The following is a 243,793-nucleotide window of genomic DNA, read 5'->3' as shown; positions in this document are numbered from 1 at the left end:
GAAATCCTGCGTCTGTCGCTTGGTCGTAATCCGTGCTGCCATTAAACGTAGCTTCTATCCAAAAAGGAAGGAAGAGCAAGACAAAAAACGCAAAAGGAGAAATGTGTCTGGCTTGCGGCCATCGACGTTGCTCTACTCGGCCAACACGAGGAAGAATCTTTCCACATTTCAAAAGCTGAACGTGCCCCGCGAGAAGCGAAGAAACACCTCTTAAGAACACTGAAACGGGGATCTATTCGCGCACGATCCCTTTTGTCGTGTTAGCAAAGCCGCGTGTTCGCGACAGAACTGGCGAGAGAGAAAGAGAGAGGGAAACCTAGGTATATTATTCCGGATATTAAATCGCTTTTAAATCGGCTTAGCGTTAACTAGTGGCACTTTAAGCTGCCCGGTGAAATGATTATCAGGGCTTCCCACTCCGTCGACCCGGCTAGCTGTTATCGCCCGTTGATTAATTGTTATGCAATATGACGTCACACACGCCCGCCTACCCGGATTAGAATCCCGCGGTGGAGCGTCACGGCGACTGCCACGATCTCTCCCTCTTCCCACCGTCCCAGCTTTCTCTCTCTCTCTCTCCCTCTCTCTCTCTTTCTCTCTCTCTCTCCCTCTCTCTCTCTTTCTCTCTCTCACTCTAAACCCTTTGACCGTCTTCGTCCTTCTTCGTTAGGTCGACTCTCTCATGCAACGGCGCGACGCTTGCATAGAAGCGGAGGGAGCGATGCGAAGTTTCCGGCTAATCCTACGAATTTGAGCCAACCGAACATAGGACGCTGATGAATATTGATACAGAAGCGGCGGACCTGACACCCACCCGGATACTCTTCTTCCGTCTCCTCCGCGCTGAGAAACGCAAGGTGTCGCGAGAGTGCATCGTCTATGCGTCGTCAAAGATACGCGGTACTACCGATGCAACGCTTGCTCTGTCCTCTGAGATTCCTCCGGTACGTCGATAGAATGTGAAAACCTATTTACTCTGCTCTAAAAAAGCTCCGCTCGAAGGAACTATGACACGTATTCGAAGAACGAAACCTGGTTTCTTTCTTATATTAAAACAAGGAATACGATCATGACTCGCCTCGTCTAGCATCTCCAAGTTCGAGCGAAGACTGGTAACCTTAGCCATTATTCCCCTAAATAAAAGAAACCATAAATCGCGAGTGTACGAGGCCGTGGAAGAGCCACGGTGAGGCTCTATTATATCTTTCGCCATGAACGGTGCCCTCCTTCGTCGGCCATTATGCCGCGGAGATAGTAAGGAAGGAGCCACCCCTTTATCTCGGCAGACTCCGCGGTGAGAGTAATGCCCGGAAATCAAGGGTTAATTCCTCGGCGTCGTAAAGCATTTTATCTGGCTCGACTCTCCTGACTGCTGCTAGAAATATTCAAATATGGCGATACACCGCCGAACAGAAACTCGCTACTCGATTTCCTCGAAGATTCGCGACTTGTATTCGACGGTAAGAGAAGAAAGAAAAGACAGGAAAAATATGGAATAGTTTGGACGCGGTTGCCTGTGGGAACGGACCACACGGAATGCAAGAGAATTATTATGCTTCCTGCGTGGCGCTGCAAATGGCGAACACACCACACTGGGATCCCGAGAACTTCCAACACCTGATCCCTACTAAAGATCGTATCTAGAAAATTGGATTCGGTGTCAGGGTGACCGCTGAAACGTATAAGCAGCTCGTAAAATACTTTTTAGCGCACCACCGCCTTCGCATCGGAGGGATTAAGCTTTGTGGACAGATAAGAATCCCGAATCTGGATCGACGCCTGCTCGTCGAACACTTGCACTCCCTTCGAGGGAATATTAACGATTAACCACGATCCCTGACTCTATGCACGCGGATGTTCCATCAAAAATAATCTCTCCCGGTTGTGAAAGACAAAGTAGAATCGGACAGAAATCCGCTTCTTATTGTTAGCTTCGTCGTAAGAAAAAAGATCTTTTCAAAGGAAACGTCCCTTTATGACGAGCAACGAGCGAAATATCGTCTCGAAACTCATTCTTCCAGCGGCAATAGGAGTCAATTTGGGTCAGAGAATCGCCTTATTGAGGAACGGGCCACAGGGACCTTCAACGTCTCAGATGGAAAGCAAAATCGAGTTACGTCGACGCCATCGCCGTTGCAATAAGTGACGGAGAAAAGGTGCCGAGACGATATATGGAACGGCTATTACGGACCCTGCTCGAACCGGTGTTCTTTATTGAACGCTTTGTATCGTCGATCAGACTCGTTTGAAACCTTGTTCTTATATTTTCATCTTAACATAGTTCCATTCTAGTCTATAGACCAATTTTGTAATAATTCGTTTCTTTATATTTCAGATTTACTTTAATCCCGTACATAAAAACTCTACATGACAGATTCTTTCGACGATTTCACGATAAGAAATGTATTTATTCGCCGTAGAATTCGAAGACGTACGAGGGCGAGAAGTGAAATTGAGAACCCGGACGAGCACGTTGCCCGATAAAATGCTGTCGGGACAGCAGGGTCTCCCGATGACATAAAAAAGTGCCCCGGGGATGGCGGCTGGGAAAAGGGGGAGGCTCGGTATAAGGCACGGAGACGTTTATTCGCTCGGACAGGAGCCGAGTGACCGAGTCAAGTCGAACGTACAGCTTGGTCACACTCGGTTTGATCTAATAAAAAAGCAAGACTTCTCTATCCTTCTGCAATTTCACCGACCGAATGTGTGCTTCACATCTAGCTACCTCGATAGTCGACACTCGTTCATCTCGTTCTATCTTCAACGAAATTTCCATGTTTTCGCGTTGTATCGTGTGCTCTCGTATCCATGTTTCCAACTTCTTTACCGTGAAAATTGAAAAGTTCTGTGCAAATGACGACGTACACGTCGAAGAGAGCGTGCAACAAGCACGCCAATCTCTTCCATCGTGAAATCAGTAAAGACTGCAAGAGCGAAAGAAACATCGTCGCAGCCGTCGATTTTTTCCTGCTGCTCGTCAGGGTGCTGTCCGATATAATCCGCAGTTGATCAGATTAAACGGTGCGCAGAGGGCGAGTCGCGAGGGTGTGGCGGCTCGGTAGAAACCAGCAGAGCAGCGTCGTCGACAACGGCAACCATTACCGTCGGAATCGCGGCGCGAGCACCGTGTCGCCGGATGAAAGAGGCTCAAACTCATCGTGCCGTAAAATAACATTGTCCCGGTGCAGAGAGACAGAGCGAAAGAGGGAGAGGGAAAACTGAGAGGATAGTAGCCGGGCAGCAGGAAAAAGGTCGGGCGAGGCGAAAACTCGAGAGGTTTCTTTATTTTCTCCGGCGAACTCCGACGTACTTACGTTAAGTACCACGGGAGTACGGCGTTTCGCAATGGCGAAACACCGAAAAGACCGCCATTGGCGCGACTGATCGGGGACAGAACTTTCTCACCCCCTCGTTCTTTCCTCCTTCCCGTGAAATTTACTCGTTGGAAATTTTCCGTGGAAGAGAATAGATCGTGCAAAATATTACAAAGGGACGAACGAAGCGTCACTTTCGCTGCAAATTTTCTGTCCAAAGTTGATAGAGAAATAGCAGAGTGGTAGTTAAATATCGATCACCGAAAACGGAAAACTCGACTGCTGAAATATATGGGCTGGGTTAAGAGATCGTCGTTCTTTCATCGTGCGGAGCAACGACGGAAACGGCGGTTCAAGAAAATCTCGTAGTCTACGCTACTGTGACGAAGGGGGTGGCTGGCGTAGTGGAGCGAAACACGGTGGGCGGCGGTCGGGGTGAAACAGGGTGTCGGGGGTGGAGATTACGGCAGGACAAGCAATATTAAGCGGCCAGGAACAAAAAGACGATCCAGCACGCCGGATTACCCGCGATGCACCGCGTTGTCCCGTGAAATTGATACGCGAGTTGCTTTTTAACGGGGAACACTGGCCCGGGGGCGGACCGGATCTCTAAGCGTGCTACCGTGGAAATATTCGACGCGATTTAGATAACGCGCAGCCGCTACAAAAGGAACGATTTGCGCAGGGGGTTGGCCACTACCGAGAGAAGAGGGAAACAAACGAGGAAAGACTGAAAATAATTAGATCGTCGATCACCCGAGATGTTCTTTCGTTGGGACTTGTTTTTACGCGTGCTTTCTCACGTTTTGACCGCGAATTTTCGGAATTATTTCGTTGGTAAATGGATATCACGAGATAGGGCGTGAACGAACGGAACTCTGCTGTGTTATTAAATCGTAAATATGGAGTTCGATCGAAAGGCAGCATCGCAATTTTTACTTTACGACAGCTATCGTTTCGCAGCAGGTAATTAAACATATAAAACCGTGTCGTTCTCGCGATGAGAAAGGAATCGGCAATAAAACGCGCAACGTTTCCCGCGTGTATCTATCACGCGAGTGTTTCCTAGTCGACGCACGTACCGCGGTTTATCTAAATATTGCTATAGAAGAAAAAAAGAGCAAATTTTGTGGCGAGCGTGCTTGTATCGGCCGCGTGGGAAACATTACTCTCGACCAAGCACGATCCTTATCGCTGCGAACCGATTGTACGAGAAAAATTTTTATTTTTCCGCCGCGTATCTGCGACGTTGTTTCGCTTATGCTAAACAATGTTGATTAATCAACCGAGCAGACGATACTCTAAATGATCGTTGAAAAATTTCATCGCCAACTCGAACACTTATGTGATCGCGTGTTACGAATCGAACGAAACGCTGTGCTAGGATTGAAGTGATCGCCATCAAAAACGCTTGCACTAGAGTCACAGAGTGGCCCTATGGGAATATTATTTCTGACCATAATGAGGCTCACCCTTCTCGAGCCCTTCGCCCCTCGTGAAGCGTAACCGGATTTGCAACATGCGGGCCACGATCTCTACTCCGGTTTCTTGAATCCGACTAATTCCACGATTACAGATTAACCCACAAAGACTATAGGAAATCCACGAAGGAAGCTTTTATGACACTCCGCTATTGGATTGTCCTCGAGAAACCTGATTTTATGATAACATGAAGAATAGAACAATTCAACGATTCTTGGTGCTTAAATTGCACAGGTGCATGAAAGAGAAAACGAAGAGGCGAGGGGCTTCGTTGAGCAGCACGTGCGAGGGGAAAAGAACGTTATTTTGATCGAGAGACGCATATATTATCATATCCGAACGAATAGCACGGGAATATTGTAATTTGCATCGGAGACGGTGGAAAGAACTAAGTCCTGGATGGGGGCAGACGGCGGAGGAGAGGCGAGCAAAGCATTGGAATCGGTGAAGTATGCAAATAAGGTGCCTCGGTGCGTTCCAAATCTTTAGATCTGGACGAGTAAGTCGGAAGTGGCGAGGCAGCCCCCTCCGTTTGTCCATATCGCGACCAGCAAGAGCCAGAAGATCATCCAGTTCCGAAAATACGGATAATCCGTACGTCGTGGCTTTCGTGCCGATGCAAATGCCTGCGTACCCGTCACGAAGCTGCTGTTCGCCACTTTGTATTGGCTCTGATCATTTTGGCATTATTTTCTCTACGGATATTCAGCCAAGATTGCGCTGAGATCTTGTAAAAAAATTGATACGAATTAACTGCTTTCGAATTTTTTTCCAAAGTTTCTCTAGGAAGATCAATTTGTTCGAAACGTAAGGAAATGAGAAAACGATAAATCGATCGCAGAAAACGAAAAGACCGACGGGGAAACCACGCAGAACCCATTATCGACTATCCTCGAGGCTCGTTTCCTCGTATGATCGTGGTTATCAGTCGTGGTTCACGAGAGAAGAGGTCGGATCGAAGGATTTATGCTCGCGTTTGCTGTCGTAACGATTCGAATACGTGTTACACGTCGCGTGAGGCGTCACGGTGGGCCGCGCATCGCGCATCGTACCGAAGAAAAATCGGCAAATCCAATAAAGGGTGAATAATGCTGCGGCGGTGTCGATGCGCTAGTCCACGGGTTCCTTGAAGCGAAAACAGTACTAGAAAACATGGATAGAGGGACGAACGAAATGAAACACATAGGAACAACAAGACAATCATCTACTATAATAAAAAAAAGTAAGTAAATAAATTTGACATTGAATTTAATAAAGTTTCATTAAGAAAATTTCACGAAGAAAACGCTTGCGCCAGTGTCCATTTGATATACACAAAAGTACAGTTGGCAAAATAGCCATAATTGAATGATTAATCGTCGACTCCGATCGAAATTTCACGTGCGTATAAGGAACGAAACGAAGCAAGCGACAAAGCGGAAAACGACGAGACACACGGACGAGAAAACAGAGAACAGGGAAGAAGGAAGAGCGAGTGCGAGTCGGCAGAGCACACCCTCGCGAAGGGTCGTCCGGAAAACGCGAAATTTGTAATCGAGAGAAACACCGGCCGTGAATATATGGCCGCCTTCCGCAGCGGCGACGGGTTTTACTAATAACCGATACCCCAAGCGAACCGTGGAATATTATAATTGATTTATTGCGGGAACGAAGCGTAGTCGGATTTATCAGCGCCTCGGCTGAATTTCTGCTCTTCGTGCTCGGTCCGTGCCGCGGACGCGATCGAACGGAACGACGGCCAACGATGGACCGCATCCGGTTCGCTCACGCTGTTGGCTGCATTCATTTCGCGCGTCGTTTCGATACGTCAACGAGCGTTCACGCTCTCGTGTTTATTCGCGTTCGATCACCAGATAACCAGAGGTAACTCGCGACGAATCTCGAATCGCGAGAATTTGAACGGTGCTTAGGCCTCCGAGAATGGGAAAGTTCGGGAACATTTATTCCCTGTAATCGATAGTCGAAGTCAACCATGAAATATTATAATTGATTTATAGCGGCAACAACCGTCGGATTTATCAGCCGCTCCGTTCTGCACGGTTCCACTCCGCTCTGTGCCGTGGACGCGATCGAACGGAACGACGGCCGACGATAGACCGCGTCCGGTGAATGAGTGGCCAGTGCATTCGTTCGACGCCCGTGTGTTTGCTTATGCAATTAACCATTGTGAACCGTGGTCGCCGACCGAGCGGTGAACACGTGGAAAATTCGATTGGATCGCGTCCGATTTTAAGAACAAACGCCGACCACGAATCGGCATGTATTCGCTAGTGAAACGTTTAAACGTGTGGCAACTTCTCCCCTTTTCCTCGAACGTTTGTTGTATTTCTTAGAAGCTGAACAGTACAACCCTTCTGGCGGAAATCTGCGATTTCGACCTCTTGGACCGAGCACTTCCGCGTCAGAGAAAGAGAAGAGAAAACTCGACTCGATCGACGACGAAGGGGAATTATTCTTTCGACCGTACGATCGCCATCCAACGGCAGCGTGCTCGTTCCAGGCAAGGGTTGATAATAAATTCAAATCTAGGGGTGCGCGCAATCTGTGATTCAGCACCATTAAGCACAGGATCCAGCGAAGGACGGGTCGCGTACTTTCTCCTAACTTGGCACGTCCACGAGTGGTCGCCTCTTTAAACCTGCTAAGAGGTAAAAGAGATCAGTTTGACGGCAAAAGAGCACCGCCATATCAATTCCTTATCGTTTCACGATTTTACGAGGCTAAAGTGCTAGACGGATATTCCGACCGAATGAAAACCCCTGTTTGTTCCACCTTTTCCAACTTGCTGGACAAAATCCGGAATTTCATGGATTCTTTCTCTACATTATGTTTTGACACTACGTTGTTGCTCAAACAGCCGGAGAATTACCCTCGCGTTAATCTGTCCACCGATTAAGGCAGAGTATTGCAAAGTTTTTAATATGTGGCTACATAACGAGTGGGATCTATAGCTTTTTTATAGTTTGCCTAGCCAAGACGTATGCACGAAAATCCCACGCATCCCGAGTCGAGTTACAAGACAGAAGTATCGCGGTCGTAAAGCAGGCGAAATAAAATCTAGCTAAGTACCTTAGAAACAGAATGCCGAACGAGCGTGCTTTATGGGTAATCGAACCAAGTTTTTAACTATCTACATGCTCCTCCTTTCCGGGACATAAAATCCCAGGAAATATCTACATGTACCTACCAGAGGAATATTCGCGTCTAATATGCGCTCCCTGTACACCCATTGCTATTCGTTCTTCTCTGCGTTTCTTTTTTTCTTTTTTTTTTTCAACGGAATTCGAGTGCCTCGCTATTGCGCATTGGAACCGATTAATGAGTGGACTCGAAAGATACGGTGATTTATCGTTGGTGTTTCTTCTTATTTGCGTGTCTCGAATCGATTCTCGTGCACTCAGGCTTGTTTGTTAACAAGGAAACGAGGATCGATCGTCGGCGATAATGAATGTAGAATCGGGACGAGAAAAAGAAGGTTTCTAGGAGGTCTTGATTTATATCGGCTCGATATTTTCCGCAGCTCTCAGTGTTTCTTAATTCGAGGTTTCGCCGCGTGCCCGCCGCGGAGGTAATTCGATTTCCTGGTGAATCGGTCGGAAGTAAATCAGAGTACAGTCCCCGGCGAAACTCAATCCGGGATATTGTCATAATTTCCCCAAGATACATGGACGTTTCCGGGTCGTTTCGATGGAAAACGTTTCTTAATCTCGAGCCTTCACCGCGATAGAAATTATCTTCCCCCTATCCTTCATTTTCTATCAGGAATATTTTGAGAAATTATTCGTTCCGAATCCAACGTTTGTATTCGTATTTCACTTGGTTTAGAGCCAATTTGAGAGCCAAACTTTTCGAAAGAGGATTCATCCCTGTATAGATCGTGGCATTTTTGCGGATCGTGGTGTTCGTCCAATCGGCTTCCGCGTCCGCATGTGCTCGAGGATGTCGAGCGGAAAGGACGGCCGAAACCTTCGGCACGACAGCTCGAAATACGGCTTGTAAGTTTTTACACCGCCGCCTGGCCTGCCATATTCCCGAAAAGGAGCAGAATCGAGCCGCGGGATATCGATACCACGAGGGTACTCGTGCTAAGCTGCCTCGAGCTGTGGCCTGCTGATAACAAAAAGGTCGAACCAAGTATTCCGTTTAAACGGAACGGACGTTCCTTCGCGAAAAGAATTCCATTACAATACAGAAGAATCTTTGAGCTTGCTAATCTTTGTAATCGTTTCATCGTGGACAACGATATCCTCGAAGAATTTCACTTTTAAATGTCTCGGTGGCTCGCTGCCGGCTTAATTCGAATTCCTCGTGTCTCCAGATTCCATGACCGGTTAACGATCCGTCAGAAGAAAGAACGCTTGGCAACGTACGCTCCTCTTTTGCCAGTCGTTAGTATTCCGGTGCGAGGTGATCGTCGGGAAGCGATTTGACCAAGTTTAACGGATCCACACGGGTCAGCCTTGTCCAGAAGGCCCCTCGTGCGAGAGAACTGTTGCCGGTCTCCGTGCTTTAGCCCGATGTGCTCCTTCGCAAATCCGTCTGGCCGTCGCGGCAGCCACGAGCAGAATACCAATTCCCAATTTGTCCAGGCATATCGACTGGGTACTCAAGGGCGTGACACAAATGCCAGATGCAATCAACGGCCTCCGAACGTCGACACTGAGAGTGCAGTATTTCTCTTAATCCGCGTCATCGACAGCCGCTGAACAACTCTAAGAAATTCTGTATCTCCTTCCGAAATGGGACTTTAACGAAGATATGGTTGCTCGATAGATTGTAGAGAAAATCAGGAAATAGTTTGGATTAAAATATAAATTCACGTTTTAAATTATTCTTGATTCTGTTGATTTCGAAACAGAGATATTTTATTCGTAGCACGAACTGTAATCAAAGCAAAGGAAAATAAAGGAAAAGAAGGACAGTGACCTAAGATCGACACGAACTAGAGCCAAAATCCAGTTGGTTTTCTTCGGCGCTCCCGTCTCCTCAATATTGTCGCTATCTCTTGTATACAGTTGCCGCCATATTCCACGGGAAGCCGCCATATTACCAGAAACTTCCACCCCCTTTTATGTGGCTTGCCGCGGACCGTCTCCGCGAAAACTACCCCCATAAAAGTTGACGACTTAAATCGCGGGGCGTATGGCCTCGGCTGAGACAACCGCGCCACGGAAACGTCGAACACCCTTACGATTCTACGAAACGCCTCGAAATATTTCGTCGTATACCGCCGACAGTTCCAACATTTCCGGTTCATTCTCTCGTAGTGAAACGGAATGGAGAATTCTACTCTACGAACATCTCTTGTTTTTAAAAGCAATCGATACGTTTTAAGTGAAATAAAGTTGGAATATTCCCTTTGTTATTCAAACTCGTAGAATCGAGAAGAAGACTCGTTCGACCAGCTCCCATGGAAATTATTATGAAAGCCATTCGATTATGCTTCCTCAGAGAATTATCATCGCCGCTCGTAAATTCCCCTGGCGCGCAAAAGCAATCTGCGTGTTCGTTCCAAATAGCGGAGGCGGCGTTCGTTGCCGAATAGGCTGATAATCCCGGAGATACCGAACGATAAAAAGGAAAAGAGAAGAAGAGGAAAAGAAATCTTCGAGTGGCCCCGTAATGAAGGAGACCAAGATAAATATGGAAAGGAGGGCTTAAAGCAAATGGCGACCGGCTACACGATCCAGCCTCAATATGCTTGAAAGTGTCCCGCTGACGTGGCGTTTCGGAATTGAATGACCGAGGGATTAGTCCGATGTCATTGCGTTGACGATACGAAGTTCGGGATAAATTAAAAGCTAGATTGGAAAACTTATATTTGGGAAAGAGAATAAACAACGTACAAACGTTTCATTAACGATACACTTTAATTAGCGTCTCTTTGTCAGACGTTGGTCCAGCCAATTTTCTACCTAAAAATCCGAATTTTCATATCACTCGATGACGTTACTCTACTAATTTATTTTTTAAGTTAATTCTTGCAAATTTTCTATCCGATGCATTTTTGAAAGCGAAGACACAATCTTGCATTGAGTTTTAAGAAGCACGGAACAATTCGACACAAAAGTAGGCATAAACAAACGGGACCACTCCAAGTATTCCGCTTTGCGGCTAATATGACCGATGTATGTATGAGGGCAAGCCACGTATAGGGTAGGGGTGCATAAATATGTGCGTATGCGTCACCGCGCGCATAAGTGCCGATGAGGGGATTTGTAAATGATCTTAACGTGTCGTGTCAATCACTTAAGTATGACGTTTCGAAGTTCGTAACCTAGCTGGCTATCGAAAAATCGCCGTGCTGGGTAATGTTTCGAATCGTTCAAACGTTTTTTACTAACCAAAGTCTTGTTCTGTAAGAAGGAGCGCAGAATTGTCAGTGAAATACAACCGAAACGTCTTCTTGCGATTTCCGCGAGGGAATGCGAAGGAAGTCGGCTTAGAATCCTTTGCCCGCGAAGCAGGTCGTGACATCCGGTTGGAATCCAGCAAAAAAATATATTCCGCCGGCTGATATACCGTGGTGCAGAAGCGAAGTTCTCTTAAGACGTCGGAAACCGCGTAAAAAGAATATTTGGTGGCGGCAGCGCGAAGGGGCGAAATTACGTCAAAAAGTCCGGAGAATTTATCGGAGCACTTTTTAAACTCCGCCTTCGCGCGATTAGCATATTATTTCTATGGAAGCTCGGCCGGAGGGAGAGAGAGAGAGAGCGGGTAAGGTTCCTCCGTCGAGTTTAACGCGGCCAGGAGCATATCAAATATGTTGATAAATGATCCCTTTGAGCGATGAATAGGCGGCGTCGGGCTTTACGTATCCTTTTTCGTTCGTGCACCGAGCATTTGAATGTCAGAAGGAATGCTTTCAGTGGCTGCTCGTCCCCCGTCTCAGCCATTGGGAAAAATCACAAGCGTCTGCGTTCTCCGCGTCGGAATATTCCACCGGAATCGAAAATATCTTGAGGAACTCGTCGACGACGGATTCGTTAGAGTCGATCGAATGTCGAATTCAACGGCTTTTCCTTTGGGTATTACATTGTTCGACAGACGCGGAGAGAGAATGCTTATGAACGTTTGAATTTCCTCGCAAGTGAATGAACTTTATATGATCGTAGAAAAGTTGTAAGCGGAGCAAGTGGTAAATGCTGCACGCGACACTAGCGAATATAAAGATTAACGTAGTCAAACTTTTGGGTATTTTACCAGGGGAACATTTGTCATTCTGCAGAGAGGGTGAACGACGAATTTGCAAGCCTGATGGAATTGACACTTGACTTTGATCTCGAAATCAGTACAGTTCCCGGTTACGGTCACCGATATAAAACAGTCGCATTTCCGTTTCGCCAATCAGTTCTGACCGACCGCACTTTTCCCAATCTCCATATCATTTCACCGCAGACGGAGAAAAGAAAACAGAAGAACACCTACGGCGATTTTCTCGCTAAATAATTACGGGGTCAGTGAAGCTGGAAAATTGATCGCGGGAATGAAAAAAAGCCGACGGTTCGAAAATTGGAAAAATACGGTAGCGGCGGGAAATCGCGAAAGCCCGATGATATTTTACAGCATCCGCGTTACACAGCGCCATAGAGAAAATTGAAATATTTCGCTGACCGGCGATGTTTAACAAATTTTATCGTTCGATTGTATTTTACGGACGACGAACAATAACGTTCTGACAATTAGCATTATAAAGGGAAGAACACACGTCGGAAAGCATAACGAGAACGGAATAAATTTTCGCCAACGTAAAATTAATTGTTAACACTCCCTATTCGACGAGTGTATTGGTGACGACAGCAGACAACGCGAAATTGTCCTCTAATAATGAATTTCTGTGTTATTAACCGGGGGTACGAATCGTCGATTTTATCGTCCGAGACCTCCGAAATGCAGAACTGTTCTGAAGGGATAAGTTATCGGCCACCAATAGATCATGAAGAATTGTGCGATCGTATGGAATTGCACCATTATCATAATAATTCCGGCATAATTTCATCGTTTGCAGTCGAAACGTATAGCCATTACGCAAGATTTAAGACCGATAATAAAAATGATTGCATATATTATTTTCCAACTGTTTAATAAAAAAAAAATCATCATATTGTCTTTCATCGTTATTTAGAAAACAATCGATATTTTAAGAAATACTCTGAAAACAATTAAGTGATACATGCAATCATTGATTAAGGGCAAAATAGACATTAAATAGAACTTTGCGCCTCGGGTTCTGAAATACCGACGTGGAAAAAATCAGAGTGTTTCTTACGCCCTCTGCGTTTTGTTACGACAAACATAGTAAGTAGTAGCATACCAGTGCTTACATATACAATGCTATCTGTATATGCATGTACAATGTACATATATAATTTATAGCACTATGTATGTATATACTTCTGACATAAGATAAATCTATAACAAAGTTATTTACATATTAGATTAGCACATTAAAACCGTTTCAGTTGGAAATAGAATACAATAGAGACAAACAGAACAAATGTGAAAATTTAAAACTTTTTATCTTTAATAATAAAACTTGAATTTTATTTCTAGTTCAGAGATTTAGAATTTGTAAATTGAAATTCAAAAATCTAAAAATGAAAAAAAAAAGGGAGACAAACTTTTGGGACCTGGTACAGACGAAATATCTGTGGCAGTACTCATAAAAAAAAGCAAAAAAGTCTTAAAAAACATGAATTCAAAGACAACTTTAAAACATTCAAAGAAGCTGACATTTTCAGACGGCCTTCGATAAAATTCTTTTTTTATAGCAATAAAATCGATATCCTGCTTAGTTTTAAAAGTAGTTTTACTCAACTTTATACTATTTTACATATATGGAAAATAGACGTTCAAAATTCTAACAAATATCTTATACCTTTATGCTAAAAAAACTGTAATTCCTGTACGATAAAATGGAAAAGTGGAACTGAATTACGCTTTTGAGCTAAAAATATTTTTAACTGATATTTTTAGAGTGCGTACTTCCGCTTTACATCTTCGTAGTTTATCAAATCATTATCACGAGTCAGAAAATAACGGATATTATGATACTTTACGGTCTTCAGTCTCTTCCTGTCCTATCTATGTCGCTTGCTTGATGGTTACTGAAGTTAGAAATAAATTGAACGCGTGTTAGTATATCTATTTTTGAACGCTCACCCTAGAACAAAATCATGACCGCACATACTGATCGTGGCTAAGGTAGACCTGACGTTCTTTTTCTTCATCTCTTTTCACGGCGGGACGTACCAAGCACTGATATTCCAACACGCGCGTGTACTACTGACACCCTGAACGAAAGTGAAGTTTTGTCTCATTATCAAAAACGTGAACTCAAAGAGCAAATTGAGAATTCTTCTAATTACAATTTGTTACAATGACCAATCAATTTTAAAAGATTTCTTAATAAGTAAGTAAAATTACTTAAATAATATACAGTATAAACTCAAAATTGGAAACTGTTATATTTCTGCTTCATATAATACATACAACCTTTGTTTAATATATATTGAATTTTTTGCATGAACATCTTATTAGTACTCATTCAGATCTCCTATTATTATATTTTTCTTATCCTTGACTGCAAATCTCATAAAACAATTTTTTTATCTATGAAATCTATGAAAAATTGTCAAATTTAAATCTTATCAAAATCGATTTTCGAGAACGATTATACGACATGCGTAACGACAAACAGTCGATAGAAGTCGTTATGGCACACTGTGTAGATAACAGAGCATCTGTCAAATTTTTCTTGTTCTGAGGTTATCTCTTCTTATCCTAATTCTTAGAATTTTCCCAAGGCTTACAATGGGTACACGCCAAATGCGTGTAGAAATTCTTCTTTTTATCTTCACGATTCTGGGATCATTTTCATTCGGAAATGCAGCCTCCGCACATATACACTCTCATCAGCACAACAAACAGAGCAGCAATGAAAGAACAGAGGATGGTGCATTTAGTCCACGAGACATGGACCATTACGCTGGAGGAGAACATCATCAGGAGTTTGATCATGAAGCTATTTTAGGTATTCTTTATATTATATTACATTCATAACTTATTACGGTGAAACCAAAATCTTATCAACAAAATCATGTTCCTCACTTTTCATAGGAAGCGTAAAGGAGGCAGAAGAATTTGATAAACTTCCAACAAAAGAATCAAAACGACGTTTAGCAATTTTATTAACAAAGATGGATTTGAACAATGACAAATTTATTGAGAGAAACGAACTGAAGGCTTGGATTCTGCGTTCTTTTAGCATGCTTTCTGCTGAAGAATCTCAAGATCGATTAGAGGATGCCGACACAGATGAAGATGGTAAAGTCAGTTGGAATGAAATTCTTCAAGATACATATGGCACTGATCCAGAAGATTTAGCAGTGGATGACAAACTTATCACTGACGACAAGCAAACCTTTCAAGCTGCTGATATAAACAAAGATGGTTATCTTGATACAGAAGAATTTAAAGCTTATACACATCCTGAAGAAACACCAAGAATGTTTCCACTCCTATTGAAGCAAGCTCTGGATGACAAAGATACAAATAAAGATGGGTCTATTAGCTTCCAAGAATTTATTGGAAATAGAGCTAAAGCTGAAGATAAAGAGTGGTTGTTAATAGAAAAAGATAAATTCGATTATGAACATGATAAAAATGGAGATGGAAGATTGGATTCTGATGAAATACTTTCTTGGCTTGTGCCTAGTAACGAGTGAGTAAATATTTATATAAAATATTTTTTAATTAATGACTTAGGAATATATGTGACATCATTAAATATTTTAGGGAAATTGCAAGCGATGAAGTCGATCATCTATTCGCCGCATCCGACGACGATCACGATAATAGATTGTCGTTTGATGAAATTTTAGACCACCACGATGCTTTTGTTGGTAGTGAAGCTACAGATTATGGAGATCATTTACAAGACATTGAGCGTTTCACGGACGAACTTTGAAAATCGATTGCTAAATGCATTAGCAAAATTTTACTTCCTTTCGTAATAGCTGTCAAAAACTTACATGGCTGAAAATATTTTTAATAATTCTTAATGCTATGCTTTCAGCTCTTATATGTTTTAGTATTCCTATTTATACTGCATTTAGAATACATTCATATTAACACTGGTACAACATCATTTACAATTGCACGAACTTGTTACAGATACTCAACAAATAGTTTCACAAACCACAGTCTTCCAATTTTTACAAAAGTTTAGTGCCATATAAGCATATTATACAAATGTTAGCACTTTAATATTTATGTTATAAAAGTTAGTATTGTTTATAAGAGTTACCAAAATTATACTATCTCATTTTTATTATTTATTACGTAAAATGATCGTTTATACGTGCATGCATTGATATCATTTTCTTTTCGTGAATTTACAAACATAAGTGAAAGTGAGGTATAAGAATTTAGAAAAATAGTAATTTAAAGTGTTAGATTTTACTAATTATTACTGAATATTTGCACATACGTATATGTGTATATTATCATATATATAAATTATTCATTCAGTTCCATTCATGAATCATTTTCATCAGAAACTATGTGTATCAGAATATGTAAAATGATTTATGTTGTTCAGTATTCATAAATACTCTTTGATGCAGTTTTGTCTACTTTTCGTATTATGTGACGAATGATATGTAATGAAATTTTTTTAATAAAAAGTACACTACATCTAACATGAGTTTTTCCTTTACATTATTGTAGAAAAGAATTAAACGATATTTTCTGATATTTTTTAAAAGACTATTTTCAAACTAGATCTTTCATGGCGGCGCTGCATTCCTAATTTATAGACCCTATGTATGCCTATAGCAGGAAGAACAACAGTAATTTAAGACTGTAAAAGGAATATATGTATTAACTGAGCTGGTTTTAACTACAAAACATTTTGTATTGATTTCAATATAAGGAATCCGGTAAAATGCCATACGCGAATCAACCATCAGTTCATATTTCAGATTTAACAGAAGAAAATGTGAAATTTCAAGTAGAAGATACAGAATTGAGGTAAGATAGGTTATATCGAATGATAACTAAATTCTTTTTTATTTTCTTCTCTTATTTTATTAAACTTTTAATTTTTATAGTGTAGCAAATAGTATGAGACGCGTCTTTATTGCCGAGACACCTACTATGGCCATTGATTGGGTGCAATTAGAAGCCAATTCAACCGTTTTGAGCGATGAATTTTTAGCACATAGGATCGGAATGATACCATTGATAAGTGATGATGTAAATAATTAAAAATCAATACTTCAACATATTTAAGATTTTTTAACGAAAACGGAAAGTTGGTATTAAAATTATTTAGGTTGTTGATAGGATACAATATACAAGGGACTGCCAATGCATGGATTTCTGTCCAGAGTGTAGCGTGGAATTCACACTTGACGTAAAGTGTACAGAGGATCAAACGCGACATGTAACCACTGCAGATTTTAAATCCAGTGATCCAAGGGTACTTCCTGTTACATCCAGGCACAGAGAAGATGATGCTAGTGAATACGGAGAAACAGATGGTATATATTTATTTAAATATTATATCCATTATTTTTATAATGCATTATACAACATGAATTGACATACTCTTATCCAGAAATACTGATAGTAAAATTGAGAAAGGGTCAAGAATTAAAGTTAAGAGCATATGCAAAGAAAGGTTTTGGAAAAGAACATGCAAAATGGAATCCCACAGCTGGTGTAAGCTTTGAGTATGATCCAGATAATTCTATGAGACACACGCTATTTCCAAAACCTGATGAATGGCCAAAATCAGAATACAGTGAATTAGAAGAAGATCAATGTAAGTATCACTTTATTATAGACATTGATTCCATACTAAATTCAATCGTAAAATGTTTTAGATGAGGCACCATTTAATTGGGAAGCTAAACCAAACAAATATTATTTCAATGTCGAAAGTAGCGGAGCTCTAAAGCCTGAGAATATTGTCATGATGGGCATTGCAGCATTGAAAAATAAATTGTCTAACTTACAGACACAATTGAGTCATGAAGTTCAAAGTGATGCTTTAAGTATTCATCATTGAATGAAATATATTGTTAATATTTATATATTTCAAGCTACTCTCTTTATATTCTTACAAAAATTAAAATTTACATTGATATGACTTGTATTGCAATACTACTTCTGTATCATTTATTTCCATAATAAAAAAATAAAATAAAACATCCATAATTAAAAAAAAAATTATATTATTAATTAGGCATGATTTGTATTAAAAAAAACAAAGTTGTCTTTGGTTAGAAAATGGTATTTTTTTGTTTCTATAGTGGCCACGAAAACGCGTCTCCCGCCCAAATCTAGGAACTTTATTATACCGTCGCCTTGCAGATTATTTTACAAATGTCGCTGTGCCAACAAGTCGGTTGAACGTTTTTGTTCCATTCAGTGACAGAGAACTTAAGGTTCTGATTGAGCTGTTGTAGGGTGTTAACACGAGAAACACTCGTGTGAATAATAATCGCACCATGTATATCAAACAGGTACCACAAAAAAGATTTAGAATATCCTCTAAGCTCCTGTCTATTTTTGCGCGGTTTCTACAACTTCCTTTTGATAGACGCTCTTCGTTCGTTAGAAGTATGGCTACTATCGTTTAGTGTTAACACGCGTAAACATTGATTTACGCACGATGCCTCTATTCCTTTACATTCGGTATGAATATATTAAGCGATTACACAGTTAGATTAATACCTTCAGAAAATGTAACCACACATGTAAATTTACCTACGTGCAGTGCCGAACATAAGTATTGGCACACCCTGTAAAATGGAATAACTTTTTATAAAATTGAACCAAATGTCTTGATTTTTTTTGTGAAATTAGAAGGATAATAAATATCAAACTTAGAAGGATTAGTTTATTGAATGATGCATAAAAAATAATTTTTTAAAAATGCAGTTGGGCACAATCATGGTGAGAACAGTGAAAATCACATTTTACTACCTTTTCATTTGAGCTTTTAATGAAAATTAAGAAAATGCGTCTTATAAATTTAAATCAGTTATACACATGCTGAAGATTTAATCGAAATCAGTTAACATTGCTATGAGCTACAAACAGCTAAAATTGGTGAAAATCGTAATTTTTCACGACTTTCAGCTTATAACTGTATGTTCAGATGAAAAGGTTTGTTAAAAGTTTGATCTTTACTATTTTCTTCGCGATTCCGAAAAATTATAATTTTTCAAAATGTGTTTTATATGTCATGTAGCAAATTAATCCAACTTCTAAAAAAAAAAATCAAGTTGCTCTGTCCGATTTTAAAACAGATATTCCATTTTAAGGAAAAGGTCAATACTTATGTTCAGTATTGTAAGTAATTAGAAATATGTAGATAAAAATTTTTATATAAGGAGACTTACAATTTTAAGACGTGCAATTCATATTTATACGCAATGAATCTTTCTGTGATCAGGTGATTATACAAGGTTTCAAGTCATATCGTGAACAAACAGTGGTAGAACCCTTTGATCCAAGGCACAATGTAGTAGGTATGTGCATATATTTCATTTACATTAATTTAATGGTATATAATATGTTTTTTAATCAAATTTATGAATGATTTCTCTGAACGTCAAGTTGGAAGAAATGGTTCTGGCAAGAGCAATTTTTTTTATGCAATCCAATTTGTTTTGAGTGATGAATTTTCTCATCTCAGACCTGAACAGAGACAAGCTTTATTGCACGAGGGCACAGGACCAAGAGTTATTTCTGCACACGTAGAAATTATATTTGATAATTCTGATGGGAGATTACCGGTAAGTAAAATTTGCTATTACATAATTTTCATGCATTATTGTTTATTTAACAACTTTCTGTTGCAATTTACCTTATTTGTTCTTATAGATTGATAAAGAAGAAGTATATTTGAGAAGAGTAATTGGCTCAAAGAAGGATCAGTATTTTCTTAATAAAAGGATAGTAACAAGGAATGATGTGATGAATTTGTTAGAATCAGCAGGATTTTCAAGATCGAATCCATATTATATTGTAAAGCAAGGAAAGGTATGCTTCATGGTGTATTTGTGATTTATAAGAACGGGAAAAATATGATACATTGCATTGTGTAGATCAATCAAATGGCAACAGCACCTGATTCTCAACGACTTAAATTGTTAAGGGAAGTAGCTGGTACTAGAGTATATGATGACAGGAGAGAAGAATCAAAATTTATTTTAAAAGAAACCGAAGGGAAACTAGAAAAAATTCAAGATTTTTTAAGAACTATAGGTAAATTATTATTTAAGTTAATGATATCGTTTTGAAAAATAATTAGTAATTTATAATTGCATAATTGCAGAGGAACGTTTAAAAACCTTAGAAGAAGAAAAAGAGGAACTTAAAGAATATCAATGTTGGGATAAACAGCGTCGATGTTTAGAATATACAATTCACGAACGAGAGCTCAAAGAGAATAAAAGAAAGTTAGAAGATCTGGAAAAATCTAGAGCTAATAGCGGGGCTGAACAAGCCAGATTATGTGCAGAAGCAAAAACTGCACAGGAAATGGTGAGAGCAGCAACAAAGCGCCTTAAGGAAGCAAAGAAAGAAGTGCAAACTGCAAAAGAAGAACGGGATACACTAAGGTAATATTCTTAAGATTACATGTGAATAATTTAAAACAATTGTTTATATTAGTTGTAAATTGAAGGTAAAATTTTCAGTGCTGAACAACAACAATTATTAAAAGAGAAAACTAAGTTAACATTAACTATTAATGATTTATTGGAAGAAGTAAAAGGAGATAATGATAGTCGAAAACGTGCTCAACAAGAATTAGAAAAATTAAAAGTAAACATTGCAGCAAGAGAAGCAGAATTAGAAGAATTAAAACCAGAAGTAAGTTATATCATTATTAATATGCTTGATAATAATTTCGTTAATAATTATTATTTTAGTATGAAGAAATGAAACGTGTTGAAGAGGAATGTACGCGTGAATTACAATTAAAAGAGCAAAAACGGAAAGAATTATATGCCAAGCAGGGTCGTGGCAGTCAATTTACTAGCAGGGTATTTAATACAACATAATTGCGTGCAAAAAGATATAGGAAATTTCAATAATTTATTTTCATAATTCCTTCGTGTTAGGATGAAAGAGATAAATGGATACAAAATGAGCTTAAACAACTTACCAAACAAATTAAAGATAAGGAAGAACATGAAAGAAAAATCAGCGAAGACTTAAAACGAGATGCAGAAAAACAAATTACTTTAGAGAAAAAGATCGAAGAACACACACGCGAAATGGAACAGCAACGAACTTCGATAGACGAGCACAATAAACAATATTACGAACTTACCAAAGCAAAGGATCAGTGTCAAGCTACTCGAAAAGAACAGTTTGTTTATTATGTAGCCTTTTGTATAATTAAAGAATTTTTACGAAATATAAGCTAAATTTTCGTTGTAGATATCGACAAGAGAGTGTATTACAACTCAATTTATCTGGACTAAAAGAAGATTTGGCCAAGGCAGATCAAAGCTTACGATCTATGGCGGGGAAACCTATTTTAAATGGTCGAGATAGCGTACGAAAAGTGTTGGATACATTTCGGTAAGCATTATTTAAGTAATTTGAAAATGTTATTTTCTAATGTACGTTTTCTTTCCAGAACTCGTAAAGATATGGCCCATGAGGTAAGTAGTTATTATGGGCCTGTGATTGAAAATTTTAGTTGCGACAAGAGTGTTTATATGGCTGTAGAAGTGACTGCAGGAAATCGATTATTTCATCATATTGTCGAAACTGACAAATTTGGAACAAAAATTTTAAAAGAAATGAATAATCAGCGTCTTCCGGGGGAAGTAACATTTATGCCTTTAAATCGACTCCATGTAAAAGACATAGATTATCCAGAAACCGGTGATGCCATACCTATGATATCACAGTTAAATTACGATCAGAAGTATGATAAAGCTATGAGGTAAATAATAGTAAAGTTTCTAGTAATACATTTAATTGATATAAAATTATAAAACAATAAAATACGAAACATTTTTATGTTTAATTTTAAATGCAGGTATATATTTGGAAAAACATTAATCTGTCGTAATCTAGAAGCCGCTACAAATTTGGCTCGTACCTCGGGTTTGGATTGTGTGACTCTTGAAGGTGATCAAGTATCCTCAAAAGGATCTTTAACGGGCGGATACTTTAATACACTAAGATCCCGGTTAGAAATACAGAAAACTAGATCGGAGTTAATAGCTCAAATTTCATCTCTCGAGTCTCAGTTTTCTACTCTTAAAGAAGAAATCAGAAAAGCGGACCAAAATATCAGTTCTTATGTTAGTGAAATGCAAAGGACTGAAACTAAAAATAGTAAAGCTAAGTAGGTTACTGAAAGATGAAAATGAATGTTTGTATGAAACATAACAATTAGAAATCCGACAATTTTCTTATTTTTATAGAGACGTATACGATAAAATGAAAGCAGAAATACGACTTATGAAGGAAGAATTAAGTGCAATAGAAAGATACCGCACACCGAAAGAAAGGAGTCTAGCGCAGTGTACATCGAGTTTAGAAGCAATGCGTGCAACGAAAGAAGGCTTGGAAAGTGAATTACATCAAGAACTCATGGCACAATTGTCTGTTGCTGATCAACGTCAAGTTGATACGTTAAACGATGACATAAGGCGCTTAACAAAAGATAACAAAGAAGCATTTGCTAAGCGAATGCGATTAGAAGCTGAGAAAAATAAATTGGAAAATCTATTAACTAATAATTTGGTTAGAAGAAAAGACGAATTGGTTCAGGCATTGCAAGAGATATCAGTAGAGGATCGACAACGTCAATTAGAATCATCAAAAGCACAACTAGGGGATATTGAAAAAAGATTAGTGAAAGTAAATGCAGATTTTAAAGCTCAGAATGAAAGAGTAACTAACGCTATAAAGAAGGTAAATATAAAAATTATTACCTAAATATATTAAGCCTAATACATGTTATATATGTATAAAGTCCTTTGTAGCAAAAAGCTGAATCTGCAGAGGTCGAAAAGTGGAAAGCCAGGGAGAAGGAAGCACAGGAAAAAATAGAAGCAGATGCTAAGGATCTAGAGAAACTAGCCAGCAAATTGAACATTTTACAACAGAAAATAGTAGAATGTACACAAAAAATTACCGAACTTGGTGCATTACCTAGTCAAGAAGTATATTCCAAATTTAGTACTCTGACCACTAAACAGTTATTTAAGGAAATGGAAAAAGCAAATAATCATTTAAAGAAATACAGGTAAACTAACAATAAAATAACATATAAAGATATGAAAATGTTTTATGTTATGTTATAATAACTTCTATTATTACCTTTTGTTTTAGTCATGTAAATAAAAAAGCATTAGATCAATTCATGTCATTTAGTGATCAGAAAGAGAAATTGGTAAAAAGAAAAGAAGAATTAGATAGAGGTGATGAAAAAATTAAAGAGCTAATGTCAGTACTTGAACAACGTAAATGCGAAGCAATTCAATTTACTTTCAAACAAGTATGTAATGTAATTTTATTCTATGCTTACATTGTGGTACTGTTTCGCCATTTACCTTTTAACTGTTACAAGTGAAGCACTCAAATCATTCTTTTCATACTTAGGTAAGTAAATATTTTAGTGAAGTGTTCAAAAAGCTTGTACCATCAGGTCATGCTCAGTTAGTTATGAAAACAGCAGATGGTGATGAAGGAGACGATACGACGACAGAAGCAGCTGATTCTGATAGATTTATCGGTGTTGGTAAGAAAAGAAGCAGCTTTCTATTTTTGTTAGTAAACAATAAATAAATAAATCATTACGAAATCTTTTTTGGTACAGGCATACGAGTATCTTTCACTGGCCATAGAGCTGAAATGAGAGAAATGAATCAATTGTCTGGAGGACAAAAATCACTTGTAGCATTAGCATTGATATTTGCTATCCAAAAATGTGACCCAGCGCCATTTTACTTATTTGATGAAATTGACCAAGCATTAGATGCGCAGCACAGAAAAGCTGTAGCGGATATGATCCATGAACTTAGTTCCGATGCACAATTTATCACAACAACCTTCAGGTAACTTTCTACTATTTTTTCTGAATTAATATATAATCTCTTGTACAATCACATACATAATTAATTGTATTATAGACCAGAATTGCTGCAACACGCGAACAAATTTTATGGCGTCAAATTCAGAAATAAAGTTTCTCACGTTGTATGTGTAACACGAGAAGAAGCAGCAGATTTTGTAGAAGACGATACAACCCACGGTTAATGTAAAATATGAACTATTTATAAATTATATCATCGATCTGGAAACGGTTATTTTTTTCAAAAACGAGGTTTATATAGGGTGTAAATTAGCCGAACTATATTGCGTTTACTCTTTTTTTTTTACAACTTTTTTAAAAATAAAACTGCACATTTTATGTTAATGTACCTGTTTAGGGAACAATGAATAATCACTTTTATTTTACATCGGTAAGTCACGAGATATTTATATACTCTAAACATTTGTTACTTTGCTTTCTTTATTCCTCGTTTGTTAAAGATATGCATAAATCACATTTCAATGGCCATCATTCATTTAATTTCAGCTGTGATATTGAAACTGAAATTGTCGAATAGAGCATCACGTAATCATGTAAATAATTCACTAGTAACGTAAAGGAATACAGAAAATTTTTATTCTTTTAACAACTATGTAAAAGTTTATATTTGTTTTTCTATTGTATTTAAAAACGAATTACAATACGTATGCCAAAAATCGTCGGATTTTTATTTTTGAGACAGATTTACACCAATATGAAGTATGTATATGGAATATTAAAAAGATAATTGTTCCATGAATTGTAAAAAAAGAAATAATTGCGTTCAATTGAATATCATTCCTCCTGCTACTTTTCTTTACGTTGATTAGTTAAGCTATCATGCATACTTATTACCACGTTTTCTATTAATTCTGGTATAACAATACCATTGATATCAATAAAATTTGCAACAGATTTTGTAACACTAGTTTCATTCACGTTTCCTGTGGCTGTACTTCTGACGGATAGTACAAGATTATATTTGTCATCATGTCTCTTTAAATATGAGCTTGCTTCCCAAACCAGATCTGGATTAAAACCTGCTGGATCTCTGAAATAAAATATGATAATTTGTAACTTATTTATAATCTTTTAGGAAACAGTAAATAATATCAGATTTAATGTACTTTACCTTTCAATGGCTACAACAAATATACCCTTTTCTTTGTATGCTGTGTACAAAGTCAAAAGTGCCATTAAAAAGAAATATAACGAAACACAAACAAGTAACACAGGCTTCGATGCAGGGAAAGGATATAAATAATCACAGAGGAGGGCAACAATAGCAACTATTATAGCAATTCCACATAGAGCTAATCTTCCATCCAATAAAGCAAAATTCTCTATGTAATTGTATTTTTTTGTAAGTACATCCTTAACTGCATCATCTAATGCATTCTTTACTGCAGATCCATCCCATTTGTTGATTTTGATTACCTGAAACAATAAATTTTAGAAAAAAATTAAATTGTTTAAGCAATAAATGAATTAAATTATTGTGTGTTACAGTAGCGTCTCGTGTTTAATACCGGCGAACACAAATTTATTTCAGACATGTATAAAAGATAAATTGATAATGATTAGAAAAAAACATAATGTTATTCCGAATAAATTCCCATTAGTAAACACAGAAAAATAAAATAAATTACAATTTTTATGTTGTTGAAGCGTCATACGTGGCGTGTTCTAACACATGTTATAGCTAAGTTGTATATCAATAAATCTTTATACTGATGCTAGAAAATTCAGAATACATACTTTATTAAGCATTCATTTATTAAAATCATACAATTAAACTTACAAGATTTTCTGCATTTTTATCCGGACCCATCTTAACCACAATCTTGTAACAAAACAGTTATAGTTATAACTATAGTAATTCAGTATATAGAGTTGTACCAGAGATGATCTCTAGTTGTACACGTCAAATCATTAAACCTTTTGGTACATTCATACCACTCTAAGAATACTTTTTTTTTACTATGGATAGTCGGTACATGATCTATCACACTTTTATTCTTATGAATGTTTAAAAGAAATGTAGAAAAATTATTTCTTAAGATAAATTAATAAAGATATCGTACATTGAACGCTTTAAATTATAATTAATTACAGAGAGTTAGTTATTATACTAGTCTCTGTGGAAGGTTGGCGAACTTGCAGGAAAAAGAGCTCGTATGTGATTGTTTAAGCGTGTCAAAGGATGTATAGTTCTATGCTATGTTTTTCATGAACATAGCAATATATGTCTATGGTATTTCTTTAGTTGTCAAGTTAAAGGAGAGGAAAAATGGCGGATGAAAATGAGGATCAATGGTTGTATGGAGATTCGACTGACGGAAAAGAATACACACCAGCGTCTGCTCAACCAGAAAGCCAAGAAAATGATTCGCTCCCTGCTACGATACAAGAAAAGTCAGAACCCTTGGAAGATCAAAAAACAGAAAATGTTCCTGATGCACCAACAGAGGTATGCCTTTTCTAACCTATTCATCCGGTTATTGCTATTGGATTCCATTAAAAAAATTGAATGAAGATAAATACAATGAACTAAATGTTTAAGCTCTTTTGATACGGAATATATGCGTGATTAGAGTATCAATAAAGATATTTTATCATAATTAAAATATACCTTATTACTCATACAATATAACCTATTTGAGAGGTAAACGATCCGAAACTAAGTACAATCTTGAAATGACATTTATTTCCATAGACGCCTGAAGAAACAGAACCACAGGAGGAAGAGTCTTCTCGAGCCGACAACGTTCAGAACGAAAACAATACAGAAGTGAACAAAAATGGTGTAAGAGAAGTTTCCAGTCAAGAAGATGGTGAAGCCGCTAGTGATTCGGATTCCGATGACGACGTACACGTTGTCATAGGTGACATTAAATCGACCCCAGCATATGGTAGCCTCAATATCAAAAGAGGAGGATTACTCACAAATGCATCGGGAGTACCAGATAAATTGAATAAACAACCTGGAAAATTTAGTATAGATGAATTTGAAACTATAGGCGTTATCAATGGAATGCCTGCTCATGAGTTTAATTTAGATCAATTAGAAGACAAACCTTGGAGGCAACCTGGTGCAGACATTACTGATTACTTTAATTATGGCTTTAATGAAGAAACATGGAGAGCTTATTGCGAAAGACAAAAGAGAATGAGAAGTGAGTCTGGAGTAGGTTTAATATTGAATGCAGGAGGAGGCGGTGGTAATGCAGGCAGCATGAGGGTACCTCAAGTTGCAATTACTAATGATAATAGTAAATATTCTGGTATAATGGGGCCAAAAAGGGCAGGTCCACCTCCAGGAAGAAAAATGGCAGGGACGATAGATGTAATTGGTAGTTCAGGTTTGGCTTCCAGAAGAAATCTTGATAAATCTCCGCCAAAAGGAAATGTGATACAAGTAATGACTGCAGATAGGAGAGAGTACTCTAGGAAGCCAGGTTATCCTGATATGAGTGTGCCACCTCCAGGAGCAGGAATGCCTCCTGCATTTGATATACCTCCTCCTGGATACCCTGGAGAGCCAGCTCCTTTTTATATCCCAGAAACAGATCCATATTATCAAAGCTATGAACCTACACAAGATAATCAATGGGGCAATGATCCGGTATATCTCAAACAATCTTATTTATCCTACAAATCTAATCTTTCCACTGCATGATGTCAAGCAGTAAGTAGCTTTTTATTTCTAAAAAAAATTTGATTATTCTTTTTACTTTAGACATGGCAACCGACAAATTTAGCTATTCCAATGACAGAGGGAGAAGATGATAAAGATACTGGCCCAAAAACGATACCAACTATGGTTCCCCCTACAAATATTCCTCCTATAATGCCACCTAGAGATTCTCGAGATCGTGAAAGAGATCGAGAACGAGAAAGAGATCGCGACAGAGAACTAGATTCGATGGGACGGGACAGAGAAAGAGATAAGGATAGAGATCGCGATCGTGAGCGTGAAAAGGATTCTATGATTAGAGAACGAGACAGAGAAAGAGACTCGATGTCGCGAGATGAAGAAAGAGATCGTGACAGATCTCGATCTCAGTATCGACACAAAGACCGGTAATGAAGCACTGCGGAATTAAAATTCGATACCGTGTCAATAGAACAATAACAGTACTTGCCATATTTTTGTTTTAGACATCGACATCGATCCAGATCGCGATCTCGTAGACACAAATCGAGGTCCAGAAGCCCAAGTCGGCGTAAGAAGAAATCTAGACGCTCTGAAAGAGAACGTTCCAAGGAAGAGAGCGAATAAAAATAAGAAAATATGTATTTACAAATATCCGTGATCACATTGGTATGCTGAATTTAAGATGTCGATTCATTTAATAATGTAATTTTTCATATGTTATTTTCAAGAATATAAGTTGGTACAATTGTCGCATGAACTATCAAGAGATAGCGACAAATCGTTTGATCGAGATTTATATGACATTTTCCGCGATCCTAGCCAACAAATAAGTTATAGACAGTACCAATAAACTTTATCTTTAACGATACGAAATGTTCATTACAATCCTCATATTTAATGCGTATTGTATACGTGTTACACTATTTACAATACATTTGTGGTTGGTAGATCTACAAGGAAACGGGCACGGGACACCAAAACTACTAAGATTTGCCATTCAATGTATGGTTTTATATCATAATGTTATTACAGAAATGGTATTTTATAATAATTAAAAGTAATAGTAGTTTATTGGTAAATCACTCGGGAGTGAATTGATCGATACTCATACCGACTACATAGCCGGATTCGTACCAATCGATGCGTACACGCGCGAGTTCTTTTCTCTTTTTGTAAATTCAATTATACCACATTTTTTTGCATCAAATCTTTCCATTTTTCATTATCATTAATATCATCATACATAATGGAAAAAAATGTTACATTTGTACAGCCATCATATACACGTTACATTTAGAATACCGTTAATTCATTATTTTTTTCGAGTGTGTAAGTGTGTAAAGGTGTGGTGTATACCTGATGCATTAGGTACGTCTACTAATGAGTAAAATGCTAATCAAGACAAACTACCAGTACGGCTACCTACGTTTTAATTTCAATTTTCTTATTTTCGAATAGTTATTTTGGAATTTTAAGCGCGCTTTCGAAATTCAAAGTGATCCATTGAATTATTTGTGAATCTATTAATAAAAATTTGAGAAAAGTAACAAGTGTTCACTAGAAGCGAGAACGTAGATCGCCCTACACGTAAATTGTCTCGAATCATCGGTGTAGGAGATGACAATAAATAATATTTAAGGTAGGTATTTCTTGTATACAAAAAAAATGAAAAAGAAGACAAAACTCAAGCAACAGAAAGCATATATATAATTATCATACTAATTAATTAATGCATCTACTAGTTATAAGGTTTACAATACGAACAAATACCATTTAAAAAATATACTAAAGAATATTTAACTCGACTAAGTAAACGCTTGTAGTTTTATTTAGTGCGACAATTTTAAAGGAGAGCACTTACGGTTGTAAAAATGCAATTGCATTGACACGCTTTGTCCTTACTTTTTACTTTTAATATTTTGTTTTAATAAACAAAAAAAATACAGCATTTAATACAAAACGATGTACAAAATAAAGAAAAGAGAATAAAGAAAAAAATAAACGCATAAGCAAAAAGCATGAACACTAACGACGAAATAAGTTGGAATAACGTTTGATTCGAAGTAACCGGAAATGCACTGGATCCAAAGAGCAAAGCTTGCGCGACGAGAAAATCTAAAAGAACGCGAGAACACTGAATCGATTGAATGAACAGGAAAATGTGGAAATTTTTCTTCGTTTCGTTTTGTTTTCCTTTTTTCCTTTTTTTTTTTTTCGTTTTATTGTAATAAGTTATCACGACATCCTCCTTTCACATTATATTCAGATTCGAAAATCCTTTTTATTTAACGTTCTAGAAAATATGAAATACAATCGACAAAGACGCTAATTAGTATATAATAATACCGTAACGATGTGTATCGTTCTTGGAAATAGTTTTACAATACATATATATCGGCGGAAACGCTTTGCATATTGTTGGTTTGACAGAACGTTTAACGTAAAGCCGCAAAACAGAACTCTTTGGACCTGGGCAATGTTAAGGAACCGCTACCACCACGAGTCAAAAAGAATTCGTATATCCCAATTAAAGAATCGATCAACAGAAAAACAAGAATGCGATAATTGATGAACGAACGAACACGGTATGTCGTTAAACAAGAAAGGAACAAGTAATCGTGGGAAGAACAAAACTTATTGCATGAAACCATTCGTCTTCTGGCTTTCATGTGCTCGTAAAAAGTGATCTCGCGTGCGTCATTTCTCGCGTACTCTTTATTCTCGAAAAATTCCGGTACGTCGATTCCATCGACGCGTGACTATTTAAAAAAATCTACTCTCTTTTTTTTTACCGAGGAGTGAGTGTATATTACTTATTTCTTATTATTTCTTACTTCTTTTTCTTTTTAAACGTTTTTCTTTCGAGGTGGCGGTTTGTAGTGGCTCTCTTTCGTCGCTAGTGCATTTTTTATAAACCGTTTTTTTTTTGACATGCTCTCTTTCGTTAGTTTTTTCCTTTTTTAGTTTTTACTTAAATGGTACAATGACGTATTTTTTATCTTTTTTTTTGTCTCTTTAATCTACTCGCACTGTTCTGCCTGCTTGTAAAAAACATCGTCGAAAATGATTCTTTTCGTGGCTATTTCATCGTTTCTACGTTCTATACACTAATATACAAGTTACGCAATTTTTTTGTTTTAATCCGTATGCCTGTCCGTCCCACTTATCTAATTATCCGCTAACATGGAATACATTTCTTGTTCTTTATATCCCTCTGCATCTACCGTGTGTCCCAGAAGCATCACCGGCTCGTACATTGCTCGCGCGATTATCGAACAACAATTGTCTTTTACTTTTCCATTTCGTTCAACGTATGAACGACTGTTATCATGAAACGATAATGTTAACAAGAAGCTAAGCAAATAAGAAGAGAGCTTTTAAAAACGTTACACCGTGTTGTCACAAAATTTCACACCTTTCCTTTCCAAGCGAATCGAGCAACGCAACATATCAAACAATTTATAATTACAGCTTATACATGCTTCGTATATATTACAAACAGCTTACGATTTAGCCGATGACGCCTTTTTCTTTTCATTTCGCCGAAATGAAAGACATTTAATTCGCAACAATGTACACGCGCATACGATTAAATATCGAAAGAAAAATCATGAATGATACGAGTCGACCCGCGTGCAAGTGTAAGAGCCAGTGGCGTGGCAAACGAGTGTACGCATACATATATGACATATATCTGACAAATATATACGATATATATATATTTATATATATATGTTCAATTAGCCCTGCGAATCCGTGGTTGTTTCGTGTAACCGTGTCGAGGATAGATGTGTAAGTGTATACTGTGAGATTATGTAATGTAATGAAAATGACGATATCTCTGCGGTGAGAATAGCGCGCTACTGTACATCAGTCTTAATATCAGGGCGCACCATTCCCGTGGATGTTCTTCTACGTCCTCTTCGTCCTTCCTTGGTTCACGCGTGCGACCGCGCGCGGATTCGCGTCCCGTCACCTAAAGAGGCAGCCAAAGAAACGCTGAACGGTGAACCAAGGATGTTGCGAATCAATTTACTATTTCACGTTTTCCTTTGTTATTCGATTAACTGTATAGCGCCATGGCAGTTGAAACCGGTGGGTGCGAAGATGAAAAATGAAGAAGAACGCGGTGTCTTAGATCTGTGTGCTTCTTTCGCGCGTGTATGTGTGTGTGTGTGTGTGTGTGTGAGCGCGCGCGCGAGCTTGCGTGTATATTATATGTATTCGCAAGCTTGCATCCAACGAAGAGAGGCAAGCTGTTGCTTTTTTTTCGTTGAATACTTGTAAACGAATACCGTGGCATATCATCACATCACCAAATAATATCGATCTTGTATGTCTACCTATGTGTGTAGGGCATGCGTGATATATGCACATGTAGCGTATACGTGTGTGTAGATGAGTGTATGTTGCGTGTGTGTGTACGATCGAGTGTGTTCTACAAGTGGGAGGTCGCAGATCTTTCATATATATATAATACAATTAGCATGTAGTATTAAAATCATATACAATTGTTACAATATTTAAATAGTACTTATTACATATATATCATATATCGATAGTTTTCAAAGGTTTTAGGTATACATATACAGATATATATATATTTATATGTATATATATGTATAATCAATTATTTATAGGGTTGCTTAATTGTCCTCCTCTTTCGGATCATATGCGTTCCCACTGGGAATCCTTTCTTGATTTTGCGTTTTCTGTATATCTTTGTTCCTTTATTATGATGTTCGCAAGATACCTTCAAGAAAGAGTGGCGTGTGTCCGGGTATAGATGGGGCGAAAGAGAAAGAGATGATTGTATCTAAAGTACAAATATTAGAGGCTTAAAGGGAGCGCAAAGGGATATACGTAACGCAACGTGGGAACGCTGTCATATTACTTGCACGATATCTCTGTATATGCCGAATCGAACATCGTGTTGATTGTTTGCAGATAAATGTTGTTATATAAAACAGTAGTCAATTTATCTTTCGCATAAATTTCGTTTAATCGATAAATCCTCGTCGTGCCCCTCTTGGTGAACATTTACAGTTACAAGAATTTAGAGTGGGGCATTTAACTGAAATTTAGACGAGACAGTAAAAAACATTCGTTTATCAAACACTGTTCCATATGATCCGTTACATATACAGGGATATTACGACACGAAGATGCTCCTTTGATAATGTGATCGGCGTGCGCGAAACTTCATGAATACGAATTGTGCTGCGGCAAATTTCAATGGTTTTTGTCCAATTGAATTGCTAGATTGGGATGTTTACACGCCTTCTATAAATTGGGAGAGACGAACGAGCCGGTCGGTCGTCTTTCCCCTGGTTTTACTTTGCTCTTTTCTTCGTTAAAGGCAAGAATAAGTTCGATACTGTTTGCGTTACAAATCCCGCGATTCGGATCCTTTATTAACAAAATTTTTCATTACTCGGTGACGAATCGTATAATCGCACAGAAATTTACAAAAAGACATACCAAACTGTGTGTACAGAAATACTAAATAATGTGTATCGCACTTTTACATATTTTACAAAGAGTACACGCTCTCAAGGAATAGGATGTACGATTCGCTATAACTAGACAAATTTCACAGATGGATCTGAGATCGCACAATCCGTAATGCAGGAAAAGAACGAACGGTGAAAGAATACAAAGTTCAAAATTACAAAAAAAAAAAAGAAAAAATCGAGAAACCGTCGTGTGTAATGTTATGTGTACCATGAACGTATAATTCCGATTTTTCCATCTTTTTCCCGCTCTTTACGTTTTGTTTTATACATGGTGCACGAGCACATCGTAGAAGTCGCGCAACCAATAATTATTTCATTCTTCTCGCGCTATATAAAAAATTTACACTATTTATAATCAAAAGTTATTGATGAATTTCTTTTCCATTCCTCAGAAGCTTAGAGATGTATACATATATATAACACGACAGCAATAAGGTTGTCAACCTATCGCTAAACATTTGCACTAAACTGTTTTTTTTTCGTTTTTTATCTTTTAATTAAAGTAAAGATTTGTATCTTTTCCTTTATTCTTGCTTCGAAAGGACAAAATGAAAAAGCCGGAGCATAAAAAAATGTGTTCGTACTATTTTATGTATCATATTTATAAAGCGTTATATACGTGAGTTTGTCATACTCGTGTTTTCATATATATATATATATGTATATATATATATATACATATATATGCATATATATGTATATATATGTATGCATGTATGTATGTATGTATATATATATAAAAGTGTGTATAAAGCAATTATTAGTAATAACAATAATAATCCGTAGAGGGAAGGTCGTTAATCAAACAATATTGATAATTATAGATAATAATAATAATAAGAAGAAGAATCATAATAATAATGATAAGAATCATAATAAGAATATTAATAATATAATTATAATAATAATAAAAGTATAATAATAATGAATAACCTTAGCTGATAAGACATGAGATTTTGCGTTCGATTTTCGCTTCTGTTGAGTGACTCTTCGGTATTCATTTTTTGCGTTTTTTTTTTCCTAACTCGACAGGGTGATTATCGATGGTTCTATTACAAATGAGATGTTGAATTCCGACGTTTAATTTACAGATGATGCGCGCGATTTACACGGACGAAGGAACTATCGTCATTCCTTATTAAATATTAATACAACATATTAACGTCGCATATTTATGTAATTCGCGTTTTAAAAACGGCAAAGTATCCTGTCGGCTGAGGATGAAAAGTGGCGGTTGGAATGTCTCTGTCCTGTATATGTTGAGTTTTTCCGTTTCGTTATATCGTACATGTGACACTGTTTTTTCATCTTTAATTTCTCTTTTTTTTTCAATGTCCTTGATATTTTTTTGTTTGCTATTCGCGGCTCTAAAACGAGCAGCCTCCTCTCAGCGATTTCCGAAAAGATCGAATTCAGGTGTGGGGAACGGTAGCTCGCGTACGTTATCATCCATTCTCCACGAGTACCAGTACCAATCGATCGAATTACTCAGAGAATCCGTGGGCAGATTGGAGGGAAGCAAACGAGAAAGAACGAACGGTCGTTTAAAACCCGATAAGTACTGAGTCTTACGCACTTCCCCTCCTAAATATTTCCAAACTTTTCTTCCCTACTTTTGAACCTGTCGCGCCATTATTACTTTTTGATAGCAATCCTTCAGCAAAGACGAAAGAGAAAGAGAGAAAGGGTTTACCTAAGAATTTGTCAATTTCGTTAATAAATCGTTATTTACAATATGTTACAAAGAAAGCGGCTATTTTCTTCCTCTTCTTTCTTTTTGGCTCTTTCCTTTTCTTTCCTTTTCCCTTTTATTTTTCCCATCTTTTTTGTACAAAACCCTGACGGACCTCGAGTTGTTTGCGCTGGTTCCTTCTATCTTTATTTTCTTGTTCCTCTATTTTTTGTTTCTTTTTAGAATTCTACACGTTTAACATCTAAGTTAACAAAATATTATACATTGTACACAGTTGAGATACAACTCGATCTTATTACAACTACCTATCGGCTGTGAGAATGCAACACGCAACGAACTTCTTTTTTCGAATGTATACAAATAGGTGTGGCAAATGTGCAGCGCACACGAACGTCGAATTTAAAAACTTAGCAAGGTTTTCTTTTTGTACAACCGTCGAGAATCTCTCGATGAAGAATAATTATATACATACATACTCGTGAAGTGATTTAGATGAAACGTTTTACTTCGAAATGCTGTTCCGTTCTTCGAATTTCTCAGAAAACCTCTTAAGAACGAGCTACTGGTTATTCCAATTTTGTCCTCAAAAATGGAATAATAAATCTTCAATTCTGATCTCAATTTTTATTCCTCTAGGAATACGTCCTTAACAAATATAAAAATCCTACGCAACGAAGTATGCGTGAAAGTCGCCGAAATGAACTAAGTATATAGGTGAATTGTACAAAAGAAAATCCTTCGGAAAAGAACGCTATGAAATTGATGATTTTGATCGATGAACTGCTTCACCGAATGTACAAAATCTTAGGAATATAGAAAGTGATGCAAAAATACGTGATGCATGCACGATGTACGAAGCTAATCGTTAAAGCGAACGAGGCGAGACAGAGAGGAAAAAAGATACGAGAAATATAGTTATGCGTGTCCTTTTATAATGCGAAAGTTCGATTAAAAGGAACAAGTACGATATTATTGAAAACAGCTGAGAGGTGCTCTTTCCAACCGTCTTGTGTGATCAGTATATATAATACAATTGAAATGCTTGGTGTGTATAATATGTTGAACTAATGTGTGAACGTGTTGTAAAGGCGTAGGGAAAGAATGGCGCGAAAAGATATAGATACACACGCATTGGGAATATTAATTTCCTGACGTTTTTCTTCTTTTAAAGAACGCGTTATCATTTATACAATGTACAATGGGTCTCGGTTACGTTCAAAAATCACCGCGATAATCGCGATGGCTGCGATTATTTAAAAATGGAAGGGAGTTATCGGGGATGTGGGTCAGAAGGGGTGGGATTTTTGGATGAATTCGAACATAAGTGATTTCCTTTCTCTAGACTGTTTCCTTCGTCAAAAATCTTCATATTTTACAATTGAAAAGTATGTATAAATGTATGTGCCTGTACGTGTATAGAGGGGGAGATCGATGGGGAGATCGATGGGGTGGTTGAAACCATTTTTAAAACGGTAGGAGAAAGGGAAATATTAACGTATATTGATCGAGGGTCAGCAGCATTAGAACGTAAATCATATTTAAATTTAATATAATTAGTAATTATTATAATACACGATATTCACAAAGTGCGTTAAAAAGGAGAGAATTCCCGTGAAAAATAAAATATTCATTGAATTTACGGTTCCTCACGATAAGGTTGTCACGTCGTACCTATACACATTTGTTATTTATTTATATCACAATTTACAAAATTTGGGGATCTCAGGAATAGGAGAAAGGAGAAACAGGGCGGAGGGGCAAGGATCGGGAGGAAAGGGATGCAAAAAGGATGTAAGAGAGTAGAAAAAAAAATGCTTCGCGCTTCAGAGCGACAAACGTAAAAATGAACAAAGGAGAACCGTGCTAACGACTTGATGTCTCTCCTCATTGTTTTGTTTCTGTCTTTTAGTTTCATTCTTTTCATTTCCTGTTAAGTTCTGTCTTCGAGAGAAATACACACATATACATAATATACTGATTCATCTTCCAAATTCTTATAAACGTTAAACGAGTAATAAAATTGATTTCTCTTTGCTTCTCTTTTCTTTCTTTTTTTCTTTCTTTCTTTTACGAACAATTTGAAACAATCAAGGGGGCAGATCAGCGGTCAGGTCAGGGATACTCAGCTCCATTCCCATGTCAAACGCTATGCTAGATTTAATCAACATATCTGTAGCTCCTAACCTCTATCGAATCTGAATCGATATCGATTCAATGATCGGACGTATACCGCACAAACACTATTTTCAGCGTGCGAAGATAGTACGGTACACTTACGATCAAGACATTTCGTGCATGGTGTTAACGGCCATCGCACCCTCATTACAACTCGATATAAATGCATGCAGCTCTAAGATCTATCCTAGCTGTCTAAACACAATTTTCTCTTCTTCAAAATTTTTGTTGTTATTACCGAGTTTTAATCACGATGAGCCGTATGACTCAACTAACTTCTCCTCTTGTTCTTTCATTGTTTTATGCTTTTCTCATAGGTGTTTAAATGTTTGCCAGAGGACAGGGCCTACGCTCTTTCAAAAGAGTGCTGAGTTTAAAGAGCTTAACGATTTTGCCCAAAATGAGGGGAAGTATGTTATAAATTGTTGGAACTATCATGCCGTTAAAACTGTTCTAAAACTCATTGAAAACGAGTGGTGTTTAAAATACAATCAGCCATCTCAGCACTAGTTTCTTTTATATAGTTGCCCGAAGCTTATCCAGCTATTGTGAGGAAACTCGGCTCTCGAACGTTATTAATGCAACTTTCGCGACATTTCAATGTAAATTGCTATTGATATATTACTCGGCAGCACGTTTGATTACTAATAGAAAAAATGCACTGTACTAATGTTATTTTAGAAGTTGATTTTTCCTGACACACATTTGACCTAAAAATTCGTTCTCCTCGTACCGTAATTTCGCGTCGTCCATTCTTGTTAATCTGTACAAATTGTTAGCATCTCTCGTTCTTTATGGTTTTGCAAAAATAATAAAAATTATCTCGGTAGTACTTTTTTTTCGTCTTAAGTGAATACGCGCGTGTTCTCTTCTTTCAGCTTTATAGTTTCAAGAAGGGACAACGTGAAAAGCGGCACATTGAAATGCATTCTTTTTTTTTCCTCGTCTATTATATGTTTAATGACGATAGATACGTTGCATAAATATTACGTAGATCTTAGTACGTATTTTGTTGAACGTACGAAGATCCTCAAGTTGTTACTTTCCGAAACCGTACGCTTATAAAACCTGCGTTGGCTGCTGAGCTGGTGTAGATACTGCACCAGCAGCAGAAGCAGGCGGTCCAATAGGACCAAGATCACCTCCACCACTCGTAGCACCAGCAGGTGTTGCTACTCCCATCGCAGAAGCAGTTTTCATGAAAAATTTCTCCAGCTTGACAATGATGTGCTTGCCATAGGTGTACTTGCGCAAGCTACCTAAATGTGGGCGGATCTTGTGCATCAGTACTTTACGTTGTGCTGGTTCTGCTACATCGATCATTTTCTGAACCACGTAGTTGGCATACTGATCCTTCATCATGACGTTCAATGCGCTATTTCGTAACAAGTATAAAAAGTAGGCAGTTAATAGCAAGTACAAACGAATTTTAGCAATAAGTTGCAACAAAAGAAATATTGGTGGAAATAATTCTCGTTGATAAATATCGAAGTTCTATATGTTGCGAAACCTACTTGTCGTTAAATCCGCATACTTCCTCAATGAGTACAGCACGTTCTTGTCTTGTAGCATGGGTCACACACTTTTCAACGACGTTGCTCGCAAATTTATGTTGAGAGAGAGTAAGTACTTTACCCCTAACACTGCTGATTAACTGTGCCTTGTCTTCCGGCTTTCCATGTTCTATAAAACAAACACGTACAAATGAGTTACTCTGGTAGGAAAAGAAAGTTATAAATATATTTTTAAGCAACGACATTTACCAAGCACATGTTGGATCACATAATTTCCATATTGATCTTGAATAAGTTGGTCAGTTGCAGCGTGTAACTCTTGAAGAATGCCCTGAGTTTGTTCAGGAGTGCAGTGCTCGAGAATACGCTGAATTACTCTGCAACCGTAGGGATGAGTACTCAAGGAATACACTTGACCAGCGAAAGCTCCGATTACGAACTGCAGTGCTCGTGGTTCAACGCACTCGATGCATTTTTGCACAACGTGATTTCCATTTTGATCTTTAACGCATTTCAAAACGTGCCCGTCCAGTTCACGGACAATCTCTTGTTGCTGTTCTGGTCCGATCGATTCGAGAGCTTTCTGAATTACTCTACAACCGTACATTTGCAGTGCCAAAGGCAGTACGTGTCCTCGAACCTAACATCAACGATTAATTTAACGCTAGTAAATATCTAAAAGACTTTATGCATCTACTTTAATCGTTCAGCTACAATTATATTCGATCAATAAGTATCAGTTGACACGCAAAGGTATTCATCATTTAATCTACTTCCTACATACGTAAATAAAAATGAACGTCGTAATTACCTTCTGGGCAAGGGTGGATTTTTGTTCCGGCGTACCGAACTCGAAGAACTTCTGAATAACATAATTCCCGAAAACATCGGTCATCAATGAATAAGCAGAAGTAAGGATCTCTTGGAACACAAGCTGCTTTTCGCTAGCCGAAGCACGTTCTAATTTCTGCTGAATAAAACGGGAACCATGCTGATCTTGACTGAATTCAACTATGTGATTGGCCAAATCACGTAGCTGAAGACTCGGGAATCTGAATATATGAGAATTGCTTGTAACATAAGCTGTGTTACGAGACAACGAGACACTCGTGTCCTCGAGTGATAACTGGAGAAGCACGTACCGGTTATTTCTAAAGTCTTCTAACAAACGTGATCGTCCACCGGCATTTTTGTCCCCGATGCTGGTCGTACCACTGCGGCCAGGTTTGCCCACCAAGTTCGGGAAAAGAGAGCTACTAGAGCCAAAAACCCCGTTGGCTGTTAAAGCTGGAACTGCGCTAGCACGGAACTTGGCTTCAGCGCCGGGGGCAGCGGATACCCGACTTGCTCCACCGACGAGTCCACCTAAAGACCCTCCCAAAGTTGGCGGTGGTGTTAAGGATAATCCTAATGGGCTTGGCGATGCAGTTACCGTGCCTGCAAATGAGATCGTGCAACTGTGGGCGAACGTACTTAAACCTTGGAATTATACAACACACAGAGCAGCGGATCAGTACCTAGGGCTCCGTAACTCTGAGGCCATTTTGCACGGCTGTACTCCAAGCTAGGGCTGAAAGCAGATGTATTTCTATCGAACGAATCTCTCCGGGCGGTCGAAGAAGCTCCAAGACCTAAACCTGAGAACAGATAAGAAGAGATGCGAGATTTTCTAAAAGCCGAATTTCACTAAAGGACAAGCTCACGATTGTCGATGTATGATTGTTTTAAGGTATACAAAGACGTAACTAGGAGAATACGTTCAAAATGACAAGTGTGTAAAGACAAACGATAAGGCTCTTGCAAAGCATGCAAACATATGCGGTCGTTATGTACAAAAGAGAAAAATCGAGGACACCGCCGACGCCTGAAACTGAAACATCCGTTTCGAAAGAGTGTGTTGTTCGTTGGCTAGGAATGTGTACCTGTACTCTGAAGCTGAGCGGGCGAGCCTAGTGCTCCCAGAGGGGAGCCGCCATATCCTAGTGCCGCTAAACCTGCGGCTAGTCCTGATCCTTGCTGTTGTGCCTGCTGCACCGCGACTGCTTGAGCCTGTGCAACCACTGCTGCTGCACTGCACGCCGCCAGACCTGCACCAAAAGCCCGCAACCCACACACGCTCTTAGTTATCAATTAATTTGCCGTACCTTACCGACCTTATACCGTCTATAAGCCTAGCGGTACACCGTTCCAACACATACACACGCACGCTTCCGGTATCGACAACGAATTCGTACTAGACATTTTTAGTCACCAGGTTAATACGTGGCGTGTATACACGTATGTACAAGTAATAAAGAAGTTATTCGCCGTTAATATATATATATAAATACATATGTATATTTATACGCATAACTGTTTCTCAAAAATTCACTGATATATTTAATCGTGAGTCATGCATATGTATAGGCTATACATAATATGTATATAGATTTATATATATATGTATACCACGTAGAACAGAATCAATATGTCGGAAAAAAAGTAACACATATCTACAATGCTGATGAGCAGTCCGGATATTTAATTACAATCTCTATGACTACAACGCTTCTTACCCAAACATTCTCCAGGTGTTGCGTTACTATGGGACGTAGGAGTTGGCTGAGAATATAGACTCGGTGGTGGTGGAGCCGGTGGTCCTGGTGGTGGTTGTGACGGAGCTCTGTTTACCAAAACGGGCGCTGGGCTGACTAATCTCATAGGGGTTGCCGCGGAGCTTAACCCACGCACCCCACCCATCACGATGGATCCATTCTGATCGTAGTACGCCGGTATCACCTGATATTGGCCTTGAACCTGTCAATACATCGATATAAAATCAGCTGTATATCAAATGTAATATTAATTTGAAAACGCCGTATACTAGAAGCAAGTAGCAGCTCTGTTTGACACAGAAACGTAGGAACGTTAATGAGCTGGCAAATTGTTGCTCGAAGTTTATATTTAATCCCCACGGCCAAATTTAATCGAGAAACGTTCAACAGGCGAGCGACGGGAGAGACTTTGCACGCAGCGAGACACATATCGGCAATAGCTGAAATTGCGTCGCGACAATAGGATTTATTTCTAAACACATGCGTCCGATCCGAATGTCCCATTGGAAAGCGGGCTAATTAACTTGCTTACAGTTTGAGCCAAATTATTTGCAGTGTCTTGAACGGCAGCTGCCGCTGCAGCCGAGGATGGTGTCAATGGTCTCCTAGGAGGCGGCGGAGCGGCAGCTTGAGGAGGTGCCTGCGGTAACAATCCGGCTGGATAAACCCACGGCGCTACTCCATAATACTGCGGCACCACTGGAGGTGGTGCACCGGCTATCAATGCTCCGACATATGGTTCTTGTCCACTGATTACGGTATACGGTGCCGTGGGAAAGTTTTGCTGTTGTTGTTGCTGTTGTTGCTGTTGAGCCTGCGAGGCGGCTAGGTACTGCTGCTGCTGCTGCTGTTGCTGTTGCTGCAGGAGCTGCAACTGCTGTGGCGTGGCTCCTTGAGGCTGACTTCGGAACAGTTGCTGCAACAGAAGGAAATCGTATTCGTTAAGCATAATTTTACTCGTTTCTTCCGCGGTTACGTGTGGTCGTTGGTAATAATTCTACCGGATTCTGTTAAAGATACACGTAGGTTCACGGCGCGAGATACTCGTTGTAATCCTCTGTAATTTCACGTCCCTTCGTATTATTACCTTTTACGAGATACCGTACAACTTAATATGCTCAATTATTAATGAAATGGGAAAACAGCCAGCTACCATCATGTACAGGAATTTAGTCGCAAAAACGTCAAATAGCAGGAGCAGTTGGTAGCGACAGGCGATTGCGAATTTTCGGTAATACGTGGCAGGTCCACGAAGCATTACAAATGACGTCAGCTTCTCCTCATCGTCTTAATTTATTCGACAATACGCAGCGAGCGTTTACCGAGGAACTCTGGGCAAAACTCCAATCGCGTTGGACAGAGATTAAAGCGTCCAAGAGTCGGAGAAGCGACCGATTGAATTGTTAGTCGTGTAAATCTCCACGGTGGTAACGTAATCGGTGCTTCGAGGCTCGATGGCGACACTCTGTTACCGGGTGAGAATCGAGCCGGGCCAGGTTTAAAGTTTCGGATCAAGGTCGAAACATGAGAGAGGAGAAGCCAGGAGGCGGGATTGTCCACGTTCACAGATATCGGTGTAAAAGCAACGTTAAAGCTGTAGACAGCTAAGGCCTGGTTGGCTTGGGTCGACGACCCCCTGCGGACGTTCACCGACAAGCGCTCGCCTCTATGTTACCGGTACTCGTTCTGGACTCTCTAATTGACCGACAAACGCGGTACAGTTTGACCGTGGACGGAACGCTCGTACCAAAGAATCGCGTTTGATTCAATCCATATCTTTCTATCGATATCTCGAATCTTCGTATCACGTTGCCTCGACGACTAGAGACTAGAATTGGTCAATTTTGGTAAACCAATTTCACGTAGAAAAGTTCCAATATATTGATTCTAAATAGACTAAGAACGAAACAGTGACGCGAGGTTCGATCGAACAGCGTCGGCCGTTACGTCAACGTTAATTGCTAGGATTGCAATACAAATTACAGACGCTATTACGAACGAATAGTCTCTGGCGTCAACGTTTCATTTATCCGGGAAGAATGCATTGGCTTCTTCCCCAGCAATTACACTTTACTCGTTATGGAAGAGGATCACCTACGACATTTTTCCCGTGCCGTCATTAACTTTGACCATAAAAATAATCCCTCTAGGTCCCTTAACGAACACAACGATCTGTGTCTAAATAAATAGGCATTGTTCCGAGTAGGTTGTTGCTCCGCGAGAGCGTAGAAACTTGAACCATTCACGACACGCTCTAGCCCTCCGAGTCAGCGATGCGTTTCGGGTATTAACCTCTTCCGGAAGCGGCTCGAGCTTCAACCAAGGCCACGGTTACGTTCGGTGATAGTTCCATGCGCGAACCTTGCGGACCCCTCTTCTTTCCCAATCTGGTGTACAGGTTGCTTTTCTTGTCGCTCAAGGTTTAACAAATTCGGAAAGTCTGCCTATACAACGATCCAACGAAGCTCGAGATATCGAGAAAAATTTATCTAAGTAAAGCGATTTTACAGATCTGAGTTGCTATTATTAGGATATGAGGTGTATTTAATAATGTTATACTAACATTCAGTGTAAATACAAGTACAAAAATAATGTATACTGATCGTAATCGTCGCTCGCCCGATACTACTATACCGATCGCACAAAGCATAAGAATTCAACTGTCCTAGGCAGCCTGTTAATAAACACATTTATATCGACAGACTTATTATAAAAAGTTCAAAGTTACAGTTCTTATGTAACTCCGGTTGAAGGTTACAAATAACGGCAATATCAATTTGTCCCGAGTTCGTTTGCCTCTAGTCCTTGTAAACCAAAACAACATTGGCACAACAATATGAGTCTCTGCAGATTCGAATTTTCCGTTGACCTTTCTACGTTTATGTGCCGCTACAGATCATTCTAACGTAACGTCTTTTCGCAAATCTATGAGGCTAGAAGAGGTTTCGCTTACATCGATGATACGCAATGCAGACAATCTTTTTGATATGCAGGATTTGAAAATTCGCAGGGCCTAGTTGCAATCAACGTTAACCCACTTCTCGATATGGTACAGTGTAGCCATTCGAAGTAACTAAGGGCCATAAAACTGACTGACTTGTTTATTTTATCTCCAGATACATCTCTTGTTACGAATCTATTCGAGGAAGAGCAGCACAGTGTAATTCGCTAAACCGGCTGAACGATAGGCGCCAGATCAGGCTCTTAATATTTATTGCGTCTACGAAATGTTTAATAACGCTGTATACTATCTTATCGCTGGCCTGACCCGTGTGGCACCAACGATATACAACGGCACTCCACACCCTACTACCCTGCTCTATCTTTCAATCTCATTCAGCGATTAAGTTTCAATTACTTAACACGCTGTAATTTTCAATCTTTCAGCAAGTATGTTAAAGAAATCTAAAAGATCGCAACATCTTATACCGATACTGACAAAGTAGATACGAAGAGGAAGCAGACAGGATTCGAGTTGTGGTGTCACCAGCTGACGGTTGACACGTCGATGGCTTACCATAGGAAAGCGTAGAAAAGAACGGTCGAGGGGCTACTCAATTCACGGCACAGTTTTCAATGGAAGTTGCAGCAGGAGCCATTACCGCAGAAGTCATTAGTGCCCTCGTACGGGATGAGGTGAAAACGAACGCCTAAATGGAAATCACGGTGATTGCGTTTGAAAAGGGGTAAAAAAAAAATGGGGTTGAAGCTCGACACAGAACCGGGGGAACCGTTTGATTTTGGCAAGGGTGGAAAACAATGCCCGAGAACATTGTCGTAGGTGAGAGAAGAGGGCTGCTATACGTTCCTGGAAGTGTGACTCACTGTTGAATACGTAAGGTTTCCGCCGGCGGCTTACAAATCCGCGCTACAATACCAGGCCTATTGATTCCTGCTCTCTACACGCTCGAGTATCCACACGTTGATGAGAGAATATCTGGCACGAGTCGACCGTGACAATCGTTGCCAGATTTTTCGAAAACCCTTCGGGCATTATCCGTCCTTAATGGTTGGTGGCATTCGAGTTTTCCGCTCATACGACCGCGATCACGATGCGTACACGACCGCACAGTTTGTGCGCAACGATCATTCTACTCGTGCTTGCTAATCGAATATAGATGGCGCACGCTCGTTCGAGCTCGTACTACTATTCGATTGAGGAAGTTAAATGGCATAAATTAAGCCTGGTGAGGTTCGCGAGAATGCGATCAATTCTCTTTGTGGAACAGGTATTTTAACACGCCTTCATAGAGCTCGATCGCCTTCCAAACGAGACGATTCGTTTCTTATTAAATTTCATTGGATCGGTAAGCGTTAAAAAGACGAGCTTTGACAAGAGGAGCTCGGTCTCCAGTGCCAGAGAATTGCACGTCCAGCGAGGAACGGTAGAATTGGCGAAAAGCCCGAACTTCGATTACCAACGGTAGAAGCGGTCCACAGCCGGCGTAATCAGTGATATAAGAAGCATTAAGCGAGAGATATTCGTTACTAAATCCCTCGCAACGCGGTCGTGAAAACGGGTTTCAACGAACGGAGTTCAACGAACTTTCGAGCGTGCTCGTTTGACTTTCAAAACGGCGTGCTTCGAATGGTAACTTTAACATTTACCACACGAACTGCCTTTCTTGCGGCGCGAGTGAACCACGTTCGAAACGATCGATCGTTTTGACCGTCATGCCGCGCTGTCGAAATTTTCAGCTCGACGATTTTCGCTCGGCCGAACGCCGAACGTAGAAAATCAGCCAAGCAAAACTAGCACCAAGTTTACGGCAGCCGATGGCCCAATAGTGTTGCGACGTCGTTGCGGATAAAGTAGAAGGGAGGAGACAATGTTTCTCATTGTCTTTCTTTTTATCCGTCTCTGTCGCTTTCATAGTCCAACAATCAGCGACATTGCACTTTCGACGTGGCAGGACGTGCCAGCAACGACACTCTCGAAGAGAGGAAGAGAAATCGTTTGGACGCGCAACGCCGATAACTTTTGTCGTTAATACGTAGCGTGTTGTGTTCCCTTCGTGTGTTACGCGCGTAAACTCTGTTGGAGAAAGATCGATGTAATACGGGCATGAAAAGGTCTCGAATCGGAGCATGCATCCGCCAGCAGCGTTTTATCGTTCATGCATTGTCACAATCGCGAGAAACTTTGATAACGGCGTGGATATCGTACCGGTGGTGTTTCGATAACGCATTTTAGTTTCGCTGACACTAACGTTACAAACATTCAATTCTCAACGCGTTACGGTTTGCCGATCGACCGCAACGCATTTTGATACGATTATTCCTAACCTGATGTGCGCGATTCGAGAACACACTACCACGACCAAGTCGATCGGTCCCTCCAAACGTGTCGATAGATTCTTATCTTTATCAAAAGTTCAATATACATAGCAACCAATTACTTGATACGGCGTATACGTTGATTTAAAGATGATTTTTATTACAATCGGAATAGCGATTACTCGTTATCTTGAAAAAATACCGCGGAGGAGTATGAAAAATATTATCTAAATTTATAAATTTCATCGGAAAAGGTTTGCACAATCGAGACCCAAATCTTGAAAGACCGCATCTGTTTGGCCGAAATGTGCTTTTCAGTGCACGATCGATGTTGACGTCAGGCAGCTAACTCGAAAATGGGTTGCAAGTAAGTATTGGTAGACAAGGTACGCTCCATTGGCCTTGTAATGTCACGCGTACCTCGATAATTACGTATTCTGATGCCTGATCGTCGATGTTGTATCACGCGTTCCATTCTCTTCTCTCAACTTCGTACTACCGACGACTCCGGCGACAAAAAATAAGAAGTTTCGTGTTTCTTTAATTCCTTAACTAATTTTTCACCTGTGTAAGACAGACCACCGAAGAGGATGCGCAGCTATTGAAACTTTTCGATTACAAGCGCGCGCGAACGTCAGAGACCGTAATGTTCGTGCATCTGCGAGTGGTAATGAACGATGGAACTAGCCGGTAAAACTTTCCACCAGCCTGAATTGAACTGAATCTAGATTTCGGCCTGCACATTACCATATCTCCTAGGCGAGCGCGTATTATTGATTCTAACCGAGCAAAGTCGCTATTCCGCTTGGATAGCAGCGCGGCGTGCCGCGTGCACGTAAACCGCTTTGGCGAAGACGAATTTCGCCAGGGAAATTTATTAACATTTCGCGGCCGAGGCAACGCCATTAGCTGGCTTTGATTGCCGCCAATCTGAATATCAACCTTGAACGAGCGTTTTACGAGCCCCGCGAAAATTATCTATGATATAAGCAACCAGAGTGTGCGCATTCGCTTTCCGCGGGGAACAATAGCGATGCGCAACGAGAGAAACTTGACTTTTAAAATTAGAACTTTTGGCCAAGGGAATGATCTCGATGATCGTGGATTGATGATCGCGAATCGACGATTCATTTCTCCGGCGATAAAAGAGTCGTTCGGATTGGCAGAACGACAGATGGGAAATGTGGCATGAAAAGCAGGACGCGTATCGATGAATCGAAAACTGGCGGGGCAGAGCAGAAGCAGGATATTTGTGAAACACGGGCTGTTTGCGTGAAATAAAAGTACAACGACAAATAGCGGAGAAGCCCGTTACTTAACCGCTTCGGAGCACCGTTAACTCACCTGACTGCGTGTACGGAATATACAGGGTGTCTTCGACGTGGCTGCACAACGACATATTCCCACTCGGCTCTATATCGAAAACGTTCGCGTAGGTAATTTTCCAATCTAAATCCCCCATCGACGTCGTAACCCGTTCTCCGATTATCGTTACAATTGTATCACGTGCTATTAATTACCAAAAAGCCTGGCAAATCTCTTGTTTCTCCGCTCGTTCCCCGACATCGATGTTAATTAAACCGAACGTTCTTTTATCACGAATTTCCTCTCGGATCGATCGTTCCTCCCAAGCACGAGTCATGATCACGGTTAGATAGATAATGATAATTCTTTTAAACAGAAAAATATTCCGGCGTTCGAACAACAGAATTCCGGTCTACTTCTACATGGACGCGATTCAAGAACTGGTTCGATAGCCATCAGGAACAATCGGGGACGCAACAATTAAGACGATACAAAAACAACGAGGACCCTGTGAATGCAGAGAGCCAAAGAAATTATTCGTTCCCGGAGGCGACCGTCTCGGACCCCGCCTATACGCTAGTCGGTAGAGACGAGCAGGATTCGTGACAACGACGACGAGAACGACGACGAGATCGACAACGACGACGATAACGGCGACGTCGACGATGGCGAAGATCGCAATCCCCGATGGATTCATTTCAACGAAAAGAGGTCAAGGGTCGAAGTGTCCGATTGCAACGACAATTTCCAGAGACGTCGATCGTTTCATGAAATTACCGCTGCGTTCAGCGGCACGGTATTTCGATGTGTACAAGGCTGAAATTGCGGAGCATAGTTTGGTGAAGCTGGTATTTCGCAGGCAGATTTGACCGAGTCATGAACTTGGCCAGTATTCCAGTCCGGTTTCCATTGACCGTAACGCGGCTGCGTTCGTTCCGCGACGTGAAATCGCGTGCAGACGTGTTACGATTAAAGCAGTGGAATGACTAATTAATCGGGTAGAAACGTTCGCGTGTTCGGCTGCGATACAGCTTGATTCAAAGGAAGTGCGATCGAGGAGCATTCTAGAAACGCCTGAAACGACAAATTTCGTTGATAACGCGTAGAAGAATCGTTTTGTAGGTTTAAGTAGGCCAGACAGGATATGGGGAAAGTTTTAAATACCCTTATCTATCGTGGAGCTTGTTCAACCAGTGTTAGGAAAACGCGAAAGAAAAGCACAGTGTAAAACGTTTCACGATGGCTACCGCTCGCTCCAGATAACGCGTCGCTCAGAGCGATGGCAACTTTCTAAGCGTGTGCAGGGTCCGTTCTTTCCGCAGTTCCCGGTATAAATCACGCGATCGGGCCAGCAACGCTCTCTGTGTATATGTATACACGTGTATGTGTGTGTGTGTGTGTGTGCCGGTTGCGGAGAACCGCTGGTGTTAATGTTCCATCGGCAGAAACCGGTTCCCCAGACACCGGGAATCGATCGAATTGACCCAAGCTTGCTCAACGCACGATACCCTCCTGACTTTGTACCGTTCTCCAACCAGCCACCGAATGATTCGTTGTTTTCGCGTCGCGTATCTCGTCAACGTCATCCAGGGAGAGCTTCTCTGCTCCTGTCACGACACATGTCTTTGTGTCACGAGGAAAACTGGAAGAAAAAGAATTTCGCGGATGCCACCTGTAAATTCGTCCGGTATCGCGTCGCTCGTCTCGACGTACAGACACATAGAAAATATGCGACGTCGAACAGGTTGAACGCGCCGGTGACGAAACCTGTAGTCAGGATGAGACAAACAAACTTAACTTTTCAAGCAGACGCGTCGCGGACAATCTCTGTTATACCGTTAGCTGGAACTGGTGGCGAGTCTCGGTTTAAGGCGGTTCATTCATGAAACATACATCAGTCCCGTGGTTTCGTGGGACTATCCACGGTTCGAAAAATGAATGTGGAACGGATTCACAATTATCGAGGTAGTCCGTAGACATCCACATCGGGACTTGAAGACAATGCCTATTGTGAGCGTCTATTCGTGGTCTGGTCTCGCACGCAGCGCGTTTCCCGTTATAGGCGCTAGCCTAGTTGCAAAATTCAATTAAAATAAACTCTCTCGTTGGGACACGCGTCCTGTTCTCGGTGACGGCCGATCCCATAGGGAGAGACGAGTGAAAAAGTTAAAAACAAAGAAAAAAGACACTGAGCGGAGGCGGATACAGGAAGGAAACGAGGGAGAAATAGATAGAGAGAGAGAGAGAGAGAGAGAGAGAGAGAGAGAGAGAGAGAGAGAGAGAAGACACAAAGGTAAACTCGATGGAGGAGAACTCGCGTGATAAGGGTTGGAACCACACCTTGATACCAGATACCCCTTCGCGGTAGCTTTTAGCCAAATGACGCGGATTTTATTATTGGATGGCCTTTAAGGGTGCGGCCCGGTTATCCTGCCGCAGTCTAATGGGCCGTTAACCAGCCCCACCTTCCTCTTGGCATTTTTTTTTTCACGCGACACCCGTTATGCGTCACGTGGAGACCTGGATCGACCTCCGACACGCGACTCTATCGTATACGTAAAAAGAGGCCTACAAGAAACATCATTTTTTTCTCCCTATCACGAACGAACCCTTCGTCCTTCGTCTTTCACCGTACGAGCCTGAGATTCACGTGTCACGAGAAGAATAGTAGCCGAAATTAAGGATGACAAATTGGTTCGTGCTTGATAATACTTCTTCGAAATGGACTGAATCTTTATATACGTGGTATCATAATATAATACTCGCGAAAGCGTGGCTTGACTTTCCTCTACGTTTTTACCACGAAAGTAAAATCACGACGACGAAGAAGGAAATCGAAAGCGTATTTCGAAGACATCCCACGAATTTCGTCTGTGTCATTGAAAATTAGAATTTCGTTGGATCTGCGTTTTGACAAAACCGCATTCATGAAAGATCGCTCGTGAAAGCGTGTCGGCGGGAAGTATCCGGCGAAACCGATGCCGTGTAATTGTTCTCGAAGAGAAAAATCGATCGGCGAAGAAATTCGAAAGTCCGAGACCGAGTTGGATTTTGTCGCTAGAACGAAGAATGGGAAACTCTGGGAGGAATTAAAGGAAGTCCACCGTGGAAGCGTACAAGAAAGCGTGTCGTTGATGGAAACCGTGCCGAATACCTGGTCATCAAGACGAGACTAATTTCTACTATGTTATATCCCGAATTATTTGCTGTGCAATTTGAACACCGTTACATGAACACGCGCTGTACTACTTCTAAATATTTTTTACTCATTTGAATAAATAACAGAGTAAAATTTTAAATGTAAATACACGGCAAATCTAAAACGAAAATATCTAATATAATTTCCTGGTAATGCCGTCGATGTAGCATCTACTTTAATCAAGCTAGTAGAACCCGTAAAGTTTCTCCGATGTTGAAACTTTGGAAATGTAAAAAAAGAGTTGGAGTACACTCGATGCTATTGGTACAAAAGCCATTGTCACCAGTGATTTAGGATTTCTGATCCCGATCGTCCACTTCACCAGCTGGAGTGCCCTCTGACGCGAAGCGAGCACTGGTTAGAGGCGGAAAGTGGATTTAGAAAATCGAAACGGATTGAAGTATCGACGCGCCATCGAAAACGTACAAGTGTCGAAAATATTTCACGGTTAGTTAGCTAAACCTTCCTGGCGTCTAGGCTAAGTCAATCGCCCAACGCGTCTTCGTTCATCGGCCAATTCGGCTGATTAGCGAAGAACTCATCCGCCGCTCCTCTCGACGATTTCCCCCGCAAATTCGTTTTGAGGCAAATTTGTTCCGTGGACTGCGGGACGTTTCAGTTCATTGAGACGTTTGGCGAAGGAAACTGGGCGGAGAAAAGAGCGAGGTGAGCCAATTAGTTTTATTAAGGGGAGAGAAATCGGCGTAGGCGTCGTGCAGCAACGTAAGACGAGCGAGGAAGGTCTTCTCTCAGTGGCGCCGCCGATTTTATTAGACCGTTATCGTGCACCAGACAGAATATTTGTCTTCGCTTCGCTTCGCCTCTTTGTCGTGCCGCAATTGTGCCCGTCCACTTTTGTTCGACCTTCTGCTTTGCTCACGCGCGTGTTACGCGGTGAACACATTGTCGTGTGTATACGATTGCACGCGTATAAGAGCCTCACTCACGCCCACGTGTACATATACACGCAAGTTACGTTGCTCGACTTTTCCAGCAGGGAAGGTCACAAAGTCGGTTCACGCCTTGCGATATCGGATTTATCAAATAATGGCCATCGATGATCGGATAAACGAAGCAAATAAGTGAACGGCGAACGAACGGTGAATGGATTGAAAAAGCCTACAGACGATATGCGTTTTGCTTCGAAGAATTCAAATAGAAACCGATACGCAACATCGATGTATCAATATTTGTCGATGCTCGATTTCGAGGAGCGATGAATTTTCTTACGTAGTCATCGCATCGGAAATGTTATCAACGCGTGTACAGTTCTATCTACGAATCTTCTAATCGTCGTGTTTTTTTCCGACTGCGTTCGATTTTTCCTGCTGTTATGTTCCCAGCATTTGTCATCGATGGGATCTCGCGATCTCATCGACGAGACTGCAGTTGGGAGACATCAATCGAACACGACAAACCAGGGGGTGCTCGTTAACACGGCTGAACGGGAATCGATGAATTTGTAATCGTAAGAGTACATCGAGGACATAGAAAAAGAGGGAACGAGGAAGAGAAGTGGAGGAAACGAGAGTAGGCGTACGGAAAACTGTCGAGTGCGCGCACTGTCGAGGAAAAAATAAATAAACGACGATAAATACACGGAAGAACCGTTAATACGCAAAGATATCGGCGCGAATATCAAGAGGATGAGAGGAAGAAAGATAGAGGAAGGGAAACGGGTCCTCGTCGAGGCGTATGCTGCAAGCATGGGGTTGATTTTAATACCCCCCAGGGAGAGAGGGGTTGTAGATGTGACCTTTATGAAATGCTACAACCTTTGTAAGCCCTGATTGCACTTCTTCGTATATACAGAGAGGCGTACACAGACTCGAGCGCCTACACAAAGATGTACACGTATACCAAAGCGGTATGAAAGCGCGAGCGCGTTGTGCATCGCGTGTACATGTAGAAAGCGGGCCTAACACAGTGTCTTAGGATCGTCTGGCTGTACACGAACCATTGTTTTTCAAACATACACGTCTCTTCCAACTATGTGCCTTAGGTTTACCCGGCAGTATCGCATTCTGCGAGAGAAAGAAAGATAAACGGCTGGTGGTATCCGTATCGAAGAGGCGAACTGCTCGGTACACCATCCTCCGACGTATTTCCAAAGGCTGACGCGACTCGTGTGTGTATCGCGTTGCCAGACAAGGAGAGGTCCATCGATCGATGGAAACATGGCTTTACGTGACGTTTACATACGTTTAGACGAGTTTACGCGCTCACCTTAGACCTGTCGCCGATGCGAGAGAAGCTCGTATCTGTCATCTCACTGGGAATTGCCGCTAGTTTGCAACTTCCTTTGAGAGTCGTGACGAACTTTGCTTGAAGAGAGGCTGTTAGATTTCATTACGCCCCGCGCGCACCATCGAGGTCAAAGCCATTCTTTCGTGTTCTATGTCGCTAGTATCCGAACCGTTTTCGAGGACAAGACCGACCAAGAGGAGAGAGTCACATCTACTTCTGTGATACATTTTCGACGAGTTCTTTTCGTTCATTTTGCTCTCGTAGCGTTGAAGTCGTAGGTAGGAGCTGATAATTCGAGTATAGGTAGGCACAAAGTATAAAAAATCGGGGCTGATAACGTGGTTCGTGGAAAAGAGGCTGTAATCAGTGTAAATAGAAACGAAGGGGCAAAGGAAGCGACAAGAAAATTGCAGGGATATCGTTCCAACGAATAGCTCCGCTGCGAAACAACGGTACTTCCGCGGTCGTAAACGTTGCTTGACCGTTAAGTTGACTCTTTTCGCCTCCTTCGACGGATCTTGTTCTCCTTGTCTTGGTCGTATCTACGCGACCAAAGCCGCGAGAATTATTTTCATAACGGCGGGGGATCGTGGAAATAAAAATAAACGGCGAAACTTAATCGGTCGACCGATCGGCTCTCGTGAAAGCACGTAGGCTGCAATTCGTCGGTTTATTTACCAATCCGGTACTCGACAGATTACGTAATTGAAGGCGAGGTGGTTCTCCTAAAAATCTCATCAATATTCCTAGCGTGTTCGAGTCAATATACCATCCACAAGATAGAATTTAATTTTGTTTCCTTTTACGAAAGAACCTTCCGGCTTATTACCTCGCTCTCAAGGCAAACCGTGTCTCTCTATCTCCCTTTCTCCGATTGGCTTTCTCCTCTTCCCTTTTCTTCCCTCACTACTGCTTTCGGACACCTCGGTTAAACTTCCATCGAACAAGTTTCAAATGGAATTCTTCTGTCGGCCGTTAATAGCTCGGTAGGAAAGAAATCTGCGGTGGTTTGAAAACGAAGCAGAATAAAAGATCGAAGTCGCCGCTGACTGTGATGGCGGTTGATGATGGACTGTGAAAAGCGTCGCGCGCGCGTGCCCGCAACAATGGCGAACTAAATAAAACACGTGAAAATACGTGATCCGTGAACGAAACAGAAAGGAGGACGGCGGGTGGGACGCGAGCTCGTACAATCGCGAATAATAAATTCCTCGTTGGAGCCTGGTATAATAAACGAAACCGGCTTCATCGACATCATCGTAATACCTATCATCGTGTGAACTCGTCGAAGAAGAGACGAGCTCGCTCAACAACGCGTGGCGTCGTGTCACGCTGCCAGATCAGGAGAAAAAACGATCGAATTTCACGTGCAGCCTGCAATTCGCGTCGCATCGAAATCACTGGCGACTATCGCGCTGCATCGTGCGGACAAGCAGAACCTTGATGGTAATTGCCAACGTCATCGATTCCTTCGACGACAGTCTTTGCTGAACGCCTACGAATCGCACGAATCGATAACTTTTCTATATCGCGATCAACGTCATTCTCACCAGTCTTCGCAAAATTATTGTATCGAATGCTTTGCCATAGAACAGAAGGAAAGAGGATGAGACACCGTTTTGTATTCAGGCGCTGAGGGGAAACGGCAGCTCTTGCGAGACCTGCAACGATTATTAATCGTGCCACCGTAAAACATATTAACCGCAACACGTCTATGCATCGTTTTCTTCTGAACGTAGCGCGCGAGAGAAAAAGAAGGGAAAGCAAAACAGAGTCGAGGGAGCGGAAGTGGCAGTTTCCGGAATAAAAAAGCTAGCAGCGGAAATTCGTCGCGATAAGAATAATCGAGTCCCGCGAACCATCAGCCTGAAGTCCGTTCCTCGGGGTCGAAGGAGCTCGTTAGGAAACTAAACGCGGCTGTTATTAATCAAACGTTCGCGTATTTGCCAGCAGATCGTTCCTCGGTTCGTACACGCTTGCACGCGGGTTACATTTGCCGGACTGCTTGAACTAATTAGAAAAATTCAGTAAGATAATACCCGAGATAGTCAGCACTTGAAAAACCTGATAATAGTAGAAACGTTCGTCCATTATATGGACGATAAAGACATTAAGCTTAAAGCGCGATACTCTGATTACGTCAAACGACATGCGATTCAACAAGAATCCTATTATTTCATCCGTTTCCCGCGTCGAGAACGTCGTTGGCGTTTCGAGACTCGCGATTCCGCGTAATCTCGAATTAAATTTCAACCGCAGTCGTTTGCTAAAAATTGTCCGAGCTACGATATTCGATTACATGACGCCGGTGTTGACGTCGACGATACTAAACCTACTATACGTTGTATTCTCGTTATCTTTACGCGCGTGCAGAGATGAATTCCGGTGAAAAATCCGAACGAAAATCAATAAAAATCGATCGACAAGGAAAAACCGCATGAAAGACCAGCCTACCGATCTCCAGATTACACCTCTCCATGATTTATCCAATAGTATTCTGTACGTATGATAAGACGGTTGATATCGTTGAAAGCTACAACAATCTCGAGGACAAGGCTGGTCCCACAGGGAACTATCCGCTAAGTGACTAACTAGCCACCGTGGTAACACGGTATACATATCTCTCTGGTTGGTTCGACCAACAAGAAGTCAGCCAACGTGAGAGCACGAAGGCAGAGGAGCGCTATCTCATTGTGGCCGCTTGCTCAGCGGTAACGCGAGACCTCCGTGGTAATAAGACCTGCCCTGGTAATTATTACATTCCCTTCGTGTGAGACGTATATACGTAAGGTAGATCCGCCGTGAGATGGGAGGAAGTGACGCGGTTCAACCGGAACGTGAATTATCGCGTCCCTAAACGACATCCTACCAGAAAACTGCCACCTTTATCGTCTAATTAATCGTTATTTATATCAATCTATTTGATAACCGGTATTTATTTACACGCGACCTGAAATGATGTATATACGTAGCGATGTAAGATCGTCGACGACAATCTGCGCGTCGTTTATTCGATGAATATCGAAGGACGATCGATGGTAGTGTTATAATTTCGCGGACGGAAACGGAGTGAAATATGTGATCGGTGCGCATCGAACCGTAAGAAGGGCGATCATCGAGAGGAATGCGACGTAAGCCCGAGGCTGCGAACGAAAACTCGTGTATATCTCGCTCCGAATGAGGAAGACGCATCGCAGCCGTTTTCTATCCTACAGGAATTCCAGAATCAGGCCAGAGTGAACAGCGAGCGGCTGTTATCGCGACCGACACCGAAGACGGAGCGCTTCTCCGAGAGAATAAAAGCCGGCGGAACTCGGACGAACACGGGACGCACAAATGAAATATTCCTGGCATCTGCGCGTAGACTCTGCGCCTCCAATTTATTTAAAAAAGAAGCGAACGAAGAAGGAAGAAGAGAAAAGGATTAGATTTATTCTGAATGCCAGACACGAGAGAGGATAAAAGACTGGCATCGCTATGGTCTGCACATGGCTCGCTCTTTTCGAAAAGTTAGTTTAACAATCCGCAAAAGAGATGTTACACATTTTAATCCGTTTTTCTCGCAATAAAAACAACGACGGCACTCCCTCGATCCGCGAAAGCCGCAACGAAAAGGAAATAATGTTAATTAGCGCGGGACGGGTACTTGGCGGGAGTTCATCGTCGCGTTTTCACTTTAAAATTCTCGGATAAAAGTCCCATTTTTCCCCTCGGTGCGCGCTCACGCTGTTTGCAATACGCTTCACGTGCGTTCCTCGTCTATGGGATCCTCTGGAACTCGTTCTCTTCCATATGTCCATACTTCCAACGCGAGATCGCTATGAAAAGGGATCACCGAATCGCGCCGATTTCACCGCAGGATGAATCGTAGATACGAGAATGTCGTATACGTGCCGGTATACCGTGTATAGTTCCGTAAGCGAGATATGGCAGGACGACTGAAAGTGCAGCCTTGAATTCACGGCAAATCTGTCGTATGCATAATAAAGCGTCGTTCCATGCAAATCTCCCTCTGCCTCTCTCCTCTCTTCTTTTTTCTTCCTCTTTCTCGATCCCTGCTTAGCTATTTCACTTTCTCGCCGCGCGTTTCAACGAAAGAACGATCGCCTAGCATCGTTCTCCGCTTTATATTTTTCTGGAACTCGTAGCGGTCCACGCGCAGAGGGAGAAGTATCGCGAACATTACCGAGCATATACGTAGCTCGATTTCGATTCCGTTCAGCTTATCGACCAAGTATCATCCTTATTCAAAGCGTTTTTCTTTTTACAGGAATGCATCGATCAGTTACGTAAAAACTTGGAATCCTAGCGCGGCTGTTGTGAACCGTCGTTCGAACGTTTAAAATGTTTCTACCGTGAATCGCGAAGACGACCGAGTTACCAGGGGAAAGAGGAAGAGGAGGAGGCAGACGAGGAAAAGGAAAACGTGGAAAGGCGAGCGCTCGCGATCGATCGCGCTCCAAACACTTTCACGGCGAAAAGGACGCGGAAGTAGATAAGGACGAAACGTGTCAAAAGGAAGGCGCGAATAACCGAGTCACCAGCTCACGGACCTCGACAGCTGTGGCTTTTCTGGCTAGTCAATGCAGCGCGCCACAGACAATGCTCCATAGAAATCGCCAGATGCATCTACAAGTGCTACCGTTTCAGAGGAAAATGCGACAATGACATCGAAATGCATCGAACGATGTTCCTATCGGGCACCGGAATTGCGTACGTGGTTCGCGTATCAGACGCCACCTTACCATTCACGATCAATCTAATCGCTGAACGCGTTTTGTTTTTCAAAACTTCGAAAGCGTACTTTCCATCTCGGATCGCGAATTAATATTCCCTGTCGGAGAAGTTCAATGGATATTCCTTATATTGGAAAAGTTGAGAGTTGAGAAAGTTACGTAGAATGTGATCGTTTGAAAAATCGTACAGAGTGATAATAAATGCTTTAGAATCACGACGACGTGCTTAAGCTACTCTAAAATGGGAAACTTAGCGCTCTGCATGAAATTACGCGGTATACACGTTTTCGCGAGTTGAAAGTGGCTCGTTTCCCGCGCACAATCGAACATGTTGACATTGGCAGTCGCCGCATAAATCCTGCGAGGCGTATAAATAGACCTCTCGTTCGCAAACGAAAGGTCGTTACCGAATGCACCACGAGTTGCACCACAAGTTACAATACACCGCTACGTCTGATGGATAAGACTTGAAAGGTGGATGGCTCGATGACTTAACTGGTAAAGTACGCGAAAACGCAATTTACTTCGCTCGACTGGCTACCGCAAATTGGGTCGCGTTGAATTCCAATGGCTCGCAAAAATATTTTAATCGACAACGACGATTACATCGTGATATTCTGTTAACAGGGCGAACAATAATCCCCTCGCTCAAGGAAAAGGAAGAGAAGGAAGAAAAGGGGGAGGAGCGGAGAAAACGAGAGAGGCTTATTACCTCAAATCGCGGCTGCTCCATCACCAGACGTTTAATAATCCCAGACCGATTACAACGGGGTTTATCGAAATGGATTTTTTTTTCTGTTGGCATAGTTGGGAATTGAAAGGCTCGTCTTGAGAACTACTCGAGTTCCGGGTCTCTGTGGCAAGAAGCAAGCGGTTTATGCAATAGCCGATGCAACGGTATCGAAAGAAGACAGGCGAAGGGACGGTGGGGTGAAAGGAGGTGGAAAGGGGCTCGAGAAGCCCTCCACTGTGTTCTTAGCATTCCATCGAGCATCGTGGTTCGCGGTTAGACTAACCACCGAGCAAAATGGTATAGCATTGGAAGAAAAGGGTTTTGAAAGAGGACGAAAGAAGCGTCGAACCATTCGTTTGGGCATACACAGCACGCGCCATTGACGCGATATTAAGCGTCGTGGATTTCGCTGGATTCTTGAAATCCAATTGCCATTAAACGCGGAGACCGCCGTTCTTCTATCGATCGTTTCTACCAGACAGTGCGTGATCTCGTTATCTAACGATTTAGCGCGTTCATCCGCGAGATACCGCCGATGAAATTGACAGCGAAGCTTGTGAACCGCAGTACGTCTTCATTCGTGAAACGGTTAATGGCGAAAATCTTACACGCGATTCCAAGAGTCGCGCGTTTCTTTGTCACGCACTACAAACAATGTATGTATATAAAGAAACGTTTTCAAGTTCGTCGCGTATTTCCGCAACTGCCGCCTCAACGTCTCGAAACCGGTGCGTAATTTACATCGTATTATTAAAGGACAGCGTAGGACGGAGATTAGTGAGAAGGGAGAAGAAGGAGAAGCAACGGAAAATCCGGTGGAACGAATCGTTTCGCGGCAAGCCACGGCGACGTTATGCGTAAACGGTTCGTGCTCGGTCGACACACGATAATTAAATTTTCAGCGTGGAGGAAAGGTGAAAAGAGGCGGAAAGGCTCGGCGGCGGTAGGCGCAACTCGCGGACCAATTAGGAAGAATTTAACTTTTCCGCACAATGGGAGGTAAAGGTAAATCGAGCGTGGCGCGCGGTACACCGAGACCAGGCGTGGCGTTAATTTCGTTTTACGAGGTTCGTTTGTTTTCACCCCGGTCGGCATACGCTAACTTCGATATCCTGGTGGAACTTTAAATTCGATTCTCGAACACGAAAGATCGACGTGTCCGAGCCGAGAAGCGGGTCAAATGCGCGCGAACCTTCGCGCCGGAACGAATTGGCATTGCTTATATAGAAGTTCTTTTGTCCAGATTAGGATCGAGAACTACTTTGCGTGTTGGCGAGTACGGCCAGTACACCGCTCAAGGTGGGGTAATAATTAGATTTTCAGGGACGGAGGAAGCCAAGAACGAAATAGGTTTCGTATTTCGTCTTCGCGTTGCAGCGCCATTCTCTCATTGTCGAGAAAACAGAGAGAGAAAGAGAGAGGAAAAATACAGGAAAATAAGCACAAATCTGTTCTTCACCGATGATGGCGATAGTCGAACGGCGGTCTTTTTTCTTCCTTCCTTCGGAGGCGGGAGAGGAATGATTATGGAGAGCATAGAGGAAAATCATTATCGTGTGCATCGTAGAGAGAAAGAGCCAGCCGGCGTGATAATTAAATTTCCATAGACGAAGACTACGGATGAAAAGGTGGAGTGAGAGGAAAACCGTCGGCGGATAGAAGAACCCGGGGGTAAAAGGTGGAATTATGGTAAACTATGTTCCCCCGTGACTTTCGTCGTTGTGAATTAACTCACGCTACGCTGCGCACGTTCTGCCGCGTCCACTGGATTTGCTTCTATCTCGAACAGAATATCCGAACGTCCGAAGTCAAGCTCACGGGGACATACCGTAAAAAATTTCCGATTATCTCGCGCGAACCTCCGATTTTTATCGAACTAGTTTCGTGAAAATTCTAATTGACGTCATTATCGTTTACGCGATACTATCGACGAGACATACAACACGATGAACATTACACCTTACAACATAGCCGTTTCCTCTCTGTGACTCGCTGGGAGAGAGTCGACGAGGAGAACGCGGTGGTGGTTTCGTGAGTTGCTGCACAAAAGTGGGGCGGAAAAACGGCCAGGAAGACGGGAACTAACAGATAAGACAAATATATTGGAGAGGTATAACGTACGTGGTTATGGCGGAGCATCACAGTGCCGCACGCGAACACCGAGAGATCTCGATAAATCGCAGTTGAAGCTAGCTCGGGTTGCTTTGAACATTTACACGTTAATAAAATACGCTTCTCATACCGTGATAATAAATTGCCCGAATATTATATGTGACAGCGATAAACGCAACACTGCAAGATATAATAGAACAGAGAGACCGAATGAGAACGATCGAAAGAGATTTTAAACGAAATGTTCCTTCGCACAGACGTTTTCAAGGTTCGTTGAACGTTCGACGCGATGTTACGAGTGACCGTAGAGAGTCGAGGACAGTTTTGGTTGCAAGGTGACGTCACAGTTGAGGACGAAGCGTACCGACAAAGGAGGAGAGAAGTCGCTGCTCGTTTCGAGTGGTATTTCGTCGCCGCGCCACGTTCGAGAGTGCCCGCATGTCGGAAGTATCGAAGACATTAGCATATCGCGTGCGCTTTCACCGAGGTTATCAAAGACACTTTGGGTTTATACCACGGCACGACACGTGCACGTAAGAGCAAACAGGGTTCAGCTCTATTTGTCAAAATGCCAATCAAAAAGACCCCCGCTGATAAGAAGACGCTCATCCGACACTAGCCAGCAAATTGCATAATCAAATTTAATATACCGAGAACGATACGAAAATTCTCGAGTTACAAACACGCCACTATTCAGCCGACAGCCAGACGAGTCTAACCAACCACCGAACATTATCGATCTCCCTGTATTTCCATTTCATAAGATTCTCTTGGCAGAACCGACGAGCTATTCGACATTGCCTCTAACGTAGTTATCCTATTACGAATATATTTTGCTCAAACACAAGAATTCCGACACTTTGTCCGACTCGTATCGTACGAATTTTGGTGAACTGTACGAATCCTAGAAAACTTGACAATAATATATTTCTTAAGTATCACCAGTTGCATTAATCTGGCCAGTCTTCCTATTACTTTGGAGCATTCTTAATCTAATCTTCAACGCAGAAATTAAAAAATCCGAAGATAAAACGCTCATCGAGTAAATCGACTATAGCTGCACAATGTTTTCCCATTACAAACATTGGCTTTACTATTACATATTGGATTTCGAAAGTTAAATTAATCGCATCGTAATATCCTATACGTATATATACGTAATTGTGCTGCCTATAGAGAATAGGATCATCGTAGATCAAATTATTTGCAAGTTTGCAATGAAAATCGCACACGCAACGGTTCGGATTACCTACACAACGATGCTTCGAATCGAGGCGCAATCGAGTCACGTTCGTCTTAATTAATCGTCGTTAATTAAGACAACTACCAAACGAACCTAAGAACCTTGTAACGCTTGTATTATTAATTACCGTTTATAGTGGCTTGCCGGTGAATCGAATTAATGTCCCGGGAACTCAACGAGCTTCTCTAGCCGACCGCCGGTTGCTCAAACATGATCCGAAAAAATTGCACGCTTAAATTTCGCGCAGGCGAACAATATGTAACCGGATTTCTGCTTCGTAAGACTTTTTAACGACGTCTTTGCTGGTGGTGGAACGCGAAGAAAAAAAGGAAAGGAAAGGAAAAAAGAAAAAAAAAGTGCGCTAAGTGCTTCTGTACGAGGCTCATAGTTCTTGCGACGGATCTATCCGCGATTAGTATTCCACGAAGGTGGATCGAGTCGCGCTGTGATCGACGAACAAATTTTTAAACTCGCCGAACATCGTAGCCTGTAGTCGGTACAGAGCCAACGAGGATTAAGGAACTCGTAAACGCGAAACAACCGTTCGTTTTCCACGAGCAGAGTTCCGTTGGAACTTGTCGTGACTCCGCGTAGATAAAACACAGCTCCTGTATTCGTTTTCTCTCTTAATTATCGAGTGTCTCACGGTCTTCCGCTTTGAGCCGTTCTTCCTTTCCTCTCCTCCATTTCTTTCACTCGGTTCTCCTCTTTCCTTCACCAGGGTAAATTAAGAACCGCGACCGTGGCGACATCCGAGAACCAATTTTCCCTAGGAAAAAGTTCCTCCCAAGGGGAGAAAAATAGCGCGGATGCGCTGTGTAACCGGTAATCGGAACGTGAAGAGTATTTTCCAACGAGAATTACAAAACGTGTCGCTGCACATCGGTTCTGATTCGTGGCGAAGTCTACAACTTCGATACTCCTTTGTTACGCTGCTTCTATCTATCTTCCGGGCGAAACGATAAAAAATGCGAAAAATACGATAATTCGTTAATCGAAATCACCATTTCCTGATACTTTTTTACATTGTATGTTCAATGCACGGCGAAACTCGAGGAATTTGTATCGGAACGATAACCGCAGGACAAATTATATTCCCCTCTGTTTATCGGAGATGCAGTTCTTAAATCAGGACGCGTGTTATTCGAGGTTAAAGCAGGTTACTCGATTATATCTGCTCGGATATATCGGTGGAGAGAGGAGGGCTCGATATGCGCATATGCACGTTCCTGACCTAATACAGTTAGCGTACGCTGATACACATATGCAGCCTCATTAACGGCAAAACTTTAAATATTTAATAGAGTAACTTTTTTATTGCGCATATTCCATCGAGAATAGCGTGTGTAACGGATAGCAATAGCCTGGCCGCTCGTTCGGTTAAACCGTTCGGAAACTGGACGTAACCGATCTCGTTCGTTTCATTAGCTCCCGCGGCGAGAGGAAAAAAATCGATCGAGATTAACCGTGTATCGTGGTGTTGATTAAAACGCTGATATATAAGGCTGCCTCGAAGCGTTGCTTCATACCTCGCGCGGCGCCGATGAGAGAGAACCCTAACGCTGCGAAAAAACGGTTCTCGATCTACGGAGCGCAAAACGATTTAGCCGCATTCCCGGCAAAAATCCACCTTTCTCCCGGATGATTTTTGCTCGTGCAACAGTATTAGGAAATCGTTTCGCGGTCCCGATGCATTATAAATAACATTCGCACGGCTCGTCGTGGATTAGTCCCGCCGACGAAATCTTCAATGAACGGTTTTGTCTAATGCCAGCTGATGAGTGCATCGTGCAGGAATTCTACACGCTTATAAATATCGTTCGTGGCGACGTTCAGAAACCGAGTATCCAAAAGTCATCGTAAACTCGCACAAGTTATGTTCGAAGAGAGAATGATCGTTCAAGGTGATCGCGCGGCAACCCCCGATGAGACAGATCTATCGAGTGGAATACGTATATCGTGGAGAGATGGCGCGTAAATGCGCAGTGGATTAAGTCCGTACCTTGTCAGCCGCAAGACGAGCGACCAGGGCCTCCTTGAGAGGGCCCAGCCAATGGTGTGCCCCGACGAAACGCTTGTTCAGCAATTTCGTATGGGGGGCGGCCTGGGCATATACGGTCTCCAGCTCGAGAACCACCATATTTTCAGACCCAGGGCTGAGATTTCCTCCTCCGCTCTTCTTTTTCTCCCCCTAATCCTTCTGCCGCTCAGCCAACGGACGGGGCTTCGCGAGACGCTAGCATTTATTATCGCGTCCGCTTCGATAATCGCCTCGAATCTATACAACGTTCACGTACACACGCGGGCACAAAAATTCACGGAGAAATCGAAGGAACTTTTCTTTTTGCCGTTCTTCTACTTTTTCTTCTCTTTTCTTTCCTTTTTCCTTCTATCGTACTTCCTCGCACTTTTCACGAGTTACGTTTCAATGGAATTTAAAGTTGGATTTCATGTTTCGTAAAGTTACCAAGTTTAGGAGGGAAACGACAGATCGGTGAAACTTTGCGGTAAACCGATGCTGGCATTCCCCCTTTTGATCCGCCAACGATCACTGTTCCGTCAGAATGATCTGTCGCGCGACGATTCGACGGTCGAACATCGCTTTCCACGAACGAACAAACGATCGATCACTGTCAAAAAGGTAAACGAGAATTACGCGGAACCACGTGGTGTTTCCTTGGTTGCACACACTCCCGATATTGGACACTGTGTAAAACTATAGTATTGCTCTCGACGAGACACTTGTATATACGTCTGACCGTAATAACAAGGGCGAAAAGGAAAGCGACGCGGGGGCGATTCTTTTAGAAAGAATCGCAGAAGGCACGAAGATTATGCGACTTAAACACGGAAGATCAGGTGATGATACACCTTCGAGGTAGAAGTCATAGTTTCTCTTTGTGACACCGCGGATATACCGTCGAATGGAGCACACACGTACGACACGACAATAGGTTCCTTGTGTCCCGATAATGCGTTCAAGCTGTTCGAGCTTCGTTGGTATCCAGCGTGCTTCGACGAAAGCGCGGTGTAAAGAAGGCCGGTTCTCCGTAGCGAGCCGTTAAGTCCAGCGTGATCCGGGCTTAAGCCGCGCTCGCAACGGTTGCCGCATAGAAAGGCAGTTGAGAACTGACTGCCTCCTCTCGAGCCTCCTCGCTCCCATGGCCCGAGCTTTGAGTGACGCGACGCGACGCGGCCGGTGTGACGCGTACACCCCTCTCTCTTCCTCCCTTTCCCACTCTCCTTTTGCCTCTCCGTTTCTCTTCATCCTAGCCCCCGTTCCTTTCTCTTTCCCTCTTCTAGCCCTGAGCTCGCTCCTTCTCTTTTGGCTCTCCGTGCTCATTCTCCTTTTATCGCTCCCTCTTTTTCGCTCTCATCGTCGTGCATCCGTCTCGTTTCCACTCTTTCGCTCCTCGTTCCTTCTTTCGCTTTTTCATTCTTTCCGTCTTCCTGCTCTCTCCCCTTCCCACTCATCCTTCTCTCTTTTTCTCCGTTCCCTCGATCTTTCTCCTTTCCTCTAGCCGTGATTTGCTCCGAACTCTCTCTCGCCAACGAGCAGACAGTTCGTTCTACTCGTGGCAAGACCCAACGAGAATACAGCCCTGTCGCCCTCAGAGACTCCTTCACCCTCTCCCTTCCCTCCCAATGGGCTCTTCTTTTGCCGAGGACACGACAAAGCCACGAGAGCTTCCACGATTTCGCGGGAAGATTCGCCTTGCCGGTTTTCAAACGTATCTCCCTGCACAACCGTACTGCCGATCGACCGGGAATTAATGACCGATTAATCGTCGCGACGCGTCGTGTTCCGCCTATTCGTGTACGCATAAGCACGGTCGCTCGTACCGCCCGTGCACATTTTTCCCATCACCGAACCATTTCCGCGTTTTTCTCTGCGCCGGAGAACATTTCTCGGGATCGGCAAACAGACTGCAAACCAAGAGAGCCCTCTTTCCTCGTCGTACCATTCCCGATCGAAGAGAGAACGCACACCGACTGACTCAACTTCGACGATTTCCAAGGCCCTTCCAGCTCCCTTTCATTCGCTTCTTTGACGAGGATACGCCGAATCTAGCGAATCCAACCATTTCTCCTCTAACATTCGACGGTCGTACACCGACGTGCAGAGAATTCATTGATCCCATTCAAGAGCGTTGATGTACTCGAGAATCTGGTTGTACAGCGAACATGCGTGTTCACGGCGTGTGATTAAATTTCGGCTTTTAATTTTGTTCATAGCGATTCAAACGAAACAGGTGAACCTGGTTTAACTCGTCGCTCTTTTTTATGACAAGACCTTGCGAGACGATCTGTGTCATCATCATCCTCGTTGAAGAACGAATAAATATTTTGATAGAGAGAAATAACCGCGAGACGGTCCCCTCTTTTTTTTTTTTTGATACACTGCCTGAGCGACGAGAATGAAACTTTGAGAGGTCACCGTCGCTCCTAAAACGACCAAGCAATAAAAAGCGCCGCCAGTGGAATGTTAAGCGTCGTTTGCTGAAAACGAGTCGAGTACGGGTGAGCATCGCAATGCCGTTGACTTCCGGCAAATGAAATTTTCCTTGGAAGCCGATACACACGTACGGGGGTGAGATCCTGCGCGACGTGCCGTGCAACCCCTCGGTTTCTTGCGGTGTCCGGCGCGCGTACAGGCGCGACTATGATTATTCTAAATAATTCAGTTGCCCAGTGAAAGTAGCACGAGACTTTGCATGTAATTTCCAATATTGACAGACGTTCCTGAGACCCTGTCCCCGAGGCACCCTCCTCTCTATCCTCTCGGCTCCTTCCTTCTCTGTTTCCCTTCTCTCTCTTCCCGTCCAAGTGCTTTTGAGCGTACGGCCCTGCCGCCCCAACCACCTGCACTTGGACGAGGGTGAGACAAAGGCAGGCGCGCGCGCGAGTTTCATGAGATTCAAAAGAAGATGACGACTACCCCCTTCGTGCCTTGGCATACAGAGCGGAGCCAAGAGGGAACTGGCTCGCCCCAAAGTACGGCCCTGCCTGTTCTTCCTGCCTGCCCCCGGTGTCGCCTTGCTAGTCGAGAGGTTTGCACGAAGATCAGAAACTTGCTCGCAGGTGAAAAAGTAACTAGAAGTATTAGCACGGCGGCGACAACGGCGACGATAACGTCGACGAGGGCAGAAATAAGAGGAACAAAGGTGCAAGAAATGGGGATACAATTCGCGTTTCGACCTCCTATTGCCATCGACTTCGAGACTACGCGTAGAACGTACAGACGAAGAAAAAAGAAAGTGGGAAAAAAGGAAACAAATCGAAGATCGAAAATTTCATCCCCCGGGGAAAGCCGTACTCGTGACACGGATGCACTGACGGTATGATGAATCAAGTCTCCGAATGAAACTGAAGGGTATCCCGAGATGATATCGTATCCCGGATAACAGAGGATAGAATAAAAAAGTAACCGTGTATACTCGATGTATACCGAGCGTGATCCTTTGAAAGAGGGAGGAAAAAATAAAATCAATTGGCCTACAATACTCCTGGCGTTGTTTCTCCTTCGATCGAACCGGCACACGGGCAAGGGTTAACACTGGGTTAGATTCAAAACGCAGCACTATATATATATATATACATATATGTCTTCTAAATGCCAATAATCGACTACAAACTAATACGAACGCAAAACAGGTCGCACTTTCTCATCTCTTTCCACTTCGTGTGCGTGTATCGATTTTCACGTCGACCTGACAAGTTTAGAAAAGCTGCAGACTGCTTTTGCGGCTGAGCGTTATTATTACGACGCACCGGCAACTCTTTTTTTCTCTCCCCTGCGTATATTACCGTGGCGTCGAAAATACCGTCGATCCCGAAATATCGTTTGAACGCTGGCTAAAAATCCCGCCAACTTTTCGCGTCTCGCCCGTGAAATTTCCTTGTTCAGCCGAGAAACGCGTCACGGATAAAGAGAGAGAGAGAGAGAGGCGTGTTTCGCGCGACTTTAATTGGCCGTGCCTTAATTTTGATGTACGCTGTACCACCTCGAGGGTTCTCAGGGCCGGTGAAGAGTCGAAAGGGAGCGGAAGAGAGGAAGGAGAGCGCGGAGGAGAAGAAACGAGAGCGCCGAAGGAGAGGAAAGCAGACGGGTGAAGGCAGCCCTCTTTCTTGCACAGCCGGCACATTGTCGTCGCCCGTAGCCAACAGCCTATTGTCTACAGGGAGCTCTCCCCCTTTCCCTTTTGCGGCCACACATATATACATATAGAACGATACGGCGACACACAGAGTGGAGCTGTGCGGGGAGTGACAAAGAGAGAGATGGGAACCACCGACACAGAAGCGGCCACCGGGGAGGGAAGGGGCGTGTTATAAAAGAAAAAAGGAGGAAAATACACAACATGACGGAGAAGCAGAGCAGCGGAGAGAAAAGAAGAGTGCGAGCGAGAGAAAAGCTCGGAGACGGAGAGAAAGAAGACAGTGGGTAATAGTTAAAAAAAAAGAAGAGAGAGAGAAAGAAAAGGAATATGGAAAAGGGGCAAGAAGCGAAGAGCAAGAAAGAGAGGATGAAACCGACAGTGTAGTAGTAGTAGAGTAGTAGATCGAAGATGAGTGGGAGAAACGGAAACTGGGCGAGAAAACCGATGGATAGTTATAGGAAAGAAATAAAAAGAAGTAATTATAGGGGAAAAGAGAACGTAGCGAGTGAAACGAGGAGAGGACTCGATGTATCGACGAAGAAAAGGAGGAGAGGCAATCAAAAAGGGGAGAAGACTATTCATACCCCCTATCCAACCGTACCTTGCAGCAGCTATTATTTACATATCAGCAACTTCGTGCTTCCATGTACATAAATGCGCAAATACGGTTGCCCATGAGAATATAGCTGCCCGTGGAAGGGGAGGGGGCGAGCAAAGTACAAATGTGAACACACACCAGAAGCGGCATTGTACGGACGAATGGTAACCGTCAGGATAGTACTATCCGTTAAACTAGCCTGATTTCTGAAAAGAGGCTCGCGCGTTCCAGCTCCGCAGCAAAAAAACGCTCGAGCTGCATATCGAAGGGAGCGGCAGCAGCTATGGTCAATGAGTCGTCCCTTTGCGTAGTCGTCGCCAACGAATTAAAATCTCAACGGTAATTCACCTTGCGGCCACTGGACTATGCAACGCGACACGTCTCCTGATACACCCGTGGTATCGCGTATTTGCGTGAAATCAATGGCACACGGAGCGATAGAACGTTGAAAGCGTCGTCGAGCCAAAAGGCTTTCTCGTACTCGACTCGTCTCTTCCTCTTCTCTTCCACCTTTTCGAGCCTTCGACAAATTCGTGGCTTCGATCGAAAAAAAAAAGCGAACGCGACGGAGTGCAAGCTCCATCCCCGCGTTTCAAACTAATATACCACGCGATTAATTAATACACGTTAAAAATGGAGCGTGATCTTATGCGATAAGAAAAGGGGTCAGTGAAAGCGCGATATTGCTATTTTATATCTGTTATGCGGTCGAAGAAAATTGGGCCTTTTCTCGTGTTCTTCTTCCCCTACTTACCTTGGAGGTAAGAAGAAACGGCGGAATGTTCCCAAAGCGCTCGTCTAGGAGATATCCGGTATTTTCTCGGGTGTTTCGTTCCACGACTGAATCGAATCGATGTCTTTGACCCCCTGGAGGGATATCGCGAACGTATCAATCGGCCTATACGAATTCGATTGGCCGACTGAGGCAAGTTGAGAACCTCTAGATTCAAAGGGATGGGCGAGCACGCGAGTTCGCGTGTTAGGTGCCGCGAGGCTCTCTCCTCGTCTTCGCCGTTTCTCCGCACGATGTCTTTCTCTCTCATCGACCCCTACCAACCCTTGTGAAACACGGCAACGCTGCCCGCACCCTAGGATCTTTTATTATAAGAAAAAATTTCCAGCTGAACGCGGCATACGTATAAAAATATAGCTAGCAATTGCCCACACTTAGAGTCGCTCGCTCGGCTACCTGTGTGCACATGCACCCGTGACGACGGTGCAACAAACGCGTTTCCATCGTAGGAAGTGGTTTTTAAAGAGCCTTCGTTCTGAGGAAAAAGGTGATAAACACCAATCAAGCGACACTTGGAAATTTCCACCCTTTGTCTCTCTCTCTTTCCCTCCCTCTCTTTTAAATGCGGTGGTGTAACCACGACTGAAATTCTTTAACGAGTAATCGATAAAGCAAACTCGACGAAAACGTAAATATTGAAATTACCACCATCGACGAAAGAATCCTTGACCGTTTACGAGCCCGAGTTTCTCTTTCCTCTCCGATTACATATTGAGAAAATAACCGTGTTCCAGGTAGAACGTTTTAAAGTGTCTCTGTTTAGATTGTTCGATCCTTCTCCTCGTTCCTGTGCTTTGGTTATGTAACTCATTGATCGTTGTTTTTCTTTTTCGTTCATTTCTCGATGATTAACCAACACAAAAAGGACATACAGGCAGAGAAAGAGGAAGGGAGAGAGAGAGAGAGAGAGAGAGAGAGAGAGAGAGAGAGAGAGGAATAAGTATTTTGAGCACCGCCGGTTCTAGAGTTTGCACTTGGTCACGATTTCAGGGCGTTTGCTTTGTGTTTCCATGCTCGAGATGGTAGGTAGATGTTGCAAAAAAAAAAGGGGACGAAAGATGCGGTGGCTACACGTTGAAACAGGGCTGGAGGTGAAGGTGGAGAGGCTACTTCAAGTTGGTTTCTAGCCTAGATTCGACTCCGCGGGTGATCCGTGGTTTTAATTAGGATCCACCACGAGGCACGACGCTGTTCTTCTAAGACTAATGATCTCTCTCGTTTCATTAATAACCTCCAGACCAAGTGTCATTTTCGTCTTGAGGCCGCGTTGCATGACAAAGCAATATTAAAACTAGTATTCTTAGCATTCGTTGATATTACGCCTCTCAAGACGCGGTTCGTCGTCGGTTAATTAACTTCTCTCCACCTATCCGCCGAACAGCGGAGGTCTCTTAATTGAAAATGTTATCGGTGTTGCTGGTTATGCGTACGCGTGGAGCACGAAATAGCTCGAAAAGCGCCGACGCCCGGCATTTTTGCAATCGACGTTTCGAGCAAACATTCCGCGGATATCCGGATGAGTCATCAACGAAAGAGCTTTCTCCGTGAAAGAGAGAAGGAGAAGGAGGGAAATCGCACGATACTTCGACAAATTTCAACGAACATCAACCCTGACCTTTCTCTATGACCTATTAACGGGCTTAGAAGAGAGAGAGAGAAAAAGAGAGAGAGAAAGAGAGAGAGAGAGGAATTACGTGGTAATTTCGGTCTCCGGGGAAATAATCAGCTTGACACCGGGATATACTGTGAACACGAAGGGTCGTGAATATTATGACAGCTAAAAAACACGGGTTTAATAGCTGTTGAAAGAAAACCAAGAAGCTTTTTCGCATCGTTGAAAACTCATAATTTCCATATTTAAAGGCAATGGCCTTTGGATATCGAATATTGAAGAACGTTCGCGCGAAACTACGTCAGTGGTTGTAACGTCGTAGAATCGACTGCATCAATTACGAAAGAAAAATAGAAGTAATTAATAAATCTGTATTGAAGCAAAGACGAGAATACAAATGAGCTCTCTTGTCTCCAAAATTCGATCTACGAGTTAGTCGGGAGCGAGGAAAATTTACGAGAGTGTAGCGCGTCTGGAAAGATCGGATCTTTCCACTTAATTGCTGAGGCGGTAGTCTTCCAGGAGACTAGTCCCCGAGGTGGAAAGGTCCTTTGACCTGCTCACTCGGTTTCCGCGACAGTGAACACAACGTGCGAGACACTTACATAAACTTGCAGAACGGTGATGCCTACGCACGGGTGTTGGAAAAATAGGAGAAAACGTTCATCTTTAAAGATCGCGACGCGTGGAGTGCGCATCCATCTTCGACGATCTACGTCTACGACGATCAAAGACGAGAGAATCGAAGAAAAACGGGAGGCACCGAGACCGCGCGTGGCTTCCTAATTATCCGGAACGCGATAAATCAGTTTTCGATTAGCCACGAGAAATACGCCGTGAAACGGGTAGAATACAAGCCCGACAAATGAATCGTTGTTTAATAAATCTGTCGAGCGAGCGGGTTTGCAGAGAGGAGTATAGAGCGAACGAAGTAGATTATGCTATCTAATTAGAGTGTAGCCTTCCGATGAAAGCACGGTGTAATTGGTCGAGGTAAGGAAATGGTGCGCACATTCTTGCCGTCCTTAATTGCTTCAGCCTCTATCACGCTACTTCGTCATGGATTTGCTAATCCTTGTTGTTTTCGATTAGCCAACACGTAGCATTCACTGGCAGGACTGACGTTGCCTGCCACCTGCGAACTTCGTAGTCAACTAACCACATGCCAGAATAGTTAGAGAGCTCGTACGATCGATAATTAGAAAGAATGTGGAAACGCGTTGCATTATCCGAAAGTCGAATCGCGCGCGACTAAAAAACGACTAAACGAAAGATAGAAAAAAGGAAGGGGGAAAAAAATAGTTACACGGTCCATTAAAAAAATTCTGGTAAAAATTGCCGGTCTGGCTGAAAAAAACCTGCAGTGCGGAATAATGAGATAGGAGCGATGAAGTTGAAGTACAGAAAATTTAATGTAATAAGCTGGACAAATCCCTTTGTAGAGCGAAACACGTATGTGAAGGACACGGTGATATTCGCGCGGCTTCCGTGGCTGGCTATGCCAAAGTGAGTCAGCCAGCGTGAAAAATTGAGGAGCACGCGCACGCGGATGAAGGAAGGGAAAAGGAGGAAGGTTTGCTACGTAAGTATGGCCGATTATGTAAGTCCACCAAAAATATCGTCGAATGAGTGACAAGCACTTGGCTTGTTCGCCGATATCGTCAAGCAGTTCGAGGCGCGCTAGCAATTATTTGCAAAACTGTAGCAACGCAATGGTGAAACAACAAAGTCGATTCGTTGGCTAAAAACGAATCTAAACGAGCTATACGAGCTCCGAGCAAAATCGAAACGACCTGACATTTAAAACCTAACTGAGTACAAGCAACGTGCATCGTTTGGCCGTAGCTACGCATAAAATTCGAACGTTTGATGGAAGCAGGCAGAAAGAGAAAGAAAGAGAGAAGAAACCCGTTCTGCTCGCGAAGAATTTCGGGCTCCAAACAATCGTATCGACTTCTTCAGCACCAGCAACAGCAGCCAGCCACAGCGGAGAGAGGTATAGCTCGGGAGCAACAATAGCCGGTCGTGGATAGGGTGGCTCTCGCGTGCATATTTGTCAGTTCGTCAAAGGAACTGTAAAGCGTTTAAAACGGAAACGTTGGCTAGCTGAAAAGTTGGAAAACGGAGCTGCTGCGGAACTCGATATTCCACAACAAAGAAGGCCACTGGGAATAGGACAGTGGCTTGGAATTTCTGACCGGAACTGCAACGACGGCGAGGAACGTCGTGCTTACCCCTGAAGAGTGTAGCCTTCGGGCGATGATACAGATTTTCATCGGAGGAAGTCATTGCACTTTATGCTGAATGGGCACCGAGTCAACAACCCAATGCCTGTCTACGTGCTTGCGTGTATATATGTGTGTACACACCTTTAAAGGGTTTCTCCCGCTCTCACCCCCCTTGCCCTCTCTCCATTCTCGTGCTCCTCTTCCTGCTTTTCGCGTGATCACAAGAAGAGCACTGTATGTATAGCCAAAGATGAGCTAAAACGAAGGAAAGAGAGGAGAAAATGCCAGCGAATCTAGGAGAGCGAGAAGGGGAGGGGGCGCCTCTGAACAAGTTGAAGAGGGAAAAACGAGAATGCCGTGGAGTGCTCGGTTACAAGAAAAGGAAGAAGCGAAGAACGTGCAGAATGGAGAAACAGAGAGCGAGAGGCAAGGGAAGCAAACTGCAGAGAGAAGGGGAGAAAGGAGACGAGGTCTGGGAATCGCTTCATGCACTGACGAGCACGAGCCTTCGCGTAATAACGCGATCAGAGGGCAGCCGTGTCTCATGCGTGCACGCACTTCTCTCGTACCATCGCACACGCTTTCTCGTGCTCCGAAGGCAAGCACGCGTGCATAAACGCTGGCGTAATACGCTCACGAGCTGCACGAGCGTTCTATTTTTATGTGTGTTACGTCGTGAAAAACCATAGGCTACAACGTGGTGGAAATATTCGCGAGACGCGACGAAGAAAGGGACAAAAACGGAAAAACAACGGTGAAGTGGCGGGACAGCGACCGTGTCGCCGAATATTCGGTAAGAGGGTGTCATTGGGGGGTGGGTGGCACGTGTATCTGAACTCGCGACGTCCGATGGAAATCGCTGAAACGCAACCACCGCACGCCAGACGAACGGCGCGCAGCGTGTTAATTAATACGACAACCACTGACGGAATCCGGTTTGACGTATAATGCGGCACTAATTGCGGAAGGGAAAATGGGAAAGGGAAGAGGAAGGGGGGAGCAAAAGAAGGAAAGAAAAAAATTATAACGAATTCGTTGGCGAAACACAAGTCGCGTCGCGAGTTTGCAATTTTTTTCTCTCCTCCTCGGCGACCGCGTACACCGCGCTCGATGCATGCTTTGTGCGACATTTCGCGTTTTCATCGAGGCATGCGGAAACGAAAAGGTAGAACGAACGTGCAAGGAAGAAAGAGATTACAGGAGCCATGGCAGTCAAGCTGCACCTGTGCATACGCGCTTCGTTCGTCACGTGGAAAATACAGCGCTATGGCCCCTACCCTGGGAACAATGCTGCCTACGATGGGTACTATTTCCCGTAGGAGAGGAGAGGGGACGCGAGCTCGCGCGCACGCCACGCACGGAGAGACATATCAAGAGAGAAAGAGAGATGGGGATATGAGGGGGGTGGAAAACGAGTTGGACGACCCGAGGTCTTGTACACCGCATTTTCTCCCCTTTCATTTGTGATTTCCTCTTTTCCAAGCAGAATTGTATATTCATGTGCCTAGCTATGCGATACGCCGCATATATTCTTATTTGTCTTGTCACACAGACACTAGTGTGAATCGCACAAAAAATTTCCGAGTAATTCGTTAATCCAAATTTCTTATTGAAACGCTTACGCTTTCGAATGGCAACGCTTCTCTGCGTCCGTACGCTCAGAGGAACCGCGGGCATTTCGTACAAAGAGAAACTTGCTATCCGTCACGTCCACGGCATGGAATTATTGATTTTCTTACAAAAATCCTATCTTTAAAAGCGACGTTTCACGTTTTAATCCAGCACGCCGTCAAAGCTTTCAGCTTAGCGTAGTCCTGTTCGAAAGAAGAGCGGGAATATACCGCGACCGGACTAGCTACTACGCTCTAGGATAGGAAGAACGGTTCGCTGTAAACACATAAGAATATGGAACATAGACCAGGCTACGTAGATTCATACTTGAAACGAGACGTCGACGAGAACGGAATACACATCGATGTCCTCAACTTCCGGTCCCCCGATCTAATTTCGATACCTTCGAATCGATCTCGACTTCGATGATTGCGTCCACGGAGTAAATTAAATGTTACACATCTCCAATTACATTGCCGAGATTACAATTGACCAGAAAGGATACTCTGTCGGATATGTACATACGTATATTTATAGGTAATAACGTAGCGTGTTATAATCGCCTCGATATCGAGCGCAAAGTTGCAATAAAGATGAAAAGCACTGGCAGCCACGTAACACAAAATTGCTGGATGACGGTCGAAGTATGAAGAAGGTTTCATAACGAAAGGCATTTTGATGCATTCGCCGATATAACGTTCGGACATGCAGTGTAACGTGCATAAACATGAATATGTGCTAGGATGGCTATATAACGTCTGTTCTATTTTCTGAATAGGATTCGAAGTAGATGTCGAGAACTTGTCACTCTGTGATTTATACATTTGTCCCTGCCGGAGGACGAGATCGTTCTCCATTCCCCTTCTACGTGTCTCTTAAGCTGTCAGGTCATACCGAGTTCCAATACGAAAGGAGGGGGGGGAGAGACGCTTTTTCGCTAAGCAAAATAGAGAGAAGAAAAGGAAAAAAAAAAGAGAAAAGGTAGCTACATATGTCCTACGAGGCTACATTCTCAAGGATAAAACTAACCAAGGTTGCCGAGAGTGGAAAGATTCGATCATTGGTCGCATCTCGAAGCCAAGTTTGCGGCAGGATGCTCCAAGCGTGTCTAGTTAACTTATTGGAGCGGAACTTATCTTCAAAATTATGCAAACTATGATCGTATCTTGATGTTTATAACGAAACACTTCAATAAATTATTTGAATGACGGGATAAGTGGATTATAAGACAAGTATTGACGTCAAAAATATGTGAAAGAAACAAACGGTCAGTAACGATAACGGCCCTGCAAGTGAGCTCCCGACAATGACGCAAGCTTGAAAAGTGACACGTCTATTTTTTCTGCTGGCCACGCTCTAAAAAAAGAGAACGAACAACACTTGGAATTTCAAAGGTTTCCCGTATCGTTGAATTGCTTTTAAACTCGCTTTTACAGTGCCATCTGATCTTGTACGAAAAGGAATTCGTCAACTAAATCAAAAGTCGTAAACGTGGAAAGTTTGCCAAGTCTGATCAGCGGCGAAATAAACGTCCAATGTATGTTTTATACTTTGATTTGTAATTACGACGGTTACATCAAGTGCTATCGTAATTTACGATACGCCTTTCTATAATTAACATTAGCTAAGAAAATCGGTACGCGGTTAACAATGCATCGATGATTTCGTGAAAATTCTAGTAAATCATGCAAACTATTCCGCCTATTCTATTGTTGCTCGCTTGTACCTTCACCCCTCGACAGGCATGCTCGTTCGAATGAAACGCGACTTCAAAAGCGAAGGAAGTCCGTCGAGAACCCGTACAAGAGGGTTGCTCGGTGGTTGGACCGCTCGTTAGTATCAGCTGCTTGCTGCTTAAAAATAACCTCTTCCTAGTCGCCAGTACAATCGCTAAATTAACGCCAGCAGCGACGCGACGCCCTTCGCGTGGAAAACCATCGACAGACTTTAAATACTCTGCGCCGTTCTAGAACTATTATGGATTCCTCGAGTCCTAGACTAATCAGACCGTACTCTACTGCACCAAACAGAATTCAACGTAACGTTAACAAAAAAGGATGGCGTTTATGGAATCACGTACAAACCTACGGTATGATCCACAGGCAGGTTTGCTGACTAATTATGATATTACGACAATCTGAATACTTTCCCAGATTCACGACGGACATAAGAGAGGGCATCGAGTTCAAGCTTGCCCAAAAGTCAAATATTTTCTTTCATTGCGAAACGTCTCGTCGAAATGTTTAAATTAGATGGCAACGGAAGTGTATAAAGTGTACCGATAGCCGTCGCAATCAGTTAATGCACGAGCTTCGTCGAGCTACTTGATCAAGCAGCCTTTGATAATAATCAACAACCTTACGATGCACGTCTATGTAGGACGTTTAAACTGGTACGATTGCTTTCACAATTTACGAGTACGTTTGTGATTTATTAATCGTTACGCAAAAATATACTCCGAGCTAACACGAAACTGGGACAACCTTTTGATACTCCGTTAGAATCATCCTTAACCGGCTCCAAAAACAACAATCAGCCGTATAGATAGGTGAACTTATATAGCCGTTCAAGTAAATTTTCGCTTGCGCGATGAAATCTTAGAGACGAGATATGTAGTCTTGCTCGCTCGTTACTCCTCGTATCTCACGCATACCATCTTATATCGTCTTAAAAGGCGTATTCCACCGAGAGAAAAAAATCTTTTTCTCCGACTTCGTCCCGTGGAATCAAAGAGGGAAAACAATAAGGTCGAGACTTACCTGAACATCAAAGTGAGTGGTGGTGTCTTGCGCCTGTGGGGGCCCCTGTTGCTGCTGTTGTTGTTGCGAAGGTGGCGGACCCTGTGGGGGTGGAGGAGCCTGTGCACCAAAGAGTTGCGCCGCATGCGAGTGCGGGTGCTGAAGATGATGCGTCGGTGGTGCTTGATGATGTTGCAAATGATGCGGTGGAGCCGCTGCAAAGGCGGCCATGAAATGTTCTTCGCTTCCAACCACATCGACACCGGGTTTCAATAACACGACTCCACCACCTCCAGCACTCACAAGAGTCGTTGCTGCGTTCTTCTGAAATTCCTCTTCGCCTGGAGAAGGTTGCCGACTCCCGGGTGTACGACTGCAAATAAAAGACGAAAAACGGCATTAAGCGGTCGTTCTTCCAACGAAAGGGAATCCCTTCATTCATGTAGCGGATAACATTTGAAAACAACGATAACGATTGTTACGTATAAATAGTAATCAGCTTTTCAATAACCAGCATCCGTAATATTATCACAATTAACCGTAACTGCACTTTAACTTACGAGAGACGGGAACAAGCAAAGACGAGCAGATTATGCAACCGTCTTGGGGGTCGCGGAATCAAATACTTTTCATCTCTTTACTCTCTATTTCATGCATTTCACTGATTCGTTCTGATTGAAGGCAGCCTACGGTACGTTCCAGAATACAATGCGTTCAACACATGATATACGGAAATATAAACCGTTTTGCTAGATACACTTATGAAAATAAAAGAAGCGTGAATCATTCGCGAATCAACGTGTACTGTAACATCCATGAAAAAATGTACAGCTTGATATTTATGCGTATCTATGCCTCATCAACAAGGCCAGTTGTTTTCCTTTCATGGAAAAATATCTTAATTAACGAAAGCAAACAACGATTAGCGAGAAATGAATTTCAATTTTCGTTATGCATTTGATGATTTAAATTTGAATTTCTATTACGAATTTGCAAAGTTAATTTGTATTATACTCAAGATTTCTTAAATTTCTTTAAAAAACTACCTCTGATTATAATGGCAAGGAAACCGTTGCACAGTGGTATTACTACACTGTTGTTATTATTCCCTATATAAAGAAAGTGACGCAGCTTTCGTTGGCCATTATAACACTACAATCGTAAATGTCACGAACCTGATTCTACGTGACGTGGGTATACAATTCTTAGGGCTACAAGAATTGTATTTTACATATTGTGATAACAATCTATTAGCAATACAACTCGCGCGCTTGAACTTGTACGCGTATATAATTGTGTACAACTATCTTAAAAATAATTACAGTGCGTTAGAAATAAATGGATAATAAAAAAAAAAAAAGCAACTAGAAAATTGCAATTAGTTTCCTCTGAAATCAACTTGTTTCACATTTCTCTAATACCAACGAATAATCAGGTATAAAATTAACGATAAAAAAGAACATTAAACATCGAGCTATCTTAACTTCTATGCCTTTGACGAATATTTGTCGTTAACGTTATCAAATTCCAAGTCGATACCTTGAATAATGTCTAAAAAATCTTTACAAACTTGTCTAGCAAGATTCTACGAATGCACGATTAGCAGTGCAGTATAACGGTACAATCTGTATAAAGACACGCATAATATAATTTAATGTTCATGTTCAGGGACCTGTACCTTTGATCTTATAAAAAGGGGAAATTCGATGCTTAGACTGTGACGGTCAACAAAATGAACAAACATCATTACCATAATGAAATTTTTAAGTAACAACGGCAACGCTACTATGTAAGTTCCGTTCTTTCTTTCTGCTTTATTTGCCACGTTTCTTAATCCAATTGATCTCAATGTTCGATTTTCACTAATATAGAACGAAGAATGATGACCGAGTAAGACATTTGCACGATAATTCACATAGTTCTTTAAATATACAATAAAATTTACTATCCTTTTTAATTATTAAAAAATACAAATTTTTTGAATAAACGAATTAAGAATGTTATCGTCATTTAACAAAGAAAAGAAACCACAGTGATACAGTATAAACAGCACGGAGAGTGTCGGTAATATCGAGTAGATGAGGTACAAGCGGAGCACTAGATGGCGTACAATGATGGTGCAACAAACACCGGAGAGGCAAACTTATGATGTCATCGTCCGCCGAGTAGGTAGAACATGCACGCCCTTGACAGTTGCCACTTTTACGTTCCTCGATCGTGCTCCTCACAGCAATAGTAATTGTTCACGAACAGCATATGACACATTTACTGTCGTTCAATTGAAAGCAATTATTTATAGCTACGCAAGAATAGCAACGCGTTTTTCTCCTAACTTATTTACGCAAACTGAATGTACCGCAGATTGCGCCTAATAAATACCTTCATTTTTTCATATTCTCTTAATACAATTATCTTTGCATCTTTTTATAATACTTTTTATACGATATAATAATTGATATTGCTCAAAATTAAATCTCGATACTCACTTAAATCCTTTATCGTCATCGAGACCATTTTGAGATGTTAATCCGTTGTTTTGTGGACCTGTGTCATCTTTAGAACTGTCAAAAGGACTTGCCGAGCCCTTCTCTTTTTCTTTCTTGTCTGCATCGGTGTTCTACACGAGGAAACAAAAATATCTTTTAATAAAATTGTAAAATTTGTTTTGGTCTGCTCGATATTTTATTTCGTCTATATGCTTACCAATCTCAGAGAAACCATTCTGGGTTCCAAATCTTTAGGTGTTGTAGGGCTCGACCCAAGAACGTATTCGACCATTTTAACCCCCAGACCACCCGTTTCACTGCAAAACAAAACAATTCGATGACTCAAGGAACAACAAACTTGTCCCATTCCTTTAAATACTTAAATCATACGCTAACCTGCTTCTGGGGCTAAGGACCGTCCCAACTTCTGATGTTTGATGATGATAACCAGTCCCGACACCCACACGCCTACCTGTGCCCATGGAGATCGGTTGTGAGACGGCATGGTCTGAAATTAAAAATGCCATTAATCACGATGCCATGCTGACGTATATTTCAATCAAACACCCATCCCCATCGAAAAATTACAATCAACGCTCGCGTGTAAGACAGATATCCGATAATCCGTTATCCTTTAATCCCAACCAACGATTCCATCACATTACATCATAAAAGCTCTTTAATTTGAAGCTATTTAACCATTAAATATTGAAAGAAGGCCAGCTTTTTTACGTGAATAAAATTCGACGATTCTAAAAGGGAATGTTAACAATGTCCCGAAACCGTATCGTGTTCGTGTCGTATCAACCAGTAATCGATAAAAGGCGTGGAGCGAGAAACCCGCAAAGGTGTAACGGAAATTCTATCATAAAAATCCTTAACAGTTTGCCACAGTATCGTTGGCTTTCCCGCGAGACCATTTTATTCAAAGGGTTTCAACGATGATTGAAAAGGAAAAAAAAGAAGATCGGCTTCGTACATTGTGAGAAGAAAACGTTCGCTAGGATTCTAGGGTACTATATGAATTTTACGATTCCATATGACGCAATTTCGTCGGGTCCAGGTGGATATAGGGGGTTGGTGTGCCGGCGCTCAGGGTGGATCAGTAGGTACGACCCTGGGCATTGGGACGTTGCTCCCACCGCCGCTGATGCCGGGCGTCTGTCGCCATGGCAACAGCCGCGTTGCACCCATCGAGGTGACGCACACATGCAAACTCGGCCCGCGTGCACATGGAAGCCGGTACATGCCGTCGCGAGAATCAGGTGTTTCGTGCATACACTGCACACACAACATCGCCGCCACGGTACCATCGCCCTCGCGCAACAACCCCGTACGACTTAAGGCTCCGTTTAAAAAGAAAGAACCTCGCGCAACCTTTCCAACGCACAACCTCTTTCCGTTTCTCTTTCTCGTTCTCTACTCCTTGCTTTCCCTACACCAATTACCGCGGTAATCCGTTTAATTAACGAGAAATTCTGATGATTTTCAGCGACACGAAACGACCAAGGAATAACCAGGAAGAAATCGAAATATCAACCACGGGAGGGAAGATGGACTCGTCTGGATTAGATGGTAACAAGAAGTTTAAAACGGTTCCCGAGGTGAAGAGATAGAGAAGTTTGTACACGGACTCGAAAATACCAGAAGCTTGGCTGGTATCGATTGATCGCACAAGCAAGGGGAAAGAGAGAGAGAGAGACAGGCAGACAGACAGACAGAGGAAGAAGACTTTGTGGATTTCCTTGGTTTTCGTAAAAGCAAACAATTGGAAGAGATCTGTTTTGGTAGAGTATCGATTATTGACATTCCGCTCGAAGCTGCGGAGACACAAGTATTTCTACTTTCGCATCTATATATTGTTCTTTCGGTGCTGTACCAATCAATAAGCGTGCACGACGTAAAACACACGGTATCGCTCGCATCTCGTTGTACTCTCCTCCCCCATAGACGATGAGTCTCTGACGTTCGTCTTTATTCGTTTTCGTTTGACTTTTTTATATAATTCGCTCTTCTCTCTAATTTTACCGGGCCTGAAATACGTATCAGACGTTCAGGGAATTCTACGTCAACCGACAAGGACCTTCGACGATCGTTGACTCGCTACGCATTTTATACCAATACGAAGAGCATACGGCGTTAATCGGAATCAGCTCATTAGCTCGTTGTTTTGTACACGTCGTAGCTCTGTTCGCCTTGTAAATAATAAAGTCCATTTACATAATGCGAATATATTAAAAACCGAATTTACACTGAACGAAATGAACTTTGTAGAAATGCTTCGCCTCTTTTACATCTATCTTTTTACAAACAAAAAGATTCTAATATCGAAGTCGCTAATAGCAAAGGTAAAGAAGCCAGTTGAACGACGTCGTTGCTTCTATTTTAACCGCGATTAGAGAGAAGCCAATACTCGAATACCTGGACTAATAAGCTCAATATCCTCTAAATTGCTATCAATATATGTACATACTTCGAGAAACCGATATTCAGGCATGAAGGATCGAGATCCGTAGATATGTATAAGTCCGTATATTTTACGTTCGAAACTTTTGCAAAAAAAGAAAGGAAACGAAGATAAAAATGTTCTACAAATCATAGCAAATATTCTTTATCGCGATAATTTTCTCAAACAAGCATAAAACGCAGTAGGTCATGTTCCTTCGGTTGACTGACTCACGCAACGCGATCTCGTTCCTTTCTCAACGACACGCGGCTTTCTTTTTCGAGAAGAAATTAGCGCGTGCAGTGCAACCGATTTACCCTTAGAGATTATGTAACGATCAGCCACGAGTAGTGTCGACCGAATCCATATCGATCAAAGCTCGCGCGCTTAAATTTCGTGTCTGGAGAGGAACACGTCACGGAGACCAGCATATTTCGAGGGATTTAAAGGACTTCGACGAGGCATCATCGGCCGGAACGCATGAACGCGGCCGAGATTAAAGTCTGCCTTTATATATGGCCCGGCTGGGTCAAGCTAGGTAACCGTTCAAACTCTGACTGAACGAAAGCTGCAGATAGCCTGGGTATTAATGGACGACAATTAATAAACACGATAAAGGGTCATCTGAGATTTTCAAAACGCGTATAGAATAGATAAGCCACGGAATACAGTGGACCTACAAAGTGGTCAAGCGTTAATGCCTGCCATCCATGAATTATCGATTCCGATTAACCCCGTTCATGGATTATCCCCATCTCGAAACCCTATTCCAAATATTCTCAGCCCTATTGTCATTGATACGTGTCAGTACGCTCGATAGCACGCCGGCAGTGTGTACTCGCTGCGGTTAGTCAATGGAGCCGAACGTTTCCGCATGTGTTTCATTGAAAGTAATAGGAAGCAACATGACTGTGAAACACATAAATACCAACAAATATGCATTACGCTATTCTCTGAATTTTAAAAGTCCGAAGGTAATCATACCTGAGGTGCTCCAGGTAGAATCTCGCCACATCTGGTGGTCGCCCAAGTGAAGTATCCCACCGCCTTTTACACCCCCTTCGTCCTTGGAGCCGCCCTCGTCCACGCCCCAAAGCTTTTTTGCCGAGGGAGCGATCTGAAACAATATCAGAAAACGGGTCGTAAGTACACGGGGTCAGTGAACACATTTTCAAACTCGGCGCGTGCTGACACGAAACTCCCAAGAGCTCGCGCCGCCTCGTGCAACGAAAGATACAAATGCGAACGATCGTATTAATTACACTAACCAACTACAGAGACTAGCTTAAAATTAGCGTATCTACCGTGTACAGAGTCGATCATCAGAACTTGATATCCCTTGTATACATGCATCCTTTCTTAATGAAATAAGAATCTGGCAAATACCTTTTGTGCCAGCAGACCAGTTTGCTTCTATAGCTTCCCCTTTTTTCATAAACTTTAAAACTTTCATTTTTCGTTACACAACGTGTACCACTCGTAAGAGATACGAAGAAAAGTGTGTACAGTGTCAATGGTCGAAATGTGACTTGGTTCTCTATCGGCAGTCGCAAATATTGACATCGTTCTTTCTCTCGAGCGGCAAGTTGGTTCGGGATCGCAAAGTTTGGCGCGAAAAGATAATCTCGACGGAGGAATGGAAAAGACTCGAATCGAAAACGGAGGTGAGTCGTTACGTTCCATCGTGACCTGAACTCTGCTGCACTGTTCCCGACCTCACCTAACTAGAGGTCAGTGACGTAACCACGAGAAGCGGTGGGGATGGAGGGAACCATCGTCCGCAGATTGCGGGATCCTAGATGCAGGTATACTGCACGTGCGATGGTGACAGTGCAGCTCAAGAGTGCGGGCGTCTCGATGCATTTTCGTCCGCATCGTCACTCACGCCCGGTCCGTGGATCGTTAAACGAAAGTACCAAAAGGGAAGGGATGGGTTTCGATTCACTCGAAGCTACCCCGTTTCTTCTTTCAAGTCGCTTCTTTTCATCAAGTACTATTCATCGTGAAACGTCAACGACTCGATTCCCCGGAATCTCTATAAGCGTTTCAATCGAACGTTCCTCTCGGTAAATTAGCTCATTAAGTAGCATATAGTTATCGTTTCACCTTTATCGCTAACGTATATGAGCCACTCAAAATCCCAGCTGATTAACTCCACTTTTTAAAAAAATCTTATTTTTAACTCTACAACATACGACTCGTATTTAACCTTCAAAGCAAATGATTACCATTGATAAAGTCGATCAGTGTGCTTTCTGTATGACTTCTGTAATACGAGTATTGATTGATCATTTAAAACAAAGAAATCGAAGTAAAATCAGCTGATTTTACGAGCGCGACGGCAGACTTTATAAGTTTGGCGAATTGGTAGCTTGGTGAATTCGATTGCCGTGTGCGTGGTATGTATGTAGTTCATAAAACGATACCGAGGAATCGAGCGTGTACACGCAACGCGTGGTATCGTAACGTTACCGCATCGACGCGACGGCGCTTCTGTGCAAACATTTCACACTTGCTGGGACAAATCGCGCGTTGTAGCAGATTATTTAATCGGTACGCGGACAAGACACGTTGCGAGACCTTCGATGAATCAATATGATTCATCGACGAGACGCTTAAAAGTAAAAAAAAGAGAAAAAGAAAAAGTACCGTGGGAGTACGAGGGATTCGAAATTTCACGCGTTTCCACGACGAAGACACACGCGATATTTATATTTTATTGATCAAGCAAACGATACCAGGTACAATAGCATCGTGCGTCATTCACCGAGTGGGTATAACAGTTCGAATACATAAACCACGAAATATCAAACGACGTTGTTTATCGTCTACGGTGCATCTGTAAGCGCATTAATTATATCTCGTGTCGAGACATGCTAGCGTGTGTCCTTTACAACGAATTAATCGTTATCAATTCTACGCGTGTATCGCTTTGCATGCAAGTCGTAAAAAACCACCGATAAAGAAACGTTTGATCACGTCACACGAACGAAATATATCTACGTGAGAGCTTAGAGGTCTAACATGAAATTCTAAGGCCTGATTCCTGGCGAAACGCGTGCGTCTTTTCACCTAGTTCGACAAATCGGCGGATAAAAGGGAACAGAAGAAAAAATCGAACGGGTTGTACTAGTTTAGAAACCGGTTAGAAATCCCACGGGAGAAAACGTCGATCGAAGGAGCGCACGAAGCTGATGATTCGCGCGTATCAAGTTGGAAAGCGAATCTTCGTTTGCATCATCTTACGGCACATTTTTTTCCAACCTGTATTTCGTGCCGTTCCACCGGGTCATGGTTTTACTCTCTTTCTCTGTCTCTTTTGTAATACAGCAGTGCTGCTGTTACTGTTTTTGACCACAACGTAGTAGTGAAAATATCCTTCGAAAGGACTGGGCGAGCAACATTCTCCGTTTGTGCGCATCGATGACGTTCGAATGACTTTCCAGATTGCGCGGCACGTACCCGTCATGCGATACACGAACTCTACGTAAAGGCAATGAGAAGCAAAGTTTGAAAATGATTGAAAGACTTTGGACTATTGTCACGCTACACGTTACGATTTTTAATTCTGTTTCATTCTATATCCGAGGATTTATATACCAGGAAGATGTGCTCGAGCCAGCTGGGTACGTCGGTGATTCCCATCGTTCTTCACTGTTCCGGCGACTTCGTTGTATTATAACAATCACGACGAAGTTCTCTTTTACGCACACAAATGGGATGCGAATCGGAGCTACAGAGTGGAACGAAGGATACGTCTAAAGGTTTGGTAAGGTAAGGGTAAGGGTAAGGGTAAGGCTCGGTCAACCGGGGGCGATACGCCGTGAGTATCGACCGCGTCGCCGGCCGGCAGAGACGCTTTTGCACGTTAAGCACGACTACAGGGAGAAAGGGACGAGAAGAGGTCGAGAAGCGAATGAACGGGCAAGAGAAAACCCATCGCAAATTTTCTCGTACCACCACCGAGAAACTTCCAAGAGGGAGGCTTGTCGATTCTCCACGCCATGATTCCCTACATTACGATTCCTGTGTACCGCAAGTCTATTAGCTTGTAAACGAACAAGTATAAACACGATTCGGAATAGAAAACAAACAAGAGAAAATGATAATTCCCGTTGATTCCGTTCGTTCGTTAGCAGAACGAAAACGGTAGCATTCCGTCCCCTGAAACCGGTCAGCGAAAACTTTTGCACATTCAGCGAAGACTGAGAAGAGTGGAACAAGAAGGGATAAAGGAGGAAAAAAGAGAAGGTAAAACGACGTGCCGCAGTCGTCATCTTTCGTACGCTAGACGAGGACAATATCGTTCTACCCATTCGAACCGGCCAGCAGCAGCAGAAGCAGAAGCTCTTTTGCACGTTGGCCGCAACCTCGTTGGAGGGAGAATTGCGAGGAGACGAAAAACGAGGGTGAACGAGCGAGAGAACAAGTCGAAGGGATATCGGACGAAAGAGTACAAAAGGAAACAGAGAATGAGACGAGACGAAAGAATACTGGATCTCTCTTTCATTGAACAAAGCCAACGATAGTTCGCTATACCCCTAAGCTATACCCCACCATACGTCGACGGAGCTAACCCCCTCCACGCGGGCCGCCACTCCAACTTCTCTCCCTACTCACCCCGCACACCCACGAGGTTCTCCCACCAGTGGAACGGCAGCGTGGATGTCGTCGCTAAACTGCCACGGGGCCACCGACCCCTCCCCAGGCCCCTCGGCCTCGGGTCACGGCCACTGTCCTCGCGGAGAATCAGCAGCACGAGGGAGGCGAACCCTGTTGTTCTCTCTCTTTCTTCATCTCTCCCTCGACCTCCTCACTCTACCCCTTTTCGACTCTTTCTCCAATTGTGCGTGTGCGTGCGCCTGCGTGAGCCAAATGCGTGCGCAGTAGACACGAAACAGAGAAGAACGCGCGATGGGGGTGGTTTTTGCATTTTGTTGTCCCGGTTTGATTTTTAATTAAAAAGAAATCGGCGCGGATCGGGCATTTCATAGCTAACGCTATCGCTATCGGTTTACCGATGTAGTAACCCGAGCAACATTCTCGTTCGTGTAAGAAAGCATAGTACGATGGTTTAGCTTGTAGAAATTTTAGACAAATGGTCGCGATACGTAATCCTGGAGAACAAAATACGCAAATCGATGTGTTTCGAAACGATGCGACACGAGCTACCACAGTCGTGGTCGCGCGAAGGAGACGTTTACAAATAAATTTCTTCTTCTTTGTGTACTACACACTGCTGTTCCCGATGACGAATCTGCAAGCGTAACCGATGCGTTTAGGTTCAACGACATGCGCGTCACGTCACTACAAGTCACGACGCGATACGTCACTTTACGGCATAAACGAGGGAATACTATCCGACGAGGTAACCGCCACGTTCGTAGAAGAAACACTACAAAATTTTGTACCCAATGCTGGTCAAATTGAACTGCTCCCTCCGCCCCGTTTTACGTATAAATTTCCACGATACGATTCTACACAGTCCGAGTTGTTCACCCCTAACGGTCGAAGGGAGCTGGGAAAGCTCGATCGACTTTTATCCGGATAAATTTCCAGAGGAGAAAATCGTTCGAGTTCGTGGACGAAGATTTCATGAAGATCTATTTTTGAGCCACGCTTTAAGTTCTACAAAGTGAAAGTACAAAATTAGAGAAACTGATTATACGATACGAGACGATTATACCAGCTATTAATATGATAATTCGCATACTATATACATATATAACATCTGAATTTAAATCACTCTGAAAGTATGTAAAAGATTATGCAATTTATTTATGTATACGATAGGAAGTTTATAAAACTGGTATCCAATGTTCTAAGAATGGAAGTACAAGCAACATACGAATTATCCCGAATTTGAATAGGAAAGAACAAAAATATCATTGAAATTGAAACGATCAGTACATGCAATCCTGTTTTTTTATCCACTCGCTTCGAATCAGCGACAACTATCGATTATCGATGACGCTTTGCGTAATTTCACAGACATATAAGCCGATGTCAATAAACATTTCCCTCGACGGCTTTCCCTTATCGTCAAAAAGTCTCATATTGCCATTTCAGGAAAACAGATTATCCACTGCTTAATAACTCCTTTGCATAGCATTGCAGAACATTTCTTTCGAGGCTGACGTCACTTAAGAAACCGGAAACTGGTTTCACTCTTCTTTTATCGCGAATAGAATACGATAACGCGCGCGCGTGGGAGTTGTTTCTTACCAGTCCTGTCTTTACCGGTCAGCGTAGTCAACCATAATGTTGGCCATGATTCAAGTCCGAATATTTTGTCGACGGTAGTTTACTTTTTCCGAGAAATCCTGTGTTTCGCGAGAAAATATCGCGTCTAGACGAGACTCTCATGGAGCGCGACTACAAAACGAGGATTTGGATAAAAAGGAAACAGCCTGATAATTTGCCGCCAAAAATAGAGAAGACAATGGAGAACGGTTCTTGTCTCTTGGATAGATTCTGCGTAAGATGTTTACCGTTTCTTTCAAAGGAGAGTTAACGCGTTGCAGAGAAGCACGGATGCAACATAATCGAAGAGCGACACTGATCTTGTGTAACGATTATCGTGGAGAGGCTTGCGAACCGTGGGCGTTAACTGCATAACTATCCATAACCATCTGTTACTGTCGGCCAGAGAGAAGAGAAAGTTCGCTGCAACGAGGTGACAACCTGATATTTTTATGTTGTAACATTATGTGTAATACTTTACAGTGTACACGTCCATAATCCATGTGGATTATAATACCAACTTTCTTCGGGACACCCTACATCAGAAAACGTTTCGCGTGTAATATTTTTACCAGAGATTTGTAAATTCGAATTACACGGATTCTACGTATATGTACCTGCCATCGAAAGTATGGCAATGCGAATGACGAAGCTAATTGAAAACATTTTGTGGCAAGTAAGGTCAAACCTGAACCTCGAACCCACTAGAAGAGATAGAGTGACTCACGCAAATCAATATCACCTCCAGGCATATTTGCCGTTTATATTGGTGCAAGAGAAGCGCGGCATCATGCATCTGGCTCACGGATAAATGTATTTATCCTTTACGATTTTATCAATGCAGTATCGTTAATGCACACGGTTTCGAGGGGAGCTCGTCCGAGTCGGCGTCTCGGTCGGTAAGCCAAATAAAAACATTCGACGCGACTCGAATGAAACGTTCGCGAATGAAATTCGCCGTCAGCGTAAAGAATCGAGTAGAAAGACTGGTAAGGGCATTTTACTACGATATACAATGGAAAATGTACTCTGAAACTATGTAAAGTAATTTTGAATAATTATATTCGTGAATTCTAAAACGAAATGGCTAAATCGTCACGATATTATCAGACCTATATTACCAAACTGTAAACCATGAACGACGAACATCAAAGTGAAAAATTTCCATTGAGTTTTTCGGCACACGCACCATTCACATGTGTCACGACAGTCCAGAGAAGACCCTGACAGTATTTCAATCGATTAGGTGCACCCAAAGGGGGAACCACAAGCAAGGGGAAACATGCAAAACATAAAGCCGTATAAATTTAAATGGCACCGGTCCAAACAACATGGCCCTCGTACAAAAAAAGAATAGCTACGGACAAAATACGGTATTCATAATCTAACACGATGCGAAAGGAACAAACTGATTGATAATCGGACCAAAACGAAGAAATCCTCCGAGAAGACGAAACACGTTTTTAATATTATACAATACAATTCCACCGCGTGAAACATTCTTAGTTCGTGCGAAAGTACATTAACCTAAAACAACGCGAACATTCTCCCGTACCTCCGGTTTGCTCGCTTATGTATAAAAGAAAGACAGAGAGCGCAAGGAAAGAAGAGAAGGAGAGAGAGGAAGGATAGAACTCCGAACTCCGGGCATTTTACTGTAGAGTTCGAGGACATAAACAATGAAGAAATAGTTGAAGGAGCGGAGTGCTGCAAAGATTCAGTTCGGACGTCTAGATACATATTTTTTCTATGGTTGAAACGTGCCGGCAGCGCTCCATGGGTCCAAATTTACAGCTATCGCATTAAGAAACTTTCCCCTCTTCTTCAACGAGTCCTCTTTCCCATCGTCGAGACAGTCCTGAATTATTTAATCATTTTATAACACAACCGTTCGAAACCCATTGTTTTGTCTAGTTCCCATTAAAATAAACACAGCTCGAAAATTTGCCATCCTTTTGTCGTAAAGATACAAGGTAATGCTAATGGTTCGTTGTTATATTACAAGGTTAAGCGAATTCGAAGACCTGATTGGCTGAGTTACTGTAGGATACCTCCATGCGAGAGCACGTTCGTACGACTATCCCTGCTTACGATTCAGATCATTCGTTCTTTTTTACGGTGTTTGATGATAGTTATCAATTTCACTTGTGGATAGTTTCGAAAAATTTTACCTTGATAGTTACGCGTTATCAAGTATGTACTTACGAATGTATACGAATGTATTTCGATCGTAGTAAACAATCTAGGATCGATGCAAAAGAAAGCACCGATGTTGATATAATTTAACGTATTGCAATATACAGAGGTGCTTTCCTAATGATTGCACACCACTTAAACATGATCGTTAATTCGTTCGTTTTCTGCAAAACTATCCATTTAAATAACAATAGCAAGGATGTTTACGAGTTGTAATTATATCAATGATGAATAAAAATTGAATAAAAAGGTTAAAGTCATTCTTTCGTCAAACAAAACATTTTTGACCTACCATGAAACGAAGCTATCAGCTTTTTCGTAAAAAGTTTGAAGTATCCTTGAAAAAGGTATAAAACTTTGTAATATAACAAAGTACTCATTTGTTTATGAACGTTAGTCTGACAATATAAACTTGTCAATGCAATTACTGCATAAGTAACAATGAAAATATAGTTGTACTAATTTTTAACAAAAGAGTGCTTTTTGCAACTATCAGATAACGTAAACACAAAGTATTTTGATAGATATACTACGACGCTACACTATATTTAAATAGAGTAAACAAAAAAATGCATCGTTATTTAATACCATTGATTGAAATATTTTTTTTACCGAAAGAACGATGAACAAAAACAACGCCAACAGGAAAACGAGACACAAGATAAAAATACACCGTTACACACGGTATTCGTTATATTCATTAAGTGTAAGATGAGCAATAAAAAGGTTATAAATAAAATAAAATCGTGATAATACAAAGTTTCCAAATTTGCAAAGGCTTTCTCTGACGAATAATACCCATTTTTAACTAAGTTACGATACATGAGCGGCAACAGTGATTTGTACAACCAAGTCAAGTTCCCCCCTAAAGCTTCATAAACATGGAGGTTTCCATTGTGGAATAAAAGTCTTCGAAACATAACCTACAAATTGGCAATGTTCGGCGACTCGTGTCGCGTGGAGAAGCAAAAATACGAAAAACTTGAAAATAAAAAAGTGTAATTGAACTGAAATAAATACCATGTCGGCCCCCAAATCCTTCATGTCGCAGTAAAGGAAAAGATCCCCCGGTGGTTTCATCCAGTCGCCTGTGCTCGTACCTGCTCCCTGGCCGTACCCTACACCGAAACTCTCCACCGTCTCCAAGGTACCCTCGGCACGGCGCGTCACCTTCGAGAGATTCACCGTTAACCCCGTAGTACACCAACAACGCGAACGAAAAATCGAACACACACTCTTTAACACGCACTATCCGGTAGACGAGGCTATCTTGGAGGAGATTCGTTGAATGTTGAGGATACGTTGTTGAAAAATAAGTGAATCGTACGTCGAACGGCGGCGTCGGGGCGCGGACGCCGATTCAGCCGGCACTGAATACACACCACTCCCGGTTGTTTTCACGTTCGTTTTTCCTCTGTGAACGCGGACAGACCTCTCGTAAACGGAACACACCACACCGCCGCTGAACAATACAAATCGCAGCACCACGAACGGGAGTGTGAGAGAGAAAGAAAAGCGCTCGGCCGCCTGTCAAACAGTTCGACACCTCGGGTGCCTCGATGCTGCCACTGCTACCTATGCTCCTCTCTTCTTCCTCGTCCTCTTCCTCCTCCTCCTCCTCCTCCTCCTCCGCCGCCGCCGTCGCCGCCGCCACCGCCGCCGCCACCTCCTCCACCTCCTTTCTCCTCTCGCGCACTTTGCACACTCACTCCGCGAATACGCGTTTATTTATTTACAGGGGGAGTAAGTCGATTACGTGTTCTTGCCTAAATTCACGTCCGTCTTGACATATCGCAAGACGCGTCGTTATCGGGCGTTGAAACAACGCTCGGCGTCACGATGCTCTTACTTGTCGTCTCTCCTCGAATTTTCGTTAACCGGCCTCTCTCTTCGATAGAGACTGCCCTCTTAACCGAAACAAAGAACGACGCTCGAATGGTATGCCCTCTACCGAGCATTTTGACAGTTACTCTCCGCTTGGCGAAAGATACTGACCAATCATCATCCTTTTTACTTTGCACGACCTCTCACGACGACCGGATGAAAATTTGATTGTGCTTAGTAAATTTACCTGGCCTGACTAAGTATTAACGCCACGAATGAAGGACAATACTATCCCAAACCTAACGTATATACGTTCGCGAATTTTTAAAAACTGTTTTAACACAATGCCAGATGATCTTAACCAGAAGAAATAAATTTTTGTTTGTTATTCGGTTATCACAGATTATTCTCAAAATATATCAAATATATCTAAAGAAAACTAGAAACAACATTTTTCTCTATTTTCTACAAATTTCATCTATGATTAAGATAGAAAGTATAACGATAAAAAAAATCTGCGATGCAATTTACCGTGTATAAAAGCCATTAACGTTAACAAATGCCTGCATTCGCTATAGTTTACAAAAATAAACTTGAACGAGGAAAAAAATAATGAGTAAAGTAGAAATTTAAAAACACGTAAAGGGCAAATTGAAAATTACAGTTTACATCATTATTATAAAGAAATATCTCCTATTTAGAATAAACACGTATTTAAAAATGTAGTAGAATATTTCCTTGGAAATTGTAATGAAAAAATAAATAATATAACGCATACTCTTTTAAAATACAAGTCTGTGTTTCGACTAGTTTCCTACGTAATTAAATGTCGTAGTTTGAATCGCCAAATTTTGGCCCTGACACTGTTTTGTCGAGGAGACCTACGCATCGATTAAACTTTCTATTTAGTCGATTGATAACTACTACCGACAATGTCAATGACATTCTCTAATTAGACAACTAGTAGTACAAGATTTAAACTCCTACTGAATCGAATGCGTTAATTATATCGAAAGATAATAAACAACAACACGAAACTATGAACCAGTAGACGATAATGGTTAATTGTTAAATTATAAAATATTTTTTCATAAAAGAATACCGAAGATATTTTTTTAGATATAGCCCAAATTAGTTTTATGTTTCAAAAGACTCAAAAATCAATCTTTTTTATTAATCTTGATTACGCGACATGGAAATTAAACTTAAATATTATTGATATAGTAAATTTTGAGAAAGTTATGATAAAAACGCCTAAAATTTCTTGATTGATATGATATATATGACAGCATCATTGACATTAAAATTTTGGTATATCACGGTCAAAACTGTATGCATTTCAATATTAAGCCAAATATATAACGGAAAAATAGTGGTCAATAGTACGGACGAGGAAAGAGATACGTATTTCAATGCATTGTTTCTTGGATACAGACATATCTTCATTACAAAGTTGATCACATTTCCATTGATAAATATATATATATATATATATATACACACACACACACACACAAATAGACATTCTATTCAATGACACTAATTTAAAACATTGAATAAACATATCTCAAATATCCCATCTCTAATTCTAATATATTCTAAAGCTATTGAAATGATAATTATGCTTACCTGGCCATTTCTGAATTGCTGTTGTTGTTGTTGTTGTTGCTGCTGTTGATGATGAAAGAGGGCAACTTGTTGCTGTGCTGTCATTTGATTATTAAGGTAAACTAAATGTTCTGTTCCTGGTGCTCCACTCTGCACAACAATAAAAAATGCAAATATTAGTACAAGATTATAGAATATTTTTTTTATTAATCTTGATATTAAGTAATATACAACTTACTTTAAGTTGCATTGGATGGATTTCATAAGGTAAATGAACATTGTTCATAGTTTGCAGACCCAATTGTTGTGGTTGATTCTGTTGTGGTACACTCAGTTTAGTAATGGGATATTTCCATTTTTCTGGATTCTATAAATCATTTAAATTTGCAATCAAATGAAAGCAACAGATATGCTACTTATCTATAGTACTTTTGGAGTATCAAAGCATAAGTCTACAAATTTCTTTTCTCTCCTACAATAGACCATCTAATATATCTTGAAAAATATTTTGTACGCTTACATTATCAATAATAGCATCATCTGCAAGGGCCCAAGCACGTGGTGCCTGTTTTGTTTGGAAAGCTGAAGACTGGGCATTAAATTCTGCTTCCGTAGGTCGTTGAAATACGTAACCCACCATGGCATCATCTTGAGTTCTATTCACACCAATTTGATGTGTTTGACCAGGTTGTATACGCATACTATCACCACCAGCCATTACTTGCCCACATTGTTCTGTATCCTATTAATAAACAATTATTTCATTACTTCAAATTTTCTTTATTACTCTCATAGATAATTTATAGTTATATTAAATGAATAATAACTTTTGCAGATAAAATCCAAGTTTAAATCGGTATATTTGAATTGATACAAACTTAAGATGTATAAATCAATACATTATTTTGGAGTACATAATACTAAAAAAAATTACAATTACTGAAAATTGTTTACTAGGTAATTGTTTACTAGTGTACATACAAAGAAGGATTATCATATCAAATTTATTAAAGATATCATTATAAAATTGTTAATAACTAATGTATATATTATAAAGTATGTCATAACTGTTTAATCAATCATGGTATCACAGTGCTCTAAAATATACATATATTAGTATTTTATCTATGCTTTATCAGAAAACTAATAGGAACATAAAACAATAAAATCTCTTTTTGATATTAAAACACATATAATTATTCCTACAGTTCAAAGAAATTAGTAACATATGCAGGATTAGTCTTGTTTCACTGGAGTAAGCAAGTTGATAAATGCAACCAAAACATCTTCATTTCTATACAATATCCTGCCATGATGGATTAAACAAAGCATAAGCATATGCAATATTTATGCATATGAACAATATAAAGGACTGTTTTCTCATGTTTCAACAGTAGAATAGAACTTTCTACGTTAAATAATAATATACCAAATAAAAAATGAGTAAGTACAATAGTAAATTTCTGGAGTAACGATCGAAAAATAATATTTTAGTTAGAAGACACATGAAATGATAGGTTATGAACACTTCGATCCGAGTAAAACTTTGTAACGTTAGATCGTTTTACACGGTGTACTAATTACGAGATAAGAAACTAGAAAAAAATTAAGATAAGTGCTTACTGTGGGTATGTGTCCATTCGCGGAAGGATGGTGCAATTGCATAGAAGGTGCCGGTTCACCCGCAGCACCAGCGCTACTCGCACCGAGCCACTTCATCGTTCTGTCAATCTGTACCACTGCTTCAGGTCCGACGAACGATGATCAAACAGATAAGATGTTCCCTCACTGTGAAGGTTAGCTCGCTCAGAACCGGCGTCTGGAGCTAAAGGTAAAATCACCCGCTATGTATGTTCTGCGAGCATGTTCTACGTGTGACTCTTAACAATGTGACATCTTCATTGTTTCCACGACGACGAGAACGGCAACGATAACAAGAATAATCACTAAATAGAATCGTATTTATGAATGCCTGTGATTGAACGCTAGACAGTACAGCAATGGCAGCTGGAACACAGCGGTGCTGCCGGAATTTTGACAACACTGCCGGACACGGGGAACAAGAGAACACAAAGAGAATTGTCGAACCGAATGCAACTTTAAGTCTACACAGCTCCTCGAGTTTTACCAAACGACACAACCGCTTCAGCGACGGACGAATGAAACTGAGGGGATGCCGAAGAAAAAAAAGTGAAACATGCAAAAAACGACAACTGCTTGTTCATCAACGGACGAGAGGGAATTAAGGGTAGGAAAGTAGAGAGGGGGAGGAACCAAAAGATTCGCAAAATTAGATTCTTTGTATCGTTGTTGATGTTAACAAATCCCTTTCCCCCGAAACTATACCAGGTACGATAATGGACGTGTTCCCTCTTTCGATTTACGTTACAAGCTTTACCTCAATTACTGCGATGACTATAGTCGAAATCAATTGACAAATATCGTTCGTTTCGTTCTATACTACTCGATATTTTCACGGTTACTATGTACGCTTCGGTCTTTCACACGCTCATCCCGTAAAACTAAAGCTTAAAATACACTATTCACAGGTATGTACATCGAAGTACTGGCACACAATGTGCGTCCACCGGCATACGCGTGTTTCGCGCGCAAGGATGCTACGAGATTTTCAGAAGGGATTCGGAGGGCAAGAGGGGAGGGGAGGGTAGAGAACCAACCCGCGTTTAGAAATACCGCGACACGATACCAAACCAATACGTTATTTCTGTCAATTTCATGCTTTTTCTAATCGCGACATCCAACTTGATTTTTACTTTCACCTCAGCAATCGGTTCGTTAATAACACTAAAACTAACGTTTAAACAAAAGTTCGTAGACTTTGTTCGGCGTTAATCGTCCGTTTCACATTTACACAACGCCGTACTTAAAGTGTCAAGATTCTAGGTTATACGACAAAATCATGGATGAAACGAATAGATAGCGATGTTTCATGTTAGATTTAAACATAGCATATTTACCGCCATCTGATATAAAAGTAGTGTTTTAAAATTAATTGTTCAAACTTGTAATATCTCATATATGACCGATTTCTTAAATATTAATCGAATTGTGTAGTTTGGAGGATAATTTGAAAATGTACGTGTAATACTGTCGATAAAATATTTCATATGCTTTACGATATTGTGCAGCTAATTTGTTAAGTGAACAAACAACTAGTAATAATTTTATTCGAGAAATTCATGTTTGAATACCGTAAAACCAATGTAGTTACTGGTTAGAGTCTATGGTTAGAGTATTTAACTCTCCAATGCAAACGGCTCATAATGTATGCGGAAGAATTGTAAATTGTAACTCATACTGTCTGCGCTTACCATATGAAACAGTGTTTAATGACTGTACCCGCACATGAAAAAAAATTTGACAATTTGTTGTAAAGAACTTGTTCCTATGATTACGTTGATGATAACGAATGTTCTCTATTTCATATTTGAAATCTTTTTATAGGAATGCTGAAGCATACGGTAAGATTGATATTTTATTCAATTCGTCAACATAAGATTATTCGTGGTTTATATAAAAACATGTTAATGTCAAGTTTTCAATGATAATTTAATAATATGTCTTGTATTATATTTTTCCTTCCTTTTTTAACTTTGTTTCATTATGTATTACCTTGTACATTCCTACTTCCTATTGATAAATTAGTTTTATTGAGGATAATTTGTACTGTTATTGTGAAGTTACACCTACAATATATATTTCTTAATTGCCTAATAAAGGAGTTCAAGTAACTCTTTTCAGTACTCACAAAATACCGTCTTACAACGTACTTTTAATATTCTACTTTTGTTACATAACAGTTGTCGTGTAATAAAATTTTCCATTAAAAGAGTGATAATTTTACATTTATAGATGACGTAATGCGACTCATCAAATATAATATAATTCTATTATCATAATATAAAATGGCAACATTTTGGTCAGGGAGACCTGGTTGGTTAGGGAAAGTAGGAATAGCATTATTGGCTACATGGCTTTTGGTACTAATAATATCAGTATCACATATCTTTAAGGCTAATAATTTATCATCCAATAATGAGAGTCCTACAAATAAAGAAAATGCTCAACGTTTAGCTCAAATGGTTAATGATTTTGAAATCCTTAAGAGACAAAATGAAGCATTAAAAAATATAATTTTAGGGTAAGTTTATACCAGAAATTATAAAAGCAGACAGATTTATTTGAAGTTTAAAACAAAGAGCACTGTGATCTTTTCGTTGTACAGGATAACGTAATTTCCAGAGAAAGATCAAAATCTATTCAAGGAGACCATTTAGGTTCAATACAAGAAAAACTTGAGAAAGTTTCTCTTTATGATGATTTGTTGGATCATCAGGATAATATTAAGCACGGTGTCCCTTCTTCTGAATATGAAGAATTAAGAAGAATGATAAGAAATAATATTCAAGAGACATGGTAAATATAGCATCTAAGGTATAGTTTGTCACTGTATATGAAAATATGGGAATGTTACATGCAATACTTTAATATTTTGAACAGGTATTATATTAATGCAGAACTAAGTAAATTTAGGAAAACTATTGATAAACTTAATTATGAACAAAGAGAAAAAAAAATACAGGACACATTAAAAAATGTTTGGGATCATAAAAGATCTCTCATAATAGACATTGACAAATTAATGAAAGCAGATGGCTATGATGAATGGCGTAAAAAAGAAGCGAAAGAATTATCTGATCTTGTACAAAGAAGATTCAGGCATTTACAAAATCCTAGTGATTGCAATAAAGCAAGAAAGTTGGTTTGCAGTTTAAACAAAGGTTGTGGATTTGGATGTCAGGTAAATAAAAATTATCTTAAATAAAATGTAAGAATTTATATAAATCATTATAAATGAAATTTTATACATTATTTTGTATTTTAGATTCATCATATTACATATTGTTTCTTAGTTGCTTATGGTACAGAGCGAACATTAATAATTAGATCTAAAGGTTGGAGGTATCATAAAGATGGTTGGGAATCAGTCTTTAAACCACTTAGCGAGACTTGTGTATCTACAATTGGAGCATCACATGCTAACTGGCCTGGTGACTCATCTAAACAAGTCATTTCATTGCCAATTGTGGATAATGTTTATCCAAAACCGAGGTTTCAACCACCAAGTGTACCAGCTGATTTAGCTTCAAGGTTAGAGAAACTTCATGGCCATCCCTTAGTGTGGTGGGTAGGACAAGTTTTAAAGTATTTAATGCGACCTCAAGAACATGTGAAAAGAACATTAGAGAATGCCAAGGAAAAACTGGGTTTCAAAAAACCTATTGTTGGAGTTCATGTACGGAGAACGGATAAAGTTGGTACTGAAGCTGCTTATCACGATATAGACGAATATATGGTTAAAGTTGAACAATATTTCGACGAACTTGAACCAAAACCAGAAGTGAGAAGAGTTTTTCTAGCGAGCGATGATCCAAAAGTGATCACAACGGCAAGAAATCGTTATTCAAATTATGAAATAATAGGAGATCCAGAAATAGCAGAGACAGCTTCAGTTGCGAAACGATATTCCGATTCTTCTTTACAAGGAATAATTATCGATATACATCTCTTATCCGAATGTGATTATTTGGTGTGCACATTCAGTTCTCAAGTGTGCCGTGTAGCATATGAGTTAATGCAAACATATTATCCAGACGCTTATAATCGTTTCGCGTCATTAGATGATATTTACTATTATGGTGGTCAAAATCCACACCCTCATCAAGCTATTCTAGATCATAAGCCGAGAAAGGAGGGTGAAATTGAATTGAAAGTAGGAGATTTAATTGAAGTTTTTGGAAATCATTGGGACGGTTATTCCAAAGGATACAATACTAGAACTAGTATGACGGGATTATTTCCTAGTTTTAAAGTTAAAAATCCAGTAGATGCTGTAGATTTTCCGAAATATCCGTATGTCCCCTTACAAGAAAACAAGAACGAGTAGGCATACTCTGAATATGTAGTGATCTTGGAAGCATTCAGATTGCTTGAAAAAAAATAACTTGCCTTCATATTTAAATTGTTAAAAACAGTAAAAAACTTCACAAACACGTATATATTTTACTACTAGTAAATGACAAATTTAATTCTTGCAAACTGAAACTATCTCAAATTATATATAAAAAAAAAAAGTGAATTATTCTATTGCCTATGCATATGTATATCTTGAATTTTGAGAAGACCGTATATAGATATTCGTAAACAAATATTATAGAAAATTTTGAATACGTTTACGATCTTCTTACAAATTGAACTAAGGACATAAACATAAAAAAAATAAAAATGCATAGCGTACATGCGCGCAATATAATTAAAAATTTTTATATATTTTGATTGAAGTTACAAATTGTAGTCGTTATTTTAATAAGAGATTTTATTAGAATGTGATTGTATTAATGTATTACATTGCAACTCTTTAGCGAACTGAATGTATGTTTTTTATATAATGCATTTAAAATAGATACATAATTAACATACAATATAAAACAAAAATTATTTGTGCCAATGCACTTGAACTCAAAGTATTATTTACAGTGGCAAGCCAATAATCAGATAAAACCTAAGTAACATGTCAATTTTTATAAAATTGCAAGAAGGTTTTATACATTATTAGTTAATCTCATATCTCTTAATAAAGGCTTGCATTATAATTCATTGTCATAACGTACAATTTGTACATAAGATATACAATATAAATTACGTACATAATAATTTTTTTGATAATAATAGAGCTTATACAAAACGCATAATAAATATTGCATAAATTGCATAATATGATAAACCTGAAATGCATAGACATCGAGCTGGGCTTGAGGCCTATCTTATTATATAATTAAGGATGTTTCTTGTATACATATTGTAATATATTTTATACTATACACCAAACGTAAATGAGAATTGTTATTATATTATAAAAACTGAATTTGGTTTTTAATAAATATTTAATTCATGAATCTTTTGGTCAAAATGTGTTATTACATAATTTATTTTACATTTTGTAACATTTTCATTTTACACGTTAATTTAAAAAGAACTATGGCGAAGTTAATTGGTATAAAAGTTTAACGTCATCGATATAATTTCATGATAACATCACTAACTTCAGTTCAGTAATGTCGTAGAATCACAATAGTGTTTTAACAGTGTAATTACATTACATTTAATAGTGTAATTACATTAAATTGTTTTTAAGTTTGCAATTATATACAGAAAAGATTTTGAGGATATGGCACAAATTTTTCGTGTGTATAAATTTGAAGTACCTACATTAATTCATGTTTTCTATAGAAATTATAATCATCAAAGGTTAGAATTTGAAAATAACATATTTCACGTATATACATGCATCAGTTAATGCTAAGTATGCTTTTTAAAGACGTAAGTGTAATTATTACGAAATTTTGCATATTTCTTCAAATGCAACCCAAAAAGAAATAAGAGACGCTTATATCAAATTATCTAAACAGGTATAAATCATCTTTTTATATATTTCAAATTATATTTCCAATTATATTTAATTTCGTGGTATTTTAAAATATTTAAAGTATATAGTAAATAAATGGTAATTTAAGTATTTTTTTAGGTGCATCCTGATTGTGGCAATAAGGGAAATCATGATGAGTTTGTGAAAATAAATGAAGCCTATAGTATTTTAAGCAACAAACAGAGCAAACGTAGTTATGATATTGCTTTGAAGGAGAATAATATTCGTGAAAATTACTATTATCAGAATGCTAGGTATATTTTTTAAAGGAACTACGTTTATTTTAAGAATTATTTTCCAAAATTATTTTTAATCGTTATTATAATTATATTTATTTTCAGATCTGATAATCGTTATCAATATGCATACAATATGTACTATTCAAGATATAGAAGAAAACCTTCTGAAGCAGAGAAAAGAAAAGCAATTATATTGTGGGTGTTCCTACTGACTATAGGATTACTAATTCAAGTGATACGTGTTATAGTATGGTCAAATGCTAGTCAAAATGCTGCATTAAGAAAGAGTGGTAAGATTATGCTAGAGGTTGAGAACAGTAATAAAAAGTATGAAAGTAAAACACTTGAAGAGAAGATAGAAATGTTGGAAAAAATGATGGCAGAAGGTATCGTGCCTACGGGTGATAAATAACACATGTGAAGGTGTATTTACTTGGATTTACATATCGTAACATAGAGAAATTTTTAAAAATTTTGCTGTACAAAAACACAAAATGCGTTACACGAAATAATACATGTGTTGTAAAATGTTATTTTTTAAGTAAAATAGGTCATATTTTAAATTTAAAAAATTGTATTTATAGGTGAAAAAATTGTTTATAATAGAAATTATGCTTATATACAAATCATGTGTAATCTTTATTTTTGTGTATAAATTCATTACAACAGAATAATAACAAATTCATACATATTTTAAACACATTCAATAAAATTAGGACGTGTAACTTTTATATATCTATTTATGCTGCTAATAATGCAATATTCATCTATTGTTTAAATCAAGTGTACTTCTTAACGTGCGCGTTATTTCTTAAACTTTATTATTGTTGATATTTTGGCACAATTCGTTTTTATAGCATCGCGATGAAATAATTATAGAGATATTAGATTAATTCGTAGAAAAAAAATGTTTGTAAAAGAAAAGAAACATTCAGAAAAGAAATATATCACGTGTACGGATATTTGATAATAAGAAAAATATAACGTAGATATAGGAGTGCGTTTCTGAGTTATACTCGGTTTTAAACAGGTACCTGATATCAAATACGTATTATGACGCTTTTCACAATCTCTTAACGTACGAAACAATTTTTGTATGTGGCAATGCAGGGGAAAATATAGGGTTACCATCGTTGTCTACATAATCCGCATAGTTGAGTTCGTATATTCGTTCAAAGCCCATTCCTGTACATAGTTTCCCAGAAAAACAGGAGGAGCAGTCGGCACGTGCCATGTGAAAGTTTCTCTCTTTCGCAATTTCACTACAGACAAATTTTCGTGAATAAATTATTTATATACAGTTAAGCATTATTAAATATTAGTCGAATAATGTATTATATATAACAATATTTTAGTTAATAACTTAATGACTTAATTAACAAAGTGAGACTTACAGTGTTTTTTCTATCAGCGCTTTGGCAACGCCTTTGCCTCGCCATTTAGAATCTACGGAAATTATTTTAATTTCCAAGACATCTAACCCTCGGAAATTTTCATCGCAATTTACTTTCCGATCCACGTAATCCAGTAACTGAAGAATTTTTTTGAATTTTGGGTTTTGACACCTAGATATGAACTGTGGTTCTTCTTCTTTTGGAGGTACCATCTTTCCTGCATTTAACAAGCACAATTTATCGATTATACTCGCGCAGAATTTGCGTGCTTAACTCTAATTTATGTAGTAAATGTTTAATTTATTATGACGTCTCCATAAAGCTAAATGTGTTGCATAAATTATATTGCATAAATATCAGGTAGTTGATGTAATTCAGCCTTAATAATTTACATCTCGAAGGTAACTTTTTAACATCGGTTCTGCATTTAAAACATAATTATCTTTACACTAACTACGAAGATGTTTCTTGTTCAAGTTTCACAATTAAAATTCTGAGTATTTTTGGTCTACACCAAAAAGTTTATGGACGAAAACAAAAAAACAGAGATATAAGAAACTGTAATTTCTCTTATATATTTTTAGCTTTATTCTTTTTATTTGAATAAGCATATGGATAACTAGATCTGTCGATAGAATTATCTAATTACTGTGATTGCGACAACTGGTAGCGATTAATAAGTCTCACGCTTGCTAGATACTGGCACAACAATTTATGTAACGTTAACTAGTAACGTTTTCTAGTAGGTGTATCTACTATTTTTCTTTGAATCTTTTTTTTGTTTTTAATTTGATTCATTTAAATTTAACTCCTCAGCCAAATACATAATCATAAGATCACGCGAGTCTTTCAATACGATTCTTCCTATCTTCAGTACCGATCTAGTAGTATTAAACAATAGACTACTTGCTAGATGCTTAAACAAGATACGTCTCGTAAATATAGCAATGGCCTCCAAAGATTATGAACGAATATTTTGTACACTATTTTAAAGTATCTGCTCATCCTATTACCCTAGATTCACTTTAATATACAAACTCGAGGAATAATTATTCATCACGACCGACTTGTCACCACTTCTTATTCGTGGAACTTTTTAGCTCATAGCATATCATTGTTCCTGCTGAAAATAGAATGTTCTTGGTACCCGATTGTGTTGTTAACCCAGATATATCAGGATCTTGGTTAACACAATCGTGGTTCCAGCAACTTTCGCGTAAATACCCCAATGAACAGTGAAAACATTGTTAATATTCGATACTCATAGATCAAATTCTTACCATTTAATACTACGCCAATTAAAGTACCGTTCGGTAAGACTGCCATCAGATTGAGATCATCCTCAAGGGAAGTTAGACTATAATTCTCCAAATCGCGGCAAGTGAAGTCTTCTCTATCTGCTAGCAATCCGATCGATTGATTGAGCGGTTCATCTCTGAAGAAGAACTTCTTGAGAAAGTTAAGTACCCTGAGCTTATCATCTGTAGTGACTGATTGAATCTGATAGTCCATGTCAATTCTTTCGCTGTTCGCTGAATCAGCTAGCTGAAACAGACGAGAAATTTAGAAAAGATTTACGAAAGTTGCAAATGTGTAAAGATTCGCATAAATTGTTCGATTACGCTCGTTGATAGTTAGTAGTTGGATCATTGCTTAGACAAAGTAGCAGCATATCTGATTACACGAATTCTGCATAGCAATGTATGGTGCAACAATGCATATATAAGTAAACGTAACTTAATGCAACCAGGACAATAACAATTCATTGTTTTCGCGACAACGGGAATTGAATTAACGCTTTCACACGCAACAATTAACGTAGCAATTCGCGACGTGTTCTTATTTGCGCAACGCTTTATCTTGATCATCAATGACCAACTTTGGCGAGGGCTGAATTACAGTTAATCTATTTCGATGCAATGATTCGTGACAGTTAATACAAGTTGAGTAGGTTTTGATTTCCAGAATCACAATTACGTCTTTTTCGCTGTAAAAGAATTCGTTCCACCATCTGTACAGGATATTAAAGAAAAGCCTCATCAATAATATTATACTGTTATTACCGCATTGTACATTTTCTCGGTTTCGCGATTTAATCATTTCGATGTAGATATTTTTTTAAATTAGTTATTGATACCCAATGTACATAGACAAAATTATCGAATATTATCGAGAACGTGATACTTAAGTTTGTATTGTTTTTTACACGAGTACAGAAAAATCTTATGTTTATTAAATCTACTATATTAACGTATGATCCAGTCAGGTCGGATACAACGAAAAAAACTATCGCGCTAGTAAAATTTATCGCAATGCAATATCGTTGGACCTCCAAGCGAAAAATATTGCCAGCTTACCGTATACTTGACCATTTTCGGCACATCTTTCGCGAAAGTGGTCTGACTCTTGCCGACATCGTTAAGAGCAGAATTGACCAAGTCCGTAGATAGTGCAGTTTCCATAATGTAATATTCAACGTGAATCTTATAAGTTCGAAACCGGTTTTGTTAAAATTTGGACGATGATATCGTTTCGAAACGATGACAATTGTTGATTCAATTGACCACTGAATGTAGAAACACCGGCGAGTTTGTCAATAACGCGAGGCTCGTTCTTGACGTCGAGGTGGTAATCTAACACTGCGCTTTGTGATAGGACGTCGTCAGTCTTATATACTCTCAGTACGGGCAAAAGCCATTCTTACAGGTTCAGGGATAGACGAATACTGTTTAGGATGCTTAGCGATCAGAAATATCGGTATTTGATCGTCAGCGTGTCTTGCTCGATTTTTTGTATTCTTATACTTTTTCGTTATACGTATGGTTTGTCTCTTAAGCAATCGATCTTTTCGCCAGGAAACGAACATTTTTCAAGCGAGATTGATATGCATCTTTTAGGAATTGGAAAGGATACTTTACATAACGTTCGCGTACACGTTCGATCATCTCTCTCGCGACGTATTTCCGTTCTTTCCGCTAATAATTAGTCGCGCGAGTTCCTCTTTCAAGTCTCTTGATTATCGATTATGTCGTGTGTAATTTACCATGGACCCAACAACAACCGAGGGAAGATCTAATATTTCAGATACATTTGTACAGCTATTACAGCATTTAATATCGCTTATGCAAATGAATCAATTCAGGGAGGCAAAAAACAAAAAAATAATATGCGTTAAACACATGTCCATGTTTGCCTGAGACACGCAATCGACGTTTAATAGAAATTTAAAAAAAGAGTGAAATTACTACTTATGCCAATTACTCAGCGATATATCATAAGACCCTGGCGCACGATAGGGTCCTATAAGAATGAATGGTATTAACTAACTTGATTATCCTCGAAGCTGCCATGATATTCCGCGATACGCAATAAAATCCCGTACAATATTACAACTGTCACGTTTTCTCACAATTCGTGTACATATTGCAACGTGACACGGAAATATAACAGTTTCGTGCGTACAGAAAACTCCAATTGGTTTTCCTTTCACATTAAAAATCTCCTAGTATTTGCGTCGGTGGACGAGCGAGTTCTTCCGCTCCGGCGCAAGGTGTTTAATTCAAGTTCAGTGTACATATGCGGCGATAGATAAAATCGAAAAATAATTGGACAACGTTTGCCGATAAATCGACTTCCGTCATTCACATGTTGACAGACATTCGTGACACTGAAAACCGATTAAACTCGCAAAGACGCATTCGTTTCGGAAAATCACCGAGTATCTTCTCAAACATTTCGCTTTTACTTCACTTGGTACGGATCAAAACGTTTGCGTAGAATAGAAAGATATCGCGGTTTTATTTAAATGTAAAGGAAGGGGCTTGTGTGTCGGTTGCCAATGCACGCGTGGATATCGAATAGCTCGAACTTTAATACCGTCTTTCGAAATTGAAAGTCGATTCGCGTGTTACGTCGTCCCTTCGTCCTTTTCTTCCCTACCGTCGATCTACTGCAATACCAATCAAAGGCTAGTGGAGGCACTGTTCAAACTTTCAAGATGTAGATTATCGAATGTGCTGGCTTTCCGCTTCGAGAAATGTCTGGTCACGTGGACCACCGTTTGTCTCAGCGATACAAAAGAAATCTGTCACGAAGCGCGAACCGGATTCGGAGCTGAGGTTATTTACCCACGAATTATGCAATTCCACTGAATTATACGAAACGCAAAAGGTGCTCTGGACCAGTCACGGAACTGTCGTCGATCTAAACCCGCGAAGGTCAGCGAAGAGAACCGTAGCCATGCCTTAGGTGGCATTCAATGACGTCGACTTTTAGTTGCCGGGCATTGAGTATCGTTCCATATCCTCTTTCGATGTCATATTGAATTTAAAAAACGAAAAAAAAAGATAGTAACTCGTAGCCTTCAAGATCTTTGTAACAATGTGAAGCTCAGTTAGAGTTCTTGACCCATTTTTCTTTCATTTTTCTAAAGGCGTTTACATGGACATCCTGTCGGTCGTCCGGTGATCTTTCGATCGGACCTCCGATGGACATTGCTAGGTATTCTGTAATGGTCGACAACGCGAATACAATCACCGGTTTCTGCAGCCTTTGATCGCGGGGCCTGATAAACGAGGCGATCGCTAACGCATACGACAATGAAATATAACAATCGTTCGTTTCTTCTAGGAATCCTTTCGAACCGGATTCGATACGAGGTGTTAAACCGCTAACGATCTCCGTGGTCAGACGACGTTGACCTTTTTCACTATATCTTCCTTCTCGTGTTTTCTATCGTGTCTTTTCATCGTTCTACGCTTTCCTGAGCAAATTTGTTACAAATCATTCGCCACTAGTCCGAGATGAAACGATAATGGTGCAAACAAGTTGGAACAAGTGCAGCCATTGCATCGCGTGATCCCATTGAAAAAAGATGAAAGGGGAAGGAGGTGGCGATATGAAAAATCGTGTAGACCGATGGAAGAATTAATTGTCCGACTTTGATTTATCTCAAAGGTGTTATTGTCAGCGACGTGTCGTTGCGTTTATGATTGATGCAATTATTTATACCATTGATGTGTTTCTTAGACGCGAATAGATCGGGTCTCTTTATTCAATCAGAACTTGAATTGCTTGAGAGGCGTAGAAGGATACGCGTATCGAATGTACCGTTATTTAGGACATTGGGTAACGTAAGCCGTATAAGTTACGAAAAAAATGATATTAAAAATTTCAATAGCAATGTTATACAAAGGATTAAAAGGACCTCTATTTCATCGAGTTTAAAAAATGTTGAATTCAACTTGGTCTGACCGATACTCATTATTGATTTATGCGATAGATTTTTAATGCTCATTAATAATCCCTTCCTAACGTTAGTCGATCGATAAATGATATACATGGTCGTAACTTAATCATCCATCCGTTAAGAGATCACGATACGTGTTACGTGTACACATAAATGATTCTCTATCGACTAGCAGAGGCGGTGCCAGATCCGTAAATGCAAACCAATCGGAATAAAGTAGCAATAATTGCATGTAAATTTACCTCGAGTATAGAGTACCTGCTTTAAAAAGTTATGACTCATAAAGTCAAGATGACTTTCTTTCTCTTTTTCCTTCGAACCATTTGCTCACCTATCAACAATTATCGTGTAACCTTTATTCAAAACACGAGATACAAATACATAGACGAGTTCCTCGATCTACACGTTATGATTCGTAATTTCATACACTATATATTTTCTATATACATACATGTCTGTAATTAAAAAATTCTTGATATATCGTTGAATCAGCTGATCTATGGCATAAAATATCGAGTGACATTCATGTGAGTTTACCTTGAAACCCGAGTGTAACATGTTCTGCGTAATAAATCTATTAACCGACATATAAATGTATTGATTACCATTGAACCCTCTATTGTACCCTGAAATTAATTGAGATTTACGCAGATAATTATACAGGATACGCCTTCGAATCGATCTATGCACGGAAGTATGATTATTTCAAATGTACTAGGTAGACTCACGTACCGTTTAATATCCGTTCACGTTGAGATTTTTATTTCGTAACACTATACGAGTCGTTTGACAATATTAAGAGCATCGTTTTCACGTGTAAGTACCGATTAATCAATGTTTCGATCAATTCGAAACTTCTAATCAAAACTGAGCGGTAATTAACTTATATAAGTTAATGCCGTCTTATACAGTTTTCTGATTATACAATTATTGAGTAATCGACGCTACAATGGAGTTGTATCTTTTATCAATCAGGGAACACATGCTGAGGACAGCTTGCTCGAGACGCAAAAAGATAAAAAATAATACGTTGCACTCGACTGAGTTTGTACAATTACGTTATCGCTCGCTGCACGACAATTACTTAAGTGTTGGGAAAAAAATGCGGATAACACGAACAGTTAGCTTAGCCGAGCGGTTTACGCAAATGGTCCGACCATTCGAACGGTGATCATGTTCCCCGTTTCCCTTTGTATAAATGTTCGTTCTCTTTAGATTCGATCGAATAATAATGCTCGCTAAATCAAATACGCGACATATCACGGTTTTTTCCTACGCAGTAGTCTTTTGAAACAACATCAAGTAAGCATATAGTGAAGAAAATTAGTATTCAAGCTTTGTATGTGATCACCGGGCATTCGATCGCGCTCTATCGTTCCAATCGAGGCTAATCTCGTTTAGAGTTTAGTCGAAGCTCTCTCGTCGTGCTTGTTTTAAAGATGTTTCCGAACGCGGCTTGATAACGAAGTTTCTAAAAGAATGCGAAACTCAACTTTTCTGTCGAAGGTATTCGGTCGATGCTAGTCTCACTATTTAATATAACAACAAGCACGAACGTCTTGATCGTAGCGTCGTTTCGCGTTCGCTGAATGATCGTCACCCCTTTTGCTAAGAGACTTGCCACCTTGAAGCTCGATACGTGACACGCATGATCGAAAAGTAGCCAATACCTGGTGTATAGATGACGAGTCGGAACTTATCGTGCCGCGTGTGGATTCACGCAACAAATTCAGAAACAGATAGGATATATAGTTCCCACTTCCGCTGGTCTTCCGGCGTGGCTCGGACGATCTTGATACGTGAAACTCTCCAAATTTGCGTCGACCAATCCAAATATCCAAATATCGAAGTTGAACTTCTTAATGCAAATACACCAAACGTGGCTTTAGGATATTTTGTACATGAGGCACGTGCACTACTCCGAAAGCGGGGCTTGTAATCGAATTACAGCTGACACTGCCGGGACGAAACAATTCTTGTATACAGATCCGGTTGTCCGCGTCTACGATGCTTTGTTCATATTCGTCAATGTTTACATACTTCGGTCATATTCTCTTGACCGTTTAACCTTCGGCGATAAAATTATTTACATAGATACATGTACAGTTAATTGTTCACTACGCTTCAAACTCGCAAACAGCACTAAACTGATAATGCTATCTAATGAATAAAATTTCTTAAAAAAATCGAGTAGTATCAACAATTTTACGTTGATTCAAAAGAAATATTTAGTAAAAGATTTAATAAAATCTTCTTAGCCAAGGTAAAATACAAGCGGCTATTTCTGTTCGTAAAACGAGATGCACCACGGATTCGTCCGAGAATAGAAGCCAAAGGCTTCGAGGAGAACACTGCCAATGTCGGTGATATATTTATTCGGTAACTCGGTGAACTTTCGCATCTTCGTTTCACGGAAAATGTATACCTTCGGTCAGTGAAACATTCGTCTTTGAACTCCGCTACCGTTTCTTTATCCGATAAATCCGGTGATCGGATTATTCTAACACGTGAGAAAATCGATTTATCGTTACGTGCAACAAACTTGTTGGATGAACCAGTTGACCCGGCCATGTATTCGATAACGTCCAATTTCTATTGCCTATTTATCCGATGGAAATATGAGGAAATATATGAAACAAAAGGTATCTTTGTATCAAAATGTATTATTTTACACGAAATCTCCCCCTTTTTAATTTTTTCTCTTTCTCGATAAAATACGAACATAACGACACACTTACATACCTGAAGAAGTAACGGTTTTTCCAGACGATTTTTCGCTGTTTTCAAACACACGCGTCCCCTTCAGTCTATCGCCAACTACGCACTGCCAACGTGAGAGCAATAGGGAGGGTCATTACCATCCAGCACGTAATGTCCCTTCGACAACAACCCATGGAAAGGGTAGCCCCAGGTCTATTTTTCTATTGAATTTGATTAGGTTGCAAGATCTGGAACTATCAGTAATTGGACCCTCAATTCGATGGGTCGACCGATCATGGAAATGCTCCCCAGCATTCATTTAGCCATAACTAAGTTAAGCAACTTAACCGTCCGTTGCTTTACCATACACGTCGCGATGTTCGAGGTTTGGGTCAGACTCTGTTTATGAGATAAAACGACGGAAATTTTAATTAATCCGTGATGCGTTATCGCCAGATAGCCTGGTACGGTTTAATATTTCAATCCAGTGTGTCAAATTCGTTATGATATCGACTCTGTTATTTAACGCTATTAGCCCAGATTACATTGAGCGAATAGGTTTAACAATATTCTACAAAATATGAGATGCAGGATAATTATGTGTATAAATAGGAAATCGTATTAAATATCAATGATTCATTCGATACGTATGATTACCGTGACGCTTGTAATTACTATTTACACAGCGTAATTACAAAGTATCCTACTTCGGTAGACCCTGCGATCTATATCAGTGAAATCAATTAAAGTCATCGATGGATTGATTTCAATCGTATCTATTTTACGTCGATAGGCGAATTAACACTCAAACATAGACAAATATCAACTAATTGCAGTAGCGAAATGATTGATTACATTTTAGTGTAATCGAATTTTTTCAGCGTCTACGCGGCGAGCATAATGATATGCGTATAATGTACATCTGCATGTAGATATTGCGCAGCAATACAATGAATTAGTATCGAAAGAAATATTTTTCTATCTATTGTTACTAACACTTACTACCCATAATTCTACCATTCTACCATTGACTCTGCAGTTTCTCTTAATTCGCGTTTCGTGCTCCAGTTTCTCTTTATCTCAACACATTGTTGCATTCCGCGCGTAAGCCGCATTGATTTATTTCAACTACAGAATAGCAACGTTATTTTGCGACTGACAATCCGCCAACACAACAGTAAGCAGCATTATTTCTTGCCATAAGCCGTGCCTCATGAATCTTTTATGCCAACATCCTTTTCTTAATTGCAGAAGAACGTTGTTTTATTACCAATACTGTTAAAATGATCGTACCATCGATTATTCAGATAAATTTTAATCGGCATGCGAGAAACAAAACTTAAAATTATACGCTTCAAACTTCCTCTCGGTAGTTTTCCTGTAATGCAAATTTCTCTTTTTATCTATGGCACTTGTTACACCGATGATTTTCTAATAATGCAACTATAGCGATCTCCTTGATATCGATCCTGGATCGTGTATCAAAGAAATCTTATTTGTCACTATTAATCACCACCTCCCGCTAACAATTCCAATATTATCAAGGTTAACTACAATCCCCCATTATAGTGGTGTTTTTTATTACACTCTTTACGCGACTCGCAATGTATGTGAATTACCTTGTGCGCTGGCCCAATATCCGAGTTTCGCATCGAAATGTTGCAGGTGTTAGTAAATCGCTTATATAATATGGCATTACTAAGCAGCCACCCATGGGGGCAAGTATTATCGGAGTTTGTCCTTTTCCAAATTACTTTATCGCGCTCGAGGATGCTTGTTTTGGCCTTTGTTGGGGCCATCGAAAGAGCAGAAAATGTCAAAAACAGACCTTCAGCCGGCAAAACCCACCTAAGAGTAATTGCTTTGTGCATTAGTAAGGCCACGCTACGTTATCGCCAACATCATGATGAATTATTTTTTGCTCGAAAATGAACGAGGTGTGGTTATGAAAAGAACTAGAAATTCATCGTGGTTCTTTTCCAATGAATTCGATGTGTAATGGCGATATAAGTAATTATATACTTACGGTTCTGCGAAACGAAAAATCTTTAATTGCATATTTAGACAATTTAATATGATATTTGTGCCCGTTGTCCTACATACGAAATATTCTATTTCATAGAGCGATCCGGATTAACAATTTTAATATATTTAAGTACTGAAACTTGTCGTGCGATTCTTATTACATTTAAATTAAATCCTTGACCAAATACAGGATAGAGCTGACGTCATACGGAACTTCACATCTCACGTTCTGTAATACCGACCTCGAAAAATTCGGTGTGTTTCCTACGCCCTCTGTAATTCGTTAGAGCACTGATAAGTATAGGAACTTATCTAGGAAAATGATTATTTCTATCTATGTTTCATCTCCATTTGTAGTTACATTTTGCCTATTTGATATTAGAAACTATTTGTACTCTTAAAGTGCATTCATACAATCTCATGGAAAACAATTACAATCTACATTTTCGAATCGCATGTGATATTATCGATTAGGTATAAAATACAGATAACTACTATACTTGTATGTAATCGGTAACGTTGGGAGTAACATGAAAATGTTAAGAGAAATCCTGTATGATTTTATTATCTGCTGTATGATTTATACATCTCCTATATGATTTTATTTCGACAATTTGAATATATGTATAGCTCAAATTCAATTATTAAAAGTTTTTGTCTAACAAAATATATTTACTAATTTCACAGGGTACTTGGTTTCTGGGATACGTTACTGTCGATGCTTTGTGTCACCGGCGCGCTCAGCCAGCGGTTGTCATGGCGACTGGCAATCATCTTCCCCCACTATTTTCGAGCAAGCTCCCTCTGCGTCAGTCGTTCGCGAAGCCTTGCAGGCGACGGATAGTGCGCAGTTCGTCAATTGGTTATAGTGTCTATTGGTCTTTTTCTTTTCTACCCCTCTGTAAGAAAAAATCATAAAAAACAACGAGGAAAACGGTGCGCCTCGGAGGCGCTGCCGCAAGTGTACGGTGCCGAATTTCATCACGGTGATTGACTTCGCTGCCGGTTCTTCTCCACACGGTCAATAATGAGGGACATGGCGGGCAAGATCGCCGAGTTGAAGTTCGAGGCACCCCTCGCACGTTTCGAGGAGGAAGACACGGCCAGCTTGAAAAATATGAATCTACTGACAGGTGCGAGGGAACACGCGTGCCGACTTTCCTTTTGCTCTTTCCTGCCCGATTTGTGACGCATCTTACCGTGTCGGACTCTTGTTAACCTCGTTGTGGATCAAAGTTTATCGCGATGTTTTCGAATCGGAATTGTCTCTGTTACGAATGCGTTTTGTCAATTAGCAAAATTCTGATCTTAACGGTCGTTCGCGAAACTGAGAGTCAGTATATATAGAGCTCCGATAATCCTTACTCCTTCTCTATTTTTATGACAATCGATTTCGATTACTCGGAAAGTGGGTGACGATTGTTCGCTTATGAATAGACTGCGGGTATTATTTATACATCTACGGGAAATTTAAATGTATAAGAATGCGCGCAATATAGAAGAATATAAGAACACGTTTAAAGAGTAAAACGAATCCGTACAGTTGTTAGTTTCCATTTCTTTGGTTGAGTCTACTAAATTATAAATTTGCATAAACAACATCCGTAGTCTAGTTACGAAACAAGAATGATTTACGAGTAGGGAAACGCGTGGTTTTCTTGGTGTCCTGGGATGTTCTCCTTTACTTTGACTAAAAAAGGCGTTCCAGTACGACGCCAGTGCAGCACTATAAGCGGAAATTTCGAAACCAAAAGAGTTTCTCGGTAGCGGGAACAGGTTTCGTGTGTCTCTCTGCATTAAGCGTGTAAAACGTACGTGCACGCGTGGTCACGCTCATTTTGCGGACGTGCAAATTAAATGACGAGGGTGGCTTAGTATAGGCAGCGGTGAAGAAGCGACCTTCGGGCGACAAACGCGTAACAAAAGGCTACGTCATGCGTACAATTGGTGTCTAATATCCTTCATATACGCTTTAACTCTCGTATCACTTTTCACGACATCGTAGAACACACATCGTTGGAAATCTGGCCTGGAAACGCCTCCGGGGCTCCTACCTAGAGAAACGCAAATATATGTTTTACGGTGTTCATAGAAAAATCGCGGATATTTAATCCTAAAAACATTCGATCCGCTATGCGTCACTGACGTCTACGCGAAAGTACGATCCATCGCGTTTATGTAACTGATAATACACCCGTAGCAAATGTAAATTAACACTCCCACCGGCAATCAGTGGGTGTCTTTACTCTGAAGAATCAATTTCTTTTTCATTCGTTTTCTTAATTTTTTACGAGTCTAAGATTTCTAGTATCTAATTATATCTGAATGATATTTTTAAAATTTCAGTTTCAAATTAACAAATAAGACATATTGATTTATGTAATTACGTATATGTATACAGCGTTTGTAGCAATATACAAAATCCAATTACACAGTAGCATGCAAATGTCAAAAAGCTTTTAGAAATTCTTCGTGTAATTATTTTAGTGACAGGGAAATGTTAATAGCCTATCCCTAGCGAGTCCTTTGTAACACTGCCCTCTACATATTATATATAGGAACAATAAGCCATTCCAGAGTATATGATTTATTGCGTCTCACGCTATCGAAACTTATCGATGTTTATTTTACTCTGAATTGAATACAAAACGATGACTGATAAACTGACGTGTCACTGTGCACTAAAAGTAGGACAAAGATAGAGGAAGATAATAGATGTATAAATACTGATGATGGTCTCTCTTGTTTGTCATATTTAGAGCAATTGCTGGACACGAGTTTAAACACGAGCTACGGAGAGAATTGTAACGCGAACGAGCCAGCGACTACGCACGAAAATGGTACCGATATACTGCAAGAGGGGACATTCAGCCCCTTCAGCGGCAGTCTCGAGGATCTCGTTAACACCTTCGACGAGAAGATAACATCCTGCTTTCGCGATTACGGCACGAACGTCGAGTCCCTGGCACCCGTGCAAGTACGCACGCAGGAAGAAATTATGAACGAGTGCCAGTAAGTTTCTGGAGCGTCAATCTTTTTATTTCTTTCTCTCGAATATCCTATCATCATGACGTACGCAAATATAAATTTACAAACTATACAGTTTATTGTAATAATCTTGTTTGTCGAATGTAGGTATTACGTAGAAGTTGGTCAGAGTATTTAAATGGCAACCAGTTTACGAACGGTAGCTCCAAAAGGAAAAAGCTTCCTTGATAAGTCAATTAGTACGAGACATGAGATAATCTACTGGTGAATGGAAGATACAGCAGTTCACTTCGTTTCCTTCCTTTCCTTTTATGCATTATCATCGAACGACCTCTTTTTAACGGATCGTCGACAGCAAAAAAGAAATTATAAAGCGCGCAAGTGAAAATTACGTTAGTACGTGCGCGATTGAGAAGTTTCTATTACCCTTGGGTCACGCGATATCTCCGGTACAGTTATACCGGTTTATACGGCCATGTTCGATGATTAAAAAAGTAAAGCTGCTGACGCTGCGTGGCGGCTCCCCTGGTAAATGAATACCCCGAAGATTGTCGGAGTTATCGCATTCAAATTGTCGCGTTTACCTTGAGATATCTATTACGCCTTGCAGCACTGCGATCCTCGTTATAAAGTAATGATAGTTGCGCCACGCTTCTTGTCGAACGGAAGTAATCGTTTACGGTCATCACCGTTACGATATTATATCCCGTGTGAATAATAATTACCGGTCCCATGGTTTGGTATTTCAATGACATCATTCAAGATGCCTACCTATCCCGTTTAATGCAACTTTTTGCAACAGTTTATAGATGGTATAAACGAGGTGCAAATGTTATACCATTACGGTTCTATTGGTTGTTCCGTCGAGTAATATCTCATATTCCGTTTAAGTAATCTCGTGTTAACGCTTTCTTCGACTCTCGTTAAGACGCGTAAACAGTTTCACTCGATGACTCTGGTTAAACCGATATCGCTTGAACGTTACTCCTATGGTTTCATTAGGAAGCGTTACAGCTACTTGCACTAAACCGCCAGATTGATACGGTTCAACGGGTATTATACTCTTGTTTTTGTCGGCGGTACATGAATCGACCTCATTGATTTTTTTCTTCTAAGTAAAAAGCCAATGGGTTATGATTCGTACACGAGCTTGATTTACGGACGCCCACTATGAGTTAAAATTGGAACAAAAAGTGGAGCAAAGTAATTGTATATATGTTCCTGATGGTAATTCGAGGCGTTTGAATTCGTTTAAACGAGACGCCAGGTTTTCGTTACATGTCTGATCCTGAAGATCACGGTATCGATTTTACAAGAAAAGTGTGCCGCCATGAGTACTCTCTACGTGACGTTTGCGGCGCGCGTTCTGCAGCTTTCTCTCAGCGGAGTGGACAGACCGCGTAACAAGAAAGTAACTTACCTTCTAATTAGACTATCGTCGCGCGCTGTGCACCGGCACATCGATGCTTGATCGGCCGGTTCCTTCTCGATTTCTAAATTCCACGTAACAAAAGGCGTGCTCTCGTTATTTCTTCTATAACATTTTCTCGATTTCATCCTCGCGAATCTTTTTTTCTCGACCATAGTACATTACGTAACGACGCGCTTCCTCTTTCGGTATATTCCGATAGGAGTTGCTGATTAGACAAATACGTGGTTTCTCTGATAAACCAACGTTTGGAAGATGAGCCACATAGATATATAACTTTTACTTTTAATATACCGGTTTTTGCTTATTAAGCACGAATTTAATAACTTATTTAACTGCTTGCACGGTATTTCTATTCCCGAATACTTGATATATTTCATTATGCGCGGTACTGACGCAATTAAGGACGAAAATAGCTCGTCCTTTGTGTATTAATTAAAGCAACAGACGTAGAAGAAGAGTTCCAGGAAAAGTCGAGCATCGTGAAAGCTAATTAAAAATAGTTGAAATTCCTGACCGGAGAGACGCGTAAAAGGTTTCAGAGACTCCGGAAGAATATTCTCCGTGAAAAATCGACGCTGTTATCCTCGGTGCAGGTGTCCGACCGAATATATCCAACCACGTAACCACTCGGTGCAGGTGAAGTTCAACGAAGCGCAAAATTGTATCTTCTTCGCTGTAGAGTGTAGAGTAACACGGCGAGGCTCTTAAACTCGTTTTAACTCCGGTTGTGCATAAATTTCTTTGAAGTCGTGCCTTTCTCCAAATTCGTCTAGACGTCCTGCTGCCTTTCATCGGCCCGATGCGGTCGTAGAAGAAAAGAAAATAAACTTATAAAAAAGGCATCGGTATAGGGCGCGTAGTCTTTAGGGGCCGGAGCTGTTATATCAAAGGAAAACCACTTTGAGATTGTAACGGAAAGAATTAACTCTCACCCACTAGGGGAGGTCCAAGTGACCCACGCATAGTTCTCTTCGCCTTGTATACTCGTATACCTGCGTATTATGTACCTGCTGTTTAGGCAGGCGCCTACCTAAAATTTTCTTCTTTTATTCCGTTGCTATAGAACTTTAAGGGCGGAGTTGTAGGTGAAATAAATTCGATTCTTTCACGTTGCTTACGTCTACTTTGCTTTAACCATTTTCGCATAGTACGTTTATTACAAAGATCCTCTGTACTGGGTAAAGTTTTTTATGGCACCATAGTGGGATCTTTCGACGTCGTAAACCGCTATACGTACATGTAATGAAATTATCCAAGTCGTGAAGCTTAATCGAAGCTTTAATTAAGAATCATCCGAGTAGATTTTCTTCGAGAAGCATCAAATCGACTGGTACCCTGGTATTTCACTTTGACGGAAACTAAGATCAATCTGAAATCAATTTCGCGAATTTCAACGAGCGCAAACGCGAGTACGGTTTTAGATCGAGCATCGACGTATCGAAAGTTGAAGCGTCAGCGAGAAGTCGAGAGGTCAGTGGCCGAGGTTTGCAGAGATCGGACACGTGCACTCGCACGTGTCTCATTCGGCATCGGCGCCGCTTTCATATGCATGCACCAAGCCGGAAAGAATAAACGCATCCGTGCGTGCGTATCCGGTCTATTGTTCGTAATCCAATTTGCCACGAGACAAAGTTCGTCGCTCAGGAATGAGCGTTGTTCGACGGATGAAACGCGTCTCTCCTCTTTAGAGAGCCAAGGTCGTGGCTCCAATGGGTGCGCTCGCCTTTGAACGCGAAACGCGGTAGCCTTCTCTTTTCACCTCCGAAAGACTTTCTCGCCCCACGGCACGTAACTTCCTTTCCTTTTTTTCATGGCCCCCTTTTCAGGCCACGGGTCGTACGTTCTCTTTGGCAGCACTTTGCGCGTAGTCCTCCTTTTATCCTTTTCCAAACAGTTCGCCGTCAAAATCCATAGAATCGCCGATTAGATGTTCGTGGAATAAAAGAAATCCTCAGACAAGTACGCGTTGCAATTTTTCTGGAACGTGCGGTTCAATGCAGTATTTGTATGTTTCGTAGGAAGCTATTTACTGTCGATTAAATAATGGTCACGAGTATAAAAATGGTCGAAGAGAACTCGTGACGAGGGAAGCGAGAAACGTCAAGTAATACGAAAATTCGGGTGCCGGTGGAGGAACGGGTCAGTAACGCGATCACGGTAGCGAGAAATCGTGCATCGATCGAATCGCGAAGGGGTGCCCCATGAAAATTTGATCTCTGTGTTTTGTTCGGTCGTTCGTATCGAGCCACCCCTCCGGGTGGACAAACGTCAATAAAGCAGCGCTTGCGCTGTATCAGCTAACCGCGGTGCGATGTTTCTACGAGCGGCGTTTTCTTTCGTGTCCCCTTTCTTTGCTTCTCAATTTATTTATTTATGTCGATGAAAAGTGCACGGGGAGAGGCACGCCGATAATATCGTAGAAATATGTAGCGAAAGCGCTTCGGCTCTTTTGCATTGTAATACGTTTTCTATTGTCTGAGAAAAAATACAAGAAAGAAGATATTAGCAGGATTGCGAGGGATAACAAAACGTTCGTCGTAGATTTTATTCGCGTTTTATCCGCATCCTTTGCTATTTTATCTGGTTCACTGTGAACTAAGTAAAATAGATTGAATCGCGGCAATTTGTTAGGATAACGAATCGTCGAAAAGCTGCTGTTTTTGCTCGTAAGCTGTTTGTGTTACGCAACGGATAGCGTACGAAGACTGTACAAGCCCCGTCATGGATCATTGAACCGAAGAATGAATTAATAAGCAAGGGGATACACTCGCCTTCCCGAGAATTCAATTTCACTGCGTTTTTCTCGTTCCAGTTAATGGGGAAAAATGTACAGGTCGTTTCAAAAGGGACGTCCATCCCCTTGGAAGGACGTTACTTCCTTCCATGTATTTTCATTCAATTTTAATACATCTTTTAGTATCGATGTTTATCTTTGAATTATCGCACGCGTCGATTCCAATGAGATACAGAAATTTTAACGAATACGAAAGAACCGTTCCTGCTTCGATAAATCATTCGTCGGCAGATCTGGTCGGGTTGTTTAGGCGTTTGTCCCGAATGATGCGACTAACATGCGCACAGGATGAAGTCACTGCTTTAATGCACTTAACATTAATGAGAAACTCGAGTGGGTCGAATTGACCTCCATTTGTTAATCCAACACCATCGACCGGGCCGCCGTATGTTGCCTCTATTCTCCTTTTATTTCTGAGAACCGCTCGAGCGTTACCGTACGGCAACTGGCTAAATAAGGAGAATAATAAGACCGAGACAAACGAAGTTAATTTGATCGATACGAATAATTAGAAGAAAAAATTTGAAGGTTGCCAGCGAACCGTGAAACTCCTGCTGCACTGCTAATTGAGTCTAATCGATTCGTTCGAGTTTAGTTTGGTTTACTCGATTATCTGGTAATCGTAGCGGGAACAAACTTAATTAAACCAACGGATAGAAAATAAATAAGAATAAAAAGACAGAAGAATGAGAACAGAATCGTCTTGTAGATCGTATATCGTATTATCTAATCGAGATTGTTTACAAATCGGAAGTATGAGAAAGGCTGGTTGATAGGATCTCGTTCACGGGTACCGATTCTATGCGAAAATTCATTTCCCTAGAATGGATGCATTGTTGTCGAAATAAGTTAGACTTTGTTTGCAAGGGATCGAACGACTTATCTGTACGTGATGTGTACGTGTGTACACGACCCGGGAACCGCCTACGAGGAACTAGTGATTCACACGGTATCCCAGAAAACAGAGACTTCGTTTGAACATCTGCCTCCGTCGTCGAATCTTATCGTGTCTTTCAACAAGCATTTAAAACGATAACGTGTCTCCGAGGATGATGCACAGGATGTGTAGGCCTCAACGAAATTTAGATTACGATGTTCACAGGATTGTTCTCCGTTCGACAGAGTTCGTTGAGACAATTCGTTCGCGATACGTTGCCGTTACTTGACTAGTTTAAAGATAGAACAGTTGGTAGCTAGAAATGTGGCATTTTCTTAAACATCCTTGCCCCGAATTTTAATGTACACCATCTTTTAGCAAACGTGCCTTTCTGAAGTCACGTAAGATTATACTTCGCTGTTGATCCCGAGTAATCGTTAAGACTCGGGATGTAAAAATAGCAGTCGCTTGCTCGATTGATGGTTTTGAAACAACGGCAGACGACAATTCAGCGGGAGGATATGAGTCAACTGGTGTCGTGCCTGCGTAATTGAAATTAATAATACGCCTAATGAAATTTAATGTGTCTGGAAGAAAAAAATTTGCTCGTTATCTCATCATCTAACGAGAGATTCTCAACTTAATGCTTTTCCTTTTTTTTTTTTTGTAGAATGTGGTGGACGATTACCGGTACGTTTGGTAACATATTACCAATCGATTGGAGCAAATCGTACGCTAGGAAAATGCACATGCCCGCGCTTAATTTGAACGAGGCTCCGGTTTCACACGAAAGGTAAGCTGTAGTTCCTACAGCAGCGTTTTAAGCAGCTTCTGTACTTTGTTTGCTGCTTTTCTTTCCGCAAGAATACATAGTTGATAACGATAGAAAGGACATTTCTTAATGTGTTTGAAAATATACAAAGCGCGATCGACGTTTGCAAATTGGACGCTTTCATTTTGTTTGCTATAGACCTGAACTAGAGGATTTAAGTAGCGAAGATGAGGCTGTCGCAACTGATTTGGACATGCATGCTTTGATCTTGTCCAGTAGCACCGATACTCACAGCCCAGAGGAACCGCTTAAGACTGCGGAAGAGGTACTCCGTGAAATAGACGATATAATGCAGGTAAATATACAATTTCTTCGAGAGATAAATTCACAGGGAAAGAGGGGAAAACATCTGTTTTGCGTAGGAAAGTCCGTCGATGGAAAGATCACCGGATTCCGATGGGTCTTTATTGGATAGCGACGAGGCACTGGAGAGGAGCAGAGAAGTTCTGGGCTCTCCGCTGCACGAGAAAAGTATATTTTCATAAGCAGATACGAACCAATAAACAGCATCAGAATGGGCTTCATAATCTTGAATCATGATCGTTTGTTCTAGAGCTAAAACAACTTACCTCCAGCCAACTGACTGAGTTACTCGGGGAGATGGAATCCTTGGTGGGAGCTTTGAGCGAAACTCTCATCGCGGAACTTGCATTGCGCGACGAGCTCGAATATGAGAAAGAATTAAAGAATCAATTTATCTCGTTGTTGTTAGCAGTACAAAATCGACGAAGACAGCATCATGTCACGAGAAAGAGAAATCAAATGCAAAATGGTACTAGTCCTTTACCACAACATAGATCGCTTCAAGAATCTAAGGTAATTCGCGATTGTTTCAGAACGTCGAATTCGTAGGTATAAATTTGAAATATTTCATTTGAATAACGTTGCTTACAGTATTTAACTACCGTAATTCCGTATCATATGGACAGTGGCCCACCAGACAATCAGGCATTACAAGTTCTCATTAAAAGTGAGTATCAATGAATAATTATGCGAATATATTAAACGCTTAATTCTGGTATTTTATTTTGCAGTATTAAAAGCAATTAGCGAAGACAGTCCAACTGTACCTACTTTATTAACAGATTATATACTCAAAGGTAAGTAAAGAAATCTTGAGTTTTTTTAAATAAATGTGTAAGTTGAATGTCTAAAAAAAAAATTCTTATTTTCAGTATTGTGTCCTACTTAGTGAGCGTACCATAAATTCCTCACGGAAATCGATAAAAATCAGAAAGAAAGATATTAATTATTAACGAATACAATTTGCTCTCTTCTTGCCAATACGCTTTCAGCCGTTGTTGTGCCGCATATTCTTGCGTTAAGGCAGGTGATTTTGCTTCTAAATTGTGTCTGGAACTACACACTGTATCGACTTTAGATTCATAGATAGAATCCGTGACACTCACATCTAGTCTTACTTTATATATTATCACGTGTATATTATTTTACATAAGATATATTTCTAATAATCTATATATGCGCTCTATAAAATACCTCTTAATCGTGTACGACTTATAAAATCTTCATTTTTGTATACGTCATCATGAATTTCGTGACAATTCAGTTTTTTGTAATTTTTTGTACATAAAGATCTTATCGAAATGTGTGAACAAATTTTACTATATTACCGAAAATATTTATATTTATGTAGAAAAATATACCAATTAACTTGTAGATTACAACATATAAACTTATGAATTTAGTATATATTGTTGTAATGCTCATGTACCTAGAATTATCTAGTAACGTATCGCGCAAAAATAAAAACATCTTGTTGCTGGAACAACCTTATGAATCTACACTTGAAATCTGTTTAATAATTACATGCAAGATGCCATTGAACACTTTGTGTACGGCAACACAGTTGTTTTACACACATTACAGATATTGTGTTTGTTGAAATAAAGAAATAAATTGAACAATCTTACTATTGAAAAGTGTTATTTTTATTCATAAGAAGGCAAGTTTTCTTCTGTATAATTCATATTCCTTTTTATTAGTTAAGTAGTTTTGATCCTTTTTATCAATTTTCATTTGTGTTTTAATGAATTAAAAATTGTGAAGTATTGTAACTATAATTCGATCACGTGACGAAAAGATGTTCTATTACTAACTTAAATTTATTATGCAATATATATATATATATATATATATATATATATAGCTTATATAGTGTATATATATATTTAGAATTTATTAATAACATGTAATAGGATTTAATTTCATTATCAGCAGTGTCTGTTTCGTTATTGTATATTGTACTTATATATTGTAATAGCAATTTATACTTATCGATAATGGAATAATGTAAGTAGAAACATAATTGAATGTTGAACACGAGACAGTTACGGTGTTTGTAAGGTTACTTCAAACGTATCCGTAGGAAAATACTTCCTTGCAAATTGATTAAAAGATGATGATTACAAAGCAGTTAAAGGTATGTATTTAATACATGTGATAAATCAGTATTGTGATTACTTACATACGTTATTATTTAAGAGATTTGCTTGTTATTTCTTTGCATAAAACCTAACCTACAAATTATATAAAATAAAAGAAACAATTTGTAAATACGATAAAACTTTTTTTCCATTTTATATCTAGATACCTTCGCTTAAAAATTTATCAACAGTAGCCCTTTTTGGAAGTGTTATCGTTACAGCTGCAGGACTTATTGTACGATATGATTTAGAAAACAAAATTCGGCAAACAATAACTTATAAAAGGGCATTGAAATTATTTTATGATCATAAGGAAACCATTAAACATTTAGGAGAACCTATAAAGGAAGGAAGAATAACGCTTCCAGAGTATAAATCTGGTAATGTTAAGAAATTCGGTATTAATGTAAAGGGAGCTAACACTACAGGAAAACTATATTTTGAATATGAAATTCAACCGGATAAAAGTACTGAAATAAAGAAGGTAGAAATTAAATTTAGTGATATTGCTGACAAGTTGTTTGTGATTCATGAAAATTAGTGTATATAATAATGAAATATATTGTATTCTTTTGTTTCTCCCTTATATTTTTGTGGTACTGTTTAAAAGTATACAAAAGTTTGTTATTATATAAGCTTCAAAGGAGGATTGACATGACAACTTGATTGTCTTTAACATTATAATATCATCAATAAAGATGATTATAATTTATCTAAATGTCTGTAATGGCATATCTGTAACACCTTTTGGAACTTTAAGACCTCTTCTGGTATAACCAAATCCAGCTTGAATAATGTGTATAGCAGCTTCAACAGTTAATTGAATATCATGTTGATTACCAATGAAAGGATTTACTTCTACAAGATCTACTGCATTTAGTCGTTTAGTTCTGTATAATATTTCCATTAAGTGAACAGCTTCTCTGAGTGACAATCCACCACGTACTAAAACAAATAAACTGTAAGAATTAGAATAAAAATTATTTAGACGAAAGCAGATAATTTACCAGGAGTTCCTGTACATGGTGCTTCTAATGGGTCTAAGGAATCAATGTCAAAACTAACATGTAATGATTTTGACTCATTAGGATCTATTTTATTTAGTGCCATGTAAACAACATCATGAATACCTGGACAAAGATATCATTTAATAATTGATTTGTTAATGTTTTGGTCAGCTTAAGTATATAATATTACCATATCTTTCAACATCTTCCATACCAAAAGCAGTAATACCAAATTTTTCAATAACTAGTCTTTCATAACGATCAACAGATCTTAATCCAATATAAGCTACATTTCTAATTGATAACCTGTAAATAATTATAACATATTTAATATATTATTTTATCTATTTCGTTTTGGTAATATTATTGTAATATAATTACAAATTACATTGGCTGTTGCCAATCCATTCCTGGTAGATGTGGCCAGTAATCAGCTAATTCAGAAGTTAATAATGCTACAGGCATTCCATGAACATTTCCACTTTCGCTAGTTTTATTTGTATTTAGATCTGCATGAGCATCAACCCATATAACAGCTACATTTTCTTTTTCCTGTAATGGTATAAAGTATAATATACAATATGGAAAGAAAAAACTGTAATTTTTAAAGAAGTAAATTACACCTTAACATGACCATCTATAGTTCCAATTCCTACACTATGATCACCACCAATAGTCAATACTCGTCGATCATCTTTCAAAATTTCTTGAACTTTCTCAGATAAATAACTTGTACAGCCAGCAACATCACCCAAGTGTGACATGTTATTTACTCCATCTACATTTTTTGCTTTATATGAAATATCACCATAATCTTTCACATCTAACCCTTTTTTAACGTAAGCAGTTACAAAAATTAGATATTTAGTTTTTAAAACTGTTTGAAATCAGTGAAGTACATAATAATAATTACCTAATGATTTTAATTCTCGCACTAATCCAGCTGTTCTAATTGCCTCTGGACCATGTGCTACACCTTCCTTATGCTATATTTATAATTGCTGTATATTATTACTTTATATATTATGTTACTATATTACCATGTACTATAATACCTGTCCTTTATCAAATGGCACCCCAATTATTCCAACTTTGCCATAATTGCGATTTCCAAGTCTGGTAATAACACTTTGTATTTTCTTTAATATATTCATTTTGTATATATGCTGTTTTAATGTAGAATTTAATAAGCTAAAGTAACTGTTTATTGACCTATGCCCTCAGACTGTTGTAATACATATCTGTTGTAATATAGATAACACATGAGATTTACAGCACAAATTATAACATAGTTGTGCAAGAACAGAACTTAAAAAAAACTTAAAAAGTTTATTAAATTGAGGATTACTACTTGTAATATTTCGCATTTATTATGTGTAACACTTCTTATAAATGATTTATTATATAAATTATTATTAGATATGTATAATTAATACGCAATAAAAATATTCGTAGTATTTGATAATAATAATACTTATATCACAATTTACAACACGTAAACAAAAAATTTATTCAGTAGCTAACAATAAAAAGATTTTTATTCTTAACTTCTTTCTGTGTGCTAAAATTTATTTGGGACCAATCATATTTTCCGGCTTCACCCATTGATCAAATTGTTCTGCAGTTATGCCATTCTTCAATGCTGATTCTTTTAACGTGAGATTTTCTGCATGGGCTTGCTTGGCAATTTTAGCAGCCTGAAAAATATAACTTTTATATTATATTTGAAGACTGTAATAAACCAGTCTTCTTTTAATTAAAAAATTGTAATACCTTATCATAACCAATATGTGGATTTAAAGCAGTAACAAGCATTAAACTTTCATTCAAAAGTTTACTGATACGATCTACATTCGGTTTAATACCGACGACGCAGTTCTTTGTAAATGAGGCACAGGCATCACCTAATAGTCTTGCAGATCTTAATGTATTTGCAACTATCATAGGTTTAAATACATTAAGCTCAAAATGGCCATTACTTCCACCAATAGATACAGCAACTTGATTACCCATGACTTGGCAACAAACCATAGTCATTGCTTCGCATTGTGTTGGATTAACTTTACCAGGCATAATAGAACTTCCTGGCTCATTTTCAGGAAGAGATAATTCCCCCAGACCGCAACGAGGTCCACTTCCCAAAAATCGAATATCATTAGCTATCTAAATAGAAATTTTATATAACGTAAAATAACAAATATAAATTTTTTTAATCGAATATTCCTTAAACATACCTTCATAAGCGAAACTGCTACTGTATTCAGCGCACCATGCACTTCTACCATAGTATCTTTAGTCGCTAAAGCTTCAAATTTATTAGGAGCAGTTACAAATGGTAATCCAGTAATTTCTGCAATCTTTGCTGCTGATTTTTCCGCAAAACCTTTTGGTGCATTTAATCCTGTTCCTACTGCAGTACCACCAAGTGCTAACTCATATAATCTTGGAAGAGTATCTTTTACCCTTTTAATGCCATTACAAACTTGTGCTGCATAACCTGTATTACAATTATTTGCTTTTGTAAAAATAGTTTAATACATATATTTTAATCCTGAATATTTAAACCCCAACCTGAAAATTCTTGTCCTAGTGTTAAGGGCACAGCATCTTGAGTATGAGTTCTACCAATTTTTATAATATCTTTCCATGCATTAGCCTTTTCTTCTAATGCTGCATGTAATTTTTCCAAACCAGGAAGTAATACCCTGTTAATTTCCAAAGCAACTGCTATATGCATAGCAGTAGGAAATGTATCATTGCTACTTTGAGATTTATTTACATGATCATTTGGATGGACAGGATCCTTTGATCCAAGTTTACCACCAAGTAATTCAATTGCACGATTTGAAATTACCTAAATAAAATTAATAAACTAGTTACAAGTCTACCCAATTATACTTAGATTATTTAATAATGCGTTAATACCTCATTGGTGTTCATATTGCTTTGCGTACCAGAACCTGTTTGCCAAATTACCAGTGGAAAATGATCCTTATAAAGGTCTCCACATATAACATCATCTGCAGCTTTACTAATAGCATCTGCTATTTTTGCATCCATTCCATATTCTTTATTTACAAGTGCAGCAGCTTTCTTTAATATACCCATTGCAACAATAACCCCATACTAAAGAAATATTCAAAATATAAACTAAGAATGTTATATGCATTAAAACTTCCTTTTTCTATATTAAATAATTAGATTTCCTTACAGGCATTCGTTCAAAACTATCACCAATTGGAAAGTTCATTTTTGACCGCATTGTTTGTGCTCCATAATATTTGTCAGCAGGAACCTTTAGTTCACCAAAAGTATCCCTTTCAATTCGAAATTCACCACTGGACTCCTGAAATTACAACATTAAAAATTTATTATAATACTAATGATGAAAGTTGTTTATAAAAATAATTTGTGCTCATATACCATATTGAGAAGGTAAATTATATAATAGAACTGAATGAATATAGCTTCAAAGTGAGTACTATAGTAGTTTGAGCATAGGAAATTGAAGGTCAGTCAGATGAAGCCAGTTATAAAACCATGTATGTGATAATAGATATGTACTCAGATAGGTTTTTATGCTTGTACAATATCAAATTAAAAAAAAGGGAACACAACACAAAAGAATTATATACATAATTATGTAATATAAAAATGAAATATATAAATATAGTATCTTCCATTATATAAACATAAGGATTTAATACGTCACGTTTAATTAATATTTTCTATAAAATAAAAAATTTGTATCATACCATCTAGTTTCATAAAATTCATTCCACAATCTCTATTTTCATTGAAAAAGTTCCTGTTTTCGTTTTCGTTTAGAGATGATTAATCCGATTAAATGTCAGACGTGTTCAATTGTTATAATACAAATGACATCGTAACATCTCAAAAATATGCTAAAAAAATTATTTATGACAAAGCAGTACATTTTTTGTTTATAATATTCTGCAAAATTATTTCAAGAACTAGTTCTTTAATGATTATGTAAAAATAGTGCACGAACTAATTTAAAGATTTTAGACGAGAATAGTAGAAAAGAGTAAATTACGAGAAAAAATAAATAAAATAATTTAGCTATAAATTTAAGAAAGCGTTATTGGGAAATAATACATTTTTAAGTCATAAGATTTATTTTATATGATATAGTAGTACCTTTTTATTGCCTTTAGAAACTACCGATGTATACAATGACAGCCTTAATGTTAAAAAAGCCGATGATTTCTTTAATTCCAATAATCCATGATTGATAAGTGAACATTTCAATAAACTTAATGTCATTTTAATAATTTTTAACGTTCTAGTTTTTTCAACAATCGTTCCAAAAGTTAAAAAGGATTGAAAGAATAAGTAAAAATGACTGAAAACGACACAAGAGCAGAAGCTCTGATAGAAGTGTGCACTAACGAGTAGCTTGAAAACTAAGCACAAAATATGCTATAGTTAGATAGATTCTACGTGAGCTAAGTGAAGATATCAATTTTATTGCAGTTGCAAATATACAGCCAAGATATTGTGCGCAAATACATAAGACCGTGATTGGTTTATTTAGTACATTAACTGATTTTAATTAGTTTAATATTATTATAAATAAAAATGTATTCTGTTAGACTGCAATAAGATTATTTGGAGTTTATGAAGTGTTATTCTTATAAAAACTGTCTTAGATGTATTTTAGTAGAAACATGTAAAAGAAGTAATCGAAAAGTTTACATGTTGGTATTTGAAATTTCTGATTGGTGAGCTACCATCCTGGTTTCCAAAAACATGAACTTTCAAACATACCATATAAACGTACACATGAAATTCTTTTCTTTTTGAATTGTTCTTCTTTCAATTACGAATACAATGTCGACCAATTAATAGTATGTTAATTATCGGCGAAATTATGTAGTATTTTTACCAACCTATTAACTTTCGTCGCCATTGTATTTATGTTATATGTGCGTGGTGGTATTGCGTGTAGTTGAAGTAACAAAATTATGGTGTATTTTTGAAAAAAAACGTCATCTAAATAGTAGTCGATAACAAACCGATAAATTTGTGTAACACGGTCTTATCATACTAGTCGTGTGTCAATTGGAACTGGGAATTTCTAGTGATATCGAGAGTAATTATTCAACGATTAAACGAAGCGGTTAACGCGTTTATTGAATTTTAACAACTTTAGCAAAATTTTAAGATTTACGTCTCATGTAAACAGCACGAGAATCTTTACATGTCATCCCGCTTAATGATCCTTATTATGTAATTTATGCAAAAGGGAATGCTATGCACAAAAAATTGTGGTTAAAACTTCGTCGAGTTTGCATTACAAGTGGTGTCTTTCGAAAATGACTGACTTTTCTTCCTTTTCTACTTTTACGAGGTAAGTTAAAAACGTGTTTTATCAAATGCAACATGTCCCGTTCCCAACTTCTATGTAAATAAACAAACGTTTCTTACTACAATTACAAGTTATTTTACGAACAACATGTCTTCCAACTTTTAATTTGATAAAAAATACGTTTTTTATCCTTAACCTAGAATGTCACGCGTACCGGGCTTCTTGTTCTCAAGTAATTTCTAAAATAATTTGAAATCATTGCAGCATTTTAGCATAATCAGTTGTATTCTTTAATTTCTTGTAATATATGTTTGAAATTTATTTAACTGAGATATGAAACCCGACTTTGGTATATAACCATTGCACATAACCGATCATTAATGTTAGATTAACTTATATTTATTTTTCAATTAAAATCCTGGAAAAAAGCTTAATTTTAAGTTTGGAAAGCGTAATGTGCTTTGGAGAGGCAATTTCTAAAATTAAGAAATTTTGTATGATATTCATTGGTTTTATTTAAGATGTTGTTTAAGTTGTGAGTTAAAGTATGGTTTAAGTATAATTATCTAAAATAAATGTTTTCAAAAGTTAATTATAGTAATCAGGGAACAAAATATCAATAAGAGTCTTACGAGCAAAAATAATATTATTTCTTGTTGCAAAGTTATATGATGAAATTTTACATTAGTATGACAAATATTATTGCAAACAAAGAATGTTTTTGTATATTTATTGGATGAAAATTAAATTTTATGTGAAGGAATCACATTATTCTATTAAATTATAGTTTAGCCATATTGTTATGAAAGATATAAACAATGGTTTTATGAGCCCTCAAAAGTTTAATAAAAGAAATAAAAATAAATATTTGAGTATTTAAGAATTATTTTTATGACTATAAATTTTAGTGTATTTATGAATTTGCAGGGTAATCAATAAAGTATTAAATTTTGTAAAATGTACTATTAGAACCAGTTTTGTGATACTCAACAATATTTATTGTATACCAACATATGTAGTATGGATGACATTATTGTTCCCTGTAAAAGTTTATCAACCACAAGTATATTGGAGAATCGAAGGATTATTTTTCCATTGGCTGTTAGCAATGGTATCCACGTGGACTTGGTCTGCAGGTTATGATAGTGAGTATACAAATAATTTATACATTTAATTAAAATAGCATTATTAAAATAATACTGAAATAACAAATAACATTTAATTTATAGTAATAGAACAAGGTGATGATATACAAGAAATTATTAGTGAAAGAACATTAGTAATAGCAAATCATCAAAGTACTGGTGATGTTCCTATACTCATGACAACATTTAATGCTAAGCCAAATGTATTACCTAATCTAATGTGGATTATGGATAGGATTTTTAAATTTACTAACTTTGGTATAGTTTCTATTTTACACCAGGACTTCTTCATTGTATCTGTAAGTGATTATAGATTTGTTAGTTTATTAATAATATCTTAAGTAACCGGGTTACTTTATTTTTGATGATATTTTATGTTAGGGTCGAAAACAAAGGGAAGGGAGTTTAAAAAAGCTAGAAAAGCATTTAAAAGAAGCATATATTCCATTGAGCAGAAAATGGATGGTTCTCTTCCCAGAAGGAGGATTTTTATGTAAAAGACGAGAGACATCACAAAAATATGCTAAAAAGAATAATTTGCCAATTCTTGAAAATGTAACGTTACCGCGAGTAGGAGCAATGCAAACTATATTTGATACGATTGGTCCATCACAAGAAAATAATACAGCAGAACAACAACTGAACAGTAGGCCAAGTAAATAATTTTATAGAAACTGTAGTTTAACTTAAGTTCTTGTTTAATTACAATATATTAAGTAATAATATGTATTGCTAATCTGTATAAACTCTTTATAGATATGACGGCAGCTAAACCACAAATCAATTGGATTCTAGATATAACGATAGCATATCCTCAAGGTAAACCACTTGACTTACCAACAATTATAACTGGTTCACGACCACCATGTGAAACAGTATTATTTTACCGAGTTTTTCCTAGCTCAGTGGTGAGTTTTTTAAACATATGTAGACCGTCACTCATTCATATTTTCCATGAGAATATTTTATTACATCATTGATTTTAGGTCCCACGAGAACCAGAATTATTGTCTAAATGGTTATATGATAGATGGGTTGAAAAAGAATCACTTTTGGAAAACTTTTACAAGTATGGATCATTTCTTGGCACTCAAGCACCTGTCAATGAAGGTTCTAAAATCCATCAGGATCCATTGAGATTCCTAGTCCTTCATTTATTTTTTATAACATCTAGTTATATACATTATAATATGTTTACGTATGTACTATCTTGCTTTTGGTAAAGCGTTTTATACTATACAAGAAATTACGTTCAGATATGTAAGTAAAATTAAATTGTAGTAAAGTAAAAATATTCCTGCCTCAAATATTATTCTTGATGTTAACTAACAAAACTAACGGATGTATGGATTGTCAATTTCAAATGAATGTTTATAATCTAATTATGCCATAGGTAGTGAATTGCAAGTACCCGTTTCGTTACCATTCAGATTTAATCGTCATTATTTGCCTATTTTGTTGGTGGTACGAATATAATTTCAAGTATGCTTCATATTACAATAAGTTATCAACAACTTTATGAAGGACTGGGATCTCCAAAAATATTAATTTGAGACACTTATTTGCTGCTATTTTTCCATATTGACTTCACAACAATAACTTACAGTTTGCGGTATAGTATAAAACGCTTATATTTGATAAACAAAATTAATAATAATAGTTCGTTAATAAGTTTATTTTACTTGGATAACTAGTAATTCAAGATAATATCAGTCTATTTTATTAAGTATCGACGCTTAAATTTCTGGATATATAAAGCTTCATAATATTTTGCATGAAATACTATTACGTTTTAAAAACGATTCAAGTTTTTTTTTTATAATAAATTCACGATAAAATTACACTTCAATATTCATATTGCCTATATAAAAGAATAATTTAATGTTTGTTGATTCAATTATAATATCTAATGCTACTAGTTGCATGATAGTTTTAAAACATTCTCTATTGATATAAATGTTATCTTTTTATTTGTTCATTTATTATAAATTGCAAAAATGTATCTATATTTGATTATTTGTCTGGAGGACTTGGCAGCATTTCAGGCGATTTTCATAATATCCTGCACGTATGTTTTGTAATACGATATCTTAAATATTATCTTGAAATGGAATTGCGAAATGTAATAGTAAATTGTTACTGCTGTTTTGAAGCAGTGATAGTAAATACCATTTCAAAGAATATCCATTTATTTATGATACATGATAAGAAAAAAGTATTTTTCAATGCGAAGTCAATCATATAAACATAATTTTTTAAATTACATACTAGAAAACTTATATAAGTTCATAACTCTATGAAGAAGTAGATGTGAAATTTGACGTAAATTGTTTTGAAACTTGGCAGAAATAAAAATAAAATAATATCTTTGGAAATCTGTCAAAATAATTAAGGTGTGTACTTTATTGTTAAACTTCAACCAATAATAACGCTGTTCAGTGAAAGAAGATGATACGTCAGCCGTGCCTTGTTCCTACGGACAAACCTCAGTGTTAATTGTATATACGCATATGCAAATCTCATGCATAATTTTCATAGTCAAATCAACGCCTACAATTAGTTCTTAAGATATTCATATTACATCACTTTATAAAGGAGGAATTTTGCATGTATGTAGAAATAATAGAGTTATTAAAGACAGGTTTTCAATGCTGCCTAATTGGTTATTGTAAAATAAACGTATAGTCCAAATCGAAAGCAATTTCTAGACTGATGGATCAAAGAAGTAATTAGCCAATGCACACACGAAATAAATATTTCTTGTCATGGAATAGCTGTAGTAGTTAAATTTTGGTTATGATTATTATTAATGGGAAATTTCAAAAATGTAACAAATTCAATAAGATCAATGTTGATATCAACTGATAGACATAGATATTATTTATGTATAAAAGATCAAGTTTCTATAATATACGATTGCGCGTATTAAAACACGGAAATTTCGAACACATAAATTTATATGAAAGTGTGTTATTAAAATATACTATTATTCCTGACATCTTTTGCATTTGATTGCATTTAATATAAAATATGTAGACACAAACTATCTTCAAGTATCTTATAGGCAGTATCATGATAGGAAAAAATGATCAAATCAAAAGAATTTAGATTTGCGAATTCACTGATTTCTTGTATCCTATTTATGTCATAAATGCATTTTTACTTGATAAGATGATAAAATGCTGTTATTGTTTTATTTAAGAGAATACTTTAAATCATGATGAAATCTCTAGTCTTGGTAGCAAATTTTAGAAACGATAAAACGAGGTTCTAAATATGTCACCAATTGTACTATAAGGGATTATTAAATTTATGAAAATAATTTATGTTTTTGCATTACGAAAACTGCAGTACGTCGTTTAAAGTTATTCAATTAAAAGAAATAAAATTAACTATATTGCTAATAAAAAAAAAAAGGTTACAAAATATACATTAAGATTCTGCTAATACTTAATTGTAATGTAAAAATAGCATAAATAAGTTCTTATTTATGTTTAAGAATATAGAAAGGAAACAAAACAAAATGTAACATAATGCTAATTGCATAATAACGTATTTACTCCATTATAAGGGCCAATATTTTCGAGATATTTAGCCACATTAGATTTAAAATAAAACATATAGTACAATAAAAATTAAAATGTCAAGATCCATTAATAATACAAAATGCTGTAATTAAAAACAATGTTGTATTTATTACAAAATATATTTATAACTCTATGGTTATTACATTAAGCATTTATTTCTGTGCTGTGTGTGAATTACAAAGCATATTGTTGAAACCTATCACATTTTATACAGCACACTCTCTAACAAAATATCAGTATAGAGAAGAAAACTAAATAATGAAGAACTGGTTGTGTTTGCTTGTGCTTTAATTTCTTTACTCTTAGTGCTTTCATAAAAGTATTTCTATAAGAGACATTTATATTTATTATATTTCAAACAAAGCTTTGTTATTATTACAATATCAAAGCGTGTTTTACATATTATTACCTTATATTCTTTTTTAAAGATATACATAAGTAGCATTTTAGATTTGTAATGTTATAGATAAAATAAAAATATCGAAGTTGAAGACTACAGTATATACTGATATTTGCAACATTAGTGTCCTGTATGAAAGGTGTTTAGAAGCTTTGATTTTATACATTGTACATTGCATACGGTTTTTTAAAAAGTATAAACATATAGCTAAAAAAGTGTTTAACTATTTTTTCAGAAGAAAGTCATTGTAACAATATCCGCGAAGGAAATGTGTAACGCTCAAAAAATGATAGGTCATTTCTGTGCAATGCACGAGGCAAATATATTACACTTCATATTTGTATCATAAAAATGTTTACACAATTTGCCGTGTTTTTGACTGCATCTTAGGTATGACTGCGTATTGATATTCATAAATATTATATAAAAACAAATGTAAAAAAGATGTAACTTAGCGTAAGTCCCCGAAATTTTACAAAAAAATACCTTGCTTGTATTCTTTTCTTATAAGAACTTTAATAAAATTGTTTTTAAATTACGTATAAAACTTTTCTTGCATAATTTAATTTGTTATTATATTATTATTCATTAATTTATTTTTCCTTTGATAAAACGTTTCTTAATGAATCATGCGTACTGAAGTAGAATGAAATTTTGAAATTCCACAAAGTGGTGCAGTGGCGACGTGTGGTGTCAGATGAATAAATTACACTAGTCGCATTTACTTGATCTGGGCCTGAGCAGATCTGAGTTTGGATTAGTTTGGATTTAGTGTCTTCCTGTCATAAATCACGTTTATATCACGTTTATTTACTTAATCTTTTATTGCATTTAAAACATGACCACTCTTAGGCCTTTCACATGCAACGATTTATTTAAATTTAACAATGTGTGAGTATCGAAATATGTATTTATCAATTGCTAATATTGTGTTTAACCTAAATACACAATTTTGAATAAAAACAGTTATTTACTAGCACTTTTAATCATTCTATTTTTTATAGAAATTTAGATCCACTTACGGAGACAGTATCCTTTAAATATCTTATACCTTATTACGTTTGTTGTTTAAAATAAACATATTTATTTACTACACAATTTTGGTATATATTTTTCTTAATTTTAAATTTGTTAAAATTTTACTTCGTAAAATTTTAAACTAGTATGGACTTTCTTTTTATACACACTATCTAGCACATTGGCCAGAGTATTTTCAAGTAGCTGAATCGCCAAGTGGAGAAATTATGGGTTATAGTAAGTTTCTTTCTTGTATCGTATAAGATACTTCTCCTTGATAGTGCATTATAATTAATATTAGAAATTTAAAGTTATGGGAAAGGCAGAAGGGCAAGGAGAGAATTGGCATGGTCATATAACAGCTCTTACAGTTTCACCTAATTATAGGAGATTAGGTTTGGCTGCAATGTTAATAGAATTTTTAGAGAAGGTTTCAGAAAAGTAAGTTTAATGGTGAAATATGGCTTGATAACATATATATTCTATGTTTCAATATATTTTATATTGTTACAGGAAGCAAGCATATTTTGTAGATCTCTTTGTAAGAGTTAGTAATAAGGTAGCAATCAAAATGTATCAACAGTTAGGATATATTGTTTATAGGACTGTTTTAGAATATTATACTGGAAACCCAGATGAAGATGCTTTTGGTATACAAATTACTGTTACTTTTGTAAAAAATTTTTGAAATATAAATTGAATGTTCTGTTTTCTTCTTCTTTCAGACATGAGAAAGGCACTTTCAAGAGATGTAAAGAAAAAATCAGTAATACCATTAACTCATCCTGTAAGACCTGAAGAAATAGACTGAATTTATATTATGATTATGTATATTGTTAAGGATTTAATCCAAAATAAATGATAGATTTATGAGAAGCATACAAATTGTATCATGTGATAAGGTTTTTAATACGTACAGTAAATAAATAGTCTCTCAAAGTGTAGATCCGAGCAGTTTATTTCTCTTTCTGTACAATAGTACAATGCTTTTCGCTCACACCGCTCGTGCCCTTATGCGTCGTTTTATGCGAATAAATAATAAATAGAAATGTAAGGTGGTAGGCTCAGAATATTTTGTAGACAGCTAGACGATCGCAAGAAATTTCTACCACGATTGTAACCTTTATCAGCTGCCCTTTTCTCATTCTACTATATTTAGAAACTTAAGACTAAGGTGATATTTACAGATCAGTGACTCTTTTTTACTGCATCATGATACAAAGGTGCTAAGCACCTAAATAGTAGCATTTCATTGCGTATTATAAAAATTAAAGACAAAATGTCGTTCTTGCATATCTTTGTACTGCTCCCAGTAATCTGAGGTTTCTATCGTTTTTATTTTATATAAATCTTCAATGCGCTAAACAAAGCCGTGCATAGAGTTACTTTGTCTATACTGCTCAGAGAGGCACAGTCACACTCAGCCTATCTCAGGAATTATAAAATTATAGAAGTCTTGTACATATTGCACGAAAGCCCTACTTTTAAACTTTTATTTATTTCTGGATACTAAAGAGAAGGAAGACATTTGCTAGTTATGTAGGACACGTCAAGCGAGTACAAAACTTCTATACGTGACGGGATCATCGTTTAATTAGTACAAAAATGTTGCACGTATGTTACCGCAGGAACGATACTAATTATTAAAGAAAACGCGTTCCCATTACATCTATTTGGTCGTGTCCTTATAAAACGAACTTATTTGCTTAAACATTAAATAAATATAAAATATGAGACTAGCTGTTATCAAAATAACATGATAATGTGTAAGTTGCATTTGTCACTTTCCGTACAAAGAAATTTTTTCTTATGATTGAGCTTAAATTCAACCAGACTTAAAGTTAATACTGTCTGTACTTACTGTCATCAATCAACCATATTTTTCAAATTAGTCATTATAAAATATAAAAGAAGTAATTAGTCAATGCAATAAAAAATCGTGTACAACACTTTAAATTAAAACAGATCATTATGTGAATAATGTAGTGATCGAAGGTAAATTTTGAATTTACAATGACAGTAGGTACAGTTATTACGCTTGAAATATCTTTATATTTGAAAAATCTAAATACTTATATCCATGTGTTTTTTATTTGCACTGCAAAGCAATTGCAGGCTCCTCGTACGTGTACTGCGATCGATTTGGCAAGAAATAAGAATTTCGTCGACATATTCTCACATTAAAGACAAAGGTATCGCTGCATCACTCACTAGACTTCTAAACATCCATTAACTCCGATTAATTATATACATATGTGATACATCACTTCTGCATCCTTATCTTACGCTAAACGTTTTGAATTTGGTATATAAATACGGTAGCAAAAAGTTTCAGCACGATGCCTTAGCTTTTTTTAATGAAATTATTCGATGTAATTTCAGACATACTAATTTATTTTAGGCAGTGTTGCAAATCGTTTTCGATTAATTTCAGTCACCCACGTTTAAATCGCGTTAACGTGGACCACAGAGTTTTGCATGCTGTCAGGTATGTACACAAAAACGTTGTCTGTCAAGCATCATCTCTAATTTACACAAAACGCAACTAAAATCAACTACAGCGCACACGTTGCTGAGCGTCGTCCAGTGTATCGTTTTACGCAAATTCTTACAATACAGCCTGTAGTACCTTCGAATATAAAGTTAGTGCCTTGGCAGGATCAGACTTTCATGAACAAAGTGCCGTATTCCCCTGCTTCTTTTTCCCAATTCGATTGACCAGTCTTCTTTTAAGGTCTTTGGTGGTCTGGCGTCGACTTTAAAATATCTGGTTGCGTTGGAAGACAGCCTGAACCTAGTTCAATTGTTATTCAATCAGTAAAAACAGAGAAAAAATGAAATACAAAAGTATGTATTTTTACAAACCCGTTGTAGGTCTTAGGGTCGATTTGATGGATCTGTGAGACCCATTACGAGTTAATGTGTTCATCTGTGGCGTGCCAGGTAAAGTATGTCCCAAGGCGTTCATGTAATCGGCAATCAACAATGTTATCTCCAGAATCTGTATAGATGCGAATAGATAATATTTAATATTTAGAAATCTTGTTTTAATTAGATTGCTCGATAATATACCTTAGGTTTTGATAGAGCAAATAAAAGTTTTTGTTCAGCTGCTCCTTCGTCAGGGCAAGCGACCAGCATAAAATCATCCAAACATCCTCCAAATGTAACTATGTTCGCATAATTATAACGACACATCACTGCCATCGTTTGTAATTCTAGAAGAGTAACACTATCTTCGGAAACGGCTATCCATACGGTTATCGGCTCAGCTTGCTTCAACTATCAAACAAGACATTTTTAAATAACTTTCTTTTTTATTTTTGTTTATCTATAAATATGTCCCGTTATTAACCTTTGCTTGATAGAGTGTAGCTCCAAAGAAAGGCCACTTCCTGGTACAAGTTAGATATATGCGAACACAGTCTAATACGCTACGACCTTTTAACGCGATCCACTTTTCTTGAAGCTTTTCTTGCAGTTCTCTGCAACAAAAAATCCGTGAATTTAAACATAGCTGATACTTATTTATGTTCTTTGTAATTTACATGGTACTTGCCTTAACTGCTCGGCAGTGATGTTTGTCCGATATCGTATGGGATAAAATTTGTCTAAAGCTTGAAGCACCAAATGATGGGGATTGCATCCTGGGCCGCTGCCTCGAGCTTTATCGTTGTTATATTCACCAAAATCGATCTACAACGTTTCATCGTTACGTTAACAGTATTTTCATTAAAAAACTGCACCATTATTTTCAAAGAGTAACTTTACCTGTGCCATTAACGACGCAAGTTCAAATGCAAGTTCTCGATTGACCGGAAATTTGCCTTGTACGACTTGCTGATTTATTTGGTAACACAGAAGAAGCCTTTCTCTGTCGGTTTCCATCTTAGCTGCCTGTCTCCAATAACATCGCGATTTGTACGTTAATTGTATCACCCTGGTATTCTCGAATTTTCCCGAGCCCTTCTCTCTTAATGCGGTTTCCCATTTGGAGATTATATCACAAAGCTGGAACGAATAAAATTATCGCGTCGGAATATTTTCGTCTACTGTAATTTCCAAACTCTCCCGAGGTGCATACTTTTGCTTGAAGATCGATGAAATGTTCAAGATCCTTCTCGATGGGATCGTCACTGAATAACGTGAAACCCGATTGATGAACATCTCGGCAACCGATTTCCTGGTTCAGAGTATTCAGAAATTCTTCTATAGTTGTGCTGCCATCGAAGCTTACAACCTGATACGTTCCATTCAAGAAGTGAACCGGTATCGCATGTGGCAGGGAATGATGGTAGGGATTTTTCATTAATATCGATAGGACCTCCATCCTCGAGGGCTTCACCTCCCTTCCGCCGTTTTGTAATGTCCTTTCCAACGCTCTTTCGCAATAGGCTGCGTATTTGCCGCACTCCGTTCTAACAAAATAACAAATTCATACGTTTAAATTTACATGTTTCGGTTGAAATTTTGAAATTTGAATGCTAATAGAACGAATGAAGGCCACTTACTTAGTATCAGCGTTTCTTTGCAAGTGTAACTTCAGGTACCAGAGTAGCCGATTGTTTCTTGGTAGGAATAGAGAAACAGCGAGCGCGAGCAGCTGCCATCCCTGGATAAGAACGTACTGGGCGGGATTAGTTTTGCAGTCCAAAATCGTTGACGTCGAGTGGCCCTGCATGAGCGGAGGACTGTGAGAAGTGGAGGCCGTCGACTGTGCGTCCGCATTTTCACCGCTGCCATTTGCCGCGGGACTTTGCGTATCGCAGGTGAACAGCGATTGCGTGGCGCAGAGAAGGAGCTGCTGCAATGGTATGCTGGCATACTACTATATCCCTGGATCGAACCAGACCTAATCTACTACTTTATTTTTTTTTTCTTTAAATAAATCGCGCTCCACTGTCCTCGTTTATTATTCGTTTGTAGAATCTATTTTAACAGGACAATCGAGGGTACGTGTTTTAAAATCTTTTAGACCTGTGCAGCTCATCGAGTTTCTAATATGCATTTGGAATTGTACGAGGAGTGTCTGGGACAAACGTTCGAATGCCCTCGGATCTGATGGAACACTCTAGATTCGTTACACTTTCGTCATAATATAATGCCTGTTAGTAATGTAAGCAATCGAAATCGGTCTGATTAACGCATAACTCTATGTGTGTTAATCACATAAAACGCATGAACTGTAATAAGTCGAATGAATTAAGAGAAATGTGGATGAGATAAGCGCTTTCGTATTTTTTTAGGCCATGTGAGTCTACCTTACAGCTCGAAACCATTTTTCTCTCGTTCGTTTGTCACGAACGAATCGCTCGAACGCGCTCTTTCCTCTTATTATTCTCCTTGACACTTGATACACTGTACTCAACGATGCATAGCTTCCGAAGCTCTCGATCTAATTACATTCTACGACGTACGTTCGAATCTGTAAGGAGCTTCTAGCTGTTGTTGCTATTCTTTCTTTCTTTCTTTTTTTTTTTTTTCTTTAAATCAATTTTCTTATATAACCGTTTATGACCAGATAATCAAAGACTAATTTTTCTAAGCAGCATTCAAAAAACAGAGAATATTTTGTAATGAGCTATCGAGCAAAAAAACGTACGGAAACAGAAACAAAAAACCAATCTAGTAAAAAGATGTTTTTCTGTGTGTGGTTTTTTATGTACACCAACATACCATTCTGCAAGTGTGTGTGCCGCAGAACGTATTTTGACAAGTCCGGAGATTGTGGTATTTTATTAGCGAATCGGACGATCGATCGTTAATGCATCGATGATGAAGTATGATCGATGAAATAAAGAATGAGTCTAAGTGATTCTTCCGCGATGAGAAATATGTCGAAATATGTTCGGCTCACATGATAGGGCATCAGGGTACAGGTGATCGGGTATCATGTATAAATATCAAAAAGTACACAATAAAAATAAAACAAACTTAACATGACGATGTTCTATGAAAAAAGATAACAAGAATCGAAAAAAAAAACGCATGCGATTTTAGAGTAGCCTAGGAATAGCACACGTAAAGCAGCAAATGAAAATGAAATGTGAATGAATGTTAAAACTAAAATCGTTTTCTGTTAAATACTTCGTCAAGTATTATTAATGTTATTGTTATTACTATCATTACTATTATTAATTATATGTTGCTTTGGCAAATAAACGACAACCAGTTGTATTAATTATTAGTGAGTTACTTTACAAAAGAAAACAAAAAAGAATAAAGAGAGAGACAACTAAACAGTTCACCGCTACTTCAACGGAATTACTTCGTATAATACTTGACTAAGCGTACCCGATGTACCATTTCTTCTGATTATACGGAAGCAATATATCCAATTATACATTCGTTTTTTAACTAGCCTTTTTTGAAGAATACCATAGATTTTAAACCTATTAGCTTGATAATAGCGTTTCGGCCAATAGGTAAAACGTTTATTATAAATTACGCGACGAACACGTCGGCTGTAAAAATGGTACAGGGTTCAGAGTGTTTGTTAAACAATAAGCAGGACTTACAACGCGCGCAGTACCCAGCGACACAAGTCTGGCGGCCTTTTTTACCTGTACGCCCAAACGATGTTGAGTATGACGACTTGTCTGCTTTACCAATGCACATATGAATTCAGATTGTAATTCAGGTTGGTCTATGCATTGTTGCAATGCGTTTTGCGCTAATACCACATGGTAGTCTATGCCTGCTTGCTCCACTGCCACCGACATGAACAACTGACAAGCCTGTGGCGTAAAATAACATTTCCTCGTATATAAGGTGTCTGATATACGATATTTTTATATTTTATGTATTAACCTTGAAAAGCTTGATAGCCTCGGTTTGCAAGGCTTCGGATGTCAAGCTGGTCAGTGGGCTAGTGATGTTCTCTTTCGTGTGGAGCAACAGCGGGTGTCTCCAGAGGACACAACTAGGATCTCCATCGGTTTCCATTAATCTTTGTACCAGCTGTTCGTACTGAGTTCCAGCACTAGGTCCGCCTCCAGATACCACCGTCAGGTGGTACAGCCAATTGTCTTTATCTTGTTTATGAGGCATCAGCAAGTATGTAGGGCCTTGATGAGTAGGAAAAATACCGATTGTTCTTTCGTGAGGACCCTCGGCGTCTCTTTCTTCGCTGTCGCTGTCGGACACATGCTCGACTTCTTCTACTCTAGCGTCTCTCATATTTATTTGTCCAATAGGATTCTGAAAGACAGATGAAACGGAGGCCTTGGTAATATTCACGTGTAATCATCGAATAATATACACATTGAAAGATCAGTGGCTTACCGTATCGTTAGGGCACTTAAAGTAGAGGAACATTTTTCCGATGAGGACGCACCAGCACTTCTTAGCGTGCCCGTTTTTCACTTTCGTCAGCCATCCCTGTATCGTAGGCTTATTATCTTCCTTACTGAGCAAAAGTTTCGTCGCGTTCCGCCTTTGTACGTTTTGTAAAACCCTTATCCAGTCTTCCATCGTTGCGATACAGTCTGCCGTTAAATAATACGTTTTCTTCCCTGTTGCTATCTCAAACGTGGCAGCACCTTCTGCCCTGTTTATCCTATTAAAAAAGTCACGGATAATTTTAATTTTAATCGTACTTTCTACAAGGAAAATATGAGAAAATATATATCGTTGCACAATTACCTGCACACTTCATCCAATACAATTTGGCCTTGAGGTTTTCGATTGACATCGTTCTGACTTTTCCAATAGGTCAGCACACCGTTCTTCAACACGAACCATCTCTTTCTCCAAGTTTTTAATTTACCACCGAGTTTCGCAAGGTGGCCGGTCTTCTCTAAAGATTCTTGTCGTTTTGGGCTCTCGCCGGAGACTCGCATTAGCAAACTCGGCATACTAGATTCGAAGGATGTGGAGCTTAGAGCATCGGGAGGTATCGCGTAGTCTTCCGACAGACCAGATTCCAGAGAGGTGTCTGTAAGCGAGGCGGCAATTTCCAAGTTGTTGGATGTACGATCACAGTGTTCGACGATTGCGAATGATAATTGAAATGCTTACCACGTTTCACGCTTTTGCTAGGGGAACCGCTGGAGCTTCTCTTGGCAGGACTAAGGCTGCTGGTGGTTTTAACGCTTTTCGAAGGACTACTTCCACTGCCAAGCGAAGAGTCCGTGTTGTCTGAAGAGCTATTGGTGATTCTCGTGTTGGTTTCCGTTTGATTGGGATGCTCTTCGCCGTCCGAGCTGTCGTCGGAACTGTCACCAAAGGGCATCGACCTAATTTGACTGGCTCGCCCTAAAAAATCGAAAGAATCATAGACACTCGCCCTTTTAAAATGAATGCTTATTAAGAAACGAACGACAGCGACTTACCCTTGACCGTTGCATAGACTGGAACTGAAATATCGCAATAGCCTTGGGAGTTGTGCGCAGTCAAGTTGTGTCCTGTTGCTTGGGAATGTTTCGACGAGCTAGTTGTATTTGTCATTGTGGAAGGCGCGGATTCCTCGTTCGTCGGTGGACCGATGCCAAGCCCGCCATCCGCTACCTATGGAATTCGTAAACGGGTTTGTTTCCTGACTGTAACAACTTGGCGAGTATGCTCGTAACGCGTGTTTTCTCATAAATATAAGACTCGTTGATTTTCTACTCTAGAAACTTATGTTAACCGTTCACACGTACAAACAAACCTAATAAGATTAACGCATATATCTGTACCTGGTATATCTTGGCTTCCCAACTAGGAAATCGGTGCAAGGGTGGAGTGGGTGGTCGAGGACCTTGCGCGCTTTGAGCCCAATTCATTCCTTCCCTGCTCGGCGTATAGATCTCCGCGTAATCGTGAATAGCCTCTGAGCTGCCACTGTCTCTGCTCGTCTCCGAGACTCCAGGTATATTCGGTAACATCACCAAGTTTTCCACCGCAGCAGCGAGCTCCTCCGATAGCAAGCTAGAGCGGAAAAAGAACGGCAAGCATAAAACACGGAACTAATTTAGCCGGCAAATGCATTTTAATCGCTTCGATAGATACACGATCAGCGACAGCCCCGTAGCGATGTGCTCGTGCCAATAAGAACGAAGGAAATAAAGATAAAAAGTAAAAGAGAAGCTCTATACTGGAAGGCAACAGAGAACAAAGTATACACGGGGTCGACAGATCCCCGCAGGAAGTCTCAGGACGTTACAGGGTACCACAGTTTCGAGAGTCGGGCGCCGCTATCACGTCGTGAGACCTCCCAAGGAGAATCGAGACATATTTACGCGACGCTACAGGCTAACGAACGACGCGCAAGCAGAAGCGAAAGAAGCGATCATTATGAAAACAAGCAAGATGTATGTAATAATGTACGTAGGCGCGAAGCGTCAGACGACGAAGGTTTCTCGCGAGATTCTACCTTGAATCCATGTTGGTGGTCGTGATCCCTCGTTGTATAGTTCCACAGGCGGACAGGTGTCTTCGGTGCTTTGTACCAGCTTGTGGTTCCGCTACGGCGCTTTGCACGCTTTCCGGTACCGCCTGCGGTGTTCCCTCCAAGCTTTCCGATCGTCTGCGTAACGTGGGGTCAACTTCCAGAGATAAGGATGCCCTTGTAGGTGCCTGAAACGACACGTCCTTTGGTAAATGAATTTTTAAAATTCTTTCCCGATACTGAAGACTCTACGTACAGGTGGTTTCAGGCCGATATTGGTTATGTGATTTCTCAATAGCTCCAACTGCTGATTGCACTTGTTGTTCTGTTCCCTTAGGTGTTGGTTTTGCTGCTCCAGTTCCCTCAACTTATTGGTCACCCATTCCTTTATTCTCGCGGCTTTCGCCTCGACCTGCCTCGCGTCTTGAAGCCGTAACTGCCTCTGCAAGCGTTTCGTAATCGCTCGTAGATTATCAGTTATCTCGCCCGCTCTTTGATACGGCGCGTTGTTTTATCATGACGCAACCGCGTTAGATTATCAGAATACTGATTCTGCAAAATTGCTGATGAAATTAAATCCGTTTGTCGTATAGAATTCTTAGACGTTCGAAAGCAAGCTGATGCTACGAGGAACCTGACGAGGTTCCGATACGGCAGATCGATTCATATATTTCTCTCGGAAGAAACGTTTGGATTTGTTTGCATTACCTGTTCCTCGACCTGTGTTTCTAGCTTCGAGATGCAGGCACAATGTACATCCTCGATCTTGTCATTCTGCGTACCGGAAGTCGACGGCAGCGAATGCGGTGGAGAACCAACACCGGATGTGCTCAAGCAGTATTCACCCTTCAGTAGCCGCTCCTCCATCATCCGTACCTGTAATACATCCAACACGTCCTTCCAGTCGTCGCAAATCCGTTTATCCATTACGACATATCGTTTTACTAACTTAATTCTGAACTTTCAACATCGTTGATCTCCGCTTTTGTCTCTTAAAGTACTCTTTAACTCATGGCCCAGAAGACACCCATTCACCGATTCCTCCCCATAAAAACATTGCCTGCGCGAACCTTCTGACCAGCCTACTTTCCAACCGATAACTAGAACTCCGTGAATTTCGTCGGTTCGGAAAGCGTCACGCGAGCATACCACGTTTCCGGCGCGATCGAAGAAGCATGGCAGTCGGAGACGCGTGGCGTGGGATCGTCGAGTAAACAGCAATGACAAAGCGTGCAGAGCGAGAGAGAATGAGGATGGAAAAGGGAGGAGAAAAAGGAAGGGACGTTTGGCGTTGCGTGTGGACCTGGTGCACCCCTTTTCTGCCACGATGGTGGCAATGCTCGTTTTGCAGCAGCTGTCAAAAATCGATATCACGCTCACGCAGTACGGATACGTAAGCGCTGCACTCCGCGCGTCCACCACTAAAGCAGGAAAAGGGGAGAGACAGAGAGCGATATTGAGAAAATCAATACGCCAACGGAGAAATCCTCTGGCCGAATGTTTTCCTCCTGGCACCGCGTGTGGTTGCATGTGCTCTGCGAATCATATCGATCACCCTTCGCGTTTTCACGTTCATTGTCGTCTTTTCTCCAGAGTCAAGGATCCCGTGATACTTCGCTTCTCTCTGTCGTTTGATTGCGTTCTTTTCCTTCTGAATAGTAAATTCAGAGATTCAGAGGAAAGGATTTTAGAGTTTGAGTTGAATCGGAATAAGAAGATGCGTTAAGCTTCGTATTTTCGGTTGCGAGATTGATCGAACAAGGCTGCACCGTTCGCGGACGATGAGTAACAAAGCTGGGCCGCAACGCGAATCATCGCTGGCAGAGCAGTATTAATAGCACCGACATTCCACCGAACTGTCGTTCCAGATATTCGATCACTCTTTCACACCGAGCCAGCACACTGGCCCATTTCACTGTAAATCTCATCTGGCCACGTGCCGCATCGTTACTCTACACCCCCGATACAATTTATTCGACACACGATACGACGATCGTACGTTCGATTCTTGTTTTTCCACCAACTTTTTCCAAGAAATCGTATCCTACCGAACGTTTAAAAAATACGATATTGGATGATTCCTTACCCAGGTTACGAGTGGCCATGATAGCCGATCGCGAGCTAATCAGAATCGACCAATGACCCCTTTAAACCCTTCGTTCCTCTCCTCGAGGGCTCTTGCTCGATCCTCGAGGACACTCCCACAAACAGCGAACCAGGACACGAGATTTCCCTTGCCTCGTAACCGCAACTCGAACGAGTCTCGGGGGATAAACTACGGGGATAAGGGTGCGTACGATGCCGATGATCGAACTGAACTGAACGAAACTAATGTACGTAAACTGTTCGGCCTTTCCTGCAGCCGATGAGTCACATTGGCTCGCAGCCAATGGCAGAATTCGTAGAGGTCCTCGTGTGCACACACGCCACCCCTCAGGCAAGTACGTCGGTCTGACAGTAGACGATAGACGGCGGCTCCTTCCTTAGGCTCTCTGCCGATTCGCAGCCTCTAACACCACCCAGGTCGGAGGGAAACCGATGAATACGCGACAGCCCGATCGCCAACACGTTCCACGCTGGCTCAACGTCTTGAGATTTATCGATCTGCTCCACGCTTGTATCTCGCAGGCCTGCGCCCGTCGTCACCACGCGACACGTTCTGCGATGAACGATCGTCCACGGGGTGTCTCATAGCGACACTGATCGCTGTATGGGAGGGACGAGCCTTCCGGTTGTCGACTTCTGAACGCAGAAGTTGATTCGTCGTCGAGGATCGTAGGATTCACGGTTGCTGGCTTTCAATTATATCTAGCGGGTGGTACAGCAGTTCTAGGATTTCTCACTTTTAAAGGAGATTGTATTTAGAAATTAGCTATCTCCAAGGAATCAAATGGTCTGTGAAACTCTTTGTCTTTTTCAATGCTACTCGGTTCATTGGATTTCAATAGGGAAACAGAGGAAGGCAGACTTGGCAGTCGAGTCGGAGCTGTTTAATTCAGAGACAACGACCGGCTACGGCGAGTTTATCATTCGATCGAACGACTTCTGCGGACGTTTGAACTCTATCCGAAGATTTATCGATTCGTGTTGCGTCTCCGGAGGCACAACCCTGAAAGCGAAATACTGCGAAACTAGAAATAGCTGCTGGTTGGAATAATCTAATCCCATCCGCTGATCTACAGAAACGTCACGTCTGTTGCCATTTGCATTGTCTTTACGCTTTCCTTCTTTTTCCCCTTGATAGAAGATCGCAATAACGTTTCATGAAAATTAGATCGATCCATTCAGGATACTACATGGCAGATCCGATCCCACGTCTAATAACCTAAATCCACGGTATTACAAGCTTCTTGAACAAAATCGTTCGTATGCGTTCGGAAGCATACAGGGACCTTTCAATGGCAAAGGGCCACTTTGTTTTCGTCGGCGAAGGGGACGCACGAATCATAGCGGGTTCCATGGGACGAGCTGACAGGCTGGCCCCCTTATCTTTTCATGGTGGTTCGACGCACGTGCGCGTACACGCGACAAAGCGGTATCACCTCTCACGGACGCATCGTCGAATCGTGCTGGCTTCCCGCCAAAAGCAGCCCGTTAACGTGCATGTACATGCAGAAACATTCATTCAACTGCGATCGTCGAGGGGAACGAGCCGCGGAAAAAAAGGGAACAGACGACCACGACTGCGGCTGGCTAAATGGATCAACGACCGACGAACGCGTGAGAAACGCGTCGTCGACCGAGAAGGGCTCGACATTGTCCGCTATTCCGCGTATATCGCGCGACCTCCGCGTTAACGAGGAATTGCAAGAGACTGAGAAGATTGGAATTTTGAGGCTCGAGTGGAGCTAGACGCGAGTTCATCCAGAGAAGGTATAGTCCACGGTTGACGGTGAGTTTGAAAAGAATGTTTTTCAAAGATGTAGCGAAAGAAATATTTGGAAGGTACGTGATGTACCTCGTTTGTCGTTTCTTTGTAAGTAGATCGCAGATTTGCACGCGTAATATGTAAAGATATGCAAAGTATAGTGTCATTTGCGATATTTCATAGATAAAACAATCTTTTGCTCGAGTTTTATTTTTTCAATTATTTTAGTCAAATTACGAAGTTGCATAAATATATATCCGCGGTCTATCTATCAGTTATCAAGAATGTTTGCAGATATTATAATTGTATTCCACTTGTGACAAGTAAGCACAAGGTATGGTTACATACATGCTGTTCTCTAAATTTACCTGACAATTTGTCGTTATTTATATTTTGCCACGAACGAACCCGTGAACTGTATAATTTTATCTTACTTACAATATCTTATTCCAAAGAACTGAAATTCGAATATCACATCGCCAAGACCAAAGATAGCAATGCGCAACGAAATCAAGCGTTACAACCCTATGACTCAAGCCCAGCGAGAGAGGTACCGAAACCCTAGAGATTAAGCGACCTGGATCGCACGACGAAGAAAGCTGCGATTCTACGGTGACTTTAAGAACCCTGTTCTCAAAGGGCAGATTCGGAGAATCGACGTTCGAAACAGGGGCTTCATCGTAGAGAAACAGCAACATCGAAACAAGTCCGGCGCCACGGCTGCTTTGAAATATTTAAAGGGGAACTGTACGCGGGGAGTAAGAAAGCAACGACTGCGCGTAAGTACCTTTATTTTGTTTGCTTGCGCGGCAGCTCACGGGAAACGTGGATTACTCATGAATTGGCTGCACGCCAATTCTATACGCGACACGTCCCGTCAAAGCGGGTCGTTAAGTCGACCCGCGTCCGCTAAGACGCTCTTCGTCTCTCGTTTCTTCCCTCGCGACGCTTCGTGTCCACGCACTCGTAGATCTACTTGGATTCAATCTTGATCGAACACACTGATAAACCTGCATCTATACTGAGCACCAAGACACTCGTCTAGACACTGTCCTTACAACGGCCACGATCAAGAACATTTCTTCAACACTACGATGAATATAATATAAATCGCTGTTCACCTAAAACGCTACGATGAACCCCCTTTCTTGATAAAAACAGAGTTCGTTAAGAATTCTCCGTGATCCGTAAGATAGTTAAACGTGGTATCAACATCGAAAGGAGCAAGTCGAACTACAAACAACGCACGATCTTCTCGAACCGAGCAAGACTAAAGAATCAAGAAGAGCAACTGCGAAGAATGGCTTCGTCAACCATGACCTCGAAGTTATGAAACTCGATCAAACGTCAAAATCAATAACTATGAGGAAAAAATGGATGAGATGTTTGAATTTAAAAGACAGTGTGTGTGGTGACTGGTGTCAAAGGGTTTTTACCTTTCATCGGTGTCACCTGCCGGTCTCCATAATTTTCAAGAACGCGCTGGTTCGTCGACGCCGCTGTCCTGACCGATTCTCCCCGTCACGATCGAGGGGTGCACCAAGGATCGAGGGCAAGAACGATCGCGGAAGATGTACCGCCGGCACCGGCACCGGATGCACGTGGTTCACGAACGCCCGACTTTTTGGCCGAATTTCGAGGTCATAACAAAACGACGGTCTTGCCGGCCGGTCGTACGGCCATATTGTCGCTCTTCTCTCTCTTTCTCTCTCTTTGCTCTTCTTGCCTCTCGCGCTCTCCTCGTTCGTCCATCAGCGGTTCCAGCTGGTCGTCTTTCTCCCGTTCTCGTGGTCCCCGTCTTTCTCGCCAGCCAAACGCAAAAATCAATGCGACGTAACATGCGCCCTGACACCCGGATCCTCCGGTGTACCGACCGAACTTTTACTCCCAAATTCTCTTTACTTGCAGGGTAAAGTAAACTTTTCGGTTCAACATCGTTGCTTTGCAAATTCCCTTTTTTGGTGGATCCTCGAAGAATCCACGAAGACAGAATTTAGAGATTAATTCAAAGGCTGTTGTCTATGTTTCGTAAATAACGTTCCGAATCGGTTTACGTCTTCTTTCTTTGGTATCAAAAGGGAATTAATGTCGATTAAAGAAAACAGAGCAAACGAATCGGTGAGCTGGTATTCCAAAGGATCGATTTATCGAAACGTCGTATGCAAAGTCGTAAAGTTCCGAATTGCGATTGCCCACGGTTGGTACAAAGTCAGAACCGGATGGTTTACGAAAATTTGAGTATCCGTCGGTAAAGGCCAGACAACCGGGTTGCAAGGTCGGGGGAAAAAATCGATGCGAAACTCGGTAGAGACGATAGTCGGTGGGTTTCCAGGTGCACCCTCGAACAGTTGGTTATCTAGTCGGTAACGCAGTATCGATATTTTCACGTGGAACTCCGCCGTTTGATCGCTCGCGTTGCGAAGCATGATAAAACTAAGTAACAGTTAACCGGTTTTACGATATTTAAATATTCACTTAACAAGTGCTTTGTCGATGAGAGGAGACTATTCGATGTTCCTATCTACGCTGGTAGATGGAAGATCAGACACTTGGAACATCCGTCCATTAAGATACGACTCCATTCCGCGTATGTTCGGCTTCACAACTTATGCACGAACTCCTAATTAACCTGGTTCACTGAATTTAATGTTTCACGGCACGATTAAAAGTCAGGATCTCCGGCAGAAACTCAGGGACAAGGTTCTGAAAAGGTCAAAGGGCGTGCATAGCTGCAATGCAACGCTCTTTTATGCCACTCTATCGATTACACAAAATTATCTGTAAATCTTATTGTATAATTTCTCCATTTCGTTGAACGATCGAAAGAAAAAGCGGCGCTCTAATTTCAGCCTCTAAAATATGATTTTTAGATGAGCTAATAAGGCTATACCGGAGAGAAAATTATAACGGAACACTCGGTATATAAAATACTGGCCTGATGGAGGCGAGTCATTAAAGCGGACGGTAGGACTTGCTAGGAACGTCGTTACCACTCGCTAAATTAATTATTTATCCTTGGTGTCTTCGGGCCAGTTGGTCGAGCATTAACCAACGATACTGGCGTTCCGTTAATAGCAGAGCTGCAGCGCAATCATTTACACCGAATCGATTGGACGTTCGTGAGCTACGATGCCGTGAGACGAAACCGATTTACCAGCAGCGTTTCGATTTCTCTCAACGGCCTGAATCGATGTTTACGACCTGAAGGAAATGTTAACGAGCCGAGAATCGAAAGGATGATCGGTGTTCTTGAGCGAAAAGCGCAGAGGAGGAGAAATCTCTTCGAGATGACGAAACGATCGCGACTGGAAAATTTATTCTCACCTTGTCCTCCGCCTCGTCGGCTCGGCTCTCCGCTTCCAGCACCCGCTGCTCGAGCTCCGAGAGCTGCAATAGAGAAAAGAAAATCAGTTGGTACTTCTAGATTCTACACTGTAACGAAACGGCGCTACTTTAGTATTTGAGAAATTAAGTTTACTAATAATTCAACACCATCGTTGTTTGCAAAATATATTTTTAAATAATTCTTTTCCACAGGGAATTTATTTAGACAGCAGAGAAAACGACGATCCAACACGTTCAGAGCCATCCTACGAAGCGAGTCGTCGGGACACCGATAAAGCTACTCTGGAGCGCGTATTGTCCGCAAACAATGAACGCTTCGTGTCCATCGAGGTGAATGTTGGGTTTCGAGGAGCATGGACGCGTCTACCATGTCGAGGAAAAAATGAAATATTCATAATCTGGCGTCAGCAGGCACGAGGAATCAAGAAGCAGTTCGCTGGTAAGCCGAAAGGAAAGAGGGGCCGCGATATCTCGCGTCATCTAATTTTCCTTCCAGCGGGAAAACTTCCATCAAACTTGGTTAAGTCCATAGCTCGACGCGTGGATGCCTGTCTGACGAGAGTTTAATGGATACCACGGACTCAAGCGGTGCCACAAAACTTGCTTGATCCGTCAAAGATTGATACGCACCGCTCCTTCACCGACACGGACATATTTCTACATTTTCGCCCCGAGAATTGATTTCCCGCGAAAGATTTTTCAGCTCGACGCGAGATCTCAAAATTTTTGAATTTTTTCATCCAAATACGAATACTTGAATTTGAACGTTTACATCTAAATTGAAACAATAAATACTATATTCTACTATATTCTGTGTCTATCGTCACAGTAAGGGATCACGACTGTTGGCCAGTATTTTTACTGTCGTACATCGACTCGTCTTCGGAGGAAGCTGGACGCCGGTGTCCCAGAAGACTCATGAACGACGAAAAAACGTCGCGTCCGTCCGGCGCGCGAGCGGCGACTATTTACGAAAATAATGGGTAATTCATTCGATACGCAGTCGTGATTTAAGTCTTCTTGGAATTAGCAGGGTGGCCCATTAAACCGGGCGGAGAATCAGACTCGCTCGTTGACTCTCTCTACCGTGGAACCGGCTAAAAAGTATTCCGTGGTTGACCCCTTGGGACAGTATGAATTGCTCTTAAAGCCGCGCCTCGACCCGTATATTAACCTCCGTTTTAATTAATCACCGAGTGCCCGAGCACAGCGACGCCTGCGTTGTTTCGCCGCGCGTGCACCAGGCAAAACCTTCCGTATTCGCGCGTGTTATATCGTCGAAAATTCCCCGGCTCGCTCGGCCACTATCGCCTCTTTTCCCCGCAGCACAATTTATTCCGCGGCAAAACTGTTTATACAATAAGGGCCTCGGCGCCGATCAAATAACCGGAGCGTTTATCGCGTCGTTCCTCCTCTCGCTGTTAACGAGAGAACGATTCATCGTTGCTGGTAATTGACACGGTGAAACGTGCGAAACCATCTGCTGCGAGGGCTGCCGCGGCGTTGCAACGCTGCGTTGGAACGTGGCGCACACGCTTTAGCATCGCTGATGTATACGGCCACGGAGCGTACGAGTGTTAACGACTAGTCGATGTATCATGGTTGATTGGTAAATAATAGAACGCAGATGCATTTATAGCGGCGTCGGAACGCAAGTCGTAGATTCGACGGGACGAACCAGCAGCGAATAGCGACAAAAGGTAGGGGAGAGTAAATGGGAGTCCTCCAATTATTCCGAGCAACTTTGCCGCCGATAAGCAACGGCACTCGCGACCCAATCACCGTGATGAAAGGCAGCAGAGCGCTCGACGAAGCGGTTGGCGACGCAAACAACCGCAAACACGGGGGTGGCGGAGCAGATAGCGAGGGCAAAGGGCGTCGAACGAGCGCACGAGACGTTCGATCCAGGGCTGGTCTACGTGCTGGAAGGGGCCGCGTGCGTGAGAATTCAGCCCTTCCTCGCGAAGACGGCTCGCTGGAAAGAAGCTGAACAGGCAGCCTACAGGAGGATCTCATCAGGAGGGTGCAGTTAGTAGCATCTGGCGTTGAGAGGGAGCGAAAAAAAAAGGGGGAAAGTCAAGAGGGAGGAAGTACGAAAGGAGGGAAGAGGAGAAGAAGATGAGAAGAAAAGTACTAGAGCAAGAAAGGAAGTACGGTATCGAGGCGAAGGTACGCAGAAACGTTCCTCGCAACGGGGTAGGCGCGGATTTCCTCTGGCGTTAAAGTCGCGGCTAGACTCGAGAAGAAAGAACGTCTGCGATGGAGGGTAAGGGCGGTACATTAGCCGCAAACGGGATACCAGGAGAATCTCTCAAACTGTCGTCAACGTTTAAGCTCTCCTTTTCTCCCGTTTTCTCTTCCCTTTCTCCCTCAGCTCGTTGTGCCCGCGATTCGGCAACGAACACGGCAATAAGGGCTTATGAAAATCGTGGCTCCTCGTCGTCGGGACTGCGCGTGTTCCGGTGATGTTTCATCTTCTCCTAAGAAGAGAGAGAAAGAGGGAGAAGGACCCTTCCTTTCCTTCGTGAATATAGCCGACACCATGAATAGCAAACCGTTGAACGAAACTCGCTGTCAGGGCGGGCGTTCTCGTGAATCTTTTAGCGAACGACGAGGTGACTAGCGAAAGATCAAACGGTCTGTTAGATGGCAGGGCCGCTACCGATGTTCCTGGGAAAGCTAACAGATTTCTCCCGAACCTCGTGTTAAAGGAGAACGTTCCAGATTCTCGTGGATTTCGTTCGACTCGACCGACAACGGGAAGTTTTTCAAGTTTCGACGGAGAAACAGCTCCATGGACGAAAGGAGCGACGCTTCGCTGACGACGGTGCGAGGGTATGAGAAAGCAAGGTATATAACTCGCAATGCAAGAGTCGATCGTTATCGAGCCGTTACACGGGTACGAGAGGATGCATTCGTTATGGGAGCTCGTGCGTACTTCAGCTTTCGTTGAAAGCGAACAGGTGACGCGAACACAGGCAGCAGGAAAAGGGGTCGGGGAATTAAAGCGGGAAAAAAAGAAGTTGACCCCGCGGTTAAATGAAAACGTCTGTGCGGTGGTATTCGACGTCGAATGTGCCGTGGTATGGCTGGAATTCAAATCGAATCGATCTTGGGCAGTGGCTACGTCGGGTGAAGAGACAGAGAGGCGAACACTCGACGAACTGAACGTTCCTTATGAACCGCGATTTAACAAATCTATTCCGCTCTGTTCTCCTTTAACCTCGTTACACTTCGATAAACGGGTCCTGCAATATTTTCTAGGCTTTTCTAAAGTTTCGAAAACCTGCGATAGATCTTCGCGATAGATCGACCTCCTAGCAGCGTCTGACATTTACGAATTACGGCTGGCTGTGCCCGGCGAGCTACCGATTCGTCACGAAACAAAAACATTTATCCTCGCCTGAAAAGGAGCGACTTCTAATCAGCGAATCTAACGACAAAAGGTTAATCGCGCCTGTGAAGTTCACGATTCACATCCCCGGCCACGTGTGTAAGCCACGTTCCATCCCTAGGGAGGGCACGCCGAGGATAATTACGAGACAGGTTGACGATGATTACGCTCGTTCACTCCACGAAGAGGCGACGCAAAAACCGCAGCGCGTCGAACGCACACGAGCGACCAGGAAAGCCACGCAACAGAGAAAAGTGGGCCAAACAGGGAGAAGAAGGCCAGCGGATTCGTTAGGGTTTAAGCAGTCGAAAAGGGGTTGGTTGGAGTAAGAAAGGGCGAGCGAGCAGAAGAACGCGAGAGCAGTCAGCCGAAACGATAACTCTCACCCCGCGGCGTTTTCTGAGAAGGGTGGAAAACGGTCGGAGAAGGGCACGAGGTTGGGATTGGTTCGTTAATGTTATCGGTGGGTCGCGTGATGCGAGACATAAAGCATCGTGCGCCTTCTTGAGTTTCGTTTCTCTTTGTGCCCCGACGAATTTATGGCGGGCCGATGGTGTCGCGTGAACGAAAAAGAACGCCGGTCGAAGGGAACCACGCTACACTCTCGCCACCGAGTTCGATTAATACCATTTCCCTTGGAAAAACCGTCACGCGACTCCACTCCCTCCGTCTTGCGAATGATACGTTTCTCGATAACGATACGCACCACGAATCGCGTTTCTTTCAACGTTTAACGAAGAATAGAAACCGATTCCTTTCGCGTTTGATCGGGCAAGTTTTTCTACGATATATGATATACGAATGGTACGTCATTGTAATCCACCGTAGAATTTTTCTATCGCCTCCGAGTTTTCTTTTCAAGTGTCAAAGTTTAAGCGTTACGCTTTATCTTTGTGCTACTCCGTATTGCTCTTTACATCTCGCGCTGTAAATTATATTCAACGGATCTCCTTAACGTTTCCCCTTCGGTTAAAGTCGCGAACACTGCGGAGCGGTAGGGCACGGTTCGCGAGAAAGGCAAACTCCAAGAACGCGTGCATTTTTTATGAACCGGTCCGGGCCGAGGTAGCGTGCAGGTCTTTACGGAAGCACATTAGCACTTCATGGGCTTCGCCGACCACCCTCGGAAAGAGCTTTCCTTGGGCCGAAATCCCACCGCCTACGGATCGCTCTCTCGTGCCTTGTATATTAATTATTTCGAGCGGAAAAGGGTACAACACGGTCGACGCTCCCTCGAGAGCGGAACGGCAAGAAAATTACATGGCCGTAGCCGACGACACATCGCACCGTTGACCTAGATTCGTCACGTTCACCGCGTTATCAGTTTCCATATCGATTCTATTAATTAATAACGTCGATTCATGTACGCGACCGGATAGATTATTATTCACGAGGATCGACGAGCCTGCATTAATAAACCGACGAGCAACCGGTTATCGAGCATCGCCGCGTGATTTATTCTTTTACGAGGTAGATTGGGTTTGAGATAATTGGAAAGGAGGATGAGACGTAAGAAGACGCTTTTAGCACGAGAGACAGACGAGTGTTAATATTGCAGGGTGGTCGGAACGGTCTTCTATATCACGAACCAGCGTCGCGGGTCTATCGAATCTCTGCATTTCGTTGGATCTGCTCTCTGAAATGTCATTAACGAAGATGTAAAGCGCTTTGTCTTTGTTAAGGGGATTTCACAACAATCGTAAGAATAATCAACTACCGGTTCATCATCCTTAAACGTATGCTTTTCGAAAGACGTTGCGTCCAATTTACGCGATGCAATTTGCGCCGGATATTTCAGTTAGACTGACAGGTAGACGAGGTTCAAAGAAAAGCCGGGATTAGGGAAACAGGAGAGAAACTAGTTCCACGATGTTTCCCGGCTGGTGACCGAAAGAAGGAAATTGTCACTTTCGGCTATTTTGCTGCGCGCTGACTTGCCACCGGATGGACTTTCAAAGTTAAATCTAATTCAACTTCCAATTTCAACTTCCACGATTTTCCTTCAACAAGCAGGCAAGTTCTCGCGGTGTCAACGAACTGTACGCGAAGCAGCAGAAAATTACTTTAATCCTCTTCCTGGCTCGTTCTCCTTCAACTTTCCTCGGATACATCGATCTTCCGTGAAACGTTCCATCGACGCGGAGTAAAAACGGGCATAGCAATGTCGCAAAATTTTTCGTGAAAAGGCTTGGAGAGAATGCCACGCTCACACCTACCGAGTTCTTTGTTTCATCCGTCTTTTATCGAAGTTTCTAAAAAAAAGTGTCTTTCAGAGGGATACTACCTGTTGTACCCTGTTCCACCTCCGGCAAAATTTCTTTTCGCCCACTGTTGCCATTATTACGGTCATCATCGTCGAAATTATCGCAGTGAAACCTACTTACGGTTCACCCTCGGTCCTGACCACCTCCAGCCTCTTTGTATTAATTGTTTGTTTAAGAAGCGACAACCTGTAAGCGCCCGAGGGGCCGGATTAATTCGCTTCCACCGCTTCTTTCAAACTTTTTCCTCTTTTACCGTTTTCTGGAACACCTGTTCTTCCTTCCTGACTTCCTAACTTTATTCAAACATATTTATCCATCGTCTCTACCTCGCTCTATGACAGCGAGAGAGAGAGAGAGAAGAAAAGAGAGAGAGAGAGAGAGAGAGAGGAACGCGAAAATTAATCACGCGAGCGACACGCGTCCATAAAAATCTCGAAGAGCAAACGGGGTTGGAGATCGACGGAAAACGAAGCAAATTCCCGAGGATCGGCCATTCCAGGACGCATTACTTATTCAAAGCAGGTCACGCCGTTTGAATTTTTCCCAACTGAGAATCGTAAAAATAGGCCGTGAAAGATAAGGCGAGATTTCTCTTTCGGGCTTTCCGATTTCGCCACGGGAACGAGCGAAAGTTCCTTACTATCCTCGTGAATATCCTTCGTCTCCTTAAGATTTCGTCGAGGTGTGGACGCGAAACGGGACGCGCGCGCGACGCAGGCCTCGTTTCTATAAAAATCGATAACTCGATTTCCCGCACGGAGGATGATCATCGGCGGCGAGCCGTTCGCGAATTAATTTTCAACGATGAAAATTTCGTTAGCGGTTCTGCGTTATATTCGCGGTCGTCGGACAATGCCAGAGAGGACGGCCACGATCATATAATTCATCGCGTTCCTATTAGCGGCGCGGATCAATCAATTACATCAACCTAACGACCAGATCGCGATTAACAATCCGGTTGACCTTTTTCCGCTCGGCGAGTCGCAAAACGCGTGATTCCGAGCGCGCCACGTCGCCAGCCTGGCAAATTTGCCTCGACGGAATTTCCATCATCGTGATCTCTTCCAGGGAAACGTCATGTGTTATGCATTAATTTGGAAACGAGCGAACAGTCGCATCGAGATAGGCGGTTTATCGGATTAGAATTTGAAATCGGCTGGAGTTGTTCTGGTAGAAACGCGATAATTAATTCGACTGTTTAACCTTCGGCTGGCGGGGACTGGGTTATTGCAATCGCCAGACTGTCCACGTTTCGACAAATTCAAATTTTTACGGATACAAGAAGTGAAACCTAAATACATGGAGATTTACCTTTTATATGTCGCATATTTCCGAACGTTACACGTGTCCCGTATATTTTTACGCGTTTAAATTTTCTATATCTGTCTAGTTACCACCAATGTCGAGTCTCTTATTTTATAAGGATAAAGGATAACGTTTGGCTTCACGTGATAATAAAATTTACTTAAACTGTTAACTGCGGAATTTAGTTTCAAAAATCTCTTACGGGGTGCGCAGTTAAAATCGAGCAATGACGAGTATACACGCCGAACGCAGGGCAAATGCTCGTATCATAAATTTTACGAAAAAAGTACAGCAAAACAAGGGAGGATTATATTTTTATTCGATAAAAAATTAACAATTCGTTGTCGAAAAAGGTATTATTACTGAAGACTTAAAAATTGCCAAAAAATAATAAAATTCATAAGCAAGAAAAATAAAAAAAAAAATTTCAGAAATTCAGTTGATTCCAGTGCGATTCTTTTCAAAGCGAGGTACCACATAAAGTAACGCGACTCCTTACGGGTTCCAGCAGACGGCACATTTTCGAAATAGATTTGCTTCCGATAGTATAGCTGGTATAATGTTATATAAGCTGGTATAAAACGCAAAACAATTCGGGGAATAGCCGATACACGCACCAAAGAGAATAATCAAATAATTAAACTTTTGTTTATAAAATACACAATAGGTTTACTGGCAGTATAAATGAAACATATCAGTAAACGTAATTTGTATTACCTTTTACTAAAATTTTGACGTTTTTATAGTGAATGGCAATTTTTTATTTCACACAATGAGTATACGCGTGAACCGCACCGAAATAAAGTTTTGGTTTGGATGGCAACTGGTTAAGAGATAAAATCGTACGTAAGGTACCTTCGAAAGTAATAAACGTGAAATAATCTGCACGAGATCTTCTGAGAATTAATCCAGCCTCTGTCTTGTTTGAGCATTAAACGTTTAGCTAATTTTTTAAGAAGAGAAGCTTTTACCGTTTTATCGCTTATGACGTTAAATCGACGAGTGCCATCGAATTTCTCTGGGTAGTAAGTGGACAGGGGTTGACGCGTAAAAAATGGATAGGAAAATAATTCCAGTGGGCGTCCGCAAGCGGAATTGCATTGGGAATTGGGCACGTAGGCAGTCGAGAGGCGGAAAACGAGCGAGGGCCGCAACTCGTGCGTCGACCCAGCCACAGTGCAATAACAATAACGACGATCGTACTAACAATCGCGAGGACGACGATGACGGCGTTACCGCGTCGATAATAAAGCCTCGTCCACGGGACAATCGAATCTCGAGTGGAGAAAGAGGTGGAGTAGGAGGGCGAGCAGGAAGAAGCGGTGAACGCGACGACGATTCGATGCGACACACGCGCGAATAGCTGTGATTTTGTCGCGCGGAACTCGCGGCTCGTTTCCCTCATTCTCGATGGTTCGAACGTTGGATTGCCAGGCAATCCGACTGGATGGTTTCCAGACTCCTTTTCGCACCTGAGAAGTTCCTGTAAAATTGAGGCAAATGCCTGGATTTTACTGCCGCAAGGGAACCCTGGGGCGAGAGGAGACTTGTTTCGTTATTGGAAATGATGCTCGTTGGATTTTGAATCGTACACTCCATTTTTTACATTGAAATTTGAAAATTTAAACCTTTTCTCGACAAGTTATCGCGTAAACGACATTCAGCCATTCCCAATCACCAATATTTCACCAAACAGAACCAATTTCCCATTTCTACTGTCATAGGTTTTTAAACCTTGCAAAGGCTACGCAGAAAAATGTAATTTCTCCCTCCCCCCCCTGTTGTTAGCACAAACTGGTTACACGTACGTCGTTATTTTCGTTGCACAATATCCGGGGAATTTAATTTTCATACACGGTATTGAAAGCCTGTTCGACCGCCGCTTAATTTGCGTGACGATCAACTCGATTTTTCGCGACGAACCGCGACGAAAATCGCCCATGGAAAATGCATTATATTTGCTTTATTTATTGCCGGTCGTGCGGTTAGATCGATTTATTTTGCATATCGAAAAGCTAGCCACGGTTGACGAAGTGCGCGCATTTTGTTTGCCCATCGCTCGTACGAAGCGGCCTTTTGCCAGCCTCGTGTACAACACGATCATGAATTTTTCAAGAACACGCATCACATTTTCTACGCACGGATATCGTTTGATCGAATTTTACAAACTTTCCCTTTGGTTTCTGCGCTGTTGCTGGTTCTACTATCCTTTGAATATTTTTTTTCATTATTGGAATATTCGTTTCGGTGTACTAGCACTTATTTTCTGATACTTCCTTTTGGTCTATTTATTGAAAATTTTAGTACACGCGTGGTATATTTTTATCGTGTTATAATCATATCGCATTAAAAAGATTACAATCTGTTAGGCAACTCTAAATGGCCGTATATTTAATTGGCACCGCAACTCTATGCTTTAATGTAGGATCTCGCCATATCGTAGTGTCTGCTATACCTCCAGGGTAATTGCACGGATTGAAATATGCAGACTATTCGTGCACGATGGTCACAGAACTTGGACGTATGCGCAAATTCGCGCGACGGATCGACCGGCTGATAATTAAGTCTCTTGGGTGCGGAAGCAATCATGAATCCGGCCTTAAGTATCGTCTGCTGGAGATTCGTCGAGCCGGGTTACAGTCTGGGGAAGCCATGGGAAAAGCTGAAGGATGGTAATTATCGAACTCGAGGAGACGAGAAATGAACGGGCGAACTTGTCTACTAGCGATCGAATTGCTACAGCCACAATTTTCTTGGTCTCGAATCATTTCTCTAACATATACATTTTTGTTAAAACACGTAGCAAAATAGTAATGTACGATCGATAATTAAATTTGTCTGGCACCATCAGCCACGTTGATTGGACAGTCGGATCTTTTCGATGTCCTCGATGATTGACACAGTTGGATCATGGTAGGCTGAATGTCGTAATTGGATCTCGCGAGTATAGCGGCGATAGTTGTCAGATCGGTCGACCACGGTCCCTAGATATCGGTTGTTGTCAACAGATGTCCCATCGGCTGGGTATTGTTAGCGAACTTCGGGAACAGAAATATCACCGATGTGTATATCCGTGTTCTGGTGAGGGAACTTGCAACCATCGTGTAGCCGCGCATGAACGTTGCTTCTCGATAGCATTGTTGACTCGATGATCGACCGTCGTTTACTTCGTATCTCGTGTGACGAATGATTCAGTGGTATTTCCTTAACTAGTCATAATTTTCTTTGAAATCGTTTCAAGTTCGCTGCAACTTTACTGAGAAAGTTTTCGGAGAAGGATCCAATTAACGACTCGATGTTAAACAATAGTTTGGTGCATCAGGTGCTTTAACGCCGTCGTTGCAGGGCAAACGCGTCCAATTAATAACGCAACGAACCACAGACTGGCCCCAATACCGTGCCATCCCTTGCCATACTATCTGCACACATTCGCTCTGGTTCGTTGTCTGTGCTTTCCCGCGCGACTACGACTCGGCTGGTCGCATTAAGCGTGGGTACACGAGTTGCCAAGTAGCTATCTGCATATTTACACGCGTTTCCCCGTGTACCGATAAAATCAGCCGCGCGCAACCTGCTCCGGAGGCGGCGGCGGCACTGCGGTGTCATAATCGTATTCCTTGAAATACCTCCGAGCATTTTGGAACCTCGTTACCGAGACGAAAGGTAAACACACGCCGGGAATCGAATCGAACTACCGCAGACGCTTATGGCTCTTTGAATCGTGCATCGATTAGGGTTGCTTTATAGTTGCCTCCTTTGAATACCGTTTTCTTCCTCCAACAATCGTCCTCTTCTCGTTTAGCGACTCGGGTTTGTTCGTTAGAACGTTGTATATGCGACTTCTTTCTTGATATATTAAATTTTCACGTATTTCAATGGACACGAAATTATTCTTTCCTTTTTGTTAGGCGAATAACGAGGCACTTTTAATTAACGGCGATTTAGTTATCGAAGTGATTCCATGGCAAATTCGACACTGGCCAACGGAAATCGGTTCACTACCGATATCGATATCGGGAACAAGGATGTACTCCAGAGGGAACGCGTGGCGAAGTATCATCCACGGTTATATACGCGTGCACTTAACGCTTGCAATTTTTAATTACGCTCTCCGGCAGAATTCGCCGGAGTGCTGCAAGTTTTACGATAATTTCGGGCTATAATTCGTTCTACCGCGCGATCCACCCCTGGTTAGGAATTTTATGTTATTCCCCCATGTCCCCTTCTTTTTTTTATACCATACAAACTAGCGGACAGTGTGGGCCGCGATCGCGGCAGTAATTAAACACGTCCGACGTAAAACCGCAAAAATTCGTGGAACGAGGACGTTGGAGAAATAGAGGGGTGTAGTGTATGAAGAAGCGAGTGTATGGACGCGATATCGATGGTCCCCTTTCCGGTATCGTATTTAATTTTTCCTCCCGTAAGCCAATTAAAGTAAATACGCGGTTGGTTCTGTAGGTATTTCCGTGGAGGGTCGCAGGGTCGGCTTTTCGGTCATGCGTGAAATAAATGCGGGGTTGGAAAGCTAGCGAAAGTGGCTGTAATAAATCTTGGAAACGACAGAAAGCGGGAGAAAAAAAGGAAAGGAAAGGAAAGTAACGCGTAGAAAGGGGAACGTCTTCGCTCGGTTACCGCGCGATGACGATCGCGAACGTTCATTCGTTACCTTTTACTGCCTGCCAGTTAATGCGTTTCAACGGCAGAGATTCCTCCGCGATCAAGTTCCCAGTTACGAAATATTCGATGGAGATGACGGAGAGCGTGTCTCAGTTGATAAGCGACGCTGTGTCACGATAACTGGAATGCGAAGTGGCCGTTTGATGGGAGAAATCGACCGGGCATGTCAGTTCACGCGAATAATGCTCGCTTGTGCTCTCTTCCTTGTATATTCGTTCGGTCGTTTAATAGCCTTTTACATAAAGTACGAATTCGCGCGAGTCAGACATCCGAGAAGGTCAGGGGCCATCGACGAAGCAATCTTACGGGATCATTGGATAGCTGGCTGGTTTACATTCAGCCAGAATTTCAATGCTAATGCGTGGCTTCGCAGACCGAGCTTCCTTTGACCGTGTTGCTGGAACGAGTATCCATTTTCATAAAGCTGGTTGCATAATTCCTTTAACCAGCCAGCTTAATGGGTTCATTTTCTAGTAGAATATCGAGTTTCTTCGCTAAGCTATCTATCGTAAAATATGGATAAACGTTTTCGCATAAAGAGCCTTTGCCATTTTACTGTAACAAAGAAAAGAATTCGCCAGCAAAGCCACGCGCGAATGCATGAAAGAAACGAATGGAGATGCGCGAGGACGGTTTTAACGCTTATCGGTGTGAGAGGATGGTCATGCGAATCGTTCTCCATCGATGGGACGAGAAACGAACGAAGGATCTTCGCCCGGAGGTCGACAAGGGTGGATGGAGAGGTTCGAGAGAAGGATCGTTCGGGGCGCGAGATAAAGAAACGAGGCACCCAGATGCGTCCCGCGTGTTTTATTGCCCGTTACGCGACCAGGCCACGATAGATGTCGATATGGTTTCTCGTGTGTTTCTTCCGGACCCCTGAAAACCAAGTGGGTTTGAGAGTTCGAATAAATTCTAGTCGTTCGCGCGATTTTTCCTTTCCCCTCGGTTGAAATTCGATTTGATTGAGCCTGGATGTTTCGCGTTGTCCGCGAGTCGAGATAATAGCTCGAGGGAGATGCTCATAGGTTCTTTTCTATTCCACGGTTGATCTCGGAGAATGTGGTGAATGGCCGAAGAGAAAGCCGAGATAGAGAAAAGCAGTCGAAGCTGGAGAAGATTGTTAAATTCGAAGTAGAAGTGAATCTCGTGAATGGAGAATTCGACCGTCAATTATTTCAGTAACAAAATGAACTTGCGGGGGCGATCGTTCGTGATAATTTGAAATATTTGGTGCCGCGTGTTGCCAGCTGCAGACACGCCGGCTGTTCACCAATGCGGAAGGTGCGCGGCCACGGTTTCAAGGTCACCGGCACCTGTCCGTTCGGCCGCATACCGGCTGGTTAGCAACCTGCCCAGGCACTTTCTCCGTTTCCCCGGCTGATATTATGCCCGCACGCACGGTAGGCAACCGAGCGTGCTCGCCTCGTTATGCATTTTTCAATGAGGCGGGTGTCCGCCTCGAGCGAGCCGCCCTTGACTTCGTCCGTGGCCCCTAACCCTCTCCACTGAGCTTCCTCTTTTCTTTCCATCTCTTGCTTTTTTATACCCGGAGCGTGTTAATTTTCGAATAACTCGTCAAATATGCACTCGACTACCTTACCGAGACAGGGTTTAACAGCATCGCGTGCGGTTTTTTCGCTCAATCGACTGCTAATTTCATGTGTTTGTCATGCGTCGTGGTAACAGAAGATACAACGGATATTCCTCTCGTCTAGCAAATACTCGATGAGTATACCCGACGTATTACGAATCTTTACGTATCTTCGTACGTCTTTATGTATTTTATATACATTTTATTGGTTTGGTAACTAAGGAATAAGAATTTTGTCATTAGTTGACATTGACAAAATTCGCATTTCCTTAGTTGCCAGCTCACAGGACCCGCATTTTCTTAGTTGCCAGCCCATACGACCCGCATTTTCTTAGTTGCCAGCCTATACGATCCGCATCTTTTTAGTTTCCAGCCCATACGACTTGCATTTTTTTAGTTGCCAGCCCATACGACCCACATTTTCTTAGTTGCCAGCCCATACGACCCGCATTTTCTTAGTTGCCAGCCCATACAACCCGCATTTTCTTAGTTGCCAGCCCATGCAACCCGCATTTTCTTAGTTGCCAGCCCATACGACCCGCATTTTCTTAGTTGCCAGCCCATACGACCCGCATTTTCTTAGTTGCCAGCCCATACGACCCGAATTTTCTTAGTTGTCAATCCAATAAAATTCGCATTTTCATGAACTTTGCCAAATGGATGATAAATTGGTTCCTAAACATGTATCCCTCTTGTCTAGCAAATGGTCGACGAGTACACTCGACGTATTACGAATCTTTACGTATCTTCGTACGTCTTTATGTATTTTATATACATTTTATTGGTTTTGCAACTAAGGAAATGTGGATTTTGTCTCGCACGTCTACGTGGATATCGTAGAACAATGTGTCGATAGTTTAGAATAGCGCAGGTCCAAACTTCGAGTACCTACAACGGTATATAATAAATCCTGCTCCACAATTTTCGGTGAAACTTCAATTCACTGCGATTAAGTGGTCCCAGACTGATTACAGAATGGAGTAAAAACAACCGAAGTCCGGGAACAGGTACGGTACAATACCAGTTTTCTCCTCCATACAACCCTTATATTTTTTCCCTCGCATCGTGAATTTCGCCGGTGACCTCGTGCACGAGGGAGGGATTTCCTCGATGGAGACGGTCGAAAAACTGGGAAAACATGCCTTTCAACTTTGCCGTGTATCCCTGCAGGGATATCCGCGGATTCCAGGGGTGGGAATGGTCCAAGGGCTCCGAGGCTTTACCGCCCTTCGCGTGGTCGCCTAAGCGGCTTTTTGCGGGACGAGCGGCTCTATTTCTCGCACGATTCGGAGAAATATGGGACCTTCGTTGACCGTCGAGGGATCGAGGTAGCTTGTACTAATTGAACCTCCTATCTAAAAAGAAACGCCGTGAAGAGCGTGGCGCGAAAAACGCTCTTCGACGTTTAACGTTAGCGGATAAGCGGCTAATTGGATAGTTGACGATAAAAGTGAAATTGCTTGACAAATAGAATCAACGATGCCGTTAAATTGGAATTCACACGGAGCTTCGTTCGAACGAATTGCAGAGTTTTTTTTAAAGTTCAAAGTGTGTCACTCTTAATGTACAAGACTCGCACGAGTTTGGGGATTTGTTTAAACAGAGAATCGAATCAGAAGTTGCTCAAAGGATCGCCGCAAAGGACTGAGTAACTCTATCCAGTGTGCGTGCGAATGCAGCGGCAAGAAGCAGCAAGCAAGGAAACAGGTTAATCTGCAAAATTCGATTTCGAAATTTGCTCATCCACGGAAGCAGAGCGAAGATCGAGCTACGTTTGCGGTTTTCGTCCTCTGGCTGGATGTACATATATCACAGCCGGTATAATCGAGTCGGACGGTTCGTTCCGACGAGATTGAATTAGAAAGCGTGCCGCGCTCTCGGATGTTGTCGCTCCTCTTGACGGATTAAGATGGAACCGCGTTGGACACATAAAAATGGATGGACCGATGGAGGACAAGGTGGAAAGAACAGCTAAGGGGATCGGAGAGCATCGAAATAAGGGACAGGGATCTTCGATCTCGCTAAGTAACGAGCCTTATCGCTCCCACCGCGAGCAGAAGCTTCTGCGATCAATATTTGAATAAAGCGATTCGTCGGTAGAGAAATATTTGACGGCGAACCCCGAGCAAACAACGAGAAATCAAGACTCCGCTTTCCGGAAAGAGAGAAACAGAAAGAGAAGGAGAGAAAGATCTCTTTTCGATTTAGAGATCGCTACGAGATCGTTTTTCCATTTCGTTAAAAGGATGCAGAATATCGTTACCAGGAATGGTTCCAAGTGTTTCGCCTTTGAACCGGCCATAATTGCTCGGTGCTCGTAAATTTCCGCGAAACGTACGCGCGAGGACAGCGTTAATGATTCTCGGATCGCATGGGTAATGTCGGGATAAGTCCTCTGGAAGGTACGTAGAAACGTAGAAGAGGCGGTACAGCCGTGAGAGGAGAAAGAAAAAGAAAAGTAGGATATTCAAGAGGCGAAAGAGAGGGGTATAAGCCACCCTACTCTATCTATTTCTATTTTCTGCTTCTCAGAGAAGTTATCGGGCCGGATGAGTCTGTGCTTAGAGGGGGCTGGAGAGTCGAGCTGGAAGAGCCGCCACGCCAGCCGCGCTCTTATTATATCGATGGCATCAAGCCGCCCTAGAAAAGCCCCTGATATATTCTCACGATTTTCCGACAAAGCGTTCTGCCGTTTCGCGCCAAAGTGCTCGCGAATAGTCTCATTTTTAACAAGAGATGCGAGGAGGGAGCTGTTGCTCGTCGCGAACGCTACCCGGTCAGGGGTGCGCAACCACGATCGTACGCGAGAATTTTTCCCTCGATGCTTCTCTTCGTTTAAAGGATGCGACGTGCCTGTAACTTCTATCTTCGATAGGTTTTTCCAAAATTCCAGACAGCCTATTTTCAAGTTCCGTTAATGTTTCTTGATTATTATACTTGCCGAGAGCGAATACCTAACCATATTGCAATTACCAACTTCCAAAGACTCCTCCTCGAGTTCTATTCGGAAAGCTATAAGTCAGGCGCCTAGAGATCTTCGAAGGATCTACGTGCCTCCGGTTGCGCGAGACAGCCGAGGAAACACGCTTCCTCAAACGAGGCGAGCGTGGAATCGGATTCCGGAGGGTGGTCTATTTACCGAAGAAGAAGGAGCGGAAGAAGCAAGACGGTTAGCCGGTGCACGAGCGATATTTGTTTCCGTCCTCCGACCGACTGATTCTCCAATTCGAGCTACACGATTCATTACGTTTGTCGCCGCTCGTGTCTTATGTCGTATTATACCTGGTCGTCGTTCACGTTTTCTTCTCTCTCGTTAGTTGGCCATTTACTCATTGCTGGTTGTCCATCTAAAAATTGAAATCGATCTCGAGCTAACGGTTAACGAGCTACGCAAACGTTTTTCTTAGCTTCCAAGTACTTTCTACGCCTACGATGCCTGCACTCTCCGAGTTTTTCGCTCCAACTTCCATCAAATTATTGACAAGACAAACTCTTAGAAATTTTGCCGAATTTCCTCGGAGCAACTTTCAGAAGATGGAAACTCGGCAATGAAGGGTTAAGATAATATTTTTATATAATACAGGAGGATGGTGTTGCGCACCTCTGCCTTCGAGCGGAAGTTGGCGTTCACGGAGTCGCTGCCAACGCAATTTCAGCCAGCTGGACGTTTGCCGCACTAAGCGATACGAGCAGCCATAGACAGAGAGAATTTTTCATCCGTTAAGACGCAACCCCCGGAGGAAGGGTCGATCCGGCGGTGCAACGACTACGGGCTATACGGAAGCTTTATCATCGTCGTCGTTGTCACCCGTCGTTTCGAGCTTTTCCGCGCAACTTACCAACTGTTAGCCATACACCGGAAAAACGATGAAACGGGACGTTTCAAATCCAAACGCAAAGTGACTGTTCCAGTATTAGAACCAAGTAGTGGCTCCCATTTCCATCCGCATTCAAGCGGATGAGAAATAGCCGTACGAGTTGCAGGTTCACAGAGACTCTTCTATGCATATAGAATATTTTTTATGAATACGAATCGATAGAACGAAGTCTCGATAACCGATTCTAATTTCCCCCGAAACTTTTTGCGTTACATCGGCAGCCGGTTCTTCCGCGACCTCGGCTCCAGCGAATTTCCTCCCCGAAGCGAATTTCCTATCCAGAGAGGAGTTTTCGAAGAGCATCCCAACCAGATCCGGATCGTTGGAAATTAATCTGGTCGCCCGGGAAATCCGGGATATATCCTTAACCGCGCGCGAATCTCGAATCGCTTCTCGATCCGTTATCCATTTACGAATCTTCGCCCGGCTTCGATATCGGGCCAAAGAAAACGCTAATTGCGCGACTAATTGCGAAGACGCTGAACACCAGACTGTATCTCCCGTGACAAAGGTAATTGCACGGTAACGAAGAGACAATTAACTGCTCCATTCTCGCGGACAAATGGTCCCGCATTACCGGTGTCCCCTTTACACGCCTAAACACAGCAACAGAGGCTGGTGCGCGGATGTAGAGGAAGGTGGTCGCGTTATTTAAGCGTTATTTTACGCGGCCAAGCTTTGCCTATGCAAATCCACGTCGGCGGATTATGTATTCCATGCATAAATTATAAATACGACATAGGTACGTGGTAGCGGCGCAAAATTTTTACTCTCTTCCGCTTTGTCGAACGTTCTTGCGTCTCGTTTCGACGTTGCGTTCTCTTTATGAATGCCAAAGATCTTCCTTTCAGCAACTAGAGAAACCTTTCTGTTCTATCGAACGAAGATGTTCGAGGAATGATCCTCGTTGTGGAAAATTTATTCGCGATTCTATTTCGTGTAGCATGATTTCTACGGTTTATAAATCGTATCAAGATCGCAAATAAAAGTATTACGTTCGTTGAAACTGGCAACAGCTTGTAACGTTTTGTAAACAGGCGCGGACGCCATCGTTGCCCGATCAAAGTTCAAAAAATCGCGTTAACACGGCCGTATTTTACGCACGAATGTGACGTTAATGGATCTCTTTGAACCTTGTTTAATCTTTCTCTGGGCGGGAAAAAAGCAAAAAAGGAGGAAACGCGTCGCGGGGATGGTTAATTCGTTCTTTTTAGCGTCAATTACTCGGTCGCCGACGATTTTTCCCGCGCACTCCAATGAATTGCACGCGCGTCGAAGTAATGAAAAATAAAGGGGCGAAGTCGCAGCCTTAACAAACGCCAATTAAAATGAAAATAGCCACGACGTAGCAGCGAACCTCGCGGAACAAACCGGCTCAGGTCGAGGAGAGGGCGGTTTATAATTTCGCCGTGCTTTTCCGCGGCTATCGGGCATGAATGTTTCATGAGCTCCGCTGAAAACGTTCAAATCAGAAACAGCTGCCGCCGAGGAAAAGATCAACCGTGTCGTGACCCGTGAAACGTCCAGGTGAAAAATGTGGTTGTAACCGTAAGAGAAAAGAAGAGGCAGAACCGTCCAAAAAATTTGTAAATTATCCTGCCTTCGAATTTCGTCGTATTTTACACGACTCGAACAAGATGAAGATTCGAAGATCGTACACCGATGGTCGACGAGGAAATCTACCAAAACGGAAAAAAGGGGGAGGGGGAGGGAAAGAGAGTGGAGAAAGAAAAAGTCAGCGAAAGAGATTGAATCTATCGTGCAGAAGCGAATAAAGCTTTGCCGTTCGGCAGACGTTCTATCTTTCCGGAATCTGTCGCGCGACAGCTTTGCCCGATCATCGGGAGCTTTTGCTTTTTTCCCTCCTCTTCCCTTCCTAACTCGACTAAAAGCAGAAAAATGCAGAACGCGCGGAGACAGCTGGTGGCGAGCGAAAAAAGGCAGCTAATACGCTGGCACGAACGCTCACGTGAAAATCAGCGCAACCGTTTGACGTGGAAAATCGTCAAAGGGGAACGACAACTTTCCCCTGTGCTACATTAAAGCTACATTACTGCAGCTACGCGAACCGAGCTTTTTCCTCCTCTCCTGGTCTCGTTCACTCCAGGCTCTCTTGTTCTCTATCGCATCGAGCAAAGCCAAAGCTAGAGAGGAGAGCCGGAGAGGAGAACTCGCCGTGTGAAACGCGCCGGAGAGAGAAGCGTTCGTCCAGCGGACGTACTAGGGAGAAGTCGGGTAAAAAGGAAAGAAAGGAGAACGCAACTCGTTTAAAGAGACCTTTTTCTTCGTGGCAAACGCGGCCACTGCGCTTCGTCATCGATAAATCCGTATTCTCCGTCTCGATCTAAGATTGTCTGCTGACCGAAGATTGAAAATTCAAGAAGATTGAAGTTGATTAAAGATTATCTACGGCAATGTGGGGGATGTCTTAATACATCGGATAACATCGCAGGTAGTTTCTACGCTCTAAGAACAGACCGAACTTTGTTTTCTTAGCATACATTCTTGATTTATGACTATTCCAGTATCAATATTAGCGTTCGTCAGATTCTACACGAAGTTAGTTATTACATTAGCAAAATGGGTATAACCCTGTCGGAGCTCGCGTTTTGCTTTCGAAATCCACCTGTCCATGGCTATCGTACGTCAAAACATCAGGTTACAACGGATCACCGTGCAGCGAGACGATTTAGCTAAACGGGAGAAAGTTGGTGGCGTTCTCGGAGCCACCGGCTCGCTTCCTGAATCAATAATTCCTAAAGGGTACTTCCTCGTTTTCGTTCCATCGGATTCCGCTTATTTGTCCACACCCACTCGACCCAGAGACAGAGAGAGCGAGAGAGAGAGAGAGAGCACGAGAAGAGCGACACCCGTCTGTTTGCTCCCCTTTTGCCACCGGCAAAGAAAGGAAGAAAACGAGACAGGGGGGCGTATCGTTTTCACCGACATTCGGTCGACGCTGTTCTTTTCGACCGCGAGGGGTGAAATTATGGCGGGTCGCGTGGAAAAAACGCGACACGAGAGTCCTCGATAGTCCTCGATGGGCGAGGGGGACTTTCTGCTGAATTGACCATTAGCGCGGTTATTAGGAGGGCCAAGGGGGGTCCGTGTACATGCATGTATATGTATTATATACATACACGTACGTGAGGAGGAGGAAGGCTTTAGAATCGTTAAAGCGCTTACGCTAGAAAGGCTGGCTCTCTTTCTCTCGCTCTGCGGCACACATGCGTGCGGGATAGTCGCTAAGTGGTCCATTCAGAGCTGCCTAACGGAATACATTACAGGAAGTAGCAGTTAAAAAACCTTTTCCCCCGGCAACCCCCACTGCCTGTGCGTCTTTGGACCCACGGGACGTAGAGTAATTCTTGCTCGTTAAGCCGAGTTATTATATCTTCCTAATCTGTATTACGATGGCACGCGTTTGGGCGGATACAGAGGTACGTTCGGGCACGAGCAGAGAAACGGCGATCAACGTAAACTGAGGGAAAACCTGGTGTTACATAGAGTCGAAAGTTGTTGGAAAGTTGTTACCTTGCGGAGCATCTCCTCGAGCGACTCCATGTCCAGAGCGGAGTTGTTGTTCTCCGTACGTACGGGCTGAACCATTTGTCACAGTTTGTCGTCGCAGTTGGCCGCTTTCTGATCGCACTGTTCACTCGCGCGTCACTAGTTCCTTTGGAGGAAACTCACTCTTGACCATCGGCGTCCGACGCGAAGCAGAAACGAGCGGAACACGGAATATCGAAACCACGCCTCGTATCGAGCACGATCCAAACACGATTTCTATCGTTTGCTATTCAATGCCATTCGACGATCCATCTCCGATGATTTCTACTCGACGATCGAGAGAATCTCGATCGTACTTTCCTAATCTGGAGAAGATAACGACCGCCGCTAGGAATTCTAGAAAGCTTTCGAGAAGGCAGAAGAACAAAAGAATCGATCCGCAGTTCGCTAGAACTAATTCCTTTTACCACAAAGGAGCATTACATCTACCGTCCAAGGGGACCGTAATTTCTACTTAAAGTTTCCATCGTGCTTCCGATCTTGGAAGCTCGTCAAGAACCCCTTCGAGTCTTTAAAATGCTTCAACGACCGCTTTGAGCGTTCAAAAATTGTTCGTAACAGCCGAACGAACGAGACCGAGAAACTGGGAGAAGGATTGGTAAAAAGGAGGGAAGGAAAGAGGCGGGAAGAAGACGGTTTCAGGCGGTCTCCTATTTTAACCGGCATATAAATTACGAACGGTGAGTCGACCGAAGGAGACCGAAAAAGAGAAAGAGAGGGAAAGAAATCGTTCTTGTCTTTTTGGTGGTGCTTTCGAGCTTTTCGTCGTGGAAACATAGCAAAACAATGAGAGAAAAACTGGCTATGGGGGCAAACGACGAGCATCGCGAGAGCATCGCGCGACGACGTACGCGTCGAGGGTGTTGGCGCGCACGAATCGACTATTTTCGGGCGGAGGATATTTTTAAGCCCCGTTTGGAGCACGAACGACCGATTTCCAAGGAGAAAGAAGCTCGTTTCCCGCCCCCGTGCCTCACGTCGAATAAACCAAGACAAGAGGGGGACACGCAGTCGACGACCGTCACGGCCGATCGAGAAAGAAAACGCATCGGATGTGTGCCGTCTTCTTTGCCTCTTTGTATCTTCTTTTTCGTCTCTGTTCGCCGGGAAACATCGCTCGCACCCAACTAATTAAGCCTGGCCATTGAAAAACGAGCCACAGAATTTTCTTGCCGTCTGTTTTTCGTCCGAATCTCCGCGAGTTAGGTTATTTTACCTCGTCGTGATTTCCTTCGAGTAACCGCGATTCTCTAACTATGTTTATTATCGCAAGAAACGTATCGATTCGTTCGTCAGAGCAACGAATGGGGAATTCTAATCTAACAATCTGGATACTATACGCGTATACTTGCTCCTTCGTACTACTACGCGCGTTTGACGAGGATTATTAGAAACTCTTCTCCACAATTTAGTAATTTTTAGCTGACGTTGCACGTCCGAGTGGCTACGAGACACATAAACTACGCGCTGACTCGAATCCGCAGCGAACGATCTTAAGAGCAACGCGTGATCTTAGTGACAATTTTATTGGCTCTACCTGGCAGATTAAAAGCGAGTCAGCGATCGAGAGACGTTAACCGCTTCTCGCTTGGAAATTCAAGCAAGGCGCGTTACCAACTCGCAGGAGACGAAACGCGAATCGAAAGGCAGTTATTTGGTCGTATTATCCGGCACGTTGGCTCTTCCCTACAGTTATACGAGTTTCAGGTAGTTTCGGGATTTTTACAGCAACGGATATCGCTTGGACAGTAGGGTGTTACGGCCTATCGGTAAAACGGCGAGCCTTGTCGCGTTTTCTCGAGAAGCACCACTAAAAAAAAGAAAAGAAAAAAAGTTTAGTCGTAAAGCCGATTTAATAAAACTGCGACAACCTGACTCGCGTCACGGCCCCTTATTAATTCTCTCGAGTGGACGACCGACGAGCATTCGTTCGATTCTTCGAGCAACCGTGATACGAAGGTTTCGTTAATTACCACGGGAACGCGTCAACGAAGATGCCTTCGCCGGTTAATTTCCCGCGAGAGACGGTACCGCGACACGATCGATTCAATTTTTCAGAACGATAGGTCCGACCGGAACGGAAATCACTCGGATGATTCATTCGCCTTGATGTTCCATTCGCCCGACGACTTTTAATCATTTCGCACGAATGACAATAATTTACGATTTGGAAAAGAAATTCTTGGCTGTTGGATGCCGCGTTCCCAATGTTCGATGTTTGAGTAGCGCTCGTTAATTCGCGGACAGGCCCGAAGTACGGGTCAAAGCGGAGTTGCTCCTAGGGGCATTTAATTACCAAACACGCTAGCTCGACAGGGTGTTCCGCAAACACGTAAATACGCGGCCGTTCGTCGAGCTTTCGTTTATTTTCGAATGGAGACCGACGGGTTAATGTATTCCGCTACCTCCGCAAAGGGTGGAAATTTCGCGATGCGCCGCGAAACTGGTTCCTTTTGCTTCCTCTAATTGCACCCTTTTGCAAACTTTGTCTTTCCGTCTGGTGTTTTCTCGGGTACATCGAATCCTAGAAAATCGATATCGCTGTTTGCGAAACAGGCATCGATCCTGTAGAAAGGCGCGCAGATCGACTCGCGTTAGAAAGGTCAGCAGCCCGGACTTTTCACTCCATTAATCGCAAACAATCGACGGATCGGTCGGATCTCGCGGCGCTTCCGTCGATTCGCCACTTACGAGAGCACGGTTCGTCGACGTATAATAAATGGATAGACACGGTGAAAGGCGCGTCAAAAACGATCGAGGACGAGAGGTGATTTCGCTAAACCTATGTTTCTTTTTGTCGATTTATCGCGCGTTCCACGAGAGATGAAGCAGGCCCGTGTGCTTCGCCACTCTCTTTCCAACTTGTGCCTCTTCTTCTCTCGAGTTTTTCCACGTGTCTCTGTCCGCCGAGCGATCGACCGATGTTCGTTCGAGCTCTCGACACGAACCGAGCCGACGCGTTTTATCTCGACTCTGTGATCAAAGCTTAATTGAAAAAGGGCCGAGCCCATCGCCACCCTACCGTCACCCCACCACCAGCATCGCAGCCGAATGGAAACTGATACCGACCAAATACGATCGACAATGCAGCCTTTTACCTCTCTTTCGGCGCGTACAACTTCGGTATTCGCGAGCTACTCGGCTAAATCGACAGATTAAATACCGTGGACAAAGAACGAGAGAGAACGCAACGGGGAAATGGAGAATGGTTGTGCAACCGCCCAGCCACGTCCAAGGTAATTCTCAATGGCTACCGCGTAATGTCGATATTATCCGCGATTAAACGTCGCCTGTCTTCATTTTTCGTGTATCTCGATGGACCCGGGTCTTTGTCTACTTCTGCTATGTGCTCCGATCGTTCTATCCATTAACTCTGCAACTCCCTATATTCCATCGATTCTATCGAATCGTACGATTTATCGGAGGTAAGCAGATAATAGCGCGTTGTTTCTTTCATGAACGTTTAAACCGCTGTTGTACCCTTTATTACCGATTTAAAAAGCTCGTACAAACGAATCGATAGAGCGCAACACCTGTCGTGACACGGAAAAGGAATAAAGGTTCATCCGGGCGCGAAACGCATTCCAAAGGACAGCGATGACAAAAGGGGCTGATGCTCGGTTGCACCCGTTCACGGATCCACGGGCCAGGGTCCTCGAAAGAGACGTTGGCTCAGCACACGATCGCTCAAGCACCCTGCTAATTGGCTAGGAACTTGAGCCGAGACCGATTAATTACCAGCGCGAAAAGATCCCTTGATTTTTCTCGCTCGGCCGTGAGCCGTTTACCTGCTAATTAGTATCGTCGGCTACGAGGGCTGCTAATTATCTTAGCGGCTGCCGGCGCGACGCGTGTCACAGTCGTCGAGAGAGCGGATTCGAATACTCGTGTCGATCGACCCTTTCAGCCTGGAGAACCTGTCGACCGTTTGCCACCTGCCATTCGATCGCGTTTCATGGTACTCGATGACACTCGACTACGATTTGTACCATCGAGAACGACAAAAAGCCTGCTTGAAAAAGTTAACGCAGTCGGTATAAAAAAGAGAAAGGAAGTTAAACGTACAAAGGATCCGGAAACGAAAAAAAGTTATATGGCTGTTCGCTATCAACCTCTCGACTTCGCGGAACAAAACTCGTTCGATGTCATAAACGAAAAGTGCAAAGACACTCGACAGAGATCGAGACTACTTTGGCATCCTTTTCTCCCAAACTACATCGATACGAGACAAAACCGATACTTCCTCGATTCCACGTTACCCTCCGTAATGGATCCTTCCATAAAAACACGTAACTCTATAAACAGGTTTTCCGGAGCAGCCCTCGTGAAGCTGGCTGTTCACCGGTAACGGCGAAATATACTCGAGACGCGAATAATTCATCGAATCGCGGGTAACGTCCCGTATAGTCAGCGAACGGATGAATAAACGATGGGGAAAAATGGTGCTCGATACAGAGCGGATGTCGTGCCGTAGCGTCCGCGCGAATCGTAGGTTCGCGTCGCGTCGCGTCGACGTGTCGATTCGCTCGTTATTAAGCCGGTCGCGTGCGCGCTCTCTTCTGGTTTTCGCGCCTCGAACACAACGCGAATCCCCACGCGTCGTTATCGTAACTTCATTAACCATGCGTTAACGAAACCCGTTTAATTATGCCGGCGGGCTCGCGGCGGTCGGACAGCGATTTTTTTAATTAAAAACCGCGTCATTGATCGACCGACGCGAGCTCTCGTCGTCGGTGTGCAAGGGCGGAGAAAAACGAGGACGAAGGTAAACGCGTGTGTGCGCGCACGGTAATAACGAGAGAATCGCGGCGACAATTAATTACCCTTACCGGTGGTGTCTTACGATCGTCATTTCACGGGCCGATTAAGCCGCGCCAGCGAATAAAAGCGAATTAAACCGGCGCACTTTCCTCGATAACGGCCTACCGAACGACTCGCAGTCGAATGTCTTCTATCGACCGATATCCGCCTCCTTTCCTTTTACAAATTCCACTGAACGTTCGATTAATCGACGCGGGATATGAGTTCACCCTCGATATCCGACTCGTAAAGCAGGTACTTGGAAATCCTTTCACCGATAATCGAGTTCCGAGCAGTCCATCAGAGTCATCCTACGGTTGGTCCCAGAACGCTCGACGGTCGTCGGACAGTTTTTGCTCGTCTAAATCCACCACCTTCTCTACTTGGAATGCGTTGTCGGATGTCGTCAGCTCGTGTCACTGAGTATCGAGGAAGAGGGGCGAAGAACGTGACGCGTCGCGGCAAGGCCGGCCGGAAATGTCCATCGCGAGTCACGGAAGCGTCAGCGTGACACGGAAGCGTCAACGTACCAGAAGAGGAGTCGAACAGAGAGGGTCGGAAATAGAGTGGGGATGATCGCGTGTCTCGCAAAGCGATGATCGATAGAACGACAACGAGAGCGTGCTGCTCCGGTCGCGGTTCACGGGCCACTGAGAGGGAACTTGTGTTCTAGCGTCCAAGTTGTGCTCCGAGCCACCGAAGAGACAGAGGGAGCGACAGAGAGCAAGAGAGCGTGCCGTACGTCACATGCGCGTTGTAACCCCAAACAAAAATGCCGGCTATCCTCGTTCCACCTGGCCGAACCCGGTGTCTGCCGTGTTCTCTGCCTCGCTGCTCCTCCACCGTGAACAACAATAACAACAGCACGCGCGCCGCACGGGGATGCGGCGGATCACTGCAGAATACGGAATCGGGAGTTCTGCCAAACTGTGCCCGCAACCTCTCCTGCCCTCCTACACGCTGCCGCGTCGCCTTCCCTTCTTTCCTCTGTCTCTCTTGTATCGCGCTGACAGCCGCTCGTAATCACCTTTTTCACGCGACTGCGGCAACTCTTGCTTCGCCCACTGTGCACGAGCTTAACTCCCACTTTCGCTGCTTCGGCAAGGGGTTACGTAACAGATAGGTTAACCGACTATCGGGATCGTTGGGAAGGTGGGACGGTGACATAGGATCTGGATGCTCGATTGCGTAATACGTGTGTGCGCGCTTTTTCGTGATAAGCACCAGATCCTTTCGAATAGGTAGATTCCAACAGAGTTCGACAAAGACTGTTTGACACAGCCCAACTTGGGGTAGGTCGGTCCGCGTGAATCTACCGTGGTCAACAGATAGTTGGAACGTAGGTCTACCTTGACCGAAATAGTAGTTGCGGGGGGAAATTGAAAAATGGTCGATAGATGTAACCTGTAGACGCGAAATACGTGTCCGGAGACTCGACGCCTTGCATCCAAATCGGAAGTCGCGGTGGATTTCTATTTAACCGATCTAGATACATCTGATAAATAGATACAGCTGATCTAGATAAATCTAGATACAGCTGATAAACAGATATGCGAACTACCTTGCACAGCCAGTTCCAAAATGTGTCGTTTATTCGGCATTGGGACTCACCTGTAACAAAGAGAAAGCAAATTTCTACGTTAGCGCCTGGATTCGTTGGAAGCTTGAAAAACGCACTTGAAAAATTCCCCTCGCTTTCGACGAAATCTCGTCTCCCCTTTAAAACGCTCGGGGAGAACCACGCGTCGAACGATGTTTCGTCGGCGCCGTATCACGTAACGTTATTGTTCTGACGCGCGTCACCGCAAGAAACCGATAGCGGAAGCGAACACGAGTACCGAGACGCGTTTGATATTCGGCGCGCGGGTTAGACAGCACGGAAACGTGGCCAGGATGCGAGCAACCAGCTGGAAGCCGGGATATCTCGGCTCTTGGTCATCCGCGTGTCATCACGGACGACTCGTAGTGACGTCGTTTTACGGTTGACATCGACGACCGTCACTGACGGGACGCATATAACCAGGTTTACGCGCGACCAGCACGACTCGTTGCGCTTCCCGCCGTAATTGCCTGGAATTCCAGCAACGCTATTTTCGATCCGAAATTTCCTTCTTTCTGCTTTACAAGATTTAATCGTTACGGAACGGTGGATCCAACGAAGATGATCTTTTGGAAATTACCTCGAGGGGAGAAGATCGTTCTCGGCAGAAAGGTAAATTGATTTTAAGTGGTTCGAGCGTGGGTGGGTTTGATGGTTTTGGCAAGTTTTTATTTGCCGTGCTGGGGTGAGGTTTAGAGGCTCGTGAAACTGTAGAAACTACCAGCCAGGTTTTAATTGCGCAATTTGGAATGTTTTTATGGGTGCTTGAGGGGTGTTTGGGTGGAATTCGACTGAACGAGAAGATGGGTGCTAATTAATTACGAAGAGAGTTTTAAAACGCGTCGGACGAATGAAGTTTCGACCAAGTATACCGTCGAATAAACGATTCAACGAGGCTCGAAAACTTCTTTAACCGTTTTTGTATTTTCCGAACGACTCTTAGGAAGAACGATAAAGATACAGACAAGGGGAGAGGGAACGAGAGAGTTTAATCCCTCGAAGAGGATTCATTGTCTGTCAGTCGATCGGCTCTGCAGACGCTTGGAAACTTTCTTTCGAGTCTCTTGTTCTCGATGATCGTTCGATCACCGTCCCTAGTACATAACGAAGAAACACGGCTCGTTTAGATTTCCAAACGCGTCCGGAGATCCAAGAATAAGACGTGTCGGTTGGCTCGGCTTAACAGGATAACCGATTTAATTTCCCTCGACCTCAGCTGAACGAATGAAATATGTGCGAATCTCTTAATCGCGGAAAGGTTTAACGAGATCCGTAGACGTCGTAAATTCTCCCTTATTTCCAAATTAACCGAGCAGGCACGAGTATGCTTTTATTTGCGCGAGACGAACGCGCGTCCACGTTCAAACTGACCGCCGACAATATTTTCTGTCTACTGGCGTGGCCGCGTCTTGCCAGACCGAGGCACGCAGCAACTGGGCCGGAAGTGGCTATTACGCGCGAGGAAAATTAAGTCCCGCGCATAATCGAGCTGCAGCTCGACGAATCTATCGTGCTTCTCGTCTTCTCTGTTCGTAGCGCGTTAATTTCCGATTGGATACGGTGAATAGATGTTCGATCTTTTGGATCGCTGAACCGAAACTGTAATTCGCAACCCTTCGTTGGCAGGACGGCGTATCCATCGATCGATCTGCACTGGCTCCTCTGCTTTAATCCTGGCGTAGAAACAACAGAGCTGCGTTGTTCAGCCATGACAGGTAGAACGATGTAAACAAAGAAACGTGTAAACAACTAGATAAATAAAAACGCAAGCAAGCGAAAATGTAAATAAATAAAAATGTCAACGAACAAACAGGAGGAAGAATAAACATTTTAGAATAAATCGTTGCGAGATGCTCGTCCAAGCACGAAACGTAGAAACTACAGGAACACAAGAGAACGAACGCCAGAATTGTAGGGAACCAATCATTCGGGTTCCTGAGCACTGTTCCATCAATTTCTTCCTAATCCTAAGATCTCGAACGGTTGTCGTGCACAGAAACGTCCATCATACCAGAGAATCACAACGTAATACACTTTCTTCCGCTTTAGCAGAGACCAGGATCTCGATCCTTGTCTCTTCCAGACCAACTTCTACCGCCCACGTGTTCTATGCGATCTCCGAAAGCACGCTTCGAGTGCCTGGAAAGATGATTAATCGATCCGATCGGTTAATTAACCGATGCGGTTTCATTAGAGGGGCTACCGGTGACCGACGGCTATGCTGGGAATTTTCGCGAAATTCTCCACCGACTCCAGAGCGCAGTTCGTGCTATGAATTTTGAGAGGCGATCCGGCCGCGCCCACGCGTCGTCCCGCATCAACGACGAGCGTTTTTTTCAATTACTCGACCGCCCAGGCGACCGGCGACGTCGTAATTATCGCCGACAACTTTGCAACTGGGTCAGGACCGTAGCTTAATCGCGGATCAACGACGTTCTCCTTGCGTGGCTGGTCGCGAGCGAAAGAATTTCTGCGTTGGACGATGGAGAATTCCATCGAGCCAGCCACGTTACCGTTCCGACCAGCTCTCCAGAGCTGCGCGTTCTTAGGTCACTTTTATCAAACGATTTTCATCTCTTATCATCAGCGCCAGAGACAAAGGAAACTTTCGTCTGCAATCTAATGCTAATGGACGTTTTCCCCAAGTTATCAACGTCATTCGGCAGTCGAGTGCTGTTCAACAAGGCGGGGCAGGGGAGCAAGAAACGACGAGGCAAAAGAGGAAGCTGCGTATTTTCCCGTAGGCCACTGCTAATAGACACATCAGCTAGGCTACTTAGCGGAACCCAGGGTCGGGGACAGACTCGTGGTTGCGGTAGACGATCTATATCGAGTGATCGATACACACCGTGCAACTCGTGCAATAGCGAAAATCGATGAATTCGTGGCGGCAATAGCGTCGACCGCCAACAACAGCTTAAAAGGAGGCCCTGTAATGCCTTTGAACGAACCTTCCTGCCATTTTTTACACCGCCGTGTCTCCGAAAGTTTTTCACGGCGGCGGTGCAGGAATGGAAGCTGAATAGAACGACAAAAGGCGACCGGGACCAATAAATTTCGATTCATCGGCGCGGCATTCGAAGTTCGGCAGCGTCTAAGGCACGCAAATAGAGGCTAAATCGTTTTCACCGGAGCTTCGAAAGGAGAGGAAGCCTGGTAGCGCCCTTTTAAAGTCGACGTAAGTGGATTTTCGGCCAAAATCAGCGATAAACTTGTCGACGTCCCCGCCCCTTCTCAGCCGGCTCGCGAACAAAATCAATATTTAATTCTGCCAACTTTTCCCGCTGCCTGATAACCGGATGAACGAAGAATGGAGCGGTAAACAGGAAGGAAGGAAGAAAAGAAAGAACGAGGTTGTGGAAAACGGAAGGAGAAAGAGGAGCCTCGCTCGATGGGGAAGCGGAAGTTCGATAAGACGTACCGAAAACCGTCAACCAGAAATCTATCGTCTTACGATTGTACGTTCACGGGTGAATTTTTTCTCCAAACGTTCTTCTTACTTTCATCTTTTATTTTCTTTTATTTTTTATTTTTAGGACGCATGGTACATCGAAAACATGTTTGCGCGAGGTGTATCGATTTAACTTCTGCCAGATTAAATATTGCATTTTGGCAAGAACTTGCCAGTGCGATTAAAACAACGTGGAAACTTTGGTGGAACAACGGGAGACTGATATAATTAGCAGCGCGCCAATAACCTTTGCACCGGCACCGTTGAACGTTTAACGCGCGACGTGGAACGAGGCAGAGCGTGATTTCAAAATCTCACGGCATAATTATCGGAATGTAAATGCTGCATAATGTAGTTCCATTTAGTTCGATAATTGGTAAATGCACGGAGGCGAGGCGCACCGGTCGCGGCGGCTTTAATTAAATTTTCGCCTAGCCTCGCCAGACCGGCCAAGTGCTGAAAACGATACGCTTCCGACACCGTAAAAAATGTCCGATCACGTTGTTCCTCTTTATCCTTCACGGATCCAATTTTATTCTTCCTTGAACAAATACCAATTTCCACCGAAATTTCCAACAAACTCAGACTTTCGAAAATGAGAATCCAACTACACTTACGCTCGATTTAGAGCCGCTCTTATACTTCCAACGGTACGAACTGTACATCAGGGACCATAGCGTTCTTGTAATTATCACAATTTCAATAAAAATAAATTGCCAGTCAGAACGAGGCCACGTACTTCCATTTAGATCCCAGGAAACATTTCACGAAGAATCCTGTGGCCTCGCGAGAAACGTGTCCGAAAGCAGCCATAAATTGTCAGGGAAGAAGAACGATATATCTAGTCGAAACTGCGGCGAGGGTTCGGAGCTAACCCTACGCACGGTCAAACAAGTCCCAGGAACCGATAGGCGTGCGCGTGATGAAATTTAATAACGCTCCCGTGTCCGTCTTACAAACGAGCCCGATTAATTCCTCGGATAAGGCTAATCATCGCGGCGATCGTAGCGAGCAAAACGTTCGCGTCTAGCGCGAGGCTCGGTTACCCCGCATCCCTGTAAACGCAAATCTAACGAGTCGAATCGGAGGGGGAGATGAGAAAGAGAGACGGTCGATAAGGAGTGCAGATAAGCTTCGAACGCGGCGCGGCGATTTTTTCCCAGGCAGCAGATAAGCCGGATATTCCGGGGGCCTCGAGTTTCCCCCCACGAAGGGTGCGCGGACGTTGTCGTGGAAAATTCGGTCGCGAGCACAGCCCGTAAATTGGCCGTTTGTCAGTGCGTCTATGGTCGACACACCTATGTAAGGGTCTATGGGCCTGTGTAGCCGGGGAAATAGTTTTCTGTCTGCGTATAGGCCAACCAATGATGCGACGATAAATCATCGGCCGCTGTACGACCAGTAGTATACGTGCCGTCATTGATTTCCCTCCGCCGACACGCGCACCGGTTGCGTCTCGCGATTTATCGCGACCGTTATTGTTCTGTCAGCTCGTGATCGCTGAATTCTCCGGAAATTCGTGTTAGAATAAATACGCAAAGTTGATAGGGCATTATTAGAACTGAAGGATTTCGAGGAATTCGAGGTATTTAAAGCCGAGTGGATTTCAAGCGAGTACGAGCGTACTCGGAACGGACTGACTCATTGGCTGATTGATCGAAATCAGCCAGATTACGCGGGCTAATGGTTTAAGCATCCCTCGAGCCGGTTCTGCACTAATGTAGCGCTCTACAATACCAAGTTACGACGTCGTTGCTCGATCAACTAATTTTCATGGCGGAGACTCGGCCAGCCTCGCGTGGCTCGTTTACGTACGAACAATCTTCGGTTTAATACGTTGGCTTAACGTCTCGCAGTATTTCCAAATACCGCGACCTATTCCTTGGAAGCTTAGAAATTGTTGAATCTGTCGTTAGTAACGAGAAACCTAAATATTTCGCATACTTGTCGAAAAATGCCACCAAAATCATGGTCAATGAGCTTTTAATTACGCGAAGTGTGTAGAATTTCACTACGATTGGTCTGAGTAGGTCGTTAGACGGGCTCATCGAGTACGTCCTTCGGCTTGTAATCTCCGCGAGAGGTCTGAACAGGTATAACGAGGAACCAGCGAGGAGTACGGCGAAATCGATAGAATTAATGACTCCGCGGCTATATAACCGGGTAATATTATCCCTCGCATGGTCGGGCTGCGCGCGGGATCGCGCGTTTCCACGGGCTTGTTATTCCCGCCCGACTTCCGCTCGATCGATCCTCCTTGACGATTCCTCGAGAGTCTCGCCCGTTCACCCCTTTCGTCGCGAAAAACCTACCTCTATAGGCGTCTCTAGACGCTGCATGCTCGCAAAAAGCTATCCCGATGGCTCTGTTTTCGTTCCGGGATCGTTGGGAATTGCCGTGAAAGATTAATCGAGTTCTCCAAGACGAAACGCGTAGCGTAAAGCTTCCAGCGATGTTTTGTCTACCGTATCAGCCAGCTAGCTAGCTACCTAACAAGCCTTTAAGTGAACGATCGTTTCAACTTTCGACGTTATTTGGAAACGAGCGAGTCTGCTCAAAGAGATCGACGATCGAGTCTGCTCAAAGAGATCGACGATCGAGTCTGCTCAAAGAGATCGACGATCGAGTCTGCTCAAAGAGATCGGTGATCGAGTCTGCTCAAAGCGATCGACGATCGAGTACATACAGCAGATTATAGAAGCAAAGATCGACGCGTTTCATCGTGAAAGAGAAAAGCCTGTGTTTCATTGAGGATCCAATGGGAAACTCATCGAGTGGCGGACTAATCAGTCTCGTATCTTGGAAGAATTCTTCTAAAGGATCGGTGATTAGCGTTGAAACTCGCGGTGATCCTATCGTTATGATGAAAATCTTCCAACGCATCAATCTCCGAACGCGAGAAACGAGAAAAAGAAGGAAAAGGAGGAAGAGAAAAATGGAGATAAAAAGAAGGAAAGCGCCGACAAAAACTCGACCGTCATCGGGGATGAGAGACGGTGTAATCAACGCGTTACATTCGACAGCGATCCGAAAACGCGACTCGACAGGAAAGAATACAGCTCGGTAATTTATATTTCTGGTGCGCGGATGTGGCGCACAGGGCCACGAATGGGACAAACAAAAGCGACGTGTAAATAACGAGAACGCTGATGCTTTCCCAGCCACCGGATGATCGTCATTGTTTCAGCTACAGGTACTTCTCGTTGTTCGCGAGATAGCCGACGAGAGTAGGGGGTGTGGGGCCACTCCCATTTACCCGTTTTCGTTCGCTCACGATTCCTAGATTACAATGCCTCGCGAGCTTTCCAGCAGCATTAACGGAACACTGCAGCCGTGTGCGTTTTATTGCGGTTCGCATTAACAATTTAACGTGCAGGAATTGAAGCTGCCATATGGAAAGCGTTCACCATCCTAAGTGAATAATTGGAACGCGAATGGTCTGATCGCTGTCGGCTTCTTCTACATTTACGGAGTGAAGCAAGAGTACGGTACGAACTTATTTATACGAATTTGTCAAGGTACAAATAGTTTACACAGAACCTCGATTAACTGGCTAGATCGGGTGACAAACAGTCAGGATAAATCGAGGTTCAACGGATAATCACGGGACCAGGGAAAATAAGCGAGACTGTGTTTTCTGCGCTACGATAACCTTGATATTTCTCGGCATGCATTCTTTTTTATGATATAGTCGTTCTTTCTTTTTCATTTATGATTGCAAGGAAGAAAAATATTTGGTCGATAGGGTTACTGGACAGGGATTCGAACTTGGTACTTCAGCTGGCCAGGAAGATGCTTTCTCGATTAAGTTACCCAGGCTAATACTTTCATCCTAAATTCTTAGATTGTTCACTGGACGGCTGCTTATGTGATATAATTATTTAGAATGTAATAATATATATTTTCAATTTTGCATTTACAGGCGCCTCTTGAGAGGTGTTAAACTCTCTCTTAAGTTAGGTATGTCGTCTTGTTGCCGCAAATACTAAAGAGCAAAATCGAAGCACCTTCTTTAAGACTAAGTTCATCTTCTACAAGTCCATCGCTGGGATTATTTTATATAGCAGTGATCATATCTCCATCGGCGATGTGCGAATTATTAGCCACTTTCTTATCTTAACTCACAACTAATAATTTTTATAGATTAATCTCTTCTCTTTACATCTCCAATGATAGATTCACCTGCACCGAAATCAAGAATCGTCGATTTCAGTAACTCAACCGAATCTATTCTTGTAATATATAATATAATATAATATAACAGTAATAATAACTGTCGGTACTCGGGTGGTGCCGTGCAACTAAACGACAGAATTTGTTATGTACATAAGACATGTACACGCGAGCGTTTGTTACTAGTAAACAGAAGACTGTGGCTAATCGAGATCCTACTGCAATTGGAATTCATATTATAGAAGTTCACACTCCGATTGGTAGATTCAACCGCCGGTAGTTCGTTTAGCCGACCACTAACTAAAATCTCGTTCAAATAAATGAGGTTCTATTGCAAAAGTAAACAATTATTAATAGAAGATGAATAAATTTTGCTGGTTGTCTTGTACGAATATTTAGGAGAATTTCAAATTTTACTCTCCATTATTTCCATTTAGAATGAGAATTTCCATTGTTTTCTCACCACTCTGTACAAAAGTTTCCCCCGAAGGATATCAGTGACTGCCACTTGGCATCCGAGAGGAGAGCGACATTGCCACGATGGTATTCAGATGGACGATTTGCACCGCGCTATCCAATATTTAGACGAGGACGCATGTGGCAGTCGCGTCGGTTCGTCTTTCATCCCCGAAGAACTCGCGATCACCGAATCGCAGGGAGCTCGAAGGAGCTGCCCTAATAAAAACTGCATCGTAGCATGTCGCGTTACACTATTTACCAGCGGAATCTCGAGGATCGTGGCCGTGTATCGCGTGTAAACGACGCCGGCTCGAAATCCGCGGTTACGTCGGCATCGCGCTGGGAACTCTATTCCCTGCTCCTCGGGGAATTCCCGGCGTCTGCTTAGCGCCCGACCCATCCCCGGGATTCCCGGCTCCCAATGACACGCCATTCGTGTCAGTACTAATCCGGACTAAGGAGGTTGAATGTAGGATTGTGGCCATTAATTCGAGCCACCCCTCGTGGCGAGCAGCCCGGCCACCGCAAACAATTCCGTCGCCACCCCTCGCCGAGGTTATCGGCGTCGTCCCGCTTCGCTCTCATCGCTCGAGGATCATCGAACGCGTTGCGTGATCGAGGATCATAAGTGACGGAATTGACACCCCAAAGATCGTGCTTACGATCCTTTGTTTTTAGAGGGAGAAGCTTTTCAAGAGCACGATATACTTGTTCGAAAGGGTAAACCGTACCTTCGCCAAGGGTTAATCCTCGAAGCGATGAAATATCCTCCACAGTTAACCGTTTCTGCACTTTCAAACTGATACAGGATTCACGAGGTTGCTCGCGGAAGATGCTTCCAGCACTGAGATCCGGATCGAGATGCTGTGAGATTAGCTTTGTTGCCTGTTTACTACCCACGTCTAAAAATACGGCGATCGATACGGAGCATTAAGCGGTCGGGGGTCAAGGATGAGGGACGCGTGACAGGGTTGGTTCCGCGTTGAATTCTATTCCTGTTTCAGACGCCATTCGCCACGGGACTCGGTTAAGCTCGTCGATGATCCTGTTCGTCTTAATCCGAAGCATCGTGTCAGAGGGTTGAAGAGAACGTGACGGTGTAACCGATCGAGCGAGCGTGAAAAATCCGCGAGGAATCCGCCCGGACGAACGGAGGCTTATCCGATCGCGGAAGAACCAGCAGCAGGAGACATCGAGAGGGGATCGTGCCGGGCGATGATCAATTACCGGAGGAACCATCCATCATTGTCATAAACAGCGCGAAGATCGCCGTTCCGGGGAGCAACCCCGAGCTGCAGGCGGCCCCTTGCTAAGATAATTACCGGCACCTTCCAATAATAACCTCAGAACGCCGGTGCTGTCAGTCTGTTAAGTATTATCGCTCGATTCCGCCGGGCTGCAGCTTCATTCGCCGAAATGTAACGACCACGTGTACAAGCGGCGAAAAAAGTGTGGGTTATATAGCGCCTTCTGTGACATGTTTTGGTGAATTTTCAGGAAGTATCATCTATTTCAAGAATACGTTTGAATAACAACCGAGTGAAAAACAACGTAATCTTCAGTTCTGCGAAAAAAGATCATCAAGGACGCTAGGATGATTCTACGATTCTAGACTCTACGATGTTTTTACGAAGTTTTTCTACTGATAGAACTAACTTCAGACGTTTCTCTCTTTGCAGTCGTTGGAATCGCGCGAGAGCTTACGCTAAAATTAATACAATGTTTTAATAACAGAAGTTTCATAATTGTAATAATAAAAGTTGCAATAGCGTTAAATTTTTGACCATATGTATTTCTTTGGCGCAACACGCCGCCGCGAACGGTAATTCTACGACTGTGAACATTTATTCCCCATAAGATGCTACATAAACGCAACGCACGTGAGCGTAGGGCACGAGCGATATTTCAGCGACGTTTTCCACGAGGCAGGTAGCTGGATCGCTGGCGGAACCGCAGCGGATGCAACGAGCGCTGACAATATACCTATAAAACCGTCGTCGTGGTCGCGATCTTCGTTATTCTGGCGCTATTTTCGACGGCGTTTCCGGCGACGTCGTCGGTGAATCAGCGACCAGACGAGTGGAAACCCGCGCGTACGGTGAAACGCAGCGAACGGAGGACAGGGAAAGGGAAGTGTACTCGGCGTGGGTGTGCTTTTATTATCGTGTCATCCCGTAAGTGCAGCCGGTCCTCTCTCGTCGTTTCGTATCTCGTCGTCGTGCTCTGGCCTCGTTCGCTTTTTTTCTTTCCATTCTCGACGTCCAAGAGCCTCGCTGTGCGCACGCGATAAGCGGTTTGTTTGCATTGACCGTCCACCTCGATCGCTCATCGTTCAATCGCGGCGATTTCCAACGACGCAGCGGATGTCACGATGGTTGCTGTCGATCGACCGTGACGATGTCTATGAAAGAACGGACAAGAGAATCGCTGACGAAGTTTTCATGTGGCTGACGAATACTTTTAACCCTTTACCTGACGATCTAATTCCTAACTCGCGTGTAATATAGTCGACAAAGTCTTTTGCGCTCTACAATGTTTATTTATAGGCTACCAATTTGAAATAGTAGGTTAAAAAATTCACGAAACGATTTTCCTGAGAGGTTCGATCCGTATTAGGTATGTTGGCAAATACACAGGTTTGCGGTCTCCACGTTGGAATAATTCAAAGAAATGGATGTTTATTAAATAGAAAAAGATACGGATACTCGTTTGCATACTAATTAACGACGGAACGTGTCGTTAATTTTCCATCGTTCTCCATCGTCCGACAATCACATACCTCGGAATCGCATGGTATTTTATGGCAGGTCCTAATGAGGTTTCCCTCACCGAGATGAGTAAGTCGCGGTAGTGATGCGGCAAGTTTTTAATTAACACGTTGATGTACTCGTCACCGAGCATTCCAGGGAACAACGGGTTCGGGCTCGTAATTTCGGTCGCGTCAACGTTACGTCGTAAAAGTTGGTTCCCCGGACAGGCTCGTGTCGTCCGTAACGGGGCGAATAATTCCGGGTAGAAGCAACGGGAAAAGAAGCCGTCAGCTTTACGATGTAACAACACCGAGAACACCGCTACGTGTTGATTAAAGTTACCATCGTTGCTTATTCGACGTACCGCTAAAAACGCCTCTGCTATCTCTGCACCACGCGCCAAACGATCGTTTTAACGACAGTTGTAAAATATGGCGGTGCATGAAACTTTCTACTTTCCTCGTAGATCTTGCAACGATTCGAAAGAGAACTAAAACTCGATCGATCGATGTTCGAGATACCGCAGGTAGGATAAGATTACAAAATTCGAATCAACTTGACACGCAGATATTTTAATTGCCCGCCGTTGAGAGCAACTCGAACATCCACCATCTCAGAAATGAATCGTACGTGAATAAGTTTTAAGTTTAATTGGCCGTGCTCGAGAATAGCGTCTGTTACGCAATCGTACGCATCCTGGCTTCTCCCATGGGGAACAAGCAAAAAATCCCAGGGAAGAGCCCCGAAACGAGGAGTGAAATACGGGTGTTGCGAGACCACGACGGATATCGATGCGACAATTTCCATGGAGAGTTGTTCCCCGTGAAAAGTGAAGACGGACGAGAGGGAAGAAAAGCGAAAGTAGAGAAAAACGAGCGTACAGAGTGAGGCAGAGAGCGTGCAGGAGGAGGTAAAAGGAGGATCGAGAGGGAGAGCCGCGTTCGAAGAGACGGCCGGTAGTTTAATTTATAAATAGCGCTGCCGGGAACGGACGCTAGCAGTTAATAAGCCCCTGCTTTGAACTTGCCACCAAGTGCGATCGTTCATATCCAGCGAATGGATCGATTCGAGACTCACGCGACGACTTGTACTAATCGTCGCGATTAACGATTACGATCCATTCTCGCGTCTGTTATCTTTCTCTCCTACACGCGTGCATACGCGAAACAATAGCGGGTGCATTAAGAAAGCCACGGAAAGAATAGAGGCCTGGTCTGTCTGTGTCTGACAATGGCAGACGCGTTCTACTGGCGCCAGGGCGGTACGCTCACGAATCACCCGGAAACGGGTGCGTCGTTTAGATCCATTTGCAAAAGCCAGCTCGCTTCAATTTCCTACCGGCTCTTTCTTCCTCGTTCCTCGAGATATACTCGAACGTATAAAACGGACGGTACGCGACCAGACCTCGAGAAAGGAAGGAAGAAACCTCGTCGCGTCGCGAGAAAATGGCTAATCTCGAAAAGCTGAATTTTTCAAGCATCGATTTAAAGAGAACGCTCGTGTTCGAAGCAACTGGGCTCTGAAAGTCGGTTACGAGAAGTTTCCACGCCGATATGGGCTTCTCTCACTACCGAGAGAATCCACTAACCGACGACGAAGGAAGAAGGAGAATTTTCACTTTACGATTCTCTCGCCTAATCCGCCTAAAGGTCGCTCGTAAGCGAGACGGTTCGTTCGTGACGGGTACGACGATTGGATGGTCTCGCTTTGTCACTCATTGTGTACCAAACCGTTTCCGCGTCTTCTTCTTTCTTTCCTATTTTTCCATTTCTCTTGCCTGTTCGAGAAGATCGTACGGAAGCCTGATCCGCGATATTTCCGCTCCGTTTTATTACATCGTAATTGTGGAATTGTCCCGGTAAAGGGTCGCACGCCAACGAAGATTCTGTTCCGCAATTTCGCCAGTTATCGGCCCTCCTCTCGTTTCTTCCTTCTACATCCCTGCCTTTTACGCGGCCAACACTTAATGAAACGTGGCACGAGTCCGTGTCGTACACGCATTGCCAACGAAATGTATCAATTTCGTTGATGACACGACACCGCTACCTCGCCAAACCCATCTGGAAAATACCCAAACTCGCTCGCCACGTGACGCGTTTGATGTGGAACCGGACCACGATAATGACCACGTCGAGATCGATACGGTATCTAATTGATAGCGGAGTGTAACGAGCTATGTGTTGCTCTTTTACGTATCCGTATCCGTGATACAAAGGCTGCCTGAAAATTCCGTCTGTTTTTTTTCTTTCTTTATGTCCTGTCACGATCGTTAGTTGAAACATTGTAACGAAAAAATGCTCGCATCCAAGTTTGAGAATCGGATTTTGTTCGTGCTTACTTTTTCGTTCGTTAATAACTCTTAACGAATTCTCCGGACGAAAAAAGAAAATTACGAACACGTCGCCGTTTCGCGACGGAAGGTTCGACGAAAAAAATCGATCTCGGCTGATATTTACGAGCGGACCAGCGGAATTCTGAAGAGAGACACGTGGAACAGGGCAAGCTGGCACTGTAACGGCGGAATTACATTTTTTTCAGTCGCGCGACAATTTCTCATTCTCGTCCGGTACGGCCGAGAACGTACTAATTAAAATTCTTGCGCGAAGAAAGGGCTGCGCGAGAGCACTCGTTGAATAAAACGGAGAGAAAGGAAAAATGAAAAGCCGAATATACATCCAAGCGGAAAACCGGAGGCCGCGACCCGGAAAACCGTGCCGGTAAATAAGGATAGCGCGGCTTTACGTCTCGAGGATACGAATACGCTCTACTGGCGAGTGGTAATAGCCAACTTTTCAGCGGAATTTTTCCACGGAACGTTTAACGATCTTAACGAACTGTGGGTATCGACGCGATAATCGTTACACGATCGTCTTACGAATTCTCTTGTTTCTCCACCTTTTAACTGTTATTTTATTTCTACGCCTTTTAACAAACTTCTACTTTCTATACAATAGCGAAAGCGAAAGAAAAGTTTCGTCTATGGCGATTCGACACATCTACAGGCAATGGCTGACGCGCACCTGTTTGGCGCTGCAGAGTTTCCAGCATTGAATTAACTCGAAACAATATATCGCCGGCATTGTTAACCGAGTCTGCGTTGAGCTTCGGCGCGAGGCTACTTCATTTATCAAGTTAAACAATGGGTCTGGTTCCCCCTGGTTGAATGGGCTATCAGCCCTCTTCGAGGTTTCCACGGAAAATCTCTTTCCCCGTTCTCATCTTCCGCTCAAAATCACCTCGAACGTTTCTTGTCTTTCTCTGTGCGGGCCTGCCGTTTTTCTCTCGGCTCCAGTCCGCGAACGTGAGATTTTCCACTGGAGAACACGCCAACCGGAGGAGACGTTTCATCGTATCCCACACCACTTCTCGTCGACGAGGTGGATAATCAAAACTGCCGCGCCGCTCATCTTATCGAGGAACGCGTTTCACGAAATTCTAACTCAATTTTCGGCGGCTCGTTGCCCGGCTTCTCTTCAACGTTATCGCGGCCTAATCACCGCGAGAACAAACCTTCGACCAGGCACGAATGCGACGTAAAGTTGGATGTAAAATCGTTCCCGTGCAGCTCTCCTCGGGGAGAATTGGTATTTCTACGGAGAATTTGGTACAATTGCTACGTTCGTTTTACGATAGGGAATTTATGTAGCTGTACTCACAGAAAGTGGTTATAGCGGCGGTATTTCGCGCTGGTTATTTCGAACGGTGCGCCAGGACCGAGGTAAAGTCGATACGGAATCGAACATACAACCCTTTGTTCCTCTATTTCTTCGTTACGTTGGCGAACAAAGAGCAGGTGGATCAAAGGAACGCGTAAACCCTGGCCAGTTTAGCAGATGCCGGACAACGAGCGGAAGAAGGAAGGCGGCTATCGTTCGTCTTCGTGACGCGATGCCGACCAGGCAGGTTTGTTTAAAAGTGTGTTCTTTGGAGTCGAGCCAGGTCCGGTGTATCGATAGATTCCCATTGAACGAGACTACGTTCAATTAAAGCTAAGTAACGAACCGTGGAATTAGAATGGTACTATATAACGCGATAACACGCGAAACTCGAACACGGCACCGGAATCGCGCGAAATTTAGTACTTTAATCCGGCCGGCCACGTTTCTTTCTCCTCGTTCGTAGATGTGATTTAACGGTCGATGAAATTCTTGTTTATCGTCGTCTAGACTGTCGCAGAATTTTTTCCTTCGTGGTCAAATTGTAGCGCGGCAAAGGGAAAGGTCGTTCCATTTTCCTCCGGCGAATCACGACGAAGCAAGGACACATTCGGTAGCAAAGACTATTCTCCTCGGCAGAATGATTCTGGACGAGAGTTTCAAATGGTTGGCATTTTACGTTCCTCGGTATCTGATTCTTCCTCGCTTCGAGGAAGAGGAGACGGTCGAGGAAAGAAATTTTACGCCTGGAAATCAGTAGCGAATAGAGCGTGTCGTCTCTTTTTCTACTCGCGTTTCGGCGTCGCTCTTATCAAACGCGTGCACACGCGGCCTTCCTTTCGTCCACTGTTCGAAGAAGAACACCGTGAAATGGCAATTTTCTAGCTTGCAACGCGCGCTTCTTCGCTATTTACTCTTTGTCTAACCCGCCACGCTATTTATCTACTTGCTCGTACGATCAAAACTCGTACATTAAACGCTTTCGTCCATGACGTAGTATTCGATTTCGCGTGATTTCCTTCGCAGGACAAATCGAGAAGATTTTGTAGAATCGAGGACGATAAGTTAGTTTGCCGAAGCAATCTCGCGTGCATCCAAGTTCTCCTACTTTCCGACTTACAGCGATTTCTTCTTCCCCGTCCCGATCTACTTACCGCTAAAAACCATGGATTTCGAGGAAGATTCCGTGAAGTCGCGGCGAAAGTTCAACGAGGAAACAAGAGCCAACCGGATGATTTTCTATCCCGCGTCTCCGAAGTTGTCGTTACATTCGTCTAACCTTTTAATCAATTTCTAGAAGCTCGAAAGTTTTCCTACTTTCAGAAGCGAGCCTCTTCCTCCTCCTCCTTTCTATCTTCGTCATTCTCTATCTGCAACTATTCTCATTTGTCGAAAACTACATATTACGAGTCAATCTTCCGGACGTTTCTATCTTTTCTCTTCGATTTGTTTCTTTCGAGTGATACTCGATAATTTTCCAACGGGGAGAAGAAAGGCAAAGAAAGAGAAGACGAATGGCGGAGATTTCGTCAGAAAAATTCGAAAAGCGGTGCCGGAAGAAGATAACGCTCGATCTCCGTGAATCAAGAAGACGCTATTGCACCAGCAGGCAAGAGATTTCACCGGGAGGGAAGAATCTCGGGCCAGATTTTGCAGCGGGGACCAGCAACGACACGCTATCGGGCCGAGATTTCCTCGGAAACGAGAGAAGATCGTTCGGGCTGGAACTCCGAGGCTCTAATCTCGCCGTTAGTATAAACTACGCTTCTCGTCGCACCTCGAACGACGCCCTCGTTAACCGTGAAAGCGTCGTTGTTGCCGACCCTCTTTCGAATTTCTATTCCCCCGATTAGGAAGTCGGGAAACGAGCTCCCATCCAGTCTTCGTCCGGAATATCTTCGCCGAGCACTCTCTTGTTTCGTCGTTTACCAGGGCTAAACTCGGCGAAATAATTAAAACGATCGGTCAAAGAACCTCTCATCTCGCTCGTGTCCACCGTAAAAACACGAGAATCGGAGTTCGGTTTATCGTTCATCCGAAGGGTATCAGGCAACAGAACTTTCAAACTTTTCTCGAGGACGGAACGTGGGTAGAGATAAAAAGAGCACTTGGAATCGCGACACCTGGATACCTTTTGGATTTACTGCGTAAGTCTAGCAGTTAGTATCGTTCCGGAGTAATCGAGTGTTCGAGGAACAGGATGAGGATCGATTAGATCCGAAATGGACCGATCGAACAGTCTTTTTTCAATTAGATTGGGAGGTTTCAGGTGGAAAGGGCTCGGTGAAAGGGGGCAAAGGGGAAAAGAAAAGGGTACGACGGTGATCGAGCTGGACGTGGAAACTCGGTGGAAGGTCTTCCGTCGCGTGGACGATCGTCCGTTATCGCTCCGAAGGGAACCGCTTGACCAAATCGCTCGATAAAAAGCCCATCAGGCAGTTTATTCTTTTTTTCGTCAGCCTTTGTCTCGATTTAAAACTGTCCCTATTCGGAGACCCGCGGGTCCCATTATACTGGCCAATTCCTCCTTTATTTTCGCTTGCGGTAATTTATTGAATTATTTCGCATCGTCGGAAAAAAAGGAGGAGGACGCGCCACCAAAGCGCCAGGGAATTTCCCCGATTGCTTCTGGTTCTGTTCGCGATCGTAAACGGAAGAGTATGTTTTTGTGGCGGCACTCAACAGCAAATAGCAGCACTCGACACTAACTAGTGTCGGACGACGGCAGTGCAGCGCCTTAGGTTACGAACGTTCGGGACCCGGGTTCGAATCCCGGCAACCCGGAGTCCGATTTTTCTTCCACGCATCCAAATTAGAAGAAAAATAGCAGTACCCCATCAGCGACATCTACAACAGCTCTACAAGTATCACGGACAACCTATACCACCTCGTTTATCTTCGATAAGAAGAGACTTCCCGTAAGTTTGGACGTTAAGTTTCGCAGGATTTTAAGATAGAATATTTCACGTTCAGCGTTCGAAGTCTGACCTCTGTTTGCTTTATCAATTTTCCAAAAGCTTAACGTTGAATGCAAAGTTGTTTGGCTGCGAGCTTCCGCGGATCAGGGCATTTCAATTCATCGAGCTTGTTGCAAACGTTTAACGCTTGATACCTCGTAAAAATAACGAAGTGGTACGAGGAGGGTCCAAGAGCGACCACGAAAGCTCCGCACGAAAATAAAACCACGCGGATCCCGATGATTCCGGCTACCGTGCTTGCTCCCTGCGTTTTTTAATCACGCAACTTGTCCCATTGTTTTCGCTGTCATCCGTCTGGACGGCATTGTGCGCCACAGCAAAATGAGTTTCCGTTAGAGTGCGCACCATTAATATATATTCACGCGTGTCCATGTTCTCGTTCCTTTCTCGATCCGCGTTTCGTTCCTTCGAATCGTCGAATCCCGAAACTTCCGCTGGTATTTATGTAGGTGAGAGACGAAGGCGTTCGACGAGGTCCTGGACGGTGATAAAAGACACGGCGTAACAAAAGGGAGGCACTTAGGCGAGGCGAGTGGCTCGATTTAGCAAAGTGATGGGAGAGACGACGAGGGACACGGCATCCGGGGCGGAAAAGTTGCCGGTCGGTTGTTTTACGCGATAACGTTACGTTTCTGTTCTCATCGGCGTATTAGTTGAAAAATCGAGCGGAGCAAAGGGAGTAAGCAGCAGCTGTCGTGAGCAGAGAGACAGAGAAAGGGAGAGAGGGAGAGAAAAGGAACGAGTATGGGAGGTGAGGCAAGGTAAAGTGCAGAGAGGGTACTCCCAGAACCGATAAAGTTCGCCGAGATAACTTCTCCGAGGGCTAAATGGGCTCGCCTCGTACGAGCGAAGCTTCCCGTTGGCAACTTTTTCGAAAACTAACAAGAAGGATGCGACGATCAAAGAGAGAGGAGAGAGAGAAAGATAGGGAGATTCGCGGAACACTCACGAAAAAGCCAAATGCCGCGTTAATCGAATCTGTCGGAAGCTTTTAAAGCACTCCCGATCAGCTAATTTCCTCGTAATCAGCGGTCAGACCGCGCGTCTCTTTAATCGCAAAACGCCAACCGTTACCTTTACGCGCGCCACGCTCTTCGTAATTGCATTTATCGATCAGACGCTCGAACGCCGTCTTTCGTTAATCTAAAATATAGAAGATAAAAGAGAGGTAAATTACACTCGTGGATAATAGACGGAAGGATGTTGTTCTGCTTTAGAAATCATCGAGGGATTCAACGTTTAGCGCCATGACAGAGTAGAAACCATATCCGTTAGGATGAGAAAACAGCGGGAAACTACCGCCAGGCTATTAGATTTCAGAGAAAAGAATCTATGCCGATCGCTCGATCCATCGGAACAATCGTCCAGCAAACGAGAGATCCTCCTGTTCTTCTTACCGCTCCATTAAATTCTTTATCCGATTCTTTTCCTTGTCACGTATGAATCTTACACGCATAGATCAACGATGATTATCGTCGATCCGATCTTAACGACCTTATTCTCTTGCCTGCTTCCTCCATTCGTAAAATATAAATACTCGCCTAGCATGGGATCCAACCACGAGTCAAATCGACAAGCAACCACGATTCGTATTCCAGCGATCGTTCGATCCAATCCGCGCTCCGTAAAACCGCTTCTTATTCTTTTCCTTCCCAACGAGAGAAAATATACAGCCGGTTGAAACAATCAAAATTTCAACGAGGATTTCTCCGTTTACCGAGTCGGCGTGAAATGAAATTTTCACCGCATCGTCGGAATCTCTAGCCGAGAATGAATCGCTCTCGCCTTGCGCCCAAACTTTCACGCGAAAGATTCCCTTCCTTTCTCGTTCTCTCGCGATGAAAGAAAAATCGCCACTGCGTGCGTAGATACAGCTCGCGCGGCCACTGTCTTGGCCGCAGCGTGCCCCGAGAGTGTTAATAATAATGGGCAAAGTTGCACGGAAAAGAGAATGTACATCCACAGCTTCTCTCCGCGCTCCACTCCTACCCCATGACAAATTACACTCCAGGGTTTTATTGTTGTTCTTCTTGCTTCTTGCCTCTCGTAGCCGGACTCTCCGCATACTCTTTCAGACGCCTTTCCACCATTCTTTCCACTTTCTTCGACTTCTGTGCGTACACCTCTCGTCGCGTCGTAACGCGCGTTCCGCAACTTTTCCACCCTGTCTAGGGCGTGGCTAATTAATATATTCCGTGGCTTTTACCACCGGTTGCTCGCTCGCCGACCGAGCTACGCGTTTTGCGGTACGCGATCATCCTCGAATAATCGTACTATTCCTTTCCCTTCTTTGCTCGTCCTTCGTCGTTTTAATTAATATCGTTTCACCAAGACGATGAACTTGTATACGAATTAGTTGCGCGATCGATGAAGTAACAGAGGAGGAGGTGGTTGAAAGAGGCAAATGGAACTCGACGAAAGGGACAAGGTTCGGCAGAGGCAGCGAGTCAAGGAGCGGTCATGTAATCGAAAGGAAGCCCAACCTTGGACGGGCGAGCGAAGAAAGCTCGATAATCCCGTTAAGGTTACTTAGCTCGGCCGTCTTCGCGGGGTCTCTCTGCAAGGGCTGCTCTCTGCAGCTACTCGTTTCGAGGTGTCGAGTTATTTATCGCGAGATACGAACGAACCGGAGGAGAAAGCCGAGGACGAAACAAGACGGGCTTAAGCAACGCGAGAGCTAAAAGAAATTCAAATAGAATCAAAGGAGGAGCGCTGGAATCTAGAAGAGAGCCGGACGGTAGGAGTAGAGCAATGTATAGTATATCGGGGCAATCGAATCGGATAGAGTAGAGTGCGGCATCAGCGTATTCCTCGGTTCGCGTAAAAGGAGAAGGACCGAGGAGAACTTAGGATATATTGACTGCTTATCGAAGCGTTCCCCTTCCACTTGCTCGTTCCCGTAGGAATCTATTCTTCTTTTCGCGCGTGTCCAACCCACCCTCCAGTGGATCCAGGAAAAAGTCGACTCGGAAGGAAAGTTGCCACTTCGGTTCGACTCACCGGCCAGTATATCTACTTTTTGACAAGCGGATACCGCGGTAACATGGTTGGTAAACAAGAACAGGGAAGCGTTGGAGGGTGGTCGCGAGAAATAACGATGAAAAGGTATAACGTTGTACCGTCGTATATCTCGAAAATTGGATTCGAGTCGAGAGATTCGTGCCTGTGATAAATTCTCGCGGGCAGATTTCCTCCTTCCCACCTGCTATGGTATCCTTGACCAAATTCTCGGGCCATGGTAACGAAAGATCAAGGCTGAAGGAAGTGCAGGCTGGAGAAATCGAAAATCAAGAAGCCGTACAGACAGTGGGGATAGGTGGGACCGAGTCTCGCTACCGAAACGAACTGCTTCCAAGTGGGAAACAACTTCGTTGACGTAATGTTGTACGTTTGGTATTTATACGCAGGCAGAACAGGGGGGAGAAAACGGTTTATCGCGGAAGGAATATTAAGAACGGGTTCTTGAAGGGAAAATTGTTACGCTCCCCTTTTTTCTTTTTTCCACTTGAATTCCCTTCCCGACTTTTTCAGCGGGAGGAATTAAAACGCTTGTCCGTCGTAATTTTAAACCTCACCCCTGCCCGGTCCGCGAAAGGGTGAGAAGCTCGTTTCTTTGCTCCCGTTTAATTTATCTGGTCACCTGTTCGCTTCAACGATCGTGATAAAAGGAATGCGATTCCCAGTCCTTTCGTTCGACACAACAAGTTCGCGTGCAATTTAAATTACAAGATCGAAGAAAGGAATAATTCGAGTATTGCCGCCATGTGCAAGTTACCGTTTTTAAGAAACGAGAAAAATGTCTGAAAAAGAAACACGATTGATCGATGGAAAATCGCATAGTTAAACTTCGATAGCCTTTTCTCGCTAAGCAAACCGATCGTCGAAGCTCTCTGACAATGTGACGAACCGTAAAAGCACGAAGTCGGCCGGTTATTACGAGAGAAGTGGAACGAGCAGAGGGTGAACCTATGACCTCGACTTTACGAAGCCTGGTCGTCCTCTAACGAAATTTCCAGGCGCGAGGAATTAATTACTCCGACGGTTCGTCGCCGAGGCTTCGTCTTTGAGGGCTTAATGGCGGCTTCAAACGTCCTCACGTACGATTCAGCGTGGCAGCAGAGACAAGAGAAGAACGGCACCCTCTTGTCATCGCCCGTTGCATTTCGCGCGATGGATCCTCTCTCGCTTCCTCGCGCGGCCAATTATTGTCGGACCGAGTTATCAACGACAGATTGTCGACGATCGATTCTCGTCTCGTCCTGGTTCCTGGGATTCTCGATCTCTCTACAGATTTGTCTTCCAGCGAGCACAGTCTCTCCTAGGAGCTAGCATCAATTCGGTCCGGCAACGATTCACTTCTGTCGTGGTAATTGAACACACGCGCCATAATAATTCGAGATTCGACTGTTGATCGATTTCTGAGATCAACGAGGCGGATTTAATTCGACTACAAGGAGAAAACTGAAGTACCCGCCGCTATGGGATTCGAACTCGGAGGAGGATTACATGGAACGAGACGTATATGTGTACAAAAAGGAAGGGATATAATTGAAATTCTAACTATACTGAAGTATATCTGTTTCATTGCAATTACCTATCGTGGATGATAGTATGGGGCAAAGATAAAAAGTAAGAGAAAAGCGTCGACGCACGAGAAGCCATCGAAATAATTGGATAGCCTCTCGGCGCTCGAAATTACCGCCATAAGCGATCGCAGTTTAAGCTGCGCAGCGCCGTGCTTTCGGTCTTCGTGCTTAAATGGGGTCGTTTGTTATATGCAGCTGATACTAAGAAGATGGTCAACGAGGTAGCCACGACCGAGTAATCAGCCGTCGAATATCGTTCATAAATGTTTCGCTTTTTCTTAGAACGTCCTGTCTTCGTTGTTCTCACCTTCCGTCTCGTTCCAGAATATTATAAAACGTTCCCACTATCCGTCTCTTGCATTTCATCCTGTTATCTAGCTACAAAATTTCATCAAACTTTCGTCGAGAGAAACTAGCTGGAAACCGAGACTCGTTACCAGAGAGCTGCAGCAGGTTACCGCGATCGGATCTATCCCAGAGAGAAAAGAAAGGGGAAAGATGCAGGACAGAGGATCGAGAAGATAGAGTCGTCTGAACATTTCGGACAAAGGTAGAGAGGTCCGTGGATCGAATGTAGGAAAAGCATGTACGATCTTTCAACGTCGTTTCACGACGAACGCCAGACAACCGGTGCTCTCGTAGCGAGTTCCGAGCGTAGGACCACAGGATAAGCCTCCTTTCTTCTGCAATTTTCGCGGCCGTTCTCCCAAAAATCCCTGGAAAGTACACGATCCTACGGAAAGCTTGCTTTTATCACGCCGCGTGACGAGAGACCCGGTCTCTTTTGTCCTGTTCTTAAGCCTCCCCCGTCTGAGCTTCTTGGCGCGCGTTTCGAGCAGCCGTCGTCGACACGGACGCAAACAAAATTGCGACCGTAACCTGCCGGCGTAGCTCGCCACTTTGGAAAATTGGAAAGAATTTCGGCGAGAATTTACCGGCGCGGGTTGTTCGGTGTTCTGAACGCGATCTTGAGACGCGCGAAAATTGAAGCCGCGAAACAAATCGTCCTTTTTTAGGAGACTCGTTAACAGCTTGCTCTTCACTGTACGGTTAGGGAGAGAAGAGTAGTGGAAGTTTCGCAGCTCGCTCGACCTTCGTCCTTTCCCCTAGGTTCGCGACGACGAGTCCAAGTTTCGCGACGCAGACGCCAGACACAAAGACGAAGAGCAGATCCCTGAGAAAGCAACGGGGGGAAAAGGGAAACGAGGACGACGAGGGGAGAAGGAGGACGAGACCGACTCCGGCTCTCGTTACAGAACCGACTGCCGGAGAATATTCTTTTGTGCGGCCTCGGCTTCGTTAAAATTAAATATCGATTTTGCTTCCAGGGCATTTCAAGCTGGCCTCAGGAGCAACCGCAATTCCGCTCGTGAGCATTTCGTCGCCCGAAACGGATATGACAGACGGGAAGATGCTCCGTTCAGTCTACTACGATTTCCCCTGATTTTTCTCCGCAGCACGAAAAACGATTTAGAAAATGGCGGGACGACTAACGGACGATTGCGAAGGATCGATGAACGATTAAAAAAGCAAGAATTCGGTCAACCGATATGTAACAGAGTTGCGAATTGACCCAGAAAGAAGGCGCGCAACAGTGGCTAAGCGCATGATGAAATATTAAACGCCACGTTCTACTTTTTCCACTTTTCCTAAGCCAAAGGAAGAGCCACGAGACGATGCTAAAACACGACCTCGTGATGGCTTTTGTCCCGGACTCTGTTTCCCCTGTACTGGGTCAAGACGATGCGCGGATAGAGGGTGGATGAGACGGATGAAGCAGAGATAAGAGGTGCTTTCTCGAACGAGTATCTTGGACGGATCGAAGCTAGACGGTGCACGATAATTGATCATCGCTGCCTGACACGATTCGCAATCGAATAGTTGGCATTCGGTGCGACTCGAATTAGCTCCTCTTTGTCCTCGACGAGTGTTTAATCTCTCGGCGACCCGGTTCTTCGACAGATAACTTTTTCCTTTCGTCTAATAATCCATTTTCACTCCAGCTCTCTAGAACCTTCTCTTCCCAAGACCATTTTGCGAAGAGAAGGGGGTAAAATCTGTGGGGTCCAGAAGAGTGACGGCACCGTGGAGCCACTTTAGCGCCAGCCACATTCTCTGCCTAACGAGGGGCAGGGGTCGCGTCGCGGCTTTTTCCGTTAGGCACGCACGAAATTAATAAATAATGTCGGTCCACTTTATTGCCGGCTTTTCACGAATCACGCGGAGAAAGCAAGCCGCCGTGCAATATCTTGCTGTGTTCCCCTCTGCGCGGCTTAACCCCGAAGGCGCCAAGGGCGAAACTTTCACGAACTCCCGCCGAGTACTCGTCACGCTCCAGCCTAAATTGTAGCGAAGGGCGGCGGCGAATCTATTGACTGTGGCTCGAGTAAGAGCAACAGAGACGCTGGTAGGCGACCTTAATAATTTACCTGGGCGAAACGCGGCGTTTTGTAAAATTAGTTTTGTTGTGCCATTTGACGTTCGTACTCTGGTAGCAGATTGTTCCACGTAGCTGATCCGTGTCGCGCGTTCCGTGTGCCTTTCCTCTCCTGCAACCCTCTTCGTCTAGAAAATACGCGCCCCGACCATCTCTAATTTCAGGGTTAGTTAAAGTCCCGCGGTGATTTCGTCTAGCGAGACACGTCGCCGCGTTTTCGCTTCGAACCCTCCTCTTGTTTAAGAGAGGAACATGCACCATTTTGCAGTTTCGCCAGCGACCGCGAGTTACGGCGTTACGCGCCTCGTGCAGCGTTTCATGGAAGATTTAGGCAGGTTTGCGCGTACGTAGATTTCAAATTCGCAAGATAATACACATTTTTTATCAAAGGAGAACATCCGAATAAAAAAGATCGGTCGCAATGCAGAGAAGGACGCGAGTAATTCTATTACTCCGCGAGTGGGAGAAACAGACCGAATTGTTTAACGAAACCGCGTGGAAGATGAGAAGTGTCAGTAACGAGCACGAGGAACGAACATTTCGTGTCTGCTTTGAATCGAATTTTTGTCGCTGAAAAACAGCGTGTCTACCTTCGTATTCTATTTTCGCGATTCCCATGCTCGGCTTGAACATTTCCCTTTGAAACCCAAGGAGGCAACGGAGTGAGACTTTCTGCGAGCGGGCTATCGCGATACCTTTGCCGAAAATGCAACGAACAAAACCTCGCCACGGTCTATCGTAGGTTGTCAGCAGGTCTGACACGCTATATCAGCTCGCTTTATATTGTCGGAGTAATATCTCGCGCCGTGGCGCCCTTTGTTCCGCGCGTCTGCGAGCTGTTCGCCGAGATACAAATCGAACAGCTCCAGTGAAATTGTGAATCTTCTTCGTTTCAAGCTTCTTTCTAGCGGTAAAACGAAAAAGCCACGATTCGATTCCGGGGTTTAAGAGATTTCAGGTGGCCGAAGGAATCGCGTCCATCGATCATCGACGACTCCAGGATGAATCGGAGCGACTCGGATCTCTGGAATAATATCGAGAACCGCAGAGAATTTTCGCCAAAATTTCGTGCAAGACCAGCGAATTTACGACTTCTCGAGCCAGGGAAGAAGATCGAGAAGGAGCTTTAACGATAGATCTTCGAACCTTTCTCGAAATCATCCAAATTTCACCGCGTTCAACCCTATCGAGAGAGTAATCCACCCTCCGTGTCTGTCCAGGTTTCCCAACCGTCCGAAAAACCTTCTCTCTTAGAATCTTGTAAACCCGTTACGACTTCAGTTCCAACGATGATCTACATTCGTCTGTTACCGCGAATAATCGTGTCTACGATGAAAAAGGCTTGCGTTACGCTCGCCAGGAGGGGAAAGCTTTATAGGCAGCGCAATATGTAACTGTCGCGGGAGCGGCGGTCGTCCAATAAAAGCAGGCTTTTTCCTTGGCCCCTTTTTCCCCCGCGGGGATAAATGGATCGGGCGGACGTGGGCTTTAGGCTCAGCGTTGCTAGCCGAAAAGAGAAAGAGAGCTACCAATCGCACGACGTCGCTCGCGTCAAAAACGTCCAGCGGTGTCCAATGAAGTTGCGCGACCTGGCTTCCACAGCTGCGCTCACAGAGCAACTATCTTGTAACGAGTTAGCGACACGTGCATCGAACTGTTGTATCCTGGCGGAAACTGGTGCGCAAAAATACCCTCTATCCAAGTCCGCCGTTATTGTTTCTGTCTAATGGTAACCCAGTTTCCGTGAAGAACGGTAGCTCGTAACGCGTTTTTGTCCGCCGCTTATGCCTTCTTCTTGACTCAGGGATACAGCTAGTGACACAGGGATCGCGCCCTAAAAACGTTTCTAAGCTTCCGACATATATTTGTTCTTTGAATCGTTCTTCTATATCGAACAACGAATGATAAGTGGATGAAATGCAGGAAAATAGTATCGGCGAACAGATCGGAGAAACGCGGAAATTCTTGGATGGAATTTAGAGGTGAACAGACGCGTAAACACCGAGGGAAAGTCGAAACCGCGAGCGATTCTTACTTGCTCGTAGTATGCATACGAATCAGATTTCGCTTAAAAAGAATATATACTTGGGCTAGACACGCAAATTTCCCGGGAACATCGAAATTTATCGAAAGGCTGGCCGGAGCAGGAAACAAATTCGCCGCGCGGAAGTTACTCGTTCTGGGAGAAGTCGAGCGCAGGAGCGTTGGAAAAACGTGGCGGTTTTATTCCGCGCACGTCTCCGTTCGGCCTGGCAACGGTATCGAGTAAAATCGTTTAAATTCGCGAACGTGGATCGGCGGCATTCTCCACGGTGAATCGGCGACGGCGTTCAACAAATTCGAGCCGTTTTCTTCTCTCTCTTCTCTTCTCTTTCCGCAGTCGATATTCGTGCGAGCCCGCGGGACAAACTCAACCATGCGTCTACGCGTCTACCTGATACGTGTACGCGTGTACCGTACGAGCGTGTGCGTGCCCTCGTGTAATGGACACGGGGGAAAAATCAATTGTTGCCCGAGGGCTTTTAATCACGGACTCGATCTTTTTATTTCCACATCCCCGACGAAAAGTTCACGGGTTTACCACCGCATTTTTTCCATTACTCGCCCCGACGAAGAACACCAGGGCCAGCCGGCCTAATGAAAAATCACCTGTTACCCAAGGAAACCTGCTGCCGAGAACACTTGATCCGTTTATCAAATTAACGGATCCTGATGCGTTTCCAATTAACTTTCTGGATTACTCTATCCTTTTAAGGCTTCCTTCCAACGGGAAGAAATTGGGAAAAGATACGGATTGGAAATTTCCACCTACACGCATTTATATTTCTCGTGTAAGTGTTGATTTTCGGCTATGTGCGAGGTTATCGATCGAAGACTCATTGAATACGTAGCAGAGTGTGACGCGGTGAATGGCGGGCCGTGAATAGCGTGCTTATTTCTATAAGTGCTAATCGTTTGAATTAGAAGAGGACCAACTACGTCTAACGATTCAACAAGTACCAGTCTATTGAAACACACGTACGTACGTACGTACACGCGAGTCTGCATCAAGATCCATTTCACTTTGCGTTCTCTCGCACAGAGGCGAAACAAAGAGTAACTTTCGAGAAAAGTGGAACGACCGCGATCGATCACGAAGCGGGAACAGAGCGAGACAATGGCACAGTCCAGGCTCGTTCGTAGAACTTCTCTGATGCGTTGGGAAATTTCCCGCCCATCAGACCCACCGTGCCAACTGTGGAAAATCGACCGACGAGAAAGAATCGAGCATGACGTTATTTAGGAAAACCGAGCCGCGAGATTCAACCAGCCAAGGGAAAAGTTCGTCCCTTCGACGAATATTCCTGCAGATATTCCCCCCTCGAGTCGCTTCTGAGATTATTAATCGCGAAATTCTCTAGCCATAATGGAAACCACGGACGACATCTTTGAGAATTGAATAGGTAGAATTCCGAGATCGAATTCCGACGAAACGACACCGACCGAGGAAATAACCCACGACAGAATCTAAGGCGAACGAAAGGAAGCCAGTGGAAAGACAAAGAATGTTACAGTTATCTTCCGACAGGATTCTCAGGCCATCGACTTTGAAATGTAATCATCGAACTCTACGGGACATCGAGATACTACTACGTCCAACCTACTACTACGTGGAAAGTTTGCACGGCGACAGCTTTAGATCGAAGCGGTCGATGTTAAGGATATTATGGAAATTAATTCGACTCCTCCGTTTTTCCCCCCATTTCGATCCAATTTTCATGGGAATAAAATACTCGTTTATTAACGATCGAATTAATTCGGCAATTTCACCTGGCAATAACACGCGCTACATCGACGCGATACAACGTGACTATCAAAAGGATTTATCTATTAATCGAAGCTTTCAATGTGGAAAACGATTGCGCCGTCGAGACACAATAACGACACCGACGATTCCAGTGACGGGTCTCTCGCAATCGTCGTAACGTATCGACGCGATATCGCGATATCAATTCTTGCCGTTTCGCTCGGTATCCTGTCGTAATCGTATTCGCGACAATACACTGGTCGGTGGTGTGTGTCGCGCGAATAGAGGTGCACCTTTGCAGCCGTCCTATCGGCCCGCTCGATGGACGATCCGCGACAGCCATTGGCTCTATTCAATAGCCGGGATATACCGGTCTAACGGACGGCGTGTGTATACTGCGATGCCAAAAAATCCCCGATCGATCGATCGCGCCGCGACAGCTTTTACGAGCCGTCGCGATCCAATAAACGCGCGACGAGTGGCTGTGCCCGTCAAAAGTAGATTACATTGCTCCAGCGTGGAATTACCCCGGAATTCTCGTTCGACCGACTATTCTCTCTGCGATGAAACGCCTAAACCTGATACCGATCGCTTTTCACCCTATCTTACGATAACCGAATAGAGACACGTTGAGACTGGGAGAAATCCTGACGTAAAAATCGATGCTTTAGGACGACAGGGGGAGAACTCTCGGTATCTATGGACACACCTTTGAACGAGTAGAAACGAGGCAGTAAAAAGCCATCGGGTATCGTCGATATTACGCATCGAAATCAAAGATTGAGAAACACTACTCTACTACCGGGTAATATACGATCTGTTTGGAAAACAAGGAGAAGAAATTGCTTGCGCGACAACCGATCGACGATAGCGAAGTCACAGAATCGAAAGAAGGCTCGTGTATCAGAACGAGTGTATTAGGGGGTGCGACAGTTTGCGATCTCGTTACCGTTCGGTCGGTCGCGAGTACAAGCACAATTTGCTGCCTGTTGAATCGCGAGTCGGGGATGTCGGAGGACATACGAGCAACCCTTACACAAAGAATCCGCTCGTAAAGGGGCTGATGGAAGGGAGTGGGAGGTTCGGCCCGTTAGACACGAGCTTTATCGTACGTCTGGTCAAATGAGCCCTCGGTGTGCGCTCGTCGTCCCTGGACTGTGAAACCGTTCCTGCCTCTGACTTCTCCAAGGAGCGTTTTCTTCGAGATTTACGTATTCTCCGGTGTCCCGGTTCGGGCAGGAAACCAGCCACCACCGGAGGGTAGAGCGCGAAAACGGTAAAAAGTCGGGGGTCGGATTATTCCTCGGTGCTTACATGTGGCAGTTTCCCGGAAAACGAGCCCAGAACCCGGTCCAAGATGTATATACCCGGATACGCGAGCATTCGGGGGAAAAAGTTTTATTTGCGACGTGAAACGACCGCCACGATGCTGTTGAGTTCGTCTCGATTCCACACCGTCGGTATGATATATAAATCGTTGATTTTGGGATGCGTGAAATTGATTCGAAGTAGAACTTCAAATACAATTCTTAAAGGTAAATCGTGCGTGGCAGAATTTTTATTTGAATACTTTCAAAATTCCCATACGATCAGCGGAATTATAAAAGAAAAACGTTGTTTCCGTTATTACAAGAGGGCGGATCGTTTAACTGGCCGCGCGAGTTATCGCGAAAGTACCGAGTTCATTCGCGGCTTATTATTATTCCGGAAATCGTGGGGCGTCGTGGAATTAGAATACCGCGGTAGAAGCTGACCAAAATTCCATCGGACGTCGTTCGACCGGAAAAGCCTTGGAAATTTAGTGGCGCAGCGAGCCGCCCCTAATCGTCCGGAGTCGTTTCAACGGGAGCAGAACGGTGGAAGAGACGGACGACGAGGAGAATTACACGGAACGAAACGAAACAGTCCCCGATGACAGGGGTTCGTGGGGAGAACTTGCTTTACGATCCGCGAGATGGAATTCATAAGGTCGTCGTGACTGCACTGCGGACGAATATCGATTACGCTCGTGAAACAAATGGAGAAGAAACAGACTCGTAGGACGGATAGATCACTCGATAAAAACGTTGGACGGTCACGCGAGATGGGGAACGCGTTATAAATCGTTCGAGACTTGCTCGTTCGCGGAGTCGCGGCGCGTAACCGCGGTAACATCTGAAACCGGGCTGTCTGAAAGAGGGTGTACAGGTGCGTACAGGGTGGAATGAAAGGAGAACACGCGGTAGTACGGCGACGCTCCTCGGTTGACGTTACACGGGGATGGGTGAGCCACCCCAATTTACGATTACGAGACACTGGAGGGCTCAAACGAAGGGTTAAACCGGGCTTAATCAATTCTCGTCGAGACTGTCGGTGTTTAGGGGCTGGATTTTCAACGACATATGGAATCACGATCGGTGCCAAGGAAATTCGAAAGAAGAGAATTCTCTGTCTCACGATAATAATAACGACGATATACATATAGTGGACGAATGAAAATAAATGACTAGCAGATTGGATGATTAAGAAATAACGAAGGCAGCGGACGTAAAAGGGTCGGGATCGAATTGTCTCTATTTCCCTTTCATTCGCCGCGTTTTCACGGTGATTCGATTGAGGGATGGGGGTACAGAAACGCTCGGGAAATTAGTCACAAAGGGATCCCCCCGGCGGGATATCGCCGCGCCACTCGGACCGTCCGAATCTCATTCCGGAAAGCCACGGCTTCCCAATTTCGTCGTCTAGGCTACTCCCGATGAAATTCGTCGCCCGTGGGAGAAGACGACGACGACGCCGCCGCCGTTGACGCTCGCTCGCCGCCCCCGTAAAAGGCTGGCACAAGGAAGGGGGAAGAGGGGAAGAAAGACGTGTATCCAAAGGGTATTGTGAACAGGTTTGTCGATAGGATTTTATCACGAACTCGAGGGTGGACCGTACGTGCAAAATCGACTGCCTCGTAGCCAGCCGACCCGTGACGTACTAGTACAAGGCCTGCGGTTCATGGATACTTAATCAGACGCTCCAGCACGTGCGACTCGACGATTCTTCATTGGTTAAATCGTTTCGGGTGGAAAGAATAATCACTGGAAATTCACGAGAACTTGGAAAACTCTACGAGAGGATTATTTGTACTTTAACCAGCGAGATCTAAACGCCAGCTTTCGAGCGCGTTCTCTGTTAGAAATATGTTTCGAGTTTATAGCGTGCAGCGTGATCATGGTCCGGAGGGGATCAGTTTCTTTTTACGAAAATAGTTAGCAGAACGCATCTGAGCCACGTAATAAACGAACAACTTAGGAAAATTCTGCTAAGAATAATTCTATATCTTAAAACCAGACTGAATCGACATTATTTCTCTCAAAACTAAGCTATACGCCATCTTCTTGCTCTTTATTTTATCGAAATAATAATCTATCTATTTACGTTCCTGTACAAACGAAGAAACTAAGCTATTCCAAGTATACAACATTACTTTGGAACTGGCAAAAGCTGGGTCCTACTATTTCTCGACAACGATTTTCCTTTAAACAAGCCGGTTGAAATTGCAAATTTCGCCGTCTGGTTACACCGCTGGGGAGCAGCCGTTGACGTAGGAACAGTAATTGAAGTACGAAGTACAAGCTGCAAAGCAGGACACACGTACACGGGTTAAAGCAACGTCTGTTTGTCGAGATGAAGTACAGACGGATGTGTGATCTGGGGCAAAAGGGACCCTCGTCAAACAGGATCCGGAAGAAACGCGGAGAGGAAGCACGTTGGAGCTTTGATCATTCCCTGTGGAACATGTCTGAACCAACAACAACGCTTTAATCTCGGACCTTTTGAAAAGATTCTGGCACACGTACGTATAATTGCGAAAACGTACGGTTGTTTCTAAAAACTGAAAACCCGGCCACCTTCCTCCTAAACTGCTGATAATCAAAAGAGTCAAGATGCCGGTAAATGGTCGCGAGACCGGAACGAGCTCGTAATAAAAATGGACGACTGCCTAAGGAGCGGAGAAGATTCGAGACTCGTGAAAGACGATGCTGCATCGGAAGTTTTTCGACTTGCAAAGTCTTGGCGCGAGCTCGTTTCGCCGCGCGCGTTACCACCCTTAATTCGTATTTACTAGAACCGCAAAGCTTTCGTCTTTACGAGCCTATACCGAGAATTTTTACCGCACCACCCATCCCCCGTGTTCTCCGCCGTTTCTTCTTTACGAACGACCATTTGACTCGCTACGCAACATGGAACAATCTTTTTTTACAGTTGCTAAAAGTTAGATGACTCGTAGATGAAGAAAGATCAAGAGTAGGAGAGAAAAACAAGGAGAGATCTATTCCAAATCGATACGAAGTCTGCACGTTTTACCGATACAGTGGCGTGCAGCGTGAAAAAGTCAGAGGGTGGTCCAGTTCGAGCGAGACGAGATTTATTCAGACGCGGTCGCTTATTGGTGTGGAACTTTTCTCGGCAGACAAGACGACCGGCGTCGTGGCGCCGGCTCCGACACACGCACGTACCCACACTGACCGTGCAGACGCGAGAGAATCGAGAAGTCGTGTTGGGAAGCGAACGAGCTCCAGGCTCCTTCTTTCTCCGTTTCGCGTGGTGCTCCGCAAATAAAGGATCGAATTCGGCGGACTTCCGACCGTGTCCTCGACCACGGCTACGGAGAAACCGCCAGCAGGAAAAAGGGATGATGAAAAAGGAAAAAGACGGCTACGAAGTATTTTAAAATGTCGCGCTGGCCTCGTGAACAAGAGGGACAAAATTCTGCTTCGATCGTGAGCAAATCCCTTTCGTGAAGAAGCGCCGAAAGTTGCAAGAACAGACTCTACAGAAAAACGGAGCAACAACCCGACGAATTCTACGCGAAAACGTCTGCGATGTCTCTGACCGTTCTCCTTTATTCGATTTATTCAGAGAATTCTCGGCGTTTCGCAAATTCCTCGAAAGCTCTAGAAAATAAAAGAAAATATATGCGCAACTATGAAACACGAGCTTTCGAGACAGACGATTCCGATGTAAAAATATACATAAACCAGAATATACAACGAGCCGCGGTATTCGGTTTGATATTCGCGCTTCTTCCGTGTCCTGTCGTACTCTTTGCGATGACACGCAAAGCCGCTCGATTATCGGATCCAGTTCGATTCCAGTCATCTCGAGGCCAACTCATCCTCGTCATCTCCGAGACAAGACCAGAGATCGAACCGCTGGCGCACGCTCGTTTCTCATTCCAAGTGGAGTAACACACGCGGAGACGACACGCGCAAGGTGTTCCGCGATAATGCACACCGCTCGTATCTCTTGTTGGCTTTAAGAGGACGGATTGAGCGACGCGTAAAGATAAACGGTAATGTTTACTACGCTCGTGTAACCGGCATTAACGGCACGGCTCATTTGCATTGATAAGTTACGTGGCAATATTAAACGCGTCACGCGCCAACACTTTCTCTTGCTACCACTAAAGAGATCTAAAGTCGAACAGCCTGAATTGATACGTGAATTTACAACGCTATTCTTCTTGGTCGATGTCTACCATGGAAATTGGTTCACGTTTCTTTTCTAAAAAGAAAAGGTACATTAACTCGTCGATGGTGGTCACGGTAAATCAGGAACTTTACGCAAAGGAAAAATTAGGAATAATAATTTCATTTTATAATTAGCAAAGAATAACGTGATTCGTATTACTCCATACAAACGTGCGACAAGGAAGATCAAAGGATTAACAGATCCATGCTCCTCGCAGTATGATCGACGGACGAATCGACACAGAGCACACGAATTCTCACTATCGGCGAAGAGAACAGAATATGTTACGCATATCGAGATCAAACTGCAACCACTCGCGCATAAATTCTGACCGCCTAGCCTATAACGTTGCAAAGTTATGGAAACAAGAGAATTACAACTTAGAAGCTCGAGGTGTATTTTGGCAACGTTCGACGATATTAAAAAGTAGCTAAAACTCCCACGCTTACAACTTTCACCAGGGTGTTTGCAAATAACCGACTGAGAATAATTCGACGATTTCTTAATTCGTATAAAGGGAAATTTGGCACGGACCGTGCCGATTATTTCAAGAGAAACGCGCTAAAAGTGGCGATGACTCGAAGCATGATGCGGATCTAAAAATCGAGACGAAGTTCGAGTTGGGTGCCCCCGGAATGGTCGCAGACCGATTCAACGCCGTACAACGATCTCGTGTCGTGGGACGCGAAGTTTTAATTGAGACGCGAGTTCTCCGAACTCGAATTTCGTTAAAGTTTCCCGCTGCCTTGGCTACTAATTGGACACGATGTCCGGGTTCCTGGTGCCATGCAATCCGACGTAGTCGTCGGTTACAACGAGGAGTTCGCAGATTGTAATTTTCCATCTTACTTCTCTTACCCTACTGTTTCTTCCCTCCGAATACCACGTGTATTTCTATATACGAGGTGTCTGACAATTTCCAACCCATAAGATATCATTCGCATTTTAATTCGCGGTAAAATCAGAAGAATCAAAGGTATCGTGAAATATCGTCTAATATGGTCGATGAAGATGGCAAGGTGCTGTTAACAAAGATGCAGGAATATTCTAAGAAAGCTGCAAACTGTTTAAAGCACCGGCTTTAGTACCTTTCAAAGAAACCCACACTACTCAAGAAAGCAATTTTCCAGGCCGCTTTTCTCGGCAGACACACACCGCAGTGGATTAAAACGAGACACCTTGTGCACGTACGTGTGTATGCGTGGCTCTCGTCCCTCTATCGTCGGAGTGGCCGCGACGAGAGGGCCGAGGGACTTTTGAGGGTTCCGTGCCACGAAAGGAACCGAGTCGAGTCGCTCTTCCTGCCTGCCTCAAAGAGAAAGAGAGACTCTTGACAAGCACAGAGGGACACAAGGCACGGAAACTTGGAAAAATATATATAACGTATGGGAGGCCGTGGTTGTAACGAGTGCGAAGCCTCGTCGTACGATACAGCTCGTACAACATCAATGCGAAAATTACCAACCTCTGTATCTATGGCACTTTTAACGATGTTTTCCGTTCACCCCGCTTTGATTAGCAACCGGTGCATTCGTCGCGGAAAATTCGGACGGTCACGATGGAGACGCGAAATATAGAAGACAGGAAAGTGTGAAAATTCGGATCGTACTATAAATTTAATTGTAAAGCAGCTTAATTCTCGACTCATATCATGTCGTTTCGCGGATCGTCTTTCTTGTTCAAAGAGAAATCTTCGTCAAAGCGAAGGAGCCGAATCAGAAACATCCCCGAGACGGTCCGCTTAAAAACAAACACCACTAGCGACGGTGGTCGAAAATAACCGGGTACCACGTAGAATTTTAACGGGCTGTCGCCAATATTAATTTGGAAAATTTGCGTCCTGATAAATATCGCTGGTTCGCCATGCGGTGCCGGAAATGAAACGGAACGAGATAAAGGACGTCGGCTTTTGAAAACGAGCCAGATACACGCCTCTCTGCGCGACTAGAAAACGAGTCGTTTCACGGTCTCTTCTCTAGCTATCTAGGTATACCTGTATCTCTTCGTCGTCTCGTTTCGTACTAGCGACGAGCGTACCACCGTGCTTCGTTGTCCACCGTGTGGAGAAGCGTACGCGTGTGCAGTGTGCAGCCAACGACGGGATGGAACACGCGGAAACGGAGAAGTTCTCTCTTTGAGACGACCTCTCTTAGATGGGGCCAATTAGAGACACCCTACTCCGCAGTCTCGTTCGGTCGGCGCGTCTTTGGCGTATTGCCCTGACATGCCGGAGTCTAAGCCGACACGAAACAGGAAACAAAGAGCGGCGGAAGAAAATGAGCCGAAGGGAACCGATAAACGTTGCCCGGAACTTTCGCGACGTTTGTTCGCCATAGACTTCGACCAGTATCAAACAGCTTTCAAAGAGACCACCAGACCACGAGCAGACTTTCGTCGATCTATTCACCCCACCACGACAAACTTCCCCTTCGAAGGATAATAAAGTTCGCGTGCTACGACTTTTCGAAAAGCAAGTCGATTCTTAGCCCCGCGAAACCTTATACGCGAGTTTGCCCGAACAACTGATTTACCTTGAAACCTCGTAAGAACCGAGGTACGAGGATCGACGCGACAAAATCGTGACGAATTACGGATGGCTAATCGTTTGTGGTTGCAACGGGACGAAGAATCGCGCACGTGTTACTCGGTGAAACCGAAAGTGACGTGACTGATCGCGCGCAAGATAATCGACCGATCCATTACGATGAAACATTAATGAATGGAGCGCGAGCGAATCAACGAACTGATGGACACGATGTGGGGACACTCGGTAGGTATACAAATCAAGATAATGGCAAATATTTCACGGTAATGTAACGGGTGGCTGAGTCGTATAGGTCCCACGAGCATTAGGTATATACAAGGCCATCATCTGTATCAATAGAGTGCCACAGCCGGCGCGGGTTCTCTCCGTTTCCCTCTTACTCTTTATACCCGCTCCGATTCTGTTGCATAATGCTAGTGGAACGCAAACGGGCATCGATAAGTCACCTCGTGTAGCTCCAACGAGCCAGGATTCACCGGGAGAATGTTCTCGAGGGCAGTGGAAGAGGAACGCAGAAGGGGTGGCGTGAAACGATAAAAAGGAAAAGAGGAAAAACGCGGTCGGCGTGATCGATATTAAAGCGGGTCGTCTTCGAATATTGCGAGGAATTCGTTCCAGTCACGCAATTATTTCCCTTCGTTTGTCGACCAGTTTGACATTGAAATTCGCACCATTGGCTCTGGTCACGAAACCAACGATAATTTCCCGGTGACGTTCATCGTTACGTAAAACCATTCGTTTTCGTGTGTTATTCGGCTTTTTGGAAAAAGAAGAAGACGGTATTTCAGTGGTCGGCTATTCGTAAGAGAATGAATAAATATTGCATCGTGCACTCTCGCAGTTTTACACGACCGCGTCAACGACGATTTTAATGAAAAGTTGTGGTCACCGGAGGTACGTCGAGCGGACGATTCGCACGCGGATTCCACCCTAATTCCAGAGGGCAATTTTATTCGCGTCGCGCGACGCCAATTCAATGGGTTGGCGAATGCAAACATCGAAAGTGTCGGGGAATACACAAAACGGGTCGTTACGTTTGCGAAGAATCATCGCTAAATCCCAAAACTCATTTCGGGCACGCGTACGTCCGCGCGAATTAGTTATCACAAGTATCGCACGATGTGAATAATTTCATTAGCCTCGTTGCCTCGCCGCTCGCGTTCCCGATTTCGCGAAGCCTTCGGAGAATAAATCTATGGAAAGCGACGATCGTGTTCCACGCTCCGTTCATTCGTCTATTCTCTAAACATCAACTAAATACGAATCCACGATTCGATACGATTCTCTGTATTCTCTCGATTGAAACGGAAACGAGAAAAAAAAGAGGCGTGCGCCAATGGAAGCATCGACAAAAGCGAGAAAAGAGATAAAGATACTCGCGGAGGAGTCTCCAATTTTCAATATTCCCTGAAAGCGTAGGAAGGCACGACGAACGCTCAATCAGAAGGCTCTGAGTAGTCGCTCAGCCTTCAATATCCTTTCCGCTCCCGGTGACAGAGAGGAGCGAGGCGCCAAGTTAACATCCGTTTCATCCGTAAATAGGTCTGAAAACGTTCGAAAAGGAGGTTCAGCCCTCCCTCCAGCTGAAGCCATCGAGGAAGGCAGCCTTTTGAAATCTGCGCGGCGGAAGGCTCGTCTGTTTGCACGAGAGCCTCCATTCACGCCGTCGCCGTCGAATCAATATTGATACGGACCTTTATATATGTATGTGGAACGCGCCGCTGTGCACGCCGTTCCGATGGAATGCAATATTAATAGGACGCCTGAACAATATATTCCTGGCTACCTGTGTGCACTCGCGTATACCAACGCGGCGATATTTGCTTAGGCGCGTCCTGGTTCGGCCTGTCATCGTCGTCTGGATAACGAGGTGTCGCCAGTTAGACAGGCGTCGTTTCCTACCGTCTCTGTGGCGTACATCGCCGCGCAAATTAACCTTTTTAACGATACCGACAATGGAAAATCGGTGACGCGTTAAGTCGTAAGTGCAAGGATTTCTAAGTGTGACTAGCATGGTTTTTCAGGTTGATCGGTAGATAGAACAGAGAGTAAGGCAAACAAGAATCGAACCGCTGGTGTTCCCGTATTTGTTCCAGTGATGGATGTCTTGTTTGGTGTTTGACGCGATGTATCACGCCGTGCAACTGACTAAATCCCAATAGTTGCGCCGAGCAAGATTAATTGAATCGATAGGAACAACCGGTCTGAATTATTAGCTCGAGGGAGCATTTCTACAGAGCATGTACACGGACGTGACACAGTTCCGAAACTCGGATGTTAGGCGTGTTATTCGTGAATCCGCAACTGACACCGTACAGTTTCACAGTACATAGTCGCGGAAATGGGAACGCCTCTCGTGGAAACAAAGATGACAAAACGGAGAGACGATGCCGCGATGTGGCGCGAGACAATAATAAGAAGTACGAACGAAGGTAGACAAAGGAGATCCAGGGCAAAATCTCTCGGGAAAGAAATATACCAGTTGGGTAAATAGCGGACCTCTTTTCGAAGGATCGCGAGCGTAAGACGAAATATCGCGTAATGACGGGCGGTGTATAAATTAGAAATTCTAACGAAGACTGAGAGAAGGCTCGTTCCAGCTCTCGGCGAAACTGACACTCGGCCCGAATCTCTCTAGAGCGACGCTTTTAAAGAAGCGCCAGAGATACGCGCGCACAAGGGAAGAAATAGCCATCGCGTGGAACTTCGCCTGGAAACGTTCGTCCGAAGATTATATCAGCTTCATCGTGCGATTCAACGGCGCCGTATTTTCCACGTAGCATAATGCTCCACGGCTTTAATATTTCGCAGACAACTACCAACCATTTCGGACTCACGGCTAGAGTCACAGCGTATCCGTCTCTGGGAAGATTGTCTCTGTAATTTATTCATCAAAAGTAATAAACCTTATACCACGACCTTTTATGCCTCTGTCTTTTTTATAAAATTCATACCTTGCCTTGTCTACGCTCGTGCATCTACACCGAATCGATATTCATTAGCAGCATACATACGTCGATTGCAGCGTTTCGCCAGGAATCAGAACGAAGGATGAAAAACACAGCGAAAAAGAGAAAACGGGAGGATGGAAGAGGCGACGAAAACCACGTTCACCGACACGTACGAACGCGTCCGATGCACGTCGCGATATTTACCGATTCCCCGTTTAACTGGATGTTTTCGGGGGTGGAACTAAAACCGTAGCCGGAAGAAGGGCGGAACGCGAGGGACAGTCTGGCAAAAACGTCGAAATATGGCGGGTTCGCGCGGAGGCGGCCGTATAATTTCCGACTGAGCGCGGCTCGCCGAATTCTCGTCAACGTTTCACGTTCCCTCTCGCTCCACCCTCTGACAACACACGCGCACGTCCTCACCCTTTCTCGGCCGCAGTTTGTCTGCATTAACGCTCAGCCGAGCGACTGTTCGACGCCGCTTTGCTGAAAATGTCGAGAATGGAAGAAGCGGAAAAGCCGGGGAAAAATTCTACTCGTGGGAAACCGAGGTTCGACGACGAGATTCTTGCGTCGCGCGAATTTCCGCGAGGCCCTAGCTATCTCGTGTCCTCCGGCGCGTATATTTTTTCTGCTCTTTATGGGTGCCACGACCGTCAGCGGCGGAAAGGCTTTCAACTCGCGGGGAAATCGTATCGCACCGGAAGCGGCCGAGTGCCGTTAATTTTTTTACGAGGCCGTAACTCGTTAGTGCCCTTTGAGAAGGCTTTAAAGAGCGCGATACGCGGATAGTTGACGGCTTGCGGCCCGCTATCTTCCTCCGTGTCCTCCACCTCTACCGCCTTTTCCACCCTACTGGTATGGTTGAACTATTTCCGTGGCGCGACCGTGAACGCGGAACGTAGTGTAGGCTCTTGTCACGCGACGAAAGGTCAACTCTCGGAGCACGTGAGCAATTTCTAAGAAACTATTCCGCATATACGCGCGCCGCCCCCGTTGATTCGAACGCGAACATTGCGAACGGGGATTCGCGGGGCCATAGAGGAACCGAAGGATTTCCGCGGCCGAGACGCGGATTACAAGCTCGCTGTAACTTCTGCTTGTTAGAACGGTGGGAATCCAATTAAACAGAGCTATTTATCGATTGGACTAAGGGATTATTCGTCTGGTATACCACGGAACGAAACTACTTACTACCCTACGGCGAACTATGCTTCGTCGGAGATAGTCGGAACTCTGTTGTTTTGAATGGATTTCCAGGTTTCTTTCGTATAATCTTTCTATATTCTAACGTAATTACGCGACACAGTCGATCTGCTGCTCTGCTCATATGTTCAATCTCTGATGAATCAGAGCGTGACAGTCTTTTACGTATGTATAAATTAGCAAGTATAAAGGTGGCAAGTATTAGCATCCATTGTTCGGAATTTTGAGTGACCGTCCGTGTACGGCACGGACAGGCTCATTCCCTTCTTTAGGAAATTCCGAATTACGTGTCCTCCCCGAGCTGTAAACCTAATGACTCCGAGGTCAGGTAACGAACCCCGGGAAAGGACCAGCCGGAAGGGCACGATGGACAGACGAATCCCAACGGCTGGTAGGGAGAATCAGCAACGTAGGAGGACAGTTTATCATCAGACATCGTACCATACGGGTGAAATACTTCACTCCCAGCAAGATCTTACCACCACCGTGTTCATAACTTCACACTTTACTTTTATACAAGTGCAAATACAGTGCTAGATTACTCTGACACTCGATCTATTAAACCTGCTCCACCTTGAGCATTAATTCATTCGAGGTACGCGATATCGACCGATCGGTTTGATCTGACCGGTTGCTCTTTAGTCGAGAATTCGCAACATCCATGTTCCAACAATTTCACACTCGATATGAACTAGTTAAACTAAACGATCGAAGAAGAGTTTGAAAGCGAAGCAGGATACGTACGGAATAGTGTAGCAGATTGTTAGATAAATCGTTAGATTTCGTGATTTCGTGACTCGTAATAAAACCGTATCTAATTGAAACAGCGAGGGAACCTTGGGCAAAGCTTGGGACGAAAAGCCGTAAAAAGGAGAGAAAGGCGAAAACGTGGGATGCAGTGAAACGAACTTGAAGTTCCGCGCGAGCGTAATCTGCAATCTCGCCGCGAGCCAGCCGCGCTGTAAACAAACGTTACGTCAATCAGGACAACGATCCGGCAGTGATGCAAGCAACGCGTAACGGGCTTCAGCTCGGAGGCGTGATACAAAAGCGATAAGGAGCCATGGTCGTAGCTTGCTCGTCGTCCCGTCAGCTGATTTTACGACTTCTCCAAGTTAAGTGCGAACGTTACTCCATGAACGTTTCGAGTAAAGAATTTAATAATTAATACGATTTAGCGTACGTGTTTGTGATAAGATTTATCATCCTCAAGTCAAGAATTCATATCAAGGAATTAAGATATTGAAATGGAAATACTATCGACGTTAATTAATTTCTTAAAAGCAACAAAATCGATAGAATAAAGCAGTACGCGCAAGACACACGACGCTACTTTCCAAACTGTGTATCTGTTATTCGTATCTAAAGGAAACGATAGTGCGTTTTACAAAGCTATTACAATCGAACGATATCCAGTCGTCCGTATCGATTACGAAGTATTTAAATCCTCTTGAAAATATTCTGTCTGCCCTATTTCTATCCAAAGTTCAATTTCCAAGGTCTTATCCATAAATTCCAAGCTATTTTTGTTACTCTATAGCTTTTATGTATTTTAAGAATGACAAGGTAGAAGATCAAGGACAAAGAAGTAGATGAAGAAATATCGGTGACTGGCGATATTTTAGTGAAAAGTTGGCGTGATTTTTCGACAAGCAACGGCAGCGTGGAAAACAACGATTTAAGCTGTGGCTGCGTAGTCTCCTCGTCCAGTAAGTAATTCAATTCCGTTTAAGAGGCACGAGGGGTTTTCAGAGAGCAAAGAGACCATTCTCTCTGGCTCTCCATAGCGGCGGCTATGTGCCTTATCTAGGGTGGTCGCGTTAAATCGTGACGCGTGACCATGCATACTAAAGACGTATGTACCTAAGCGGCATTTTGCCCCTCCGCCGACCGGTTCACCCTCCTGTAATTCATTTGACGTATGTCGGGCGTCGGATAAAACCCGCTCGTGAACGGTATAAATTGTTCCAGGATCGTAACGAGGACCGGTTCGACGTCGTTTTCGATCCGAATCGCGACCTACGCGCGTCTGGCGAACGATCTAAAGCCTCGTTCACGCTTGCCGATGTAATCGACCAACTGTACGAACTGCTTGACAAGTATTCGATAGGAATTGGACAGAGCAGAAGGTATTTCCCCAGGAATTGATTGATCGATAATATACGACAGCGCTTCTTTGATGTTTTCCCGAATCTCTCAATTCATCGTATCAACTTACGTATTTTAAATTAACCTAACGTCTTCTGTTCCTTCTTTTAGAAGGCATAATCTATCGGGAAGTGGATAGAATTCCGGAGGAACGGATGGTTTCGCGAAAATGCAGGCCGTTCGATGGTCGAGACAACGCGGAAAACGGAGAATAGTTATCGGGCAGAGGCCGTGACGCCGTCGGCACGGAACGGGATCGCTTATTGGTTTAGTCACGGACCGTTTGTCGCGATTGGTCCCCGCGGACTCGCTAGAAAATATGGTTCGGGAGGCTCGGAGGTAAGCCATCTCATCGGCTGCACTTTCCACGATCAACCTCTGTAATTTCCTTAATCTTCGTTGGAATAATACGATTTCTTTGACGCGTTAAACATCGCAGTCGATCGTAACCGAGTAAATTTCCAGCGGCTCTGGAGATACGTGCTCCGCGGCTGACCAGCTGAAGTTTCTCGAACGAATCCGGTGGAAAGCGGATGAACGAGGAAAGAAACGAGCAAAGAGTTAAAGATCAAAGTAAACAGACTCACCTTCTCGCGAAGCATGTCTCGCACCCTGGTGGCCTGACTTCTGCTTCTGTGCAGTTCGAGTTGCAACTCGAGGCACATCTCCTGCCAATTAAGCTCCTCCACCGCGCTCGAGTATCCATCGAAACTCTTGGACGCGCCGTAAGCGGGTCTGCTCTCGAGCTTCTCCTTCTTCGCGTCCGAACTAGCACCGGCTGCCGCAGCCACGGCGTTTCTTTGCTCCACGTACAGTCGATTCTCCGTAAAGATCCTGCCCGTCTGCTCTGGCTGCCTGCCGGAGAACGAATACGCTCGGTCAAAGTGTCCGCCACGTGGCGCCGGTCCAGGATCGAAGTTCGACCTAGCTCTTGCAAACGCGGCTAGATCGTTGGCGTCGTAGCAACTAGAAGAGCCGTCGAAGTCAGTCTGCGCGGCGAACGTTCGCTTGTCCGTGTACTCTACGTGGCCGCTCGACTCTGATGTGAAATCGTACGGGCTACACTTTGGCTTGGTGTCCCGGAGCTCGACGTAACCGGCGCTTCTCGCCGTCTCTACGAATCCCTTGTTATCCTTTTGGAAGAGCAAGTTCGGTACGTTGACGTAAGGCGAGTCCCTGGCGTGGACCGGTGCCGGAAGGCTTCCAGAGGCGGCGATCGCCGCCGCGTGATTGTTGTTCGCGTTGTTCGCGTGTCTGGGTCGCGGCGGTGGGGCTGGCGCCTGACGAAATTGCCTTGGCCAGAGTCGAGGACTCTCCGCTCCGGTTGGCGGCAAGCCGCCGCCTCGACTCGATTCCGGACCGACTTGCTGTCTACGTGCCGTGACCTCGGCTGCTGCTGGCCCAGTTTGAACGATACTGCCACTGCTCGCCTCGTGACCTCGTACGCCTAGTCTGGGACTGCAGGGGGCCGAATTCGAGCCAAAATCGGTGGCAAGCCGCGCGATCGGGTCGAGGATCTGCGAGAGACGTCGTGCCGGGGAACCTCGCACCTCCTCCATCGTGTTTTGGCTCCGTGTTTGTCTTAGCTGACTTGCGTATCCTCCTCGATACTCGAGACACCGCTGTCGAGGCCTCAGTGCATCGCTGGACGGCGTGGCCGGTCCCTCGCGTTCCCTGCTTGCCTCGAGGGATCACGTTGATACGCGCGTCGGAACGGGCGTCGCGGCCATCTTCCGGCGATCACGATGATCTCACGCACTCCTGCGTGCATCCTTGCTCACATCCTCGCGGCTATACTGCGACCTGCAACATCCAAACCGCCAACTGACACTGACATGGCCAATCGTGGGATCGCGAGACTGTGTACGCGCGTCACGCGTTTAGACAGCCGCTCTTCCGGCTACCTTAACCTCGCGTCAAGCTCTCGCGTGCTACGCCGCTACTGTAATACGCCGTTATTTACCATGTCATCGCGATCTTTGCCTCCCCAGCTGCCAGCAGAAATATTCGTCTAACCGCGTCTTACGTTCCCCTCGATCGTACGTTTCTACGCGTCGATACACCAAGCTTGCTCGAAATTTCTCCAACAATCCGGCAACACCCCAAATCCCTTGCCTACCTTCGTAGTTTATTTTCTGCGTACTTAAGTCACGTGCAACACGGTAACACAGCGACTCGAAACGAACGCGATTATCGCGGCGTTCAGGAGGCAGGCAGCATCGACGTTCGCGGTTCGGTAATCGAGAAGCAGGCAGCTCGACGTCTCTGACGCGACTCTAATCGGCCGGTTTCGCGGCCTGTCGCTTCCAACTTCGAACCCAACCGTATCCAATTTGTGCGCGGCATTAGCGAAGAACGCGTAGTCGTCTTCTCACGCGGAAAGTTTCCTCGTGATCGCGCCGCCGCGTCTCTGCGTCTCATCGACAGACGTGTGCTCCGTTAGACACCCTTAGGTTTAATGGACCACCTCGAAAAACGACACTTCTCTAAACATCTATGTCGACGTCTAGTCGAGAAGAGACAGCAGGTCTCTTCTCTCGACTTACCGAACAGCGGGCGACAAGTTTCACGAATTCGTTTTCGCGGTCCAGTCCGACGAGGTTAAACCAGGAAATGGAAGGCAGATATTAACTCGCTGCGAGTGTTTGCAGTACTAAATTGAAAGCTGTAACTCTTTGGGGTGTCTCTTGAAGCGCTCCGCTCTCTTCTCTTTCTCTCTCGGACCCCCTCCGTTCCTACCTCTTTCATTTCCTTCGGCCGCGCTTCTTCGGCTGACTTGGCATGACGAGACGCGCACACAGAGCCCGAAAGGGAAGGGAGGATTGCGAAGGAGAGCGAGAAAGTACAGAGGCAGTAGAAGAGAGAAGAGGAGACGACTACGGCGACGAGAACGACGACGCAGGACTACAAAGTTTATTTTAAGGTCGACACTAAAAGGGGCCAAATGAAAAACCGGATGGAGGGGTGGGCCGTGTAACGTTCCGTTCTGCAATTACCGCGAGCGAAACGTCTGCGGCACTTGTCCGCTCGCTCGCAAAGGGAAGGCCAGGCGAATGGGAAAAACAAACGCGAAAATAATAGCCTGCGCGACATAGGCGGCTCGCGAAATCGGTCAAGCGTCAAAGTTTACGGTTTTCGGGATATCCGCGATCGAATAAAACCAGAGAAGATAAAGACTCGAAACCACAATGAAGACCGCGCAATCACTCGCGTAGTTCAGTGCCTTGTTATCGTCACCTATCATTCTACAACTAGCAAGACCGCTCACTGATCCGTATGTGTGATACACGTTGAAACGATACATTGTCGGCTCTTTGCTCGCAATACGAAGAAGATAAATATTATTTTAATAAGAAAATCACGATAACAAATCGCCGATGAATCAACGAGACGCGAGTCCGAATCGAAGTAAAATTACCCAGAAATAATCACAGTATCCGCGAATCAAAATCCGAATCGACGCTGGCGAACAGCGTAACCATGCAGACGGCACTCGAGGCCGATAGGATCAGTCGACTCGCGGAGTCAAATAACGAATAACGAGAAGCCTTTCTCCTTCCATTCGGGGATGCGTGAGAACTCCTAATCAGCATCTATTCACTTAGACAGCCAGTCGATTCACGAACTCGATACCACGCAGCCACATAATGAACATACGTAAGCGGGATTCGTACGCGATCCTGAATATTCTGAATTAATCTGACGTTCTCTTGAGCTTAACCCAATTCTCCGCCGCTCCTTGTGATCCCGCCAGACGAGTCTATCGGCTCGAGAAGACACGATTTCCTACATTTTTCACTTCCACCTCGGTTGCTTTACGCGTGTACTTGTAAATGCGAACCTGCCATCTTCCATCGATTCGTCGGCCAATTACGATAATGGGACCGATGAGAATCGGAAATTGGAGACACAGAAGAGACGGGATGCACGAAACATCGACGCCAAGCGTCGAGTCAAAGCTACGTCTTTCGGTGTTTTCGGCGAGGAAAGGGATAGAAAGTTTTTTCTGGCCACAAGGGACCACAGTGAAGCTGCTTTCAGAGAAAACAGTAATTATACAAATTGATGGCGCGGCCGGAAACCAAATCTTCGTCTAGAAATAGCAACGCCGTGTCGGCTCGTTTCGCAGAGGAGTCGTCAGCCCTTTACGTGTCCTCTCTTCTTTCTACTCTCTGTTTGCTTTTCTCTTCGGCGCTGTTCATCTCATAGCGAGTGCCACGGTTGGCACTTGATGAGTGAAAAACCTCGTGTCAACTACCTGTGGCGTTTCCTTACCGTCGATGAATATCGAACGCGACCGAACATCAACGGCCACGCGACAATTTCGCTGAGAAAATGATCGTTACATATATGCATATATGATAACAGACGAACATACGTTCTGCAAGGAACGTACTCGAGTATGCTAACTACATTTACCAGTGATGAAAAATTGCGCTTCCGCGCTACGTACGAACGAACGTTACGCAATCGCACTCGTAATCGACAACGATCCTCTCGATTCCAGACCCCCGTTCGCGTTACGTCGTTACGTCAGCTTGACGAGTATTTTTATCCATCGTGACTGATCTCCGTCGAGACCGAAGCGGATCGACGAGTCTCCCATTCTCGAGGAAAAATAGCTGACTAAACGAAGAAACAGCCAACGATTTGGCGAGTGGAGTGCCAGTATCGATCGACCGGTCGAACTTCCATAAACCGCGACGTTTTAATAAAGCCCCATGCAACGCTCGTATTCCGCGCGTTTTATTATTACTACGCTGTAAATCTATCGGTCGGTATGTATTGGCATAGGTTGATTTTGCGCCGCTTCTACTTCTCTCCTCTCTTCTGCCGGATTTTCCGCAAAGTGTATACGCCTCTCTCTCCCTCTCTTTCGTCGAACGGTCAGATTCTCTCTAACGCGCGGTCGCCTAATATCGCCGATTTTACGAGCAAGCGATATCTTTTACCACGCGATGCGGTATACTTTTGGGCTTGTCGTTTTCATGAAAGAAACGCTCCTCGACCATGTGGCGTGACCCTTTTTGGATACACGCGAGATATACAGCCGCAATAACGGCGAGTTCCGCGTATAAATCTGAATACCTACACGAAATACCTAAATCTTCCCGATAAACCCGTGCCCCCTCTTGTTCCGCGCCGTTCGGCTCGCAACAACATTTACTTCGGGACCACCGCGAACTTTTCGAATCTGAAGTACCCAAGCAATCTCGATATCTGTCTCGAAATCTCTCCCTTCAAACATGATCGATCGATGTGAATTTTTCTCTAACGGTCGATTCGAAACGACAATCTCTTTGACGTTTAGATTCGAAGAAACTTGAAACGACCTCTAAGCGGGAACGAGCCGCCGATCGATCGACAGGACTTAATTCTTAATCGTAATAACATTACGTATTCATAGGAGGCTGGTTTGTCCTTTTTTTAGCCCTACTTTACCCCCGCTTGGTGGCATATAGGCCTACGACCAGGAGGAGCATCAACGTTCCAGCTACATGTACCTACGTAATAATACCCGGACGTATATAGAGAAGGCGGCAGCTAGTGGTCCCGTGGAGTCCATGAATAAATTTCGAATTAACTTTCGAACGGTTTTCGCGTTATACGAGGCGCGACGGAAGCCCTCTTCAATCTGGTCGGCTCCTTGGAGGCAGTCGTTATAATGCCAATGGCTCACTCCCGTGCCCTTCCCTCGCACAAAGAGCCACTGTGTGGCAAACTGGCAGCTACCTGACAAAGAAACGACCTCCTCTTCATCGAATCCAGGAAATTTTCCCGCTCTCAGTCGGTGGAATTCCTGCTGAATATGAAGCTCCGATTACGTATTTAATACAATTGTTATCGATTCGAATTAAAATTTAACGACAAGTTCCAAGTCCCCTATTTTAAGAAGAATCACCAGGTAAAATGTAAAGTTGCCGCCTAATATAAAGGACCGTCTAACGAACCGCCTCCAAATTTTAATCGAAGGCAATTCACAAATGTAGACCATCAATAACCGAAGCTCCAAATTAACCGCGCTTTCCTTCCACTGTGCCGTCATAAATCACGGGTATTCAGACTCCCACTACGTTTAACAAGTGGCCTCCACCATTCTTCTCGCGTTAAAAGAGAGCCGCTGGTCGAATCGGCAGACTCGGCCGGCTCGATTATCGAACCGTTGCTTTGATTCGCTCGAATTCGCTCTTCCAAACCGACCGAGAATATTTGCCCTGCAGGTATCTGGAAAACAAGATATTATCGGTTCGTGGTGGAGAAACAGCGCGGTGTTCTTCGTTTCCACGCAATTCCATCGGTCGGAACAAAGTGTAATGCCGCTTGCGAGTAGTCCGTGCGCTTGCACGCGCAATTACTGTTACGTGTATCGACGTTACGAAGAAACAGAGAAACGAAGGAAGAGAAAGAGATCTCCGGGAAAAAGGAGCGATACAAGGGGGCTACACATCGATTCGAGGGATTCGACGTCTAACGTCTGTTCTTCTTTCAAAGAAATACCCGTTTGTCGAAAATCCAGCGATTTTTCGCTCATTGCTACTTTCGTCGAGACGTGAAAATTGAAACTAAGCTTTCGCTTTTCCACGCATGAAGATGCCACAAGATATATGAAACCTTAACTCTTTCGTATTCATGGACGAAATGTCTGAATTTATAAAAGATGGAAAAATTCCTGCTGTCCAAAAATATCGAAAAATATCCACTATCGTTCGTAGCATCGTATGAAGAATGTCGCGTCGCGAGATTCGTATCTCGTGCACAGATGCAAAAGGGTTAAGATGCAAAGAGGGATTCGTTGGAGAATTCTCAACCGATACGCGACTTCCACATCAGACTGTACACGCATCGATAAGGCTCGCGTCTCTTCTCCTTCGCGCCGCTCCGTTTCCTCCGACGTTTCTCCCCTTTTTTCCGCGAGCCAACTCGCCTGTATCCTGGTTATGTATTATTTATGGCCCGACAGATCCCCGTAGAACGAAACCGATTCTTTCTCCACGCGAACGGACAGCCGGCTCGTCGATGTAATTTATTCGACACCCTGTATGCAAACGCGGGTCCGATAGCTTGTTCAAATTCCGCGAGAGACGAGCCAGCCCGCCGAAAACAACTTCTTCGATTACGCGACACCGATGCGTTTCTCTTCCTTCTATAAATCTTTCTTCCAGATTCTATTTGTTGTTCGATCGCGAATTGCGCGAAGATCTCAATGATTTACGTGATACGCGAGCTGATTCCGAGCTGTTCCGACAATCGACATAGGAACGCGAAACATAGACTTACGTGTTAATCCTTCAATTATCAATTAAAAAGAAAGAAAAGGGACGGAACAGGGTTGACGATTATAAAATATCGACGATCTTCGAATGAAACGCAAGTATCGCCGAAGAATCTGGTTGAAACGGCCAGTAGAAAAGACAGAACGATCGAATGACTACCTGGACGAGGAACGCAAAGCAACGAATTTTCTAGATCAGGCGCACGAGCAAAAAGAGTGAAAGATATTTCTATTTCTCATTCTATCTGTTGGTCGTGTTGCTTGCCGTGCAATTTCTGTGACGATCGTTCGCGTACACTCAGCGAAATAAAGGACGTTTCACGTGGAGTCGCGTGCGAAGAAACTATCCCGTGGATACGTGACACGAATACATCGCCGATGCTAATTGCGGGTAGAAAACCTGTGTACTGGGCCCCGCCTTGAAAACGCCACGGGAAATATCCACGCAGAGAGGCGGGGAGACGAAACTGGCGAACTGAAAAACGCGGCGAACCCTTTTGAACGCAGAGACGCAATTACGAGTTCCCCCATTTGGTCAAGGAAGAGCATCCAGGACGAGGGACAATAGGAGGAAATTTACCGAGTGCCTGATGAATGAAATTCGCGTACGCGTGCGAGGAAAGTAACTCTAAAATTGAGTTGATGAATATTTTTCCGAAAGTCACCGCTGACCAATCGCGCTGAAATTTGATGGAAAGCCGAGTTTACCATAGCAGATTACTGTTTGTAATGGTTCGAAGGATGAATCGATAACATTTCGTAGTAAAATAGATTCTATGAAGATAAAAGTTAATCCTCGAGGCAGAAAGTCGCCGGTAGCAAAGTAATATAAATTTCACGGGATACCATTGCATATGGTACAGTCGAAATTCCCTGTAGAGGTGGGGAAACTTAGTCGAAACCCGGAGAAACTTTCGCGACCCTTTCTCGTGTCTAAAGCAATACGCGAGTGCCGAACTTCTGCACACGTTTGAGTACGACCGGCAAATGTTTGCCAGATTGCGAGCACACCAGCCTCGAGTTTTATCGTCACGGGTTGACCCAATGTTTCGCAGTACCCGCTACAACCAACTAGTCGGTCCCGAATCTTCTAATAATCGAACCGATATCACCGAACGTCGAGAAAATCGCCCGTCTTTCGCTCTGAGAAACTGTTCGTATTTTAGGAGCGGCGCAAGGGGGAAAGCTGCCATGGAAATCGTGCGAAGCGACGATATCGCGGAAGCGAAGGAGACACGAGAAAAGCAGACACAAGAAAAAAAGAAAAGAACGAGAATTAAAATCTTATACGTATTTAAAAATTGAAATATTTGAAAATCTTTATACTTTCGAAATTTGAGTATCTAGTAACTTGGGTACTTGAAAATTTAAGTACAGGTGTCCCCGTATAAGACGATACTTGTATAACAAGATTTAAGAATTTGGAAAATCGCCATAGAAAACGGCATATAATGAGAATTGTCACGTGCAAGCCAGGGACAAACTGAATGAACTTCGAAAGTATCTGTTTTCGTGTTACAAGGTTATATTTGCGACAGGGATGTGGTGAGAGGAAGCGCGTTGCCACTTTCGACAGCTCGTCCCATTTTCCAAATGGACAGAGGCCAGGTCGCCGACGACGAAACCAAGGAACCTCATCATCGATATCTCTAAACTGTCGCGCTCGTTAAAATGATTTGTCACAGGCGACAGACTTGCTTATCGGGATTCCAAAATTGGCAAGGACGTATCTACTGCAACTACGCGATGTCCTTGGCACGCACGACAGTTAAACGGGAACATGAGTCACAACGACACATGTCTGCTTCCGAACTATATCACTGGGACGGAATGCCAAATAACAGTTCGTAAATCGTAGTATATCGTTAACGACATTGCTCCGTTGAAACGGTAGTTAACGGAGATTAAATGATGACGATGCTTCGGACGAAAGTATTCCGAGTAAACGTTTACTCACGCAATCAGTTAAATCATCTTGACTTTCTTTGTTACAATTTGAGATAAGGAAAAATTTACCAAACAGCGAGAAATCGAGGCAAGCAGCAAGGACAATTATCAGAGTTAATCGGCGTGATTTGAGCCGACTAAGCATCGTTAAGGGACATTAATAATCATTAAGAAGGCACTTGACCGTTTCCGGTGTAGGTCAAGATGCACGGTAATCACTCGAAACCATTAGACTACGTAAGTCGATTAGACGATGATACGAATAATATACGCGACGTTTCATTCCTCCGGGGTTTAGTCGAGAAACGGGAGCAGAGCTATCGAATTTCGAGACCGCAGATCTGGGATTTTTCCGTGGAAATTAATTTCACACAGAGGCATCAAAGAATCGGCGATCGTTAGATCTCGAAGTAGCTCGATCGATCACAAAGCTCCCGCCAAAAATTCCTTCTCGCTCGATAGGATCGAATTTCAACGAGCTATACCTAACCAGACCTCCCAACAAAAATCCCAACTACATTTTCTTATATTCACGATGTCGTGAATCATCCGGTGGTATTTGAACACGTCCCTCAAGATATCTGTCACGTACCGTGGCTGGCCGTATATACCGAACTGCGGATTCGATTCCACCGTTCGTTTATTCTACATTCGGTATAACGAACATGGCTGCTTTTTCTTATTCGTCGAAATCCTCCATTGTTCAATAACAATGGCTGAATTTCCGTAACCAGATATATACGTTCGAACGTGTAAAAGGCAGTAATATTAATTTGACGATATATTGAAATTTAATGATGCTAAACTATACTGAATAAATATTAATAAAGATATCATATGTCACGCAAGTCTAATTTTCGAAACCGATAGCTATGAAAATGTCGTATTTCAAGAGCTGGAAACACGCAGATAGAAAATGTTTCATTTGTAAGGTTAGGTGATACTGTCGATCGCAAAGAGCACGAACGTTCCATAATGCGCAGACGTAAAAATATCCCTAATTTAGTGAAACGTGATACAACATTGAACAAAAAAGGAGAAAAAAAGAAAGTAGCTTCGACCATAGACTCACTGTGTTCTCCGGTGTAGCAAAGGTTCAATGCCCATAGATAAAACGTGCAGCTGTATACCGTCGTAAAATCGGAAACCAGGCTCGCATAGTTCGAAAGGCAACCGGAAGGTGAAAAGCGAACGCAGGCTTTCGAGACCCGACATGGAAGCCGCATTATAAGCGGCATTCGACCATTGGAAATTAACGCGTTTGATTGTCGCGGAATCGAAACTGACAGCGAAACCATCCGATAACGGATACGTACAACGCGCAGCTTTCATGCGCATCGTGAAAACTAAATTTCTCGATCGACCGTGTCACGTGAATCGCAAAAAACGCGGGAATGGATGATTATCGATTGCAAAATATATATGTGTTCGTGATTGACAGCTTGTCAGACGAAAGCTTGAGAACAGCAGCGAATACGTTTCGTGCAACGAGCGAGAATGCAAATCGATGTACTATTGGTCTTCATAGATGAAATTTGATTTACAAAGTAAGTTCAGTAAGTAATTCCAGTGAACTGCGATATCTTTTGATATTAACGCACAAATACATACAGTGTGGCATAGACAATCGAATCGACGAGAGGCGTGTTACGTACATGCAAATCGATGCGTTCCGCATAATTCGAGTTTTTTCATTTTTATCGAATTCGAGCCGTAGTTACGGTCAATTACAATCGTTAAACATTGTTTTGTTATAATGTAATGGGTAGCGCTCACGAAGCGCGCCCGTAGGCGAGTGCGCGGCTTGCATTTTGCATAAATTACCTATATAGTTGTGTCTGGTTCGCGTGGTTGCTCGGCGTTATTGTCAAAATAATGCGGGAGCAGGTTGCCGCTGCAGGCTTGATAAAACAAATAGACCCTCGACACGTGAGTTGTATATTCGACCTTTTCCTGCTCTCTGAACGCCCAATTGTTTCCCGCGAACACGGAACTAAACAAGAAGAGAAGAAAGGTTGGCTGCACTTCCCATACGAAACGAGACCTTATCCGTATGACGTTTAATGCGTATCGTGATAATGGAATCGAAAATAAACCGGAAAAATAAATTACGTTAGAGAAATTAAGAACCTTGCTTGGTTGCGTGTTTCGTAACGTATATATGCAGAAGTTGGTACTACTGTAGGGGTAGCTTTTTATGGGTCTGCATACGATATATACATGTAACTCTTTATGATATATATGAATCCATGACTAAAATTTATATTCGAAGTAGGAAATACGTTACATGATATTACATTTTCATTTTCATCGATCATCGATCATAAATAGAATTCCTTGAAATTACCGGTTCTTAATTACTACGTTCTAAAAAGAACAGATCTTGTAACGATGCTTATTCGTTGACAAGCAACGAGTTAGTTTCTAATAAAATGTTTCCAGTGTGTCCTGTAGAAACAGTTAATGCATGTAATTTTGTAAGAAGTAAATGATTCCTCCTTCTCTTGTGGAACAGCCGGAGAGGCGGAAAAAAGAAAAAGAAGAGCGAGGAAGCAAGAAAAATGTAAATAATCGGGTATACCAAACGTAGTGTCGTTTTCTTCGTCATCGTTTATTAAAAACACTAGATCAGCGGAACAATGCAAATGATCACGTTATGAAATGTTCTTTTCCTGCGTAATCCCTGTGGCTAATGTTTGAAAAACGAATGTCGTAATGAATGACTTTAGCCAAAAATATTGTTCAATCGTCAAACAATGCTTAAATTTTCAAATCTTGAAAGGAGATTAGCAAAGATTTTTACATTTCAAAAACGTGTTGTCGAAGAAGCTATTGATTTAACAAATACTTAACTTTTACGCTTCAAAAAATAATCGTTAAATTATTCTTTTACTTCACTTCTGATTATAATGAGATGTAAATGTGTACGTTATATCACATAACGCGTTAACAAACGAAAATTGTTGCTTGACATGCACATGGGCTCCATAGCCCATAGTGAACATAACGAATGATTAAAAATGTCATGGAAGTTATTAAATGAAAAATGGCTTAGCAATTTTCCTGTTTGCGAAACGAACGAATCGAGACAGGCGATCAAATCGAACATGACAGGACGTAACGAGTAGTCAACTTGACATTGAGAAATTTGACCGATTACGAAAAAGAATCAAGCGCATTAAGGCAGAAGGTATCAAACTACTTATGGTAATTTAAAACAAGTTTGGACCAGAGGAAAATATGTATGTCGTTGCGCATTACTACTGGTGTGCCTAAGGCGTGGACAAAAGATGAATTTGAGACCGATGACCTTTCTCCTCGAGGAGAAAGAGAGACAGGTCAAGAAAGATCATTCGAGAAGGCTCCGTTAGTTGATCAAGCGCGAAGGCTATTTAACATTCCGTGTTTGGAAGGACGCACTTTAGGAATCGCAGATGTTCAACGGACTGGCAGTGCTAGTTTTCAAACTTGTTCTCGCTGCTCTCGCTTGATCTTTCCGTTTCACGCTCCTTCCCAGTTCTTGCTCTCTCTCTCTCTCTTTCTCTCTCTCTCTCCCTCTCTCTCTCCGCCTCTTTCACTCTCTCTCTCTCTGTCTAACTCTTCTTTTTCTCTCAATGTGTTTTTTTACATGAAAACCTACCCAAGAAAGGCTATCGTGTGGCACGATTCCGGTCAAGAAGAGTTCAATCGCGGAACACAGCTCGGTCTCAGACAGAAATATTCTAATCGAGAGATGACAGCTTGTACAACAAGTAGGTCATACATAGAACAGGGAATGAAGGAATCGACAGGATCTTCCAGGAACGATATAACAGTTCAATATGAAAGTGAAACAACATGTATGGAACGCGATCCCGCGTGTTTATGTCGGCGGAACTCACCTTGGTTCGACTGGGACTGCGGTAACGGCTCGTAACGATTTGAAACGAGCGCACTGAGTCCACTCCATGCCTGGTACACACACGGCCACTATCTTCTCAGCTGCTTTTTCCTCTGTTTTAATCTGTTCGAACACTCGTGGACATGCTGCCTCTCGTTCAACGCAGATAAAGATTGTCGGCGCACACTAATACTCGACGGTCACGACGCTGAGGCGCGAAAAACGCGAAAATCCGACGGATCCGCGGTATAATGTCACGAAATACGTACCGAGTCGGCAAACGTCGAGCCGCGACGGTGGCGTCTACCTGCGCCAAGCGGTTCAACTAAACTCTCTAGCCACTAACACCTGGGGATATTTCCCTAACCGACATTTAACTCCACTCTTCCGTTCTTTTTAAATTTAAAAAGACGTTATCTTTCCAGTTAAAAGTTTCTCAATTTGTCACAGAATTTCTTACTTTGTGAATGTATTCTTTATTTTACAAATAGAGCAACTTTGGAATGCAGAATCTATTTTCGATGATAATATTTAAATTTAAGTGCTTATATTTTTGTCTTGGTTGAATAAAATGATTGCGACTATATTTTATTAAAAAAGTTCGATTTATTTTATATAAAAATTTTATAATATATTTTTGTATTGTTCGTATGATAAAATTTGTAATAATTTATTCTTGTAAGTCGGGTTCAAAATATCGTGCAATTTATTTTCGAGAGTAGGTATGTAATTTTCATAATTCTTCACGAGCGTTCTAAACGAAATGGATTTTTGAAATTGGACATTCAAAAGTGAATTGACCCAATTTATAGCGTCATCTGGCAATATAATGTCTATATAACACTTCATATTTTTTATTAAAAACTCAGCACATGTCCTTGATACCTCCAAAGGTTCAAAGAAGTCATAATTTGTACATTTGTTGAACACCTTAAAAGAAATAACATTACATTTACAGTATCTTTTACATTTTTAATACTTTAAATAATATTTACTTACATCTGTATCATCCATTTCGTAATCTATATAATCTAATAATGCAGTACTCCAATAAAAAAGCGCAATACACATATACTCAGGATGTTTATTACGTATATTGCATTCTAAGAATTTGGAAAGTAGTAAATTCATATATGAACAATCATTAATCACTGTACAATGTACCGGAACATGATCAACTAAAGAGAATGCTTCATTCCGTATTTCGCGATTATTGTCCAGTAACAATTGTAATACTGTTGTCCACCACTGAATCTGTACATCTGTGATCATATTTAATTAGGATTGTATACATAAAAATATTTTAACATTTCATAACTTACATTGATACTCTTCACATTTATAACACGCTAGAAAAAGGCCCTCCATTATTTCAAATGCAGATTTTCTAAAATCTCCACTCAAACTTGTGATCCATAGATTATCGCAGAAGCTACTATATACATCATTTGTACACTCTAAATTAATTGCTCCATCATGCTTGTTAAAAGAAGCTAAAGTCACATATGATTTCCCCAATAATCTTAAGTAGCAGTCTCTCTCATAGTATCCACTTTTATTATCCTGTAGACGTATTTCATTTAACACAAATTTACAAATATCAATTCTTCTCATGAAATCAGAGGATTCAGTTTGATTAATGCATGTTAGGCTACTGTATAGGAAATCAAATATCGCATCTTGCAATTCTGGACTATACTTATGAAAACATTCTATAGAGTTGCGAATTTCATAGAAACCATAATTTAATAATGTTTGTAATACATCTCTGTATTTCACTTCATTAATGATTTCCGAAACAATTGACCATGCAGCAATTTGCATTTCAGGAACTTTTAAATTATGCAAGCATATTTTGATTACTATGGACTGTTGAATTAGCGAAGTTTCTCTCGCTATTGATCGAATGAATCTAATTACTGATAATTTATACACTTCTCGCGCAGGTCCTTGTTTTAATTTTTCACCTAATAAATGTGAAATTACGGTACATAGCATCGGGAACATTCGCATCGCATACCTGCAATTGAAACGATTTTTTGTATTTTGTTAATAATTCGAAACTTTTAATATTAATTTCGCTTACGTTCTATCTACTTCACATATTTTATTGCAAACATTTACATAATGTGCAGCCAATAAAAAACTTGGCGGTTTTGAATTTTTTCGCTCCAGATTTTCTATGATCCAAATTGTGCGTTTCAAAAATTCATCCCAATTTACATCAACCAATTCAAATGATTTAAAATTGAAATATATTAGTATTTCATATATCTATAACATTTAAAAATATTTACAAATCAATTAGTATTAAAAAGAAATCAATTAGTATTTTAAAGAAATGTCCATTACTGATATGCATACTTGCAACATATAACCATGTATTAAATTTAAAGATGAATAGTTGGTCCCTGCAGATATTATATTCTCAATTATTTTTGTTAAAACATATTGAACAGATTGTGTTGTTAATAAAGGTACAAGTGCTCTGGCTGCTAATTTCCGTGTTTCGAATATCGCACTTTTTGCGCATTGTATAATTAAATCTATAAGATCATTGACCTGAAATAGACGAATAACTTTTGTTATGAAACTTCTAAGTACGAGCATGTGAGTAGCATTGTTTTGTCTGTGTAGCAGGGGAAAAACAAGTTATTTAAATCCTTAGTCATAATATTTCAGAAACATGAGAGATTATCGGTTCGTAGAATAATTAAGAAACAAAAAGTGATTTGTAGTTATAGATATACTTTATATTTCTGATGGAGTTATATTCTTCATTTGATCACAACTTCCACTATCATAAGGAGTTTCCGCTTTCTAGTACTTGTACAAGAAGGCTTTTAATGCCATGAGGAAAGAGAGAAAATTTCGAAGACTATTTCGTGATAGTAGGAACAAAAACGTTGACTATTCGCAATTATATATACTCGTCCGTTGCTGCAGCTGCTAATGATACAAAGACGGTATAATAAACATTTGATACCATGGCGAACACAGATCAGGCATGCATAATCTGCAAATTCATGGTCACATATACGCGACAGGTAGACCGTACGTTAAAATTAGTACGGTCGCGTATAAGTAACCATAATACATAAAGAGTTAAGCTAAATTACCGTATGAAATACTTATAATTACCTTCCGTTGAATATCGCTGGGTTCCGTATTATTATGATAGTATAGCCGTGATAGTAAAAGCAATATCGATTGTATATCGGCTTTTATAAGAGTATCATCCATTGCCACAAATGTTTGCAATTGATCCAAAATGAAAGATAATAGATTAGAATATTTTTCAGAAAATACTCTATAATTCATTTTATTATCTGTGGTAAGATTGATATGGTCTTTCGTTCTTTGAACACCAAAGATTCTAGTAATAAGTGCACTAAAAAGTAATGTTGCTGCGTTTCTTTCCTGTAAGGGACAGCATACATTTTTTATTTCATTTTCACATTACAGAAGAAGTTTACTTACCGCCCATGTTGCAGCATCGTAACTTTTAAATGCCGCTATTAAACCATCTTCAACATAATTATTTACTACTTCTGCAAGATGAGAATGTCGAAAAATTGCTCTTAAGATATTTAGAGCATGTGTTTTGATTTCCGTGACTTGAACGATATTTTCGTTTACAGGACAATCATCGTTGTACTTCAATGTAGCAAGTGAGTTCTCATAATGTGTAAAAACAGAGTTTGAGTATATCAGTTGTTGCACTTTTTCCCATAGATTTTCACTTTTCAATTGTGTAAATCCTAACAAAATTTTTATCACCGAATCAAAGGTTGTAGTTTTTGAATCTTTGTATTGACGAGGTTCTGTAGATAGTAAAGCCTGTTAAGTAAGATTCATATGAATAAGATTTATAAAATAATGTAAAAAATAAATCAGGACTGAAATATTTGATTTCATTTACCTGTATCATGAATGGTACTCCTACACTTCTTCTGGTTGCACACAATTTTGAGTTCTCTTTAATTCCCGTGATGGAAATCAAAATTTGATGTAACCACAACTTAGGTAATTCATTTAGATTTGTTTTACTTAAACGCCATAGTCGAGAACACAATTGGCTGAATCCTACATGAGCCTGTTCAAATGCTCCTCTATGCTTTGTTTCAGTAAGCAAGGAAACAAAATGTTCTCCTATTTTGATAATCTGTTAAAAATTTGCTTTGTCTTATTTTCTTCTAAAGAAATAACCTTTTAATACAAATTGTGAAATTTTACTTGCTCTTCATTTAACAAATTTATGGAAGGATTGTCTTCACATATAGATGCCTTAGTGGAAAGCAAACCAAACAATAAGCTAACTTCCTTTACAGTACGCCAAGAACAAAGCAACACCATTTGTGGTGTTACTATTTGCTTATCAGGCACAGAATTACATATTTCATTAATAGCTTGTGAATTCAAATCCATTGGTAAATGTCCCTCTGGTGAAGAATTATTTACTATTAAAGAAACTGCATGACTGCATTCGAAAGATATGGATATTAATTCTGTTACAGTGCTCTGCCACAAACATTCTTTCCCAGCATTCTCCAAATTGCATTCATATAACAAATTTCTTATACAGAAAAGATAGCCATACAAAGAATGTTTAATAACAGTTTTCACTATATTCTCTTTTGCTAGAGTCAAGGAATCCTACAAAAATAATTTATATAGCTATCTGCATAAGATAATTAAGTCATATAAATAGACACAAATACCTTCAACTTTTTCAACAAAATTAGTATCAGTTGTAGTATTGTTGCTTCTTTTATATCTTCAAACTGTATTAATAGATCAAAATGATTTTGAAGTACTTTTTGTACAATAGGTGACAGTATACTAACTTTCAGCATATATACAGCTGTAATAGTATCAATAGGTCTTACACTATTGCCTAATTCAATAGCAACCATGATAATATCACGAACATGACCTTCATTATTTAATTGCAATAAATTTGGATCTATTGATTTTATTAGATTGAAAGCCATTACTTTATTTGTTTCATATGTATCTAATAACATTAGGTTAAATATTGCTTCCACTTGCTCAGCCTTCCAAATAACTTGTTTAAATTCATTATCTAATAAATCTCTCATTAGGAGCAATATCCGTAGAGAACACTGCCTCCTATTGTATGTTGCATCAGGGCTACATATGCACATCTGACGTAGAGATTCAAATTTACAACTATACATATTTATATCACTTTCTAAATTGCAAGATATTTTATATGATTCATCCATCACTTCTTGTTTTATCTCTGATGAACTACAATTTTTTTTATAATGGTTTCTCATTTTTTCTTCTTGTGCATATTGCCGCCTCATGACAGCTAAGCTGTCCTTCATTCGCTTCAAAGTCTACAAAAACAAATTTATGTTTCATAGGAAGCTTAGATCTCCGTTACAGTGATCTTACCTTTTTTATTAGAGGAACAAATTCTATATTTTCTTTAAAATTGACTTGTAGAAACAGGATGATTATATCAAGTTCTTGAGATGTAAATTTTAAAGTGCTCTTCTTTGATTCTACTATAAGGGCTAGTGTATTTAATTTTATCTAAAATAAAAGTTAACATTATACAGTAAACGGACGAAATTGTTTAAAAATTTATATTTTATAAATTAGTACCTCTTCATCATAATGATAAACATAATGTGCCAAACTATCATACATGATACAATTTCTCCAATATTTATTATTCGAGTTAAGAAGCTTCTCCTCAGTGTCTAATTCACCATTACGTTTCAATATTAACAAATCTTTTAATTGCCTCTTTACTTCTTCTGATGTAAACATGTTGTTTCCCTCTCTTTCGCATTAAATCCCAGAAGAACACATGTACTATATCGCAGTTGAGGTTGTGGATGATAAATTTCCTCACCTGAGGGAAAATATATATACAGACGAGGTATAGATATATATTTTCTCTCTGCTATAGAATAGATGTGGCATGCAATGCTTTTTATATCTTCAATCAATGATACATATTGCAGTATTACATACACGATCCACAGTATTACAGACAGAGGTCCAGTACTTGTCCAATTTTTTATGCGGAATGTTATTATTCCGATCTGTTATGATGGTTTTTAGTTCCTTTATTAGCCGCATGACATTATCACAAAGTTGCTTTAGTGCGCATGCTCGTCGTTATCTACACTTGATGCGACTTCTGCTGGAGAGGGAATTTCCTCTCTACTTTTACGATGTCATGAGTGACATCACTGAATGTTAGAGCAACACACTCTATTGTTGACAGAAAAGTCATAATTTTATGTAGCGTAGAAACGTACCATAAAAAATTTTAAAAATTTAATTAAAGGTGTACAAAAGTTTGGTTATAGCTTGGTTTAACAAAAAGTGTTAGTTGAGGGGAAGTTTCTTAAAATGAAAAAAAAGGAAAAAATCACAACGCAGTGCCATAGAGAAAAACTTTGAAAATCGTCCCTTAGTTTTGAACGTTGTAACATTAAGCTTTTAAATGTTACTATCAAAATAGAAAGTTATGCATGTTTCTGTACATGCTAGTTGGTTTTTATCCATGCTACCATGCTACATGGTTTTTATCGCGTTCTTACACATCAAAAGAAAAGTTCATAAAAGAATGTTGAATATATAGTATATTTTTTTTGTATTGGGTTGGCAATTAAGTGATTGCGGATTTTGTCAGGAGGGGATACATACTTATGTGTGTTCTCGCTCTACGTTCTCTCACTCTCGCACGTATTGGGTTGGCAACTAAGTGATTACGGATTTTGACAATATAACCTAATGACAAAATCCGCAATCACTTAGTTGCCAACCCAATACGTGCGAGAGTGAGGAAACGTAGAGCGAAAACACACATAAGTATGTATCCCCTCCTTGGTATGCATGTGAGCGTCGCATGATGCCCTAGGACTCCGTTGAGACAAAAGGGAAAAGTGCAGTGAGAAATTTCGTGACCTAGGTCTCCGACGA

At 42.2% G+C, this 243,793-nt stretch overlaps 16 protein-coding genes and 1 long non-coding RNA gene across 36 annotated transcripts; 10 read left to right on the top strand and 7 right to left on the bottom strand.

The window, feature by feature from the left end:
- Window positions 1-13,805: 13,805 nt before the first annotated feature.
- On the top strand, window positions 13,806-16,498 carry LOC138178843 (reticulocalbin-2). 3 transcript variants are annotated; one of them, XM_069111136.1, is made up of 4 exons: window positions 13,806-14,208; window positions 14,591-14,829; window positions 14,916-15,519; window positions 15,594-16,498. In XM_069111136.1, the coding sequence occupies exons 2-4, from the start codon at window positions 14,610-14,612 to the stop codon at window positions 15,763-15,765; spliced, it is 996 nt and encodes a 331-aa protein (XP_068967237.1). In that variant the 5' UTR covers window positions 13,806-14,208; window positions 14,591-14,609; the 3' UTR covers window positions 15,766-16,498. The 3 variants fall into 3 exon arrangements, with proteins under 3 accessions (XP_068967237.1, XP_068967235.1, XP_068967236.1); XM_069111134.1 differs by having other exon boundaries at window positions 13,809-14,208; window positions 14,603-14,829; XM_069111135.1 differs by lacking the exon at window positions 13,806-14,208 and having other exon boundaries at window positions 14,471-14,829.
- A 119-nt stretch (window positions 16,499-16,617) lies between these two features.
- On the top strand, window positions 16,618-17,952 carry RpII33 (RNA polymerase III subunit RpII33). 2 transcript variants are annotated; one of them, XM_069111453.1, is made up of 6 exons: window positions 16,618-16,691; window positions 16,781-16,829; window positions 16,910-17,054; window positions 17,134-17,341; window positions 17,419-17,625; window positions 17,687-17,952. In XM_069111453.1, the coding sequence occupies exons 3-6, from the start codon at window positions 16,923-16,925 to the stop codon at window positions 17,869-17,871; spliced, it is 732 nt and encodes a 243-aa protein (XP_068967554.1). In that variant the 5' UTR covers window positions 16,618-16,691; window positions 16,781-16,829; window positions 16,910-16,922; the 3' UTR covers window positions 17,872-17,952. The 2 variants fall into 2 exon arrangements, with proteins under 2 accessions (XP_068967554.1, XP_068967553.1); XM_069111452.1 differs by having other exon boundaries at window positions 16,619-16,829.
- Window positions 17,953-18,177: 225 nt separating this feature from the next.
- SMC3 (structural maintenance of chromosomes 3) lies at window positions 18,178-24,593 on the top strand. Of its 2 annotated transcripts, none has more exons than XM_069111446.1 (18): window positions 18,178-18,328; window positions 19,264-19,339; window positions 19,428-19,606; window positions 19,695-19,853; window positions 19,919-20,078; window positions 20,149-20,434; window positions 20,513-20,687; window positions 20,747-20,860; window positions 20,939-21,189; window positions 21,261-21,404; window positions 21,463-21,774; window positions 21,871-22,182; window positions 22,262-22,754; window positions 22,826-23,088; window positions 23,175-23,340; window positions 23,445-23,583; window positions 23,662-23,899; window positions 23,975-24,593. In XM_069111446.1, exons 1-18 carry the CDS (start codon window positions 18,314-18,316, stop codon window positions 24,099-24,101), a joined length of 3,609 nt encoding a protein of 1,202 aa, XP_068967547.1. In that variant the 5' UTR covers window positions 18,178-18,313; the 3' UTR covers window positions 24,102-24,593. The 2 variants fall into 2 exon arrangements, with proteins under 2 accessions (XP_068967547.1, XP_068967548.1); XM_069111447.1 differs by lacking the exon at window positions 18,178-18,328 and adding an exon at window positions 19,134-19,160.
- Spase25 (Signal peptidase complex subunit Spase25) lies at window positions 24,187-25,861 on the bottom strand. Its single transcript, XM_069111454.1, has 3 exons — window positions 25,718-25,861; window positions 25,049-25,353; window positions 24,187-24,967 (listed from the first exon to the last, which is right to left on the bottom strand). Exons 1-3 carry the CDS (start codon window positions 25,745-25,747, stop codon window positions 24,724-24,726), a joined length of 579 nt encoding a protein of 192 aa, XP_068967555.1. The 5' UTR covers window positions 25,748-25,861; the 3' UTR covers window positions 24,187-24,723.
- A 306-nt stretch (window positions 25,862-26,167) lies between these two features.
- Fip1 (Factor interacting with poly(A) polymerase 1) lies at window positions 26,168-30,550 on the top strand. Its single transcript, XM_069111450.1, has 4 exons — window positions 26,168-26,386; window positions 26,633-27,541; window positions 27,656-27,999; window positions 28,078-30,550. The coding sequence occupies exons 1-4, from the start codon at window positions 26,207-26,209 to the stop codon at window positions 28,196-28,198; spliced, it is 1,554 nt and encodes a 517-aa protein (XP_068967551.1). The 5' UTR covers window positions 26,168-26,206; the 3' UTR covers window positions 28,199-30,550.
- Window positions 30,551-33,613: 3,063 nt separating this feature from the next.
- pum (pumilio) lies at window positions 33,614-97,013 on the bottom strand. 4 transcript variants are annotated; one of them, XM_069111442.1, is made up of 20 exons: window positions 96,861-97,013; window positions 96,086-96,358; window positions 94,983-95,204; window positions 94,701-94,829; window positions 94,484-94,612; window positions 92,051-92,200; window positions 83,576-83,708; window positions 80,542-80,653; window positions 80,363-80,462; window positions 80,146-80,276; window positions 77,681-78,032; window positions 41,599-41,982; window positions 41,028-41,268; window positions 40,395-40,559; window positions 39,990-40,109; window positions 39,615-39,909; window positions 39,284-39,524; window positions 38,722-39,112; window positions 38,473-38,641; window positions 33,614-38,333 (listed from the first exon to the last, which is right to left on the bottom strand). In XM_069111442.1, the coding sequence occupies exons 2-20, from the start codon at window positions 96,179-96,181 to the stop codon at window positions 38,018-38,020; spliced, it is 3,876 nt and encodes a 1,291-aa protein (XP_068967543.1). In that variant the 5' UTR covers window positions 96,182-96,358; window positions 96,861-97,013; the 3' UTR covers window positions 33,614-38,017. The 4 variants fall into 4 exon arrangements, with proteins under 4 accessions (XP_068967543.1, XP_068967544.1, XP_068967546.1 ...); XM_069111443.1 differs by having other exon boundaries at window positions 96,086-96,287; window positions 96,861-97,009; XM_069111445.1 differs by lacking the exons at window positions 40,395-40,559; window positions 96,861-97,013 and having other exon boundaries at window positions 96,086-96,360.
- Window positions 97,014-97,366: 353 nt separating this feature from the next.
- Window positions 97,367-101,439, top strand: FucT6 (alpha-(1,6)-fucosyltransferase 8). Of its 2 annotated transcripts, none has more exons than XM_069111448.1 (5): window positions 97,367-97,944; window positions 98,336-98,624; window positions 98,726-98,899; window positions 98,984-99,284; window positions 99,369-101,439. In XM_069111448.1, the coding sequence occupies exons 2-5, from the start codon at window positions 98,389-98,391 to the stop codon at window positions 100,428-100,430; spliced, it is 1,773 nt and encodes a 590-aa protein (XP_068967549.1). In that variant the 5' UTR covers window positions 97,367-97,944; window positions 98,336-98,388; the 3' UTR covers window positions 100,431-101,439. The 2 variants fall into 2 exon arrangements, with proteins under 2 accessions (XP_068967549.1, XP_068967550.1); XM_069111449.1 differs by lacking the exon at window positions 97,367-97,944 and adding an exon at window positions 98,081-98,249.
- A 233-nt stretch (window positions 101,440-101,672) lies between these two features.
- LOC138179018 (uncharacterized) lies at window positions 101,673-103,132 on the top strand. The gene is made up of 3 exons (XR_011172907.1): window positions 101,673-101,952; window positions 102,069-102,223; window positions 102,311-103,132. It is a non-coding gene; the product is annotated as an uncharacterized LOC138179018 (long non-coding RNA).
- Window positions 102,865-111,721, bottom strand: LOC138179016 (arylalkylamine N-acetyltransferase 1). Of its 3 annotated transcripts, none has more exons than XM_069111421.1 (4): window positions 111,593-111,721; window positions 104,883-105,147; window positions 103,603-103,819; window positions 102,865-103,470 (listed from the first exon to the last, which is right to left on the bottom strand). In XM_069111421.1, the coding sequence occupies exons 2-4, from the start codon at window positions 105,112-105,114 to the stop codon at window positions 103,272-103,274; spliced, it is 648 nt and encodes a 215-aa protein (XP_068967522.1). In that variant the 5' UTR covers window positions 105,115-105,147; window positions 111,593-111,721; the 3' UTR covers window positions 102,865-103,271. The 3 variants fall into 3 exon arrangements, with proteins under 3 accessions (XP_068967522.1, XP_068967523.1, XP_068967521.1); XM_069111422.1 differs by lacking the exon at window positions 111,593-111,721 and adding an exon at window positions 110,521-110,866; XM_069111420.1 differs by lacking the exon at window positions 111,593-111,721 and adding an exon at window positions 105,960-106,562.
- Window positions 111,722-114,373: 2,652 nt separating this feature from the next.
- On the top strand, window positions 114,374-124,438 carry Unc-76 (fasciculation and elongation protein Unc-76). Its single transcript, XM_069111416.1, has 9 exons — window positions 114,374-114,708; window positions 116,335-116,587; window positions 122,337-122,459; window positions 122,637-122,793; window positions 122,861-122,969; window positions 123,052-123,314; window positions 123,393-123,468; window positions 123,533-123,598; window positions 123,674-124,438. The coding sequence occupies exons 1-9, from the start codon at window positions 114,603-114,605 to the stop codon at window positions 123,688-123,690; spliced, it is 1,170 nt and encodes a 389-aa protein (XP_068967517.1). The 5' UTR covers window positions 114,374-114,602; the 3' UTR covers window positions 123,691-124,438.
- Window positions 124,439-124,914: 476 nt separating this feature from the next.
- Window positions 124,915-125,483, top strand: LOC138179113 (uncharacterized). Its single transcript, XM_069111564.1, has 2 exons — window positions 124,915-124,938; window positions 125,106-125,483. The coding sequence occupies exons 1-2, from the start codon at window positions 124,915-124,917 to the stop codon at window positions 125,481-125,483; spliced, it is 402 nt and encodes a 133-aa protein (XP_068967665.1).
- arg (arginase) lies at window positions 125,153-127,229 on the bottom strand. The gene is made up of 7 exons (XM_069111419.1): window positions 127,005-127,229; window positions 126,863-126,935; window positions 126,573-126,778; window positions 126,338-126,501; window positions 126,140-126,255; window positions 125,950-126,072; window positions 125,153-125,887 (listed from the first exon to the last, which is right to left on the bottom strand). Exons 1-7 carry the CDS (start codon window positions 127,101-127,103, stop codon window positions 125,652-125,654), a joined length of 1,017 nt encoding a protein of 338 aa, XP_068967520.1. The 5' UTR covers window positions 127,104-127,229; the 3' UTR covers window positions 125,153-125,651.
- A 73-nt stretch (window positions 127,230-127,302) lies between these two features.
- LOC138179011 (fumarate hydratase, mitochondrial) lies at window positions 127,303-130,382 on the bottom strand. 3 transcript variants are annotated; one of them, XM_069111413.1, is made up of 7 exons: window positions 130,111-130,382; window positions 129,161-129,295; window positions 128,875-129,075; window positions 128,521-128,803; window positions 128,184-128,446; window positions 127,723-128,112; window positions 127,303-127,646 (listed from the first exon to the last, which is right to left on the bottom strand). In XM_069111413.1, exons 1-7 carry the CDS (start codon window positions 130,234-130,236, stop codon window positions 127,518-127,520), a joined length of 1,527 nt encoding a protein of 508 aa, XP_068967514.1. In that variant the 5' UTR covers window positions 130,237-130,382; the 3' UTR covers window positions 127,303-127,517. The 3 variants fall into 3 exon arrangements, with proteins under 3 accessions (XP_068967514.1, XP_068967516.1, XP_068967515.1); XM_069111415.1 differs by lacking the exon at window positions 130,111-130,382 and adding an exon at window positions 129,705-129,838; XM_069111414.1 differs by lacking the exon at window positions 130,111-130,382 and adding an exon at window positions 129,373-129,490.
- Window positions 130,383-130,501: 119 nt separating this feature from the next.
- Window positions 130,502-135,918, top strand: LOC138179014 (acyl-CoA:lysophosphatidylglycerol acyltransferase 1). Its single transcript, XM_069111417.1, has 6 exons — window positions 130,502-131,323; window positions 132,209-132,426; window positions 132,511-132,725; window positions 132,808-133,081; window positions 133,183-133,334; window positions 133,413-135,918. Exons 1-6 carry the CDS (start codon window positions 131,289-131,291, stop codon window positions 133,647-133,649), a joined length of 1,131 nt encoding a protein of 376 aa, XP_068967518.1. The 5' UTR covers window positions 130,502-131,288; the 3' UTR covers window positions 133,650-135,918.
- Window positions 135,919-137,126: 1,208 nt separating this feature from the next.
- On the top strand, window positions 137,127-138,290 carry Naa20A (N-alpha-acetyltransferase 20 A). The gene is made up of 6 exons (XM_069111424.1): window positions 137,127-137,304; window positions 137,418-137,442; window positions 137,577-137,667; window positions 137,742-137,871; window positions 137,944-138,080; window positions 138,156-138,290. The coding sequence occupies exons 1-6, from the start codon at window positions 137,252-137,254 to the stop codon at window positions 138,239-138,241; spliced, it is 522 nt and encodes a 173-aa protein (XP_068967525.1). The 5' UTR covers window positions 137,127-137,251; the 3' UTR covers window positions 138,242-138,290.
- Window positions 138,291-138,367: 77 nt separating this feature from the next.
- On the bottom strand, window positions 138,368-237,120 carry LOC138179010 (uncharacterized protein CG43867). Of its 8 annotated transcripts, XM_069111412.1 has the most exons (21): window positions 236,826-237,120; window positions 224,312-225,527; window positions 153,993-154,055; window positions 147,509-147,676; window positions 147,057-147,242; window positions 146,786-146,988; window positions 146,109-146,340; window positions 145,764-145,938; window positions 145,450-145,686; window positions 145,075-145,366; window positions 144,715-144,988; window positions 144,241-144,630; window positions 143,994-144,167; window positions 141,942-142,234; window positions 141,515-141,848; window positions 141,202-141,441; window positions 140,990-141,126; window positions 140,786-140,915; window positions 140,503-140,712; window positions 140,296-140,431; window positions 138,368-140,224 (listed from the first exon to the last, which is right to left on the bottom strand). In XM_069111412.1, exons 2-21 carry the CDS (start codon window positions 225,281-225,283, stop codon window positions 140,160-140,162), a joined length of 4,911 nt encoding a protein of 1,636 aa, XP_068967513.1. In that variant the 5' UTR covers window positions 225,284-225,527; window positions 236,826-237,120; the 3' UTR covers window positions 138,368-140,159. The 8 variants fall into 8 exon arrangements, with proteins under 8 accessions (XP_068967513.1, XP_068967509.1, XP_068967506.1 ...); XM_069111408.1 differs by lacking the exons at window positions 138,368-140,224; window positions 140,296-140,431; window positions 140,503-140,712 and having other exon boundaries at window positions 140,844-141,126; window positions 143,949-144,167; window positions 145,453-145,686; XM_069111405.1 differs by lacking the exons at window positions 138,368-140,224; window positions 140,296-140,431; window positions 140,503-140,712 and having other exon boundaries at window positions 140,845-141,126; window positions 143,949-144,167.
- A 290-nt stretch (window positions 237,121-237,410) lies between these two features.
- On the bottom strand, window positions 237,411-243,031 carry THADA (Thyroid adenoma-associated protein homolog). The gene is made up of 12 exons (XM_069111138.1): window positions 242,462-243,031; window positions 242,249-242,389; window positions 241,546-242,190; window positions 241,061-241,480; window positions 240,747-240,989; window positions 240,305-240,664; window positions 239,966-240,244; window positions 239,189-239,386; window positions 238,911-239,098; window positions 238,147-238,844; window positions 237,824-238,086; window positions 237,411-237,754 (listed from the first exon to the last, which is right to left on the bottom strand). Exons 1-12 carry the CDS (start codon window positions 242,627-242,629, stop codon window positions 237,449-237,451), a joined length of 3,909 nt encoding a protein of 1,302 aa, XP_068967239.1. The 5' UTR covers window positions 242,630-243,031; the 3' UTR covers window positions 237,411-237,448.
- Between the last annotated feature and the right edge of the window lie 762 nt (window positions 243,032-243,793).

Source organism: Bombus flavifrons, chromosome 4 (genome assembly GCF_040668555.2).
Source record: "Bombus flavifrons isolate JBK064 chromosome 4, iyBomFlav1_principal, whole genome shotgun sequence".
Lineage (NCBI taxonomy): Eukaryota > Metazoa > Arthropoda > Insecta > Hymenoptera > Apidae > Bombus > Bombus flavifrons.
Note: the sequence above shows the minus strand (reverse complement) of the source record. Positions and strands in the feature narration are given on the sequence as shown.

Bases quoted from the DNA above. Each gene is read 5' to 3' on its own strand.
- THADA (XM_069111138.1), bottom strand. From the start codon at position 242,629: ATGTTTACATCAGAAGAAGTAAAGAGGCAATTAAAAGATTTGTTAATA. The intron at 239,387-239,965 runs GTAATTATAAGT...CGTCTATTTCAG, and splicing joins CCAGCGATATTCAACGGAAG to GTCAATGATCTTATAGATTT. The intron at 237,755-237,823 runs GTAAGTAAATAT...ATTTCTTTTAAG, and splicing joins ACGAAATGGATGATACAGAT to GTGTTCAACAAATGTACAAA.
- Unc-76 (XM_069111416.1), top strand. From the start codon at position 114,603: ATGAGGGACATGGCGGGCAAGATCGCCGAGTTGAAGTTCGAGGCACCC. The intron at 122,460-122,636 runs GTAAGCTGTAGT...TGTTTGCTATAG, and splicing joins GCTCCGGTTTCACACGAAAG to ACCTGAACTAGAGGATTTAA. The intron at 123,315-123,392 runs GTAATTCGCGAT...CGTTGCTTACAG, and splicing joins GATCGCTTCAAGAATCTAAG to TATTTAACTACCGTAATTCC.
- LOC138179113 (XM_069111564.1), top strand. From the start codon at position 124,915: ATGATGATTACAAAGCAGTTAAAG. The intron at 124,939-125,105 runs GTATGTATTTAA...TTTTATATCTAG, and splicing joins TGATTACAAAGCAGTTAAAG to ATACCTTCGCTTAAAAATTT.
- LOC138179016 (XM_069111420.1), bottom strand. From the start codon at position 106,064: ATGGAAACTGCACTATCTACGGACTTGGTCAATTCTGCTCTTAACGAT. The intron at 105,148-105,959 runs GTAAGCTGGCAA...CGTCTGTTTCAG, and splicing joins CGAAAATGGTCAAGTATACG to CTAGCTGATTCAGCGAACAG. The intron at 103,820-104,882 runs GTAAGAATTTGA...TGTTAAATGCAG, and splicing joins AATTGGCGTAGTATTAAATG to GAAAGATGGTACCTCCAAAA.
- LOC138179014 (XM_069111417.1), top strand. From the start codon at position 131,289: ATGACTGACTTTTCTTCCTTTTCTACTTTTACGAG. The intron at 132,427-132,510 runs GTGAGTATACAA...TTTAATTTATAG, and splicing joins TTGGTCTGCAGGTTATGATA to TAATAGAACAAGGTGATGAT. The intron at 133,335-133,412 runs GTGAGTTTTTTA...CATTGATTTTAG, and splicing joins GAGTTTTTCCTAGCTCAGTG to GTCCCACGAGAACCAGAATT.
- pum (XM_069111442.1), bottom strand. From the start codon at position 96,181: ATGAAGTGGCTCGGTGCGAGTAGCGCTGGTGCTGCGGGTGAACCGGCA. The intron at 83,709-92,050 runs GTATTTATTTCA...ATATTGTTTCAG, and splicing joins AGGATTTGGGGGCCGACATG to ATCGCTCCCTCGGCAAAAAA. The intron at 40,560-41,027 runs GTAAGAAGCGTT...CTTTTGGTGCAG, and splicing joins AACACCTGGAGAATGTTTGG to GTCTGGCGGCGTGCAGTGCA.
- RpII33 (XM_069111452.1), top strand. From the start codon at position 16,744: ATGCCATACGCGAATCAACCATCAGTTCATATTTCAGATTTAACAGAA. The intron at 17,055-17,133 runs GTAAATAATTAA...AAAATTATTTAG, and splicing joins TACCATTGATAAGTGATGAT to GTTGTTGATAGGATACAATA. The intron at 17,342-17,418 runs GTATATATTTAT...ACTCTTATCCAG, and splicing joins TGAATACGGAGAAACAGATG to AAATACTGATAGTAAAATTG.
- LOC138179010 (XM_069111412.1), bottom strand. From the start codon at position 225,283: ATGGAGGAGGTGCGAGGTTCCCCGGCACGACGTCTCTCGCAGATCCTC. The intron at 145,939-146,108 runs GTACAGATATAT...CGAATTCCATAG, and splicing joins GGGAAGCCAAGATATACCAG to GTAGCGGATGGCGGGCTTGG. The intron at 140,713-140,785 runs GTTAATAACGGG...CTTGTTTGATAG, and splicing joins CTACACTCTATCAAGCAAAG to TTGAAGCAAGCTGAGCCGAT.
- Fip1 (XM_069111450.1), top strand. From the start codon at position 26,207: ATGGCGGATGAAAATGAGGATCAATGGTTGTATGGAGATTCGACTGAC. The intron at 26,387-26,632 runs GTATGCCTTTTC...TTATTTCCATAG, and splicing joins TTCCTGATGCACCAACAGAG to ACGCCTGAAGAAACAGAACC. The intron at 28,000-28,077 runs GTAATGAAGCAC...TTTTTGTTTTAG, and splicing joins CAGTATCGACACAAAGACCG to ACATCGACATCGATCCAGAT.
- Spase25 (XM_069111454.1), bottom strand. From the start codon at position 25,747: ATGGGTCCGGATAAAAATGCAGAAAATCTT. The intron at 25,354-25,717 runs GTAAGTTTAATT...TTATTGTTTCAG, and splicing joins ATAAAAATGCAGAAAATCTT to GTAATCAAAATCAACAAATG. The intron at 24,968-25,048 runs GTAAAGTACATT...ATTTTATTTCAG, and splicing joins TTTGTTGTAGCCATTGAAAG to AGATCCAGCAGGTTTTAATC.
- LOC138178843 (XM_069111136.1), top strand. From the start codon at position 14,610: ATGGGTACACGCCAAATGCGTGTAGAAATTCTTCTTTTTATCTTCACG. The intron at 14,830-14,915 runs GTATTCTTTATA...CACTTTTCATAG, and splicing joins TGATCATGAAGCTATTTTAG to GAAGCGTAAAGGAGGCAGAA. The intron at 15,520-15,593 runs GTGAGTAAATAT...TAAATATTTTAG, and splicing joins TGGCTTGTGCCTAGTAACGA to GGAAATTGCAAGCGATGAAG.
- FucT6 (XM_069111448.1), top strand. From the start codon at position 98,389: ATGGCAACATTTTGGTCAGGGAGACCTGGTTGGTTAGGGAAAGTAGGA. The intron at 98,900-98,983 runs GTAAATATAGCA...TATTTTGAACAG, and splicing joins AATAATATTCAAGAGACATG to GTATTATATTAATGCAGAAC. The intron at 99,285-99,368 runs GTAAATAAAAAT...TTTGTATTTTAG, and splicing joins GTTGTGGATTTGGATGTCAG to ATTCATCATATTACATATTG.
- LOC138179011 (XM_069111413.1), bottom strand. From the start codon at position 130,236: ATGACATTAAGTTTATTGAAATGTTCACTTATCAATCATGGATTATTG. The intron at 129,076-129,160 runs GTAAGGAAATCT...ATATTTCTTTAG, and splicing joins ATAGTTTTGAACGAATGCCT to TATGGGGTTATTGTTGCAAT. The intron at 127,647-127,722 runs GTATTACAATTT...TATATTTTTCAG, and splicing joins CACATATTGGTTATGATAAG to GCTGCTAAAATTGCCAAGCA.
- SMC3 (XM_069111446.1), top strand. The intron at 21,190-21,260 runs GTTTGTTTATTA...TTTTCGTTGTAG, and splicing joins CAAGCTACTCGAAAAGAACA to ATATCGACAAGAGAGTGTAT. The intron at 22,183-22,261 runs GTAGGTTACTGA...TTATTTTTATAG, and splicing joins ACTAAAAATAGTAAAGCTAA to AGACGTATACGATAAAATGA.
- arg (XM_069111419.1), bottom strand. From the start codon at position 127,103: ATGAATATATTAAAGAAAATACAAAGTGTTATTACCAGACTTGGAAAT. The intron at 126,936-127,004 runs GTATTATAGTAC...TTATAAATATAG, and splicing joins TGCCATTTGATAAAGGACAG to CATAAGGAAGGTGTAGCACA. The intron at 126,502-126,572 runs GTGTAATTTACT...ATACCATTACAG, and splicing joins CTATAGATGGTCATGTTAAG to GAAAAAGAAAATGTAGCTGT.
- Naa20A (XM_069111424.1), top strand. From the start codon at position 137,252: ATGACCACTCTTAGGCCTTTCACATGCAACGATTTATTTAAATTTAAC. The intron at 137,443-137,576 runs GTATCCTTTAAA...ATTTTAAACTAG, and splicing joins TAGATCCACTTACGGAGACA to TATGGACTTTCTTTTTATAC. The intron at 137,668-137,741 runs GTAAGTTTCTTT...AGAAATTTAAAG, and splicing joins TGGAGAAATTATGGGTTATA to TTATGGGAAAGGCAGAAGGG.